This window comes from Leptosomus discolor, chromosome 2, assembly GCF_034619465.1.
Source record: "Leptosomus discolor isolate bLepDis1 chromosome 2, bLepDis1.hap2, whole genome shotgun sequence".
In the NCBI taxonomy this organism is placed as follows: domain Eukaryota; kingdom Metazoa; phylum Chordata; class Aves; order Leptosomiformes; family Leptosomidae; genus Leptosomus; species Leptosomus discolor.
The window spans coordinates 35687693-35947690 of record NC_141392.1 but is presented as its reverse complement, the minus strand read 5'-3'; the positions used below and the strand labels follow the sequence as shown (position 1 = coordinate 35947690).

The window sequence follows — 259998 nt, the reverse complement described above, 5'->3', positions numbered from 1 at the left end:
GGGCTGGGGTGCGGGTGGGGCGACGGAGTGAGGAGCTAAGGAAAAGCGCGGTGCGTGAGGGGAGCCGGGGCGGTGGGAAGGGGCGGCTGCGTGGAGCAGGGGGGCGCTGAAGGGGTGAGCGGGCTTGCGGCCGCCTGCCCGCAGCGGGGGACAGCTCCGCCCTCCCGACCTCTCACCAGGGCTAGGCACCAGCAGTGCCCCGCATGGCAACCCACCAAGTGCCGAGCACCGCCCCCCCGGTACCTCCCGCGGGGAGAGCGAGCGGCACTGCTCCCCCCAGCGCTCTCCCCACACCGGGGCGCGAACCGACCCCCTCATGGCCCCGGGTCTCCTCCAGGTCACGCAACAACCATCTCCTGCCGCGAACACGCAGCCCTGCCGCACCCCCACGGGCCCGGCGCCTCGGCGGCGTGGACTGACCTGGCCGAGCGCTGCACCCGGCTTTCCAACCCCTTTATGTGGGGCTGCGAGCAGCGCCGCCGCCTGGGCTCCCTACCCCTCCTCCCGCGGCCGCTGCCCAGGGCCGGGGGGCAACGGGGCCGTCAACCGCTTCCAGCCGCCCCCGGCCGAAGCGGGTAGCTGGCTCACCCACGTGACCTCCTCTTGCCTGCGCGTCGCTCCCCGTGGCTTCAGTCCCGCCTTCCCCGCCGCAGCCAGTAAGAAGCGAGCGGGGGGGCGGGGGGGGGGCACACACACACCCCCCATGCCTTTTCCTCGAAAGCCCTGGCTCTGAGCTGAGGGGGCGCGGGGACAGGTATCTCTGCTTCTTTGAGGTAGCATTGGCTCACAGCGGCTTAGGCTGGCTGTGACCTCGTAGCATGGGGGGCGCAATGGCTTTTTTTTTTTTTTGAGGTATGAAGGGGCAGGCAGCATGCCTTTCTTGAATGGCTTTGGTCTCCATGTGCGTTTTTCTGAGGCCCTGCCTGTGCAGGTGTTCCAGCCCTGCCTGCAGGCTGTGGCCTACATTGCCCGCTGAAATGTGGGGTGGCAGGAGTTGGTGCCCTGTGCTCCCCGCACACCTGGGCTGGGGCTCCCGGGGAGCCCCTCTGCTGTCACGCAGGCTCTGCTTCTTCCTCTGCACAGGTGTGGTTGCCTGTGTGCCCAGTTGCATGAGCAAAAGGGCTTTAATTCACGATACTGCTAAAAACACATCTTCACAGCAATGGTGTCAAGACAAATCAATGTGGGAATGCACATGCTGGCATTCTGAAGCTGCAGGCAAAGTTTAAGTGTGGTCCTTGTCTCTGTTTCAGGGTAGCTGAGACCGTCGAGTGAAGACCCCGGGGAGCTTTGCTGTGCTAATACGTAGTGTTGTGTTTGGGACTATGACCTTGTGGCCTTCCCGAGACCTGATGTTACGACAAAAAGGGCATCCCACTGGAACTCGCCCAACAAAATATTCACAAATAAAGGGAAACTATTTTTCTCTGCATTTTTGAGGGAGCTTGTGCTCTGTTTTGTAGCAGAGCTATGGACTTGTGGTAGTATGACCGGTCCTTTTACTCTAATAATAAGCTTGCATAAATAGTTTGGTATGTAGCTTGCTTCTGCTTTATACAACTTGTGCCAGCTGACAAAGAAGCTCCAGTCTGAGTATGCAGAGAAACCGCTTATCCTGACTTGCACTGGGAGTTAGCACCTTTACAAGTGTGGTGCTCTATGCTGTCCTTCCATCTGTCATTTACAGATTTATTTTCTATTCATTCGTCCCCTGCAAATCCAGCCATGTTTATAAGTAATTGGTGACACAGCCCTGGATGTTGTAGAGGAAATGAATGTTAATATCAGGTGTTCTATACCAGAAAAGTATGTACTACTGAATTGCCGAGATCAGAGTACCCTGGTTAAAGGAAAACAAAGGTAGAGGGAGGTATGCAGTAAAAGGAAGTGATAGCCAAAAGCCGTTTATTTTGAAGCCAAAAGGGTAAGAGGAATTCCTGTGGAGGGAAGGTTGGTGAAAGGTGCTTGTTGGAAAGTGAGGATCTTGTTAAACACGAATGTAAACTACTTTAGTTACGAACCCTTAGTAATTAAGTAAGCACTAGGAGCCATCACTTCTACAGGTGTAGTCAACAGTGAACTGAAGAAAGAGGAAGAAGAAACTTTAGAGAAAATAGTATTTAGAAAAGTAATTGCCTACTTCTTTTCTCTTGCCCATTTTTAAGATTTATTAGTTAAAGTAATTTGTTGTAAAGCAGGAATAGAATTGAATACTTTCAAACATGCTTTGGGGTGTTAAATTTTTCAAAACTGGGTCTTTGATATGGTGCCAGTCATGCTATAAAAGTGTACCATTAAATTTTTGTTAAAAACTAGAAGTATAATGCTTTCTAGCAGCCCTTGTATTTATTTCAAGAAATGCCTTTAGTCAAAACTATTATTGCATTTTCTACAATAATTCATTATAGCTAAAAATTGCAATTTTGACTCTAGATGGATTCAAGAATACTTGTGTTCATTTTGTTGAAGAAGTACATCTCACTACTTCACTAAGATGAGAAGTTAATATAATCAGCTCAACTGAAAAGCTTAGAGAATTCTCTTTTTCTCCTTGTAAACTTATGTGGTTGATTTTAGCTAAAAGCTGACATGCTGTCAAATAAATAATTTTCTAATTCTTCCAGGATGTCAAAGTAGTATATATTTATTCATTTGGAAAGAATGTTAATAGGAATTTCTATGCTGCATTAAGAGAAACAGCTGATTCTAAATAGCGTAATGGTAACTTTCAAGGACTAATTTTCTCTTTAAAGGTAACACGAGTTTGACAAAATCAGAGACGATGTTCTTCATTCTGTAGTTAGTGAGGCTTTTCAAAGGGAAGAAATTTCGTTTAGCTGTATGAGCCTTTTTCTCTAAACAATTAATGTTACCGTGATTGCATCAGTAGGACTGCTCTTTGGGTTGAGGCAAGCCTTTTGCTCTCTGCTCTTCATCAACCTGGGAGATCCCCCTGTCTTGCTTAGTTCTTAAGCCTTTCACTGAAATACAAATTTTAATAACTTTATTCTTGTAAATAATTCCACTGCACTACTTCTTGGTCTTGCTGAATAAAACAAACCCAGCAAACTAAGAATGATGATTAAGCTTGTGCTCAATGTAAAGTAGGAAAAGGGTGGGATGGGAAATACTGTTATGTCTTGGCTTAACCTGAAAAAAGTCTACATTTAATTAATCTTGCACATTTTTTTTTTCTCCACAAGGAGTTGCTTCAATATGGTTGGATGAGATAAGGTCATACTTTGCCATAGAGCAGACAAGTCTCAGCTGCTCCTTAAGGTAACATAAAACTGTACAGTAATTAGAGCACGTAGATGCATTTATGGAGGTCTTGCTAAATATCAGTCCAAAAAAGTTAAGTTTGGTGGTCTGCTTCTCTTGTTTACGTAGTGACAAAATAAAAACAAAGGAAATGGGGCTTTATATCATATAACCTGAGTTCAATCGAGTTGCTGTTTGCAAAAGTCCCGAAGAGATCCACAAAGACAAGGCTACAGGATCTGTTTCAAGTGTGCAAACACAAACTCTATTTAAACTATGTGAGCACACGTTGGAACGCATGTTTTCCCCTTTCCACTATAGCAGTTTAATAAGAATTACTAATATTTAGCTAGTACTGTCTGGCAAACTGCTTTGTTCTGGCAATGACACTGTTGTGATGAAGTCACTGAGCAGGAACGAAAGAGCTAAAAGGTGCTGCTTGTGTGCAGCCTCCCCAAACGCTGTGGAAGCTACCTTAAAGCTGCACCTTGCTCCCAGCCATGACACAGGGGGTGAAGCGGGCTTGGAGGTGGTGTGGGCCATAGGCAGAATATCAAAGTAGCCTTGAGGCTGTGCTAGTTGAAACGCGAAGCCCGATGGGACTTAGGCAACCTAGTTTCTGTAAATAATGACAAGAATACTTGCCCAAGTGTCAGTGGTTGAGGCTAACGTATAGAATACACTAGCAACCCTGTACTGAAAAGGCACTAGGAAATGCCTTCAAGGTTTATGTCCACTTCTGTAGCCAATGCAGTATTTTCTTCATCTGCCAGAATCGTAGATTCAACCTATAAATCAAGCTTCATGTATACTATGAGTAGTTATAACGATTGTGAACATCAAATTACAGATATGCTTCCTCCCCGTTCATAGCTTGCGTTATCAGTTCCAGTGAACTGGTTATGCTGGCACCAGTGCTTGCAGCTGATGAAAGCTGCATGTATTCAGATGAATTGTGCTCCTTATTTTACAGCACTTAATTTTTCTGCAGTGTCTGGGTTACTGTGAATAAAAATAGCTGGTAAAATTATGCAAACGAACGCACAGCATTAGGCGTGCAGGATCTTGTTAGCTATTTTTTTGTCTTTTTGTAGAATCACTTATTCTTGAAAATGCACTTCTGAGCTTTTCTCTGGTGCTGAGGGTGTTTCTGTATCGTTATCTAATGCGAAATCTGGACAATTTACAGGCACTAAAGAAAAGTGGTGCTAAGAAACTGGAAGGTATAAAGCAAGAATAAAAATTGGAAGACAGTAGAACTGCTGTTAGCATGGCAAAGGCCTCTCAGTCTCATGGAGAATGACGAGAAAGGATTATTAGGAAAAGGCCTGTCATGCAATGGCATTTTCTCTGCAGTGTATACTGTAATACAGCACAGTATTTTTCTCTGTGGACAAGTTAGCAGTTAGTCAGGAAGCACAGAAGTACCTCAGAGAAGCAGGTGGTAAGAATTAAGCAAGAAGATAAAGCTGTGTTCAAAACTTTTTGAATGCCTACAGTGGGGAAGCCTAGAGAGTAAACAAAATGTTTGGAGGGAGGGGAGGAATGCAACTGTTTTGCAACAGCTCAGATCTCTCTTTGACTAGGGGGGATTGTTGCCTAATACAAGGACTAGGTGTGCTGGTAGCAAATGCCACAACGTATCAGAAAGGTGGGCAAGAGCATCGCTGAATACAAAAATAATGTAAATATAAAATGGTACCCTTATGTGGCTACTGTCAACAATTATCAAATTTGTAACATGAAAAAGAATACTTACGGATATTTCACTTTCCCCTGTAGAAAATTCAGTCACTTTCAAACACTGTAAATTTTCATGTATAATCTGGCACCAGTAGTAGACGATGTTACAATAGAAATTTTTCAAAAAAAACCAACCCAGCTGCTAATACAGTGTTGCAGAAATTAGATTTGCATTAGAAATGAGACATATTGTAATCTAGTCTTGGGGGTGCCAGTGCATGATTTGCTTCTTGATCTAAGCTAGTTCATAGTTTCTGAAATGAAACATGTAAGATGAGTTTTACTGGGAAACAAATAAAGAGCTGAAGTACCACCACATTTAAACTGGGCAAAGTTGATTACAAATATGAAACTTTTTTGTTTTTTTTTTTTTAATGTAACTAAAATGAGTTACATAGTAAGTTTTATGTGTATATGTAACTTAAGTTATATAGTAGGTTGTGTACATAACTTTTTGTTTTATTTTGCATATATAAACGTACATGTGGTATTCTGTGAACTCCTAGCTCTGTCTGCATGCCAGTTACAAGCTGTTCTCTTGTGTTCTTGCACTAAATCTTCTTGTCTTACAATTTCCATCTTGTTGTCTCTGAAATCATACTCAAGGCCTCCCATGCCCCTTTTGCCAGCAGCACCCATTTCACGGTGGTCAGCAAATGGAGAACAAGAGTGGCTGTGGAATATGACACAGATACTGTCAGTCTTGCTTTCTTTCTGTCTTGCTTCCTTTCTTTCCATCTCACAACAGGGAGGAACACCTGCCCTGAGAGAAGGGGTTTCCTGTGACAGCAGGAAGGTTTGACTCTGGTGTGTTCATAATCCCATTTCAAAGGTCGTGTTTGGGCTTTAAATGAAAAGTAAGGCTGAACTTTATGCTCTGCCAGACAACAATAGTAGTGATGCAAGTGCTTCCTTTGGACTCCGCAGGCCAGGGCTAGCAATAATGCAGTGTGGTGGTGCCTAGTGTTTCCCAGGGAGGAAGGACCGTGGTGCTCCCCGTGCTCATGGGAACACCAAAGAGCCCAACAGCTCTCTGTCAGAAAGTAGGGGGGGTGGGGGTGTGTTTTTTGTTTTATTGTTGTTGTGTTGGGTTTTTTAAATTAGGTTAGTTCTGTGTTGGGTCGGTGGGCTGAAACAATTCAAAGCCACGTTGGATGAGTGTTAGAGCTGTCTTGGCACAAGTGGCGACATCAGCAACTAGAAGTTAAATCCTCTTTAGCTGCCAGGGAACTGCTTGCTGCAAGAAAAAGCAGCTCAGAGACAGATTTATCACTTGAGGTTTAAAACAGCTATTGGTGAGCAGCCTCAGAGAGGACTTCTGCAGGAAAACAGAAGAACATGTCAGTTACTTTACACCTACTTTGTATTCTTGGCTGTCTTTGTCATGCAGCATTGAAAATGTCCAAAACAGAGATTATTATTTTTTTTAGTCTGACCAGATAAAAACCAAGAAAGTTTTTGGAGCAATTCCGACTCTTATTCTCCTTGCTGGGAGGAAGTAAGAACTCCTATCTCCAAAATTCAGAAGATACACACAGATGTATGCAACTTTAAAGATGACAACTTCCCTTGTTTTACAAATCCAGATTTACTTGCAAGTAGGTTGTTGCTCCAGCTCAGTCTGACAGTTCTTCTCAGTGGCTGACTCCACACGAAGCTGTTCACAAGTTTGCTGTTCACATTTTAGTCAAAGCTTTAAAAATTAAGAGCAACCACTACAAAAATGGAAGAGCAATGATTAAAATGACACATGGTACAGCAGAATAATGGATGGCACTTGTGTAACAGCAGCACAAACTGGTTTATCAGGTTCACCCCAGATGTGTAAAGAGTAGATAAATTTTTGAAACAGTACAAAATCTGTCGGGAGTATTGGCTGGCTTTCTCAGCCGAAAAAAAAAAAAAAGAGTACCAGGACTAATGGTAGCAAAATAAAAGCTGCAAAACCTAACTGGTGTGAAGCAGTGAGATCTCAAAGCTACCTTGCTAGTTGGTGTGAGCACCCTTTTCTGTGAATCACAGAACAGCACTGAAAATCTCCCTGTCTCCTTTCAGCCATGAGACCAAAAGACGTCAAGGCGTGCCAGGGTACTGCCCTGATCCCAAGCCTAGGTGCACGGGCAGCACAGATGAAGCTGCAGACAGGGCACAGACAAACGTGCGGGGCTCTATTTTGTCGGTGCTGGCAGCTCTGCCGGTGAGACTGCAGCCACAAAGCTCAGCTGCTCTTCACGATCTAGGAAACCGTGTGTCGCTTGAAAACAACTGCTGAAGGAATAACCCTCCATGCTGTCTTGCAACTCTTCCTCTCGTGACCTGATCCTGCAGAGAGGTCAGGTGAAATAATGACTAAAATAACCCATGGGGAAGACTCCCAGTGAGGAAGAGATGCACTGCAGTCCTGGGCTGAGTTAGGTCATCCTGAACGCAGGCCAGCACTCCACAAAGCACAGCAAGCATGATCCTGCTGGGTGCTCCTGGGAGGAAATGGGGCGCTGTTTTGAGGTGTGACCATCAGTTACTTAGAGACTTAAGTTGCGTGAGTTACTCTAGAAGACCATTTGGGTAGAAAGTGTCGTTCTGTGGCATCCTTGCGTTTCTCTGGGCTGTACAAAAATCCTGCTGATTTGCAGGGAGGTAGTCTGAGGCTCGTACCAATTTTGTTAACGATTGCCTTGAGCTGAGACTGTGTTTCACACAGGCGTGCTGCTTCATAAACAGCACCCACCTACTTCCACAGTGGAAAAATCTTTGCTTTTAAAATCTGCTAGTGTTGAATTATGGCCAGTTATGCATTGTATTACAAAACTTTGCTATTTTTGTGAATAGGAAATAAATGTATTAGCATGAGGGGTAAAGTGAGAGCACAGAAATGATATCTTTTAGTGTTAATGGCAAGCCTGTGGTGTTCCCTCTTCTGGAACAAGATGCAGCTATAATTATTTCTGCTGTTTCCCTTCAAAGTATTGCTCCACAAACAGTTACATCGCTTAAAAATTGAAACAGTTTTTAACATTATTAAAACGAACCAGAGTTCTAGTATCTTGGGGGCTCAGAACCTGAACTGTATTAAGGGATCATATGACACGCAAAAGACTTTTTGGAGACTAAACATTCACCTTTGTCGAGTGGAATTAGAATTACAGGATGGGTTGGGTTGGAAAGGACCTCTGAAGATCATCTAGTCCTGCCATAGGCAGGGCCACCTTCTACTAGAGCAGGTTGCTCAAAGCCCCATTCAACGTGGCCTTGAACACTTCCAATGACAGGGCATCCAGAAATTCTCTAGGCAACCTGTTCCAGTGTCTCACCACCTTCATAGGAAAAAATTTCTTCTTTATGTCCAATCTAAGTCTACATTCTTTCAATTTAAAACCATTACACTTGTCCTGTCACTACAGGCCCTGGTAAAAAGTCTCTCTCCACGTTTCTTATAAGCCCCCATGTTTCTTATAAGCCCCCTTTAAGTAAGGCTTCAGTAAGGTCTCTTAGATTAATGAATGTGCTGAGAATCAAACAGAAACAAGTGTGATCTTTCACTGTATTTCTTCTTTTGGACTGTCTGCATGCCATCAAAAATCTGCAAATATTCTTAGATGCTGGCTGAAATGAGGAATCTTTTAGGGAATGAGTGTCAAAAGGCACCTGCACAATCCCATGCTTTCTACCCAGGGATGGAATTACTGGGAGGGCAGTTTTGAAGGGAGTAGGCTGATTCTGAGAGAGGGGGATTGCCTTGCCTCAACAAAGTTATGTTAGCTTTCTAATTCCTTTATCCCATGGATCTTCTGCAAAGGATCCTGAACCAAGCTGAGGTCAGGCTGAATTAAATCAAAGTAATTGAAAAGACAGTAAATGAACCAGGGTTTGACATACTCTGAAACACAATTTATGACTTGTGCATGGGGATCATCCCCTCCAGTTGCAGAGCAGTGATAAAATTTACTCTGTAAAGGATAGAAGGGAATCATTCAATCAAAGCAGGAAAGGAAAAGAAGCAATCACAAAAAAAAAAAAAAGAGAGAGGGAGAAAAATTCCTGGAAAAAGTACACAATGGAAAAGAATACCACTTAAATCCAAAGCAGGGGGAACTGACTTTAATATGTTGTGTCTACTCAGTCACTTATTTCCTGTTTATTTCTGTTTACTTTGTTTAGCAATGTACTCCAGACCTTTAATATTTTCTAATCTAAATAAAGAGTTATGGTTTGTTTTATCAAATAACTTCACACAGAGCAGATGTTTCTGGAAAAACACATGTTCAGAAAATCTTTTTTGTTTGCAATAAGGAAAGCATTTTGCAAACTATTACAGAAACAAAACAAAGATATCTTGTTCTTCCAACTCATGCAGTTGCACAAAGTGACCGCACTGCTCAGAGATGTTTTTATTTATTAACTGAGTTAAAACACTATTTTTTAAAAAGTGTTTTAAAATTAAATATTACAGATTCTAGAGCTAAAAGTGTCTGACTGTCAGCATCTCTTTCCCACTTGTGTGTTTTAAAGACTAATTTCATGTTGCAGCCTTTCCCTCAGCCGTGGCGCCTGAGCTCTGCCCCTCCTGTCCTGATTGCACCTCGTGTCCTAGGACATTTAAGATCCTGTTCCACGCTGTTGGGAGGGTAAGAGGGCAAGATGGTGCAGGGCTTTTTCCAGATCTCAGTAAGAAAATTGCAATGACAAGTGGCATCATAAAATAGCTATTTTAATAAAATAGCTTAAAAATACAGATAGCAAGTAAATCTTACACCCCTTCAGGTGCTGGGAATCTGGCTTGCAACCAGCAAGGGACAGACCCCAGATGGATTTTGTGCAGATCCCATCTGCGGAGAGGCTCTGTCTCCCTCCCATGCCATGGTGCCTTTTAGTTTGCATAACGTACAAAACCAGGTATCTTCTCCTGACAGCCTGGACTGTTACCTCCATCGTAACAGCCACCAGCACACAGCACAGGCTGACACTGAGGACTCCAGCGGATTCCCTTGCAGTAGCTACTCGTGCTACTGTACGAGCTGCTCAAGCCCTGTGAGGCTTCCCAAAGGCCCTTGTGCTTTGTCAGTATAGTCTAAAACCGATGAATGAATTCAGAATATACTGGAAAGCAGGAAAAATATAAACGCACAACCTGATCATGTAAAACTCTATTTTCTTACGGAATGAAAATAAATTAAGCATGTTAAAAAATTTAAAAGTAAAATTTGCACTAGCTGAGAAGATAGCAGGGAGAGTGGCTTGCACAGAATAACACTGAGTTTCTGCCAAAACGTTATGCCCTGGGTGATGCCACCTTTATTTGCCCGGTCACAGATAGGTTACAACCTCAGCCCTAACTTTTCAGACAGTAGCTATATCTAAAAATAGAACCATGCCTTTGCACTGAGAACAGTTTTGCTCATAAGCTCAGGAAGCAGTGAAGCCTTGTGACTCATGGCCATCCTGACTTCATAATCTGCCTATTTCTAAATGTCAATTAATAGCTGTAATATCATACTTTGTTTACTCCCCATCTTATCTCAGGCCTTCATCCTCCAGCCCTTAATTGTATTGTAATCCTTGTGTTCAATAAGACTGTTTGCACAATGGAGGATTATTCATGTAAATAAATTATTAACTGGAAAGCATGTGTACAAGTCCCCTACAAGTAATCCACTCAGCTGCCCCCAACTCAAGGAGTAATTAGTTATTTGCTAAAGGCCCGATCCAGCATCTGGATCCATCAGTGAGCAGGTGTTGACTTCAATATGCTTTAGTTTAGGCTTTAACATTATGATCTCTCATCCTCTGAGACCTTGCAGTGACTTCCACACTGAATGCCTCTTTCCTGGAGGACAAGTGTTGGAAACGTCGTGCAGACAGTACCCACAGCTGTCATGGGGCGAGGGACCCTGTCCTTGTCACAGGTCAACAAAACCTGCAAGGCCAATGTCAGTGCTCATGCACTTCACATTTAGCGTGCTCCTAGTGTTTTGCTGGATTCAGGACCTTTATTTCTAAGCAGCAGCAATTTCCAGGGGAGTCACACTTACCATCCCAAGGGCCCTGTTTGTTCATACGGAGGTGCTGTTTATTCACAGGCACTCTCCCTCCTTAATACCTCAAGCAGAGCTGACAGTATATAGGAAAGGGTAAGAGCAATGATAGATGAGACATCAAAATATGGAGCCATTTGTCTGCTTTCCCATTGTTTCTGTAGATGTGCTGGGGTGAGTCCTGCAGCCCTCCTCTTCTCCAGGAAAGTCCTGCCATGAGTAAATAACTTGCCTGGCAGAAAGCCTGGCCCCATGAAACATCTTCTGAACCTTTTCCCAGGAAGATGCAGCTTTTCCATCATCAGTTTCAAATAATTTGATCAATAATGCCGAGGGCTGGTGTCCCACGTGTAACACCAGGGTAAAATGCAGAAGTGTCAAGTAAATATATTCCTTTGATGTTGGGGTTTGCAAAACGGTTGAACACCAAGGGTTACAGCACTTTCCTATCACCAGCTTCAGACAAAGCCTCCCAATTGCATCGGGCTTGCTCGCAGGAACTGACCTGCTCCAACAGCAAAATATACAGCCTTCTCTTGAGCCCTGCATACCTCACATTGATAAGTTGTGGCCTCATACACTGGGGGCAAAGCCATCAGCTCTGTCACCTCTGCATCATGCTGCCCATTTCTTTCCCCTCTTCCCTGCAGGGCATCTGTTGTGTCTGTACTGTGCTACACACCCCACTGGGAGCCAATCCCACCTCAGAGGAGAGCAGCTTGACCAGGAAAGATGTGGAAAGGAAATTAAGGTAATCAGGCTGAAATGTTCCAGATTATTTGGCACCTTGGGCTCTCTCCAATGTCTACACAGTTTAAAGCAGCCATTCTCCATCTGTCCTGGGCAACGGCTGGACACAGTCCTGGGCAACCAGCTCTAGGTGGCTCTGCTTGAACAGGGGGGTTGGCCCAGACAAGCTCCAGAGGTCCCTTCCTACCTCAACCCCTCTGTGACTGTGTGATCTCAGAGTCAGCTGGTGGAGGTTTCTCTTTGCAGAAGAAAACTCCTGAGTGGTTCCTTAAGTTGGAGAAGCAGCGTTTTTCCCATCTGTGTCCACAATGCCAGCAGGGAATGTGTTTAGGAAGTGAGAACATGCAGGAGATGTGGAGTCTGCTCGACCAGCTACCACCTTTTACGCAGTGACTTGGGGAGGTGGTACTAGTTCTGCAGAGACAGGGAAATTAATTCAGAAGCAATATCTTCTGGCAAAGATAGAGGAATTAATTTCAGAATGTCGCTTAGATGCCACAAGGATGGGCTACATCTGGAAAAGCAGGTAGAGCTAAATGACCGTGTCTTTTCCCAGACACAAGAAGGATGCAAGGAATGGCTGTGTCTAAATTCAACACTAACATACGCCATGTTATTGATGATTAATTTAGAAAATAGAAACAATATATTCCTTTTTAGATCTTAACTCTATGTTCTGATGTTTGGGTGCTTCATATCTCAGTGTGCCAACAGATAAACATGAATTGCTTTATGAAGAGTACTAAGTATTGCTTTTACTGCAATTGCCTGTATTCAAAAGGCAAGAGGAAGTAATCATCATTGTTTGCATCAGCCATTGCCTTGCAACTATTGTGCTAAGAGAACAAGTCCTAGGATAATTTGTGGTTTATAACTGTGTTTTTTTGTTCTAAAGTGTCTAATCTTTGGGTCTTCTGTTTCTTGTGGTGTGATCAAGTCTTGCACAAAGGCAGATAAAATCTTAAAGTTGGGAAACAGGTGAAGAGTTTGGGAGAGCTGAGTGTTTGGAAGGAGCTATATTTGTCTTTAATCATACTCATATTGCAACGAATAGACATTGCTTTATTATTTTCCCAAACAAAATGCCACATCATATTTTGCACTTCTAAATTATCTAACATGACAACAGTACCTTGGATAAGGATAACAAAGGAAGCATGGGGTGTGAATGCTGGCTGATGAGGGAAGACCAGAGAGCACATATAGAATATTCTTCAAATAGAAAAAGTAGTTTTCCTGAACAAGTCAAAAAAAAATCAGAAGCCTAGTCTCTCAGTCCAAAATGTATGTGCATTTTCTTACTTACTTGTCAAAGTGGTGAACAATGGCTAATTTTGAGTTAGTAATGTAAAGAGAATTTGCTAAAAATGTCTGGAAAAAGAAATCACGTGTCTCAGATTCCATGTTATACTTTTGCTCAATAGACAAAGAAATGCAAATGAAATGCCAGATTCACCAGGGGAATGTGTTCTGCTTTTTGTCTAGGAACAAGATGAGATAATTTTAAATCCCAGTACTGCATCACAGCACATATACTCAACACCACTTTAAGGATGAGCAGAAGTGCACATCATGCCCCTTCCTCTCAATGTTAAACATGCATATTGTTTGCTCTGATGGCACCACAGAGAGGTATATTGTTATGGACTTTAATAGTAGTTTCACTCTTTTCATCGTGTTTTTACTCTTTCCACCCCACAGTCAGGCCATTTGCACCCCTTGGACACCTCTGTTCCTCCAGAGCAAGGATATGGCCAGCTAGGGAAGAACCTTTAATACATCTATTCTTTTAACTCCCAGTTCAGCCTATCTGCATGGTGTTTCTAAGTTTACTACCTTGGCAGTTATCTTGTTTGATCTCTTCAGTTCTTCCTCATACATCCAAAGCGTGAAATAGCTTTTTCACCTTTTAAATTCACCAGTCAGGAAGTAAGTGAAATTTCATTGGCACACTTTTAAAGAACTAGTCAGCATCAACACTTTTTTACCAGATGAGTGGCACAGACCCTTAAAATAGGAAGTAGATTCTTGCCTAAGTATTGCTGCATAGAAGTTGCTAAGTCAACACTGGTGAGGTCTGGTGGGTGTTAACTTGCTGTGATAATATTTGTGAGCAATAGGCATCTGGGGCATACCTGCGGAGGAGCCTGCAGTGGGTGGCCAGCAGCCCTCATGAGAAAAGGTCTGAAATGTTGTCTACCAAATAACAAAAATGAGTTAGGGGTAGGTTTTTAAAAACTACCGTATGGTCCTCTTGCCCCAAGCTGGAATGCTGGTGAAAGACGGCAAACTTGGGAAAGACCACTTTGAGGAATGCTCAAAATCTCATGGTGAATTAAACATTTCTTCTTGTTTTTCATCAAAACCTCAGTCCTGTTCGCATTGAGCTCACTGGCATAACTCCCTCTGCTTCTAACACGGACCAGAACCAGCATCAAAAATTTGTGCTGCCTTATACAGGCCTTCACACTGGGCTGTGTTGCTGGAAGTAACTGCTTTCTGATACAGTTCCCAGAGTAGCCTGCAGAGTTCCCACACTGAAAGAAACCACCCATTCAGCAGAGATTTTTTTTCCCCAGCAAGCAATTCAGTTCATTTGGTTATTTGCCTAAGTAGTTACCTGGGCTCACAGTCAGATATAAACAATGGGGAAGGAAATTGATGAAGACAGAGTCTGAAGAGGCTAAAGTTTACACGGGGTGGGAGCAGGAAACAAGACAGAAACAACAAACCCAAAATCTTTTGTTTGCTTTTGTTGTCTGTCTACACATATTTGGAGTTCAGCTGCCGGCAGTTAACATCTAAAATTGTGATAAGATCTTGAATTTTAGATTTCTTCAAAGATGTGGAAAGGATTCAGATGCCAAATTTAAGCCCACAGACATAATCTCAGCAACAGCTCTTTTGTGTTCCCGCCATACAAAACAAAGGCAGCTATATTTATAGATAGATTTTCTTGTCGTGATGGGTGACTTCAAAAAGCATGGACTTTCTGTCCCTGGGAAACACCTGCTAGTTGATTTTCTTCTCATCCTTGCAGAGCAAGGGAGGAGTGGCAGCCTGGCTGGCCAGCTTTAGGAGAAGAATTGAAGCTGCCGGAGCCAGGTCAGTGCAGTTCAAGCTACTAATTATAAATACTGTCTTTTTGTATATTCAGGGAAGCCATGACTGTTTCCTTGACCAAGAATAACAGCCACGGTTTCCTGAAGACATGTAAATATTTTACACCTCACAGGCAAAAAGACCCCACAGGCGGGCAATGAACCTGCCACGCTCCTCCCAGGGACAGCACAGGGCACAAACATCATTTTACCCAGGAAAAAAGTGTGCTCTTAAGGGCAAGAGTTGTTTTACTGCACGTAATATCCATCCACAGCCAAGCAACTCCTTTACTTTCCCCTCCTCATCAAGGGAAAAGAAAAGGTTTCTAGAACAGGGTTATTCTGAATTGTTTAGGTGTTTCCCTCAGGATGTAATAAGCAGCAAGTCAGACATGGTTTCTGCCCTTCACTGACCGAAAATCTGCTCAGTTTACTTAGTCCCAGGAGCCTGCACTGTTGGCATTTCAAGTTAAGACAGATGAATATACCGTACTGCTCCATGAACACAAAGCCCAGCTCATTGCAAGCATGAACTCAAACTTTTCCAAGGTCAGCTATGTCCTTGTGAGGAGCTCAGGGTGCCAGCTTCCAACAAGAAAGCTGGAAGAAACTAGTTCTATTTTAAGGAGATTATCTTCCACAGAGATTTGTCAAGCTGAAGTTCAGCAAAGGGTGAAGCCAAGGCACGTGTTCTGGTGACCCAGTTACCTTCAGGAAACCCAAGCAGGACTGAGAGGATTCTGGCTTCTAGCTACAGGAGAGCAGCTGAGATAAGACATAGTAATCCATAATTAATTTATTCCCCCAAAGGATAATTACTAGCAATTTTTTTTGCTGCAAAGTAGCAGCCTAATATTGGTGCTGATTTTAATTAACTAGCCAGTGGGAGGCAGGATGGGCTGAGGAGGGATTTCATACAAAAGTTAATTAACGCTCTGACCTAGTTTAAAGTGTTGCCTAAGTGGAAATTGGGGGGAAGATGACATCAACCAGTTATGGATCTTTTAGCATTCATATTACTGGTCATATAATGAGTCCTCCCATGTGATCCACAGCACTTAAATTAGCAACCTAGAAGAAATTATTGAATAAACAAGAAATAAGGAAGTAATTTCCCAGGCAAACACAATTCCTTCTTCATGAACACACCTGAGTTAGAAGACGAAAAAGCCCTTCTTGCTCAAACCAAGCACCTGGTTTATGGCTGAGCTCAGGGCATGCAATGTGTAATATGGGCTATGCTGCTTAGCCAGGAGGCAGTTCTGAGTAGCACTAACCCAGCTGAACTGTGTAGCAGGACCAAGCCAGTGCCCAGCATGTGGGAGCGGAGTTCAATACCTTTGCTCAGTGTCACTTGTAAGAGCTCTACGCCTGGGGAACAGTATTTTGCACCTCATGGAAAACATGCTGGGTTTACAGAAGCATTCTGATGATAACCTGTTATCTCTTTAACGAGACTATAACTATCTCTGAGTTTCTTCCTTTTGTTCTTCCCAGATCTGTTTTGATCCTATGTGTCTCAGACTAAAAACTTCTGCTTTGATTTATTTTTCCGTTACTGAAAATAAGACACTTAAGGATTTTATTGATTTTTATTGTTTGCTTGGGAAATAAAAGATGATTTATCTCACTGATCATCTGTAAATTCTTCATATAAAAGCAGATTTCTCATTATCTCTGAAAACCACGGCCCTCTGTGATTCTTGCCTTAGGCCCACAGCTATTTATAACGACCAAATCACTTTTGCAAACAGATGCCAACGAATGCAGGGCATTGATCATTGCTTTATTATTCTTCATGGACTGTGTTTCGCTTGGCATTGCCCCTGTCTTGAAAAGTTAGCCATCTGAACAGGCAGAATAACAGCACTGTGGCAGAAAGGAGGTTTTAGTTCACTCCTGTTTCACAAGCAGGGATCTGAGGCACAAGGACATGAAATGGCTTTACCAAGGTCACAGGGTCAAACCATCCCATCCTTCGCCTATTTCTCAGCATTGCATGATATTCCTCTCAGCTGGCAAAGTGCAGTGGGAATTATTGCAGTTGGAAGGCCACAGAAAGACATGATTTTAAAATTAGTGTATCAGGTTACCTATAGTCTTGTAAGAATCTCTTCCTTTTCATAAACAGCTTCATCAAGGTGGTTGGGAGTCAGATCCTGTACCCAAATTTTGTCAAACCTTGACTCACCAGGCTAATAGCTCTCTTTGAATCACTGAAAATCACTGAATCACTGAAGCAGACTTTTATCTGGCAGCTCAGCATCACATCCTTGTTTAGGTCACTCCATAGATAAGCGGTGGCTTATACACTCTACTAGTGGAGCCTCACAACCTTTTCTAGGTCACTTCACAAAAAAACATATAAAATTCCTTTTCTGCAAACCACAGCCTAACGTTTTTGGTGAAAGCCTGAGGCGATTCCTTCCTGGGAGGTGGGAATTACATGCCCTTGGGATCTAACTTCTTCCTAAAACGCAGCCCAATCCTAGATGGGGAATAAGTTTAGACCTTTCTGAACCCTATTAAACCCCCTTTTTGTCAAGGATATGCCAAATACCTCTTTTCTCCTTTTTTTTGCAGGAATGTGTAAATAAGGCATGTTGTCCGACTGGCATTCAAAGAACACCAAGGCCAGAAAGGGTTAATGAATTGTGGTCCTGCCTTTAGCACCTGGTTTGGGTATGGGAGGCAGGTTCCTACAAGAGAAGGGAGAGCCACATATAGCTTTCTTAAGGAGCTGTTTGGTGTTTGTAAATAGCCTCGGCCTTGGAGGAGGCTTTATTTTCCTGCTGCTGGGATTTTGTCCTGAATAAAGGCCCAATGGCTTTCAGAGAAGAGCCTGAAGGACTTAGGTGCTGAGTCCTGAGTGGTAGGGAAGGTAGGCTGTCCACCTTCAGCTATCTATTTTACTCTTATTTTAAATATTGCTGCTTTTTCCTTTCCCCTTGCTGTATTGAATATTCTACCATTTTATCTAGTTTTCCTCCATTTCTTCCCTGAATTGAGATGCTCCTGCTGCCCATTCCTGGTCCCCTTCACCCTTTTGCACTAGGGGGTAGCTGAAGACCAAAGCTGTGATGTGTGCCTGTGGTAGCCTTGGTGCAAGCAGCTTCCAGCTTGCGCTCTGCTGTGCTGCAAGACTCCCTGATCTCCATCAGCTCCTTCTTCCTGGCCTGTGGAGGCACAGGAGAAGAAGGCCTGGCCTTTTGTAGGGCTCAGCTGATCCCTCCTCTTTCAGGCTGTGCACGCTAAGCAGGATTAGAAGTCAGGTGGGTTAACATGCCCCAACCATGTCGAAAAGGCAATACTAGTCATTCTGATAGCTGTTGGCTGCCCTCAGAGGAGGCAATGTGTCTGCACTAAGGAAACGAAGACGAGGCCTTGTTGGGCACATTCACTTTTTAAGGAAGATTTTGCTGTGGCAACCACCCTCAGAACAAGACACCTCTCACCTGCCAGGTAGGTGAGAATGCTCCTGAGACCTCTTCCCCATGGGGCTGCTAATGTCCTACCTTGAACATCCCATCTCTCCTTTTGGTTCCTGCCTGCATGCCTTGCACACTCCTCCTCCCCTCTCAAGAAGGACACCCCATGAACTCTGTCACTACAACTGCGGCGTATTGAGTGGTGGTGTCCACACCCATATGGGGAGCAATGCTCTTCCCCCTTCTTCGACTTCCCAAACACTGGACATTTGCCCTGTGATGCTTGTTTGGGGTTAGCTCCACAGCAATCTCCTTCAGCAGGTCCCTGCACAAGATTTCTGCAAATATGGCTGGTCCTGCAAAGAGATATCTTTCAGTGATGCTTCTTGGTTTTATTACAGGTTTTGTACTTTTTGTTTACACAGTGATTCTTGATGAACCTTTTGGCTCAAAGCCTTCCCTTCCACGAGGGTTGCAGGAGAACTGAATAGGCAGCTGCTAAAAGATTCCTGGCAGAGGATTTTGCCCTTGGTACCCTGACTTAAGGCACGTGATTGCTTTGCTCTGTCTACACACACCCACTTGTGTGGACGCTACGTGGCTTGTTTGCAAATACTGGCGACTCCAGCTGAAAGGTGCCAAGTGGTCACAAGCATCCAGCAGGATGTTGGTGGTGACCTCCTTTGTGAAGTATGTCCCACCGTTGGTGCCAGCAACAAAGTCCTGGCATGACCAGGAGGCAAAAGGACAGTGTAATAGTAGCCTCCAACCTCTTGAAGGGCAGCTGAAAAGATGACACAGCCAAACTTTTCTCAGAGGTGGCAGATGGTGTTAACAAGAAGCAAAGATCACAAATTGTGGCTTGGGAGGTTCAGGTTGGATGCTGAGGGAAAAATTCCTCATGGGCAAAGTGTGCAGCCCCGGGACAGGTCACCAGAGGGGTTAGGACAACCTCCATCCTTAGAGGGCGTTCAAGTATCTGCTAGACAAAGCCGCAGCTGACCCGATTTAGCACTGGCAATCGTCCTCTTCTGAGAAAGAGGTTAGAATAGAGACTTCCAAAGGCCCCTTCCTACCAAATACTTGTAGGATGACAATCTCACCTGTTGGCATGTGCTGCCGGAAGACCAAGGGCGGAGCCTATGGATTTGTGACTGCCAAGCCTGACGAGCCCATGTAGTGGGAGGAAGGAAGAATCCAAATGGCAGCAGATTACCAGCTGGCTCCTGGGCAGCTTGCATGCTGTTCCACCAGCAAGCAACCCTCTGGCCTTTTCTAGACATGGGGCAGCTGCAAGGACAGGCCTGTGCTCTGAAAAGACCCATTGCAGCATGGGATGCGCTAGAGCTACAAGCAGACAAGATGTTTGCCCACTTCTGATGCTGTCATGCAGGACAGGGTGGGGAAGTTGTGGCTAGTGAACCTGACTTTCTGTGCTAGTAAAAAATCAATGCGAAAGTCCAAGTGTGGATTAAAACAAATCATACAACCCTTACCCTTCCTGTTCATATCTTATCCAAGTCCGTCCAGTACCTATCCATGTGTACCTGCTTAAAGTTTATGCTGACATGTAACGTACTAACTTCTACAGCTGCTCGAGGCTAATGACTGCAATAATTCAGAGGCTGTATTACCTCCAGAAATGGAGTACCATCCCCAGAGGTATGCAGCACATTACCTATTCTGGGCTTAATTTTGTCCAAAATTTTTATTTAAATGCGTTTTAAAAAATAGCTATTAGATTATATCATTATGGATTGCTTGTCTCTTTGGCATTCAGTATAATGAATCAGTCGTCAGTTATTTCTTGGCAGGGAAGTACAATGACTGTCTTGAATCATATTTGACATAAGACAGCATGTACAACCTAAAAGCTTAATGGGCAAGAGACCATGTTAACAATATGTCACTCTACATTTTCTTTTTTTTGGGGGGGGTGGTGAAGGGATGTTGTAGCTTAATTTAAAGTGTGCTTTTGAGGAAGGAATTGGAGCACTATGGAAGCAGTATGTCTTACTGGGAGGCACCTGTATGCTAGTCCTTGGGTGTGGGAAGATGGAACCTAATCTGTAATTTTAAAGGCTTATACAACACAACAATGTATTTTCAAGGGGAAAATTCAGATGAATCCTGCATCTTGTAATTACACAGGGGAACTGAATGGGGAACTGTTATTAGTGCTAATGTAAAAATCCACTGCACTTCACTTGATTCAGGGGCACCTAAATGTACCATTAGCACTAAAAAGGCCCAAATTAATGACTTAGTATTCATACTTGTCCTGAAGGAGGTAATGTTTTTCCTGCTGAGACATAGTGTTAGATGAGGGGAACAAGGAGCAATCTCTGCATGGTGCATTTTTATCCCTTTGATCGTTCCCAAGGTGGGAAGGGTGAATTTGGGCAGCCACTGGGATCTATTCACAGCCTTCAGTGCAAGGGGTTGGCTAGCACCAGCTTTCGGACTGTGGAAGTCTCACTTCTTGGTCCAAAGTAGCTGTATGTCTTCTGGAGCAGGCATGACTGCCTGTCAGCGGGGCCAGGTGGCCCTGGTTTGGACCTGTCTGTGCTGCTTCAGCATGCAGTCCCTGGCCATTTTAGGGCAGAAGGGGAAGGTTTGGCTGCGCTCTGTTCCCTGCTCTAAGGTTTGCCCTACATGTGACAGTTCAGCAACCCATCTCTTAAAAGATTTGGCTGTTGAACCCAAGGTGTTTGGTTTGGGCTTTTTTTTGTTGCCTTCAGCAGTCTTTCTGATCCACTCTCCTGCAGGCCATGTAGCATGGATATCCTGAGCCATGGTAAATGCGGGGTGTAAGCAGGACTGCAGGACCTCAGCCCCTGGGGCTTTGCTCACCAGCAATGGCCCAGCAAGAGCACTCAGCTAGCAAGCATTTAGAGACATCATTGCTCTGCACTGAAGGGTGAGGTCCTGCAAGATGCTGGAGGTGATCAAATTGTTCCCCAGTGCCCAACTGGTTTAGCTGGCACAAAACTTACCTGCTGGGGGGTAAGGAAAGTCAGGCTGGTGGTCCTGCACATTGAATTGGCTCAACCAAGGGGCTTGGGGAACATTTGCAGTGGGTGCAAGGAACAGGATTAGGCTGCTGGTTTTGGTGGCAGCCAGCTGTGAAATGGCATCCAACAGCCCAGGGGCCGTGATGAAAGGGGCTGAGATGCAGCCGTGAATGCAGCAGTCTTGTGTAATGCTGGGCTTGGACCTGATGCTGAAGCTGCCAGAGAGAAATGTGAAGGTGCAGCCCTCTGCCAGTATCTCTTGTTGCCACTAACCCTGTTTAAAACTGGGATGGATCTCCCGCTGGGACCATCCCCATGGTCTCTTTAGACCTTTAACTCCTTAGGACCCAAATTTCCCTTCTGTGCTAAACATGAAAGGCACAGAGACTAGCACCAGCCCTGATGTTGTAATACATGTGGAGGGGAGAGATATTCCCCCCTATAAACTTCACAGTAGCTCTCAGTGATGGGAGATCCCATCCACTAAGAAGCATTAAACCTGCTACTTGTTTAAAAATCTTTAAAAGTAATTTTTTTTTTTTTTCTCTCCCTTGCCCTTGCCAGTTTTGATTGCAAATTACTTGGGCACTCAAGGAGACATTGCTGTGTTATCTCCTGGAAGGAAAACCTTTCTGCTGCCATCAGGGTTAAACTTTGCTTTGAGTAATATGCTCCTACTAATATAGGTGGGGGTCTCTTACACAGAAGCCCTTTTAAAGGGCATTAAGTGTTGTAAATAGAGCTTTCATTCATTTCTGAAGCCTTCTTTATACCGAAGCCCATGAATCACGCCAGCTGATGCCAGCTCAAGCTCTGATGGCCAATGGTTTCAGTGCTCCACTTCAGGCTCTGCAGGCGAAGTCTCATAGATGTTTAAGTTTTATCCCATTATCATAAGTTTTCACAAGATTTTAGATGGATTTGATACTTCTGTAGATACAGAGCATCTCTTCTCATCCAGACACAGTTTTGGACTTCAGATCTAGTCTGGCATTTTTAACTGTGGCTCACACACTTCTGGGTGCTCTACTTAGGGCAGGATTTCTAAAGGGAATATTTTTCCCACCATCTCTCAGTGCTAGCAGGGAGGTCCCAGGAGGGATATTCCAAGGATATTTTGCATTTTTGTGTGGTTTCGTGTCTGTTTTAGTTGCCTTTCAGACCTCAGTGATTCCTCGAGTTTGTGATTACAGTCTCAGTTAACATCCTTTGCTATGGAAACTTGTATTAGTGCCAGGGAACTGCTAAGCAAATGCCAGTGCAGAGTTGGGAGGGAAGCATCATGAGACGTGATGTTTATAAGGGAAGTGGAAGGTGGAATTCCTTTCATGTAAACCCAAAAACCTGCATCAGTACTTTCATTATATCAAATTTCTCTCCCCACCTCCCCCAGCCTTTCTCAGGTTCCTATGGCTTTGCACTTTTTTTATCCTAAGTATCTAAATATATTCTTAATTTATCCAAAAATGAAGGGAATTTCTAAAAGAATAATGAGGATATTGTAAAGGAAACAAAGCCTGCTTTGCCAACACTATCCTCTTCCTCAAAAATTGGTGGACAGGGACTGGAAGGGAGCGGAAGATAGAGGAAGGGAGGATGCATGTATTGCCAGAGTGACGGTACTGCAAGAATCATGTAGCTGGTTTAATTTTTGTAAAATGAAACACGCTGTGCTCTAAAATGACAAGATTTCTTTCTGATCTATGGGAAGTTGCTGTTATTTAGTAACTCCAAGTCCCCCTGATAGTGAGTTGCTATTAAATAATGTGAGTCATGGAAATTACAGCTCTGTGGAGATCCAGTTGTGGTGCCTAGCCCCCGTGTCCCCATGTGGTACCTACCAACTGAACAGTCCTGGCTACCTAAAGTGCCTGATTACAGCAATACAGAACTGGTAGGGGGACTGGCTGTTCCAGAGAGCAGCTGTTCCTTAGACTCAGTGACAGATCCCACCAGTATATTAAATATACCATTACTCTAATTTCTGATTTAAAAGGTCAAATGGAGGTAAAAATACCTGCTTGGCACTTCTAAGCTACAGACGTGCATGGTTTGGCTGTGATAGTTTTGCCAGGTAGGTACAACCACTTAATGCACTAGGGTGAGGGGCTGGCTTGCTCTGTGAACAGCTCTGTGACCCTGGAAAGAAAGTCATAGACTTTCACGTGGCCAAAGTAGGAACTGGTCGACCTCTCCCAGCTTCAAGTGCCTTGAGCTGCTCTGTGTGTGTCAAAACTCCAGCTGGAGAAGCAAACAAGTACTTCCCACTATAGAATGAATGAAGAAAGAAAGGTACATTAGCTCTAGTAAGACGAAACCACAGTACAAAAGTAAACCTGGATACTGTATAGAAACCATTCCAGCCCTTTTCCATATGAAAACCCCATGCTTGGTTTAAATACAAGCTTCAGCAGCGATTCAGAGGCCTAACTGCAGTTACTTCAGTCTCTTAAGTTACCCGTTAGCTCCTTGTTGGTCTTCAAAAATACATTACAAATCTCTTGGCTTGCTTGCCTGTACTTGTGCTGCTATTTGGAATGAACTCTTGGCTTGAATCTTTCAGAGTTGCAGCAAAAATTATGACGAGCAGCACCTGCCCTCTGATGCTGAGTCCTGAGTAACCTGGGTCAGAAGAACAGAACTAACTGGAGCTTCTGGGGTATAACCAAGCCTTTTTGTTTTTCTCTTTATTGTCACTGGGGAATAGTGTTTTTCTTATAGTGATTCATTATTGATGCATCAGAAGACCTACTGTGTACTGTGTTTCCTTGAGATGATTAGCAAAAAGCTGCTAAGCTTACCTTTGTCAGGCTGAATATATATATATAAATATGAATTATATATAAAAGTTCATCTACTCTAATAGCCTCTTGAAAATCTGCAAACTTTCCTCCAAAATGTCTGCATTCTAAAAATTCAGCATTTCTTGTCAGTTCAGTCATCATGAGACTTGGAAACATTTGACTTGTCTTCTGGGTTGGGGTACAAAAGCCTTGCAGTGCAAAGCTGCAGTGACTGGCAGCATGGTTTGGTCTCAGTGTAACTTTGAGGCAGAATTGTGGTGCAGAAGAGGCAGAAGGCTGCTGTCTTCTCCACCTAGAAAGCACATTTGTGTGAATATGACTGCCTGGGACCCAGCACGGTTGTCTCCACTAGGAGGAAAAATCGGTAGTAACAGCCTGATATGATTTTGTGGGCTTGTAACAACAAGCCAAGACAGTATTCGTGAACACACAGAGATCTTCTTTGCTCAGGTAGCTGAGTAGCAGACAGATATATCCTACTTCCCAGCTATTTCTGATGCCTCTAAACACACACACCTCAGACCCTCTGTTTGTTATTGGAGAGGAGCTGTGACTTGCCAGGTCCTGGAGCTTCCCTCCCTTGTTTCTGAAGACCTGATCAAAGCAGAATGACACAGCCAGCTCGGGCTTCTCAGGTTTCAGGCTGTGCTCGTGGCTTTGACATTTTTTCCTCCAAGATTGGAAAAAAAAAAAAAGTGGTAACACATTAATAAACATTGGGCCTGTTGCTGTCTTGGGATCAGGCACTTGGTGACAGCTAATGGAAGCCTTCAGCAAAACAACATGCAAGCCTGTGTTACAGAGCACTTGAGATGACCTCCTGGAGCAAATGGAAGTTGGCAAACTCTTTCATTCCCAATCAGGTGATCCCTTACTAAAACCGCAATGGCATCCATGTCTGGTGTGATAAATGATGTTGTCCCAAACAGGATTCCAATTAAAGTTTATAATTTATCAGGCGAATAGAGGCAAGCAAAGAGCGCTGGGTGCGCCGGGAGTCTCTGCTCAACCAAGACGCACACCGTGAAAAACAAAGCAACTTCTTTTATAGTCTAGCATTAATTACATATTCATAATAGGCGTGTTCTTTTCCAACGGGCTAGCAAGACACATCGGTGCATATACACAAAAATCACACACATTAATCAGACCTCCTGAGAAGGGCAGTCCCACGGTGATAAGTTCCCGGGATTCATTTACACCTCCAGTGATCGCTCTTAATCTTCCTTGCATTAGTTGAATCTTCCTCCCTGAGCACAAGCCAGGGCCCCTTTTCTGATGCAAATTTATCTTGTAAGGAGCAATCGTGTAGATGTGTCCTGGGCGTGTAGATGTGTCCTGGGCGTGTAGATGTGTTTCCTTGATATCTGGAGCTTTGTCTTCTTGGTGTTAGGCAAGATGTTATCTATTTACCAATTTTGCTCATCAAATAGCTAAAACATCCTTGTGGGGGAAGGAAAACTCAGGGAAACAAAGACGCAAGCAAAACTAAACAGATCACAGTGGGGCCTTAGTCAGGGATTGCCAGGGTTTAGCTCTTTCATTCCCCCCTTTTCTTTAAACTTTGTAAATTCCTTTACAAAGGTTCTAAGTTTTCATACTTCATTACCTTAGGCAAAGCCCAAACTCTTATAGGCAATCTCTTTATCTTACACCACAAAAGGCAAATGGCGACTGTTAGTACAATGACAAACACCAGCAATATTAAAAGTGGGTGAATTAAAACATTCAATGCCTTTTCTGCAGAGGGTGAGTATCCTGAAAAGATGTCCCACCAATGATGAGCAGTATAGATAGTCCAACAAGTCTGTCTCCAGCTATCACTGTTCCAATGATAGACTCGGCTAGTGTTTTATTTTGCCTTTTTATGTGTTCCCGAAGTTCCTGGGATTGAGTTAAGATCTCGTTCAATTTTTTTTCAGAGGTAAACTTACATGACTCAATTTTAAGCTCTCATAATGCCAAAATGTTCTACTTGTTCCCCTGTATATGCAAAAAATGAATATGTTTGTCCATGCCAAGTTAGATGCGTTATACTTTTAACACGAATCAGATAAGCACATTTCACATCTGGGCACACTTCTGTTTCCTTTTTTGTAGGCCTTTCCTGTGGGAGCTTGGTCAGGGTGCAGAAGAGGTGCCCATGAAAAGGCAAGGCTGTGTGGAGCCAGGGAGCCACTTGCAGGGGTTTGTAGGGCCATCCATCTGAGTTGGGGGCGATGAGAAAGCAGCAGTGGAGACAGGAGGGAAAGTCAGCACGAGTGGATCATGTGATGCTGAGAAGAGGTGGCCAGTTCTGGGAGCTGGTGATGCTGGTCCAGCAGGTCGCTGCAGTTGGTAGATTTCCATCAGCAAACTTGGATTTTTTTTTGTGGGGGAATAAAGAGTTCTCCATATTTCTCCCTCCCCTGCTTTTTAGGGGGAAAAGTTGGAAGTTTGAAGTGACAGTTGAAATCACCAGAAGAATATCTCCCTGTGTGTCAGCGTAACGTAGCCCTGAGGTATGTGCCAAGTTCTTTCTACTGCACCCTGGTTTAAAAAGTGCTGAGAGACCAGGACTCACAGATTGCATCACCCCTGGAAAAGCAGTCTCCACCTGAAGAATCTGTTCCCAGATTAATGTAAGCCAGTGACTGAGTCACTACAGCTTTGACTTTTCTTTTTTTTCTAATTATTTTTTTTTTAATTAGAAGTCTTTGTTCCTGTGCTTGCCTAGGCCAAACTCGGTCTGTGACCCAGTCAGTAGAATATAAACTGATGCAACATAACTGCAAATAAAACAGCATTCAGTACTGAGAAATGTGAGCATCAAAAACCTCCAAGTAAGTAGGCATCAAGCAATCTCTTAAAAATAGCTGATCTAAAAATAACAGATTAGGGAGGGAGCTCTCCCGAAAAGCAGTTAAGGAGCTTATGTCTGGAGACTAAGGACAAAGAACGGCAGTCTATCTGCAATGTGTCTCTGCTTTTAGACAATAAATAAGACTTAGGCCATAGGGCAGTGTCTCTTCTGTATCTTTCATATGCAGAGCCTAAGGCAGTCTTGGTCCGATGCTTTTACCCAAGGAACTCAAGACTGTCTCCAGCTGACTCAGGAACACGGTGTATGAAATCGTGCTCCAGCAGGGCAGAAGTCTTGTGGGGTTCTCCTGCCTCAGCCCAAGTCCAAAGCTTGTCTTCCTTCTGCCAAGCTGTGTCAGCACTGGGAGTGGAAAAGCAGGCTGAGCAGCAGTGGGGATGTGCCAGCCCTGGGAGCTGCACAGCTCTTCCCGCTCCAAAAGGTATTACAGGGTGGGCTATCTATACTAACTGGAGGCCATGAGTAAATGCAACCAGAAGGACATCGGAAATACTAGCCTAAAGCCAGCAACAAGGCTCCAGTCTCTTTAAACAAAAACCACTGTTGGCTTAAATCTTTCAGTAGTAGTGGGGGCTTTTGGAGCTGTGGGGATTGAAACTGGAGGTGAGTGTGATAGCTTGGTGTTTTTTCTGAAATGGTCACGTAGATTTATTGCACAATAGCGTGTTCTTAATGTTGGTGACACTGGATCGGGGTAGCTCATGTGAACACTCGCAAGCAGGCTGGAGCCTGCCAGAGACTGAGGGGAAGATCAGTTTATGCATTAATGTATCACTCTGCCAGGTTTAGCTTCTTCAGGCTGGGGACAATTTCCATTGCACTTTACTCTGCTGACAGCTCAGAAGAGGAAGGCCCCAAACCACTCTCTTACTGCTGAATAGCCTAAAGCAAAAAGGTAGCAGTGAAGAGAAGCCTTTGCTTTCCTCCTGGCATAACCGCTAGGTCTCCTAGGGAAACCAGAATGACTTTGTGAGCATTTCACAGCTCAGGAAAAAGCCCTGCCCTGCCCAGGTGAAGTACTGGAGAAAAGCTGGAAGGAAACAGCTCTCAGCATTTTCTTGCTGCTTTCCATCAGCAGCAAGTCTCTGCAGAGAGTTAGAGCTCAACAGTGCCCCTTTCATGTAGGGGCACTGATAGACACCTGGCTTTTGATTTTAGCTGCAACTCTGATATGGGAAAGTAGAAAATATCTGAAAATATTCTTTTTGAAATATGTGATATGCTTTAGTCTCTGCAATATTAACTAGCTAGCCTTGTCTTTGGTAAACAACAGTGTAACCCCCTGCCCTTGGCAGGGCTTAAGTAGGGTCTTGATCACTCGAAGGCCTGCGTCATTGTTTTAGGTAAGATGGTGATGGGGGAGGAATTGTATTTGTGCAACAGACCGTGACCACGGAGGGGGATGTTGCCTTGAGCTGTGGTCGCAGGGGAAGACACTGCCCAACTGTGGCTGAACTGCGCACTCTGGAGGACGGGTTCAAAAGGACAATCATGATGAACACTATCAAGGAACTCTTACTTCCTCCCCAAGACCACCAAAAGACCCCCGAAGGGGAAGACTGCGCCTGCGCAAGGGGGAGGAGATCGAATTTACATCCGAAGGGGGACAGAGTGATAAATATGTAAATATGTAAGTTTTGTTGCTTTAAATAGGACGCAATTACCGTGGCTTGGGGTGCAAGCATCCTTAGGGTACCTGACGCTTGCTGCACCCAGCGCTGCAGAGCTGTAATAAACATACCTGCTTCACAATCAACTTTGATTGCAGAGTTCTTTCGCAGATCAATTCAGCCAGAAGTGGACATTGCTTGAACGGACTTTAGCAGAAGGCGAGACTTTAGCAGCCATAACTTCATAAAAAGAAATTATGGGAAAAAAGTGTAACTACTCCAAAAAACCCAAAACCCCCCAAAAGCCCCAACCCACCCCACCGTAACATATGGGGCAGGTAATAAGACTGTCATCTCAAATCAAGATATACTGAACAGGATCAGAATGGAGCCTCCATTTTAAATTATAAAGATGCTCTCCTAGAATTGATGTATGAAATTAATCCCAAAGCCACTGTCAATCCTATGCCTTATGCATGAGAACTTGGTTAAAGTAAAATGACATGCTGACAACTGCGAAAACTAGTTAGAAGCTCACTGAAGCAATACAGTGGAGAGAACTGCTGGGGGAGCAGATAATGCTGTGTGTGAGCAGAGGGTGATTTCCTTCCAGCACTCCACGCTCTCTGGCCTTCAATTTCACTCTATTAATCATAATCCCACTTACAGGACACCAGCCTTTTAGATGAAAGACATGACTCTTCTCTTTATTTTGAGCCTGGAGTCTAGGAGAAACAAAACCAATGTGGATGTGCTCATCTCAAGTTACTTTTGAACTCTTTGATCAAATCTGATGGATAGCTGATGATCTTGGAGCTGATGTGGTTGCTCTAACAAAAGCCTGTTGCTAGACAGGGGAGAGACCCTAGCAGTGTAGAAAGTCAGTGGAGGTGGCTCAGCTCTTGAGCACTGGAGGACTTTTAGTGGAGAGAAGTGCATCAATACTGCAGCTGACACTTCTTGCTGGACCTCCGTACTATATCAGGCACCGGAAAATCCAGGCGAAAAGACAGACTTTATTTCCTGTTCTCCTGGGACTATTTACTTCAAGCAAGGCTGGAAGCATCTTTTGGAAATTCCCTAAAGGCCCAATAGCATGAGAACATGACAAATCCTTGGTGGATATTTATGTGTGCATAGACGTATGTAGGCCCAGCTGTAACAATTTCCATCCATAGCCCAGGAGTACAAGAACTGGGAACTCAAGACACACGCTTCCTGCCAGAATTAAAGGACTCCAGTTGCTGGCTGGTGTGTACAGTGACTAAGAAGCTGAAGAGACTGTAGATCACTGGGTTCATAGGGCAGAAATAAGAATGAAAGGGGACAAACAGCAGAGCATAAACCAATGCTTAAAGGGTTATTTTGCCCCTAGAGGAAGACTGAGAGATAAGCCTAGATAAGACCTCTCCTGTTACTCCAACTGTCTCTGCTCTTTCTATGTGCTTCCTTCCCCACGGCTGCAAAGTGCAGGATTACTATCGGGCAGCAGCTGTGTCACAGTAGAGCAATTATGATGTACAAAATCACTGGGTAGCAGGAATGCAAGGGAAGAGCATGGGTGTGGAGACTTAAATAGAAACACGTTGCAAGAGGGGAAGTCTGGAAGAAGGAAATACGATGCTAGTTAAGACACTCAAGTTGTGCTTAGGTGCAAGATGGGAGCTAAGTTACAGCGTGCTTTGTGCCTATCCTTGAGTCACATAATGCTTCCGTTTTATGGTTAGTGAATGGTGATGCAGAAAGTCTTTGTAGGGAGGAAATGAGGCCCCACAGAGCCCTATGTCTGCATACTGTTGAAAGAGCTAAACTCTGACAGTCTCTGGCTTAGGCCTCACTGTGATCTGTTTAGTTTTACTTGTCTTTGTTTTCCTGAGTTTTTCTTCCCCCACAAGGATGGTTTTAGGGATTTGCTGAGCAAAGTTGGTAAATAGATAACATCTTGCCTGACACCAAGGAGACAAAGCTATCTACAGGTGCCAGACGTTAAGGAAATGCCCAGCAAACCTCTACACGGCTGCTTGTTACAAGAGGAGGTTGCATCAGAACAGGGGCCCTGGCTTGTGCTCAAGAAGGAAGATTCAACTAGCATGAGGAAGACTACGAGCAACCACCGGAAGATGAAAAGACCCTAACCCTAAATTTACTGCGCATGCTTGGACCGTGTAGATGAATTCCGGGAACTCATCACCATAAGACTGCCCTTCTCAGGAAATCTGATGAATATGTATGATTTTTGTGTATATGAACTGGTGTGTTTTGCTAACCCGTTGGAGCACTCATGGTGGAGCATCCCCAGTGCTGCCCAGTGCTGCAATAAAGAATGCCTGCTTAATAACACTCTGTTGTTATTGAGTTTTCATCTCGGAATCCTTACCCAGCCGCACCTAGCCTCCCACCTCGGTGAGGAGCGTTAGAAAGCAAGGGAGTTTGGAAGCTCCGAATTTTGAATCACTGTGCTAAAAGCTTGAGCAGAACAAGAATAATAGTGTTAGCATCCTAGAAAACTTCCCTCCAAAGTAGACTCAAGCAGCAGCAGATGCAAAGCCGGTAGCCCAAAAAAGAAGAGAGGTAATATCAATCAGAGGGGTAGGAGCCATGCTTCCACACCCATTCCAGGTCCAGTGAAGGCTCTCAAAGGAGAGGGACAGGATTTGGTACAGGATTGTAAAAAAAAAAAAAAATGCTCTTGCTTGTACTGGAATATTCCTAACATTCACAACTTCAAACCTTTGCCACAGAAAACTACTAGCGAGTTTCTCCTGAAATCACAAAATTCCAGGACATGGTAGCAATACATGCACTGGCTACCATGATTTCATGTCAAGTTTAGAAGTGGCACCTTAAAAAGTCAGATACTGGTGGCAGACCCGTGGCAACAGATTCCTGGAAGGGGAAAACAAAACAAAACAAAACAAAAACCCCAAACGAAAAAAAGAAGTAAATTTACAGGCATGTTTGTACAGCAGAAATAACATTTGGTCTTGAAACTTCCTGTACCTTAGGGTATTGATTGCAACAAGCGAAAGGCTTAAAATCCTAGTTACTGAAGAAGGAAGCAAAAAGCATTACTTTGCAAAGAGCATTACTTAGCCAGGGAAGAGAAGGCCAAGAACTTGTCAGATGCCTGGCCCACCCATTTTTTGTAGTGTGGATGACTGCTTGCTGTTTGTAACCTTAACCTGTTTTGAAGAGAAGTATGGTTACCAGAGTACAGTTTATAGGGTTGGGGTAACTTGGTAGATGCTTACTTGACTATGCATGAGAAAGACAAGTAGGATAGCTTATATATTGACCTTAGCATTAACCAGGAACCTGAATCAGCAGTAAATGCTCTGTGATAGTGCAGTCCAAACTCTGCAAGGCGTTAGCCCCGCAATTATCACTGTTTGTAGATAGTAACGAGAAGTAGGGGTATTTCAGCTTCAGAGGAACTGACCCTTTAGAGGGAGGTTTGCTGGTTCGAACGATTGCCTTGATGTGGCAAAACATGAAGCACACAATGTTTTTTTATGTGGTCCTGGAAATCTAACTGTGGCAAATCTGGAGGGACTAGTAATACCCTTCATCTGACCAGCTAATGCAGCTGGATAAATCAATGAGATTTGGGGCAACCAAATACTTTTTTTTTGGGGAGGTTGCACAGGCATGGTTTGGGGTTTTTTTCCAGGTAAGCAAATGTATTGCCCCAAGTTCGCTAACCCAGGTTTGGCCTTGGTAGGAATCAGGATGGATAATACACTTAGCCCAGGGAGCCTGGAGATGCTCCTTGGGTGTCTGCTGTAGCAATGCAGCTTTTATGTCTTTTGCCTCTGCAGCTGAGCTGCACATTCCATGCTGTACTATGGTGTGCACACAAAGGACAAAGCTATAGATGAAGGGATGATGATCATGCAAAATTTACTTGAGAATACCATGTGTCTTACCTTTTGTGGGGTGGTGGAAAAGAGCTTTTCTTCCAGCCTTCCTCTGCCCTTTGCTATTCACAGTACCACCACCAAATCTCACTGGTCTGGAAGGAGTGGAGATGAGTTGCCCATTGCAGTTTCTCATCTCATGGGTTCGAAGAGCTGTTTCTCACATTGGCTTGCCTGAAGCCTGAAAATGCTCATTCCTGGGATAACAGCAAGAGGCTTTTCCAGAGCCAAGACCACTACAGCACTGTCTGCAGAGCTTGAGGGGAACTTCAGAATGGGAATCCAGTACAGCCTGATCCTCCATCCATTTTAGTAACTGTCTCTGGGAACTAAAATGCATGCAAATAATAGATTTAAATGCACTGACATTTTCTTGCTTTCAGTTTTGAGAACAAAGGTTAGTTCGTGCTGAGGAAGTGAACTCAAAACACTTAGTACGCGGACTATAAACTTTGGTTTAATCATTTTTATTAAACAACAGAACAACCTCTGTATAATTCAACCGCGAGAAAATCAACCTTGTTCATGTCTCCTTAGCATCTCTTCTGCCCTGGGCACTTCCTGCTGAATAGGAGCTATTCAGCTATTACTCTGTTTTTCATGTACTAAATTCACTTCTAGCTATTGTGAAAGAAGGAAATTAGTAGACAGAGTTGCTCCCCTGTGGTGTGACAGTGGGAAAGGACTGAAAAGACATGAATTTGCTACTTCTGCTGTTTATGAAGACAGACTTTTTTTCTTCATGTTGTGTATTAAGTTTTTAAAAAGGTAAATTGGGACATACACATTAGCTTCATTGACATGAAATCGCACAGCTTAAGACTTTGGCCCTGAGACTGTAAACACTCTGAAACTTCACATTGCGTCAGAGCTGCAATAGTCAGAAAATTTATTTCCTTTTCTCCATGTGTGAATCTCAGTAGCTTGATCTTTGGTAAATGTTAAGAGTGGGGTTTAATTTTGCATTTCCGGGCTCTCATGTACCTTCCACTTTAACCATCTTCAGACATGGCTGCTGGCAGAGTTTTACCATGTACTAACATTAACACACTGATAAAAAGAAGGAGCACAGTACATGCTTACAGACTTGCCCTAAATAGGCAAATGTAACCTTTCTGCTGATAATGCAGTCCATAAGGAATAAAGGTAAGCAGTGTAGATTACAATGGCAGGGGGAACAGGGGTGTGCACTGCTCTATCAGTAGGGTGCAGGACTCTACCTTCTGGTGAGGGAGAGTAGGGAAATGAAGGTAAATTCAAAGATTTGGTTGTCCACCTAGTATGACAAATAGAAACTGGTAAGGTGGAGTTGTTTGTTTGTTAATAAGTACTACAGCTTCCTTGTCAGTTCTGCTTGCTGGAGCTCTTTGCTTTTCCAGGAGTCAGCAGTACCTACCAGTGGCTGGAGCCTTTCTAATGGCGAGACTTGGGGTGATCCAGTGGGGTGAAATCACAAAGATGGCTGGTTTCTGGATGCTGTAATATTGCATGTGCTCCCATAGCTAAATAAAGCAGATCTGCTGATGTTTTGCTTTCCCCAGCTCAGCTCCAGCTGCACTCCCTGCAAGGAAATTAAGCACCAGGGTGCTCCCTCTAGAAAAGTGATGGGTAGTTCTTGGGGACAGACATTGAATCGCAAGAGGTACCCTGGCTCTAGAGCAATGTCTGGGTTTAGTTACAGCCCAGGAGGTAGCTAGGTTTGCACCCCTACTTGTGTGGTGACCTCAAAATCCCAGGCCCGGTTCGAGGGAGGCTGTAAGTGCAAGGCAGAGTCACAGCTGCTGTGCCTGAAAAGCAGACCCAAAGGCTTTCCCTGTGGGAACCTTCCCCAGCTCCAGCCAACTCACTTAGGAGAAAAACAAAGCCCTCTTGGCAGCCACAGGACTTCAAATTTATTTTCTTCCTTTTAACAACTTCCTTCAGTTTGCCACCAGTAACTTTGAAGTCCAAAGGCTCTTGGAAAAAACTACTAGCTCCTTCCCAGTCTCACGGGTGGCATGCATGCCAAGAAGCGCAGTCAGCTCTCCCCTGGCAGCACTTCTCCCGGCAAGCTGCTGGCAGCTTTCCTTCCCGACTGCCTGCCTGGACAATAAAAGGGGCTGCTCCCTGACCTCCGCCGGCGGCGGTGTCCCGGGATGTCTGGCTGTGCCATGCATGCTCCATCAGGCAGCACTGCAATGTATTTTCTTTGCCGGGAAAGCATCTGGCGTGTGTCTGGGAGCACTCGCTGCACCCCTGTTAAGGGTCAGCGATGTCTGTGTCATGACTGCCGCTGTGGTCCTTGTCACCACGCCTGTTGTGGCCATTGCAGCACGCAGCTTTCGTGACACATGCTGACGTGATGCTTACGCCCCAAATCCAGTGCGGGTTGTATCCTGTTTCCCAGCAGGGTTTGCAATGCTTCCACTGTGCTGCCTGCGGAACTCCTCGGTGCCATGTGAGAGAGCACGGACATCCTTGGTGCACAGCAGGCGATGGCAGGCCTCACATTTCCTTGACCTCCATACGAGTCACTGTAGACGAGCCCTGCAAGCTCTACGAGGAAGACTCACAGCCTACCCACCTGCTTACATCCTGGGTGATAATTGCCTTTGTTTTTTTCTCTGGGCCCCTCTATGATTTTTCCACCCTGTGGACCCAGCACAGTCCTGCATTCACCACTGCTCGGAGCTTTTCCAGGCCTTGGGCCAGGGCTTCTACCTCGACCCGGTGTGCCTGCATACCGGGTTGAAAACCCCCACTTTTCGGGACAACAAAACAACCCAAGTCCTGAACACGCGGAGACAAAAACCCGTGTGCAGGGCAAAGGCTAGTGCCGCCGGCAGCCCCGCTGCTGCTGCCTTGCTTCGCCTAGGTGAGGGGCGGTGGTACTAAACCCTCTTCCCTCTGAATTCAGAGAATTTAAAACGGACTTAAATGTATTTTGAGGAAAACTTGACTGGAAACAGTCCTGATCTCCACCCCGCCCCCCGCCTCTTACCGTGTATTTTTTTCCCCCCTTTTCCCTCTATCCCCCCTCAGAGCCCGCCCCGGCTCAGCCGCCCTCAGAGGCGGACCCGCCGCCCGCGCAGGCGCTCTCGGAGGCGCCGCATCCGCCGTTGCCCGCAGGCTCCGTGTCAGCGCTGGCTTCACCGGCGCCGTGCCGCGCGCGCGGAGCCTTCCGGCCGCGCTTGCCCAAAGCCAAGATGGCTCTGCTCGTTTCATCTCGCCCTTCGCCGACATGGAGGCCTCGGAGCGGGAGCGTGCTGCCCAGGCCTGTTGTCTGCCGCCCGGTAGCGGGGAGGACGGCCTGAGGGGGGCTGTGGGGGTACGGCCCGGCCTGGGGCAGCGCTGGCGTGCTTCTAGCTCTCCCCTTATTCCCCTCCACGATGTTTTGCTGTCCGTGGGGTGCTACAGCCTGCTGTTCCCCTCAGAAAGTGACGCGGGGGTGGAGGTGGCAGCCGTGGAGAGGCCGCGGGAGGGTTCTGGCTTTGTGGGGTCCCGGCTTGCCCCAGGCCTGGGATGTGCTGCCCTGTGTTGCTCTTGTTTCCCTTTGCTGCCGAGGGAGCAGTTGTTGAAATAACGCATGTCTTTGCCTGCAGGAATGGGGGGAAGAAATGAGACTGCGAGGAAGAGAACTCCCTCTCCTGTGCCCTCCAAAACCTGTCGAGTGGGGCAGTGAGTAAGAGCAGCGCCTTGCACCCACCGACGTGCCCATCTTGCATCCCACAGCGTGTGGTTGACCTGGCGTGTTTGCTTGGGACCAGCAGTGTGTGTTTGGGAAAGTCCGGGTAGCAGCATAGTGCCACCTGTCAAGGGTGGCCCGGAGGAAAATCCAGTTTCTTCCTGAAAGTGTGTTTGTGCTGGTCGCTCACTGAAAACAATGAGGTAATGGCAGAGGGTGGGAAACAGGATTTGGGTTTCGTGGGTCTGTGGCTTGCTCCACACACTGGGTTATGTGTGGAGCTCTCTTAAAAAACATTTCCTGGTCGAGGTTTGATGCAGCACAGGCTATCGGTGGTGGCATTAAAGCACCACTAGATAAGCCTGTTGGGGAAATACCTGTTCCTCCACAGGAGGGAGGGAAGGATGCCAGCTGTGATTTGCTTCTTTGCTTTACGGGTTTTGAGTAAACAGCCCATCTGGCAGCTTCTTGTAAAGAAATTCTTGGCTTTATTTCTAGAGTGTACCAACCCCTTTCCAGGAGGTGTCCATTGCTGTCAAAGGGTATTACTAGATGGTGCTATTTCTGATTCCTAGAAAAAACTTTTCTCTGTACCAGACCCAACAAACAGTGATATAGGTGATGAGTGACTGTTGACATCAGTTAGCATTTGTGCTTTGGAAGGTCACACTATCCGTCAGCCCAATCAGCTGATGCAGAGCATGTAGCCGAACTGTTTGTTTCATTCCAGCAAGCTGGGATTGACAAACCATGAAAGAAGGAGGGGATCCTGAAGCCATAACAGACTATTCACTCTCGGACTGTGTCCAAGGGGACTGCTTCCGCATCAGTGCTGTTCCCAGGTTTGGCACAGAGGTAATAGCGTGTGTGTCTCATATGCTGAAGGCTCAGGGCCAAGCTGAGGTCTTGCTTATCCTCACAAACAAGTCTCACCGTCGGTTTTGGCAGTAGTACTGCTGTATACTTGACTTAGGAGGACTAGAGGGAGCTGATCCAAGGGGAAACGTTTTCTTTTTTAAAAAAAAAGGTGATTTGTTTTATATGAACCTGATCATCACATGGCTGCACATATTATTAGCCCTGTTGTGGCAATACGAGGAAGGAGGTCAGCACAGGCAGCTCACAGAGACAGCCAGGATCACAGCAGCCCATATCAACGACAGCCTTAAGCTGCTGTGGTGCCACACCAGCAGCTCCTGTAACCTCCCACCTGGCCTTGGAGGGATAGGATTGGTTGGGGTTTTGGTGTGGTGGTTTTTTTCCAAACCAAGGACTGAAATAGGCAGTTTTGTTCTCTAAAATATTCATGTACTTTAAAAGTAGCACAAATCGTGAAAACAGTATTTGAAGAAAGTTTCTTCTTTGTGTTCCTTACGCACAGATCATCTGTGTTTCGGGACGTGAAGAGCAATGGAGGAGAAGCTTCCCTCTGAAGTGGCGGTTTGGGGGCAGGGTGTTGTGTACTTTGTTTTGATTTTAGCCTTCCATTCTGTTTTTCCTGGAAAGTTTCTGTAAATGTGCTGACCTTGCTTGTCCCCTCCTCCCATATCACAGCCAACATCTCCACTCTGTTTATTAGTAAGTTAGTCAGCATTCTGCCAAGGTCGGAGGTGCATCTTAGCTACAAGTGTACTCAACACAGAAGCACCTAAGGAATTCTGTTTAAAGGAAAAAAAAATATCGGGGGTATTTGCTTAATATTTCAGTACTAATCCCTCCAAGGGATTTCTTTGTCCTCTGTGGCTGTCACGTTCCTCACTGACAATAACCCCTGAGAGAGAGTATGTTGCCTTCTTTGTTTTATAGAAGAGGAAATAAATGTGAACCTGCAGGGTCCCAAGCTATTGCCTGACCACTGGATCTGATTCCTCTGCTCTGTTACTCTTCACCAAAATAGCAGAAGGGTACCGCTGGTGGAGCAGGCAGCACAGATAGCCACAATCTGCTTTTTTTGTTGCATGTAAGTAGACAAAACAGACAAAGGAAGAAACTTGCACAACATCTCCTGTAGCCTCAGTAAGAGCTGGGAACTAAATTCATATTTCACAAGAAACACTCTTCTTCTGCCTGTGGTTTTTCCATGAAAAGCATCTGTTGTTTGAGTGAGGGGAGAAAAACCATGATGTCAGCTCACATTTACCTCACTCAATCTCATCATCAGTGTTCACTGGGTGTTCAAGGGAAGCTCCTGCCTGAAAGTCCTTCTGGCATAAGACGTTGCAGTAAGTATTTGGGTCAGTTCTTCCTCAGTTTGGTGTTGCTGGAGGTGTGAGCTGAAGTTCAATAGTGCTCTTCTCAGAGTCTTTACTGTTAGTGGAGAGTCTCAGCTGCCTCACAAGTGGTTGTGCAGGGTGGCCAAAGGCTAGTGGTTGATATAGCGGGTAGAAACTCAGGTTGTTTGGGGCTCTTTGCACCTTTCCTTGCAGATGTCTTTCCTTGAGAGCCCCTCTGACTGAGTCAGTGCTAATCATGCTTCAACCCAAGGATTCCTACTTGCTCTCACCATTTGTAATTCTGTGAGCTCCTGCCCCCACCAAGTTTTTGCCTTTCACTCCTCTCCTGCCCCAGACACTTGTGTGGCTGTGCTTCTTGTTGCTGGACTGGAACACTTTAGTTTCATCCTTTCCAAAAGAGTTGCCCATCCACTGTGGCCTTGGTGCTGGGTAGCGCCAGCCCTGGCCTGCTCTCAACCCAGCTGCATGTTCCAGCCCTTTGAGGTGGTGGGCTGGTTGAGGGAGCTCAAGAGGAGGGTGTTGGGATGTGGGATGCTTCAACCACAGCTTTCTAAAGTACTGTGCACAGGATATACAACACAGCTGCCCTAGTGTCTCCACACCAGGAAATCCTTGTCATCCCTGTGATATTGAGACTACTGAGTTTTAAGATGCTCTTTCCTTCAGCTAGTGAGCCTGATGAGCTTCCTGAACTGAGCCAGGAGGGATGGGTTTAACTTGTAACTTGTAGAACCATCAGTGGAAAGGGACCCTATAGAACATATTTCCTTTTAAATTGCACATGTAATATACCCTAAAGGGAATGTACTCCATAGCTTTCTAGTTTTGGGGTCTGAATCTGTACTTCTGGGAAGCCTCTAGGAAAGCTAGATTTGTTGTGGACTCCTGGTTATCGTAGGACTGAGGGCTGTTGTGTGTGGGTTTTGCTGTTGTTCTTTGTTTCCATCATTAAATTTGCTCTTACTTTCTTAAATGAAGTACGAATATGCTATAACAGCTTCTCACAGCTCATAAAGCAGTGCAAAAATGCTGTATCATTTGTGTTGACTTCTGCTTACATTTTCATACTCTAAAAATCCAGCTCAGTCATATTTGTGTCTCTGCAGTGGGACCATGGAAGGAAGAGAGATGTCACCAAGTCATCACTCTGAGGACAGCAGCGTATTGGACCTACCCTCTGTTTGTGACTTGGCAGAGCGCTTTCTGCCTCCACACAGCTCTGAAAACAGCAAGGAGCTTTTTTGCTCTGTGGATACTTTTCCCTCTCAACTGACAGGTAACAGTTTCTGCCTCTCCATGTGCTCTTTGTTTAGCCAGTGCATTATCTACTTAGACAGTGTGTCATTTGACTGAGTAACCACAGCCTGATACTTGTCTTAAAACACAGTTTGCCAGAACTACAGTGTGTTCCAGTGTGATGGATACAGTGTGAACTGTGGATCAGTGAGACACAGGAGAAGAGTTCAGAGGATACTGTCAGCTGCTAATGTTTTAGTGTGTTCTCAGAGAGTTACTTGAATTAACCCACAGAGCAATCCTCCAGACATCAATAGGAAACACTGTTTCAAATTACCATTATCAGTAAGAAATGTTTTTAAACTTTTCCTTATGTTCTTCCTGTGCTCATCGTGCATCTTCCAGTCATGAGCTCAGGATGTGGCCTCTGTAGCTCGTTACTTTAGAATTATAACAGCGAATATTTGTTTATGCTAATGACATGAGTGTGAGGAGAACGGCTTCAGTCCATCTCTTGGGAGACAGCAGTTTTCTCACTTCGAGGAGGACTGATTACTGCAGAAGCAGGGTTTTAGGTCAGCCACTACTCCAGATTCTTAGGAGTAATAGTGTATCTGAGAAGATCAAGGGATAGCTGACACATTCGGATTACTACACCCCTCAGCCCAGTCAGTGTAAATGTGTGTCAAGAAGTGTGAAATCAAAATGCACTGGACCAGTGACACTTCTTGTTATATATTCATATTGGCTGGCCTGAAGTTTGTAGTAATTAAATTTAATATTGTGGGGGGAAAGTAAAATCTGATCAGCACATGATGTGTGGAGATGTTTTGTCAAGGCACCTGAACACGGGCAACATCACTGATGACATTTCTGGTTGTTTTGGAGTCTTAAGTAGTGTAAAGGTAGAGTTTGGCTTATCTTCCTCTGGCACTGGGTGTTTTACTTCAGTCTGGTTCTAAGAAGTTAGCTTGGAATTCGATGGGTGAGTTTTTTCAGTGGGAATTCCACTCTTTTGCACGCTAAATGGGTAAGCAGTGGGATTTACCAACTAGCATAGCTTTGTTGATGTTGACTACTTGTCTGCACAGTTGTCTTAACCTCTAATTGTGGGACATCCAGAACGGTAATGAAATCTGCAAACAGTAAATACCAATCCTTGCTTTGTTTTTCCTATGCAGACCAGGAAGTCACATTATGCTACTAATGATGCAAATCTTCTACTGTAAGCTCTACTTTAAACCATGATACATATCGCATTCCATGATCCATATTGCATTAGAGGAATAGTGTATCTGGTTTGAGGTTTTGCTTTATTTTTTGTGCATAAGAGTGGTGGCCAGCACTACGAGGAATGTCCTGAGTGAGCCTCTTCTGCTGTCCTGGGAGAAGAGGAAGGGGAAGTTCCTCTAACAGTGTCCTTCCAGACAGGCTGGAAGGCTTTGTCTACTCTGATTTCACAAACCCTTTGTTGCAGGTATGAAGAAATTCAGGGAGCTGTGAGGCAGTTCCTGCAATGTGTGTAGGGCAGCTTAGTTGCTCAAACACCATTTAGCGTGGCTCAGGGCAACTGGACTTGATTGTGACAAATGGGATGCACAGAAGAACTGCATGACCACTCAGCAGACCTAAGACTGGTCTGAGGCATAGCGGCAGTGACATATGTGGAAATGAAGGTAGGCAGCTCTAAACCCAAATGACAGCATTGGGCAAGTCATTTATGGTGCATGTGTGGAATAGCTGAAGTTCAGTACCAAGGTATGCTGAGAGGCCAGTCTTCGGTCCTTGCTGTCTCCAACACCCCCTGCTGTCAGCAGGGGTTCCAGGGGTGCTGAGGAGGACAGATTAGGCCTATGAACCCTCTCCTTCATTGCTTGTTTTAGAGGCCCCTCGCAACTGAATCCGCTTGCCAGCAATTGTGCGATGCATGCTCTAAAATGGTTCCTTACCCTGGGCTTCTGGGAGTGAAATAACCAAATACCACATCGAATCCAGTTTGTGCTCTGAATATCTTGATTTCTTTCTCATAGCATCCTCAAACCAATTTACATACTCAAACTCTCTTTTTTGATGCAACTTCAGCTTTCTAAGCCATTGAGTTTGGTCATTATGGCAGAAGAGGCAGGAGGATGGTCTTGGACAAGCAAGTTCTGTCAAAATGTATCATGGGAAAGGAAGCTTATTTGCTTGTTTATTTTCTTGTGAGACATTGTAAACTGCTGCTATGACACAAGATAAATTAGGAGGGCAGGGGTGCCTATAGCTTGTACCCCACAGTATGACCAGAAGATTACGTCCTGGGGCTTGGGCAGGATGGATGATGAGTCTTCTCATCAAACTTCAAAGGTTTTTGTTAGGGGTGAGGATCTTCCTTAGTGATTCAAAAGCATTTCCAAAAGGCCACTAGGTCTCTGGGAATGTGACAGCTTCCTTAAGAAAGAAGCAGACTGGCAGGACAGACTGTGTTTTCTGACATTTGTCACATGAACTGGACTGAGACTGACTAAAATACCATGCTATCTGAGTCTCAGGAGTTGGAAATGGATATGGAGGTATTCCTGGTGCCTGAGTCGCTTGTAGTAGGTTGTATTAGTCTAGAGAGGCTCCGTCACTTGTAATAGCAGCAGATAGTTCCCATTAGGCATGAATGGCTAATGGGTGCTTTTGGGGCCTTCTGAAAGCAGACATCCCTAGGCAAGGAAACAGTAGTTCCGTGGGAATGCTACTAAATGTCTAAGTTATGTATAAATGAGTGGTTTTACAATTTGTGTGGGAGTGACGGTTCTGCTCTTGCCACAAACATGCATACTTTTAGCTTATTGTCATAGTGAATCAAGTTTTTAAGTGGCGATGGACTGAGAAAATTAAATTGTATCTGTGAACATTTCGATATGCTTCCCTTTTTTTCTTTTTTAACTCCATACTGGAAAAAATAATAAAAAATAATCAGTTGTTTATAGTGTTTCTAATCTGCATCACTCAGTTGCACAATGCTGCAGCAACACCTTACTACTTCCTTTGGATGAAGAAAAGTTGCCAGCAAAAGTTCGTGCTTGGCAGTGCTCAGATACATGTGTGGGTGGGGAAGCCATAAATTATTTGGATTAATACTTGAAAGGTTGTTTCCAATGAAATAAGTCACTGGCAATGCTCCTTTTTCTTGTAGGGCAGTGAACCAGAGCCGGGGACAGTGGTAACATAGTCTTTACCTGGAAAAATTGCAGTCTGAAAAAGGGTTAGAGAATAGACTACAGACATGCTCTCCAGATTGGTGCCAGCAGGGTTCTGGGCTCTGCCCATGCTCTGTGGTCTGGCAAAGCCAGGTTTGCCAGCGCAGCCCTTGAGTGATTCTACCAAGCTTGGAGGCAGTGTTGGAGAGCTCAGCGGTGGCACCACGCTTGCTAGACTGCCTGTCAGAAGCATGGGCACAGCTCAGCACCATGTGCTAGCTGTCTTGGGTGGGTGGGTCTCCTTGTTTGTCCTGTAGCTTCTCCCTTAACCACTTTTTCTTTGGAATGAAAAGTCATTTAAAAGCTGTGTCCTTAGAAAAATGGATGGGTAGGCAGGGTCACCCAGTGGAAGAGGAAGGTACACTGAAAATGTAGTGTCACAGGAAAAGAGAAAATAGAGGAAGGATGGCAGTAGGAGAGGAGGGATGATACTGGAGAGACTGGGTGGTGGAGGAAGACAGAATTCACTCTGTGATTGGAGAGGCCTGTGTGTATCTAAAAGCTGGCTCGCTTTTAAAAAAAAAATTAAGTAGTAAAAGCCGGTTTGGGAGGATAGAGGTGTTCAACCTCTAGTTGACTTGCCAAAAGCGCTGCTTCTGTTCCTGCAATTTGCTTCAGGTTTGAGCCCAGGCTTACCTTTGGTTATTTTCCATGGACTGCCCTGACCTCTCTAATGTAGCGAGAGTCCCAGGCTGCCCCTGACCGTGCTTCTTATTCCTGCTCTGTCCTTAGCGCTGGTACTCAGATGGCCACATGAGGAGTCAACTCAGGGAATTGGCCCGGCTTGCTGGGCAGCCACATGAATAGTTGTGTGAACGAGACAGGGACAGCTGCTCTTTCTGGCAGCAACACGGGTATATTCCAAGATACAGCGGTGTGCAACGTGTCCTGTCTTTGATATGGGCTTCCAGTCTTTCCAGAATGGTGGTTTCTGGAAAAAGGAGTCTTAGAGTATTAATCGCTTTTCCCTTGTGGAGAGCCAGGCTGTAGGTTCTTTTTGATCAGTCACAGTTTTTGTAGGCTTCCTTCAAAAATAGTCCATTTGGAACACATCCTGAGAGCCTGGGGGGAAATGGAGCAGAACCATTTCACTGGAGACTCACTGGGCCCAGTGAGTCTGGGCCACGGCACTGCTGCTGAAATTGCTGCTCAGATCAAGAGGACACTTGATCACAAGATTATCCCAGTTTAAAAATAAAAAACATCATGATTTTTGGACTGTTCCAGTTTCTGTCCAGGTTTTCAGTCAACCAAGCATGTACGTTACACAAAGCAGAGGTTTCCAACCTAGTAACACAGCTGTCAGTTCTATAGGCAACTGGGATTCCTCTGAAAAAAATGCTACACATACCCAGGGAATTTGCATGCCTTTGGTTATTTTCCATGGACTGCCCTGACCTCTCTAATGTAGCGAGAGTCCCAGGCTCTTGCAGTGGGTTGCTATGTCTTTTATTAGCGACTGAGGAGTCACGCTAATGTTGGTGCACGTGTGCTGACTTGTCCTTAAATGCTCTCTTCTGTTTACCATGTCCACTTGCCTGTCAGGAGTTGCTTAATTTCTTTTGCAGAAGCATGTTGTGTTTACTGAAGAAGTCTGGTGTGGCTTGTGGTTTTTCTGTATAGGAGTTGTGCACAAGTGCTGACGTAGAAGCTGAAAATGAAAGGAGCAGGCTGTACTTGTCATGTCAGCAGCAACCTTTCAGGGCTGGCACTTGGTTTGTGCTCGGAGATTCACTTCAGCCCGGAACTCAGCATATTCATTCAGTGCTTTGTATAGAAATTATAGATGGCCATCTGAGCTACCACGGCTATCAAAAGTTGCAGAATTTCCAAAATGGCTTTTTGTCTGGCCATACTGAAGACAACCTAAAGGCTAAAGATCTTTATATATAGTCTCATTTAAGAGGTCTGTGTAACTTTGTAAATCCAAAACATGTGTGGTATTTTAAATCACTTTCAGACTGAGCCAAAGCTGAGTTAGAAAGGACTTGTACTTGCACTCCAGGCTGCCGTGGTTAGGTACAGAAACTTCTAATAGTCTCCTTTTACCAAAAAGATGCAGTTCACCCTAAGGATATCTTACTTTATGGCTTGATGTGGAGGTGAAGGGGAGGGTGCTATACGAAGGTGTTTTGTGCTGTTACAAAGAGCCTCCTTTGACTGCAGGAAGTTAGCATGCTCTCCCACTTGCAAACCCACTTCAGTTTGAACTGTGATCCCAAACACCGTCAGAATTAATTGGATTTTTTAAGGCAGATGACCTGTGCGTAACTGCTGTGGCCTTGATGAAGATCATGGCCCTTATTTTGGGAATTAGTGGGTTTTTTTATTGTTTTTGGTTTGTTTCCTGCTGCCCTCTAGTGAGCGGTGTTGCCCGTTTCTGATGCCACCAGCCTTGCATGCTTGGAACTTAAGAGGGCTGGTGATTTAGGTTTTTTTCAGCTGGTGGTGGGGATGTATGTCGCTGCACCGATCTCAGTCCTGTGTCAGTTTACTGCTGTTGAGAAATGATGTAAACAATCCCCAGGGCTGACGTGGGAATACTTCTGAGTTGGCCGCTCGTTATTTACCACAAGGATCTTGGCATAAGGTGGCTAATATTGCCTGTTGGTAAAGTATTTGTTTTTGTCTGGGAATAGCCTTCCTACTTCTGTCTGTTCCAATTACAGCCATGCTGGAGTCTGATTTTTGTTATGGAAATGAAGAGACTTTAAAGCTTGGTTATATTACGCTTTTTTGGGTGCAACTGTCATTTTTTTAGCCTTTCCAAAAGTTCTGTTTTTAACAACTTTCTCTTTTATCTCTGATACTGGTATAAACATACAATTGTTTGTCAAGGTTGGTGATTCATTTAGCTTATCAAAAGCAGAGAAGCATCTATTTTCAAGTGAATGTATTTTTTTTTATTGATGATTTTTAACCAAGTACATTCTCAAATATGATCAAAATACTTGTTTTTTCTTAATATGCCAGCCTTCTCAAGAGGAAGAAAAATATGAAATGTTCCAAATTCTAATAATTTCGTATAGATGATGTGATCCCAGGGGGCAGGTGCTCCGTGGACTTGAATTTATATGCAGCTCCACTGAAGTCATGGGCCAGGCCCTTGGGTCAGTTAACTACATGACTCTGGTGAGTTTGGCAGTGTTACATTTCCAGGCATCTCTTCGTGGCCCAGTTGTGTTGAATACTGAGTGAAACTGCAAAGTGGAATTTGTGCTGCCTTGCATAAAAGGAACACAAGGAAATCGCATAACACACACACAAAAATAAAGCACTCTGCACCACTGAGTTGCTGAAGGTCTTACATCTTTTGTAAATTAATTTTTCAGGAATGTGTTACATAAAGTGTCCAGCCAAAAATAAATCCTGCAAGAGAAAAAGATAGTCTGAGGAAGAAAACTGATCCTATTTTAAGGAGAAATAGAGCACTATACTTTTATCAGTAAGGGAAAAAACAGATATGCAGCTCGCCTTTTAGACTGCAATGCTTCAGAGAGCCTCTATGTTCTGTGAAAATGAACAGTTTGTACTAAACCATTAATAATTAGAAATCAGGTCCAGAGGAAATGCTTCAGTAACAAAGGCAAGGAGTTGTGCTTGTGCACTGAAGTTGTCTGATTGAATGCTGCGGTTCTGGGCGTAAAGGAGAGCTTGGGAGTTTGTCTCTCGGAGATGCTGGGGAACAGCTGTGCAGCGCAACTCTGTGCTGTAGTCTGAGGTTTTGTATTGATTTGTTTGGAGTTGCACGTTCTGCTCAGAATGAGTTTTCTTCTGCTACCCAGCTTTTTTTTTTTTCTCCCAGGAAAAGGATTTGGTAGGTTCGCTCTCATTAGGCACCCTTTCAGCTGTATCCACTAAGCCTTTCAACGTGGAAAGGAGCGTAATACGTGTTCTGCATGTTACCTCCAAATCCTCAGAAAGTGCTGGCACAATACAGAGCTTGGAATTTATATATTTGGGGGTGACTTTGAGGGACCAACACCATTGTTTCCTTTCATTCATTGTTGTTAATTGAGCTTATAAGCTAATTAAACCGTTGCCAGCCTCTCGATGTAGAGGCAGAAACAGAATGGGTTGATTTCCAATTTGGGATGCTCCCATCAAACTTTAAACAGTGAAGTGATTTCTAAATGTTTCGAAGTGGTTCTAAATGTTGGCAGGAGTTTTGTTTCTTCCCTAAAGCCAGTCCTAAGCAGTTTTTATATCAAATTTGTAACGCAATGCTGTAGTCTTTTACTGAGAACTACTGCATGATTACTGCAGAGCTAGGAGCTAACAGCTCATCCACATGGTAGCTTTAGGATGGGCCTGACAAATTACCATTGCTTAGTGAGTCACCTTTTACTACTAAGTGCAACAGACTAAGTATCCATAGAAGGTAACCGGGGGTAGTAGTTTGGGGGTTCTTTTTGATAGTGTATGTTTGCATCTATTTGTGGTGCTGGATTTCGAGCTCCTCCAGCTCTGATAAGTGTGACAGAGATGAAGTTTTTGTTTCTGGTACCGGATAGTAACTTTCACAGGTAGGGACTGATCCAGAGCTCCCTGCTGATGCCAGCTAATACTGGTTTGGGTCTGTAGAGCAGAGCCCTGCAAAGAGCTGAGCGGCTGCGTTTCCGCTGACTGCCCAGGGAGTTGGCTGCTTGTCTCCCTGCAGAACTGAAAACTTTCTGTGCGTTGCATTGACAGATTTCTTCAAGCTAGCTAGCTAAGTCCTGATGGGGAAGGGGGGAAACCTTGTGGCTGAAGATGCATGCACCTTAAGATTTGCCAGTTTCTTACCCAGGAAGTAGTTCAGGTGAAATCTAGTAGCAAAGAACTGATTAGATCTGTGATCTGAGCCACACTTCCAGAGGTGGTCTTTTTCTTTTCCTGAAATCAGCATTCTGCAAAGATGTTGCCATGCATTTAAAGCGTGATGATATACCTAGGATTTGTATACCAGTAAATGAGTTGAGGCAAACAAATGTGGCGCACGTTCAAGACTAAATGTATTTGTTCAAAGCCAAATTCTGCTCTTATCCCACCTTATTACAGTTCTTTTCCTGTCAGATTAGTCACGCTGACTGCCTCTGGTCTGCTCATCTCCCTGCAGAACTTGGGCATGTGATCTCAGGCATGGCTCCTCGCTGCTGTGGTCTCTGTCTCTTTGTACCTGTGGGCTCTTTGTGTCTCACTCCCATGGCTGAAGAGCACCCTGGGGCAGTGCTCCATAGCTACCTGCTACACAGAGGACAGTGAAGTCTCTAACAGCCTTCTGACATAACAAAGCCCAGCAGCACCTTGTACCTCTCTCACCCATCAAACTTTTGAAGGAAGTCCTTGTTTGGTTGGAGAAGGTGGAACAAGGTTCAGAGTAAGGAACAGTAAATACTCCCAACGGAACCATTAAGCCATGAATCAGAGCACAGGTTCGTCATGTTTACCATTGAGAACAAGACGTGTTTCTGAGGTAGCTCATAACTCTTTAGGTTATTTTCCATTTTAAATGTAAAGTCCGTATGTCCGACGATGATGCAGAGTTGCTGTGGTGCACTATGGGATCTAGAGCCTGGATACTGAGTTGCCAAATGTGCTTATGCATAGCAAGGCTTGCTAACTGAAAGTATGCTGCTGCATCCCTTGTACTGCTAAAAGATTTTTTGCGAGGTTTTGTTTTCCTGTGTGCAAAAATGTGTCAGATTTTTTTTTTTTTTGAGACACCATTCACTTTGTGGAGATTTCTCCTAAATGCTTCAGATTCCTCATTTGCAAATACTGAGCCATCTTGCCAGGAGACATGAGGTGTCAGAGTTTGATCGACAAGGCCTCACACAAATCAGCTTTAGATTTGTCAGTTCTAATTGACACGCAATACAATAGGAAGCGTCTCCAAAGAAGAAAATGCAGGACAGGGTAGTATGAGAATGCCCAAAGTGGGTCAGAGTGAAGATCGTTTGAGTGGTAACTTGTCTTCAGCAGCAGGTAAATGATATTTAAGAGCAGTACAAACAGAAGTGATGCTGTCCCTGCAAGCCTTTAGCTTCCAGGACTTCTGGGTAAGAGGCCACAGCTGGCATATGACTGTGTCACTAGCTCCTGATGAATGTTCCCTCCAGGAATTTGTCTAACTGCTTTTGGACCTCTCTGTCTCTCCCGATGTGGGAGTAGGACTGTGGGGAACCATTGGCTTTGTTTTGCATCTTTTGCTTCCTTTGATTCCCTTAATCTCCTGAGTTCCTGCAGGCTAAGAAACAGTGTCTGATCACTGCTGTTTCTTTCTCCAAGCCATTTGTGGTCTTACAGACATCTTACACATTCTCCCTCTTGTATTTTTCCAGGCTAAAGAAACCTGGTGTATTTTTATTTTTATCTCAAAGAAAAGCCATTCCGAGACTTTAGGCAGCCTTAAGCTATCCTTCTGTGTGTCCCTTCTAGCTTTTCAGTGGCCTTTTAGAGATGTGGGGAGAAGAACTGTGCACAGTACAATGCCTATGACATGGCTCAGAGCAGCCTGTCCTTGCTTTAGTTCTTTGTGCGTTGTTTTACTAGATTTTTTTTCTTGTTCTCTCCTCCCCAGTTTGGTACCTGTGTTGGAGGAAGTGAAGTCTTTCCTTGCTTGGCACTGAACTGTGCCTGTGCTAGTACAGTGCTCTTGAAAAGGTGCTCTCTTGAAAGGTCCCTTACTACGTAGTAATATAAGGCTAGGATCCCTGCAGGTAGGTCAAAGGTGTCTTTTGCTCTTTTCCTGGTCTTTTTGTTCACTGTAGTCTGTTCACATGTTTTGTTCATTCCTTCCCTTATAATATTCCTTGCTTTCGCGTTTTCATTGCCTTGTCTCCTATTCTGTGCTAAATTCAGGGGGTGTTTTTTCTCCCACATGTCTCCATTTTCCATGTACAGTGACTTACCTGCTGTGAATTCCTGGTAATGTGGTCCTTTTTATACCAGAAGTTACACCTTTCAGTAGATGGTCCTCAAAACAGCATGGAAGTATTTACTCTTTCAGCCTGTAATTAAAGAGTAGAAGTCCTGAATGCTCTGTTCTGTGAGTCTTCAATGTGATCCCTAGATCAACTGTTATTGCTGGACTTTTATTTCAGGAAACTTCATGGTTTTTATTTGCTTTGCTTCCAAAACCCTGCTGGTTCAGTTTTCAATAAAATGTTTGCTCTGCATCTGCCTTTGATGTTTGCTGTGCTTGTAGTGCTTCTATTTTCCAAGGTGGTTTTCAGTTCCTTCCTGGTTATAAGGCTCAAGGGTTTGGCTTAGACTTGAAATGGCAAGGCTAAAATGTGAAGACAGTGTTTTAGTGATTTACGAAGGTCAGCCAGGCCTATGAGTGAGGTTCAGGAAAATAAATGTGACCCTACTTCAGTAGCCAGCGCAGGGATTTACTGAATGTCAAGCGAGGAGGGGAATCTGCCTATCTCTGTAAAATGTCATGATAGCAAACCGTTACTGTCATTCGTTTCAAAAAGGAGGCTGCACAAGAGCTTGTACTTGCTTTCAAAGTGCCACATAGCTAATTTCATTATTATAACAAATGCATTTGTAGCTTTTCTTAAAGCTCCCTCTACTGGAGATGACCGACTGTGAATGCTTTACACTGATGACAGCAGCCTGGCTGGTAGCGATGGAATATCATAAAGCTCTAAGAAGCGCACACATGGCGTATACAAACAGTATATATCTATTTCAGATCTCATTAATCTTTTATCAGCTGTCTGGTGCGAGAGGGGACCTAGTTCATTTCCTGGCAATAACAGCCACTCTATCGGCACACAGTGCCAGACAGTGGGACCTGTAATAGGTATGTAGAGCTGTGTCTGCCACCAGTGAGACTGGAGTCTTTTAATATCGCTGTGCCCTGTGACTGGTGTAAAAGTCCCTGCGGGCCATTTCTTCCTTATCTTTATCTAAACTGTCATTCCAACCTGGGCTTTTATTTCTCTCATCATAGCTATCAGTGTTTGTCCATTGCTGTGACCTAATCTAATTCAGACTGCAATAATGTCATTATGGAAATGGTTCTTAAGGTGGCTATGAGGCACTTTTGGACATACTTATGCCAATGCTGTTTTCTCTTACCAGGCCCATTAGTGAGTGTTAGCTCTTTAAATATGAAGGAGTTAAATCTTGAAAATAAATGACGGAGAAAAAGATTTTGTTCAGTTCTTTATGAACCAGTTTCCAACCTCTGAAGTGCAGGTGTGGACTCCTTTGAGTTGGAAAATTGTGGATTTGGAACAGGAACCATTCAAGTATGTGTTTTACAGAGGAATGATAGTCAAATTTAGATTCTATAAAGCTTTCAGACATCATTTGTAACTACCACGATGCCATTAAATATTATGGGCACAAATAAGAATTTCTAAGGTAGTACAAGAAGGCCTCAAGAATTCTTACTGACCGAGATACAGACTGAAATCAGGTCAGGATGAGGGTGTCTTTGCCAGATGCTACTGGCTCTGCGAAGCTGCAAAATGCAGTGCAGACATGGCCGAAAAGCTGATGCTTGCTTTGGGTTCCTTCTTAATGCGTGCTTCCCTGGGCTTCCCTGTTACATAAACAGGCTTTTATTGTGTGTGTAGTGCGAAGTTTCTTCTGTGCTTGAAGCTTTTTTTTTTTTGTACCCTTACTCAGGTTTTTCTAAAACATTATATCTGTTCCTCGCCCCTTGGAGTCATCAGTGGAGGTGGATCTGTCCTGAAGCAACTGAATGCCAGTTCTTAGCAGTCAGCTGATGCCGCTGGAGGAAACCATAATCTCCTGTAAAACAAAGGTCCATTTGGGATGGCTGCCTTCACTACACTGAGCTCCCATCTGAAATGAATTTGTCTGTAGATTGTCTCTAGTTGGACTCCAAAATCTTCAGGGAAAGGCTATGTTAACAGGTCTGTGTGGCATCTGGCACGTTTTTAGTTAGCCAGCATGGAAGCCATGGCCTAGAACAATATTTCAGCAAGTAAATATCATTCTTTGTGTAGTCCTTCAAGAACTTGACTCCAAAATGTATTAATGCCCTTGATGCCAGTTTCATGCACTGGTTTTGGTGCTCTTCCATGCTTCTGTGAATGGCTGCAAGGGTTTTACTGAATGCTCCAGAGCAGTGGATTCTGGCCTGCTGCAATACAAGCTTGTCACAGGCAGGGGTTAGAGATTCTTATTTCCTGTGGCAGTTATTTTAGTGCAAAGCTGTACTATAAATTCTTAAAGTTCTATTAGATTTTGATAGAAGCGGTAAATGCTTTGCTTTGCCTCCTTGGCTCGATCTTGCCCAGGGACTGTTTTTACCACTTGCTTCTCACTAAGGTGCTGGCTTTGAGCAAGGAGCGGGAGCCATTTCCTTCACACGATTGGAATTGAAAGCACAGGCTGCTCTTGCAGAGATCCTCATCTGCTTCATTGCTTGACTCTGTTCCTTTCAGCAATATTGTGACTGTGCAAGGGTGCTGAAGTGCCAATAGAAAGGATATGGATTGAATGAAAGTGCAGGATTCAGGAAAGGGAAGGAGGAAATTAAAGTGTCTGTGAGATTGAGGGAGAGGCCAGGAAGCTTGTGCAAAATGGATTTTGCTGTTTGATCTCTAGCTAATAGGTTTTGATTCATTTTGTCATCATTTTGAAGCTCAGGAGCTCTAAGAACAATTACTCATGTAATTGTGGGTCTGAAAGGGTATGGGAGGATGGATAGCAATGGCAGTCATAAAGAGAATATTTTACACATGTGTGGGAGGTGGGCAGCATTCACTCTTTGCCCGTCACCTTGGGTTACCATTTTACCTGCAGTATTTTCCTCTTTTTCAGACAACTTAGGTTTTTATGTGCTGAATTCCTAGATAACCCTCCATAGCTGTACTACTTAACATTGAGAAGTGACTATTGATTAGTGTGTTTGTGTTGTTTGGGTCCAGGTATCCAAAAAGTGTTTCACCAAGCAAAATACAGAGGGCTGGGAGAGTGTCCTCTGCTTTCCTGATGTAGCAGTGAATTTGGGTGCCACTTGTGTGCAGCAGAAGGACACAATCATCGGTTTTTCTCCCAAGGCTTCTTTGCAGAGTCTGGAGGAAGGTCGTGCTGCAGACTTTCCTTCTCCACTGTGTTGTTTCCCAACTTTGAGAATCTCTCTTCAGAGGCCCATAGGAGAGGATTTCATAAAGTGACCTTTTCTTTATAACGCTAAAGCTTTGACAGGATTTCGCCGTGATCTGATGTACAGAGGCTGTGACACCTGAGAGGAGGTCCTGGAGATGAATGCATCCTTCCAAATCTACTCTTGTGCTGGATTGGGAGATGCCCCCTCCCCACAGTAGACTGAATGTCTGGTTCCCTTCATCTCTCCTTTCTGATGTGAAATCCAGCAAGTGCTCCATCCCTCTTGCAATGCTGTGTTCCTGTAAAAGTTGGGTTGGGTTTTTTGTGCTGGTATGTGTCTAAACAAGGATAATATGAACCAAGTTTCAATGTATATCTGAGCAGTGAGTGCTCTATGTTTGAAACATTGAGAGGCAAAGAAGTTCACTTTCTCTACTACTATGGAGAAAAGAGGGTTGGCTTCCTTTTTTTAAAAAAGACCCAGATCTCTAGGGTGTATTTTTAGCTTTAAAATCATGCAGGAAGTTTGCACGAAAAGTTTCACAGACATGAGAGCTACACCAGGGGCGAAGACCACAGAGGAGAACATAAAGTGATTGGACTATAGCTCCTGCTGACCCTGCTGTAGGGTTTCCAGGTTAGACTTGTCCCATTTTTAGTTCTTTTTAGGGAAGAGAATCATCTTTTGTAGGAAACAATTGGAGTGAACTCCAGTTTTCTTTAACAGCTGGAGAGGAGGAGCTACAAAGCAATCATGAGGCCTGTAAGCCAGGATATGCATTTTTATAATAAGGTGCTACAGTAATACAGCAATAGCAGCTGTGAAACGTGATGGTGTGTGCAGGAATGTTTTCAGTCACTTGGGAGAGCAAGAGCTGCTGTACAGCTGAAACACCTCCACAAAGTACTTTATGTTTTCTTGAAGAAAAGTGAAAATGCATGCCATGAATCCTTCAGTAATTGAAATAACTGGGGAAAGCTGTATGGGACCGTGACTGTTCCTGTTACCTTGTTCATGGCATCTTTTCATCAATGTCACATTCTTTTGTGTGGGGCTCCTAAGATGTTGGCTCCTTTCTTGTGTAATAAAGCTGCTGTTTGCAGCTTGGCATTATGGTCTTGTTGTAGTGCAGATACTGCAAAAACAACCCAAGTTGTCTATATCTGTGTAGAGCAGCCAGCAAGTGTCAAAACATGAAATTACTCTGATAACTTTGTTATGTAAAACCAGCATTACCCTTCCCTGCTGTCTGCAGAGCCTGCCTTGGTGTCTCAGCTTGTCAGTTGCATCACTTAGGTGTGGGTGGTAAAAATCTGTGAAAATGGCTTAAAAATCCCAATTTAAATCATGAAGGATGTCTGGCTAGGACAGAACAATGAAAAAGAGCAAACTGGCTTGGAAAGCCATGCTGAGGCCATCCTGTGCCAGCCTGCCAGGTTATTTTTTTTCGTAGCATGGCACTGTGTGGGTCACCCAGGTTAGCTTGGGTGTTTGGGGAAGCACTATAGCTACGTTGGTCTGAATATACCTATACCTAAGGCAGAGAACCTGGGTAACAGTGCTGTAAAGCTTCCAGTAAAGCCTGAGCTTCACACATTTAATCAGATGCTCTGGAGCATATCACCTCCAGTCCAGTTGTGAGCAGCATTTGTAGTTTAAGGGGAAATTTGATATGCAGAAATAAGAAATGTTGCTCCTTAAGTCTCTTTAAAACCTCTTGTTTCCATGTTCATTCTTTTAAATATGCTGGTTTGCTGTCAGTGGCTTTAATTTGTTTGATTTTTCTCAAGTGGATGCCCCTGGTGGATGCCCCTGGTGGATGCACGTTTCACCTGCATTTGCTGCTCTCACTGAGAAGCTTTGCGCTCTGGTGCAGACCATGGAAAGGCAGTGGTTTGCTTCATGCCATATGTTGGAGCATGTTTGTACATGAGTGTTCCTCCCACTCTGATGGTGCTTTTATGTAATTCATCATCATTACTGCTGAGATAGCAAACAGCCCCCTGGATCTGCATAAATAAATAATCAGAGAATGTTCTTTTGTTACCAATTTACAGCAATAACTTCTGTAAGCAACATGTGGCAGAGCGCTGCATGCTGAAATACTGGTGTCTCTTGAGCATTTCTGAATGTCACTGAGATAAGGTATATGAGCCTGTATGAATTACCTGCATGGCCTAAGCAGTGAACTCGTACAGTGATGAAGGACGTTTCTTCATTACTCTATCAGCAAGATTTTTACTCTTTTTACCCTCCCCCTGCCCCACTCTGATTCTAAATGTAGGAGTTTTGCCTTGTAATGTGTCAGATTCACCTGTCCTATTACATAAAATGCCTTGGAGGACCCTCAGAGACTGAAATCCTATGTATGAAGTTGAGACGCTTTTGGGCATCTGTTACACTAATGATGGGAGGCTTTCACTACACTTATCTCTATCATTCAGACCTTTTCTCAGACATATAGTGTGACTACGTGCTAGAAAAATGATCTAGAGTTTATTGGACCCAAAAGGCTCTGCACTGACAGTTCTCTTTGAAGTGCAGCAAGAGAAAACAGATACATCTGCCCTGATTGCCATTGTCTCTTATCGCTTCTGATTTTATTCCCTGACTTTGAAGCTTCTTTCAGTGCTGCTGTGAATTGCCAACAGAGAAACGCATCTCAGGGAATCCTCTGTGGCTGGTGGCAGGGAGGAGGAGAAAAAAGGGATGCTGGTGCTGTCGGAATGAGAAGCTATATTCCTTGCTGTGCTCCCAGGACTCTGCTTAGTGTACAGGCCAGACTTGCTGCTGTGAGAGGATGCAACTTGTTCCTACCCAGTTCTGCCATGGCAAACTTGGAGTAAGAGCTGAGCAGGATGCTGTGGGCAGGGATGTCTTCGTTTCCTGTGTGTGAGTAGATCTTACGGTGGATCCAAGTGCCTGGAGCGTTGCAGGGGATGCTCCATAGCTGTGTCATGAGGTAGGACATAGCGCTACTGCCTGGATGACCATTACCATCTTCTGACTAGAGGTCCCTGCTCTCTGCAGTGATGAGGTCTGGATTAATCCCAGGATTGTGGGGATCACTGTGGAGTTTTTTTCTGGTTTTCTGTGTAGTTATTTAGTTCCTACCTTTGCATTCCCAGGCTGCTCTTAATGTCTTCTTGCCTCCCCTCTGTAACATAAGGCTTGGACCACACTACATGGATTGGGTCCAGATGAAATATTCCTAAAGCCTCCCAGCTCAGGCACCTGTCAAAAAAATAAATGACTTTAAGTGAGGGGTCTGGCACTGGATTTAAGCTAGTTCTCTGTGTCTTAATTCAAGCCTCAATTTTTTTGCCTGTTTCTCTGTTTTACTTCACTGAGCTCACTGGTGTGCAGCTGATGAGGCACAAAAAAATAGTGACTCATAACCCTTTAGTAGCAGACTGTGAGTATAAAATACAGCACACTTTCATCATCCACAATACTTTTCTAAACAAAACAACATAGGCCAGTGATTCAGCATCAGTGTGGGTTATAGTACATGAAGTTTTATCCTGGAGCCCTCCTGTGTCTGATTTCTTCCTTCATTTCATGAGTTTAACAACCCCCTCCCCGCCCCCTTCCTTCTTGGTGATGTATGCTGTAGATTTCATAGTAGCTGAGCCCCTTGGCTGGCTTATGCATGCACATATATATATACCTATAAATCCTATCCCTCCTCAGACAGATGGAATGCTGTCAGGCTGAGCAGTGTTTCTGTGTTTACAGCAAGCCTGCATGGTAAGGGTATATGTGAAGGGTAGCAGGCAGCTGGTTATTTATTGCTGTAATAAGCACTGGCAAGTAAATGACAATATTTTGTGCTATGTGCTTCTTGCTGTTCTTTTCAGGATATGGAGGGATTTCTAGCTGTGCTCTGTTCGTGTTCGTTCCCGGGTAGAGATGGAAGTGAGTGGTGGCTCAGGTTTTGCAAGTTGACTGTATTTTATAAAGATAGTGCTGCCTATGTTGTAGAGGTGATCTGATTCCTAAAGTTATTTTTGTTTGTCAAGAAAGTAAGCCCTTGGCATTCCTACCTTCCATAAATGCCCACAGTATTTTATACATCTCTAAGTAAGTAATATCATGCGTGTTAATACTAAAGGAGGTCCCAGCTTTGTATAGGCTGTGATGCCTGACAGAAAAAAGGTTGTTTGTTGCGTGGTTGGTTTTTTTTTTAAATCTGAAAATATCAGACAAAATGAACCAGAAAAGAGTAAGCTTGGGAAAGCAGGCAAGTACACTGTAACGTCTTGTAGATGGATGGGGGCTTTGGTGCTTCCATAGTGGTCTGTTTTATATGCGTACTTCTATCTCAAAAGAATGATGCAAAACTTGTACTGTTTTTTTAAAGAAAGTTAAATCCAGAAAATACTAATGATGTAGAGAGGAATCTGGATGTCGGTTCTGCATGTGTTGGAAGACAAGGAAAAGGAAAGGTAGTAGAATGAAAATGAAGCACTTCCTGACACAGCAGGTAATTAGATTATAAAACTCAGTGCTACAGGAAGGCCAAAAGCTTAGCAGTATTAAGGAAGGGGATTATACACTGATTTGGATGATAAGAACAAGCTAAGTCAATAACTCTTGCTGACACAAATGTTGCTGAGATATTGGATACCTAGGGTGGTGTTTCAAGGTTTGTACTAATCGCTGCCTAATTTCAAGTGTCAGATCACACCTACATATCCCCATTACCACACTTCCCTGTTGCCACCTAGAACAGACCACAAGTGGAGGGGACATGCTAGCCTAGATACACCTCTGATCTAATCCTGCTTGGCACCTCCTTCCTTTCCTCTTTAGAAAAGACTAAGAGATACTCCCATTCTGCAGATGGCAAAGCTGATACTGGTGCTTTAAAGTGTACTACTTGTCTTCAGTAGTCTGTACCTCTTCAATACTGTTCCTTGAAAATAAATCCTTGGATAACCTGCTTAAAAGCAGAAGCAGGAGGGGGTTGTTGGAATAGAAGCATGCAATGCAGAGTTGGAGGAGGGGACAAACTCATTTTTGATCCACAGCTTAGGTTGTATTTGTGCATGAGTAATTTTTACAGTGGTATTTTACTTTGTTAATGGATAACCCACAGATAGCATTAATCAAAAATATGGTAACTTATACAGACCTAAGGAATACTCACCCTTAATGTGCTGGCCTGGTGCCTAGCCCCAAGTCATTCTGTACTGTTCATAGTACAAACTTATTCTGAATTTAAGGATTTAAGCAGTTACGGCCTATAACGATTGCAGAGAAATATGTGATCTTTGCTCCTGGTCGTGGTGTGGCACAAGTGAGATCTGTTTCATGGTATCTTATAGTTCAGTAGCAATTTCTTGAAGGGTTGAGCTTCAACTTTCCGTTGAAGTGCTGAATTGAAGCAGAAGCTGATTTACAGAGTTACCATCTGCAATCCAAGCTGAATTTACTCTATATTGCTTCTTCTCTGGATGTCTAGTGAGGTTATTCCTAGGTTATTTTTTCCCCTGGTGCAGTTTTAATTAAAATATAATGAAGGCAACAGAAGATGCAAAATAAAAGAACCTGAGAAAATCAGTTTCATGCTGCACAAGTGTTTTGTGGTAGGATGGTTGTTATTGCTGTTAATTATTATTTTATATGAGGCACTTGTCTAATAGCATGTGTGTGCGTGTGAATCATCTGCAGAGCTTGTGGCAGCATTCCAGAAGTGAAGTTAGCTCCAGTGGCTGAGTCACTGAGTTTGCACCAGTGGGTTTCATTCCTGTGTTAAATTGAATGTGAGGAAATACTAGTATTCTTCAGCCCAGCAATCTTGGAATATAAAGGGAAATATTTTTGCATTGTTAAGAAGATGCGTATTGCTATTAGCTTTCAACAATCCACTGGTGGTTAATGGAGACAGTGATTTATTCCTCCTGAGGATCTAGCTCTGAATTTTTTTCTCTTAAGAGAAAGGAGTCATTCTTTTGCAGAGGGTGGAAGCAAAAATGAGCTTGAAAGTTGGATCTGATGTTCAGAATGTAAGCATCATGCTCCATAACTAGCAACTGTGAAACACTTGTGCACCAGGATGAGTTAAACCACGTGGTGAAAGAGGCTGAACATGCATTGTTGGCAAATGGGATTCTTCACACAGAAAACAAAATGCTGGTTTAGCCTGTGCTATTTCCACACACATGCAGAAAATTTTCAGTCACTTAAATTCTTCTTGACTTCTCTCATATTAACAGTACACGGCAATGAAATATTTGTGGATGAACCTTCCAGTCGACTGCTATCTCTACAGCATGCTGAAGAGCTGGTCATAGAATGAGGTGTTATAAAACCTAATGGTATCTTTCAGGCAATAATCCACCTTTAAAAAGTGCGTGTGGTTGGTTTTAATACTTCAGACTAGTAACCTGCTTTGTTACATCCTTAGTTTGCCAAAATCTTCCTGTAGCGCAGCACAAAACCGCTGTGCTGTTTCTAGATGCCAGTGTCTAACTGCATTTGTGTTGAAGTGTGACGGTGTGCTTTCTGGGTCATAGGTGGTGGTTTCCCTGCTCTCGATCCTCTTGTTAAGAAAACAAACAACAAACCAGTCTAACCACTTCTTAAGAGTAAGATGATTTCAGAAGGAGATCCTTCTGAAAGGATCTGGCAGGAGTCTCTCCTGCCAGTTCACCTTTTCTCATTTGTGCACTAAAGCCAGACTTTGCCTTGCCAAACTGGTACTAAACGAATGTGTAGTGATCAAACTTGGCCAAGTTCTCTTTGCAGCTAAGTCGTGGAAAGGAACGCATTATTACACAGCTGTACTGCTGTGGCTAGGGTCAAATTTGGCCTGCTTAGAAATACTATAATTCTACATGCCTCGAGATCCTGCTCATCTTGATTCCTGTGAGCTCCTGGAGTAGGTATTAGTAAGACCAGAATGATCCCAAAACAGTTGGGATGGCCAAATTTGAGAGAAGACAGGAAGCTTGGTTTGGTTCAGCAGGCTCAGTGAAGGGATTTACTCTGAGTCTTTCAAGCTTTTTGAAGCCCTGCCAGGCAATAGCTGAACCCTCCCTTTCTCCTCACCTCTCAAACAGACCTCCATAGCTTTTCTCAGCTAGCAAGTTATTGGCTTGTTGCAGGAATCTGGTTCCCTCCCTTGATTACTGCATGAGAAAGTAAGCAGGCTTCGCTGCCGTTTTGGAAGCTGTTGCATCTGATAATGTGTCTGGGGCTTTCCTTTTGCAAAACAGCAATTACTGCCAATTTGAAAACAGTTGTTTGTGCTCCTCTCTGAGGAACAAACGTGTTCCTGTGGATTTTACTTCTCCTCGGGACACCATAGTATCCCTAATTGCTCTTGCTTTAGTCACTAATGAATGAGCCACAGAAGTGGCCTGTTGCTTGAAACTTAGGTGGAGAGTTTGAATATGTATCTGAATATCCCTGTGCCTTGGCTACGATACTGCCTTTCCACCTGTGATGGAAGAAGGGACCAAGCAATGAAGCAGAAGCAGAGCCCATCATCTTTAGGGGTGCAGGGACCAGAGAAGGACTCAAGCTTTGGCTGAACACTGCAGCCACACCACTGCTCTGCTTGGACAGCTTACTGCTGCGTAGTACCCGCCAGGCTTTCCCTCTTTGCACCTTTCTTGCCTGCGCAAGGAAGAGTAATGCTGTGAGCATAAACACTGTAGGGACTCTAAAATGGATGTTACTGGCAATATGAATATATCAGCTATCAGCTCAATATTCCAGATGCTCATCTACCTAGAACACTTTACTTAAGAGTCCAGTTATTGTGGAATAATGCACTTGGAAAGGCATATTGCCCTTACCTGTGGCTGGTTGTATTGACAGTAAGGCTGTGACAGTGAGAGGGACCAAAATGGGAAAGGGGATTGTGTGCCAAGTAGCACACTTCGGTCTGTTTCCTCTTCTTGTGGCTGGACCATGATCATGCCAGATAGGTTGTTACCATCACTGCATGTTATCGCAAAACATAACTAGTTAGACAAGAGCTGAACTACTTATGGAACTTAAATGGTGTCCAGAAGTATGTGTGGTTGGTGATAACTCCCTAAAATTGTAGGGTAGTTGTCCCTGCCTCTTCTTGCTGCTGTTAGTAACGAGTAACAATGGAGATGAGGTTAATACTCTCAATTCTGCATCTGTTAGAACATCATCTGTGTGACTATGCTGATTTAACTCTTGCTTTGTCCTTTTCTATAACACTTTGCCCCAAACCGTCTTTGTTTTCCCTCTGGGAGTGCTTGCAGGAACATCTCTGGTTTCCTTAACGTTCACGTGAACATTCCCTAAAGCTCAGTGCAGTCTTTGAAAAAACATCACTGTCCCGAATGTGCTTTGGTGCGCATTAATTCCTGCTTAAAGGCAAAAAACTGAGACAAAGGAGATGCAATATAATATACCATCTGTTTTACCTTAGCTATGCCTTGATACAAAGAGCACTCTTGGGGCTGGATGACATACAGCATGTGACAGCCTCCAGAGCGTGTGCGTCCAAAGGAGTGCATGGAAGCGAGTACTGATCACTTCATTTTGTACGGTGTCTTACCCTGTGGATGCCTTCTGAAATCATTCTGCTTAGTGCCCATTGGAGAAGACTTGGCGTGGATGGTATAGTTCATTCAGTGGATTAATTTGAATAAATAAAACCTACTGCACTTTTCCTACCTGTGTGGAGCTCCAGGCGCTAAATGCGCGACAGATGAGTGCTGGTGGAGGGGCACAGGTGAAGGGGCACGGGTACAGGTGCTTGGAGAAGAGTTCAAGTCTTGCCTAGGAGGTGACTAGGTTTCTCAGAAGTAGCTGTTAATGCATTTGGGGAAGGGTGGTCACACACAGCTAGTGCTTCTGTCAAAACTGCCGAAACTGATACACCCTGCCCTGCCTTGAACCTTGGACCTCACCTTTAAAATAATGGTGAAGGCAAATAGGTTTTGGCTAAAAGTATTGGTGGGAAAGCTGTCCAAAGAAGGATTCCTCTGCTTTTTTGGAGACTCCAATTGTCATTCTGCTCACGAGGACTTTTTTTTTTTCTTCGTAGTCGACTCTTGTGCTGAACCGTATGGCCCTTGTTTTGGAGCTAGAGTGTTCCCTGCAGGCCGGCAGCTTTGAGTTGCTTGTGTGTCTGCCCAGTGTCAAAGCCAGCCAAATAACCCTGAGCTGGTCTAACAGTCCATCATAAAACAGATGCTGGTGAGCTGGGGCACCGTGTTGCCCCACATGAAATGCAGCACAGAGTACACTGAGAACAGAAAGAACTTAGGACAGTCTGGGTCAGAGGCAGCAAATCCGAGGGGAGTAAGGGCTGTGCCACATGACGCACGAGTGTGACAGCGAGCTGGCGTGTTGGGTTGCAGCCAGCCTTTTCAGTTAAATAGCTTGTGAGGCTGGTGATCCGGAGGAGGGAGCTTGGGGCAGTGTTTTGGAGGCTTGAGTTTGCAGCCCTGTCTGATGGCTTAACCTATGGCATTACTTTATGCTGACCCCTGTGTCTCCCCATCTTTTTGACTGCTAGCTCTGCAGCGCAGTCTGCTTTGCTCTCATCGCAGAATCACAGAATGATAGGGGTTGGAAGGGACCTCTGGAGATCATCTAGTCCAACCCCTCAAGAAGAAGCAGCCCCTAGCCCAGTCCCACTGCTGAGGTGGTCAGTGTGGGAGAACTGCAAAATCTAGTGGCTGCTGGGGAAAGACTCGAGACCTGGGTTAGGATGGACTGGGGTCATGCCATGAATGTCTGCACTCATCCACACTTACTGTGTGATAATATTGCACTTTTCTCCTTCCCTGCAACCCCTGAGCATGCGGAGAGTAGGGTATAAGTGCTGCAGTCTGCAGTGATCTGGGAAACAACATTGGGAAAGTTGATATGAAGATACTGGCATCTCTTGCTAAACACTTTTTCAAGTCTGTGGATTTAGAGTGTAACAGAATGTTATTACCTAGATGCACTACTCTTTGGATAATATTGCAGAATGAAACATTCACTGTAAGAGAGTATTTTATTACAATACATCTTAGCTTGGTTCCAGGCAAAAAACTTTTAAAATATTCTCATGTGTGCTCAGTAATCTGTTCCGTTATCTTTTCAATATTTTAAAAAAACTGGGGAGTGTGTTACTTTTTATTTTAAAGGGAAATGAAACTGTGTTTTCAGCTAGGGAGCTTTCATTAGACTTCATTAGTCTGTAGCATGTGTCTCTAGCATCAGGAGCTCCTGATACCGAGGTGTAATTGAGTTTTGCATTCTGTCTGAGCAGAGTTCATCTCAAAACCTAAAATCTAAGGCAAAAAATAATTTGTGCAGATGGTCTTCATAAAACAAAGGCAGATTAAATCTGGGGCTGTTACAGAATTGCTTTTACAGATGCGTCTGCTGCAAAATAATTACCTCTCTTAAGCCCAGTAAGTTAATCAGTGTCTTTTGTTTGTGTCTGCAGTGAAAACAATTAAAAGCTCATCTCCTGTTTTTTAGGTAAACTTACAGATTCTCTGATTTTTAAGGGTAATTAGATTTATTTTGATGTGTATCACAGTGCAAAGTGTTCCTATTGGACAACTAGCTGTCTATAATACGATTTACGTGGAGCCAGGATGTAATTTCTTTTCAATCACCTTTTTTTTCCTTGGGCTGTTTTTTGCTAAAGAGTTCAAAATCCTTTTGTCTCCTTGCACGTAAATTGCATTTAAAAAGCTTAGGGCTTTTTGTACAAACATAAGAACTGCCATTATTTGCATTTATTTCACATTTTCTTTAAATTCATTTCCTGCAACATGAGGAAAAATTCTATAATGTAGTTGAGAAAATAAACACTGCTACTACCTTGGTTCTAATCTATGAAAATCTGTGTTGGGGCTCTCATCTCTCAAACATGGTGAGACACTTGTGCAGTGTGTAAGGGCATGCGGGTAGGGAGGGCCTGCGAACATCTTCTGTCTTTCTTCATGCTTTGCACAATCCCTGGTGCTCCTTTGCTGTCTTCAGATTGACTCTGTGCTCCCTGTAGCAGTAGTGTTTTGTCGATCAGGAGCAGATTTAAATAACTTTTCCTGTGCCTGATTTTTCTCATGGCTTGGGAGGAGGATGAATAAGCCTTCACTGTTGCTCTGGAAGTTTACCAAAAAAAAAAAAAAAAAAGAAAAAGAAAAAGAAAAAAAACCCACAATCATTTTAAATGCTGTAGTACATGGGAGTGATGATGCAGTTGTGTTTAAGAAGAACAGGATCACACCCCATGATTAACCTTGCACGCCTTCTTCAGGATGGCTTCACTTTGTTTGCTCTTTGTGCTCTGCTTGTGCTTATATGTTGGCATTAGATCACAAGTGTTACTGTCACTAAAATGCACCTTTTATCTCCACCTTTGAATACCTTAATCTCTGAATTCTTTTAATTCTCTGCTGCAGCAGACTGGCCTCTTACATTTTTTTTAGTGTAAAGAATGAGTGACAGTCGCTACGGGGGTACACTAAGGGCACAACTGAGCCTCTATGCAGACAGACAGATATTTGTTTTATTTTAATTCTCAGTGACCTTTATTTTATCCTGATTCAATTGCTCACTCAAGGGCACCAGCCTTTTTTGTGCCCTTAATGCATTAAACATTTTTCCACCTAAAGGAAGTGTCAGATATATATCCTGTTGTCTTAAGACTCATGGTTAACCTTCAGCAGTGAATGTGACCAAAAGGCAGCAGAAGAATGTGAAAGTGGAAAGTGAATTTGTTTGTAGAGTGGAGGAAATGAAGGACTCTAGCACTATGATTGTAGAGGTTTAAAAAGTCAGTGCTGAGGATCCCCTGCATGTCAGTTTTATTTTCTGACAGCTGTTCCTGACTTGATTTGATGAATGGTGAATGCACTTAGCCATTTTATTTTTAAGTTAATAATGTTCAAGTCCAAGTCATTCTTGGATATGAGCATTTTCTGGTATGCTCTTATATCTGTAGCTATAGCTTCTGTAAGAGGCACAAGTGTCTATGCACTCTGCAGAAGTGTCCTCCCTTATGAGGGTACCAAGGCTTTGTGGATGGCTTATGAGAAAATGAAAGAGATTAAGGAGGCAGGTTGTCAAGGTAGTGGAATACAAATCAGTTACGTCCTCATGTTGTCCGTGTTTGATCTAAAAAAACTCTCTTTAAAGTAGCCTTTGAAGATCAATCCCGAAACTTGAGCTGAAAATGATCAATGAAGTCTTTCTTTCAGAATTTGTTGCTTTATTTATAAATAAACCAGATGTATTTACTACAGAGTCCAATCTGTTTGAATTATGTTTTCTTTAGGGCCTTTAAAACAAAATCCTTAAGCTGATCATAAGTGTTGGGGGTTAAAAAAAATTACAATAAAATTACCCAAATGTACAATCAGCTAAAGTATCTGGATTGCCAAATCCCACCCCACCAAACAATCACAAATAAGAACCAGGAGACTTTAGCTTGTATTAGAACACAGCTGTGAGGAATATCTCCAGCCTAGACAGAGGAAACTGAGTAGTGGTAAACTTACAATTTTATTTAGAAAATGGAATCTACCTTCACTGTTAAGGATCTGTTTTGTATCATACACATATCATACATATCCAATTTTATCACTGGATAAAAATGTCCAATATTAAGGCATTCATTACATGAAATATTTGCCTTTTCCTTTGGATAGGTGAATGGCTATATTAATGTGATTAATATTATTTATTATGTTTATATTAATGTTTGCCAGGAGTGCTAATCAGTGGTGACCTGTCATTAATTCATTGACATTTTTAAAAGAAATGTGTGAACTTCCATTGTTTGAACACCTGCCTGAAAATGAGATTTGATAGCTGAAGTTGGCAGATGTTTCCATTACTGGAATGAGTGAGTTTCATGGTTCGCTTAAAATTATCTTCAGTTTTCTGTATTAATTTTAGCCACGTTATAATTTGACTACAAGTAGCAGAATCTGAAATGGTCCAGCAGAATTTGCACAGCCCTATCATGCCAAATTTTTAGGTTTCTCTGTCACTGAGAAGAAGTCCAGGGGTTCAGGCTGTGCACATGGGTCTGGAGAACTTACCTGCTCCCAGAGACTCCCTGAATGATTTCAGGGCCTGGATTGGTGCTGCTTACCTCGGAATTATGAGCTCTGTGGATTTGAAGCTATTTTGTTAATTAAACCGAGTTTTCAGGCTTCTGTAACTGTTTTGCCCCATGTTTCAGTGAGACATTCCACTTTGTAATGGCTTTTTCATCTTGTCTAGTTAACTGGCTCCCAGAGTACTAAAAATAACTAAATTCCACACTGATAGGGTTTAATTTATATACATTTCTGCCTTCCATTTCAGTGTAGACTCGTTCCAAAACGTGTTCTCTTTTCAGATTACTTTTTCACGTGGCCAGCAAGCCTTTCTCAACAAGTAGAGCAATATTCACAAGCCGTGCTGTCCTTCCCCCTGCTCTTGAAAATGTATGTCCAAAAGCAAGATGCTGAGGTATCTTCATTGGTTGAGATCAGAGTCAAAAAAAACCCCTAACTCGGACCAAAGCCACCACATTGAAGGAATTGTTTGTTTCTTAAAGTATCCTCATCACTATTCCAAGGATATCTCTAAAATCAGCTGATTGGGGATTCCTGGTGCAGAAAGCTGGTTGCACACCCAGACAGCTGGGTTGGTTTTAGTTTGTGGGTAATTTTTAGTTTGTATGCTGTTTTTAGGAACATGATTTTCATGCATTTAGCACCTGTGCTGTAGGCCCTGGTTGTCTGGACTCAAAACCACTCTCTTTTATCTGTTGATTGCCCATTTGTTCTGTTTTACTTATGTTTATTTTCATAATTTTTATTTCTTTTTTCCCCCTCTGATACTGTTTTAGAGAGAGGAGTAGTTGCATGTGGAGACCTGTGTTCTCATTCAGATAACAAAAGAGCCATGGGAATTGCTAAATGCCCCAATAACATTGGGGGTTGCTTCACATTTGAAAAAGAGCCAGGCAATTTTGAGAGTCTGATCAATAAGCTACAAATGTGGAACATACTGGTGTTTCCCAGTATCTGGTTGTCTATTTCTATAGTCTCTCCTGCCAACATTCAGAGAACAAATTCTAAACAAACATGGTCATAATTCATCTGACTACTCTGTTGAAAGTCATACAAATGCTCTCACATCACCTTGAAAAATAGTTGGGGTGTTGTTCTTTACTGTTTATAGATGATGCAAGTATTTACACGTGTAAATATCAGATGGATTATGAAAACCACACGTTACAGTGTTCATAGATCCCTACAGTAAGCCCTAAACTTCTACGTTTTTAAAATTAGTTTTATCTTTTTTCCTACTTCGCTACTTCTGTGATTATTTTTGAATGAAGTGGGTACTTTCAGTTAGGCAATCTCATGGCCTAAAGTGGCTGACAAATGTTTCCTTTAATAGAGGAACATTTGAGTTTCCCTAACTTGTTCTGGCTTATCTGTCCTTATATTTGCCTTGTTTTGCAGGAATGAATTAATTTTTCTGTTCACAAGTATTTCTGAGCATCAGAAGGTGTTTTCAAGCTACATGTGGTAAGGTAATGCAAGATCTTAATACCTCTTGTGTGGCCTAAAAGCATCTGTGTCATAAAAGTGTGATGAACAAACATTACATGGTTGCAGTAACTACCACTAACCACAGTTCGTCAGTAGTTGAAGGTGTTACTGAAAAACTGTTCACACACAGCACCAGGCTCTTGCCTGATAAAGTTTGTGCAGCCTTTCAGCAGAGTCATCCTGGTGCAGAATTGCTGGGAGGTACTAAATAACATGGGATGGGCAACACGAAGTTTTGTTTTGTTTGCTCTTTAATCAGGATTTGAGCTCTCACTGACCTTCATAGTTTACCCGGAGTTGTGTTCACTAGCATTTCAGGTGAAATGTTTGGTTTGGGGCAGAACTGAGAGGTTTGAGTGCACCCAGATCTGCTCATGGCTAAGAAATTTTCTTAAAAAGCAGGACTAACAGGCTATGCAGCCAGCCTTTCTGGGTTTTTTAGTCCATTCAGAGGCATATCGAGTCCCACAGCCATGACACCATCTGAGAAAAGTTTGACAGGTGAGTGCAGCCTGTTAAGGGCCTGAGGATTCACTCCCAATGCAATTCTTACATGACAACCATTTCTGATTTCAATTTTCTGGTGTTTGGTTTATTAGCAACACAGCAATTCCTGCAGAAAGCTGACTGAAGTAATGGTAAAACACTTCTGTTGACCTAATTTTCTGTCAAGCTGGTTCTGATGCAAGAGATTTTCAGTGATTTCCAAAATAGCATGTAGAAAAAGCCCTTCTGGTTCTCAAGCCTCCAGCATTTGTGAATGGTCTATAAATGTGCCCATCGCTCTAGTCCAATAATCTTTCTACTCATTACTTGATTTCAAGTAATACTGCAGCAGAACTGGATGGCTCAAATGTTTGTTCAGTGTACTTTTAAAGTGGCAAGACAAAATGCCACAAACTAGTGATGAACAAATACCTCCAAGTTATTGAACTTGTGTATCTTGCTTGCTTTTCATTGTATTCTGTTTAAATTGCATTTTCTGTCTCTTGAAAATTTCCTCAATGACTCTTTGATAATACCTCATTCTCTGATTTCTTCAATATGAGGATGCTTCATTTATTAGCATGTGAAAAGCTGGTAGGTGGAGATTGATATCTCGCTTCCATTCTTATTTTTGAGTCTGGTTTTTCATTTTTGATCGATATCTGATGCACAAGCTTCCTCTGGCAATGCAGAAAAAAAACAGCCCCAAGCTGTGTGATTCCACACTCTACATGGTGGGGCTGGGGAGAGGACAGAGCTGTAGATCTGCTCTTTCTGTGGTGCTCTGGGCTGTCTACATCTCTGCACAGCCTGCTCAATTGCGCGCAGCCATGTCAGGCCTGCAGGCAGACTGCGAAAATGCCTCTACCTTCAGATCTTCACCGGAGTATCAGTAGATTTCTTTACCTTTGTACCTGCTCTTTGCCTGTGCTTTTAAAGATTATTTCTTCATGGTTTGTTTTTTTTTTTTTTTCCCTACTCCTGCTTCTAAATGAAGTGCAAGCCTTTCTGTGCTTGACTGACATGCAGCATATTTTCAGGAGTGTGGTTTTAAAACCATCTTATTGTAAGTAAATTCAGGAAACCACCTCTGCAAGTGTTCCTCCGTTGTTCTTAGTGAAAGATAGTCCTGACTGGAAGTAAAGAGCTTTGATCTAAAGCTTAAATGGCATTGTCTTCGAAAGAGCTAAAATCTCTATGGCTTCTTTTAAATTTGGTGAGAGCTTCTGTGTATTCAGCACTTTTGAAAATCAGTCCACTGATTTCTGATCTGAACCTAAATAATAAGTTGGGAGAATGTTGAACAAACTCGCAGAGATGCATTTGACTGAGAGACATACAGCTGTGCAGGTTGGAGGGCATAAGGAATTGGGAGGAAGTTATATTTAAGTCAGCCTTCACCTTCATCTGCCTTATTGGACTCAGTTTTCAACGTCCACGTTTTTTTAGAGCATTTTCCTTTCTTCCCGGCAGCTGTTTTATGATAGATGCCCTGTGGTACCCAGGGATCAGTTCCACATCAAGATTCAGGCCTCCAAGGGCAGGGCATCCCACGAAGATGGCTAATGGTAGTATTATAGGTCATAACTCTCTTGCTCTCAAAAATATTTACAAGTAAGCATGATTTTACCTACAATTCAAGAAGGATCCTTACGAAATATGTTGCTTTGCAGTATTTTCTTGGTCTAGAAACTGCCTTTCTGCCTGTTTCTCATGTTGCTTGCATCCACAGCTGTGCGTGACTGGTTGGAAGCGGAGCTGAGATGCATGTGAATCTCTGCAGTGTAAACGGGATGTATGTTTCTGGGTGCTAACATAATGAATTGGACTTTCAAGTGCTATAATGGCAAGGAAAGGCAGTGTACACTGAACAATGCCCCCCCACCTTTCCTTTTCCACGTTCACATAATCTGTAAATAAATATTGTAAAATACATAAATATGTAAATACATAAATACGTAAAATACATAAATATGTAAATACATAAATACGTAAAATACATAAATATAAAATACATAAATATGTAAATGAATATTTTGGTCTTCTAGTCTGTTGTTCTCATTAAAGAAATAGTGTCATGACAGGCTCCTCCTCTGCTATTTTAGCTGTATGAATAGCTTAGTTCTCTTTTTTTTTTTTCTTCCCCCCCCCCCCCAGGCAAACTGTCATACATGTCACTTGTAAGGAGATGCAGAAGGTAGAATTTTTGTAAACTAATGCTGAAACTTGAGCTGTTGATCTCCTGTGAGAGCTGTCTGCTTATTCCTGTTTTTGCCAAAGGCATCAGCTGAGGTTTGTTGGTCCTCTTGAGTACTGCAAATATGTGACTGAATGAAAGACAAAGTATTTAATATATCAAGAAATGATATTGCTTTGGGTTTTGTTTTCTTTTTAATACTTGCAAATATAGTGATATTGTCTTACTGAGTAATACTTGTAATCTAGAGTTGCTTCCTGTTGCTGGCAGTGGCCATTACTGAATATTTCAGAAAAGGAGGTAGTTTCCCTCTCTTTATTTCATCCCCATCCTCCAAAACGGGTGTCTGTAGCATACAGTGTGCTGCGTGTTGGGCCTATTCTTGCCTTTAGCAGAGACTTTGTTAAAGCCCCAAAGAATGGTATTTAATAACTCTTCCAGATTTTTTATTGCCAGACTTGTCTATGATCGCTAATTGTCATCCAGATAGATGTTCAAGTCCTCTTTTAATTTCAGCTCAGAGTTTCATCAGTTCTGCATGGCAACATCTGCAGAATGTCTAAAAGTACAGTATCTTTCCTTTGTGTGTTTTGACAGAAACATAAAGTTTCTTTCCCTGTTTGTCTTTTACCTTAGAATTATGAAGAGTGTTGACTTTAATCAGTCCCTCTTTGTCTCTGCAAGAGGTCTGTTTGGATGACTTGGGTTCCTGAGGGACTTTCTCAGGTCTTCGCTGGAGAGGTGGGCATAGCAAATCCTTTTCCCAAATCTGGAGTTAAGTAGCTAGTAACTGAACCCAGGGTCTGAATAAAAATTCCTTCCCTCTCAGTTGATTAAGGTTCTTTAGGAAATTCTTCTTACATCAGAAAGCTAACAGTTCATGAAGACCTGACTCGATATAATCAGCTGGAAGAAGAGAACAGACAAGACTGGAATTTATAATTTTTAGACAGGAAAGAAATTTGAAGGGAAACAACTTCCATTTGTTTTAGCTGTGCAATGTGAATAAAGTGAGAAAGCTCCTTCAGGCACCATAAAACACAAACCTCAGTTTTTCCTTCATAAAATTCTTTACAAATCTTAAGCAGTGGAAATCAAGCAGGCAGAATTGTTTCTCACTGGTTTCAAGCACCAGACTTGCTTTTATTCTGAAACAGAATGAGCTTAAAGACAAATATGATCTGGGGCTAAATTAGAGCCTTCCATGTATAAAAAAGCAATGCTGCAAGTTACTGATTGGAAGAAGGAAAAATCAGTCTTTTTAATAAAAAGCTTCTGCCTGCTAACAGGAGGAAAGGGGTCCAACTTGATTGAAATGGTGTGAATCCTCCCCGTGGTCAGAGCGATGCTGCGGTCCTGGAAGGGACTTGACGTGAGAGGATGGTTCTTACTTTCACCTACAGAGAAGGCAGAGGCTTGACTTGGGGATGCCTCTGTTGGATCCTCTCTGTCAAAGGCTGAAAGCCCATTGAGACGTTTTGCTGTAGCTAAGGAGAGGCTGATCTAGCACAGCCCTGTCTGGTGAGTCTGGCTGTCAGTTCCCAAGACTATATATGTAATAGGGAAACAGTAGATAGTTGCAGTTTAATAAAGCCCCTTGATCCCCTCATCTGATGGATAATAACTTTAATTGACAGTCAATGTTTTCAGCTACAGAAACAGGGGGGGTTTATTATTTATGTTCCAGAGAAAGGTTACCCTTGATAGTAGCATCTTTAACCTTAGATCTTAAGAAGCTTTTTTTAAATCACAATTTGAGACAATTAGGATACTTCAGGGGTTTTTACTGGCTACAGAATCATGTAAATTAAACAACTCTAAATATTCCTATTTGAAGAGTTCTTAACTTTGCTATTTCTATTTTTAGAATGGTGATGAGCTCCAAGGGAGGAACTTGCCTTGTAAAAATAAAATCCCAGGCCACCCCAGTTATGTTGCTGCCCATCTCTTCAGGAATACTGGGATCTTTGCAATGAGAGCTGTTGCACTTAGAGCAGCTGTCCACAGACAGTTACATCCAGTGCCCATTGCTCTGGGGCCTGGCTCGTCAGCAGGCTTTTGGGGCACAGCCATAAGTGATGGTATTTATGATGCCACCACTGCTTCTGCCCATACCTGTTGCCCTGGACTGTGGGGCTGAGTTGCTTAGGAGCAGGTTTGTGAGATGACAGCGGTGCTTATCTCTTGGCTTTCAGCAAATAAGGAGTGTTAATTTGTAGGAGTTGATATTGTAGCTGACTTGCTCTGTGGTTTATTAAATCCAGCACGTTTAACTAGCGCGTTCTCTGAAAGATTTCATTTAACTGAGTTTTCCAGCTGTCTTAAAAGCATGGCGCAGCAGGCATCAACTGTGAGCTCTCGGAGCAGGGCAGAGCTCAATACCAAGTGTGACTTTTGGAAGAGTGTCTAGGGGGATGTGCTATGCCTGCTTATTGCATTTCAAAAGCACTTTACCATTTGCCAGGCTTTTTATTTTCTTGAATTTCAAATTCCTAAGGGAGTTAGACAGAAAGGGAAGGGTTTATGCTTCGCTGGCATGACTGCTTACATCTTACCGCATGCAAGTTAAAGCCCCCCTCCAGCTTTTCACACCACAAATGTGCAGCAGGTAGAAGGAAAAAGCAGGGAGCCTGACTCAGTGCTGGGCTATACCCAGTGCTGTTCCTCCGTCGCTGCCTCCCCTTTCTACTCTAAACCCCAAATATCTCTAGCCTCTTCCTTCCCATCTTGCTGCCTTTTGCCCACCCTCACATGCTCACCTCCTCCAGGTCTCCTGACAGAGCAGCCAGCATATGCACAGCTCCTGGCCAGCTCCTCGGCAATCACACAGTGACATGTGCCTCTCTCATGGGCTGGTGGATGAAGAATATAGCTGCTTATGTCATGTGTAAAGCAGAGTCTCACAGATACTGTCTTGTGAGCTATAGCCTACTGCATATTATGGCAGGAAAAAGCTGGTTCGTGTGTCATCAGGGAGACAGCAAAGTAGCAAGGCTTATTATATTCTTATTTTCACTTTTGGTTCATAATTTAAATACCCACAAGGAACAAATTTTCTCAGTTTACAACAGTCGTTTTGAATGATAATGTCATTGAAAATTCCATTTTGCCTTTGCTTTAAATTCTGGAAGGTTTCCCAAACAGCAATGCAAGAAGAAACCAGCGGTTTTCTGCAAGGCAGAGGTGTGTGCCTTGTTCTAAATTCTACCACAATTCTTCGATACTGTACAACAAAGGCTTTAGGATATGTCATTTACTCAAAGCGATGGGTGTTTGTACAGCACCTAGCAGAATGAGATTTGGTTTTTGATACTCTTTTTTGGGGTGCTATTCCAATTTAAATGTTAGTAATGGAAATCGTACAACACAAATATATTCCAGTTTGTGTAAAGGGAGGTAATCAGCAGTTCACACATGGGTTTTTGACTGTTGTAATCAATGAAAATTTTAATAGTGCAAGTAAGGGCAATAGGATTTGGTCCCAAAATATCCAGCTTTGCAATGCCTGAGTACTCAGGTATGCAATTACTGGCAGGCTAAGGTGGTGCATGAAATTGGGATATAATGAGCTCCTGCTAAATTCTCCCTAAATTTTTTCTTTCTTCCCAGAGCAGAGTGGAATTGCATTACCATAGGCACTCCCACTGGAAATCAGCCAGGTGGAAAGGAAAAAAAAAAGGTGGTTTTCTCTGCATTAGTTGTCTCAGGTATTCAACGCACGTAATTGTAAGGTACATGGGCATGTAGGGAGTTCTGCTGTGACATGGGAGCTGTTCTTGCCTCCTGTGCAGATAGATGCATCCCCCGAATCAAGCAATTTGGCACAGATTTGCTGCCAGTTGGGAGTTGTGCTCAAGCCCAAGTAGTATTGCCTCTGCTTGAGCTTTCCCATGCCAGATGGACATGCCTGATGGAGAGGCAAGAAGGGATTTTCTAGGAGCAGTGAGAGGGCTGTAGCAACCCTCAGGGATGGCATCTGTGTTCACTTGTCTCAGTGCTTAATAGCAACCACAAAATTAGGGACCTTTTCTTAGTTGTGGATGATTGTTTTCACCCCAGGTACATCCTGGCAGGTTGATGGGAAAAGAGAAATAATACAATTTGTGAGAACTTCTGAGTGGCCTTTTGTTTTTGATGGGTACCATCAACCAAAACAACTGGTGACTTGTCCTTCTTGCATGACTCATCATTGCCCATGGATGTCAAGAATGTGTTGACTTTAACAAGTGAGAAGACTCATGTGGGTAGAACAAGCACACTGAGGTACAGGTGGCAGTGTCCAAGGCAAGAAGTGGCTGATTTTGTGACTGACAGAGGAGACTCTTCCATCTTCCTCTCTGAGGAGAAGTTTGGGAATGCCAATTAACTGCAGTGTGCCAAGAGGCAGGATCTGTGGTCTCTTGCAGATCTTGAACTTGGCATAAGATCGTGGTGGTGCCTCAGGCAAGCAGTATTTTAAGCTCTGACACAGGAGTCTATAGCTGGAGTTTGTCTCCCCAGCTAGAACATGTCTCCTGCTTCTGTTCTTCAGCTATTCTGAAAAAAAGCTGTATTCACTTATGTTCATCCCCATCTGCTCCCAGGGACTGCAGGTAAAGTATTGGTGAATTTTGGCATAGTCTCACCCAAGGAAAGAGGTGCTCCCTCATCTAGCTCTCTCCTTACCTTTGTTTTTCCTTTCCACTGTTGCGTTGCTCAGCTCTCTGGTAATCTTTGTTCAGGGACATTTCTTCAGACAAACTCAGGCTAATGGTTTCTTTGGGCCTTCACAGATGGCAGGATGGCTGTAGCGGGAAGCAGACGTGTTTTTTCAGTACACCGTCTCAGAGCTGAGTACCTAAATAATCTCTGTCACTCTGAGGTACTCTGGATAACAGTCCTATTGTTGACTTTACAACGTAGAGATGTGCTCTAGCATCATCTAACCAACATCTGGTTGAACTCCAGATTAATTTAGTTCTGTTTTTGCTTTTATCAGTCTCATAGTTCTCTTGGTCCTTGTTTAGGGTGGCACAATAGAGGCACATGGAGAAATTTAGCCCTTGCTCCAAGTTATGTGCAGTATGTGGTCAGTCAAACGGCCGAAAGGGGTCAAGGGCTTGAACCATTTAGAAATGGGGCTTACTGTGCTTGTTGAATGTGGCTGCTCTGGTAGTGCCTAACACCTGACAGCACCGGAGCAACTCTGGGGTGGGTGTGGGATTGGCATTCGTTTTGGTGTGCTTGGGCTCAAGCTCTAGCTGTGCCAGGGATGAGTCATTCCTAAGCCCTAGGGTTAGTATTTCCTGCCCTAAAACAAGCAATGTAATTACCCTTTTCACAGAACTGCTGATGACAAAACACTGCGGTTTAGCTCTCAGTATCAATCTCTCAGATCCTCAGAACTGGATGGGCCTTTGCATGCTGTGCAGGAGGGGAACCACACATCCCCCACACAGAGTTTCTGGGAGGCAGACGATGTGGGAGAGGGCAGAAGGCTTGGACAAATCCAGCTACAGGTGTAATTAGAGAATTAGCAGCTGCTGGCGTCCAGCTAAGACCCTGCAAAGGACAGAGACAGAGATCACAGCAACACCAGCTCTAGTGGAGCACCAGCAGCTGCAGGGATTGCTGCCTGCCTGAGTTGGGGGAGATTTCTTTCCCCAGAAAGCCAGCAGTGCAGGAGCTCTGCTGTTCGAAGGATGTCTTGTTTTACACTCTGACTGTTGTATGGAGACTCAAACCACTATGTGAGCTGCTTTTGTAGAAGTGCAAATAATAATAGTACAGAGTGCTTGCCTCACTGAAAGTGGCCCAAGTCCAAAGCAGGATTTGGTTGTGTGCTTCGGGCGGTAGGGTTATGTGCTTGTACCAGATGGAGACTTTAAATTTTCATCAGCAGGTTTATAAACACAAAGAATATCCTTTTATCAGCCCCCAGGTCTCTTACTAATAAGCTGCAAATGCTGAACTTCAATTAGCGTGGAGTAGAGGTGCAGATGAAATAATATACATTCTTACTGATAATTATCTGTCGTGTGAAAATGAAATCAAGACATGAGGAATGACCCATTTCAGGGTTTTAAGGCTCTTTGTTGTTCATTTGGTTTTGGTTTTGGTTTTCCTTTTAACGCATACTTGGTGGTATAAATGAGTGAAAATAGCAAAAAAGAATTTGAGCCAGATTCTCTGGTGATGAAACTCCATTGCAGGTGAACAGAGTGTGAGTTTTCAGCCCTGCTTATCTTTGCATTGACTTCTGTAGGTGTTGAGCCAAGCCAACGCAAGGGTATGTGACAGCTGTGGTGTTAAGTTTGCCATGGAAGGATAAAGAGTTCACAAAACTACGTTTTTGCTGCTCCTGAGAGCAGGCCAGAGAGGTCTAAGTTTTGAAGCGGCTCTTCAGTGTGTTATCAGGGAATCCCAGCTTTCTCGAGGGTTGCAGGTGCATGTACAGGGAAGGGGATTGATTAGTTTAATACTGCCTTTGCCTTTATGCTGGCCTACATGGCGTGGTTGTGTGCTGTAAGTGTGGCCCAGCTGAGAAGCTCTTTCTGGACCCTGCAGGCATCCAGCTACTGGTCTTTGCCCTGTGGTTTATAAATCATTCAGGAGATTTGTGCGTTACAACACCAGTATTAGCTCTTTAGAGGGTGTTGAGGAAGGACCTCTGCCTCAACTGGTATCTTTTAGGGAGGAAAAGGGTTGAGTGTATTTGCAAAGATCAGTCTTAGCACATAGTTTGAGGAGGTATTGGAAAATTGTCAGGGAAGCTGAGGAAAGGTGCAACTTTGTGGGATATAGATTGGTTCTAGAAATTCAGTGTCTAACCTTTCATGTCTTGCCTTAAGAAGGCTTTGCTGGAAAAGTAACCCACCAAGAGGATAGGGCCTGCTGTTGAAAAACAGAGATACATAAATTTCAATCAGTAACTGGATGAAAACTGTTCTCCCACTAATAAAATTGAGTACTTTCTGACTAATCAAACCCCAAAATGTACCCCTGAAATACTTGCCAGTCACTTCTTTGATGGATTGTGCTTCAACAGAGGATGGCTGCTTTGTAAGTCATACTGGCTTAGAATGGACTAAACTAGACTAATTTAGGTTGTAAAAGACCTTTAAGATCATCGAGTTCAACCATAAGCCTAGCACTGCCAACTCCACCACTAAACTATGTCTGTAAGTGTCGTATCTACACAGCTTTTAAGTACCTCCAGGGATGGTGACTCAATGACTCAACCACTTCCCTCGGCAGCCTGTTCCAGTGCTTGACAACCCTTTCAGTGGAGAAATTTTTCCTAATGTCCAATCTAAGATCATGGGAGAAGGGCAGAACAGCATTGTGAAGGTCTCCCCAGACACCATGAAACAGAATTTTGCTCTTCTTGGATCGTGTGGGGTTGAGATTTGTAGCTAGAGGCAGCTGCTGCTCTTTTACCAAAATATGGCTTTGAGCTGTATGTGAGAAGTAGCAAGCTGACGGCATGGCACAGGGGTTTGCAATTGCCACAGGAGTCTGAGTGCAAGTGACACTTGATTGAATTGTCAGAGACGCATGAGGCTTCAGTTCTAACTTAATATAGGCACCAAGGCTGAGAGACCATTGAGGCAAAATGGACCTGTTCTCTTTGATTAGCTCTGGTTTGCTACTCTGATGCCATATATCAATGTTAAAAGTCCGCTAAGCTTTTCTTTGTACTGTATTAGAAATGGTACATTGCAAGAGGAGGAAAAGTTCTCTTTAAAATTGCAGAATCGGAGATGAAGTGAAATTGAAAAGAAAGATCAAAGATAGAAAGCAGGGGGAGGAAGAATGGCTGCACAGACATGTTAATTTTATTTTAATGAATCTCTGACCACTCAGGAAGGGAAAGGTAGCTCTTTGTCTACTGGGAGGGAAAGAACAGCCTTCTGCCACCACACTGAGATTGCCTTTGAATGTGGTCTCTTACCGAAATGAAGGACTGCACTCTGCTTCATATTTCACAGAATTAGAAAAGACCAACCTATTTCTGACTCCCTGTGCCCTGCTTTTATGTAAGTTGCAGACAACGGCTGTGCAACCTCTGGCCGAGCCCTGGAAAATTTTCTCGTTGGTGACTCGGGTGCTTGGCGAACAGGCTGGTGCGGCAGGCTTGGAGATGAGATTGCAGTTAAGAGGCACTCCCTGGGTAACAGAGCCCAATTCAAGATCTCTTGATGGGGGCTCTTCCTACTAGAAGCCATGTGTGGCTTGCTGATCATCCTGGTCACATCATTGCCAAGTGTCTCTGTGTTGATGCTGTATTAATTATGTGCAAGTACAAAGCATCCCCCTTGATTGCATTGGAGCAGAAGAGAACCACAGCCCTGGCTGTCGTGGAGAGATGTGGGTCAGCAAGGAAGGAGGAGAAGAGCTAGGCCAGATGAGTCCTCAGCCTTTACGTATGTGTTATCTGTAAAAATTCCTGCAGAATGTGAGGAGAGTGTTTTGTGCAGCTGGGCTGCAAAAAAATGGGACTTCGTGAGGAAGCACAAGATGCCCTTTTGCAGGCGCCATTCCCAAACTCTGTGCAGTCAGCATAACAGCATTGGTTTGCAGGCTCTAGATCTGGCTGAAAGCTGGAGGACAGGACTGCACGTTGTGCTGTAGGAGTAAAACTGAGAACTACGAAAAGGGAAGGATTAGACCTGGGGATGAAGGGAGAAAACTGAAACAGAGGCAGAACTGCTTCAGCTGCAAACTAGACTTCTCTGGGGGTCATCTGTCATCTCCAGCAGCACCAGAGCTCGATTTCCACCTCTTTGGAAGTGTGACTGAGAGGAGACAGGAGGTCTGTACCAGTGAGTAGGTTCAAAGTCACTGCAGAGGGTTGAGACTGGGACAATCTGGTGAGATCCCCAAATATAGCCCATCTTGTATGAATCTGCGCGGCAAGCCCCTCTGGCAGGGGCTGGTTTAAAGCAGTACTTAGCTCAGTTCTGCACAGAGTCTGCTTGCCAGACTGCAGTGAAGGGGGGACAGAAACACATTTCGCCACAGGCATGACCTGTTGTCTAATGAGTTTCATTGATCTTGTGCTTGCAGGAGAGAACAATCTACCCTCTGCAGTTCCTGTGAGCTTTTCTGCTGGAGGCTCTGAGAAATCAAACGTGAGATGTTATCCAAAAGCAGGGCTGGGTGAGCCCACTGAACCTAACGATGCTGCGCTCTCGTGGATGTATGAACACAATGGTGCAGAAGATACCAGCATCAGGAAATCTCTTGAAGATTTCTACAAAATGTATTGCAAAAACCGGCCAGACAGAATGGATCCCACCTATGAGGCTGCATCACGCAGTCTGTCGCAGAAGATTTCAGAGCTAGCAAAGTGGGGTGGAACAAAATATGCGTTGCGTTGTCTGCAAATGGCCCAGGTGGTCTTGAACAGAGACGGGTATAAGATCTTTCCAAACCACCCCACGACTGTTTGCTTTTCAAAACCAGCTGAAGGAGAAATCGTGTTGGGAGACAGAAAGAGAACACCTGGACTCTCAGATGACGTCCTGCAATTCCTCTTGAAACAAACACAGACAGAACGTAGCCCTGACGTGTCGCATGAGAAGTGAGCAAGATGCTGGTTTGTTCTGTCATTGCAGTTTTGCTTTCACTCCGGACAGGGGTGACTTTCTTGGAAAGCCACTGTTCTCTTAGCACCACCTTCAACACCATGTATTCTGTGGAGGGGTTCGTCTGGAGCAGACCTTGCCACCTTGGCCTCTGCAGGACAGCACTGCATAAGGAGCATCTGTGGTCCCCCTGTAACTGCTTGGGATGTGTTGACTAATCAGGATGGGTGAGGGAATGGATACAGAGTCTGTTGCTGGGACATCAAACATGATGATTTATACCTACCAGGCTTTTAAATTGACCTACATCCCTACCCCAGCTGAAGAGCGGCCCAGCCCACACTCCCCCTCGCTGTAGTCAGGGATGCCCAAGTGCTGTCAAATATAATGGACTGATCGAACAAGGTTGGCACAGTATGCCCCAGACCTAGGGAAGAAACTTCAGATTTGTTCTGTACCTGACTGAGACTGTAACACCCGTGCCTCTGCGGGGGTGCCCGATAGCTCTGTTTAACTGTGTTTAACTACAGACATATGATCCTACGGATCACGATTGCAATGCGGGTGAACGTTTTTGACAGAAAAAGCATGTGTGTGCCTGAGAGAGAGCAGACATACAGCTTCTGAGCAGGTTATGTTTTTTAACAGGGGAGAGAAAAAAAAAAGATTTAAAAAAAAAAAGCTTTATCACCTTTGTGATCTTTCTAACGCTTCAAATGCACCAGCTGAGCAGACTGGGGATTTTTTCCTGTCTGTATGAGGTGGTTTAAGAGCAACCTGAAATAGATTCATGAGTGAGAACTCTGCAGAGGTGTCCACAGGGAAGCTGCAGAGTTGGTGCCAGCTGCCCTGGTAGCTAGCTGCCTGATGTAAGATGCAGAGTACCCAGTACCAGCATGCCCAAGACTGTGGGTCACTTAGTTGATTCTGTGGGAGCAATGCTGCTTTCTCCAGCTCTCTCCCTACCCATTAGCCCCTGCTGATTTCTGCTACCATAGGGTCTGAGCCCAGAGCTTTCACAGAGAGGAAGCCAATGCTCATTGCTCTGTTATCTTTGTTAGCACTGCACAAGACCTCGTGCTTACTTTTCTGGTGTGTTGATGGATGAGGAAAAATCTTCTGTGAGATGTTTGAGCCATGTACGCGGCTGCTCTCCAGTAGGGATTGTCTGGCGTCAGCTGGTTACAGCAAAGGTTTGCTTCCTCTAACAAGCTTTGCTGCTGTTTTATACCCAGAACTTTCTTGCTCTGGTTTTAGTTGGCAAGATCACCAGTGTCTTCAGTGGGAACTGGCCTAAGGCACTGGCTGCCCAGTTTGGGTTTTGATGACTATCACTTTGACATATGACATTAAGAGGTGACCTGAAGGACTAATTCCCAGCAGTTGGTTTTGATCGCTGCTGCTTGCAGAATTTAAAGTGCTCTAGGTCTAATGCATCACTATGCATTTGGCAGGCCTAATTCTCCTTTGCTTTGTGCTTGTGGAAACCAGGAGTGAATCCCAAGGAAAACATCCGCACGAGGGATATAGGACTGAGCTCCAACTGTCAAACCGTTGGTGGGGAGCATGCTGCTGTCACACAGAGCTTCTGGTCCCTCTCTGGACAGGTTGTCAGTCGTTAAAGCTATGCTTTACTGTCTGCAATTTTAAATGTTCTGTTCTTGAATGATGTATCTGGCTTGGAGAGATGCTTGGTTTGGAGAAGATAGTTACATGGTAGTCCTTACCAGGGTTGCGAGGACCACTGCTTTGATGTAGTTTTTGCTTTGTTTCACAGCTCGCTTGGGGGGGTTGCAAGTCAAAGAAACCTTCTGGAAAAATTCTGAGTTTTGTATTCTCCAAACTTATTGTTAGATTTGCATTAAAATTTAGAATAAACCTAATTATTTTGTGGCAGATTTTCATATTTTGGGTGCTTACGGAAGCAGAGCAGAGCTCAGCTGGATAAATTTGGCTCCAAAATCCCATTGATTTTTAATAACAAAACAAGCTAAATGTTATGTGGATTCTGACAATCTTGTCAGATGTCTGGTGTCAGGATGCAAAACATGATAGAGTTGAGAATATCTGATCTTTCCTACTGTGAAATGAACAGCTCCAGCTCCATTTCTGAAGAAACACTTAATTTTAGGAGGTATTTCACTGGGATCTTATAGTTCAATCACTTTTATTAAGTTAAACAAGACTGCAGCACAGAGAATAACACTCATCACTCCTTTTCCCACTCACTGCTAATTAATTTTTTTACAAACCTGCACTGGAACCTGCTGTATGTATTTCCAAGTTTGCTGAAAGCCAAACCGTTTGTATTACACATTTCCTTGATAAACGTCTCTCCTCGATTTCTTCAGGATACAGGGAGATGGATGCATCTCTGTCCTTTGCCAGGTGTTCCAAGCAAGACTCACTGATTACTTTGAACAGGCTGTACTTGAAAGAAGCACAGTCCTGTTTGGCATTTTGTGACGCTACACGGAAGAAATTGTAATAACGAGTATTACCTCTGGTGAGGTAATAGCAATAGCACAGGGGCCCTAACATGTCTGTTTGAATTTCTTAAGCTGATTTACAGTTATAACTAAGGTGTGTTGCTTCAAATTAACTAAGTTGGATTTTTTTTTCCTCATGTTTTTGTGGGTTCTTTGCTTTTTTTGTGGCTTTGCTTTGCTTTTGTGACTTTTCTCAGCCTAATAGAGGGGAATCTACCCATGTTCTGGATCCACTAAACTGCTCTTTCACAGACTGCTGCACCCCTTTCTTGCAATGGAGCCTTCAGAAAGATGGAAGCAGCTTTCAAGGAGTGATCAGCTTAAAATGTGTAAGGCTGCCAGGCTCCTGTGTCAAACCAGTCCTCAGCACTGCAGAGCGGGATGGCTCTGTAACACCAGAGCGCCTCCCACCACTGCAAACAGCCACGGGTGCCATGTTTTCTGCTACCAGTTGTAGAGGCACAAATTTGGCCAGAGCTGCTGCCCCCTAAAAACAGTGTCCAGCCAGTGATGGCAGAGAGGAGGACAGACCCCAGGAAGAGTGAGAGCATAGGGAGGAGGAGGAGGGGAGAAAACTCCTCCAGGTGGGTGAGTAGGTGCCTTGGGTTGAGCTTTTGGGTAGCTGCTTTCCTGGGCATTGCCCCCTCACTCCAGCCACTCGCCCTGTGGACAGGGGAAGGGGGCAGCACTTCCCGGGGGCAGCAAGACTGTCCCAACAGGGCAGAGTGCTCCCAGGCTCCTTCCCCTGACAGTTTAAATGCAGCTTGACAGTGCTTCTGTCCCGTTTCCCTCCCCGTTATCACACACCCCCCCCATACTCCAGTTCCTTTCAGTCTTTCCCAATGGTGCTAGTAAGATCCCTGGAGTTGTTTTCACTTTAAAATGAAACAGATCTCTCTGACCCCAAAGAACCTGATGTCAGTCAGCAACATAGCAACAAACCTGCACACAACCACTTGGCTCTTGAAGGCCTCCTGGCTCGGTTGGTTCTTTGCTGCTTTACTCCCTCTACCAGGAAGACCTGTGCCTTTGTGCGTGTTTTCCACCTGTTCGTTTGTCTGCCAAAGGGGTGGTTTGCTGCAGTGACGTCATTTGATTCATTCTCCAGTGTAGACGTGTTCAAGGAAGCACAAAGAGCAAGGAGAAGGGATGTGCTTAAGGTGACAGTACACGGGCAAAGAAGAAAGGACCGTTGCGATCTCAAGAATCCCAGATAATGCGGTTACTCCAGTACAGCCACACCACTTGCACTAGTTTAGCATTTGATCTTCAACATTTCAGTTTGGAGATAGCTCTTACCCTGCCAGCCCTGCTGCTGACACCTCTCATCTGTTCCCTTTCCGTGCTGGCCAGATCCCAGCATGGGTGTTTGTGTTTCATGCACATCAGATTCCCTGCTGTGGTTTCACATAGGGCTGCTATTGCTGCCTTACTGCCCCTGGCAGATTGGCACAGCTGCTGTGCTCTGCAGGTGTTTCCAGCAAGGGCAATGGAAATTTGGCTGCTGACTTGAACCAGTGCGGGAAGAGGCCCTGCCGGCCCAGCTGGCTGCAAATGATGGCCAAGATCTTCGCACATGGTGCAATCTCTCTTTGCAAATAGGTTTATACTAGAACTGTCTGGGTTTAGGTTGCTGTCCTTGAGTCATCATGAAACTGATAGATCTGGCTTCTTGGTCATTCTGCTCAATGTGTGTTGCTTGCTTGCTTTTGTGGCAAAGGTGTTGTACATGTGCTGCGGGGCACAAAAAATATTGGAGCAGACCCTCAGCTGCTCCCCCAGCTACTCGAGTTAATGGTGCTAGGGGAAAAAGAGGAGTTGAGAATCCAGCATAATTTCTGTAGTGGTAAATATATCTGCAGGTGCTGGTCTGTCAGAATCCAGAGAAAAGCATCCTGCAGATAAAAACTATGGAAAAAGGTGATACCAACTGCTCCAGCAATTGATACAGCTGCAAAAAATAAACGTGCTCTTGAGTGTGCTATCAATAATTACAGTAACAGCACTAGGCTCTCCCTGTCAGCTCACATTGCTTAACCACCACAGATGTGTCACAGCTACAAGGCCATTAATACTGATGGATATAGGGAGCTTTTGCTAAGGATGTACAGGGAGGAAGGATGGTCTTCAGTGTGAATCAGATGTTGCTGCCTATAATTTTTCGCCAGCATTTGTGCTGTTCCATGCAGTTAAATATGAGTTGCTGTGCAAAACCTTTTAACTGCCATTTTAATGGCAATAACATTCCAGAAAGAGAGAGAGCTGGAGAAGTCAGAGGACTGCATCTGAATCCCTTCAGTTGTTGCGTTGGGTTTGGTGATGAATTGGTCTGTGCTTTGGATTAGCTCTGAAACTCCCTGTTCTCCTATTCAGATTTTAAGAAGAAAAAACCCAAAAAGTCAAACCCATAAAATTTCCACAAAGAAAGCTTGGAGCAAAATACGACATTCCTGTTCTTTAGGAGAGAGGCCTGCTGCTACTGATTGACAGATACCTGCTGGGTTTTAATGGAGAAGTCCTAATGGACTCTAGTCTGACCCTAGATCAGCCCCAGAGCCAGACATGGCCTTCCCGCTCATAACAAATGTGAGGTATCTGCCTGGAGCCCCTCTTCAGGGCTGCGAGGAGAAAGCATGCCCGCAGGGTGCTCCTCTTGAGGCCTGGAAAAACCCGAGCTGGCGTCTTTTTATCCGCTTCTTGAATGGGATTCAAGAAACATTCAAGGGAATAGCTGTTCATTTGCTGTTAAGGCTTTTAACTGATGGCAAAATGAGGCAACCTTGGTATGGAAGGTGTGTGTCCACTTAGGAAGTTAATCTGGGATCCTGCTGTGGGGGGTCATGCTGCTTCTCTGCACACCATGGGCCAGAGGGGAGGCGAGGTGCCTCTGGAGCAGTCATGCTTCTGCTTCGCCTCCTCTGGGCTCTTGGGGCTGCACAGCCACCACCTTTAACGTCCAAGCATTCTTACAAGAAATTTCTGATGCAGCAGGAAAAGGGATAAGAGGACTCATTACTCTTCAACCCTTTACAAAATGAGATGCAAGCAATGACAAAACAGAGAATAGGCGGCTGCTGAAAGAGCGTGAAGATAGATACCAGCAGAGGAGAGCATGAAACTGTTCAGTTTTAAAGAGCAACGTAGGCAGAACAGACTGGATACAGCTGAAAAATTTGGATTATGACTCACATCTACAAATCTTGGCTGGCATCTCGCAGAGGACGTGGTAAGCTCTGTGCTACTGCAGCACGCAGTCTTTTGAAAAGTTTGTGCCCCTCACAGTCAGGAGCACCTGCAGTTTTTCTGCACACTGCTCGCTTCCAGGTACAATGTTCAGCACGTGCCAATAAGCCAGCGAAAACCAGAGGTTTGTCTCACGCTGAGATGGAAGGAAGGGCAAAGATGGAGCCCCTTGGAATAAACATCTCTGGAACAGGTGATAAATTTGATACAGGTCTTGGTCTAGAGGAGAGGAGGTTTTTTTCTTATCTGTATTTGGTTTCTTTGAAGTATGAGTCTGATTCCCGTGTCCAAAGCATGGTAGGTGATTGAGAGGCTAAGTTTTGAGGAAGGGTAAGTTACCTTCAAGGAAAATGGATAGGGGATAACTCTCAGTTCAGCACTTGTTTGGGTGGGTGATAATCTGGCATCCTGGGATATGATTTGGAAATAGTTGGCCAAAGGGATTCTCTTTGCATGGTTGGAAATGCTACTGCAAAGCACTCTGGGGTTCACTGCCTTCACAGGCAGAGCCCCCACACTTGTTGCAAGATGAAGGAGAGTAAACTTTTGGCCTTTGCAAGTAAAACCAGAAATTGTGTGCTGGGGCACCTTCCTAGAAAACAAATAACAGTTCATGAAGCTTGAAATTCCCTCGTGAGATGGGAGGGAGTCTGTATGTAGGATCTCTTAAGTCCTTCCATGACTAGAAGAAGCCACAGAATCACAGCCAGAGGCTCATTAGTTTCCATCTAACTCTGCCTAGCTGCACTTGAAAGGACTGAAATAGTGGCCTGCAAATGTGACCATCCATGGCTAGATAGATGATGGCTCCTTCGAGGTAAAGAACATTTTTTCCTGGATGTTGAAGTACCAAAATTGGTACGAGGCCCTCATGGAAGTGACCCACGTTCTGTACATTTCTCCCCAGCCTGTGCAATAACCTCTGAGAAGCTATGTTTCCTTTTGAGGCGGTGAAGTGCTTTCCTCTCTGCCTGGTTTGCACTTGACTTAGCTTTGACGGTTCCATGGTTTCAGCACTTGGTGAAGCGCGAATCATCTTCTTAGAGGCCCTTTGCTGTTGGTTTCTCTCCATTTGCTTTGTTGGCTTCTGTGACCCACCCAATCATTTTATTTTTTCTCCACTGCATTATTTAAGGTAGGAAATAACCTGTTTCCCTGGAGGTGAGGAAACAGGTGATCCTGGACTGCTTTTTACCCGAACGTGCTCCACTATTGTGAGCTCAGAGGCAGCTGGGCTGCTTTGGTTCAGCTTTCAAAAGCAGACTTAGCTGTAACCACTGAACATTTAGCCACTGGGCAAACAAATGCACCTGAAGTTACTGTCTCCTTGAAACTCTCCTGCCAGTTGTTGCCCATGCTGTGTGCACACTCTGGGCAGGATGGCTTGCAAGTGGCACCTTTGTGCAGTAGGAAACATCTCTCGGAGTTGTTTTTTTCCCTTACTCTAGCTCAGGCCCACCTTACTGCTCAGCAGGGCCGGCTGCGTGATCCCAGGGCAGAGCAGTCCAGCAGGGTGATCCCAGGGTCTCTCAGCACCCTCCTGCCCTCCGCTTTCTGCCTGCTTCAAGAGGTGTAGGGAAAGTTGGGAAAATTCCCCCCTAAATCATGCTGCTGTGGCTCTGGCAATTTACACAGAAGGGAGAGCAGGGACTCCTGATTCCTTTTCCAAAGGGTGCACATGTGCAAGCCACGGTCATTGCCTCCCTGGTTGCAATGAGCCTGTCGTGAGCTCCTGGAGCTGCGTGCCCTGCGATATCCCACGGCTGTTCCTCGGAAGCCATGCCTGAGCTTTGGGCTTCCCATGAGCCTGCTGTCACCTCCGTTCGTCCCCCTGTGCACTCTGGTAGTATGTGGAGGTTGCTTTTGCAAAGGTATTTGGTGCCTTCCTCTGCAGAATAAATCCAAGGGGTTTTTTTTTCCTTCTGCTTGTTCAAGAAAGTGGCCTGACTCACAGCAGATGAGCAGCGTTCTCAGCCTGGGTTAGGATAACACCTAAAACCCACAACACCCTTCAGGGCTATGGGTATACAAGATCTTCAAAGTTAAGTAAAAGATGGGGAATAACGTCAGTCCCATAGGGTATGACAAGCAAGGCCAAAATTGATCCATCGTTGCCAAGTTGGAGGAACACGGGCCATGGTGAGGACTTGCCAGCCAGTGCCTGAGGGGTTTCCATGCTGCGTGGCACAGATCCAAAGCCCACCTGAGGTCTGTGAGAGATGAGCGCGCTTTGGCTTGAGTATTTTCCAGCTGAGCTGGACTAGCATCCCTCAGAGTCTCAGAGGGGTGACTGACGCTGCTGCAGGCACAAAGCCCCCTGCCCATGTGTGCCAGCCGCCTGGGTTGCCTTGGGGCTCATTTTTGGCCTAAGTCTGGCAGGCAGTGAGCGCTGCCTCTCTGGTCCCGAAACGAACCTTACATAAATGCCTGATCCAAACTGTTTTGTCACCCTTGACGAATCCTCCTGCTATTAAGTCATTCCCCACTTTCCTCAGCTTGGAGCTCTGCCAGGATGTTTGGTATTGATGGCCTTGCTGATGCCTATTCCAATGGCATTTTTATTTTCCCTCCCACACAGCTGCTAAGTGGGAGGCACTGATTCATGCCAATGACCTGCCCGATCCCAGAGCTGAAAGGCAGCCAGGGAGAGAGGCAAGCTCCTGCAACAGTCAGGTGCCAGAGCAGATCCTCAGCAGACGTCAATGAAGTAGCTCCCAGTCTGTGAATGGAGCCGGGGCCATTTACACCAGTGGAGGATCTTTCCCCAGGAGTTTTGGTATGCGTGGGTATATTGGGACATACGGTTGCTAAAATCACTGTACAACAGGCAGTATGCATCCTATACAAACGCGTCTTTCATTATTGAGCGTAGGTGATTTTGTGTGGGGCATATGTTTTCCCACAACACAAAAGTTTGTTTTAAAAATACCCTGTTCTGTAGGCTTTCCCTAATCACTGTTTTTCCCCATGCATCTATTAGCCAATGACACAGGCCAGCATTTCTTCCTTAAAAGTAAAAACTGGCACATAGAGCATGAAATAATAAGATGTGATTAAGGGAGGACCTGGAGCTAACCAAAGCCAGAAAACTCATGGCTGAAAGGTTAAACTTTTATGTAAACAGCCTTTGCAATGGCTTATTTATTTGCAGGTGCTGCGAATTAAGAGAGAAAGCCTTATAATCAAAGAACATCTGGCATGGAAAATCTCACCTCAGTTCAAGCTGAACAAAGTTTCACTGCCTCTGGAAGGTAGGTTCTTGTAACAGGAAATCTCAGTCCACCTCAGGGCAGGTAACACTACGCAGTGTTATCTGTAATGACGGCATTTCTGGGTGAGATGCAGTACCTGGGCCAGGAGTGTTGCTGAATGGGTGCTCAAATCGGCACCTCCTGCCAGGGCAACAGGATGATTCTATGATTAAAGATACCGAGGTGGCAATAGGGGAGGTCAGTGCTACGCACTGCAACACGTTTTCAGCATGACCTTCACAAATTGGTTTGTTCTGAGTTCCTGACAGCTTGTTCTGGGTATCTGAGAGCTTCAAAGAAGTAGCAAGAGGACAGGGTGTTTACACCCATGTCTTTGTCTAACAGCAACTCCCCTAACAAGGCTGCAGTTAGAGGTTGAAATAATACAGTTTTGTGTCTGTGGTCCAGGCCCTCTTGTTTAAGAAGTAACTTGGCATGTGCTCTGTGAGGCCAGCTTGGGTTTGCATCCTTGTCCCCTCATCCTCCCTGGGTCTGGGGGGTCCCTGAGGGGGCAGCATCACTGCTCTGGACATGGGCTGGGGGCTAAGAGAGTCAGGACACAGTTGAAGACTCATATCCCATAGCCATGGGATAACTGCCTATGTGTTCTCAAAGCGTGTCTTCCCTCCGTGGGATGGCTGAATCTATAGGGGAGTTGCTTTGTTTTTGTGTTTTGGCGTGGCTTTTTCTGTGACTCCAGTAAGAAAGGGTCCATCTTAGTTTTGAGATGTGTTGGTGCTGGAAGCAGAAAGAGGTGCCCATGAGGCAAGTACGACATGGAGTGGTGAGAAACGTGTGTGTGTGTGTAGACAAGGCCCACGTCTGGGTTTTTGTCTCCGTAAGTGTTAATGCTGGTTGTGTGGTGTTCACGAATAAACTTGTTGCACGTGAATTACTGAAAAAAAAATAATCTTCTGGGATGAGGAAACACAGACTGTGGCTAAAGGCTATTTTGAAGGCTGGGGGAGTCTTTCCAGAGGCAGCAGTGCATCAGGCTCAAAATGCAGTGGTGTGCTGGACTAGAGTCAAACTGGTTTCTGGGCCCCTTCCTTCTGTTCCCACTAACATGGGGTGCCTCTGCGGTGCTAGTGCTTGATGAGAGGAGATGGCATCAGTGCCCAACCTGCCACAAGGAGAAAGAAATAAAACTGATTAAGCACAGACACTTCTTGTTCAGCATTTGAGTGCAGCAGGCACCCTTGACAGCCCCAGTCCTGGGTTGTCCTCGGAACTGCTCAGCCTGGGTGAGGCAGTCACCCATATACAATGTCCAGCCAGTGTTGGGTGCTCCTAACTTTGAACAAAACTGTCCTCTTAACTTTGTTCCCCGTGTAAGTTTGCCATACTTGACCCTTTTAAGCTGAAATATCCCCCCTGAGGCGGCTACCTGACACGGGTCTGCATGGAGGAGGACAAGTGTGGGAACTGTCCCTTCCCAGAGCCAGGGCATGACACTTTGCAGGCTCAGTAGAGAGCTGGCAAAGCCACCCACTGTATCTTGTTCTTCCCCATGTCCAGGGTAGCAGAGTCTCTTTCAGGGTCACTTTTTCTGCTTTTCCCACTTGCATCTCCTCTCCACGCCCAGGGTTACAACTGGATGCTGGGCCTTTCTTCAGGGCTTGCACCAGCACATATCTTTTTTTCTCCTCCCAGAGTGTTTAGAATGCTTTCTGCTCAGCCTTTCAAACTGTCACGTGGAGTGGCTGGGCTGAGTCACCCCCAAGGGCCTCCTGCCTGAGCGCAGCCAGCACCAGCTGCCAGCAAAAAGGCTGGGGAAACCCTGGGGCATCGCTTAAGGCTGAAATACAAAGCCAAACCCAAGGGAGCAGGCATGGCCACTGGTTGGAAATCCAGGGAGATGTGCGAAAGAGAATGTCCCCCACGTGGTTTTAAAGAAACAGGCCTGAGGACAAGGTAATGCAGCATCAAAGGTGCTGAGGACCCCAGGGAGAGCTGGCATCACCCCCTTCCCATGGGAGCCTGGCTCCCAGCTGGTCAAGGCCACCTTTGCAAGGTCTGGAGAGGGAAGCAGTGGTAGTTTCCCACATTAGTACTGCCAGATAACAGGTCACAGCTCTTGGCATCTGCTGGTTTCCACGTTCTAAGGGCGTTTAATCTTGAAAGCTCTTTTCCGTATTCCCTGGCAGGCTGCTCGCTGGCTCTACGTTCCTGTTGGGGGGGCCTGCAGCACATTACAAGGGGTTTTGGCTGGAAAGCTGCAGAGGCAGATGTGTGTGATGGGATTTTGAATGTCGGCAAAGATGCCCATTACTCTCTGCCTAGCCCTGCCTGTAGACTGCCAGGTGCCAGCTGCAGTGGAGCTCTGCTGCTTGCAGTAGGTGCTGCTCCTTGAAAACCGGTGCTGTCCCAGGGAGCACAACAGGAAACTAGTAGCCGCTCTCTGACAGCCACGAAGTCATAAACTTCTCACCGAGACCATGGATGGGAGGTGAATCACTGCCATGTGAGTTTCTGCCAGACCGTGCTCCTCTCTCTGATCTTTGGAGAAGGGACAGAGTGGTGGCCCTGGTGTGGGGCCATGGGATCCATGTGTGGCATCTGTGCTTGGAGCTTTGGTATGCCAATGCTGCCTGGCTTGTTTGTACAGAGGTGGCAAGCCAGAAGGTTTGTGACCATCCGTGTTTGAAGAGGACCTAAATTAACATTACTGGCAGATGGGTAGAGAAGAGAGATCCAACTGAATGACTCCCTGAGGGAAAGACAATTGAGTCATCTCATGTCCATCATGCCAGCCAGCACTTGTCCTGTCAGTACTTGCACAGCTCCAGACTGCACCGTGCCAAGCCAAAATGGTTGGGACAAGAAGGAGGGAGGTGGGGACAGGGTACTGGAACAGGTGGGTGGACAGGCTGGGATGCAGGAGCAAGCTGGGATCCCTTGCGAGAAAGGAGACACGTTCAAAACCGTTGAATTAATGTGCCATTAATTCTGTCTCTTGCAGAATAGCTCTTCTACTCTGAAAAGATTCTGATTATTCTGGAGAGGGTGCTTTCTTGGTTATTGCACGGTTAGGGTGAAGGTTTAGGTTGCATTTGAAGGCCTTCACTTTTGGGGAGCCAAACTCTGGGTGCTCCTCCTGCAAGGAGAAGCTGTTACAGCCACTTGGCTTGCAGAGTTGCTATCTGCTGGGGGGCTTTTTCCCACTGATCATTCACATTCCTACTGATTTTACATCTTATGGTGGCTGCTTTTCCAGAGCCAGGCCAGATTGCTCTCCTGCAGTGGCAGGGAGGGTGTTTCGCAAAACATCATGTCAGCGCTGAAATGCGGTTCCTCTGCTTCCTCTGCCTCACTGTTGGGGTGAGTTATCTGAGGTCCCTGGAGTTGTCACGGGCGAGGTGAAACTGGAAGAAACTCCAAAGCAGAAGGATGGTGGTGTCCAGTGAACTGGGGCATTGTGTGTGAGGAAGGCAACATCCCTGAGAGGCCCTACCTTGTCCGTATGGCATTTTGCAGGGGAATTGTAACTATCATTTGCCTCTGGAAAGTTGTCCCTACATCACAAATACAGGTAGTTCTCATCTTACCCTGGAGGGAACGCCTGAAAACTCACACGTGTACGGCAAAGACTAAAATGACAAGCCAGGGATATGCTCTCTGGTCCTGGCTCTCAACTGGTATCATTTGAATGTAGTCTCTGAAGGCGATGGAACTGGACAAATTTACCATGACAGAGTATCTGCCAGGTGTTTTCAGTTCCCAAGGCTGCCTTTAAACTTAAGCCTTTCAAGCCCTTTTTATAAGCACACAGCTTTTCACACAGAGAGCCTAAAAGTTTTAAAATCAGGGTATGCAAAAGAAAAAAAGGATTTTCTAGTGGGAAGAGATCTCAGCAAAAACTCCTTTTCCATTTTGTAGGTTTTGCTTTCTCTTTCGTAGGGTCTTTTTCCAGCTGGTTTTGTGGTTTTAGTGCCAGTGGTGATTGAAAAGAGATGATTGAAAATTTCTCTGGGGATTCCTTTTGCTGTGTGAGTACTGGTGTCGTGAAATAGATCTCTCAGCACTGTGTTTTCAGTCTGGAATTATGTGCAAGGGCATAATGGGATTTTTTTCTTTCAGTACATACGTTGTTCAGCAATAAAAAGTTTCCTTGGAAATCATTATGGTCTGTTGCAGAAATCTGTATGTTTTTATTTTACAAAATTGAAATTTGCTTCTGAAATTTCCGTGACACTATCAACCACAGAACAATATTGTTCTTACTAAACAGAACCCTTGCTGAGCGTTAAAGTGCTATAAATATTTAAAGAAATTAATTACTAAGTAAGCCAGGCTAGTGCCTGAGTCTGTAAATATTGAATGGAACATACAGAGTTGACAAAATGCAGGCAGAAACACTGAATGGGGCCGTTTCATTGCCTAAATGAAATTACTTGCAGTGCAAAGGCAGCTGTAAAAGTAATTTTTGATTAATGACAAGCAGCACTCAAAATACGAGGGCTTAAGTCAGCATTTTACTTGCTGAAATAAATTTCTATCCTGTTGTACAGTCTACTCCACAAGCCCCAAACTTCTTCACCAGTGAGGTTACCAGCATGGTTAGTTGCGTACTTTCGAAAAAACTGTTGGGGCGTTGGGCAGGGGTTCTTTGGGGGAGGGGGGTGTGTTGAGGGGGGCAGGCTAGAGGGTGAGATGCTCTGAGGGTTCTCAGGCTGTCCAGGACTCATCTGTGGGGAGGAGGGTGTTGAGGTGCTGTTACTTCCCCCCCTTACAGAGGAGGAGGCATCTGGGGCTACGGAGGTTGCTCCTATTGTCAGCAAGGCAATTTCATTATGGCTGAAGCTAGGAGAGGATTTAGGCAAAGCCAGATTCAGAAAGCCATGAGTAATCATGTCAAGGCTTTTTGAGCTCCCGTGGATCCAAAACTGGTGATTGCTTCCTCTGCAGTGGCAGGTTTTGACTGGGACGCCAGCACGTCATTTTCCGACAGCAAATCAGGAATTTACACCAAGGTGAGAAGCAGCAACGCAGATAAAATTAAGAGACTTGTGACTAAAAAGCCCAGCGGTGCAACAGTATTAGGCAAATTCTGGCTTTCTCTTGTAGGAGGGCAGGAAACGTGCATGTTTCACATCAAAGTCATCTTACCCACGGATGCCGTGCCAGTGTAACTGCAAGAGCAAGCAAGGTCAGCGAGTTACTGTCAGGGAAGGACCTAGGAAGTGGCACTGCTTTTTAATGGTAATCATACTGACAGTGCAGTATGGAAAAATTGTCCTTTGTAGGCCCTAAAGCCTGCTTTTTATTTATATATTTGTTTTTGTATCGCAGCATTGTCTGGTTTTCTCCCCTCTGAGCTGACAAACACTGAGAGGAATGGGGGGAGGAAGACAGGCGTGTGTGTGAGCGGCCTGTGTGAAGATGTTAATGTGGGAAACCTGGGATGTTGGGGAAATTCTTGTGTTTAGATTTGTTCTTCCCTCTCTAACTTACCTGGGGTTTGGGGTTGGCTGGGTTTTGATTTGGTGGTTTTTTTGTTTTGGTTTGTTTTTTTCACTCTAGTGATATCTTTGCAGCTTCTGTGGCCTGTGAGTATATCCAGAGGCCTTGAAGATTTCTATCAGCTGGCACACAGGGCTTTTTCCAGAAGACCATAGCAGAGTCTATGCATAATATCCCTTAACAATTATGACATGTCTTACAGACATATTTTAAATTTTTCAGTTTGGCTGTGTAACATTTGACCTTATTTCTGTGGTATAGATATGTCACTGAAGAGCTGGAGCTAGAAGGATCCTGCATGTGTCACTGAAGAGCTGGAGCTAGAAGGATCCTGCATGTATCGCTGAAGAGCTGGAGCTACAAGGATCCTGCGTGGAAGAGAAGAGGGTTACAAGTGAGCACAATCTTGTTTTAAAGAAGGCTGGGAAAGCCAATTCAGGAAGAGCTGACCTGAACTTTTAAGGTTGTCTTGGTTCTGAAGCAGAAACAGCCTGTGGATTCTTTAGCTTTTCTTTGAAGCAAGTCTTTGAGGCTGAAGACTAGCAGTCAGTTTCTAGCAGGCGTTTCTGTACTGCCTAAGAGCATGTAGCATGAACAAAACCTCACTGTGTGAGGTACTATATAAATATAGGAAAAAAAAAAAAAAAAGACATTTGCCCATGCTACAGAAATTACACTTCTGTACCACACAGGGGCTCTTCACAGCTCCTCTGTCTCTCGACTGGAGCTCACTTGGCTGGGCAGTTCACTGATACCATGCGCTAGGGCAGTGACAGGTGTGTTAAACTTTCAGGGTGAAAAATTACCCAAAAATATTTCAGCGGAGGCAAAAGAAGTGCATCTTAGATGGAAATTGGAAGCTGGTTATTGTGTAAATATGGAATTAAGTGTGTTTGTATCTTGGTGCGTTCAGGTGATTTGCATCCTGTGGACTCAGTTCTGCTACAAGGGTGCATTTTTTACCACTATTTGGTTTTGGATGGCAGAGGGGCTAAACTGAAACATGCAGACAGAGCACCAAGTACAAGTTACAAACTACCAGCCCGATCCTCGCAAGTACAGGCTGCTGCAAGGTGTGCTTAGAAGCATTTTGGCTTATCTAATAGCAGCATCATTTCATCTCCCATGGATTCAGCTCAAGCAGACACTGTTGCTGATACCTCTGTCCTTGTCATTTGTCAGATCCTCCCGTAGCTCAACAAGCAAGCTCCATTAATCAGTATCACTGCAGGTGCCTGGTACATGATAAATAGTCCTTGCTCAATGAGGAGGAGGTCTGAGTGTGGTCCTAGCTGCCACCTCTGACAGAGGCTTTGGCTGGAAGTGTGCAAAGATTTTGGGGTGTATATGGGCACATCTGCCCCTGAAGGATTGTCCCTTCTGCTTTGCCAGGCCCCCTGTCTGGACACGGAGCAGACAAGATCCAGCTGAGCACTGGCCTGTTCCCTCTCCAGCGGATGTGTCTGATGGATGTGAACTCCTCTGCCTGTCTGTCATCATACGAACAGAGAGATGAGCCAGGCACCCGATCCTGCCTCACTGTAGAGCTACTAAGATGATAATTGAATTCCTGGGGCACGGTTCAATTACGTGTTGAGCCAGCTCTAAGCCACTGTAACAGCTGGTATTGGTGAGCTATGGGTAAATATATACATACAGTAACGTGTAACAGCAGCAAAGCTTAAGCATCTGTGCAACTCCATTATCTGTTGTGTTGCAACCAGCGTTGCATGTGCATAAAACCTCTGAGAGGATTTTTGCTGCCATTAGTGAAGCTGGAGAGATGGCATCCCTGGAGGTGCTGGCTTTTCAGACTTGATTGGTGTTTTTCTCCAGATCCATCCCCTTAGCACCTTCTGAATGAAAGAGATGAGTTTGTTCCTGAAATGGGCTGCAGGATTTTAATTCCATAAAAACTAATTGGCGTCCAAGAATGAAGATAATCCCACTGGCATGTCTAATTAGAGGAGAGCAATCTTCATATTCCCTGAGCAGTCTCCTCTCAATTTAGAAGGAGCTTAGACACAGAAACTCACTTGTCATCCTTTGAAGTTCTAGCTTATAGCATGAGCCAAGCGTGTGGTTCTTTTTAAAGCGTTTGTGTTTGAGAGAATCCAGCAGGATAAATACTGTTTATTCATAGAGCGATAGATTGTCACAACATTATGAGGTGTGTGTATCACTGCGATCGAAGTTCTGACGCATCTGAGAAGGGAGGTTGGGTTGTGCCACTCACTACCGATCGAGTGAAATATGCCACTGCCTGCTGTCATCCTGACTTAATGCAGTCGCGTCTCTTTCCTAATCTGAGGGGAAGCTTGTGCCAGCTGATACCTGGCCGTAAAAATCCATGTGAAGCAGCATTGTTTTGAAAATACGGGCTGACTTGGTTAGCTGTGGGCAAGGTGCTTGGATTTTCTCTGTCTGGTTTTCCACTGCTGGCAGAAAAGTCTGTGGGATCATGTTTTGAAATCCTACCCTTGGGTGCTGAAGGTGGAATTAGATACACTCCATCCAGTTCTGTCCCTGCTCCTGTCACAGACCTCTTGGGTGATACCCGGCAAAAATTGTGAATCTCTGTAACCTCGATTCTGATCAAATCTGAAGGCCTTAACATGTGCTCCCTGGTGTAACTGATGGCAAAAGACGCCATGGCAGTGCTCTGAGATCTTACCAATGGCAAATACTGGACTTCTCGATTCTTGGGGATCAGCCCACACACAATGCTGAGGTGAGGGAGAGTTTCAGAGAAATCCTATGAGTCAAATATAAATAGACCAACCAGCACAGAGAAAACACCCTTGAAGCCCCAGCAATTGCTGCTCTGGTGTGAGGGGTGAATTAGAAGCCACGTGAGGCAGGGGTGTGGGACTGCTTGATCTCAGCTGTCTGTTCTGCAGCAAGAAGGCTCCTATAGTGGTGGTTGTAGCAACTATCAACAGGACTTGTGCGATACAGGTACTTAGCATGAATACCTCATAGATACTAAAATAGCTAGCTATTTTTATTCAGCATCTTTGTATCACTTGCCCCATTTGACTGTCACATCTGAGATAAGTATAGCCAAGTAAATGCTGGAGTAGAGCAGTTACACCAGGGTGACCAGAGAGTGATATTTATATGCCTGGGGAAGCAGAGAATGCTTAGAAGGCAAACGTTTCACGTAAAATTCTTTCTCGTGAGCAGCTGAGGAGGTTGAGGCAAGGCTGAATCCTCACACAAACAGGGGAGGACATGGGGGCCTTGGACCCAGTGAAATTATTCATCGTCTTTTGAATTGGGCTCTCGACTTCCCATAGTCAAGGCTGGTGATTTCCAAAGAAGCTGTGGAGATGGAGTTTCTATAGGCAATACGGGAATGGCATGCAGGAGGGGGAGGTTGAGGAAGGAATGAAGATGTTGCGGTGTTGATTTGCTTTCCATGGTGGCTGGGTAACGGGGTTCTGTTATTTTGCAGAAACTGTAACCTGAATGCAAGGCAAAGAAGGTTTCTGGCTTTGCTTCCTGAACGTAAAGGCTGTCTTCTGAAACAAGCTTCGAATGGAGCTGACGTTCCTGGTTTTGCTTGCACACAGGTGAAGCTGTGTGTGAGTTTTACTGGAGTGTTGTGTCCTTGTGTCCTGTTTTATGTGTTTAAAGGCTATATGGTTATGGCAGCCTGGCATTGTTAATACACAGTGTAATAGCACACAGAACAACAATGGAGATAACTGCCATTTTGATGTATAGCTCCATTGTCCTCCTCGAGCACTGACAATTAGAGGGCCAGCTGCTTAGTGCTGAGAACAAACAAAAAAGAACAGCTGAAAAATACACATAATTTGGAGATGCCCCCCCTAAGAGTTAATGGAATGAAAAGCAAAACAAGTCCTAGTCTTACAACGTCTTTGCCGCCTGGCTCTGAAGGGAACTAGGGGCGGGGGAGTGTTCAGACTTGCTCTGTGGAGAGCTATGAAGTTTGTCGTTTGTGCTTTCCAGTCCATCAAGGACTAATTGGGACAGCGGGGGCTGTTTAAGAACATTATGTAAAATTTGATCTCTGTAGGTTTGCTCCCCAGAGCATCGTCCCAGTAAATAAAAGGTTTGCCTGTGGAGATGAATGCTAAGAGCCGTGATTTCCCTGGTAAAACTCTTGAGGAACACTGCGGGTCATTCACTCACCGGATGACATATGTAGGGGATCACTTTCCAGTCGTCCTCTGGTTCTGGATTTGCTGTGTGCGGGATCGGGGGGCAATGATTTGAGCGAAAGGGGCAGAAACCTTGTAGGGAGAAAAGGCTGCCGTAGCACCTGAAAAGGCTTTGATCGGGAATAGATGATGTGGAAAGGCAGCCGTGATTTCTTGTGAGAGCTGTTCCAGCGGGATGGATTACCGCACCTCCTCCCTGGAGACAGAGGCTCAGCATCCCCTGGCGGTGGGAAAGACCTGAGGACCATACCGCAGCCCAAGCTGGAGAAAGAGGCAGGGAAACCCCGCTTTTCTCCTTTTCGGAGGGGATGTGGGGAGTGTGGGGTGTAAAGGGGTATTAGGACTGTCAGGCGGAGGGAGGAGGCAGAGGTGCGGTGGCTGCAAGGGAAGGGAAAATGAACTCGGCTTTCCTAAACTTCCCCAGCGCTGGCGAGCCGCGGGGGCCGGGATGGAGGGAGGGGAGGGGGCGAGGGCTACGGGGCGGGCCGGGCCGAGGGGGTCCCGCGGCTGCGGGCGGAGGCGCTGTGAGGGGAGAGGACAAGGGGCGGGGGAGGCGGTGCCGCCCCCGGAGGCTCGGAGTGACGCAGGCTCCCGGCGGGGCCCCCCGCCCGTCTCCTCCACCCCCGCTCTCCCCTTTAAATAGCGGCGAGCCGCGCCGCGCCGAGCCGAGCGGAGCGGAAGATGGGGTCGCTGGCGCTGCTCGGCCTCCTGGGGGCCGCCGCCCTGGCAGGTGAGCGGGAACGAGGGGGAGGGCGGCCACCGAGCCCCCTCAGCCGCGCGCCCGGCGGAGCTCGCCCTTGCCCTGAGAGGCGAGCGACCAGCCCCACCGGGCGCGGGGTGTTGGGGGGTGGGTGGGTGGGTGGGTGTGTTTGTGTGTGGAGGGGTTTGCCTCTGAAGAGCGGTGGAGCTCCCCACCCCGCTGCAGGAGTTGTGACGCCATTGGTCGGTGCATGACGTCATGCACGGCCAGCCCTGCGTCACCCCTGGGGTCGCCCCGGCGGGTGAGGCGGGGCCGGGGCTTGAGGAAGGCGGCGGGTTGTTCCCTGGCCGCCGCCGACCCCTGCTCGCCGCTGCCGGGCGGTACCCTCACGCCGTGGGAGGGCCGCTCGGCTGCTTGTGGTTTATTTGTCTCTCCCGGGGCAGCTTCTCGCCGGCAGGACCGCTTGGTGTAACGTTATTCGAGCGGTGCTGCTAGGTTTTTGTCGGGTCATTCTTGATACCGGGAGGTGGTTGTGAGGTAGCGGGTCTGTAGCTTTAAGAGAAAATGTTTGGGGCATGTGGCATTAAAATATTAAAACCACACTGTGGAATGAAGATTAAACACAGTAGGATGAGGCAGTCACTTGGCTTTATAGCTTTTTTATGCATACTGCATCGTTTCTTGAAAGTACCAGTGTCATTCTGGGTTGAGTAATTCGGCTTTAGGTATATTAGAGGTCTCTGCATGGGAACACTTCTGTGATTCGTACAGAAACTCTATAACGAAGTGAACTACCTTCATTGTCATCAAAGGGCAAGGGGGAGAGATCCCAACCCGGAGGAGCTCACCAGACTTACTCCGCAGACCCCATGGGGGTGTTACCCACTAATTTTTCCTGTTTCTGCTACCAAACAGGTCAGGTACCTCTTTACGCCATTTTTGGCTGTCTTGTTTTCAAATGTCAGCCAGAATCGATGAACTAAGGACTTTGTTTGGGGCTGGGAATCAGTGAAAGATGAACTTCAAGAACTTTCTAGTGCTCCTTCTGCAAATCAGTATGCCAAAGTTTCTGTGATCTTTCCTAGGAAAGGTTTTTGCTGACATTTTGATGAGCGATGGCACTGCGCTGAGTCATCAGCAGTAATGAAACAAAGCCATGTGCAGATTTCATCAGGGACCCACCAAAAGATCTGTCCTAACCTTGGAGATGCAAGCAAAAGCCATGTGAATTTGTCCTGCGTTTCTCATCCTTTTTTCGTGATCTTCATCAGCTCTTGGCGCTTTGGCAAAATTCAAACCATTGGGTTGTAACTGTCTGGGCAAATTTGGTGCCCAGGAGGGGAAAGCAGACCCAGGGCTTGGCTTTGCTTTGTGGGTCTGTGGTCTGTTTTTTCTGTGTGGGCAGGGGAAGGGTTTCCATCTCGGTGTGTGCTCTGATTTTGTTTCTGCTGGGAAACCCTGTAGTTGTACCGTCTGCCGTGTCTCTGCAAGCCCAGTGGGTGGGTGCCCTGCCGCCTGTCTGCGTCGGTGCTGGGGCGATGGCTTCACCCCTCCTGAGCACATGTGGAGGGCAGGCAGAGGTGTTGGCCAGCCATCTCCAGCTGGCAGGTGGCCTCAAGGGAGCTCTTGCCAGCTGGCACGGGCTAGTGGTGCCGGCACCAGTGTAAAGTGGGGCATGCTGGCTCCCCACAGGCTTTCTTTCTCAGCTCTGGCAGAGCAGCTGCCTCAATGTATTACTTCAGGCTCTGGAATGGATTGGATGTTAGTTATGTTCCTCCAGGCTGGTTAATATGACATGTCCAATGCCATTTGCTTCTTCTGACATTGTTATGATAGCCTAACGCTTCCTTTTTGTCTCTGTGTGTGTCAGCTTTCACCATTAACCAAGCACTTGCTTAGTGGTGATTAATCTAGCTGTAAAACTCCTTGGAGAACCAGGAGCTTTGGAATGACAGGGCAAAGGCAGTGAGCACAACCTGACTTTATATTCCCACACGACTGATGCAGCACTCGAGAGGCAGCAAAAGGTGTTCAGAAGTTCGTTCTGTGCTTTCTCACATCAACTGGGTGTTGCTCGCAGGGGATGTGCTGTGGCAGTGTCACTAAAAGGACAAAACCAGATGTTTGCCCTTGTGCATGTTATGGTTTCTCATGGGTCGGAGGAGCCAGGGGAGCCTTGTCAAGAAGAGGCAATGAAGCGGGTCACCCCCTCTGCTTATGTGTAAGCGGTAACTGTGAGCAGCTCATGCCATAAGAGCAGCATCTCCAACCCCCATGGGATTGAGAGAATGTCCTTTTAGTGGGTAATGCTTTTTTTTAGTAGAAGGGACTTTGCTGCCAGTCTCCTGCCCCCGTGTGTACATGCGTCCTTCTCTGTGCTCAGGTGGAGGCCACAGGCAGGTTGGACTGCTGTGGTGTCAGAACTGTGCAGTGTGGTTGTTATTTGCATACTAGGTTAGTAAATAAAGTCACCTAAAGCCTGGCTCAGTCAGCACCAAACGCAAAAGATGAGGGAGAGGGTTGGCTCTGTACAGCACCATCTCCCCCACGCACCACCTGGTGTTCTGTGGGAATGGTGGGGTAGGGTGTGGTGCTATTTTAGGGGAATCCCTTCTGTGGTATCCTCGTGTGGGTTCCCTTCTTGATCACAGTAGTATATGCAGAGAAGCAGACGGGGGCTGGAGAAGCACATTCCTACATATGTGTTTGGGGAAGCAAAAATAGAGGACAGGAGAAATATCAAGAGAGTTATTGCCGTATTGTGTTCAGTTATTACACGCAGAGGCAGTGCTTACAGGGATGTCTGCTTCATCTGCAGACACAGAAAAGAAGAAAGGTTTCGCTGCTTTCAGTAGTGCAAGGCTACACGTTCCTGGCTGCTTTGCAGGAAACTTCCTTGGGGCAGTGTTATTTTTCCTGATGCTGTGAGGTAAACTGACCCCTTTTGTCTCCGTAATCTGCTTTGTGTTCATCTGTTGCAGAAGACCTCTCACTGTCCCAACCAAGCAGTATTGCAGAGAGGGCAATGCAGAGATGTATTTAGGACTATGCTGACTTGCGTATGAACTTCTGAACTGCACCCCAAGCTGTACGTTTGTGTACTGTGCTTATATACCGTGCGGTAAGGATGTGGATCCATGATACGATAAGCCTTGTTTCTACGGAGTCGTGTGTGGCTGGCAGATTTGCTTGACTTGACTTCTGCAAATCTCAAGGTGGATGAGAACTGACACAGTTTATTAATAATGCACAGCAGCCAAGCTCATTAACCAGCTAGAGACAGGCTGCAGCGGTGATGGCAAAATAAAGCAGCACGGAGGTTTCATTTGTGACAGCTTCTTTCCAAAGCAAATACCTTGGGCCAGGTACAGTAGAAGTGGTGCAAGGTGTTAATTACCCCGCGTGTCCTCAGGATGGAGACAGAGAGGTGTGCCGCTGCCTCCCAGAGTAGCGTTTACAACTGGGATTTTTTTTATTTTTTTTGGCTTATTTCTTGGGGTGATAATGGACCACTCAGTGAATGGAAATTTTCCCGTCCCTTCTGGTTCTGTCCTTCCCTCCAGTAGCTGCTTGCTATCCAAGTGAGACAGGATTTCCCTGTAGGACTGGGACAGTAGTTGCTTTGAAGCCTTGAAGTATGGTCTCCTATTGGGGAGGTGGGGGCCACCTGGATTCCCTTGCAGAAACCAAAAAGTTCGTGGGGTGCAAACTGGCCTCGCTCATTTCCTGTGGTTTAACTGCATGAAGACCTGACTCACAGTAAAGCTCCGGTCTTGGAATTCAAGCGTTGCTTTCTATTTTTTGATGCGTATTCTTTTCACGCTAGAAACGTCAACATGCCTCTTTTCTTGTGCTAGGCTGTAACTTTACGTTGCTTTTCTATCCTGAATAAGAAAAGATGTAATGCAAAATGTGTCTGGTTTACTGACCTGCTAACCCAAACCTCAAGCCAGCTCATCAGACCAATTTGACTGAGGATCCCTGTCAGTGATGCTTGTGGCTGGGATTAACGAGTCTATCATAATTTGTTTTTCTTCTAGGTGTCAGCGCAGTGCCAGTGGAAAAAAATCATATGGAAGAAATGGTGAGTAGCTGTATGTCAAAGCAAATTTCAGAAAATATCAGTTGCATGTTCTCTGTGTTTTGTCTTTAAACTCCCAGGGCAATGCTTTTTTACCTAAGGCTAAACTCTTAAGACGTCATCGGTCATGAGGAATTCAGAGTCCCTTTACGCTGTCAGAAGATACCTGCTTGCGCTTCGGTGCGTTTGATGAAAACGGAAGCTGGCTTCTTGTGTCAGTGTGGTACTTTTGAAACTGCGTTGTACAGCTGCCCAAAAAAATGATCTGAAATGTTATTTGATAGTACGTGTTATCGGACTGTAAAAAGTGAGGTGGCAGCTTTGAAGAAAGATGAAATATCTGCAGTTACCAACGGTGTAACAGACTTTCTAATGCAGTCCTGCCATCGCCTGCTTTGGAAAGAGATTCTTGACCTGTTTGATTAAATAAATGCCATTAGCTGCTCTCAGCACCTGTAACCTGACATCAGACCCTCTCCACTGGTTGACAGTGGGATCGTTTAGATTAGACACCTGATAATAACTAAAACCAGTTCAAAGACAAAGGGCTATGTCTCTTCCCATCCAGCCACCCAGATTGTCAGCCTGAGGCCCTCGTACCCCTGACAATCTGAGTGCTCGCTCACAACCAGCAGTTTCAATGCTTGAAAATCATTTTGCGTGAATTTGTACCAAAGAGCTACTTTGGTAGCTGTTAGGATTAGAGGAGGCTGTGTGACTTTCCTAAATCCATTTCCTTATGCTTCCAGATTACTCTCCAGCTGAATGTTAAGCGTGAAGAGAGGCAGGGCTTACAGCCCACACACATGAAGTGTGGAGCATGTCACTTACAGAGGATAGAAAGGTGTTTTTTGGTTTATTGGCAGTCCAAGCAATACTTCTCATAACACCTCTGCAGCATCCTCACTTAGACAGATCCCACGGGATGATCCTCATGTTTTGAATGTGTGTTGTGTTGGTTATTTTTTTTGTCAGGTGCTGTTAGCCCATGTTGTTGGACTCTTCTTTGTACTGAATAGGGTATTTAATATCTAAAAACGTATGAAAGGAGCCTGTTACCTATGTAAACAAAAGGGGAGATAAAAAGAGCTAATGACTATTCCTCTTGAAGGAGGAGCAAAGTGAGGAGTAAAGCACTTGTTGCCCAAATGCACAGGAAGTTTTGTTAGAGCTGGGGATTACTCAAAACTCATAAATATTAGCCTGAACCCTAATCCTCAGACAGCTTTCCTCACTAACTGTGTCAGAAGTAGGATTTCCATTTTTGCCACGAGAATTTTTTCTCCTATTTTGTTTCTTCTAGGTAACACGGTGCATAGTGGAAGTCCTGTCCAATGCTCTATCTAAGTCAAATGCACCAGCAATTAATCCTGAATGCAAAGAAATCCTGAAGAAGAGTAAGTACAACATTATTTGAACTTGTGAAAGGCATTTGGCAGATGGATTCTCTCGTCTTGGAGCTGGTGAACTGTTATTCCAGCCCATGTGCAACTGATGCCTCCAAATTTCAGTGTCAAAATTCTGATTTCCTTCCATTTAGTCCATCTTGCTCGAAGAGCAAACAGCCTGACGTGGTAACTGTCAGGGACTCGTGGCTAACGTGTGGCTCTCTACCTAACCCACCTGAAGAGTCTGAGAGAACTAGACAAGCTCTTCAGGTAGCGTGAGAGGTCAACAAATGTGATTTGGTTCGGACCACGTGCTCAATGCACCCCAGAGGGTATGCTTCAAATAATCCCCTCTTAAATCAACGAGGCTCCCGCGCCTGGTGGCAACCGAATCCACACCCAGCTCAGGAGAGGGGAGTCTTTTGCTCAGCCGAGAAACAATGAAGTTTGTGGTACTGATTCTGGAGGTCTGGAGACATGTGCTGAAAGCTCCCTATGGGAGTGCTCATTTCAGATGGGCTTGTTTCTACAGCGTGGTGCTCAGGTGCCTCGGCATCGAGGTGCGAGCCTGTGTGCATGCTTCGTTACTGGCTGTAGCGAAGTATGGTTGAGTTTTGGTTGAGTTTGACACTGTGCCAATCTGCAGGACACATCTTTCTTCTGCCCAGTTATATTGATTTGATTACAGAATGATAAGAGGGCTCTTCAACTTAACTGCCAGCAAGAAGCAATAATAAAACCCATCTGTCTCCTGCTTGTTTATAGAGGGAATAATGCACGGCCCTAAGAGAGTCATCAGAAGAGGGTGGTGTTTGGGCTTTGGGAACGGATGTGTTTGTATCTAACTCAGCCCCAAACTTCTAGGAGATGCTGAATGCCATCAGGCATCCAGCTTTGTTCATGACATTGCGAGTTTCAGGAAAAAAAAACCCTGTATATTTGCCATGTTTTGGAAAACGAAAAAACACTCCTCCAAGAAGCTTTTCAAAAATAATGAGCTATTTTTAAACCTGTGCAGCTATTGTCTGAAAACTTTTAGAATTTGTGATCTATTTCTGGTGTTACTCAAACACAAGTGAAGCAGAAGTATCTTCATGGAAATATACCGTTACCATTGTGGTCAGTCAGACTTTCATTTAGGATTTTGGGAATAGCGGAAGGAGCGTGATTTGGTTAAACATAACTATTGCAAAGTAACAGATTTCCTCCCCCCCCCCTTTAGAACTTTAAAAAATTTGCTAAAAGCCCCAGATATTTTTGTGTAGGTTGAAATAGATGGTTGTCATCTTCATGAATAAGTATATGGGATGGATAAGGCCTGACGTTCAAAGAACTGAACCCAACTCCAGATCCCATTGATTTTTAATGGGAATGAGAGTTAATTTAATTCAATTCTAAAAATGTAATCACAAACAAAGAAAAAAAGCCAAAGAGGAAAAATTATCCTGGAACATTTGAAATGCCTAATTAAATGAAAATTAGTTAATGCTTTTCCAGTTAAACATACATAATACTAGCAAATGACTGATTTTAAAAGCAGAATTAAAAACTAATTCTGTGCAAATCTTCTTCCTACTTTGGGAAGCCAGTTATCTAGCTGAACTGAAATAACGCTTCAGTGGAAAGTTGGATTACTTCCTTATGCTGCTTTTGTTACTGCAGGTGGTAGAAATGACGGAGAGAGAAGTGAAAACAAACAACTTGAAGTGAGGCATTTGAAAGACCCAGCAGAGATGGAAAAACATCATACCGGGAGCGTGGAGAAAGAACAAAGTCTGGCAGAAGAGGAGTCTAAAAAGTACATGAAAGGAAGTGATGAGGAGAAACTTGCTCTCGAGGAAGGCAGAAGCAAGGAAGAGGAGGATGGACGCAACAACACACCTATTCAAGAAGAAAGACTTCATACAGAAGAAACGAAACGCTATCAGGAAATTGGAAGAGAGGAGGAGAAGAGCTATCACAGCGCAGAAGAAAGCAAAGAGAGCAAGCGTCATGATGAAGAGGTAGAGCACACTGTTCTCAACACGAAGTCCCACTCTGGAGGCACAAGCACAGAGGAGTTCCCTGGTGGGAATGATCAGCACCCCACGGGCCACTGGCACTCAGAGGAGGGACTGCAGAGCCCTTACAAAAGGATTCATGAAGGTGAAGAGGGAGAGGCAGAGGAAGAAAGAAGTGAAAAATACCACCATGAGTCTAAGGAGCGTGATTTCTCACATCAGCAAGAGCATGAAGAATCTGATGAGAGTGAAGAAACAGAGGAGGAAAAGCAACCCTACAAACCCAAACGTTATCATGGGAAGCATAGAATGGGTGACTCCTCTGAAGAGAAGAGGGGCCGTGGTGGTGAGAAAGAGGAACTGAACACAGAGGAGGCCCATCTCTGGGACAAAAGGAACCACCATCAGAAACATCATGAGGAGTCTGAGCAGCAGCGTGAGGAGAAGAGTGGTTATCATGGGAGGCATAGGTCTGAAGAGGTGGAGGAGAAGAGGCATGCAGACCAGGGAAGTGAGGAATACAGAGAAAGGTGGCAGCAGAGTGAAGAGAGCAGCGACGAAGAAAACAAGAGACATCGCCACAGTGAGGAAAGTAATGAGAAATGGCGTGAGGAGAGGAGACACGACGACGGATCCCATGAGGCAAGGAGGCACTACTCTGAGGAAAGGACGTATCTTGGGGACGAAAGTGAGGAAAAGCTGGACAGGTATCTTAGTGGTGGCAGCAAGGAGAAGCAGCATCATGCTGGAAGGAGCTACCGCTTGTGGGACAATGAAGATGGAGGGTCACAGAAAGCGTACTCTCGAGAGCGCCAAGAGCAGGCCAGAAGACACTACAGCACTGAGGACAGTGTAGAGCAGCAGCGCTACCCTGGCAAGAGTGAGAAGGAGGAAGTAGAAAAGAAGCATCACAGCAGAGATCAGACGGAAAACGAAGAGGAGACTATGGAGGAGGGAAGATATGCAGAGAGGGAAGAGTACAGAAGCCATCTCCCTGCAGAGAATGAGAAGAGAACCACGGCACCCTACAGCCCTTTCTACCCACTGCTGTGGTGGAAAAGCCGGCACTTTGAGAAAAGGGACAGCACAGGAAAGCAGCTTCTGGAGGGCAAAGAGGAAGGCAGGCCCCCTCTGACTGAGAAAAGTCTTTTCCCGGAATATAATGACTACGACTGGTGGGAGAAAAAGCAATTCCTAAGTGCTCTGAACCACAGACACATAGAGAAGAGGAATCTTGGCAAAATGAACAGATACGATATGAAAAGGCAATATGACAAGATGGATCAACTTGCACAACTTCTGAATTACAGGAAGAAATCAGCTGAATTCCCAGAGTTATACAATTCTGGAGAAGACATGAAAAAACATCACGTAATCAGGAATGACAGAAGACGTCTGAGCCAGAGGCCTCTGACAGAAGAGGAGGTATGTGTACAGGTGTTTCTCTGAGAAGTTAGGGGAAGCTGACCACACACACATTTCTAAATCCTTTCCCAAGGCAGCTGGTAAACTCTGCGTGGAAAACACAAACAAGATTAAGTCACATTGAGAGCCAGATCTTCAGTGATTTAAAAATCTGCTTTCTTTGTGTGAGTTCAGTGGAAATAACACAGGGCACAGTTTGTAAAATAAAGACAATGTGCATCCTCATTAGCTTCTGTCTGCTGCAAGACAGGAAGAGAAAGTAGATTTTCTTCCTCTTTGGGCCCTATCTCTCCCTCTAGGGTCTTACAGACTAATAAAATAAAGGTGCCTGTCGCAGCAGGAGCAGAGAGGTAATTAGCAAGCACTACTTGGTCTGTCGGGTTGTTTAAAAAGTCAGCTGAAAATAAACTTGGACACTGAGAATGAAGTTCAGCTGTAATTGCAGAGGAGAACCTGGTTTGCACTTGTAAGCCAAACTGGTGTGTGTAGTGCCCGTGTATGTGAATCCTTTTCTTGTTGGACCTCCTGTTCTGCTTCAGTGTCCAGGAAAACGAGTCTACACCCGTCAGCTAGATGCTCCTCATGTATGTTAAAAGCTGGGCTGGGAGCAGCAGAGGTTCAATACTGATTTATATAGAGGTTAAACAGTGTTAGCAAGTCGTAATAAACAAGAATTGCCTGCATAATTTCCCCCCCCCCACCCCCAGCATCTGGTAATGTGGAGGGGTTCCTCTTGTTGCACACTGTGCTTGCTGCGTGGCACAAGCCTGAACCATTGTGATCATGAGGTTGTAGCCTCCCAGGGGACTTTCACCTGGGCAGAAGTGGCTGCATGTGGCAGGGGGTGGCAGCTGTGACATGGTGGGAGGTCACTACTAGGTAACGGTGCTTTAAAACTGAGAAGATCAAGCTGTAATTAGGGCCAGCTCTGTGAGTATTTTGATACTTTTCCCCAGCCCTAATTCAGCTAAAAGCAGGAAATTGCACAAATCTCCAAAGTGTGCGCTTGCGCTGCTGTCCACGCCCCTCAGCTGAGCAATCTGCCCAGGGACCAGTAAGTAGCAGGAGATGTGTGCCTCAAAAATGGCCTTTGTCTCTCACCTTTATGGAACAAAACATTTGCCAACGTTATTTAATACATAAAATGCTCTTTATGTTTTCATAGGAAAAAGAACTGGAAAACCTGGCCACCATGGATTTGGAGCTGCAGAAAATAGCTGAGAAGTTTAATGACCACAGGAGAGGCTAAAGATGATCTGCTTTGGTGTTTCAAAGCTAGATGTAGCTGTACTCACTATATACCTGTATTTTGTGGTAAATTCACTGCCACTGGATTGTTGTTTGCCCTAAACCCAGGAAATACTATTTGCTGTCCACTATAGCGTAGTGATTTATACAGCTGAGAATGTCTTTAATTTGCTGTTAGGCTATTGAGATCTGAATAGCATGAATTTTAGTATTATAACCTTTCATGCAAGGCAGGTATTTTTAATATGCTTGTGAAAATAATTGTGTTGGTGTTCTTCAGAAATATATTTGTCTGAGTTTGAAATAATAAAAACCATTGACCTTGGACCAGACTTAGTTGACTGATGGGGTTATTTCACAGTCAGCTGTGTCAGATGGATGGATGGATGGTGTACAAAGTGTTGACTTACGGTTCGCTAGTGTTTTTCAAAAAGGAGCCTATCCGTGCCTCTCACTTGCCAGTTCACAAGAGCACAAGAGGTAAGAAGGAATGCTGGTTAATTTACTCCAGTAACTAGGAAACGTCCTGTGAATTATTTAGTTCTGGAAATTAGTCATTAAAGGAGCAAAGGTTACAACACCAAATAATGGATGCTTGTTGGTTTGGAAAGCACGTGGTGCTTCAGAATCAGTGCGTTCCATAGTGGGTTGGTTTTGCCACTTAACTCGGACTAAGCGGCCCCATTAATTTAATCACCTACCGTACGTGCTCTGCTAACATGTTCTTTCTGCCTACCGCAGGCAAGCAGGTAGTGGTGAGCAGCGCTGCAGCGCCTAGAGCATCGCTGGTCTTGCATGAGGCGAGTTTCTCGGCAGCCAGTGAGCTGGGGGCAGGATGGGCTCCGTGCAGCTGGTGGTACGATGCCTTGTGAAGTGCCGTGTGGAAGGAGCCATTTGGTAATCTTGCAACGCTACGAAGCAGTAACAGAAATGATCCCATAATTAGTTTCTATTACTCTGGATATCTGGGGTTCTATTTAATTTAACTTACCCAAACATGTTTTTTCCAGGCTTTCTGTGGCACTGTCTCCAGTTACTTGTGTAACACCACACACAGGAGAGAGGTGCTGAACAAAGAATTCAGACGAGTCGCGTGTCGGTAAATGCGCAGTGTCTATCATCTCAGCTTAACCCATTTAATCCACCTGCTCGTTAAAACACAAGCATACTCTCCAATTAACTGTAAGGCACTATGAACTGAAAATATCCAGTGTGCTACTGATCCTTGAACCGTGTATGTCTGTGCCTAGGGATTGTGGCAAGACCCCTCAAATGTTTCGTCTCGTTTGGTTAAGGTACATGAAGTGTGAATCCTGGCTCAAAGAAGCTGACAGAATTTTGACTTTGGTAGGACCACGGTTTCGCCAGACTTCCCCAGCAACAGTAAGGAAAGTTAGGAAGCATCCCAGCTGCAGAAGTATTTTGTTTGCTGTCTTCAAATTCTGAGCCTTTCCCTTTTAAATTTCACACTACTGTACAGTCAGTATTGCAGCGGTACATTTTTCCACCATCTCCTATGACAGAAGGCACATCTGTATGTAAATACCTAAAAGCAAATAGCTTTAGTTGTAGCACAGAAAACTTCCTGAAGTTTCAAGTTCAAGTATGCAACTTCAGTAATTATTTTTGTTTTAAAGCTAAGCTTATGCAAATATGCACTCATGAATCGGCAATTTTTCCTTAAAAACGTCTCTTGAAAGCCTTTAAACCCTAACATCATTCAATGGCTTCCCAGAGCTTTGTGACAGCCCTTCTAGATGTCGCCTTTCGTCACTCTGCAAGGCTGACGCCACGAGCGCTGAGAGCCAAGTAGCTGTTTGGATTGCTCCTGCCCGGTCCGTTTTTATCTACACGTTTGCATTGTCTGTTCAAGATTTTTTTTTGATGGGTAACACCAATTCTTTTTTTTTTTTTTAAACAGCCCTCCAATACAATTTACATTAATTTGCATTATTTCAAGGCAAACTGCGTGCTTTTGGCATTGAAGCCAGGTGGTACAATTTAAAACAAGTATTTGTGTATTAAGAGGCATAACCTTGTTCCAGGAAACCAAATGAAGCAGAAACGGTGGTTTTGGCTTCTGGGAAAGTGTTGCCTTGCTTCTGGCTCACGCACTCCTGGTAATCTGACGTGTACTTTTAGTAAAGGACAGGACTGGAAAGCTTGGCAACTACTTCTTTCTTCTAATCTGCTCTTTTCAGCAAATTTGCATAATGAAGGCAGTTGTATGTTCTGCTCTGTGACTAAAGATTGGAATAAAACCAGGTACCAAGTCATTTTATGGAAACTAAACACAGGTACACGAGTATCGCCTTCCTTTTTCCTCACACCCCTTTTGTCTTTCCTCTTAGAGATGCTTTTCATGACATCACTTATTTTCAAGTTACGCTCCGATCTTACAGGATGCACACTCTTCCCATTTGTTCTGTATTTTCCCTGATTTGTTACTTGTAAAAAATATAAAAGGCTCCCTGGTTTCAGACAGTCATAACTTGCCTTTCAACAATGCTTCTCTCCTTGTAGTCTTCAAAGTTTCTTTTATTCATGTGTTTCAATTAAAATAGGAACAACGTTACACCAAGATGTGCCCTTCCTCTATGACACAGAGCACATGTCCCATTGGTTTGAAACATCAATAATTTCAAATATTTAACATGAACTATTTCTTGGTTTCTTACTCTCTTTCATTGGTATAAGCATTATGGAACACTTAAAAATTGGGGGACAGGATTTAGTTAAGCGTTAATGTTGGTGAAATGAAGCTGCTTTGGCTTCGATCTGAAGTAATTTTTCAAGTGTTCCAATATTGTTTATTTCTCAAAACTGATCTTTTTATTATACAGGTAAACCAGGTATTTTTCTCAGGTTATTATTTTTAGCACATTATATACAAAAGATAAGAAGTAGGATTTAAAGCCGATGTTGGTTGCTTAAATTAACTTCTACTGTGCAAGTTTTTACCCCTGTGTAGCGCTACAAATGACAGCCATGTACCTGCCAGCTCAATGGGAGTGGCAGGGGAGTACTTATGCCTGCTTTACAGGCAAGGAAATAGAGGCAAAATATAATTTGTCAGTATTAATCTCCTGGCTGGCACTGATTTTGTAGTTTGCCTGCCTTTCCCTAGCTTCCATTGCTCAAAGCTGGGTTGTCTCATTGCATACTGGGTGTTGGCTGCTTGCAAAGTTTAACTTCAGTACAGATGTGTGGACATACAGTAAAGGAAAACTTCTCTTCCCCCCTTTTCCCCACCAATTCTTAAAAGAAGTTGAGAAAGTCAGAATTTTTAAAAAACTCAGTAAAACACACACCTCACACTTCTGTTGCCTGCGTATAATTTGTAATGCTTAGGCTGTACGGAAAGGTGAGAAAGGCAAAGCACATTTTTCAGATCCACATGGGTGATGGAATAGAGAGGAGAGGGTGAAACCTACAATCTGTCCATGTATGGGTTTTTCACATAAGTAAGAGAAAAGCTTTCCAGAAAAAAAAACCCCACAACTGGGAAGTTTACAGAAAACGGAACAGAGGTAGACAAAAACCTGAAGAGGCGCTGTACCTGCTTACCTCCGAGAAATCTTTACCTGCTTCTTTAGAAAAAATACAACCCGTTTCATTTTATTTTGTTTTGAGCCAATGGTGTCCTAAAAGAGCATTACTCTTACCACATACAGAATTTCATAGCTTTATGAAGTCTGATTACTTGGTCCCAAAGCTCCAGATTCCCCGACAAGTAAGTTCTAGAATGGAAGCCCAGTCCTGCCAGCTACAGCAGCTCCCATATAGGCCTAAAGCTCTCCATGTAGGGTTCAACAGGGTGCAGTCAGCAAGGGTATTCTCCTCCTAAAGCCTCTGCTAGATCTTTTTATTTCCAAAAAGAGAGAAAAGTAAGAGAAAGAAAAAAAAAAATCTCATTAGGAAAAACATCCTGCAGTTTAATTGAAATGGCAAATGCAAAGTTAAAAAAAATTAGTAAAAAAGCTACACATCATGGAAGATAAAACAGTAGAATAAATAGATATACCTACAGCCATTTTCCAAATAGTTGTATCTTAAAATAAAAACAACTCTGGGGAAAAGGACGGCCAATGCTAATAGAGACATTCTGTTTAAATATTTGGTATTTTAATTTACGAACATGCACTTCTGTGTTTATTTCAGGAAAACACGGGGTCATGCTGTCAAGTTCTGGTATTAGTATTCTCTTTTTTTTAATTGTTCCTTTGGAAAGAAAAGTGCACGATTTTTGCTGTTCATTCTACTTCCTTAAATTACTGAACACAGCCAGGTTCTGCGTCCAAAGAGGCAGCACGTCACTACGTAGGATATTTTACCCCGATGCCATTCTGGGAAAACAGGAAGCTAAGTCAGATGTGTTGATTCCAACTCAACCTTTTCAAAAACTACTTCATCATGTCCACTTTTGGCAACAAACAAAAAGAACGCCTTTGCTGATGCTTCATCTTCTCTTGATCGTCTCTTCTTTTTGAAGTTACTGTGTTTTCAGTGCGATGTTTGCTTCCAAAGGTTTTTCGTTTCATTCTGATCACATTAACTGGTAAAGAGTGAGACAATCCTCCCTACCAAGCAGTTCTGCTGCTTTTTGCTGACGGACACACCACAGGTATGACTTCTGTGCTGTCAAGAGCACAGGAAGTATACTTGTTGTTTTACTAACAGCAGGGCTCCTGAGATCTAAAAACCAAATAGATTCTTCAAATGTTAGCAATGAACGTCTTGAACTTTGCATCTTTTAGATGATGGCTCTTCCATCTTCAGTGCTTCTAAGTTGCTGGAATCAGATTTGCCCTTATTCAAGACAACAGTTATACCAGACAGAAGGTACCCTCCACCTCCGCTCATTGTCAGTTTTGGATGGCTTCGATCTGGTAAGACCTTTAAAAAAAACAAAACCCAAAACAAAAAAAAAAGACAAGCATCTGTAAAAACTCGCTCTATATATGCACATCAAAGTATGTAATTTCAGCTTACATTGTAAGATGTGACCTTTTTTTTCCAGCCACCACAACAAACAGCCATTTGGAAAGTGTATTTATCCTTAAAAGACAACAAATCTGCATACCAGAAACCAGGTACAGGAGTAGGTGAGAATACAGGCTACTGCCTTACTGATTACTTCTTCATGGCATTTCCAGCAAAGCTATAAAGTCAAGGTTTGGACTTGTTAATGTGTTCAGAACTGGTGTACTCTGCAAGAAACTACAGCTGGTGTAACAAAACAGCACCCAGTAATGTGGTAATTTCCAGTTCTGTCGTTATAATCTTTACATAGCTACTCTTAAGGTAAGACAGAGCAATGAACCATCATTTTCAGCTATGTTATACTTTTCTGTAAGCGCTTTCTCTTCGGTTCTGCTTCCTCCTTGCTCTGACTGTCATCACAGGTCTACGCTGATTTACGTGTGCCCAGGAGATGGTGCAGTACTGTTCCCAGCTGCACCTGGACATAGTAACTCTTGCCAAGCCTAACCTGTGTGAACATCTTCAGCTATGAACCCCCTCATCATTCTCAATTTCGTTGCCTGATGAATAGTCAGTAATTGTGGCCATGCTTGAATTAAGTCATCCCCTAAATAATTCCTTAGGGACGCCAGAAACCTATGGGCAAGGAGAAGGTCAGTAAAATGCAAAAACCTCTTCCAGGGTGGCGAGCTGCTTAGAGGTCAGACCTACTTCTGCTTCTTTGCAGTCGAGAGGGTACTCCACATTTGCAAACGTCTTGTTCACACAAAATTAGTCAAACTGACATTTTTCACTGTGGAGATGTTTTCCCACTCGCATCTTGTTTTCATTGTTCCGTTCCCAGACCAGAAACTTCTTGTTACTTTAGTTCCAAGAAACATGTTATGTGAAGACACTGACTTTGTAAGTCACGACCATTCTTAACACAATGAAATTTTGTGTGCTATCAAACCAACTGGAAATGAATAAACACTTGTAATATTTTGCTACACCTCTCTTCTGTCCCTTGTTTTAGGCTAGCCACTAAAGCAGCACCACTATTATATCTGTCAGCATGCTACAAGTATTTCAGCAAATGTTTAAATGAAGCGCTTTGTAAGAAGAAAATTGTTGCAGTGAAGCATTCCAGCTCTTCAGAATACTTTTCCCACTGCTCTCAGGTAAAATAAACGCATGAGCTTATAACAGAGATTCAGTAAGTCCAAAAAATATATTTGCAGAGAGCGTTTTGCTCCCCACTATTGACGCAGTTTTGACAGCCGCTTACTGCAATCCTTACCTGGTAGTTTCGTAGCCAGGTTTCCGACAGCTTTAGGTTAATAACTCCGCCTCTTTCCCTCAGCTTCGCGTAACATTCTAATAATGGCTTTAAAAAAACAAACAATAGGTTATACAGCAGAATAGTCTCAAAGTTGAGCTGTAACAGCTAACGTAACAAACTTGATTTACCTCTTTATATTGGCAGTAGACAACAAAAGGCCTTGAAGGAGCAACAAATTCCAATAAATGGAGTAATAAAGGAGTGGGGTGAAACTTGCTGGCTACAATTAAGCTGCAAAAGAAATTTCACACGCATTAGTTTTCTGCTTCAAGTGACACTTTCTCCTACTTAGCACAGTGATGAATTATAGCTTCAATGCTGCTAATCAGCATGTTTTCATGGCTCTAACAGCTCCCCAAATGGCAAAACAAATCACCATTTACTACTAGCATAATTAAGAGGATAAAAGACTTGCTCCCTAAAGTGCAGTAGATTAAACGTATCGCAGCAGCACTCATCTCAGCCCTCTTGAGCTCCGCAATAATTCTCATGACCCAAGAATTTGCATGCTGCTTCCTCTACCCCAAGATCATTGTCCAAATGTAACTGAAATGTTGTGACTGCTAACTGTTGCTTAGAATGTAACCTCGTGATTCTTTAGACTGGGTCATCATCATCAACTATTGTTTTATATTAAAAAGTTATTATTTAAAGAGAACACAATCCCTTAATGGGCATGACAAAAAATCTTAGAAAAAGAAATTATGTCCCTGCCAACTTAAAGGCTTCATATTTTATCCTTGATCCTCATTTTAATACCACATTATAACTCGTATTTACAGATGCTTAAGATTCTCTACAGGTATCTAGAGTTTTTATCAAAAAAGACTCACTGCTAAACTATACTACAAGAAATGGTTAAGATGCTGCAATGAGTTAAGAAGTCGTACTTGTGCAGAAAGAATGGGTTAATTAAACCACTGCTCTAGTATACAGTTACTATGTGAAAAGACCCATCAATTAATTAAAATTTGTTCTCCAGGGCAATGTACAGCACTGGAGATATTACCAAAACTTCCCTAACAAAAGGGAGGTAAAAACTGGTGTTCCATTTTCTAAACACAATGGAGATAAAGGTGAGACAGTTCTCTTACAGTTGTTCCCATTTCAGTTTTCTGCTGGCCAAGGCCTTGCAGGCTACAGATTTAACCCCAATTCCAAACTTCAAAAAAAAACCAACTTGTGCTCAGTGGACCAAAAAACCAAGTGGACCGTAAAGAAAAAAGACTCCAGGCTGTGCCTCGGAAGGCTTGGAGTGCTGCAGTGACACTGCCAGGAGCTCTGCCAGGCAACAGGAAGGTAAAGAGAGATGAGAGAGACTGTGAAAAACACATTCTGTTCTCTCATATGGCAGCACATATTGCCGTCAGCAGGTAGTCTGGCCAGCTGCAGCATCAATGGGATGGGTGCGAGGGGAGAAGGAGGAGGCAGAGGAAGGGCAGGGAATGGTAGAGAGAGTGGGTGAACACATGGAATGTCTATAAACCAATTTCCGTTTTCACCATCTCAGAAAAATGTAACAGTCTATCTTAAAAAGTCTTCTTTCAAAGAACACCAAATCCCTAACAAATCCCTTTTTCCCCCCTCAAAGACCTATGACAGACTTCAACTCTCATAAATGAAACTCAACAAATAGGTCTCTTGCAAACCAAACCAAAATCCTAACTTTCCTGCCTGCTTCTACTCAAGTGCCAAGTCCTTAGTTTGAAGCTTTTCTTTATTCCGCGCCCATTTTTCCTGGCTCAGCAGTGCATATACCCTGTGGTTCTTGATCTAAACAAGCAGTGGGCTATAAAAGGCAGGTGACTTCCAAACCTCCTTTACCATTTAATTGCTTTGGAGAACACAGACTGACTGGCTCTGCATCTTTATAGAAAAGGCTAATTCCATCACTTCAATATGCTGGATGAGATATACTAAAATATGAATTAGCATGAGTTAAACCGTTTCATAATCATAAAACCAAAAATGACACAAGCATTTAAACATAACCAATAAATGTGTATTAAAATTTATCAAAGCAGAATGGCTTTATTCCCAGTGAGCCAGTATTCTTGGGAGGAAAAAATGAGTATGAATATTATTAACTGAATCAATGTTAATTGGTTAACTCGAATCACTTTGGCATTTGCTAAGAACATGAAAAAGTCACAACCACCAAATGCTCTTGCACTACTGCAGGACTGAATTTCTAGGAATAGGTTTACTGTATTTGTTTTAAACTTCTGATATTAAATCTTCCTGTTAAATTGCTCCTTGGGAACAATCAATCCTGCCTAAAGCAGGTAAAATGAAGTTACTGTGTAAAAAATAAATGCGTTTCTAAAAATCAACCGACCAACCAAACCCCTAAAACAACAAACTTTGTTCCATTAGTAAACTTAAAAACCTCAGGTTCTACTTTGCCAGTTACAATCCTGTGAATTTTATCGGCGGTCATTTTGTATTAAATTCCAGCCTGATTCTGTTTCTCTTTGGATAGATTTTTTTTTTTTTTATGTTTAGTCATAGCTAGTCAGGAAACTATGACTTTTAGATCATAAAATGTCAAATCATTTAAATAACAGAAAAAATTTCAACCAGGTAATAACCAAACAACACCCAAGACACACCTGGGTGGACTGCTTGCTTGTGAATATTAAGAAAAAAATGAAGGTATTTTTCAAACACAGCTTTTATTTGTTTCAAAGGAAATGATTTTCAATATGTGTTTTCAAACAAAGACCTTTCTGACTACAAACTCACCCATCAGCATTCTTCTCTCTCAACAAAGCAGCAGCTTCTATTAGCCTTTTCCTTCTCTCCCATTGTTTCCTCTGCTTTTCCCGAACCTGGGAGCAACAAAACAAATAGTTTGCACTTTAACTGGTAATTATATATTGGATCACTGCTGCAGGGACTGAATTTTCATGTTTACATCGAAGGTGGCTTAATGTAAGCCAAAAGACAACTCCCAGAGTTCCACCCAACACCTGAATAAGCTGTATTTCAGCGTGTCTGATTCAGACAGCAGAATTTTAAGTATATAGTTGTTGCAAAACTTGAGTAGCCACAGCAAACATTCTTACATTTTCTTTATTTTCTTTTTCTTTGTTCTCTTTAAATTCTCCATCTTCAGCATTAGTGTCCATTGCTTCTTGCTCTTCTGTTTGGTTGATCTCCATAGCCGCTTCAGCAGCGCATTGCTCTGCTGTTTCCTGTAGGGAAGGCTGCTTTTCCTCAGTCAATCCATTGCTTTCTTCCTCCACGAGCACGTTATCTTCAGGTTCTGAGGGCAGAGTCTCTGTAGAAAATGTCCCAGAGAGGAGACTATCCACTTTGCTGAGAGGAAATTCATGAAGATGATCGAAAAAATGTTTTGGAAATCCAAAACAACTGGTAGCAGCTCTAACAGGTCCCCCTCCTGGATACAGCTGAATAATGGATCCATAGCCTACAAGAGCAAAAGAATCAAAGATAACATTGCAAAGCCAGAATTTCTTAAATTGCTCAAGTTTTCTAAATTTCTAAAATGCTTGATGAAGCACTCATTTAAGAATAGGCAGGTACATTGCCTGCTCTTAATCTAACTGTCATCCAGTTTAACAGGCTGCTGAAGTACGCCTCAAGGTGGGAAATCTGTGTCGGAAGGACAGCAGTTCCTGCAACTCAGGAGGGCAAGGTAACTCAAAGATTATGCACGTATTCGGGATGGGCTCAGAACACATAAGTAGCAATAAATTGTTAGAAAAGCTGATTTAATTAAGAACTAAAAAGACAAATTTTCTATGGTATTTGTTACTTATAACTGTGGAGTGGTTTCGATAAAGAAGAAAAGCTCATTTAAACAGCATTAATAGGCAAAGGATTTCTTCAACATCCAGACTGCCCCTCTAAAGGAAGAGACGGCAGATGTTTAAACATACTTTTTACTTTTCAACAGTTATACTGCAATTCCATCTTACTTAATTTACTTCAGTGAGTATCCCTATAGCCAAAAGTTGCTGAAACAAAACCAATTTATAGTGTAACTGCCCGTGTGCTCCTCAGCCAACAGAGAACAGAGCTGGGTGCACAACATAACATCACACTTCCTATCTTTCCGGGCTTCTGGAATATAATTGTCATCTGTTTAGTGTCTTTGACTGACTTACAATGGAACGAATTAACTGAATCTGAGAAACAAAAACTCCTCCTGGGGTACACTCAAGAAAATATTGTCTGCTACTTTTACAATACACAGTTGGCAGACGTTAAATCTCTGGCACAGTGAAGAAGAGGAATCACAACATTTGCAGTGCTGCGGGCTGTCTGAATGCCAGTGTTACTATTCTTGTTTTCTGCCATTCACTTCCCTAGACTTCCCAGATGCCTGGGAAGAATGTGCACACAAGGTCCTTACAAGCCTTTTCTGAAAACTATGTCATTATGCTAAGAGAGAAACTAGCACAGAACTACATACAGTGATACTAACTTTAAATTTCCCATTTTTTTCACATCGTGAAAAATAAAGCCAACTGAAGTATGCAAAATACAACTTTCTCCAATGGAAAAACATTTATCTCTCTGAATACTGGAGACAGTAAAAGATTTTAAGAAGTGAGAAAGTATTTTGAAGCACTGCCTTTTAAAAGTACCACAGCGATGCGTATTTCTTAAGTTTCAAGTAAGTCTGTGCATTACCAAAGCTCCTGTGTTACTTACCTCCCATGCGCTCCATCACTGCACCCAGCACGAGGCCTGCACATGTTTCCATTACAATCGTCTTGTTGCCAGCACGAATGTTTCCTAAAGTCAGCATCTGAGCTAGGGTGTCGTAACGCAAGTGGCTAGAAGACAGAGGGTTTTAAGAAATATCAAATTAGTTTTCTTAGAGTTAGAAATACTGCGTATCGGCTCAGGAGCCTGTCAAAAAAGTTCCACCAGGATCAAAACCCAACTCTACTGACTGCAACGCCTGCACTGAAAAGACTCATTGACAGCCGAGGGAATGACAACTAATCTTAATAGATCAATAAAGCCAAGTGAAGAAGAAGGGGGAAGGAGAAGGAAAAAGGTTTGAGAAGCCTTAAATAACAGGTTTTTAAGTCTTGGCACTTTACTACTTTACAAACAATACATCAGTCCACCTGAAAAGATGTCCATAACAATGGATCATTTAACTTGGGTCAGTGAAAATCAAACCCAGCTAGGTCCCTGTTGTTGTTGGCCCCCACTCCCGCCCCTCAATGTTAACCACATGTTTTTAAATCCCTGAGACTTCTGATTGAAGGAGATTCCGAATCCCTAACACATTGAAGGCAAAAATTCGCAGCTTCTGGTAGGTGGCTTGTTGTTTTGATTCCTGAGCCACACAACAGAGACGATACGCCACTGACCAAGCCAGGTAAGAGACACCTCTGGGAATGCAAAAAGTCTCTGTCTGCATAGGTAAGTAGCAAGACGGTGGTGGCAGGGACATGGTAAAAGCTGATGCTGCATGTAAAAAAGTTGTTCTCTTTGCTGCAATAGTATATCAATTCATTTTCTGTATCACATTATTTTTCATTCATTTGCAATCCTTCCATTAACAGGAAAAAAAAAGAAGAAATGAGAGTATTATATACTCTGGTAAAATACAGGTATTTTGAAAAATATTAAAATATCTTTCTGTTACAACTTGAAAAAAGAAACAAAATGAAAACTTACTTAATTTTTCCAGGTTCCCTTGCATAATACATTGTTGAAAGAATGCGAGTGGATGGTTTCACAATTGTAATAACTGCCTCATATCTGTAAGAAACACATAGCAATAGTCTTATTTCAAGCTCAACAGATTAGAACTACTACATATTTTCCACATTTTAAAATTCACTTACTTTTTTTTCTTCTTCTTTATGTATTTATCTTGAGCAAATTCTGTTTTGTCTCTGAATGTTGTACTGTTCTCTATTAACTGTTGAACTATTTCCTGGGAAGAGACAATTTATTTTATTATAGCTGGTATTTATTTCTCAGTCATTTCATATATAGTACTTTTTTAGACAAACACTGAAACTTCTTCCAGTAGAGGCATGTATACTATTAACTTCTACTGACGTGAATGGCAATTAAATTTCTGTTAATCAACATGAGTGATTTCAACAAGTGAGACAGTACCCTGGCTATGCACAGGAATTTAATCATATACTTTTGCCTCTGGCTGTCCTTTTACATAATGCCAGCATAAAAATGATAGAACTGAAAATGCTTATCCTGGAAACAGGGTATTTTGTGGGGACAGAGTCTGGCAGGTGCCAGCACTGACTCAGGAGACAGGGCAGATTTGTCCAGGCAGAAATGAAGAAAATGCAGGATTGTTCCTTTCAGCATCAGCAATTCATTACTTCAGCCCTTACTGTGAAGCCTCAGTTACCTACATATTATTATCCCATGGTGAATGGGATTGGGCCTGCCCTGCCTTCTCTAAGCGATTAGCTACTTTTGATTACCCTGTATGTAGAAGGAGGCAGAGCTACGTTTATTGTCAGTTACCATGGAACAACTGACCTATGCTCTGTCAGTTGGACATTCCCCACAGGGTACTCTCATGCGGTCCTGTTACCAAGTCCTCTGTGAAGCTATACAGGCAAAAACATTTTACAAAACCAACCCAAAACAAGGAACCTGATGTCATATATAATATTTACTTGAATCCATCTCCCTCTTCGGGTCTCTTGCCTGATTGTAGCATCTCTGTCTCTGAGGGTATCTTTTTTCTTCCCCATCTTGTCCTAGTTCTTCCCTTAGACTCTGGCTATTTATCAGATGTCGTTTACCCCACTTAATTCCTTCTGCCTCCCAAATTGTGTTAGACTCCTCTACCACCTCCTTGCACGATGTCAAACTCCTTAATGTCTACTATTTCCTACAGTACTCCCTCTGACTTCTTTCTTTTCTAGCTCCCAGGTTTCCCCAGAATTCCAGGTTTTGTTTCCTGGTCTCCTTGTTCTAATCTCCTCCCTTTGCCAATCCAACTTTTCTTCCTCATACTTGCAGGCTCCATCTGGAGGACTCATTAAGACCTCCAACAGAAAAAAGCTTCCACTGCTCAGGGTTTGTCTCCATGCCCACAATACAAGAACAAATGCTGCAGACTGCCATTTTGGTTGTTGTCATCCAAGTAGATTAACTGCTAAAATTGTTACGTTTCTAGTAAACACACTGAAAGAGGACTAGCACAACCTGGTTTCACAGGGGTTTGGAGAGGGCGGTGGTGACGAATGACAAAAGAAGTATTTTCAATGCAGACGCTGTGCCTCCCATTGCACTTTAAGAACCTGCTCCAAAATACAGTAGTGCAAGTACTTCTCACTTGCTATTGCTGCTTTTCAAGCCATTATTTCTTAAAGTCCTTCAAACATTTAAAATGTATTAGTAATGGTGTGAAACAGCATTTTTTTCTTTTTTTTTTTCCTTATTCTTGGAAAACGTTAAACGCAGTGTCTGGGTTGTTTTCTTGTGTTTTTTGGTCCAGTTAAATTTACGGTGAGGAAATGGGATTATTTCTCTAGGGTAGGCAAAAGCCAAGAGGAAGGTGCAGCACTATGCAATGCCCTGGGAGGATGTGCTACTTCACGTCTTCATCTTAACACCTATCCCTCAGGGCCTGGGAAGGATTTGGGAAGCGATGGGAAAAAAAAAAAAAAAAAAAAAAAAATCAAACCCCACTAACACTGAGGTGGTTTTATTTCAAATAACAATCACCTCTAAACGGAGCCTGCATCACCAAGACATGAACTCAGATTTTACCAGACATTTATGGAAGAAAGTATCTTTTGCTGCTAATATAACAAAGTCTAAAATTGATACTCAGCTACAGTTCAGAAACCAGAGTTAACAACGTAGGATATTTTAATAAACTGAAATGAACTTATGGTATGGAACAGACATGCTGAGGGCATACAGAAAAGCTAGAGCGATCCTCTGCTGCAGATAACGAGAATGAACAGAAAACATCAAAGCCGTCAGACCAGTTAGTACGTTCTTCGCAAAGAGAACGCAATGAGCAGCACGACCACATAAACAGAAGAAATACCGTTCGAAACTCCTCAGACCCATCCATTATTAAGCAGGCAAAAACAGAACAGCTGCTCTGAAGAGCAGCAGCAGACAGGAAGATGCAAAGAGGAGACGAACTTGATGTAAGCGTGAGCAATTTCTTATTGTTATTAGATGAGAGAATTTTGCCTGACAACGCGTGCAGAACAGAACTGGCTGCGATGGTCTACTAACATTTAAGGTGGCCTCACTCCTTTTTGACAAAGTGTGGGGTAAAAACCAGTCCCTTTTCTATCAGAACAGAACTGATCTCTTCAGACTATTCATAGCTTTCAAGGTGCATGTCAAACACAGGCATCACATGTGTTTGGTAGGTACTGCTGTACTGACAGTGCGTTTCTTACGTTGTGTTATTTGTTAATATCCATAATCCTTTCCTACACCTTTGGCAGTTTAATTATTGCACAATTGTAATACATCTGTAATACAGAAATAGTATTTTGAATTTTGTAAACAAACAAAACTAAAAGGTGATTATGCAAGCTGTATTTCCTTAGTGGTTTTAGTATTACTTTTTGTCTGTTAGGACTTCTGATGCCGTAAAAATTCATACTTTATTGACAACGTTGCCAACCTTACATGAAGTTTTCTCTGAAAACAGCCTTTGCATTATTGGAAAAACAGATCTTTAGGAAGAACATGATTTGCACAGAAGAACAAAGAAAAACACTGAAGTCTATGCACCGATACAAAGAACAGCCCACTTCATCAACTGAAATATAACCATTGGGGTAGCACAGAAATGACACCAAAACCTGATTTTTACCTGTCCTTTAATACCCTTGTCCTTCAAAGCCTTTATGTCATCATGAGTCAGTCTTTGAGACTTTCCATCGTCAACTATGTTACGATTATCTGTACCTGCTTCTTTTGTTTCTAAAGGAAAAGGATATAGATTTGTAAAATCTATCTCTAAATAAGTCAGAGAAACATCTGATTTTATTTTCACAGAAAGCAGACTTCTCAGGATTAAACGCACATGCTTCATGGCCTTGCAAAGTATTGCCTAAGCAATCAGTGACAGGCAGTATGTAAAATACACCTTAGTGTGTATATATATATTCACTCAAACTAAGGTTCAAATTTTCTCCCATATTAAAAAGCTTGTTTGTCACAGGACTAGTGAAACAGCAGATCAAGACAAAACCATGCATTTTTACGACAGAGAATATAAGTAACATTAAGTTAACAAATGATTAATAGAAAGCTTTTCCATCATCTTTGGTGTTATCAAAGAAGCAAATTAATGGGAACTCGTTTTTACAAACACCAGTCAGTCCTCTGCAATACCTGTGGTAGCCTCTTCCACCTCTTGCTTTGGCTGGAGGTTTCCACCACTGGTTACTTCAAATGTAGTTCCATAAATATGTCCGATGGCATTATCCAGATAGAACCACTGCTTCTCAAAAATAATTTTTCTGAAATAATAAAAATGTTAATGGTATTAAAAGCATTATTTTTACTATGTCTAATTATTTTTACTATGTCTGCAACCCACAATAGCTGAAACTAAACTCCAGCTTCACAAATGCCATCTTTATCTGCATCCTTGAAAAAAAACAGGACAAGCATAAAAAGTGAAATTAACCACAAAACCACATTAAACTGAAACTGGTTAGGAAAAGAACAATGAACTTAAATTGGCCATACAGTAAGATTTTTTTTTTTTTCAGTTCAAAAGAATTCTACAATGGCAGATAGACCAAGGAGACAGAACTATATAGTACCATTTTGATAGCAAAAGTCAGAACAAGGCAAGGACTGAAATTAAAGTACATTAAATCTAGGCTGGGTCATGCAGATTAGTGCAAAAACATGAGCATGAACCTGTACTTTACAGAGCTCCTTTCAAATAACATTTGCCAAAAGACTGCGAAGAAAACGGGCAGCAGAGGGTGTCTTGGAACCCTAGAAATGTTATTATCCCTTTCATTTTGATGGCACTAAGGGAGGTTCGCGTTTTTCCTTCTTTGCACAAAAACGGACCCACAAAGCCTTTCACTTCCAGGCTGGCCTCCCAAGTTTACCTTGCTGACCAGAACACCATCGATCTTGCCAAATGAAACAGGTACCAGGGTATATGTCACACTCACATTTGGATCAAAACTTACCATTATGAGCTCTTATTATGCCCATTACACTCATCACTAACTCAAAATAAGCAAAAAAGTTGAGTTCTTTGTTATTCCCAGTTTTCTACTGACTGAAGCAGGCAATTCATGCATGTATATTTACATACTACTTGTATCCCCAAATACAATCCAGAATTTAAGTAAGGCATAAGAATAAAGTTTTGCCAGACATTACCAAATCCTCTTAATAAAAAATTAACATTATACCTGCTCACGTGCAGTCTATTAATCCCTGAAAATCTAGATTTTAAAAGACTAATAAATGTTATAAAAGACTTGAAATGACTGAAAAGAATTTACACCGATAAAAAAATGTGTGCATGTGCTCAAATTTCATTTTATTCACCATTCTAAACAGAATATCTAACCGCAGCTATTGTGTTTTGTGTTCTGGGAGATTACAGAAAACAGAAAACTAATGCAGAAGTTATTTAGTTTCCTGTGGCAATATTTACTCTTTGCCTTTTTTATTCTTTCTTTTACGATAGGGGTTTTAAACAAAACTAAGAGGGACCTAATGAACAGATCTTGGCAGCACTCTGCAGGCTAACAGAGTAACTCCCTCATTTTGGTGCCAGATCCTACCAGCAAACACAAAGCCTGTCAATAACCAGTACTCCCAAATTCCTAGGTCTGTGCTATGCCGTTTTTAAAGCAGTCTCATTCAAGCATAGTACCTTGAAATCTCCACGCTACTGAATCAGATGTCTGGTCACATTACCCAACACTGACTTCTACACATTGATCTATAAAATTGTCTGCTGCAATGGGAAGAGCCCAGGCTGAGTCCACTGATTACAGTATTTCCTGCTGGGGTGCAGGGCGCTTCTTGCTATGCCAGTTGGCCTAGGAAAAAGAAACAGGAGACTTTTCATAGTATCCTCTCCAAAGCAGGAACTATCTAGAACTAACAGCTAGCATCTTCCTACAGCCTAACACCGAGAACACTGAAACAAATCCTTATTAACAAAACAATGCTGCATCTGGCAGAAATTACATGCCACAGCAACACACGTATGACGAAGATCTGCTTCACCTGCTGCTGCACCTTTTCCCCTCTTCACCAGTTTGACAACACAAAACCACCTTAAATATCTTTCGATTTCTTAGAAGACGTGCATCAGGAGATCTTCCGGTTTTGTTTTTTTTTTTCATCCTAGATGCTGAGGAAGCATTAAAACCTTCCACGCCGCCTGTCACATCAGCCTAGCAAGGCCGTTCCTTCTCACTGGCACGGCAGGAAAGCCGTAGGTGACACCGATCGCACCGGGACCCCGCTTCCCTCAGGCGAGGCCGCGCTACGACCGCTGGAGCGGCCTCAAAGCGGGGGGAGCTGGGGGGCAGGCGCAAACCACGACCGAGAGGGAGATGACAAGGGAGGGATCGGCTCCTCACCTCCGCCGTAGCACAGGCACCGCTTTGAAGACGTCGTCCCGCTTCAGAACGGCGCAATCGCCCTCACAAATACGCGCACCCATATTCGAACCGTCCCCCATGGCCGCCGCCGCTTTCCCTCGCGGGCGTGGCGAATGCGCAGGCGCCGCCACCTCCCCCTCCCCGCCCGCCCTGCAGGGCGGCGGGGGGGGGGGGGGGCGGGCGGCGCCTGCGCAACGAAGCGGTACACGCCGAAGGAAGGGCGAGTGGCGGGGTGAGATCCCCCGGAAACGAAAGGGCTGGCCAATGAGGGCGTCCCCTGCTCCATGGCGGCGCCTCATGCTCCCTCGGGATTGGCTGCGTCGCCGGAAGGGACGTATCGGCGCCAAAAGAGAATGCTGAGGGCGGGGTAAGGCTGCCCCGTCCCCTCAGGGGGCTGGCAGCAGTACGGTACCCCTCCTCCTCCCCCCCCCGGACAAAGGCGGCTGTTATTTCGTCCTGTCATGATCGGGGCCGCTTAACGGGGCTCCTCTTTGCCCGCGCCCCCTCGAGCCCTGCGGTAGGGAGAGGGAGGTTGGGTCTTCTGCAGGGCTTTGGAGGTACGGCAGGGCCTTCGCTCCTGGCCCCGCAGGTGAAGTCCACCCTGGTAAATAAACTTAAATTAAATATCTCCTGGTAAAATTTCTGGTTTTGTAGCTCAGTTTGCCGTCGCGTCGCCACGCTGACGCCTGCGGAGCGAGATGAGCAGGGACCTCAGAGGCAGGGGAGGCGCCCGGGGAAGAGGCTTTCAGGGGTCGCGAGTAGGATGGCGAGGCAGAGGACAGAAGAGCGAGTGGAGGAGAATGCCCGAACCTGGTGAGCCAGCTGCTGTGCTTCTACCTATTTTCTGAAGCCATAATGCTTTTCTTTGGACCTCCTTTTGCACTGTTTGCCTCCCCGTGGTCAAAAGAATCACCGAGAATAAAACTTGCAAAGTTTTAGTATCCATTTTGTTTTAATCCCCTTTTTAATTTTTTTTTTCCCCCAGTAAGATCTCGACTAGTTCAATCAACGTTGGACCAATTTATTCCCTATAAGGGCTGGAAACTTTATTTCTCTGAAGGTATTTTTAGAGCAAAATTATACATAGCAAGAATATTATTCCATTTTGTCTAGAACTGGTTATAAGCACAGGAGATATGTTCATTAGAAAGCAATGGAAATTCACATTTGTTTTATAAAAACATGAATACAATAGAGATTTCAATCTTATGGCCTACTATAATCTCCATGGGCTCCAAAGCAATCTTGAATAGTGTTAAGTATGGTCTTTCTTAAACCCGTTCAGTTACACAAAACCTGCAGTCTGTCAAAGACTGGAACGTACATCCCCTTGCTGTACTTTTCTTGATCTGATGTCATCCTAAAGTTCTGTTTTGTAACAGGTGTTATACTAGAACATTGCTGTGATGCTGTAGAGATCTATCACCTTCCTCAGTTTGGAATATAGAAAAAAAATGGAAGAGAAACTGCCTGTTTACGTATTTTGTGAAATGGAAATTTCTGTCAGTTACTAACATGGCCTGTTTCTAACTAGCTTACGCTGACAGGTCTCCTTTCGTCCAGAAGACTCAGGCCTTTGAAAAGTTTTTCATGCAACGCATTGAGCTTTATGATAAGGTAAAAACAAATCAAAACATATCCCACCCCAACAACTGGTTGTTGATATCATAACGTTATGAATGTTGTGTGTATTTTCTCCATCAAAAATAATCTCCATCATAGGTATGAAATGTTTATGACATGATTTGGATGTGTTTATAATTTGAAGCGTATTTTATAACTTAAAATGTTTTGCAGGATGAAATAGAAAGAAAAGGAAGTATTCTTGTGGATTATAAGGAATTAATACAAGACAGAGAATTGACTAAATCAATACCAAATATATCTGCTGAATTAAGGGACATGCCTCAGAAAATACTGCAGTGTATGGGTCTGGCAATTCATCAGGTAAGTATGACGTTCTAGTACATAGAAGCATAACCCTCACAATGAATAAGAATCCGTGGCACTTAGAGGCAATTACGTTATAAACAATAAACCACAAACCTTTACGTTCTTCTTTCTTACAGGAAATTACTGTTTGTTTGAAACTCAAACTCTTCCATCTCTCCACCATTACCCGTATGGCCCACAAAATCACATTTTGAAAATGCTTTGGTCTTGGAGCATTTTGCTTATTTGTTGTCAAAGCAGTTGACTAAAAATAAGTGTAGTTCTAACACTTATGTTACTCCCTATTGGGAGTTCTAATCCTAGTTTGACTTTTTTTTTTTTTTTGAAATACACTGTGAATTACCTGTGCTGTGTGCTCCACCTTGCACAGCAGAACTGTGGCTGGTGGGTGAATGGTGAGCAGATTCATGAATTCCTGGCTCTGTTCAATGTCTCTTAAAGTGGCATTTCACTGCTTGTTGACAGAAGTTCTCAGGTGTTTGTGCTTTAGTCAAATGAAATTCCACGCATTGACCGCAGCATTAAAGACTCTTGCATCCTTTTTTTTGAATTAAAAAAACCCAAACACGACAAATATGTTGATTTTAAATTCCATTTAAAATTAAGCTTAAAAGTGCTCAGAAGCAGACACGCTGTTTAGTGCGGGGTCACTGGACAGCAGAGAGCTCTTTGGACTCCAATAGGGGGAGCCGATTGTAAGAGATGGTGATCAAACTTAATAGCAAATTGCACCTGTGTTGCTGCATTGGTGTCTCTTTTTTTCTGTCTAGGTGCTAACGAAGGACCTTGAAAGGCATGCTGCAGAGCTGCAGGTGCAGGAAGGATTACCGCTTGATGGAGACCCTGTAATAAATGTGCCTCTCATTCATGCTCGGTAATGGGGGTTGAGTATTTAGGTTGTTTTCTAGGAAGATCTGTTTGCTTCTTGTCTAATGGCTGTTGGTGTCCATGCGTGGTGCTGAAGGCTTACGTATTTTATGGAGGGACTTGAATCTGTGAAGCTATTTCCAGAAGAACAGTCCATGTTTTGCTTTTTTTCTTCACCGTGACAAAAGCTAAAGTGTCCTTGTAAAGAAAAAAGTGAAATGAAACCTACTAATAAGCTTATAAGTAGAGAAGTAACTTACAAGTGGAACAGTTATTCTATGTATTGATTTAAACCAGAACTCTTTAAAGTTCTGCTGTTCACTGGAGAAGTTAAGAAGTTATTATGGTCTAGCTTTTTGTTAGCAAAAGGCTCATCTTTGTAAGAAGGCTGATTTGGAGGGTGTGGGCATAAACTACAGCTAGTGATATTTATTATTCCTTAGAGGGATGCTTTGACAGTGGTGTATGGTGATGTGTTATTTCATATCAGCTTAAATCTATGAAGTGCTTACTGGCAGACAGTCTGAAGAATATTAATCCTAATTAATCAAATGTTAATTTGAAATTAAGAAGATGAGCTTCCACTAATTCTGAGTAAGCATGTACCCACAAGAATCATAATTACTGTTACAATTTTAAAAATGTCATTTCCTTTGAGTTCTTAATTAAACAAGTTCTTAGCACAATTTTTGTTGTTCTTTATCAGAAATAATGGCATATCAGACTTCAGCGATCTGAGGGGGACTGGGAGTAGAAACCCTGTTCGAGTTTAAATTACTTTTTTTTTTTTTTTTTAAAATTCTCTGCTGGTGATGGCTTGGTGTGGGAAAGTAGCATGCTTTGGCATGGCAGGTGGATTTAGTTTGGGGGTTTATCATGCTACAATATATTTTTAAATTTTTTGTTATAAAACTGCGAGCTGTTACACAGTAGAATGTGTTTAGGAAAAACCTGTGGCCAAAAAAAGTTCTATACAAGCTCTCAAATTCTAAGAGGTGGTTATGGACCGTGGTCCTGTAGAGGAAAGTATTCAATAAGTCAATAAAATATCATGGTCCTAAAATGGTTCTGCAGCATAGGCAGGGTTGAACCATGACTTGATGGTGGTCAGGGTGCTAAGCGGAGGGAGCGGGGAAACCTGGATTTCTGGAGCCAGACTCTTCTCATCGGTGCCTAGTGACAGGACAACGGACAGTGGGTACAAATTAAACCACTGATAATTCCATGTGAACACAACAAAACACTATTTTACTATGAGTGAGGTTATGTAGTCTCTATCCGTGAAGATATTCAAAACTCAACGGGACGTGTACCTGGGCAACCTGCTCTAGCTTGAGCAGGGAGGTTGGACTAGGCAATCTCACGAGGTCCATTCCATGATAAATGATTCTGTTCAAAGGTGGTTATTTTGAATTCTTTGGCTAGGTGTTCTTTATCCTTAACAAGGTGCAGCGTGGTGTACCTGATGACAGGTTCTTGTGTCCTTCATTTTGGAGCACAGGCATAATAAATCTTTAATCCTTTTGCGTCGCAAGTCTAAACTCTGGTCTTAACCATCTCTTTGAATTATTTTTTTCTATATTTTTAATATATTCTTTTTTGTTCTGCATTTAAGTACTGTAAACTTTCAAATAGTTAATGCTTAACTTTTCTGTAGGCTGTACAACTATGATCCGCTAACTCAGCTGAAAAATGTTCGGGCCAACTGCTACGGAAAATATATTGCTTTGCGTGGTACTGTGGTGCGCGTCAGTAACATTAAGCCTCTGTGCACTAAGCTAGCTTTTGTATGTGGCACGTGTGGGGATGTTCAGAGCGTTCCTCTACCTGACGGAAAGTATACTCTTCCAACTAAGGTAAGGCAACACGATCTAACTTCATAATTTTCCCTGATCTGTACTGATTTAACAAAAAGTGGCACCACTGGTATTAAAATAAATAAATTAATTAAACTTACTACACCGCTTTGTATTACTGCATGTCCTTGTTATTTGAAAGAATTGTACCCTGCTGAAACAAAAGCAGTGTGTAGAAACTTTCAAATCTAGAGAAAAAAAAAAACAGACGAACTCTTTTAATTCCATTTCACTGGTTATGTTTAAAAAGCCTCCTCCACCTGGCTGTGGCGGTGTTCTGTGCTTAGATTAGGGTTTTTGGTGGGTTTTGTTTGGAGCTTTCTATTCTAATTTCACTGGGTTTTTTTTAATCTGGATTTGACAAGTCATTAGACATAGGACAGTGTCTGGTTATTTTATGTTACCTGATGTGCTCAAGTGACAAAAATTATCTCCTCTGAAACATCTGTAAGTATTTAAAAAACAAAACCAAAAAACCCCCAACCCACCAACCCAAAAACCCACTCACCATCTCCTCAACACCCAAAACCTAAAACCCGTTCACCAAGGGGATCATGCAATTCAGCTGTATTTGCTCTAACAACTATGAGTCAGGGTTCAGGTGTCTGTGCTTGATAGCTCTTCATTAATGATGCGTGTGCTCACTTGTAGCCCTAATTTAACTAGCATTTTTCCTGAAATGGTGTTAATGAATCGCTTTGCTTTTTTAATCAAGGCAACTTCCAATTATGATTTTTTTTTAGAAAAGGTTGAGAATTAATTAGAATTACTAGAATTAAGTAGAATTACTATTGTTACAGTGCCTGATGCCCGAGTGCCGTGGCCGATCCTTCACAGCTGACAGAAGCTCTCCTTTAACCACTACAGTGGACTGGCAGTCTGTTAAGTAAGCATGTCTTCCCTTCTGCACAAAAATGTAATGCAATGCGGTAGTCAAAAAGTGACAGGGTGGCTCATTCTGTGTTCCACTGTGTAATTTTAATAATCTTCTTTTGCTGCAAGCGGTCTTCAAAACTTGTCTTGCAAAGCGGTTGTTTTAGCCGAGCACTAATATACTCTGTATATTGAATCTACCCAATGTAATAGCTCCTTGGAAATTCCTCCTGCCATGACTGAGTGAGAAATGTTCCATTTGTGTTCTTTGCAGCTTTTCCTCATCACTTCTAATTGTGTCTCTTATTTAACAATTCCTTTTAGTGAGCTGTAAGTCAGCTAGAAAGGTCCAATTAAATTACATTAGTCAGCTGTGACCATTGACTTGAATAAACTGCAAGTAAATTTGAGGGTTAAAAATCTTAGTTTGAAGTGATACCGTGTCTCCCAGTCCTCGGAGTATGCTCAGTAGACAGAAATAGTGCTGCACCTGCCTATACATCTACTTTCTAAGTCTAATCAGCAAGTAGGTGTGCCTAAAATTTGAGACACCTTTGCTGTGGGCGAACAAGTCTCTGTTTCTACAGAAATTAACAATGATGAGGTGTAGGAAGGTGGAGAGTGGATCTGGTTTTCATTGCTGCCATCTTACTGTGCACTATTGGCACTATGACCATTGTACTGTTGCCCCGTAACATACGTCAGGAGAGTTTGGTGTGGTGTTTTGTGTCCGTCCTGTTAGCTTACTGTAATAAGGGTGTCGGCTTGGAAAAAATAGGACTCTGCTTGCTTTTTCCCACTTCTTACATCCAGATTCTGTAAGTTCACATGCTTCATATCGAAAGTCTTATTGTGCCAAATGACATCTGGATGTGCTTTGCTTTATTAATGTTCTGTATTAAAAGTAATTTTAAAATTCATTAAAAAAACCCCAACAGTGCAGACATTCTTGTCAGCAGCTCTAGAGGGTGCTGTTTAGTGCAGCTGCTTAAGAAAAGCTTGAATCTCAGCTTCAGGGAAAACTATCAGAGCTCAGAGTGCAGAGCCAAAACTGGAACCTTTTAAAGAACTTTTTAGCTGCTAGCTTTTTACAGCTATACAAAGTGAGCTACCGTCCTTGTTATGGTCTGAGGAATTTCTTGGTATTTGCTAGGGTTAAAATGCTGATTAAGCATTCATCAGGGCTATAACGTCTGACCTCTTCATTTTTGTCTGAGGTCCATCTTATTTCATGTACTGTACTTATTTCTACATGAACATTTTCATCAGTGCCGGAAAAATCTGAATTTCAACTTGGATTATTATTTCTGGAGTTCACAGTTAGTGTCTTTCTGCGTTTTATGCATAATGTATACCAACGTATTAAAATCTGAACTGAAAAAATCTGTTTCTCCAAATTCAGCACTGCTGTTTCTAGAGTTTATCAGGGCATTTCTCCTGTCTGCCTTTTCAATTTTGAAAGGATTGGTTGGAAGCACACAGCTGCAGATCTCATATGCCATAATGGAACTGAATCAGAAATGTCATGCATGGAGCATGCACTTACCTCGTGTTTTTGCAGGGTGCAAGAGCTCATATCAGATGATCAGCGAGAAGCAGGCCGAATCCCTCGCACAATCGAATGTGAACTGGTTCAGGATCTTGTGGACAGCTGTGTTCCAGGAGATATAGTCACAATTACAGGGATAGTAAAGGTGTCGAGCACTGAAGAAGGTAAAACACATCATCTGAGAACACCACCTTCCTCAGGAGGGGATTTTTCTAGTGATTACACAAGAAGAACAAAAGCCATCCCCTTTAATGTGAGCTCTCAAAGTTGTAAAAGCATTAAGTGGCTATTTCTTCAGAAGTCCCCAAAGTTTTATGATGAGGAGTTATTTGGAAAAAGCCAGAAGCAGGGCCGTCCAAGAGGAGCACTGCCTCCAATGTCTGCTGATAGAGAGGGGGTTTTGCAGCCCACTGGTCTATACACAACTGTGGTCCTGAATATTTTTTCCTTCCTCTCCTTCTTTTCTTTTTGAAAATTCTTCAGTTACTTAAATATGAACATTTTGCACATGGCTGTATTTAATATTTCAGAATTACTCTGTGCCATTTGTAAATAACGTCAGTACTTAACAATAGAAAAAATATTCCTTCATCCTTTCTCATTTTTCTAACAGGAGCTTCCAAAAATAAGAATGACAAGTGTATGTTCTTGTTGTACATTGAGGCAAATTCTGTCAGCAACAGTAAAGGACGAAAACCAAAAAATTTTGATGATGAGACTTTTCAAAGATCGTTCATGGAGTTTTCACTTAAAGACCTCTACGCTGTTCAAGAAATTCAAGCTGAGGAAAATCTGTTCAGGCTCATCGTGAAGTAAGTTGCATCAGACCTAGACTAGGTCTAGGATTAGACTTCTGAATCAGCATGACTAACTTCAGACAGACGTGACAGCTAATCTTAAAGCTATGAAATGTCTAAGGCTTGTGCAATAGATACCACAGAGATTTAACAAACTTTAGTGGGCAAGGGCTTGCGAGGAAGCCCAAGTTTTGCAGTGGGGAATGTTAGGACTTTGGGAGGGATTTAAGGCTACAAGGAAGTTAGGAGTGGTTTCATTCAACCCTGAGACCGAAAGCTACAGGTAAAGCAATTAATTAACTTTGCTCCTCACTGAGTAAATTCAGTTCACGAGTGCTGTTTTTGTTCTGTGCTCTGCTTTCTACAGCAGAGGAATGAGGCACAAGAACTGAGCAGAGGGTGTGCAACAGAGAAGTACTCTTCTAGCTGGGGCGTCCCTCAGGCCCTCCCAGTGGAGTTAAAATCCACAAAACTAGCAGGCCTATGGTAGTTACTTGATTACGATAAGAACGGGTGCAGAAATCACAGGCAAACTGTTTCTCCTCTGTTTGGGTGAACTCTGATGAAACGCTTTTCTTATTTCAAGCGTATCTGAAAATTTCAAGAAACTTGATGCTACTGATTTAAACTCATGCTGTTGGAAATTCAGCAAGAGCTAACCGGAAGTTTTATACATTCATAGAAGTATTCTGTGACAAGAGAGACAGAGCAAGTGATTACTTAAGTCATACAAGATTTATATTCCCCTTAACGTTAGCGCTCTTTGTTTTTCAGCTCTCTTTGTCCTGCAATCTATGGCCATGAGGTAAGTAATTTAACAGCTCAGCTTGCAGCTTCAGTTTGAAATGTTTATACCAAAGTAAACTCCTAAAGGATTTCTAAAGCTTATCTGGGGGTGAGGGGAGGGGCAGGGACTGTATTTACAGATGACTGTGACTCATGGTCGCTTTCAGTGACAAGGAGGTGACAGCCTTATATCCTTAAGCTCAGCCATCCAGAAGGAAAGGGTTATTACAGCGGGTTCTAAGGACCTGTCAGTATTAGTCGTTGTGATCAAATACTTATAAGTGTTGGTATGTACCGTTACAGATTGTAAAGGCAGGTTTGGCCCTGGCGTTATTTGGAGGATGTCAGAAGTTTGTAGATGACAAGGACAGAATCCCGGTGCGAGGAGATCCACATGTTCTGGTCGTTGGAGATCCAGGATTAGGAAAAAGTCAAATGTTGCAAGTACGGGTTGACGTATTTCTATTGTCCGATTGTATTTTTCTCTAATTCCTTGTTGTCTTGACCTCTTGTGAGCATGGTAGGATAGCTGTGCTGAAACCAAAGGGTTGCCTGAGCCTGGCTGGAGCTATCTTTTCACACAGGGTGCCTCAAGTATAGGATAGTACCCAAAAGGGTCCCCTCCTGTCCTCTTCTTCCAGGGAGCCTTGCAGAAGGGGTCAGGCCTGTTAAAACACTTACCAAAGCAGGTATACTTTGGTCAAGCCTGTGGGCTTTCGAGTCTAGGCTTGGTGTCCTGCCCTTATATACTTGGTGGTTTTTTTACCAACCTTTTTCCCTGGTGAGAAGTTTCACTCCTTCCTATTTTCATTTAGCTGATCCATTGTCAAAGAAAGTAAGTACGCTCTTGGCACTAATGCAGCTTTACATACTGTCACTCGCCTTCTGTGAGCTTTACTTCCGTTCTCTTCCCCTATTTCTACGTTGCTAGCACAGATCTCAGCTTTTTTGGGAAAGGGACCTGCTGCTGCATTTGGGTTTTAATGTTGGTGGGCATTTCTGCATGACTGTGACAAAATCAGTTAGTAATAGAATTTTTTCATCTTCAACAGAATGGTATTAAAGTTCTGTGTCTTTTCCCATAGTTACTGTGAAGTGACAGAGGGACAGAGTTCACCTAGACCTGCAGTGTTGCATACCTTGTTTAAAAAGGCTGAGTCTTTCTGATGTGGCCATGTTAGGCTATGACTTGCAATAACTTACCCAAAGGGAGGGATTTGTACGTAAGCATCTTGGCAAACCAATTGTTAAATGATTTTTTTTTCACTGAATGGAGACTCTTTAGCATACAGTAGATGATTTGATTTTTCATATTGTTCCTAAATGACAGGATGCCATTCCAGAAAAGCTACTAATCTGTTCCTCAGATAAAACCCTGAGACAAGGCTCCTGTCAGTCATCACTGTCACAGGAAAAAAAAAATCCAAAGGAGGAAACCAAAGCTGTGTAGGAGCCAGGATTTTTTTTGTTTGTTAGGGTTTTTTCTTCAGTGCTCAGTGCCCGTCACATACCTGGTACTGAACAACTGTGCTTTGGGAAGTACATAAAAATAAGCTTTTTGGTTTTATTTATCTTTTAAATTAAACAGAGGCACCAGTAACCATAGAGATTTACTGGGAAAATCCAGTTATCACTGTATTCTAGACAAACTTAACTGCAATGTGTCTGTGTTCAGGCTTGCCACGCTTTGCTTTTCTAGTTGATATTTCAAATTGTGGGCTGCTTTCTGGATGGAGAAGACTAGGACTGCCCTTTATCCCCTAGTTGTGGGGAGAACTGTGCATGCTTCCTCTGGTGCAGCATGTGTTGGACACTAGGATGAGATACTAGTCTATACAGACCTTGGGGTCTGCAAGTACAGCAACTATGTATCTGCAATTCTGTGACAGATGGCATGTCCCCAAGCATTTCAACATACTTTGCCACGCAAGCGCTGTGCCCAAGGCCCTCATCGATCTGATAGTGCAGTGCACGTGGCTGTGCCACAGCTGTTGTGACCAGAGCTATTCCCACCGTTTTGCAGAAGTATGGCTCTTGGGGTTGCAAGGAGTTGTAATTTTACTGTTGGGCCACATGAAGTAGAAAGAAATAAATTTGGGTGTACTTTGAATTGTTTCTCTAGAATAAGGCTGATGAAATTCTGAACCTTGGGGAGGGAAAAAGTATTTATTTCTCTTCTAGGCAGTGTGTAACATTGCTCCTCGAGGTGTGTATGTTTGTGGTAATACTTCCACCAGCTCTGGCCTGACTGTCACACTGTCTAGAGATGGTGCTTCTGGAGATTTTGCCTTGGAAGCTGGTGCTTTAGTGCTTGGAGATCAAGGTAATCTATGTAACACTACAGGTTTCATATGACCGTATGTGGGGGGCGGGGGTGTATGTGTGCTGCTGAGTCAAAGATTAACTACAGTGCTTGCATAACTGTGGACTAAAAATGCATATTTGAAGTACAATGTTTGCTTTCCACACCTTGGGAAGTTCTGAGCTTCTCTCGTGACTTCTCTGGAGGTGGTAACTGCATTCCTAGGGCTTAGGATGTGCATGGAACTGGAGTTCTGCAAATCACGGGTCAGCCTTAATATGTCAAAGAACCTGGATTTCCTTGTTAAGAAATCTCTGACTTAACGGCAGCTGCTGGACTCCTACTGGTTTTGAAAAACAGCTGGCTTATGAGATTTGTCATCTATTTCTATCTTTAAAAAGCTTGTTTTGTCATCTGAATGTATTATCGACACACTGCTTCCACAAGCCAGGCCAACTTCGTAATGGTTCAGCTGCAGTGCCATAAAATGAAAACAAATCTTGCTGAAATGCAGACTTGGTCCGATGTCTCCTGCAGTCCCTAGGACTCTAGGTTGGACTTCTGATGTAGCACTGGATCATAGCACACACTTGTCCATCAGTTAATGTGTTTTGTAATGAGTCTTTGTCCCATGTTAATTGCTTCCAGGAATTTGTGGAATAGATGAATTTGATAAGATGGGAAACCAGCACCAGGCTTTGTTGGAAGCCATGGAACAGCAAAGCATCAGCCTTGCCAAGGCTGGCATTGTTTGCAGTTTGCCAGCTCGGACGTCTATTGTTGCTGCAGCAAACCCAGTTGGAGGACATTATAACAAAGCCAAAACGGTGTCTGAGAACTTAAAGTGAGCACTTTCTGAAATGCTGCTTATGTCGTTCATGTTTGGGAGCAGATGCTTCTGGCAGTCTTGTAGCTTGTATGTAATTGCTTCCTGGTTGCCTGGAGCTTGAACACAAATTATAATAATTTTTCCTGGCTTTTGAGAGAGAAATTGCTGTTCTACTTGATTCTGAATGAATGGGACAGGATTTTTTTAAGTGTCTTGAATTGGAGTGGAGTTGCTGTAAGTTTTCTACTTTACGATCACTGTGTGGTTTTCTTGTCTCTTCTCTAGAATGGGGAGTGCTTTACTGTCGAGATTTGATCTAGTTTTCATTTTGCTGGACACCCCAAATGAAGATCATGATCACTTGCTGTCTGAGCATGTGATGGCGATCCGAGCTGGAAAGCAGGCAGCATGCAGTAGCGCTGTTGTGACTCGTACCAACACGCAGGATCGCTCTGTTCTTGAAGCTGTTTTGGATCGACCGCTGCTGGAAAGACTAAAGGTAGGACTTGTCCTGTGACTTGCTATGCCCCTTCCTGCGGTGTTCCTTGCCTTGGCATCTGGCAGCCCTGACCTGCTGGATGTCCTCATTCTTCTCACGATAATCGGCTCTGAATTAAAGAGGAAGCATTTAAGGCTCCAGCACCAGTTTCTACGGATTGTTTATTGTCACTAACATTACCCGCCCTGCTGGAGCTGCTAAAGTTGTGTCTCAAGCCATCTTCACCTCCACACACAAGCGAATTTATTAGCTGAACTTTTTATTTTTGGTTGCAGTAGCAAGAAGACGCTTTGCGTGAGATGCTCTAAAGCAAATTCACTGTGTTAGATTCAATAGAGCGCTACAGAACTAGACTGGGTATAATAATTTGATATAACATGATGTGCTGTGAAGTGTCGAATCCAAATAAAGCAGTTTTGTAAACAAAACTGTAGCAGAATTGTGAACAAATCCTTGGCCATCTGCAACGCATGATGGATTTGGGGATTAAACTTAAGTTTGAGGGCTGATATTGCCAAATGCCAGGTCTTGGGAGAAATATCCCCTACTGGGCTAAACCTGTGCACTTCTGGAAATGGAGTATCAGCAGTGATGGTTTAATCTTCTGTGAAGCTGTGTCTTATAACAATTGGGAAATCAGATTTTCTCTTTTTGAGAAAGACTTCTTGATACAGGCACTTTGGCAAATGAGAAGCTTCAGCTGCTTTTTCTGAAATGGCCAAGTGTGTTTAATTACATGTCTAAGCATAGTTGTATGGGCTTTTTAACTACACAGTTCATACATGAAGCACTAAAGCCCTTACGGTGAAGATTTCACCGGATAAAGCATAGGAGATGAAGGTTTTATGTTGAAATTTGTATTGTATGGGGTTCTGAGACAGAAATCTAAGCTCTTTGTAATTGGGTTAGATCTTGCCAGGAGAAAACTTTGATGCCATTCCACATCAGCTGCTGAGAAAGTACGTTGGATACGCTCGGCAGTATGTTCACCCAAATTTATCTCCAGAAGCTGCTCAGGTCCTCCAGGAATTCTTCCTTGAGCTCCGGAAACAGAACCAAGGAGCAGGGAGCACACCGATCACCACGAGGCAGCTAGAGTCACTGATTCGACTTACGGAGGTAAATGCAAGCTGTAATACTCAAGGGATTGAAAGCAAAGAGACTATTCCTAAACTACTACTGATATCCTGTGATTTTTGACAGTTTATTCACTCCTATGCTTTTCTGTTTCAAAAAAAAAAAAAAGTAAGAATGCAAGAGACTTACAAATGCTTAAGAGCTACTGTTGCTTAGAGCCTGTTATAAGAAAAACACCCTTGAGGGGGTGGAAAGAGAATCTACCACGTTTCTCAAAGGAGGAAAAGTAGGTGTAGGCAGGAACAAGCTGCTGTCCATCTTTGAACTTGAGCTGCTGCTGTTGTCCCTAACACTATGCCTTAATAACGCTATTTGTGATCTGCTGCTTCCCAATACACTGTTAAAAAGCAAACAAACTCCAAGGTACAGCCCAGTAATGGGAGTATGCAGGAGATGACATTGGAATTACTGAAAAAATAAGAGGAATCCTCTGCTAAATCCTGTAGACTCAGGTCCCATCTCTGCTCCTAAAATTTGTGCTTGTTGTAGAGTGATTGTAGCCTTTTTTTCACATCAGCTGCAATATATCTTAAATATACCTTTGTGGGTTTATTTTGTTTTAAGGCACGATCAAGGCTGGAATTAAGGGAGAAATCTACCAAGGAAGATGCTGAGGATGTAATAGAAATCATGAAATATAGGTAATACACACTGCTTTAAAAATAAATAAAGCATCAGTCCTATTAACTCAAAACTCTTATTTTTTGAAATTTATTTTTTTTTAAATACAGATGTTCTCACTAGGGGGTGGTTTCCCATGCAGCTTCTGACAGCTTTCTCAAGCACTTATGTTTCAGGAAGCAAATTCAGGTACTCTTGCTTTTACCTGCTGTTGATCTTTTCTTTTTAATCTGTTTTTAGTATGCTGGGAACCTACTCTGATGAGTTTGGAAAACTGGACTTCGAACGTTCACAGCACGGGTCCGGGATGAGCAATCGGTCACAAGCAAAAAGATTTGTTTCTGCCCTTAACAGTATTGCGGAGAGAACTTACAACAACCTCTTTGACATGCAACAGCTTCGACAGATCGCGAAGGAGCTACAAATAAAAGTAAGTTTGGAAACCAAGCATTTCTTCAACAACAAACTGCAAGACCAGTCAAAATTATTTATTGCAAAATGGAAAGTGGAAGAGGCATATCTGTTGTAAAATTTATACATATGTAACTCCACGTGCTTTCTGCGTGTCATAGAGCGGAGAGCACTTGTTCTGTGCAACACCACAGTAAAACCAGTAAAGCACAAAGGGGTGCAACTGACAATGCCACCTCCTCGAAGATCAGGAGTTTGCTAAGGAAACTAACCTATTCTTGGCTCCCTTTATTTCACCAAGTTCTTTTAAACTGTTTGTGTTGCCTTATATCAGATAGAAAGTCATTCTTCCAATCTGATACTTAGTTTTGTCTGTCTTGTCTTTTGCCAGGTATCTGATTTTGAAAGCTTTATTGGATCCCTAAATGATCAGGGTTATCTTTTGAAAAAAGGTTCAAGAGTTTATCAGCTTCAGACCATGTGAAGATAGAGCCACTGTGATAAACTTTCTCGAGACTGAATCATTCACCTCTGGGATGGGCTGAGGGACCTGCAGCAATGAAGCATGCCAAACTGTGGCCTGACACAGCAGTCGGTGCTTACAGAGGTGTGAGACTCCTTTTCAGGAACCAGCAGTGCCTGTGGGCTCACTTCAAGCTGCCATAGGATAAACTGACCCGTGGTATTGCTGCTTGATTCATCCTGTAGGTCTGCTAGCCCAAACTTGCTAGCATTACCCCTCCATAAGGCTAGCGTGTACCTCCTCATCCTTGAGGAGTGGGAAGCGGATTTTATATCGACCTATCGCAGTGCCATAACAGACTTTTTTACTTCTAAACTTCGTGACGTTGGACCCACAAATTTGCATGGAAGATTTCTGGTTTTAAAGATGAGCAGTTGTGGGTTTTAGCACTGTAGTTCATTTGAGGAATTTAAAGTATAGGAATGTTTCCAAAAAGTTGGGAACCCTCAGGTGGAGACAACAGTTCGGTAGGTGTGAGAAGTGATGCCTTATGGAAACTGCCTTAATTTCCTGCTTTGCAGCTCTGTATTTATCAGCCTCTGTCATGGAGATTTTATTTGAAATACCAGTCTGATTTAAGCAAATATCCTTATTACAATATTTAATTTGTAAAGCAGGAATTGGAATTTATTTACGTCTTTCATTAAACTTTACATATGAGAACTCTGTGATTTGTTCAAGAGCCTTACACAGCACCAGTGAACACTGGTGTGGGTGTCAATGGCCGCTACAAGATACGTGGCACAGACATGCAGTGTGTGTTTCTGTGTAACTCTGTTCCAGCCACAAAAGGAGGTGTGTCCTGCAAGAGTAAAGTGCTGAATGTTTCCTGACTTTTATGAAGTCAGAATCATGGTCTAGTTAAATAAAAAGGCAGCTGAGAAGCTTTCAGGGGTAAGTATTAAAAAGCAAACCAACAACGTGGGTTTTTTGGAGCTTTTAAAACATTGAAGAATGCATTGCCGATACTTCTGCTTTCCCTTTTTTATTTCCAAGGTAAGATTTGATACCTAAGTTGTAAGACAAAGTAAGCTTCATTATTTCTGCTCTTTTTATTAAGTGACATAAGTATCTCAGCTACAGCATGATTCTGCAGCAGTTTTGTATGAAAACAGGAGCTTTACGGAGTTGAAAGACCACATGCTGCCTCAGTGTGCACCTACTTCAGCATACTTGCAACTGAAAACTGGTTTGACAAGTGAGATACTTAAGAGCAAACGAAGTAAAGTTTTATAGCTCTACCCATGTTTGCTTGTTACAGTAACTGTGGTTAACAGCTCTTCTAAAGTCTCTTAGTGTTAGGGGAGGAGGGTAGGAGAAGCAAATAAACGATCGCACCTGGAAAAGTAAACTCTTCCTCCTCCTCCTCCTTGAGCTGAAGTAAAGGTGGGGGAGTGAGGGCATGGAGCCAAGGACGAAGAACAAGAGCCTACTCGGCTCCTCTGAGAAGTCACTTAGGCTAAAGCAAACTTCGCCTTCCCTTGTTAAGGGCCTGTAAGAGAAAGCGCGGCCCCAAAAAGCCGCCCCGCCGTGAGCAGGAGCGGGCTGAGCCATGCCGCCATGGACGCCACCCTCCGCGCCCGGGGACCCCCGGGAAAGAGCCTCGGCCGGCAGGTAGGCCGAAAAACGGCGGGAAAACTGTTTTTCCCTTTTATTTCTCCTTCAACGGGTGGTAGCCTGCCGTAAAGCGCGCGGCCCGGCGGCGAGGGGCCTGCCGTAAAGCGCCGCAAAAAAAGTCGCACGTCCCCCGTCGCCGCACACACAGAGCCCGGGGCTCGTACCCTGTCCCCCGGCCCCGGCCAGTCTGTTGGGGTGGCGGATGGCGCCGGCGGCGGGAGGCCGCTCGCTCCCGCGGGCAGGGCCGCAGCGCGCGTAGGGGCCGCGGGCAGGCGCGGCGCCACGCCCCACCATGCTGGCCACCGCTTGGCTGGGCAGGGGGTTCTGGGGGCTCCTCCGCGGCGTGGGGCGGAGGCGGCCGGGCGGCGACGCAAGGTCCCTGGCCAGCCGACCCGGGGCGGCGGTGGAGGGGGGGGGGCGCGGCGGCGGGCGCCGCCATGGCAACAGCTGCGTCTTCTGTCTGGCGGGGGGTGCGGCGGGGCCGCGCGTGGCGTCCGCCCTGCGGCAGCACCGGGGGCTGCTGCGCGAGCCCGCCGCTTGGCGCCTCCTTAGCGGCGGGGCCGGGCCGCGGCGGACGGGGAGCGGCGCGGCCGAGCCGCCGGACCCCCCCCGGCAGCGGCGTGTGGCGGGGAGCTACGCCGAGCTGGTACGTGACCCGCGGCGGGTGGTGGTGCTCTCGTCGGGGCGCGGAGCTGCCCGGTGAAGGCAGTGCGGCCCGCGGGGGAGGGGGGGCGCGCTCGGTACCCCGTGAGGGAAACGGGTATGGCGGCCAAACTTGGCGCTGAACAAGGTCCTTTATGGGTCTTTCGGTGGCGGCGTGCGTTCCTCTTGAAGGCGAAGTTAACGTTTAGCGGCCGGCGCTGGGTGCCTTGTGCGGGTCGCCCCTGGGGGCTTCTAAGGTTTTGGGGCTGGTTCGGCTTCAAGTGCGAGTTTGTCCTGATGAATCCCGTTACCTGCCACCTTGGGGGTGCTTTCGTGCCCTGACGTTTTTGCTTTTTTGCTTTACAGTATGAAAACCCCTGGACGATCCCAAATATACTGTCGATGGCAAGAATGGGTTTGGCGCCGGTTTTAGGCTATTTGATCGTTGAAGAAAATTTCAACGTCGCACTCGGTGTCTTTGTTCTGGCAGGCGTAACGGATTTGGTAGGTTTACATCAGTTTGGAAGCGCTTTGGGGATAGCATGGGTTACAGTGATCCCAGCGACGTGCATTGCAACTTAGACTCCAATTTAAAATGGAAGTGAATAAAACAGGTTAGGTTTTGTATTGGCTGTTTTCTAGAACCTTTGAGACACTGCGAAGGTAGCTCGCAGGTGCCCAAAGGGGACTTGGTGCTGGTGGAGCAAGGGGGCTGTCGGGGTTCCCCGACCAGCCCCAGGTGGGCGCTGCCCAGTCAGTGCTTGTGCATCTAGTGCTCCGCTGCCATGTGCAGGTGCGCCTGTCGTGACAGTGATTTTGTGAATTTTCAAACATTGGTTACCTTTTTTCCTTTTTTTTTTTTTTTTTTTTAAATAATGAGAACTGAATATGTTCAGGGGCATCCAGAATCTGGAATGCAATGTGACAAAAGCACAATGCAAATATCAGCTAAAAGGTGTCATATCTCATCTTAGTTTAAACTAGCTGTGTGATGTGATATTGTTCATGAAATATCTCTGTAACAGTAGCATATATAAGCTATTTTTATTCTTAGTTTTTCTAACAGAGACACATGGTTTTTCCTAGCTGGATGGATTTATTGCACGCAACTGGGCTAATCAGAAATCGGCTTTGGGAAGTGCTCTTGATCCTCTGGCTGACAAAATTCTCATCAGTGTGCTCTATGTAAGCCTAACTTGTGCAAATCTTGTCCCAGGTGAGAAAATGTCAATTGCATGTACTATATGAAGTAAAGGAGCTAATTTTAGGTGTAGTAGTGTTTCTTGTGTTTCTGGAATGAAAGCTGTGTATGGCTTGGAACTCTTGCTTTGTCAGTGGCACTTTGCTACTCGCTCCTGTTAACTACTTAAAAAACGTCCCCCACCAACAGACCTTCCAGAAAGCATATGGTGCCGTATACAAAACCAACCAGCGTATACTGCTGTTTTAGAATGTATTTTCTTTAAAGCAATAACAGTAGCTGCATCAAACACTTTCTCATAGACTTGTTTTAAGACTTCAGATTAAACCCTTTCAGAAGTCGCGTTAAAAGTCTTCAGTCACGCATAAAGCTTTTTGGAAAGAATTTGGGAGTGGTTGTTTCTTCTCACTTCACACTTTGTGCTCTTTTGGTTTGCTTTTGGTTTTAATTACGGATGTGATTTTTCACTAGATCCTGTTGGCTTGGTTTTTCAGTTTCGCTTACTTCCATGATCATTCTGAGGGATGTAGCGCTCATTGCTGCTGTTTTTTATGTGCGATACAAAACTCTTTCTCCACCGGTAAGTGCATAGAATTAAAGAAAATTATATGAACAAGTAATAATTTTATTTTGATTAAATTTTCTGTATTTTTTCCAAGTATGAAAAAAAAAAAGGAATAAGCCTTTAACAAAGTTGTAACCAAGAGATTTTTCATCTTGAGACTTGACGGTTTCTCGACACTTGGGTGGATAGCCTGAGATGTAATGCGGTGCTTGTTCTTTTGCCAGATAGCAATAAGTAAGCAGAACAGTATTTCATAAAATAGGTTTCATAAAGATGAGTCGGAGACACTGGTAACTTTTTTTTTTCCCTGTGGGTGATGTCTGATAAATCATAAGGAAGCGGTAGCAGTATAATTCTGTAGTGCTACAGTTTACTTTTCTTCTGTATCATGTGAAGAGGTACCTCAGATTGAATATACTAGAATTGCCTCTTCTTCCTTCTCTTTTCTCCTCCAACAGAGAACACTCAGTAGGTATTTCAACCCCTGTTATGCTACTGCCCAATTAAAACCAACGTTCATTAGCAAGGTAAGAGCAGTAACTAGCTGCAAAAGATAACCCCGCGGTACTTGGGCTGGTGTGTAGTTTGGAGGGAGGGGGCCGTTTACTACTACAGCTGAGCACAGTTTCGAAATGGTGCCAGCAAATTTAGAGGCAACTTGTGTCCTGGAAGGTTTTCAACCATACTCTGTCAGAGCACATGCTAGTTTTGAGTGTGTAAGGTGCTTCATTAAAAAATGTTTCTAAATAAATTTTCGATATATAGACTAACACTTAAGACAAGAATAAAAGTGTATATTGGTCTTCCTTGAATAGTACACGTCTTCATTTTGGTCCCATTTCCGATTTTGCTTTTATCAGATGAATACAGCGGTTCAGCTCATTTTGGTGGCAGCTTCTTTAGCAGCTCCTGTTTTCAATTATGTGGACAGCATATATCTGCAGACATTATGGTAACTTCTCTCTTCACTTTTTTTTTTTTCAGATGATTTATAGCACTCCTAAAGAAATGGGTAATTGAGATTAATCTAATAGTGTGGAACAAAACCACTGTGCCTGGATGGTGCAATAGACCCATATGCCTGAATTTTTACGTTTTTATTCTTAACTGACGCAGGAGCTAGATATATTTAGTGGTACTTAATTTCCTATGCAAGCAAAAAGTAGTCAAATGAAACTAGTTAAGATCCAGGAATAGTAGCTGAGAAACATATCTTCAGAATAGACATGGTGTACACAGGCAAAGTGTAAATTCAGGTTAATAGAAAAGAAGGGAGTGGGAAGAAAGGCTGTATGGATCCTTTCTTTATTTGTGCCATAAATGTCCTTGAAAAAGCAATCTTGATATCCATAAAAATAGACGGAAAGTGTTTTCTTACTTTTGCTTTATACTGTAGCTGCTGTCTTGAAATATAGGTTTCTGTAGCCTCTTTGAAAAGCACCTGAAGAAATCAGTGATTCCTGCTAGACTGTAGGAAGGAAGGGGAGGGATCGAATGAAAACAGGGATACAGGAACACACCTCCTTAAATGGTGGCTGTTCATTTCCCTGCTGTCATTGGAGAGCTGAACTGTGTCTGAGGCTGAATTGTAGCTGATGGCAGGTGTTATAAGTGCAATTATTTCCCCTGAGCAGTTAGGTAAGAGGTCAGAACAAGGGGGTTGAACAGCAGATAGCAGAATTACTTAGTAACTTACTGTAAAGCAGCAGAAAAAAGTATTGCTCATCTTTTAGAAAAAAAACCCAAACAAAAAACCCCAACAACAACAAAAAGCAAAACCCAGATAAAAACAAATCCCAAAGCTTTTAAGGAACTGGCGACATTGATCGTAGTAGTCAGTGTGGTTTTTTCATCCAAAAAGCCAAACCTAGAATTGCCTCTGCAAAAGATGCTTGCCTTGCTTTTTGTCTGGGACTGTCTGAGAGAGTTACCATGTTGTGAGTAATGAAGAGATGCAGTGTGAGCAATGGAGAAAGGCTGGGTGTAGCTGAGCAGGCTCCTCTCTGAATGCGCTCAGGAATGACCTGGGTGAGTCTGGTAGTGTGTCCAGGGAAGGCACGGTGACGGAGGGGCAGGACTGTGGCGGTGGCTTGCACCCGAATGGTGTCAGCCTTTGGCACAGAGGAGCACTGCTAATTTAGAAATACACATGATTATTACCCAGTGTCTGGAAAGGACACAAAAGAGGCTGAAGTTGTGCTTTCACTTTGGGACTTGGTAAAATGTTAGGTTCAAGTCTTGTATGATTTGAATACCACCAAGGGATACTTTCTCACATCAGTCAATTCTCAAGCTGGTAAAAATGATATAAGGGTACAAGTACTGAAACAGATCTTTTGTCTTCCCTTCTCTAAAACAAGTGCTAATGTCATAAAAATTTGGCCTAGTATGCAGTTACACTGAAGCATGCTACTTAGCTCTGGATGGCAGTTCCTTTGTTTATCTAATCCTCCATTTAGCCCTGAATTTCAGCATATGAACTGTCTGCTGCATTTCTGTAGTCCTTGACTGTGTAGTGAAAAATAGGGAAGATGCTTAAAAATAACACTTTTTTGTTATTGTACTTAGACTCAAATGACTTAGAGGAACTATTTTCCCCAAAGGTGCATCACAGCTCTCACAACGGTAACATCAGCGTACAGCTATTACCACTACGGCCGGAAAACGGTTCAGGTGATAAATAACAAATGAAGCGTTCTTGAAAGGAGCGGGTCTCGGCAGCCTAGTGTTCTGTGCTGCCCAAGATGGTTGTGTTGCAACTGAGTTTTGGATCAAGAGCTCTGGTTTTTCTGCTTGAACCATGGCATCGCGATGAAGTGAAGTTTGAATGTGTACTGTGTATATATATGTAGAGAGAGAGACTTTTCAATGTATTTTTAATTTGTTTAAAAATAAGGTTGTTTACAAAAACAAATAAATAATATTCTTAAAGGCACAGGTTACCAGTTGCTGCCATGTACATTCTGGATAATTTTATACTGGTTTTGAAGTCCAAATATGCACTTTTCACAACCTTTTTTTGCCATCTTCATGCAAGGTGCTGAGTAGGCTGAGATCTGAGAAGAAAAAGCAATTAGAACAACAGATTTGTCTTTGTACCTCAACTGAAGTTAGTAAACCAGCATTGCTCATTAGGACTTAACGACATACGTCAGCTCGCAGCAGAAGAAAGCCTGTCATCGAGGAACAGCATCTTCAGAAATTTAAACCAGGGTGAAAGAAAATTTAGTTCATAGTCTGTGGTGAATACGGATAAGCCATGAAGAGTTATTACCCTGCTCCCTTTCCTTCTTACGTACAAGCAGCTGCGAACTGCGCTCATCAGAGAAGAGTTTGGAGCCTCAGAAGGGTCAGCTGTGCAGTGAAGAGTCTGCACCCAGATGGAGTTAGGTTTCTCATATTCCTTTCTAGTGATTGAAAGAAACCAGATCTTCATCTCCAGATTCTTTAAAGCTTCTAAAGATGCCGTTGAAATACACAGGAGAAAAAGGAGGGTTTTAATACTGTCCAAATGAATGGAGAGAATGGAAGAAACTTTCACATGCACACACTTAATTCTTCCTGTACCTCTAGCTTCGAGAGGTGTTCGCTATGATCCCCCTCAGGCAAGAACAGCTTGCACATGTTCTTTGCCTGTTCGCTGCTCATGAAACAATGCAGAATAAAGAACTAGGCAGGACAAAGCACGTTGATCATAATGTTAAGTTTTCTATTTCGGAGCAATGTGATATTTTTTGAATGTTGTAGGAAAGAGTGCAACTACGCAGGGCTTAAATAATTGGAAGTGGGTGGCAAATGATACCACTGTATTACTAATAGAAAATTTGCTGTAGACATCTCTTAGTACAGTCTTTTGTGACTGCATATGCTTGTACATACAAAGAATTTTGATGGTTTTTTATATGTAAGCTTGTATAGAATGGTGTACAGAGAAAATACTTGTTTCTTATTAGTACGTTTTTCTTAATAGTCCCTGTGTCTTGCAGCCAAGGGATAGGGAGTAAAGCCTATGGAAGTTTCCTTAAAATACCTAAGTATTTGGGCAAACGAAGTATTTTTTGTTGAACAAACAGTACCCGGTCGGGTCACTCCCGTTCGGCTCTGGAGAATGGATTGGGTTTTGGCTGGAGGGGGGGTGGTTTCCCGTGACGCGCGGTGTCGCGGTAGGTCCGCTGCGTGGTCGAGCTCAGTCCGAGAGAACGCGCGGTGGGGGCTGTCCCTGCGCGGCCGCCGTACGGCGGGGTGGGGCCAGCGTCGGCCCCGCCCTCCCCCACTATGGCGGCGCCAGAGCAGGCGGGGTCGCCGCCGCCGGTGTCTGAGGGCTGTAAGCCGCTGGCTGCGCTTCTCAGCGGTATCGCGCAGGCCGTGTACCACGGCAACGCGGACATCACGGAGGAGCTGCTGCGCGGGCAGCTCTACCCTGAGGCGACGCCGGAGGAGTTCCGCGCTCTGCGCGCCAAGATGGGCGGCCTCCTCCAGGTACTGGCCGCGACGGGGTCTGGAGCGCGAAGGGGCTCCGGCCCTGGGGTTGAGGGGGGAGGGGAGGAGGTGGGGCGGCGGCTACCGTTGGGGAAGCCGTTTCACCGGCTTCCCTGCCTCTGGGTGCCTGGCGTTGCAGCCACCACACAGGGATGAGCGTCCTCCTCCCCGGCGGGGCTGACACCGGCCGCCCTCGGTGTGGGGCTGAGCTGTGCTGGGCGGTGCTGGCAGAGGCCTGGCGGCAGGACAAGACACTGAGCACAGCCCTGCCCTGTCCGGAGGGCAGAAGCAGCCGGCGTGGCATTTGGCTTCACCCCCCAGGCCGGGCGGTCGCCTTTCGCCTCTTCTCAGAAGCGGGAGCCCGTCAGGCCGCCGGTGCGCCGTGAAGGGCGAAAGAACCCAAGGGGTTTATGCTCGTTGGAAGAAGCATCGCTGCCTGAGAGCCTTCTGAGAAGAGCTGCTTTTCTAAGTACAGATTTCCTACAAGAAAAGCGTATTTTGGGGAAAGCATCACCAATTACGAAGCAAGCTCTTTCAAACGGCAAACAGACTTTGCTTTATATGTAAGAGGGAAGAAGATATTTTTCTCCGGGGTGGATTTTTTATCTCCCTCTCAAAATCGTAGCGTAGTTCCCGGGAGCCTCCAGGTGCGAAATACTTGGATGGCCGCTGCCGCCTGGCGGTTAAACCCCCGGCTCTTCGTCAGCACCTATAGACTTGGTCGGTAGCTTTTTTTGGTATGCTCATGTGAGGAGAAAATTTAACTAAATGCAATAGCTTAGTTTTAGCTGCGTAATCTTTCATGCCAAACCCTGTGTATTTAGCAGTGAGCTTTTTATGTTGTCTTTTGCCCCTTTTTAAGGTGTCTTTTTTACATACAAGTAAAGCTGCATCAGGATAGGTCTAGGCTATTAGGAATGTCTTCCCATTAGGAAGAATGGGTTGACAGACATTGGGATAGGCTGCCCAGGGAGGTGGTTGAGTCATCATCCCTTAATGTGTTTAAAGGTTGTTTAGATGTGGTGCTTGGTGATATGGTTTAGGGATGTACTTGGTAGAGTAGGGTTGATGGTTGGACTTGATGATCTCAAAGGTCTTTTCCAACCTGAATGTTTCTATGATTCTGTCTTTGCTTGTGGTGTTTTCCCTGTCACTCCACGTTATTTCTGCTGCACGCTGTTTGTATCGCTGAAGATCATCAATCTATTCTTCAAAGCCATGTCTTTTAAATTACCGTTCCGTAAGGAATCCTTGGGATTACCTTGTGTTAGTCTGTGTGATTAAAAAAAGTGAGAATTTTTAAAAGGAATTGGCTTTGCTTGCTTTTATCCGTGTTCTTATTTGTTACAAGGTCAAAAGTGTGCATGTACTTTTTCTTCCCCCCACCCCCCGACGTATTCTGCTACCTGCCACCTGTTCCACAAGATGTGGGATGCTGTTTGGGCAGTATGTTATTGCCAAAATAGGGGGTCTTGCCCCTTGCACCCCATCTGTTGCTGCTGCTTCTTACCTTTTGACAACTACTGTGCTTTCTGGACTGCTCTCTGAGCTAACGGTTTTCTGTTGGATTATTGAATAACTCGAAGGGAGGAAGAAAATGAGAATTACTGGAAAGTTCCTGAGTTTAAATTGTCTCATGACAAGGAGCTCGTGAGCATCAGAGATGATTAAAGGAGCCAAATGGGACTACATAGCCAGGAGCGAAGGGGAGCGAGAAGCAAGATGTGCTCCTTCTTCAGCAGCAAGCTATTCTGCTGGCAAATTGAAGCAAACTGCAATCAGTGGCTGTTGATACACTCAGCGGTGAGCTAGAGTTTCTCAGAATTGGACACACAGCCTGTTCTCTGCTCTGTCTCATGAGGTGATGGTAACCTGCATTCCCAGAGCTCATGAACCGAAGCCCAGTGAGGGTCAGAGTCTGCATCTTGTACACAAGTAGTATTTTTCTAGTGATTTCAGCATAGTACTGCAGTATGGTAACTTTAGATAAATGATAACTTCGTATGAATAACCTCCAGACTCTGTATAGGCTTTTTTTTTCTGTTTGCAGAAGGTCTTTAGCCATTACTCATAGATGACAGCTGCTCAGCCACTATGTGTTGGAGGCCAGAAGATAAGAAAGTGCCAGAGGAAACAGCTAGAGAAGCTTGGGTAGGCAAATGTAGTTGACAGATGTGGAGTTTGACGAAGATGCTGGTGCTCATGTTCTGTTTTTATGAAGGGTCCATTGTTTTCTTTAATGATGTTTCATATGATGCCCTGAATAACCTGGAATGAAAGCTGAATCAGAAGGATTGATTCTTGAAGGACTTAAGACTCTCTGGTTTTGCCTGTGGGTTTTTTGGTTGTTTTTTTTTCTTTCCCTCTCAAATGGAACTCTTATTCGAGCACCGTTGAGGTCGCATTCTGGACATAATATTAATTCAGGCCCTAGAAAACACAGAATACTAAAATTACTGGATGTTTAGCCATTGCTGTAACACAGACATATAGCTTAGGAGGATGGCAGTATGTTGGGGAGAGGTTAGCACATTCCCTGTGTGCTGCTTTAAGAACCAAAACTGGTGACAACTGTGGTCTCCAACATCGTGCCTTCCAATGTAAATTAGCATCTCGCTGTTACCGGACCTGTCTCGTGGTCTTCATGGCCACTACTCTTCTGATCTCCTTATGGACAAAGTTCCTGGGGAACAACCGAAGTTTACACAGTTCAACACGCTTTAAAGTTGAAGTTTTGAGCTAAGCAGTACACAAACTACTTCGTACAGACACAGCTTCATGTCCAATATGCATGGATTTTGGGGTGCTTATTTCTAGCGGGTGACTTAAAGGAAGTAACACTTAAGTCCTGTGCATATCTTCAGGATGTCTGTTCTAGAGGGTCCTAAAAAATCCCTTGGCTTGCTGGTCATTTTGAAGGCCTTCTCTCTTTTACACCTCCCAACATGGGGAGAAAAGTTTGATATTAGCATTGTGCTTTGGAAGTAGGGAGGCTTAAACTTATTTTCCTCTTCCTCCACCCGCCTAGTGGAGAAAAAACATTGTCTTAGCTATTGTTACACCTTCTTTTTGGTTCTCACAGCTAGCCTGCAAATCTCTGCCTCTTGCATCAACTGCCTCGTCTGAAGCTGTCGCATGGATACGTGGCGTGAGCTGTTTCCTTTTGTGCCAACGATGTGGCAGAGGGAGGTTGTCTTGGCCCTCCAAGTTGCTTGACTAAATCTTCAAGCAGCTGAGAACTGCAAAACACATCCTTGCACGCTTCAGAGAGTTGCCTGGAACTCTTTTAGTATCTCTGTGAATTTAAATGTGGGGGGTTTTGTGTGTTTGCTAGTAACGGCAAACTTTGAAAGTGTTCCTCTGTGCTTACAACATCTTAGTCTGTGGACATACGTCTTGGATGCTGGTGCCTCCCCAGCACCTGAAGGAGCAAGCTCCACTTAAAGATCTGCGTTGTCCCTTCCTTGTCAATTGTCACATGAATTTCTGAGAAAATTTATTCCGGTCTTGATACTTAATTCATTGTGAAAAATGTACGTGATTAAAATGTTAACAGCAATGTTTGTGTCAGCTTTTTGTGGTTTTATTTTTTTCCTTCCTCCTCTGGGTGGTGGAGGAAGAAGAGCAAACAGCAGAATAGCAACGAAAGTCATAGTACTGGTTTATGCAACCATTTCCCTTGTGTGCAGTGATCTGCATCTGAAGTTCAGAAGACAACGGGTAACTTTTATGTCTCCATTGATAATAATACCGAATCGCACCAAATACACTCCCTTGGGAGGTGGCTGTACTGTTTATTTTCAAATACCTCATTTAGAAGCCATGTCCTTTGTATGGTCAGTATGGGGAAGATTAGCTGTCTTACACCGTCTTCTGTTGACTTTGTAGGGAATGTAAGCACCTAAACTGGATGTGATGAATAATGCCTCATTCTTCTTTCGTGAGGATTTATTTTTCTCTGACACCCATCTTGATGGTTAGAAGCAGAGATTTGTTGCCCTTGTGACTTAATTGCTGTAGTACTTCATGTCCTCGAAGCAGTAATCATAGATCTGTACCGTAAATCAACCACTTGCTTGTATTAGAGCTGAGCACAAATAACGTGAACGACTTTCCTGTACCGTCCTGCATTCCACCTGTGCAAAGTGTGGCAGTGAATAAGGGCTGCAGAGGTGTATCACATTTACTGCAGCAATAAGCATTTAAATGTTTCTTTTCCCCTGATTTGTGTATGGAGTAGTCCTGGGTTTGTATTTATAAAAGATGTTGTTAGGATCTACTTTTTAGAGCTGTTTCCTTTCCTGCGCATCGGCCTGCTGAATGTGCATGCATCATCTGACCTCTTTCTGAAATGCCCAATTTATTTTGTAGAGAAATCATGTTACCTTATCAAATTTACTTTTTAAAAAAATCTCATTTCTTTCCTTGTGTGGAATATCCTGGAAGGTGGAACAAAGCCCTAGGAAGGCTAGGTCTGGAGAACTGTGCCATTTCAGTGTTCTGTCAATTGTTTTTTACCCTCTGCCTCCATACTTCCCAGCCTCCTATCCCATAAGTTTGCAAAACATTGAGAAAGTGGGGGAGATCAGCTTTTCCAGGTTCTCACTCCCAGCTTTTTTGGTTTTCAAAGACTTCTTCATTCTGAATAAAATACTAAATTTGTCTCCTCCTTACGGAAGTTTAATTTACTCTATTGGTTCCACTGGTAATAGTTGTAATTCCACTGTTTTCCTTTTGGTGGCAGTAGGCTATTTGAGTTATTGAATGCGATCGTTTGCTGCTGTGTTGGAAGTGTGCTGGTTCGCTTTTCTGCCTCACAGCAAATTGTACGTGGCCTAAATTACAATAAAAATGTCAGTGTGAGGAGTCTAAGTATTTTATTATATTTGATTTATAACTATTTCTTTTCACAAATACTGAAGAGGTCACCATCTGTAATAAATATACTGGTATGGCATTGGTAAAATATTAATCAGACTCTACGTAGATGTGAGAACCAAGCGCTTGATATCCAACATATAAGATGCACCCAGACTCTATGTGTACACCTTATAACATTAGGCAGCCCTCTTCCCTTGGTGGTTTTCATTAGGAATCGTGCTGATACTTCTACCAGATTTTCTGATGATTGTGATGTTTCATTTCACTGTTTTTCAGCCAAGGGGCTGATATGGCTCTGCTGTGCCACTGGCACGGACAGTGTATGTAAGTCCCGTCTTGAAACTATTTCTATATTGTGAAATGCCCAGCTATTTCTAGTGAAAATTTCTAGAGGAAATCTGTTGAATAAGAAACCTTTTGATCAAAATCTGATCTAAAGAGTTGTGGGGGAAAACTCAGTGCCGCTAGTGGATAAAATGACTTGCTTTGTAAAATGCTCTGGCATCACACCAGCAAACTGTGGGTGCTTTGGAGGCTGCTTAGTGCCCTTGTCATATGTTGTCTCTAAAGACTGTCACTGTCCTGTGAGGGACTGCAGTCTTTTCCCTGGAAAGTTGCTGTGTTTACCTAGAGAAGAGGTCCCAAGGCATTACTGCCCCTGCTTGAGAAGGAGGAGACTATTTGATCCTTCTAAAAGGGGTCTGCCCTTAGGTGAAAAGTCAGATTAGAGAAACAGTTGTAGGGTTCACTCATTTATGGAGGATAAAGGCCTTTGCATCTTCTTCAGCAGGATTTCTGGTGACAGTGGCTGCTGGGAAATAAATGACTTGCATTTTCTAATAAGGGAAAAGAGTTGTCATTCTTCCCTCTCCCCAGACACCTTGTGATTTCTTGAATATGTGGGTCGAGTCATGAACTCTTGAGTGCTCTGCAGTTGTCCAAGCCTCTGCAAGGCTGAGAGGCAGAACGGCCTCAGTCTGTAGACTGAGATAAAATCGTTTGGGAAGAGTTAATTGGAGAGACTGCTTGCTTTCTGCCATTTGGAATTGCGGATGTGCCTGCATCTACTAACTAAAAAGATAACTCAGTAAGCCCGCTCGTCCTTCTCAATTTGGGTGAAAGGAAACAAGTTGCTTGTATAGCAGTATCAACAAGTGCTGTGGCCATATGAGGTGCTTTCTACCCAAATACGCGTCCCATGTAGTGTTATACGTTTCACTCCAGCAAACGACTGTACTTATTAAGAATAATTGGATTTGTTATTGAGCTAGGTGAAAATACCTTTGCACAGAATTTTGGGAGGGATGGAGTGTCTGCGGTGTTACAATTGGACATACATGAGAAAATGATTATTATCTCAGTTGATGTTTGCATGGAACAACTAAATAACAATCCTAGTCTTTTTTTTTTGTTGTTGTTGTTTTTTAGCAAAACACCACTATTATATAGTTTGCTAATCTGAACAAAGCTCAATTGCCACCTCTGCGGTGTCCGGTGTTGCAGCATACATTTTCTCAGTATATAAACCTACAGTTATTGCTGCTTTTTTTGCTCTATTTCAGCATCATCTTAGGAGGGTAGAAAATTAATGAATACTGCCCCAAAGCATTCTTATTGGGGCTTCCCTTACGAGTTATTTTAGATTTTAGGTGTGTGAATGTGCGGTTACTGCAAATAAGGACGGGTGCAGCTGGGAGTTGTAGAAATAACATAGAGTGGAGTGGGAAAATTCTTCAGGAGAATGGAGAGAAAAGTTGACTGCAAGATGTTACGTGGTTGAAGAACATTGATGGGAGCCGTAAGATCAGTGCTTCACTGCCTGGAGCAGCAATTTATTGCTTGTGCGTGTCAGCTAGAAAGAACAATGTACCTGCATCGTTCTGGATTTTAATACTCCCTTCTTTTATGATTTCTCCCGTTGCAAAACTTGATGTTTGTGTTGTTAAAGTCTTTCATATTTGCAGTGTTGCTATTGTAATTACTGAAGAGGTCTGTAGAAGACGGTGTTATTGCTGGTATTACTCCGCGGGAGGTGATGGTGTTCTGCACTGTGAGCAGATGTACACGAATTGGGCTGTTGTATAAACAATGGGGTGTGAGCGAGGAGTCTGTGCCTCCTCGTAACAAACCTCGTAGTCATCCTGCTGCTCAACAACCGGTGCAAATCCTGAAAGCAGGCAGAAACAGGAGGGCTCCCACCATTATAGTGTCATTCATTCAAGTAGTATTTTCTATAACTCAAGCATGAGAGGGAGGTGAAAGGTCATTACCTAACGAGGCCAATTCAAGACTCATTTAATTCGAGATTGTAAAGTGCCGATACGCTATAACTCTGCCACTTCAGTGAAAGTGGCTTACCTTACGTTTAATGGTTTACTTGACCTTTTGTGTCATATTGGTTTTTTATCTTCTTATCTATGGAAAAGCGGTAAATTAAAAGAAGTCATCAGACCTGCGTCACTGATGTGTAATAGCTGTGGTAAATTCTGTATTGCCCAAATGAGAAACTAGTCTCTCTGTCTCTCCCCCTCCCTCCCTCTCCCCGTCTCTCTCTCTCAAGTTTAAAATTCCCTGCTGAAAATCTAATTGCCTGTTAATGGACTTCTAGAACAGTATGTTGCCGAGACAGTTGGATTCCTTCGTGGTCGTCATGCTTCATATGCTGTTGATTTCCCTTTTCCTATCCGAATGTATGGTCCAGTTTGTTGTATTTGTAGAACTTCTGCCAGTAAGTAGTATTTGGATCATTAATAACACCAGCAGGTTTTGGATGCGCTCTTTATTTCTCAGAAAAAAAATAAATCCCCACACAGCTATGGTTAGCATAAGTTACATATGTGTGTGTGTGATTAGCATATGTTGTGTATATACATATGTGTGCGCACACACACATGTGTGGACGGAAAGGCAAGTGTATTGATTATGCTGAAATTCATTAGTCCAGTCTGATCCCTGCAATGTTTCTCTTGACCTTAACAAGGCTCTACGCTCACTGAGGACTAGGGAGTCAGCTTTTGCCTTTGAGGTTCATTACTACGAATGAAATGCTTCTACTCTGCTTAATTAGTATTCATCAAACACATGCTGTATGGAGTATATTTGAAAAGGGAAGAAGACTCCCTTAGGCTTCACATGTAGTTTCATGCATTTACTTCCGTAACACTAATGCTCCGTTCCCTGTTCCCCAAAGTGTGGGAAAAGTGCTGAAGAGGATAATGAAGTTCACTGCCATCACCTCAGCACTGGTGATTTTTTAGACTAGTAGGAGTTGTCTTTCCTCTTTAAATGTGGCCTCTGAAAACGGGAGAACTTGAATTGTCTCTTCTTCAATGGGGTACATAAAGAAGGGCTAAAAGGAAAGGCTATATGCTGAAATTATAGTCTTTATTATGCAGTGCATAATGGTCTAGCGGAAGGTGTCCCTGCCTATGGCAGGGTCGTTGGAACTAGGTGATCTTTAAGGTCCCTTCCAACCCAAACCATTCTGTGATTCTATGGTACTTTTAAAACTGTGTCTGTTACAACTTGTGTGAAGGAACAGTAGTGCTTGCTTGCTCCAGGAGAGTACAGGTTTTGACAATGGAGTAAAAATTCATATTCCAACCTTGCCGGTCTCCCATGAGACTGCCACACAGTTGAGCAGATAATAGTCGTCTTTGTTTCTTCAATATACATAGATTTTTTTCATTGCAAGTAAAGGTTAATCTTACTAGGAAAAAAGACTAGTCAATGAATCCTTTGCATTGGGGTGAGCATAATCTCCTCTGATAATGTGTACATCCTGATTTCACAGAAAGTTCAGAACAGGAAGAGAGCAACAGAAAGAGCTGTTAATGCATCAAATAACCAACACCATATCAAAGATGCAGAGCTGTGGTGTTCACTGAAGTGCGCAACTAGCGTATGGAAAGGAAATTTGGATGACATGTAGAAGTCAACCTTTTTACAAGCTGAACATCAGAAATCTTCCATTCCTGGTAACGCTTGGCAGCTACAGTCTTGGAATGATGTACATTAGTTTTACTCCTGTACTGGTTTGTAGCAACTGGATGCAGTATAGCCAACGACTTGTTAAAAAAAAAAAAAAAAAAGAAAAAAGCTGACAATACCAAGAACTTAGTGGTGAAAATGCTGTGTGGCTAGAATTAATCCATTTTGCAGCATGTACTCTGGATTTCTTCCAGTCTGGTGACCAAGTATGATGGAGGCTTGAACTCTTCAGCATGTTTGGATTATGTTGATTTTTGCAATAGTTAATTTAATAATAATTTAAAAAAGGCATTAGTGGCACAAGATACTAGGTGCTACAATAGTTATGTGAAATCTTTTATTCACTGATGTTTTGTCTGGCAACTTGAGCTGCAGTCTGAATAGCCGTTCTGGTTCCCTGGGAGCCTCCCTGGGCAGGAAGGGTTGGCTGCAACTTACTGAGAGGGCTCTGGGTTCATCCCTAGAGGATCATTGGCTTTAGAACAACATGAAGTGAGTGACTTTCTTTAAAGGCAGACCCTAAAATATCCCTTTTTAAAATTTTGTGTTTATCATTGTAAATACATCGGTTTACACGATAACGTTAAAAAAAAATAAAAAAAGGAGGAGGATTTAATATCTGGAATAAGTCAGAACTGACTGGCACATGGATGGCCTTCATTGTGAAGGATTAAGAGTTCATTACTGGGAAAACCAAATTGTTTTCTTATTTTGGGGCATTTTTGTTATGTATTCTGAACATGTGAAGCTTGAGCACAGTAGGTTTTCCATAATTGTGTTTCACTGTGTGTGGTAGTCATATTCAAGGAAATTAAATCTTACAAATCGTACAAGGAAACCAAATCATCCTATACTTTTTAGCCACCTGATGATTTAAAATTGGACTGTTTGAACAAAGCAAATGGGATTTACCTTTCACTTTGTGTATAGTGCACAAGCACCTGTTTATAGCGGATAGCCCAAGATCTAATTCAGAGTGCTTGATCTCTTACAAAGTTGGTAGTTTTATAGTTGTATAGAAAGCCTGTGACTCCCTCCTCCTCCTCAGCTCCCTGTGATGTTCCGTATCTGTTTATCTGCTGTCCTTGAGGTCTGTGTGTTTCACTTGTTAAGGTCATGGTGATCTTGGGATACGTTTTTTATCCCTCTAATTCTTCGACATCTTCTATATTTACCTCTTCCTTTTTTTTTTTTATGTGTGATTTCACATAAGTAAAAATAGATTACAACATAATCTCACTGAAAGAAGATATGAAATGTACTGTGCAGAGCAAATGTGAAATAATAGCCAACTTGTCCAAACCGTTTTTAAACTTAAAATAGGTGTTTTTCTAATAATTTTAAAAATATTTTTTAAAAATCATCTCGTTTTGCATATATTAATATATTTCGGAAAGCATGTTTTTCATACCTCTCTCTCCCCTAACAATAAAAAGTGGCAATACAAATATAGTTTGAGTGAAATTCTGTGGTTTTTTTCCAAATAAGGTTAGACTTTTTTCTGGTTGAGATGTTTTGGGCTCTCTGCCAAAAGATTCTTACCTCAGCTTGGTGGGTAGTTTTTTCTTTCCTTTGTTTGCAGTCTCTATAAACCATGATGCCAGAATTATGAAACATGTTCTGAAGAATATACGCAGACACTGAAGTAGTCTCTGTGTAAAAGGCAAGTAAGCAACAGATATTTTTACTCTTTGCCTGACGTTTACACGTGGCTTTGTTGTCTCTCTATAGACTGTCGCATCAGATGTGCTGTTCTTTTAGACTCTTTTTTGACATTTCTGGTTCAAGAGTAGTTTATATTCTGTCCTAACAAGCTGTTTGTGTAAGTACCCTTTAGTTTTACATGGTACAAATATTTTATACATTTGAATGAGTTGTGATTTCTTTTGCATTTTACGTTAAACTCAGTTTTTACCTTTTTTGAAGTGAACAAAATATGTGTAACTCTGTTTTTCTGCAGAAGAAATAGCGCATTTAGGCAGCATGCTGTTATTTAGGAGATGTTCAGATATTCATATGGTGCTCACACGTACATGTTTACAAAATCTGCATGCACATATGCAGAGATAAGAAGAGGGGTCAGAGATGAGTGCCCTTCTAACACCATTCAGTGACACACTTAATTGTTACACATTGCCTAACATGAAGATGATTAAGCTGTGGTTCTGAGGCTGGTTGGAGTCTTGCAGTATGGCCCCACAGTTTGCTTTCCGGTGTTACAGGTGAGATGCATGGGTCGCCTGAGCTGTGCTTTACTGATGGGTCCTCAAGAGGCTAGATGTTGGTCGCTTCAGACCTCCTGAGACCTCTAAGACGGTCCTCTCCTAGAACTTATAAGGAGCCCAAAGGCGCGAGCGGCTGATGCAACTTTGCGGAAGGACTCTTTCCCCATTGGTTACTGAACATCCCTCCTTGTACACGAGTACCTGTGTGTGCGCCTCTACTTTGTGTCTGCTGTGTAAAGTCTCCTGAATGATTGAAAGAGGGATCTGGCTTTGGCTTGTTGTGAACCAGGTTAGAAGAGTATCGTTTGTTCCTTGCTCGTCGGGGAAAGTGCTTTTGTTCACAGGATTCAGTTTATGACGTGTCAAGAAATCTATAAAAAGTCTCGAAATGAAAAGAAGCACTAGAGAAATTTTCTAGTTGGTGCAGACAAATGGTAGGGAGTTTATTGAATATGAGTAGCCCCTAAACTATGGGAAAAATTAATTAAATTATTTTTGATGGCATGGGCTGCAATGTTTTGCAGCATTTGAGTGTTGAAATTTTTAGCTCTGAAGGCCTGTGATGGTGAAATCTAAAGCCCAATTTTGTTTGGCACCGAACAGTTTTCAGTGGTGGTGTGTGTCTGCAGCTCTGCAAACCACTGTCATGCCTGTGCAGCTCTGGAGAGCAAGGCGCATTGTCTGTGGAAGCACAGGGGTGTGGAGTTGTTCCTACAAGCTTGCTGGAAAAACTAATTACTTGGCCAGCACTACTGATAAATGACTTCTTTGGGAGCCCAACCTGGTAGAAATATAGAACCCCCTCTGGGGTAGTTAAAGCAGTCATTAATATTCAATGTGATTCTATTGGAGCATACTTTCAGATTGATATTTTGGCTGGTTCATTAAGTCTTTAGACTTTTTTTTTTTTTGTTCCCAAAGACATAGATTTAGTTCTAACAGTATTTTTGATACAGCAAATGATACTTAAGTCTTTAAAGAAAAGCAAGGGATGGTTTCTTCTGAGCTTCCTGGTGGGGGCTTTGCTTCTGATCAAGTGTTGTTTTCCAGCTCCAGGGATGGAGTGGAGATGTTCACAGAGCAGTTGGGATTCCTACAGTCAGAGTTTGATCTGTTGCTCCTTTCTCCTCATAAGGGCTCAGCTCTTAACAAGCACCACGGCTGCTGCTGGTTTGGGGAAGGTGTTTTATATTTTACTGAGCCGACAGGAGGGAAAACTGTTTTGTGCGTGCCGAAATGAAGACCTGCCGGCTAGTATCCTGAGATTGGAAGCTTACCTCTCGCCTGTTGATCCTGTCAACATGTAATGCGAATTGTCAAAATAGGTGATGAATGACCAGATGGTAAAGCACTGTTGCTTGCTTCCCTTGGAAGTGTGTCATCTGTAAACTTGTTTCCTTTACTTGCTGATCTTTTTGCTCCTGTGAAGTGTGTCTGCAGGGTTATGGGCTAAGGCAGCGATGCGCTGTGTTGTGAGCCTAGTCTAGGAGTGCAGAAACCCTTCTTCTTCCATGTAGGAAAATGTAACTCCAGTTATTGCCCAGAATAGTACAGGTAATACACGAGAGTGCTGTGAAAGGTAGGAAAGCAGAGCCTGGAGTCACAATTTGTCTCCAAAGCAGAGTATATGGCAAGACATCACATCATCCAGTTGAGCTGTGTGACTCATGTATTTCGTGTTATTCACTCCTGGAGCATCTATACTTTGCTATGAAGGAAGCTGATGTCCAAATGTAAACCCAGGGGGAAATTAGCTGAGTTAATCATTGACTTTTAAGATACAAACAATCAAGGCACAGTGAGTAAAAGTGAAAATTAATTCGTGATGCTAATTCTGTTTTCTGCACTGGGTTTGTAATACAGCAAGTTTGTGCTTTGCCTGATCTCACTGACAGGATTGCTGCCTGCGGAGTGCTACGATAAGCTCTGCTAATGTCTGCACCATTAGTGCACTCAGGGCAGGACTACAACTTCTTTTTTTTCCACGTGCTTTTAAAATATGAGCTGCCCCAACTTCTATTTTTAACTCTCCTAAGTGAAACGAGATTAAACATGAAGCAGTAGTCTGCGGCAGCAAGTAATTTTAATTTTCCCAGAATGATTGTAGGAACCTGATAAAGACAGCTCTCGTTTATTTTACTGTAAGAGAACAGAGATGCAGAAAAAAAGGCTGACCACGTGGTCTGTTAAGGGAACAACAGGTCATGTCACCAGTTCCAGGACTGTCACTGTGTCTGTCTCACGCTCTCTCTCTCTTTTCCTGCTTTTACTCCCTCCCTTGAATTTTTTTCTATTTACCATCTGGTATTTATTCTGTCCTATTTTGATTTCTCTCTGCCTCTTATTTTCCTCTCAGTCTTTAACAATACTGCATTAAATGGCTTCCATCTGTTGAGCGTTCTTATTTCTGAGTCCAGCTCCTTCAGGAGGACTGAAGAAGAAACTGGTTTAGACTGAATAATGTAACCTGCAAAGATTTATAATGTTCTCCAAGAAAACAACTTGCTTCTGCTGAAGCATAGTTCAGGGAGCACGTATGTATGCACACTTGTTTTGAAAAAGGTTGAACCTGTCAAACTTGTCTGTAACACGGCTGCATGTTTAAGAACTACTGGAAATGTGACGTTATTTTACCTCCACCCCAAGTGGCAAAACGCTTTCCAAACCATAGCAAAGAATTTGACCCAAGCAGGGAAAACACTGATAGCAAAGCTGTTTGGTTTTTTTTTTTTTGCTGTAATTCAGTTCAGTACAGGCCAGGATGGACAATTTATATTTTATTTTTAACTTTAATACATTTATATTTTTAATGCTGCAAGTGTGTCTGCTATTAATAGAACATTTCCTCTTTTTTTGGTTCCTTGTTTTATCTCCCTTTAGCCTGTCCAACGCCTATCTGTGCTCTCTGAGAAGCGCCTTCCATTGCCTTTTTTCTTGTACATCTTTTCCTCTTTCTATTTTAAATAATTTGACTAGTCGGGAAGTTATTGTTCACGAAGGGGGTGGTGGTGCTTTTTTTGGTGTGTGTTTCTTGCTTAAAATCTAAGCTTTTAGTATCCGTTCATAATCTGAGTATGCAGGCATCGTTGGGAGATCTCACTATGACTAATGTTATTAGTGGGTGGGCTTGTTCTGTTTTGTTGTTTTGTGTTGTTTTTTGTTTTTTTTTAATTTGTTTATACTTGTTCTGTGAGTGGTATAAAGCCTAGACAGAGTGTTTTAAGTAGTCCAGACAGAATAATCCAGATGATTCTCGATTTTCCTTCAGCTAAAGATGTTTTTCAGGATGGGGCAGAGGTGGGGGAGCCACTTCTTTGAGCTCAGCACAGCAGGTTTGCAGGAAGTACGATCTGACCACAGGAGCATAGCTCAGGTTGTGGTTCATCTGGTGGCTGCCTATTTTAATCACCCTTTCATCCTCCTTTGTCATCAAGTGAGTCTTCATACCGCAGAAAAATGACACCTCCTGCAAATAAATTTAGGAAGGGATGTTTTATGGAATTGTGAGTTCAAACTGTTAATTTCTAGCAGACACACAGACTAATGGCAGAGGCAGGCTCGAGAAAATATGTTGTGGTCACTTCAGGTGCTTTTAAAACTAATGCTGAGATCTCTTTTGTGTTCAATTGTAAGCTAGGCCAAAAATAGCTGAATATCTTCTCTCCCTGTTATTGAACTTCATGTTCAAATGAAAAAGTAATTTTAGCAGAGAACATTGGGTTTGGTGAGCTTGTGTGCAAAAAAGAGTAAGGTGGGGGTTTGGGTGGCTTCTGCTTGGTGGGAACCTTGGGGCAGAAAATGGAGGAATCAGTCAAGAAGCATGGAAGTGAACCATTGAGAAGAGTTTTATCTTCCATGTGCACATTTGACAAGTCTGGGTGGAATAAAGCTTAATAAGATTAGAAATGCAGGAAGGATGTAATTTTGCCTGAAACTTCATCACGCATACACATTTTTCCCATCTGCAGTAGCAGTTAAGTAATTTTTTTTTGGTGTCGCTGTGTGTTGCTGGTCCTCCTATCCAAGAACGCTTGATGAAAGTCAGAATAACTCAAAATATTTACAAGTCTACTGAATGTCCATTGACCTGGTTAGTGTCTCCTCAGCAATGAATCAAAAGGCTGAAATAAGAAATAGCTGTTGCAGGACATCTGTTACACACTAGAAAAAAATTGAACTACAGGTTTTAAACAATATGTATATATTATTATCTTCTTAATGGTTCACAGTTATCTCTCTTCTGTTAGTGAACAGTTTCATTTCACTTTTAACTGTGGATTACAGCTCAGGAAGAAGCAAACTAAAATAATACTGGGACATAGTATGGAACTTGAATAAAAGAAATTTTTGTGATCTCCCGTGTATTAGATGAACACTTAAAGATTAATTAAAATCTTTCTATTTTGATGTAGGAATACTAAATGTATTGCTAAGGTCACTTGTGATTTCTTACTTACGAATTCAGGGGTGGGGATTGTGTGTAGAAACCTTTAGCTTTGGGTTTTTTTCTGGAAGATGGATCACCATTTTCAAGTGCAGACAAGGAGGCTGTTGCATCTAATTTTATCTTAATTCGAATTCTCAGGAGAGCTCTTGGACTGTAATAAACAGTTTGTGAGGCACAACCTACCAACTAGTTGAAAACCTCCACTGTCTCCAGAAACGTGGGAAAGTCTACTGGACTAATAGCCAGGGAACATCTATGGGAACAGCTCATTTATTACAGGACTGGATATCTCAGCAGCCCTTGGGAAAGAGTCTAGTTAGTACATACTTACAAAGGAGGACCCAGAAACCACAGGGTTGCAGAGATGTTCTCAAATTCCTCTTGTCAGAAGCTACTATTTGCAGAAGAACATGCTGAGCTAACTTTGACAAATAGCTTAGTGTCGCTAGGACTCGTGTGTGCCATTACACCCAAAGATGATGAGAGCTGATTCTGTTCCCCTGCCCTGCTCTCCCAGGGTTGTCTTTATTTTTAGATAAGAAGAAACTGCACACCCCAAAGCTGCATGCAGCAGGCACCCCCTCTTTGCCCCAAATCCAGTAAAGGTTTTCTTCTAAGGATGATGCGTGAAAGAAATGCGTAGTCCTGACATTAACAAGAATTGGCTTTGTGTGATCAAAGCATTTTGGCCGAACAGGATCCCTTGGCATGCTCCTCCTGTCTGCAGCTGGTCCCCCCTCTCCTTGCATGTGCTCCAGGGGTCTGAGAAATGGTTTTGAAGGTTATGTTTCTAAGAGCATCTGCATTATAAGGGTTGTGATACAGGAATAGCCTCTCACACCCACCTCCCACAAACCTCAAGAGGTGAATTCATTAGTACTGTACATGGCACTGAATTGTTTGTTTCTCTGAGCTTGTGATTTCTTTTTACTACAGGCTGGCAGCAGCCTGAAATTTTGAGGGTCAGCTGGAGAAAATGCCTACACATGCTGGCATGGCCAGCTCTTGGAACTCTTCCGTAATGGTTGACAAGTAATGCTTTATTTCTGGAAATGAAGCGTGCTCTTTTTTACCAGTGGGTTTTACCAATTGTTGTTTCTCACTAGTAGTGCATGCTTGTCAGGCTTTATTTCTCAGAAGAGGTAATGAATTCAAGTTTGTTTTCCTGCTCTGTGTACCAAGGCACATGTCTAATGGATCTAATTAAGCCAATACAAAACTCTCCAGATTATAAAATATTGTTCCATTAAGGAAATAGTATTTGAAGTCATATTTTTATTGGTTGAATTATATTTGAAGACATAGTGGGTGTGTATTGAAGGTGAACACAATGTGAAGTCGGTATGACCAAAACTGCTTCTTGTTGTTCAAAAGCATCTGCTCAGCCTCTGGAAAGAAAGGTGTAGCCAGTTGCCAACGGTAGGATTTGTGTGCTTGTACTATGATGTGGTGTCCATAAGCTGTGCTTCCTTGGCGGGAGGGGGAAGTATATTTAAACAAATCTCAAAATACATAATGTGAGGAAATTTTTAATATCTAATGGTGTTCTCTTACAGACTAGTTTCGAAAATAGGCTTTTTTTGCTTAGTCACTTAAGTGAATAGTCATAGTAGTGTAAATTAAATTACTTGCTGGCATAGAACAGCTATGATTCTGCACATTCTTAGAAGACTTTTCTGGTGTTTGTTAGTTGAAGATTTTTCTGTGAAATAGTAAATCATTTGTGATTACCAATAAAACCTGAAATTAGGTGCTATGTAACTCATTTTCCTTGGTGTCATACTTTCAGCATGGAACTTCTGGACGTGTTGTCGAACTGCACAGAGATGGGACAGTCTGTAAATAGAAAGGGGGCTGCAATAATATGCTGCGCAAGTATGTTTATTGAAGACTGCTGAAGAGGTGGGAAACGACTAAGGCAGTATCTCCATCTACACATGCTTAGCTCAGAATATAAAGTCTTTATAATGTAACAATGTGTGTCGCTGACAGTACAGTGACTCCAGGTACAGCAGTAGGTCCTGCACTGTAAGGTCTGTGTGCACGAAGTAATTGGCATTAATAAGATGTATCCCTCTTGAACCAATGCTGACAGTGATTCAGCTGTAGGAGCTGATGGGTGAAACAGGTTTCAACGCCTTTAAGTCCTGAGAAGTTTCCAGTTATGATGCTAAAATGTGTGTGTTGTTTATTCCAGCAGTGAAACCATCTATGTAAGTGCTGTGGGAGCTGGACAACAGCTGGTCATTGTCCTGCTGGTGGTAAATGCTCATATGAAGCCCCTAGGATTTGAAAGTATGAGAGGGAGACCTATAATCAGCTATATTTTGCCTGTCTTTAGTTATAAGCACAGAAGAACCACTCATGTTTTAACTTTAAATTAATCCTTAGAAATATCAATAAGGTGTGTTCCCTGTAATTTAATATTCCATGTAATAAATGGGCATTGTTAAAGTAATGGTAAGAACTGTTTGTAATGCTGTGCAGAAGATCACTGGAAATAGAATTTTTTGCCAAGTAAAATTGAAACATTTCCTCAACCTTAAAGAGTCCAAAATTTAACTGTGGCCATTCATATGAGCAATGGAGTAGAGCTACGCTTGTTTAAAGAACGAGTTGTATAAGTGTTCATACAATAAAGGAGGTGGAAGGTCAGCAAAGACCTTAATTATTCTCTCATTCTGTGTAACTTAGATCACGTTTCCTGCGAACAGTGAAAAATTTCCAAATTAAGATGAAAAAGAATATTAAAAGGAGTTGCTGTTCTTATGTGACTTAAAGACCTTTATAGCACATGGGTTTTGTTGAAGAATTTCAAAGAAAATATGTCTTCATTAATATCTTCATGCAACTATGCTGAAGTATAACTCATTGATTGTTTGCACCACTTCCAATTAAGTTTTTAGATTTTTTTTTTTCTTTGAAGGAATTTTTAAGTCGTAGTCATATCTCCAAGCTGAGAGATTCTAGTCTGAATGATACACTATATCGGTATATTTTTAAAGCATGCGTTATCTGATAAATACTGCACCAAAATAAAATATGGTTGTTATCTTCTGGTTTCTTAGCTGTGTATGGTATAAAGCGATCCATATTGTGTGTGCAAGTGCATGCATGTCTGTGAGAGATAGATGATTGCTAATTATGATACATGGTTTCCTTCCTCTCTTTGATGTCATGGTATTTTGGTAACAAACTGTATCAGGCTGCTAATAGTCAGTGAATGTACAGAGTTTCTAAATGTAGCTCACGCTGAATCTTAACTAATTGTCAGTCTGTTGATGATCTTTGCCGAACAGGTAAGTTTAACTGTCCTGCATAAGCCCGAGTGATATTGTCTTGTCTTCCTTATGCTTAAAATTGCAAGCTTGATCGTAAGCTTCCTCTTTCAGATACACTTCCAAGTCACATTTGTACCATATCAAGCACAATAAGGAACTTGGCAAAGCACTGCCCAAAACCTACCTGCATCTTGCAAAAAGAGTTCTTGTGAAGGGGATAAGGTTAAATCGGAAGAATTACAAATGTGAAATATTTGAAGGTTAAGAAGTCAAACCTAGAAAAGGGTTACCTGGTTATTTGATCCATTGAATCTGCATTAGGTTCCCATCTAATGCAGATTAGATGTTTCTCCGTGACACCTTTGCTTCATTCAGTGCAGAGGAGGCAGTTTATGTTCTTGATTCCTGCGCAGGAATAACGCAGAAGGCAATTTTCTGCACAGCTGAACTGAGAAGAAAGTCTGCATCTCAACTTGATCTTGGTCTTGACAGGGCTTACATAAGGTGCTGGGGTCTGGGGATGTTGATTCACTGCTATTCTTCCCCTTGCTCACATAAACCAACCCGAAAGGTGTACGTCAGTGGTGGTTGGTATCACAACATGCAAACGGATTGCCACATGCATGTAGTGATATGAGAAATACAAAACCAGAAAATATTCCACGCTGCTGTTAATAGACGGTCCTGTTCATGTAAGATGTGGATGTAGGAAAGGACTGTAAGTGCTTAAAAAATTGTAAGTGCTTTAAAAGTGCCTTTTTTCACTTACAGCATAATTAGATATTACAGGATGATTACCTCAAGTTAAATATCTTCATAATAAAAGCAAGCAATATATACAGATATGGTGGATGCCCTATAGAAATAACAGAACAGTGCGTTAGGCTTCTCAAATTTTTTAATAAATCGGCAGATGCTTCTATTAAGCTGGAACGCTGATACAGACTAGTGGTTACTTCTGGTGTGGCTTGCCATTTCTGTTCTTGATCACGTAACAGAAGGCAGCTAATCCATTGTGAAAGCAAGGGAAGGCAACATATCCCTCTTAAAAAAATACTACAAAAGCTTCAGGAGAAAGATCTTATCCACAAGATGATAGAAGACAGTGTAACAACTTGATCACGAGTTGTTTTTTGGAGGGAGGGTTGCTTTTCTCTTGAAAAAAACCCTCAGGGTAAGGAGGATGTGGTGTTGTATCTGCTGAAGGTTGAGCACATTGCTGTGCTGGTTTTACTCCCTTCAGTGCAGGAAACCTGCTGCTGTTCTCTGTTGCTTGCGTGATGTGTGAGCTCTTCATTTTGGGCTAGTTCTTGTGGGGTTTGGTTTGGGTTTTTTTTTGTTTTTTTTTTTAACCTGTCATTTTATTTCAGGCTGTCCTGATATGACTAAGAACGTGTACTTTGACATCTATCTGGTCTAGAGGAAGGCAGCAAAACCTGCCGGTAGCTCACGTCACCGACAGTTTTAGTTCATCACTGATGAAGCAGCAGGTCTCATGTCCTTGGCGAGCTCACTGAGCACTATCCCCTCAGTTTTTAGATAAGTGATACCCAATTTTGCAGAAAAGCAAAGTGAAGCACACAGCATGTGTCCAGGCAGAAGCCACCTGGTGTCACTCCCTTGGCTAACGAGATCCAGATCATTATTTCCCTGAACGTATGGAGGACAGCAGTAGGAATGCCACGTCAAGGAAAATTAAGTCAAGGCAAATCCCAAGGACTGCAGAGTTGGCTGCACTTCACATTGCTGTGCTCCATATCAGCGTGTGCTTGGAGGTGGCATGTTCTCATTTAGGATAAACTGCATCCATTTTGGGTGAGAATGAAGCAAAAGTGTCTGCTTGAATCTACGATGGGGAAACTTGGCTACAGTTTCCTCTCTCCATTTCCTGTCCTCCCCCTCCCTTCACGGCCATTATTTAGCAACCATTACCAGTTAGGCAATGCAAGTTAAAGGCTGTAGGATTATCAGCTCTGGAAAAATAGTTGGAAAAAATGGTTATCTATTAAAAAAGGGGTTTGGGAAGAATTATTTCTGTTGCTGTGCAGGGAGGAGGACTAAATAACCCCTTGCACTCAGTTGCAAAACACAGATAGGCTATTTAGCCTGACAGAGTCCACCGATGCTTCAGAAGAAGCTGCAGTTGGATTTTTTAAAGATTGCTCCACGTGCACAGGCTCTCCCTTGGAATACCCATGCTCTTGGTGCTGCAGCCAGTGCACCACTGTGGCCAGCGTTGCAGACCCTGCTTGACTGATGCAGCATTTGCCAGTTTTGCTTCCTTGTCTGTGGTGTGGAGGTGGAAGATGAAGTCGTAGATGTAGCAACGAACTGGGATGTCTCCTCACTTGTTTCAGCCTTGGCTGGGGGCATGCCATGTTTGCCCCAGCTCTCCTGTTTAATAGAGCATCATAACAGCAGTACTGTGCCAGACCCCCGACCCAGTGTTCCCAGCGATCTCAAGCTGGATATGCCTAGGGCATACTGGGGGAAAGGGCGAGGTAGACAGTGAGAAGCCTCCTTGTTATCCTGTACCACTACTGTATTCCCAAAGGTGCTCGCAGTTTCCTTGTGACTCTTACCAATGCATTACTCTCCAGCTGTCTGGGGCCAGGAATCTGGGATAAGTGGTAGGCACTTGCAAATTAAGTTTTAATGAACGTTGTCAGTGTATTTCCATAACCCAGATTTGTTTGCACTATCCCTTTAAAATCCGGTATTTGTAAAACCCTAAAGGTGTGACCTTTTGGTAGACTAGAGTATTTTTGAGCAAGCTTTTCCCTTTTTCTTTTCTTGTTTTCCCTACAGTCAATTGCTTCAGCAGATATGGATTTGAATCAGCTGGAGGCTTTTCTCACTGCCCAAACCAAAAAACAAGGTGGCATCACGTCAGATCAAGCTGCCGTCATTGCCAAATTTTGGAAGAACCACCGAATAAAGATCCATGAGAGCCTGATCAATCAAAGCCGTTGGGATAATGTCCTGAAAAACATGAACTGGCGAGTGGATCTGAAGTCACAGTCAAGACACATCGATCAGATAAACACTCCTGTTGCAATAGTTGAAATGGAACTGGGGAAAAATGGGCAGGTAAGCTTTCTTTTGCAAAGTATGTACATCTGTTTTAGCTACATGATGCTGAGATGTTTTACCTATTGCTGAATTCACTGCATCCAAATCAAGTCGGTTTATTTTTCAGCACTTTAATGTGTTTGAACTTGTAGTCCATCTTTGGATACAAAGATACGTTCTGGGTGGTGGATGCAATTTTTTTTCTTTTTTTATGTCTTCAATTATGTATTGACAGCGCTCATTTCCAAGCATAAAGCTTGGAAAATCTGAAGTCGTAGAAATCAGACATAAATATCAGCCATGCTAGCAATTATATTAAAATTATATTTGTATTCATGCACTGCAAAGTTGATTAGTCTTTTTTTTTTTTTTTGTCTTCTAATCAAACACTAAATTTGGTAATGTCTGTGAAGTAGAAGCTGAAAACTAATAAAGTTCAGAAATCATGATGATTAAGCATCCCTTACACTTTAGGACAAAAAGACTCGTCTTTATTTTACATAACACTTATTTTCATGCTACAAGTACATCTTTATTACCAGTCACATTATGCAATCTGGTCTTATCTGCCTGAAAGAGATATATAGCTCTATCAGTGCCGAATGCTGCATTTCTTTTTTCATCTTTGTCATTCATATGAATGTGCAGCTAAAGCACAGCTTCCCATCTTCAATTTTTCTGTCTTTTTCTGACAGGAAATGAGTTTCAATTTGATATCTTTTTTTCTCTGCAATGTGTTAGTGAATCTTAGAACCTCATTTCTTTGCAGTAGCTACTGCAGATCATAGCGTGAGCTAATTTGGGGGCTTTGATGTCAATAGTTAACATTTAGTATGTTTCTTTGGATTTTGTAATACTTTAGTAGCTTATAGCAAAGAATACCTGGATTAGGTGTACCTAAAAAAAGAAAAAATAATTATATATACACAGACACATATATGTACGTATATATGTATGTACACACACCTGGCGTATACTGATGCAGACTGAATGATTTAGCTGTGTGGTTATACCAAGGCCAGAATGAAAGTACAAGTAAATTTGGGATCCTGCTGAGACAGTATGTATTGTTGAAATTATTCTTTTAGTCCACTTTTCCTCTCAGTCTTTGAAAGCTTATCCTTCCTAAGTGCTGACCCTCTGCCTTCTACTTGTGTATCTCTGCAGTGACCAATACAATAACGGTGTGTGGTTTTAGGTTTTATCCTAGCCTCAAAAAAGTAGAGTTTTCTGCTGAGGATCTTGAGATTGGAAATAATTACATTCTATTAGTAACAAATGGAAAAAGTTAAAAAAAAAAAAAGCTTACAGTGAATACATTAGAATGAGTACATTAGTGAGCAAATGGGAAAAATACCCGTGTTCATTTGAAAAAAAAAAAAAATCCCTAACTCAGAATTGCTGATGTATTTCATAAGGGAATCATGTAGTTATTGAGTCTTGTTTTGAAATTGGTTTTTTCCTGGTAATGGATTATTACGGTAACATCAATCAGCCAGTATATTTACATTTCTTTCACCCAGTCTGGAGAGAGAAAGGGGATGTGAACATGAAGGAAGAATAGACATTTCTGAGACACTGTAATTTCTCTTATCAAAGAGCCCCCCAACAAAACCAGAATGAATTATTTTAGCAATGCGGCTTCCTATTTCAAAGGGAAGTGGTTGTGTGAATGTGTTTTCTGAACTGCCATCAGACACAACTTTTGTCTCTTCTGCTGAAGATAGTGCAGTAGTGAGCTGTCAGCAAGTCTGACTATTGGTGGGGATAAGGATATTAGACTAGTACTTACAGAAATAATCATGGATTAATTAGGATTGTCACTACTTGAGTCAAAATTGGCATTTATTTTTTTCACGTAGTCTTTAGCTTTGGTTTAAATGGGTTTTCTGCTGCAAAGTTTTTGGCTGAGGCAGCCTGCAGCATGCTCACGTGATGGGCTGAGGCAGGGGAATTGGGGGAACCCAGGGACCCAAACAGCAGCAAGTGGGTTGCGAGAATGGTTTTTCCAGCCCTCAGCTTCTTCCCACATCTGTTTGGGGATCTTCTGGAAAGATGGACCTCCTGGAGAGATGATCACAGAGGTTTTACTGTTGGAGGTTGAATGAGTTGTTCCTGCATGCTGGATCCAGCCCACAAACTTAAACCCATCATGTTTTGTAGCCTTTATATGTATTTTTACATTACTGTTAGCACATTTGTATCTGTTCTAAATACCAAGTTTTGTAGCACATCAAATACATGTACACTGGTACCTTTCTGAAACTTAACAGAGAGGTTGTCAATCATAGATGTGATTTGGCGAATAGCAAAGGTCTCCTGTAGCAGAAAGCTGGCTGATGATTCGGACATAAATTATTCAGAACAGACTGTTTTCATTTGGACACTTGATAACAGGGGAGTATACAAATGCATTGATGTGTAATGAATTGACATTAATATTTCATATGCTTCAACTGAAGCAAAGAAATGCCCTGTAGAAAATGTACCTTCCCAGAATTTAAAGTCGCTCTGATTCTTCTCTGTGTCTCTGGACTGGATTTAGATCTCTGCCTAGCAGAAAGCCAGGCAGTTTAGTGGAGCGTCTGCTCCTTCCGTTTCCATAAGTAACCTTGCTTTCTACTTGCCATCTCTGAATTTTAATCGGTCAGTTCTTTCGTGATGGAAAGACTGTATATGTAAGACCTAATATGTCTAGAAATGGAGAATTTGAAGTGACTGGTTCATAACTGCCAGTAGACTGAGTTTGCATGAATTATGTCAAATTTTATGAATGTTTCCTAACAATGGAAGAGAGATTTTTCTGGGTTTGAGGATCCATTACAACTTGCATGCATTAATTCTTACTCTTCTTGGCATTACTGATAATAGAAAAAAATGAACCCTTTCCTCTAAGTGCTTTTAAAAACACTTCTAATGAGAAACATTCGGAATTACTGGTGCTCCTAACTTTGGTAAGTTTGGTTCAGGATCTGTACCTTGTAGTTTGAAGTTGTCTTCCCCAGTAAAGATTTTGCAGCGACATTTAAAGTTTCCTTTATGCTGATGATGTAGTCTTTATAAATCCTGGTTAAGAGCAGATGAACATGCTAGCCATGAAGTACTCTGCTTTGAAAGCCCTTTTTCTTTAACAATATGACTAAAAATAAAATCCTAAAGCAGTTGCACTTTAGCCTGCATTTGTCTTCATTGGTTCGTGATATTCAGTGCTCATCACTGCTACTTCATTCTTTCCTTTTGAGCAGCCCATCTTTTCTTTTGCACAGTGGTTTTATCCTCCTGTATCTCTATACCTGGCTGGCTTCCTCTTAAAACATCTATAGCTCCCTGCCCCCTCCTTTATGTCCTTTTTAATCTTGTTCTCCCTCTCTGAGCATCACTGTAAAGCTCTTTTGGCATGAAATTTCAACCGGACACGAATCTGCCGGGAGGGATGGCAGAGTGAGCTGGAGAGTTGCCCTTCTTGTGCCCTTCCTGCCCTGCTGCATCAGCACCGCTCCATGTGGCAAACGGTCGCTGCTGCGCCACATTAGGTTATCTGCAGATTTCAGTCGCAGGTTTATACCTGACCTTGTCATTAATAGGTAATAAATGCATTGGGTTTGCACTGTGGCTTGGCATTAAGATCTATTTAAACTTGGTTTATGGACTTTGTCGTGTTATTTTCCTCATGAGATGTGCCTCTCCCTTGGGGCTGCATTCTTCGCACTGGTGTTCTGGGCTGACTTGCCAGTAAGTTTTGCTCTCTTGCAGCATTACGTATTTTCCAGTTTCATACCTAGGACTGATCAAATGTCATAGATTAGCCTGAGTGTTTGCTTTTGGCTCTTATGCTTGAACTTATTTACAGAGTGGGTATTTTTGCATGCATTTCTTTTCAGTGTTGAAGATATCCATGGAATAGCACTTTCATTGGAGTTTCGTGGGATGTTAAGCATGTTTTATTAGCAAAGAGTATTTTCTGCCCTAATTTAACATGAAGTGTGGGATTCCATTGCAGGATTCTTCCCAGAAAGACCTAAGGAAATTGCATCATGATAATGGATTAGAAGATTTTTTTACAAAAACATTGTATATCTCTTCTCTTTCCTTTTTTAAACATCTGCCTGACAGAGGGGTCATAGGACTTAGTATATGGTAGGTAAATACTACTAGATAGCAAATACTAAAGGCCCCAGTATAAGTTAAAAAATTAGGATCATTTCTTTCAAATTTAAGGGCAAAGAGCAGCCTCTTATTCCATATAATTTTTCTGAAGTCTGAAATCACCAGGGCTATGTATCTGCCAACAAACATCTTTAAAGAAGGGGCGAGCATTAGTAATAGACTTTTGATAAATTGAAAATCTAATATTTGAAAGTTCTGACTATATTTTTATTGTCTCTTTAAACTCTCACCACTGAGATAAATACTTCGTGATGAAGGGACTTACTACATGAAGTGATCTTTTGCCAGTACAACTTACCTTATACTGAAAAAGTAAAAACTGTTGGCTCACAGGTTACCTTAGGTATGTCACATCTGCTTTCTACTAACAGCTGGGTCCAGACCCTGGTAGTTCAGAGAAAATAATAATTCAGGTAATAATTCTGAAAATTCAGATGCAGAAAGATTCATAATGAGTGTAGACAATTGTCATGTGCTATATGTAGGAGATAAAATGCTACCAGGATTTTGAAGGTCTGGGGCTTGAAATTTCATCAGCTTTTAGTTTGTGTGACTGTGAAGATTTAATTCTTTCAGTGTTCTGGGAAGGAGTGAAGTAGGTCTCAAAGAAAACTTTTGGGAGATAAAAACTGTTTCTGACTCGTTAATTTTGTACGTTCTACACAAATTTAGGTGGAAGTTTGTATCAACCGTGCTCTAAACAAATGATAAGCTGAATTCACACACATTGACAAATGCTAAAATTCAACATGCTTTCACAGCGTAATAAAAAAAATCTTAGGATTTAGCTTCTATAAATCTCATTACCTTGCTAGGATTACAGACTGAATGCCATTGAGGATCTGTTGGTGTTTTGCACATTTTTATAAGCACAGGTCTCTCATTTTCCCTAGGCTGTGGTTATCTCCAGCAATAGCTTTAACCGCTGAAGAACGATCAGATCAAGAAAACGTCATGAGTAAACTCATGCTATAGGGAGGAAGGATTATGGCTGCACTTGCTTTTGCTTCTGTGTGACTCCAGGTCAGGCTGCTTCAGAGCTATTGCTGAAAATAACTTCAGATAATGGACTTCCAGTCCTTTTTATGTAGGATCTAGTCTGAAAAGACAGACAACCTTTTGTAGGGTGTAGGTGCCAGCAAAGCAATGCTTAGGGAGTTGAAAAGCAGTTCTAGGTACCCGAACCAAAATAAGGGCAGCCTGGCCTGCAGAGGGGAAGGAAAAACAACCGCCAAACCATTTTTCCTTTCCAGCCTTAATCCGTTTTAATCTTTGTAGTTATTGGAAATATTATTCTGGTAAAAAATGGGAGAGTGCAAGCATTTAGAAGCCGAATCGATCAACTTAACCGCAATGGGCGAGATACATTTATGTGGTTAAAAATATAAAACCCGGTAAGTAGAAGTTAATGGAAAAAAATCACCTTTGTGGCCAAGCTGAATGTAATCACTTGAGCTTTTGTTCACCTTGGAAATTTATGAGCTGGAGGGAACAGTTACATAAGGCAGTAGAGTACATAAGTGCAAAAGCAAATAAAAACCAGAGAGGGCAAGGGGTCACTCAGCACAGAGAAAACTGGAACACAGTTGACTGACTTAACTCAGTTATTTCCTTAATCCTCTGCATGGCACTCTCTGTAGTCCTTTACTTCGACAGTTCAATATTTGTCACCTCTCCCAAAAGCAAAGTTGAGGAGCAAGAAGAGAATTTTGTTATTTGTGGCTGTTGGGATTTTTAAGTGTAATATGTTCCAGAGATAAGAGCATTAAATTGAGATATTAAATAACTGTCTGACTTGAATTGTCACTTTTCCACTGTCTATGTTTGACAGTATTTTTTTAATGAGTACCTCATCTCTTCACCCTATACAAAGCTAAGATATTGTACAGTTAGTACCACTAACAGTTGCCATCCTTGTTTATTTGTGCCATGTATATGCAGGCACATGCAAACACATATATTCCGTGTCAACTGTTCTTACTCTGGAGCTGCATTTGCTGAAGTAGTTAAGTAGAATAATGTAACTGAGACATAAATAGTTTTGATTGTAGCTAAGCTCACAGTATCATGGGCAGAATTCTGGATTAATTGAAGGTGAGCTGTATGAAGATAGATGCTATCGTAACGACGCATGTTTACTGCCTCTCATTTGCCTGAAGTCAGATTCAGTCTTGAACCCCTGAGATTTTTTACCTTCTCAGAAAATATATTGAGGTCTCAGACATTATGACAGGAAACTTGCCATCTGTTATGTATCTCATGTGGTCAACAAATACTTTGTAATCTAACATCAATCTGGCGTCCTCATGCAGCAATAAGATGTTGTATACCTCTGATGAAACACCCTCCAGAGCCATCTCTTGCAGCCTTGGGTTACAAACTGCAGTGACACTGGGAGAGGGGCAGATGGGTTCAGCAGACCTGTCTGTTGAAAATTGTCTTCAGCAAATGCATTTCATCATTCAGCTACACCTCTTGGTAGAATTGGTGCTAGGCATTTACAAGATAGTCAGAAGGACCTGTTTTTCCTTCTTTGTCTTTCTTCTTATCATCCCTGTGTTATCCCTGTTTGCTTGTGGTTTTTCTGGAAGTCCTCGCCCTGGTTTTCTACCAGCCGCCTTGCTCCCGGAAGTGGTTAGTACACTTTTGGAACCTACCCTTAGCTAACAGCCATCAGTCCTCATCCTGGCTCCCCTACTGAGAGCATTTCTATAACTTTTCAAACTTCTCTTTGCTATTCCTGCAGCTCTGGGGTGGGTTCAGGACTCGAGCGGGATAAAGTCACTGCAGTCAGACATACAGGCAGGGTCTCCACCACAACAGACCCAAGCATTTAACCTGCAGACTTTCAGGTGAAATGGATGGTTTCATGCTCCTTGTTTAATCCGGTCATTGCGTGCATTTCAGTTCCTTCTCTATTCACCGAACCTCATGTGGAAGACTGACCTAAGAGCATGTTTCTGTTGATTTTGTACTCTGTACTTTAGTTCAGTCTGAATGTGTGAACTTCTGGGTCAGGAAATGGGGAGTTTGATTTCAGCAGAGGGAGAGTGGTTGTTTGGGAACTGTGACACTAAACGTTGCAGGAGGGCGAAAAATGCTGATGGCATTGAAAAAGAACACATTGCTGAGGCTGGGTGCAAAGATGATTGCTGAGCTTCAAATCCTCCACAGCTCTGGCTCTGTTCTCTACTAAGAAAGTTTCTGTGTCAGTAATGAGCTTAGAGGATGGTTATGAGTTTCTTGTGCTTCCTCATCACTTTGCACTAACTGGATAATTCAGAGACCCTACATTGCTTACCCCCTGCATCGCCAAAGGAATTGTTTGGTTTGAGGCAGGTTGGCAAAGCAGTTTCAGCGTGACGCTTGCACTACTGCTGTCGTGTAAATAATCAGAGATGACTCCACTCTCTGTGCAATCTGCCGCCACTGTGGACTTGGAGCTGTATAGAGACTAACTGCACACATGCAAATTAAAGCATTCCATTTGCACAAAATGCCCCGTGCAGACTGGCACTATTTGACTGCATGACCCTGCTCTTAAATGAGCCTAGTTGGAGCTTCTGCCTTCTTCAGCCCGTGCTGCCTGGCCTGGGTTGCTGCTGGAGGGCAGAGGAGCAGCTCTGCATTTCCCATATCTGCCAGCCAGCCAGAGGTTTCACCGTGCTGCAGCAAAACCAGGCTTTAATTGAGGCAAAATGTAGCGTAAGGCTTGGAAAGATGGAGCTTTAACACATGAAGTGGAAGGTCTTTGCAGATAAGTAAAAGGTGAGATAAAACTAAAATAGAAAAGGTGGATTAACAACTGCCACCATTTTTCTTTGTACTAATACCAAGCCTGGGGCAGGAGGCAGAGGGGACCACGCTTGGCCAACGTGATTGTTTGCCAGCTTATTCAAAAGCAACTTTGCAGTGCAAAGATTGGGTCTGTTGGCTGCCATGTTGCCAACTGTTGAGGACCCAGAGAGAGCGTTTGTTAGTGTATGGCCTCCCAGTGGTAAATATATAGGAGTTAGTGATTTCTGTTGTCACTGCCCATCTTTTGTGGGCAGCATGTAGTTTGGGTGTGAAAGTGAATGTATTCTGTTTTCTGATTGTGAAATAGATTTCCCCGGGAGGCCTTCAAGGAAGGGGAACATGGTTGAAGGACCAAAAATTGTCAAGAAAGAACCTGTTCTTATTTACACACCTGAGTGTTTGCCAGTTGGCCAGCCTTCCCGCTCTCGACAATACGCCACGTTGCTGCTGAAAAGCACTTTGGAGATCCTTCCAGGTTTGGCATGGTCTCTCTTGAGATCTCCGAATATTAGTGTTCAGGGGTGTAAATAAGAACAGGTTCTTTCTCACTTTATTTTAATTAGGAAGGGCTGCTGCAGGAGCAGGTTATCAGCAGATACAAAATTGGAAAGCTGGCACGTAAGTGAGGAGAAACGTTTGTGATTTACACCCTTCTTTGCTGCTTAATCCTTTGGATTTTCCTTATTCTGTCTTAAATATATATATATGTACATGCACTCTTCATTAAAGCTGGACTCCAGTTCTGGCTGTGTAAGAATTGATCCAACAAAAAACCCCACCCAACAGTACATGATAGCAAAGCAAAGTCACTGCTGAGTGTACAGTTAAACTTGCCGCGTTTCTCTGTGTGTCGTAGTTTTTTGAGGGAAGAGTGAACCTGTGTAATTTCTTTTGAACAGCTTGTATGTTACTTGCCAGCTGCTTTATTTTTTCACCTTTCTTTATGAATTGAATTCCCACATGGTGAGCAGGTCTATTAATACATTAGGCAGCAGAAGGCATGGGCAACAGGATAACGCAATTCGAGGCAGTTCTCAGTATAACCTTTTTCTCGCAGAGATATTTCTCTTCTAATTTCTAGCAAGTGGTGACTTTCCATCCTTCTAGTGCTTCTACTCATGTGTCTCCTAGCTAAAAATGAACAAAAGATAAACGTAACCCTTCTCTGAAAGGATTTCACTGGTAGCTGCTGGAATTTGCTGGTATATAAAACTGTCCTTGGCAATCGGTAACTGAGCGTTAATGCTGAGGTATTAGGAGCTCCCTGTACAGAAATGTAGTTAATCAATGTGTGAAATGCTTGGAATACTAGTGCCGTGTCTGCATAAAAGCAAACTCTCCTTCCTGCTGCAGATGTTCTTGCTGCTGTCAGTTTATACTGCTAGCAAAGGTACCTAAGGACTTCTAGATGCCAGCAAAAAAATTCTGGGAGGTGCTTGTGCTCCTTCCCAAGTGAGTGAATTAAGACTGTAGGACACAAGGCTCTTGTTGCAGATACCAGCTGCCATATTGTATAGGTCAGGTTTTCAGCAGATGACTGGTGGGAGTTTGTACAGAAGAAGCTCAAACATTTCATCTTAGTTTACAGACTCACTTAGCTCCGTATTAAATGGATTTGTCTTACAGCTGCACCTTAATACGCTGGCCTTTGCTTCATCTTGTTAAAAACATAGGCCGAAAGGAAAGTAGTTAATAGAAGTGCCATGGAAAATCACGCATGCGTCTTGGATAGTAGTTTTGGGGTACAAGTCCTTTTCTTGCTGTGACATGAACTTCAAGAGTGCCTGGCCTTTGCCACTTGTTCTCATCATTGTGCTGTCACGGTAGTTACACGTTTACAGACTTGAAAGCAGCTGAATGAGTCCAAATTAAATTTTTTTGATTCCTTTCCCACCCTTTTTATTTTTTTTCCCCAGGTTATTTTTAGTCTCATCAATTTATTGAAGGGACAGGGTGAGGGCAAAATTGAACAAAAGAAATTGAGAACTCTGCCTTGCCATGAAAAAAATGCTCATTTAAACATACATGTTGAAAAGGTCACCCGTTTTAAATCCTAGCTAGTGGTCTCTTGAACATGAGAAGTAAAGCAGCTTTCCATGAGCATTAAGGATAACCTCTCCGAAGTGCCAGTTTTTCTTCAAAGAATGGAGGAGGAATAGAAAATGAGAGACACAGCTGTTGGATGAGTTTGGTATTATAGACTTGATCTGGAGAAGTGTGGAAAAGGGATCTGATTTGGAAATGACCTAAAATGATATCTGGAGGTCGGAACCTGCTAAGATTGCAAGAACAGAGTAATCTTGGTGTTCTAGCAGTGTTAGTATTCTTAGTTCATAGAGAATTTCTCAGCTACACACATTCATGACGGTCATTAATGAGAAACAGGATTGGTATTTGTGTCTGATTACTTGTCCAATTATTTTCTCCAGTGTTAGGTGGGAAATATGGCAAGCTGAACCACAGAGTTGGCTCAGTTGCCTGGAGTGGTGCTTAGAAGTATGGGAACAGCAAGGAGTAGAGCTGAACAGCAAGCAAGGCCTGACTTAGTCACAGCTTTAACAAATAAACTGCTTTGTTTGTTGTGTTTTCATTCAATCGTTACAAGAAGTTGATTGCTGTCAACAATTTCGTCCTCAAAATAGCTTTCTCTGCTTCCTTGCATGCCTTTGTTCCAGTTTTTTTGTTTTGTTTTGCTTGTTTTGAAAATTACTTAATGAGACAGTGTGTTGAAGCATAAGTTTCCCTGCTTTTCTCTGAAAGGGGATGGTTGGGAGGAGATCACTGGCAGTGCTTTTGGTTAAGACATCATTGTCCTATTTACTGCTTTACAAGTTGAGGAAATGACTGCTTTGAACATAATTCCAAGAGCAAGTCCTCTTCATTTGGAAAGAGATTCTCATTTTAGCTTATAAAAGATACAAAACAACCCTTTGATTAAGGAATCTCTCTAAGCTGTAATTTTGCATAGACCTTGACACAAGGTGGTTTTTTTTTCCGTCCTCCTTTCAAATTGTCAGTTGCAAAACTCCACAAAGATAATCAGACATGCAAATCTTCAACATATTTTTAGTTCAACTCACTGATGTATATTCATTAATATGTTAATAAGACAAGGAAAGCATAATTTAAATTGCATATGCTTAATTTGGTTACTAAACACTTGAAATATAGTCCCACTTTTAAAAGTAACTGTACAAATGATGCCACTTTTTCAGTTTTGTTTATTTTTTTCTCTGAAGTCACAAGGAGGGTATAAAGCCTCTTGTGTTAAGGACCAGAGTTAAGTTTCTAGTGCTTTTTACCCTGACTCTGCACAACCAAAAGGCCTCTGTGCTGAATTTTAGTCCTGCTTCTATGCATTGTCACATTCTTGTAATTGTCATCAGTTGTGCCGACAGAGACCTGGTGAAGATTATGGCATTGTAATTTGTGTTGCCAAACTGTTTTAGATGGAGTTAGGTAGGCAGATACAAGATGGAAAGAACAAAGTTTCCTTGTGTTAAAATACGGCTAAGCTCCACCAATGCAAATCAGGGATGTGCTTGCCCTATATTTAGTTTGTGGTGGCCCAAGCAAATGAGATACAAATTATTACTGGAATTAGAATAAATTCTCTGACAGCTTCTGAACCTTGTCAAACACACATAGCTGCTATAATACCTGTTTCTTTAAAACTCTGAAGTCCTATTTGAATACTTACAGGCAGTAAAGTTTTCAGTCAATTGATTCCATTTCTGTTGAATTGCTCTCAAAAGTGGAGCTGTGCCTTAAGAACTATTAAAAAATATTTCATTCCATTTAACCTGTAAATATGCCACAAGACTTGAGAAAATGAGTTTGATAATGGCTTTTTTTTTTTTTTTTTTAAAGACTTCAGCCTGGAAGGCAGCATCTTAAAAGAACTTGGCATTGAGGACAGTCTCCAACGTATCCAGTTACTCTGGCCTGACTTACTTGGTCTGAAGTAATGAGGCATGACAGATCATGAGTGCAATGCATCATGTTCAGAACCAATAACCCCTTTCAGAAAATTACATTTCTGCTCTAAGCAGTCATTTTGAGTTATCTGCAGCTAATTTTAAACTGCCTGCTTTTGTGGAAATGGAGCACTTGTGTTTCCCAGTAAGTATCACCATGATGCTCAGAGACAGCTATAAAGTGCGACTGTCTGGGAAAAAGCTCAAGTCTGATCAAACTTAATTAGACTGGAACCTGTTCCTGCCTACAAATATCTTGATTACATGATGAGAACAAACATGACACTTGACAGAATTGACTTTTGTGATACCTACTGCAGGGAGGACATGAAGAAGAGCTGTTGATTCACATGCTCGCTCTCGCTGAAGGTGCAGGCATTGGCAACAGCATCTTCCCGTGCTGTTTCTCTTCTTGCTGACCCTTTCCTCTACAAGAGAAGAGATACTGATTGAATCCAGTCAACTTCTGTGTGAAGTAAAATGTGCTTTTTTTTTTTCATTGCCATTGCTCTCCTGTGGTGTTTAGGTTGCCACCATCAGCGTTTGGATGATAAGCCATGCCTGCATCCAGCTGGTCACCTGGAGCTCACCAGAGAGCATGTGGAGAAACCCAGGCTGTTAGAGGGAGTGGTAAATCTGGTTCTGTTTAGGTGTCTGCCTTGGACTATTCCCTCAAAGAACCTGATTCCGTGGACTTGAAAGGAAAGCAATCATTACTAGCTCAGCTCTAAGGGCCTGAAGTTTAGTGAGATAGATCCCACCCTTTGTCTGAACTTTGTGCTGTTTGGTGATGGCTTAACAACCACTTTTCTCAGGTGAACAGTATGGATGAAACTTTGTTACTCAGTTCAGCTCAGTTCCAAATTTTGAATTGTGAAGCAGGGCAGATGAGGCAAACTATCTCAGCCTTTGTTTTCTAGGAAGCTAAAAAAGAAGAGAAAGGCAGCTCCTCCACTTACACTGGGAGAAAAGTAGTTGAGTGAATGTCATTAAACTGTGTCAGCCAAACAAGTACAGGCTGCTGGGTGACAGAGACCTGCATTTGCATTAAGTCGAAACTCTCGGGGTAAAATTAATGAAGGCTATAAATGAAAGGATAAAGAAACCCTCTTTAAATATGTGTTTCTTTTTTTTTTAAAGTCATATTAAACAAGCATTAATTTTGCAGAGCAGAAGTACTTACAGGTTTAAACGTGCCAAGTGCTATCCAGGACAGTTAATGGCGCTCGTAAGCAGTGATCCAAGAGCACTGAAATATCATCGTGGTCTGGATATGATGTGTGACCGAGTCACACTGGGTCATAACACTTCCCTCTGCAAACACTGCTTCAAGCTTAGTGAATGCTAGGGCAGAATAAGCTGAAGAAAGTCAATACCCTCAGCTGAGAACAAGGATTTGAAAGATGGTGGACAAATACATCAGTTTCAAGGGCCTGAAGCTTCTCTCTGGGGGCGGGGGCAGTGGGAAGGGTAAAAAGGGGGGCTTGTCTTTCCATGCACAGAGCTTGGAGATCAAAATGACACGCTCATCTCTGGAGGAGACTGTTCCCCAGAGCTGCTGGAGGAGAGCTTAGCTTGAGGGACTTGTGGGGTTGGATGGTGCTGCCATATCCCAGTGGCCTTTGGATCGTCTGGGAGATGTTGGCTTGCCGTGATCCTCATGCAGAAGCTACCTGGTAAGCAGACTGCTTTTAGCAAATCTTGGTATTTTATTCTGAACTATCGACTTTTGCTCTGCACAAGCAGTAAGTTATTTCAAAGGTGTTTGGATGTTGTTGCTTTTTTGGAAGAGAATTTTTGGAAAGGCTTGTGAGAGGTGTGATGCTGTGCTCCAGCCTGCAACACAGCCTCATTCTTTCTGCCCCTTCTTATGTGTTTCTTGCACCCTGTGTTTGCATGACAACATGTAGAGCTCTCCACAAGCTTTTCTGGCTTCCAGGAGAGATTTCAACTTGTAGATTTCTCTCAGGGCAGCCAGCAGAGCTCTGGGCCAGAGGGCTGAGTATTGCAAGTGCTTTTACATGCAAACGGGATGTGAGAAGTTTGCTGTTGGCTGGGAACTTGCACATGACTTCAAATGCTTGTTGTGTTCTGGGTCAGCTTGGCTCATGATCTCCCATCCTAAGAAGTGACAGCCGTGTTCAACAACCCTCCCTCTGCTCAGAGGATGGGGCTTTCTCATTTGGGCAGGGAGCTGTCACCAGGACAACTTTGTCACCAGGACTCCCTTTGTTGTCTCACCGCCTTCGCTTCCCCATTTGGCAGCATTCCCTGCATGAGCGCAGCTCCTCTGCGCCCTCCTTTCTTTTATGCCTTTGCTTGGCTCTGGTCATGTGTTTGTTTTCTCTCCCACACTGTCTCTGTTTCATTCACTGCCCAGGATAATAAGGGGCTTGTTGAAAGGGTGCTAAGTAATTTGTCTTCTTCATTCATTCTCTATTTATTTATTTAACATTTGTTCTCAATGTGCATTGAATACAAAATTAAAGATTTCTTTGTGGTTTATTTTAATAGTATTTATTACTGTGGAGGCTCCTGTGCAAACACTTTTACTGCCATAAAAATCTCATAGTTAGTTATAATCAGTTATGATGGTATTATGATTCCCATTTCAAGGATACAGTCTGAGGGCAGAGGACATAAACACAAGGATTTCTCTCAACCTGAGCTCCCGGAGTGCTGAGCATTGGTAGTACAGCCAGTGTACATTTCTGATTGCGCACCCATGGATGTGACAGACCATCGGTCCTTCTGCAAACCAGACCCTTAGGTGCCTTAGACCGAGCCTGGAAAAAACAGGGAACACACTGTGAGTGACCACCTGGAAAAATGTTGCTGGTGTGGCTGGCCCACCATTTCACAGGTTTTCCTGTAAAGGCACAACCCAGTTCTCCAGGGTATCATTCAGCTGGTTTAACTGTAAGATGCTTCTTTCTCTTCCTGGAGTTCCCCATCTGCTTCGCTCCACACCTTCCAGCTTCTGTAACGCAAGTGAGCCTGGGCAGCCCGCAGACCACAGCCTGCTTTGCTACACAGCCCCCATTCATTGCCTGGGCACTGCCTGCAACAGCTCGTCTGGAAAAGAAATAGTACTGGATCTTGACATGGCAGTGTTGGAGCACGACGCAAAAGGGCAGAAGGTTATTTAAGGTTGCCCAGCGACTGCAATTCAGACATTTTCTCTATTTTGATAATTTTGTGTTGTAGTGCTTGTGTTCTTTAATACAGTTTTCAAGAATGGGATTGGAAAGATTATACATGCAGAAAGTCCTGGCTTAGACCTCCTGTATGCATACGAGAACATTTACCTGTGGGCAAATAAGTTTACTTAATGGCTGCATGCAAATAAAGGTAGAACACTTGTAATATTCATAAGCCACTGGAGAAAATATTAGTGGGATTCTTCCAGCCAAAGAAAATTTGAGATGGAAGTATATTGGAGCAGAATATTAATACCTCCCCATCCAAAATCTGGGAAATGGCTTTTCGTGCATCTCTTTTTTTTTTTTTTCTTTTATCTTTTCCCCCTGTTGTCAGAACCTAAGACAAATGTTGCCTTTTATCTGAAGTGATTTCCCCAGAGATTTGTGCTCCGTGGGAGTGTATGTATTATCCAGCCTCATCCTTTTCTTAACGTCTTCCTTTTTCCAAATTTTGACGTGTGAAGCAATAGCATTTTATACATAGTGAAATGTAATTGTACAACTATATTGTATGCGCTCAAGTCAATAAGGTGGATCTCAAGCTTAGCTAGCAGAGTAGGCAATCAGGCAGAAAAACCTAATTTATGCTGTTGGAGTAGGATAGCTGTAATGCACCCGTGCTTTTGGAAACCAGAGCCTGCCCAGCTGCAACTGAAGCACACCCTGGGCAGGTGCTGCCTTTTTTTTTTTCTTGGCTAAAGTGAGTGTTTTGCTGGGCTGGAAAGCTGGGCGGGAAGCATATTATAGAACAATTAGCACTGGGCTGTGTTTGTCCAAGGAAGCGTCTGTCATCTTTGACAGGGGAGAAAGGTTGTTTTCTTTGGAATATCTGTAGAACGTCGTTCAATGTGTGAAAAAGCGACATGCAGGATTTGCATTTGAGATACTCTGCTGCTTTTCTCAATGATAAACCATTGCTTGAAGGTTACCCAGGCATCAGTTATGATGGATTTGCTGGTAGACAGGGGAATATTTCCAGGGTTAGTTGCTAAATAGGGGACTGCTCAAGAACGGTCAGTTGGGAGTGGGAGGGTCTAGCAGAGATGCCCGAGAGGGCTCAGACTCCAGCAGGTCCCGAGATGCAGGTCATCTCTCGGCAGTGGCAGCGTGCTCCTCGTGTGTGTGAGTCTTCCTGTTTCTCCCTTGCCTTTCTCTGCCAGTTCTGCTTTAATTTCTTCTGCTTCTCCTGCTTTCGCTTCTGCCCCTGCACCCTCAGGGTGCTGCTCTGCCTCTTTCCTCCCTTTCTTCATCCCCTTGGCTTCCTCCTCACTCTTAAACTGGGTTCTTTGTTTCATTTCAGCAGAGCTGCCTAGGGTTTTTTCTTTATCTGAGTTGTGCAGCGTAGCAGAGAGCCATGAACTGTCACAGGTCAACACTGCCCAAGACCACGTGAAAGTACAGAGGCTGTCCTGGGGAAGGTTTGGGTTTGCAAGGCATCTCCATGTGCCGTCTCTCTACATTATTGTATTGAGACCAGTGCTGTGTTATGGAAACAGCCTGTTCTTCTTGCTCTGTGGCAAAGCTTATTTTTCAAGGAAGCTGTGAATAGATTGTGTTCTTGGGGCTGTGTGTGATTTGGTTTTTGGTTTGTTTTTAGAGCAGTGTATGACATCTTCGCTTGAAACTGTACATGAAACTCCTTGTCTGTAGTTCTGTGCATTCAGTGAACTGCAATGTCAAAGTGGAGCTTTAAAAACAAGGATGGAACATACAGGAATTACTTGGCACCCGCATGCTCTAATGTATTCTAAATGATGAGCTTTATGTAGTAAGTTTATGTAGTTGAGCTGTATAATTTTGTTCATGATGATGATTATACTGAGAATCAGGTTTACTAGTTGAGATACACGCGAACACAACCCAGACTTATTACACTGGAGACTTGATTAGCAATAGTGCAGGAGCTGGGCAGAGGGCAGCTTAGAAGTAAGCATATTTGCATTTTAAGTGGGCTGTGGTTCCCGTGAAGGTATGCAAACCGCTTCCAATTAACTCATACGTCAGACAGTACAAATGCTACTGCATGCTAATGTTCTGACATGTGGCTCTAGGGTGCATGGGGACACTGGTTCTTCCCCTTTGGACTAGTGGATCATGTGGCAATCTCAGCTTCAAACAGGATGCCATCAAGAGGTTTAACAGATTTACCAAGAGAATTAATTGTGCCTACATTGGATGAAGTCTTCAGATGTCTTATTAAATATCAGCAAACCAAGGGGTCATCATCTCTTCCCTCCCCCCCCTCCCCTTACTTCATCTGTCATCTGTTTGTAGCCTGCACAAAAGTCTTCCTCTTTAGACCTTTACTTTCGAGTTGGATTGACTTGAAAATAAATTCTGAGAAAGAAGATCGACACATATGAACAAAAGGGTCCATTTATTTAGAGAAGACTAGCTCTGTATGTTGCATACAGAAATAGATTTTTTTTTTTCTTTTCCTTTCCCCCATGGTAAACATACTTCACATACAAGCATTGTCCATGCAAAGCCCAGCATCCCGTTGACACTTAATGATGTTTTTGACAGAGGCAAAGGTTGGGTCATCAAAGTGACTGGAACATGACTTTTTGTGCTGAAAACAAACAAGTTCAAATCTCATACACTTGAAATTATGAAGACACGTTTTGTCCATACTTTCATCTGTACAAACACATCTTTATCTGTCAGGCTTGTGTTCAGACTTTAGACTTGACTGTTAATGATTAGAGACAAACCAGGTGGAAAGCAGAGAGTCAGATTTTGAGGAAAAGATGTGGCTTTTTTGGATCAAAGCAAAGCGCTTTATGTATACAAACTATATTTCTGGATAAGCAGGAGGATATTTTCATGTCCTTCCAGGGTATTTTTATGTATTAAAGTGACAGCGTAAAGAATCTAAACAGAAAACATATGTCTTATAACTATGGGTGTGTTGCATCACCAGAGAACTGCCTTCCTGCGCAGTAAGTGCTGTGCTATACTCATGGGCAGAAAAAGTCAGGCTTTACAAAGCTAATGGCGTATCTCCATGCCCCTGATAAATTCTGAATAGATTTGGTTTCATATGCAGCCTTCCATTTGCATAAACATCTGGGTGTAACAAGCTATTCTGGCTTGTCCTGCTCTTCACTTTGTCTCCTCTTCCTTCTTACCTCTGAAATTTTCACTCTGATTTGAGTCATTGCAATGTGTCAGGTACTCTTGTAACTCACCCCCTCACAAATGTACATGCCCATGGACTTTTATCTTTTTTTTCTTTTTTTAAATTTGTGTTCAGACTCACAAGTTTGCACATCTGCCAACTTGCTGTATGTAGGTGAGCCAAGAGCAAAATATCAATTACTGACACTGAGGGAAATTTCCAGGGTGGTGGAGGCCCAGGGATACCCAGGGAGCATTTCTTCTGAGGTTCCTGCAAGGTTACAAATCTGGTTATTTCAATGGGAATCCAGTAGTCAATAGGAATGAATGCAGAGGTCTGCTTTATTCCTGTTAATGCCAATGCTATCTATGTTCCACTTGATTTATTTTTTCATTTCTATCATATTAAAAGTGTCACACATGGGTAATAATTCTTATGTGTTCCAGGACAGGAGTGGGATACAGACAGTTGTTTCCATGTTAGGGGTGGAGATGAGGGAAATGCAGGGCTTATCATTTTCTAGTTCATTATCAAAATCACTGTTTGCATTAAATATTTGCCCTAGCAGCCCTTCCCTGTCCACAGCTCTTTTTATTTGTCTCCCTCCTCCCAGGAGTGCAGGGAAACAGAAATTCTTCTTTCTGGATGTGGAAGAGATGGGTTAGTCCCATATGTCATGCTTCTGAACGATGAGTCCCAATCCTAACCTTACAAAGATGCTGTTGAGTGCTATATTTGTGTATGTTCAGAGGTTTTGCTTCCCCTCTAGCACTTCATTTCTCATAATTCTGAGATTAAGGCATCGTTTCACAGGGAGGGGAGGGAGTACATACTGTTTTTAAAGTACTGAATTGCTTATTAGTGTAAGCTGGATCAAGCTGGAGTGGTTTCATCCCCAGGGACTCTGTGCAAAATCATCATCACTAGCTTTTCTGAGTGTTAAAGGAAATAACTGTCTCTTCTCCCTCCCCGCCAAGCTGCAAGGTCTCTTCTCTTGCAGTGAGTAATACCAAGAATATTTTTTCTTTATGCACTTGCCTCCCCTTTCTTTTTCCACCCAAGGAAGTCGGAACCTAAAAGGGAGCCTTGGAGCTTGTCTCATTTGAACACCTCCAGATTTCTGGCTTGCTGTCGCTGTCATTGCGACAGCGTTGCAGTCAGGTACCATGGTGACACTGTCACACTGCCTGCATGTGCTTGTCAAATGATTTTTATAAGGTTTTTTTGTTGCTTTTATTCCAAGGTGATTGAACAACAGGTATATATAATTCCCACTGCAATGTCCATGCTATTTACCTTAGAAGAAACTAATTTATAATGATTTGCTTAGTGCTTACCAGTGCCTTATTCCTTTGTACTGCTTTAGCTTCAGGAGAACAGCTTCTGACATGGGAATCTGCCTGTAAAAGTGCTGCTCACTGAAATACAAATGGATCCCTACTTCTAGAAATGTGTTTCAAATGAACACTGGTAAGGAGCTCTTTTGTACTACTTTGAAAGTAGAAATACAAAATGACGCAGTATTGTCCTAACTTCCCTGGCCTTTCATGTATTCAGGAAGCAATTCTTAATGGTCTTGTTTTAAAACCTGAAAGTAGTTTTCCAAAACATGGGAAAATGAATGGCATGCAGACCTCAAAGCCGTGGCTGCAGGCGTGAGAGCAGAACCAACTCAAAATTGTGTGTAGACATTGCTGGTGGCACCAGGGGGGTGTATCATTTTCCTTCCCTGTGTTGCAAAACCTCCTATGATTGCAGAATCACGTTGGAGTTACAGGTACAACAGTAGCCTACTCCTCGTGGGGTAGAGGAGTGGTTAGTACCATGATTTAGTTAATATTATCCTGGAAAAATCTGCTGCATGGGTTAAGATTGAAATTATGCATCATGCTTGAGCAGGTCTAACAAACTGCCACAGCTGAAAGAGGTTTTAGTCCACTCTCCCCTTCTCTGCTCCTTTCCTCTCCAGAAAGAGATTTGCCTGCTTTACTGAGTTTATTTTTGGCCAGGTTAGTGGACAGAATCAGCTCACAGAAGACGCCAGTGATTGACAGAACTAACATAGGGGGATTTTCTGGAAAGGGGGAGGGGACCTCTCTTTGGCTGCCTTGTGTAACTCAAGGAGGATCTGCTAGAAACTTGCTCAACATGATGGTGCTCACAAGCTGGCAGTGGTGGTCATGATTCTGAAGGGTTCATCCTGTCTCTGAACCAGCAATGCTTTAATTACTAGTTCTTCCTAACCTGAATAGTACTTTTTTTTCATCAAAATAAACTGAAGATTTATTTTGAGGGGCTGTTAAGTTTGGTGAAGTCAACAAACAAGTTAATGAGAACTTAAAACTATAAGCATGCCATAATTCTTTCTTTTTGTGTCCTCTTCAATGTGTCACGTAAGGACCAAGTGGCCAGACGCACTAAAAACTAACTTACTGTATACTAGGAAACTGCAGGGGGAGGGTGTGGATAAATCTGTTAAGTGTGGCAGCTTTCTTCTGAGACAACTCTTAAGAATATAAACATTGAAACACAGAAAATCTGGTTCTGTTATTTAGATATAACTTGTCATGTTGGCTTGACATAGGCTGGTTTTCAGTGTCTAAATTGAAAGGTGCCTTTTACTAATTTGTTTCTAATCTCAGGATCTGAGATTCAAAATAGTTTATTTTTTTCTCCTCCTTCAAAAAGAAAGGCGAAAGCTTGTTGCCATGGGCTTCAGGAAGATAATTCTATTGAATTTCAGAGAAAGGACCCTATTGCGCTGTGGATTTATGAGTAGCTTAGAAGAGCGAAGCTAAGTCATATGAGCAATAATTAGATTTAGAAATTAAGAGTTATACATGTATATAAAAAAAAAAATCAGCTGCCAGGAATATATCAAGCTGACTGAATATAGAAATGTGTGACAATACAGTGGACCATCAGCCAAAACACTTTTCCAGCAGAGAAAATCTGCTAAGAATTAGTGAAAGTAGCCGTTTGATCGTGCTGTTTCTCTGTCCCTTGTGCATACCAGAGTCGTGGGTTCACAGGCTTTTCCCAGGGCTGATGCCATGCATTAGACAACTCGCATAGAGAAGGACATGTAGAGTTTGGCCCCCCTTCTGTTGCATTGGGTGAAGATGCAGGGTGCTGAATACAACATGAAGAGCAGAGCATTTCAAATTTAAAATTACGAGATAGATGTTGAGTTCACAGTGAAATAGTCTCCCATAAAGGAGTATTTAGCTGCTGGCAGCCCTGCTGAGTCATTCCTTCTGCAGAGCTCTGCTAGAGCATGCGACACCTACCTGGGGTCAAGCTTCATGGGGCAAAGCCCTGGGGTTTTAATTCATTCACCTAAAGCTCCACCTCTAAGGCTATCCTTCATTTTTATAAGAGAGTACAGAGAGAGAGAAGAGGCTCTAGCTGATGAATTACAGGCCTGTTTTACTAATGGCTTGTATTTCACTGAGGACATAACTGAAATCTGGCAATATCACTCACTTAAAGAAATGTCATTACAGCAGGAATTTTGAAGACATGGCAGTGGTTGGTTTACTTCTGCGAGGACTTCAATTCCAGCTTTTCTGTATGATGTTTGTCTTCCCTAGTGTAGCCTCGTTACACTAGCTGCCTGTTTTCCTGCTACCCAGGGGCTTGGGATAGTGTCTGAAAATGTGAATTATAGTGAAGTGAATGGGATTACTTGGGTTTTAGTTTGTTCCCCCTCCTGCCAGCAGCTGAAGGAGATGATTTGGTTTCAAAACACACTGCCAGAACATCAGTGAAATTTCTGACGGATGGTGTTCTCCTGAGACGTGGCAGTACTCCGTTCTCCTTCAGCTTGGCTGGACCCACAGCAGTGTTCATCTGCAAGTAATGTGGGTTTTTTCCTTTGTGTTACGTGTTACGCTTACAGATGTTTTGGCTGTTCCTTAAAGTTTATTGATAGTGGGCACAGGTTCATGGAGCTTGTATCCAGGGTGCCAGAGATAACCTTGGAAATGATCTTTTTCTAACATGACCTGATGGGCCATCTGAAGTAAAACAGTGAAGAAACCAACAACTAACAAAATGTTCAAGCAGCTGCCTCCAAGAAGTGCAAGGTGACAGCTTGGAAGATTCATTCCCTACCTAATCTTTGGCGACCAAAATTGCTTTTGAGCTTTGTGTGTCGCGTCTCATCTCTGTAGGCTCCTTGTGTAGTCAGGGGAGGGAGAGGCTTGTCCAGGGGAGTGACTCAGGGTTGATTCAGAGGGCAGATTTAGCCTGACAAAGACTACCTTAAGCAATGTAGCTACCTGGACCTGATGTGAATACTCCTCAGTGTTGATTTTTTGTGCAAATATTTGTAAGACTGTTGGTTATTCAGCTAGCATCTTGAAAAACCATCTTCCAAGTTCAACTGGTGCAGTAAAGAGAAGTTTCTTTGTTATGCTAATACGTATGTTTACTGTCTGTCCTCGGTGAAGATGGCCATTTGTCATCTTTTCCAATCCTGCCTCTTCTTTATCTTGTCTCCCTCCAAAATCACATGCACTCATGCTTTGAGTGGCAGCATTTTCCTGCATCTTTTTGGTAGGTCACACTAATCTTTGTGTTGCTGGAGGGAAGAAGGGGGTCAAAAGGAAGGGTGTGCTACGAAAGGAATTTTTAGTGAGGTATTTCTTTGTCTCATGTTATCTCGGTGATGTTGTAATAGCTGTGCGGGTAACATCATTCTTAAATAAAAGCTCAGAGGTTACCCTCCAGTGTGGGAGGGATGTCCTGTTTTGTCCTGTGCGAAGTGGTATTACTTTATCTTTTTCATTTTGACGTCTCAGTTTTTAAAACAAGATGGAAATTCAAGATAAGCGCTATTTTGTGATAAAGATTACGCATTTAAAGAAATTTTAATAGAAATAATGGGAAAATACTTTTCTGTTTATAAACAAAGAGGGAATTTGTTCCTCTAATGCTCTAAATGAAGCAAAATCTTCATCCACAAATTGGTCAGCTGTTGCCAACAGAAATATTTCTGTGTGGCTCTGAGTTGGTTTCTAAGCTTGCAACCAAAGATGTGAATGCTTCCGCAAAAACAATTAAACCTCTTTCATTCTCTTTTCCTTTCTCTTTCTTTCTTTTGCCTGAGACTGTTCTGCCTTTATTAATCTTTAGCCAGTATATCTTTCAGTCTTAAGAATATGAAATAATTTAAATTTAATATCGTATCAATAGTTTCACAATGAATACCAGTTACAGTAAGAAAGATTTATCGTAGGGTTGATAAAATGACTTAAACATTCTATATTGTAATTAAATATTCCATATTGTAGGAAACTATGGTGTATCACATCATGGTGTTTAAAACAGGAGGGACTTGATTTGACAGCATGGCTGTGAAGACAGAATTAAACCCAGCTTTTTTGATCTTTTCATTGAAAGATGTCAGTGTATCCTAAAAACCAACCATTTGTTTAATTTTCAAACATGATCTGCAATGGTAAAATGAACTTCTTTCCATCTGAGCAGGAAGTGACCAGCACTATCTACGGAGTTTTCTCATTAGGGATAAATCCGTAGGAACACCTGCTGACCTCTCTGTGTCTTGAACTTCCAGCTTGATTTAGTCTGGCTTTCCTGTTTATCCTGTCTACTCCTTGGGTAAGGGAATTTCATGACAGAGAGAAGCCCTGCTGATACTCAGAATTCAGAAACCTTCTTGGAAAAAAAAAACCAACAAGTAAATGCGTAGGTCAAAAAGAAGGAAATTTTAGTGAAGGTTTTATTGGTCATTTTTTCGTTATTATCACTTTACAGAAATGTATTTTGTATTAATAGTAAAACAGACAAAAAGTGTTGTGTACTTTTGCTTCTTAGGAGATTTGTACATACAAAATATGTATCTTTGAAATTATATATCAGCTAATTCACTGGTAAAGGAAAAATTGCTGGATTTCATTATGGGGCTTTCTGTGGAAGGAGCTGTCTGGTCAAATCCTGTAATGCGAATGATACAAACTTAAACAGACTTTTTAAATTCTCACATTTTGGTGTTACCAACCGCGGAAGAAGGATTGCTGGCACAAGATCTGCACTGAATGGGAAGCTGCAGGTCAGCTGAGGAGTTTCTGACCACCGAGCTCTGAGTTTCTGTCTTTTCTAGGTTAAGGAGCAGCAGCAACCAAGGGCCTCTTCAGGAAGGACTTAATGAACAGGGCAGGCTTATACATAAGTGCAGGAGTCCATGGTTTAGGGTTTCTGCTGTCAGGAAAGCCTGTTTTCACCCCTGCCCACACTGCCACAGCTTTGCTGTTCAACCTTCTACCCAGGTGTTGAGGGAGAAGCTGTACCCTTGAATTTAACTTTGCCTTCCAAAACTCCACCCATCTGGGTTGTCATACTCTGTGTGTATTTGCATGGCCAACGTGGCCAACCCACCCCCACCCCCAAAAAAAAAGGACACAACAAAAAAAACCCACAAAAACTCAGAAAAAGGTGTTGAGGTGATGGCCAGTAGCTGAATGGTGCAGCCTGCCAAGGGTGAGCAAAGTGTTTGGCTTTGGGATAGGGAGAGCTGCAATTCACGGCGGCTGGTTTTTAAAGCTTTGGGTTTGTTTCTGTTCCTCCCAGCATGCGGAAAGCTTTGTTTTTGTAGTGTTTATGGATAATGACGAAAAAGTAAGGTTAAATTCTTTCAGGACAAGTTCATTGTATCTGACCTGGGAAAAAAAAAAAAAAAAAAGAAAAAGAAAAAAGTCTTTTGTGCTTATCTCTAAAGTGCATTTAAAATTAAAATTAAAGAAAAACAATAAACAATGAAGGAGACAGGGCTATTTCTGTCATTTGATATTCTGCTTTCTGTCCCATGTGCACATGCTGTCATTTATCATAGCATTTGTGCTTGCATGAGGTTAGTTCAACGCTGGGTGTAAAACATTTATAAATTAACCCCGCAAAGTGATTTTTTGCAGAGATGTGTAATGGTGTGCGTGCATGCACAAAGCCTGGGAGGAAGATGAAGCCGTTTTTGAAGCTGTGCAACTGGGGGTCAGAGGAGTCTCTCCTATTTCTAACAGGGAGAGAGATGTTTTCCTGAAAAATTTGGCTTCTCTCATTTTGGCTTGTTCGGTGCCTGGTGAAAGAAGAGTGGTGGGGGAGAGCATCTCATGAAGAACTGGAACAGCGTCTGCTTTATTTTCAGTGTTTAAATTTAGTACCTTTTGGCTTTGCTACATGAAAAACAGGGGCCTGATGGCTAAAACTTAGCTTGCCTTATGCTTTCTTCATTCAGATTACTGTTTGGCTTGTTCACATGGGAAGGATCGGGTGTTCTGTTGTTTTCTGGGTGCCGAATTGCAGTCCTTGTTACAGTGCCTGATTGTAAAGTCAAATCTCCCGAGAAAGACGTTTTTGTCTGGTAAAGTGCAGAAGGCTGAACCCTTGCGAGCAACACTCTCTGGCCAGCTGGGCAGCTGGTGCAGGCACTTGGGTTTTCAACGCTTTGCCTGATGGACTGCCATGGTGTCTGATGGGGGCTCTTTCCAGCCACTTCTTGCCAACTTAACTGTCAAATGGGTTGTCGAAAAAGGTATGTTTTCCCAGGGAGAGGGCTTATTTTTTCCAAGGTGTTGGCCACCACGCTGTTGCACCAGAGCTTTGTGCAGGTGACGTGGTAGCCACCCATGACATCCCTGTGTCAGGGTGTGGTTCCTCAACCATGGTATATCTAGGTCACCCAAAAAGCTTTGGGGACATTTTGCGACCATGCTCAGAGCATGAACCAGCCCAGCCCTTCATCCTTGTGTCAGGGCCCCAGGCGCATTCCCAGCTTCCACTGCTGAGGGAGGAAGGCTTACATCTCCTGCTGTTCAGATAAACATGATTAGCTTGGGCTTTGTTTTCTGGACAACACACAGTAATTGTGTGGCAAGGCTTTTATTGGCAATTATGTGTTTGCTTTTCCCCCATGAAGTTACTCATGCACCAACAGTCCTTTGGTTTAAGAGACAAGTTTATTGGGGAGACACAGCGTATTGCCAGCGTCTGAAGGTACTTCAGGCTCATCTTGGCTGCCAATCTTGCCTTTTTAATTAGAAAAAGTCTTTGACAAGGTTGCAACCTGTGTCATTTGGTGATGTTTTCTCCTCTTGTGCTGGGCTTAAATTTCCCACATGCATTTTCTTGCACTGTTGCTTGACAGTATTCAAAGACTCTTAGATTGCACATCCTAAAGCTGTTTCCATCGGTGTCCTGGGGTATTGTTGTTACTTTATGAACAACAAAAAAGCTGAGGTGAGCTGCATTTTCTCATACCATATCCAGTGTTTTGTGTGTGTTTAGCATTTTCAGACTGCTGTTGAGAAAGAAAAAATCAAAATATCTGAAATGTCATTATCCGGCTACTTCAGAAATGAATGTAACAACTGTTTTGGAAAGCTTTCATCACAAACCTGATATGAAGTTAGTGGCAAGCGTTAAAGATTACAAATTATTTTTAGCTTGTGATATGTTTTTCTGAAACACCAGCTGTGTGGCACAAGGACCGCACCATTTCAGACAGGTGATTTCAAGCCGTGAACATGGCGCTGCCCCACAGCATTAGTATATGCCCAGTTTGAGAACGCACGTGAACGTGTCCATCACCCATCCCTGAGGTGAAAAGCTTCATTTTCTAGGAGGGGTTTTTAATACATTTGGGGACCCTTCAGTCATGTGTTAAATGTTTTTTGTTTCCTGTGGCTTGCTTGTCACGATCCTCACTGTCCAGTAATCAAACTCTTACCAGTCATCTTACCCACTTGCGTTATTCTGTTTAATAATGGTGTTGGTCAGATGGGCTTCATTTTTATTTATTCTCAGTGAACACTTTGAGAAGAGAATTCGTCTTGTCTTGAAGAAGTCAAAAATGTTCAGGATCGAAGTCAAGGCTAAATTACATGGAAGCGCTGGCTGTGGACTTGCTCACTTCATTGCATGCTCCAGCACCTGTGTTGAACACGCACATTTTGCTGCTGAAACTTGTCAGCTGTTGGAGCCTGATTCCTTGTGAGCTCAAGTGGGTGCAATGCAAACCGCTAATGCAGTCTAAGCGTATGGATAATACTTTTATTCAAATAAAATCGTGGATACCTTTGTGAATGGAGCAGTTGTAGCTTGGTTAGGGTCCAGCAACATCTTATGAAATCATCAGCCTTATAAAAACAAACAAAATTACAGCTTAGGCATTTACAAATTTGCTTTTTATTAGTTCTAAATGAAAGTACCTATTTCTAAGAATTCTCTTTATTACTCTAGTGATAAATGTTATAAAATGCAAAAATATTTGATGATTACTGTTAGTCAGGAAATTTGGAATTCATTGCAAATTTACAAAAATATTCTGATATTTTGTGCTTATTTTATTACTAAGCTTTGCTGCAAACATAATTGTTATCCCTTTGAATGATACTTAATTCTTAAAATTAGCCGTGAGTACTCTGTCTTTAAGGAGGGAGAAACTGATGGTGTTCACTATTTATCCAGCTGTCTTCCCACTCCTTCTGTGAGTACTTAAACCATGTGCAAATAACCACTTACGCTCCATTTTGCATTGTTTTAATTAAATGCATGTCTTCTTCCTCTGTAATTCTTTACCTTCAGACGTTGGTCATTTTGTTCGTTTTCAGGGTCTTTCTGGAGAAAGCTGATGACTTGTCCCTCACTTGCAGAGATAAATTATAAACTGCTGTAAATTCCTGTTAAGCTGAAGTCTTATGAATCTGCTGTTAATAATTTCTATTTCTGACAATGTGTTAGGTAGAAATGCATTGTATAGCATAAAGCATGCATGTGTTTCAAAGCAAGAAACATGGAAAGTATGGAAATTACTAGCAAGTAGCTTTGCAAGGGTGCACACCGGGATTGAATAAGGGTTGTTTTTTAACTTAGGCTACACAGAAAGATCCTTTCTCATGAGAGTGTGTCAGCCAATAGAAGCAGTAGCATTTGGGCCAAAATAAGCAGGTCAGGGAACTCGGAGGTGAAGTTTTATCAACAAATGTGGTACTTTAAAATAATGCAGCAGATGGACATAGTAGACTGGTAATCCGAAAATTTAGGTAGATTTCTGGGATTTGGGGCGGGGGTTATCTCTTTTGAGTGAGATGCCCAAGTCTGACAATGAAACCAGCTCCGTAGAAAAACCACCTGTAGCAAAAGTTTCTGTGACATATTTGGCATGATTAAATTGTCAGGTTTGATTACCAGTAAATATCCTGGTGGTGGAAGAGGGGATTTTTAAAATCTGGAACTTGAAGTGGACATTTAACAGCACTTCCGAGAAAAGCAGATTGTTTAAGCATGGATGTTTTAATGAAAAGCCACATTGAAAGTCACGGACTTTTGCTGTGTTCATTCTGTATTTTTCACAGTCATCTGTTAATGAAAATATTTTCAGTTTGGGATTTGTTCTGGAGTTTATTTGGGATGCTCAATGACAAGCGTCAGGGGGAATATTTGTAATCCTGTGCTTTGAGGAGAATGTCCACAACTGATAATCCAGGTCCAGGAGTTCAGGTTGAACTCGTGGAATTGTTGACTATAATATATCCTACCCTTTCAGATACTTGAAGAGCTAATTAACCGTTTTCTGGCTTTCATGTCTGACAACATATAGCTCAGGCTGCTGCTCTCCTCTGAGCTGGAACTCTGTTAGGAGCCTGTCAGTTTGGTAGTTTTGAGGAAGATAAAACTGCTATTTTTGTTTCTAATTCCTTTGGCAGGCATAATGTTCAGATGATAAGGAGGGAATGGTGCTTATTAAACTGGATAATTTGTTTTGGTCAAAACTCTCTTAAGGGCAAGCTATTTTTAGAGCTTTATCTGTGGCATGAGTTAACTGAGGTGTTTTGAAGCTCACTCCAAAGGAACAGGGATTGTTTTACCAGCAAATGTGAACAACTCTGTTTTGTAACTTGAAATCTGTGTTTAATTACTCTGTCGATGTTTTTGTGGATCACAGTTGTGAGAAGATTCAGGACGTAGATAGCAAGGGAAGCCGCTAAAACAAATGCACCCAGGGAGCAAAATTGAAAGGGCTATGGAGATGTATTGTGCCTTTTTTTGCCTTGGTTGCCCAAAATAACTTAGCTTTTCATGTTACAGAATATTGATTATTTTACATAATTTGCTAATGATACAGTAGTTCATCTGTGTTTAACAGCATGAATGAGTCAAGCCAACAAAGATGCAACATCAGCCTCAATTGAACATAATAAACCTTTCATTAGCAGATTCCACAGGCCTCCATTTCCTAGATTTTTTTTAGAACAAATATCTTGACAGGAATCAATAAACAGAGTTATAAAGAAGAAGTGTGAAGCTTTCTGGTGATGCCAGGCTAATGTCTTATGTGCAGAAGGATGATCTACTTAGCCAGGATCAGGAAGAGCCCAAGCCTGTAGGTTGCAGCCCAAGTGCTCTCATCAAATGAAACCAGAGGTTTCTCTTTTCTCTTGCTATGCACTTTTTAACCCTTACACTGAGATTCCCAGATAATATTTCATGGCTGAGTTTGTACATCAAGTGCTATATTGATTAGGATATTGAGTGCCTTGCTCTGTCAATCTTTAACCCGTTAGATTTTCCAAGATGTGCAGTAGTAAGTGTACTGTTTTTTCCAAGAAAAAAGCTACTGACAGGTACTTCGAGGCTTAAGAAAAACTTCTGTAGCTTAAAAAAAAGTAATTGTTGCTAACGAAACCTTCAAATGAGAGTAAAATGCATTGGAGTAAGGCATTTTCACTTCAGCACAGGGCCTTAAGCTGGCGCTCCCTGAGAGTAATACTCCCTGTATTACTGAGAACGTTCAAGCCTTGAATTAATCAAGATCGATGGATGTAATAGCAGAAGTTTGTAGTCTCAGGTTTGGATTGTATTTTGGTTTTCTGCCTTTTAATGGATGTGGAAAGTCCAATCAGAGTTCTATTTTCAAAAGCACACACTGTAAAAACTAAAAAACATGAGAAATCCCTTTGTCTGGCCAGAAGCTTTCCTCACAGGTACTGGATTGATGCTCACGTGCACCTGTAAACATCCCTTTAAAAAAAAAAAAAAGTTAAATATAGGTGAAAAAGACTTAAAATTCCTTCAGGCTCCTGGAACAATGTCTGGAGCTGCAGACAAGAGCCAGTCGTGTGTTTTTTTAGTTCTGCCTATTGTTTCTCGTGGTCATTAGTGATCAGCCCTCTCCCAGTGTAGGGAGCTTCAAAGAGCTTCAAAAGCCACTTGTTTTTCCCTTGATTTGGATGGGAGGAGGGATGGGCTTGCTTGCTGCCAAGACTTTGTTTTCTAAGGTGGCAAGTCTCAAATGCAGTTTTTCTTCTGTAGATTTGAGGATCTGAAAGATTCCTTGGCCATAATCTCTTGTCTTTCACATCCCTTCAGTTTTAAGATGCAAAGCATATCTTTCATCTGAGCTTGAATTTGGTTGTTACCTGACATTGCCAGCTTGTATTGATCCCTTGCTAAACCATGACTTAAAAAACAAGTCCATTTACTTAAAAACAAGTCCAGTTGTTGTCATCTGACAGAGGCAGTTGATCGTGAGATTCTTCCCTGCGTCTTTCAATGAAAATCAGGCTGGATTTATAGGTACCATCTTTAATGGATGGTAAATCATACATCTAAAATTCATGTAAAACTCACTCTGAAGGATAAAAAAACAAGTGTCAGACAAACACTTATGGAAACATTAATTCAGCACCAATATAAACATTCATAGCAAGCATCATCTCCTCAGCTCATTTCAAACGTTTTCAGGTTCTTTTTCTTACAAAGAAGGAGCTACAGTGATATTTTTGGACACTAGATTATAGACTAGACACATTGATCAAGATGAAATCCATGTACAATCCGACTTCCTGTAAAGCTTATGCAACAGGTTTGCAATCTTACACAAACTGTTCTCACATGGAATGTGTTACGGCTTTGTAAAATATGAGTCTAATGCTATGTCTACAGTATTTACAGCAGAGCTGGATAATCCATAAGCAAAACAGTAAGGGCATTAGATATTAAATGGCAGACTAATGACTACTGATGGATTACTGAATTTCTGGATTTGAAACTCAGAAGGTAGTTGCTTGTCCTGGGAACTGGCATCTCTGTTTCAAATAACCAGACTGGCTCAGGCATTAAACCAAAAGCTTTGTGTGAACTTCCTTGCTGCAGTGGGATTCACATTATTGAATTAGGGCTGTTTACTTTCTTATGCAGTCCATACAGATAGTGCAGAGTGTCAAATTCTGGTAATAAACCCAGTCCTTGATTAGATATTTATAATATACCCATGCCTTACTGTTCTCTTTTTATGAGTGGGGTGCTTTGTACGTGCCTTCCTGCCTGTGCTTTCCCTAAGTGCTCCAGGCACACAACAGGGCAATTTTAAGAACTTGTTCGGTTAAGCAAGAGAGAACTTCTAAGAAGCAGATGAGGAAGATCTCCAGCAGAGTAATTCAGTGCCGTGGCTCTGTCATTGTGCCATGGGAGGTGGCAATTCTCTGATAGCCCTTTCTCAGAAAGGGCCATCAAGAAGGAGCCTTCCCCTGCCCAGTGAGGAATGGTTTATCATGTGAGGAGCAAAACTCCTGAAAGGTCTGACCATGTTTCAGGCTTGTTCTGATGCCTGCCATTTAGTAATGAATGCTTTAAGACATTAACAAACCTTCAAAATCATGCTAAGGTATTGAGGAGTATTTCTGAGATAGAAGACTTTGTTTAAAGGCCGCTTCAAATTAAGTTTTTCCATCCCAAGTTGTATTGTGCCGCACGGAAATTAAGTCTCAAATGGCTCATTTAGATGCCCTATCACATCTGCTTGTTCACTAGAAGAAAGAAGAAGAAAATACACTCTAGTTTTGATTTCTTCAGCCAGAAATCTTTCGTGTATGTTAGGCAATTATACCTGTAGTGCCTGATGTTATTGATGTAAAAGGCACAGTAAAGGTTTTGCAGGGACTTTCTTCCCTCTCGACAAGAAACATTTCTGTGTTTACTTCAAAGAGTGCTGCCCGGTTGTGTCACCTATGAAAACATCAAATGAAAGGCAGCAAAAGCACCTGAAAAAATTGTTTCTTCTGTGGACCAGTTTGGTAAGTTGGAAAATTTCTGTAGTGGGAGTTTTGTACTGCCTGGCAAATTGTCTTCTCCCCAAAATGAAACCGTGCCATCCTTCATTTACTGTGAGCCGCTACACTTCTTAGCTCTAAGGCTGGACCAGTTCTCCATTCTTTGACCTTTACGCTTTTTTCCCTAACAACATTTTTCCTACTATTGTTTTCTTTTTGCTACACCTATTCCTCCTCCCCTCTTCGTGCAAAAGCACATTAATCATTAGCATTCATGCATTTGGCTGAAAAAGTGCCTTTTCAAAGCTGCTTTTAGCTGAGGTATAAATACTAACCAGCAGATCCACCAGTAGCTATAGGACTGCTTTTTATATAGTGCCACTATTCAATGCCCTGGTTTTGCATTTGAGAACCACTAGTCTGCCATTATACACTTGGAGATGCTCAGTCCATGGGTAACAGACGCAAGAAATGAACAGGGACAGAAGTGACATGATCTGAAAATGAGTATAGTACATGCCGGTGTTAAGCTCCCTTCCATTTAATACAGTCTTGGGACAGTGCCTGTAGTGTGGGATCATCTTTTTTGAGTTGTGGAACACCAAATATTTTGCTGAAGGTACTGGACCCTTTGGAAGCATCACATGTAGGTGGCTCCAAAGCAAATCTATGAAATTAGTTTTCTTCATTAACCCTCCCTCATCTCTTGACAGTGGTTCAAGGATTCTGAGGTAAAACCCACTGTGTTAGGCATGTTGAAAATGTGTTCTAAGAAATGATCTGTAGTTACCAAACTGCTAATGGAAAGTAACAAGGGAAGATTAAGAGGAAGAAACAACTTCTTTTTTTTTTAAAATAACAAATGCGGATGTTCTAGGTTGGGGTTTTTTCTGCTGTCTTTACTGTGATCACATAGTCACCCTGGTAGGAGTACATGTTACATTGCAATTTGAAAGTAAAGATGCCTTAAAGATATACCAAAGGCTGTCCCGAGGAAGGGGTGTTGTAATCAAAGCAGTAAGTGGTGGTCTTCTCTATTTCTGAAGAGATGGAGAGATGAGATATGAGTCAGAAAAGCTGAAATAGAGAAGCTTGTAATAATGATAACGTAAGATAGCAACCAGAGGGGGTATTCCAGCAGTGTGAAAAAGAGGAAAATGCATTAGATTTAGTGTTAGATTTAATCCTCGGCCAGCTGCTTACTTAAGCTCTCATTATGGGACATTCTGGACCACAAACCAATGTGTGATGTTTAAGCCAACAGAAAGAACAGCAAGCAGCTCTTCTCAGGCTTCATTATACATTTATAATGTTTCTGTGCTTTTACCACTGGCATTAGAGCTGTTGCTCACCACTAGAAAATGTCAGCAGTCACAACAGCGATGCCAAGAAGTTATCAAGGGGGATATTTCAGATATAAATGGTATGTAACACATTAGAATGATTTATTGGGGGGGCGCTGATGCCATGTTTTCCAAAGATGAGATGTGAAACTCGGCTTTGTAGAGGATTTGTTTTTTCCACTTAAAAAATTGTGTTTCCTGCTGTCAGTGATGAGTCCCAAAATGCCTGCTCTGAATCACAGGGAAACAAGCCATGTCAGAGGAAGTCTATGGCAGGAGGAAAAAGTAAATCACAGACTAAGCACAAAAAGTTGCAAACTGAAAGGTGTCTTTAGAGAAAAATATCCCCTGGGCTCCATGGTCCAGATTCCCCAACCCTCCTTTGAGGAATAAGCCAATTTTTTTTTCTTTCCGTAAGCAAATTCAGACCCAGGTGATCAACTGCGCTCGCCGATTGCTTCCCCTGTTTTGGAGCTGTCAGCCGACGGCACGTGTCTGTGCCTGCAGTGAGATCTCGCTGCGGCAGCATGTCCCTCGGGTCAATGAGGGCACAGGGAGGGATGATGTAACTGCAGCTCCAAACATATGGTGGGTTTGGGTTTTTTTGATTGTTTTTTTCCTAAGAAAACAAACAAAACAACAACAAAAAACCACACAAACACACCACACCCCCACCCGCCACCAACTCGGTTTTGCCCTTTGTAGGGCAAAGAAAGAAGACAGAAATTAGAGCTTTTACCTAAGACAAAAAATGAGTAAAACTGCTTTTCTGGCCATTTTATTTAATAGCAATAAATCTCATCGAGCAGACCACATCTGTCCTTACGAATGCAGCTATGCTGAGGCTAAAGAACTTCAGGCAGTGCTAGTGGCACTTTAGACTCAGGTACCAGGGTCTTTTTGCTCGTGCAGTAGTTATATTTTAGTGGGTAAATCTGTAGATATTAGAACATCAAATGTTGGCTCCTCATTATAGTTGGATAAATGGCTTACAGCTGGGGCAAAGTATGGCAATTCATTTTTTTTAATGAAAAGAAATAGCTTCAGTTCTGTTCTGTTTCTGGTAGTACACTATCTTCTAAATGTGTTGTCTTGAAAACGTCTAATCCCAGTTTTAAACACCGCATTTTTTTACTTGCACTTACTGCCTTGGTTTTCCGGTATGAGTATTCCTCTCAGGCTATTATTTTTAGATGCTTAAGACTCTTGTTTAAAAATAAAAAGTACGTAGCTTGGAGTTTAACACAGCCAGGTCAGTAAATAAGAATTATTTTTCCTTGTTTCCATCCCTCCATCCTCCCCATCTGGAGCTCCTGAAAGTGATCTATATTTTTATTGTCCCTTACTGATTAAATTGTCTCTAGTTATTATACCCATTACAAAGGGATGAGGGGCTGGTCCAGACAGCCTTTATTGTCTTCATCCTGTTCATGAATGATTCAAAGAACAGTATCCAGTTCCTGGAAGCTCTAGGGCTTTGTTTTTAATTTTGACTAATTATTTTCTTGAAATAATGAGCAGTGATGACTTCAGAAAGTACAGTCTTCTGGCGCCCAGATCATTAATGACTCACTGTACCTTTAGCAACAGTTAAAAATATGCTTCACCACAATTTTAAAAAGTCCTGGTCATTTTGTTCACAAGGGATATATAAAGTACAGTAGGAATAAGGAGAAATGTTGTATTTGCTTATTATTTCCTGTTCATGGCCATTTTGAGACACAGAAACCAAAGAAAGGGAAAGGGAAAGCAAGAAAAAGGAAATTGCATTGGAGGACTGGTCCAAATGGAAAATACTGTCAGGGGTGTATTTTTAACATGGGCTATGACCCGCTTGCCTCCTCCTTGACTCCTCTGCAGTGATGCAGTGCCAGTATCGCTCCATGTTTTTGAGGCTCATCTGTAGTGGGAGCACTAAAATTAGTCCCCTGCTCAGGAAGACTTTGACTTTCTTGGAGATTTCATCACACACGTTCTTCAAGAGGGATGGTGGAGGACAGTGGAGGGAGAAGAGCACATTATCCATCCTGTGTGAGAAAGGTTATCAGCAAGGGAAATCCCTCATCACTTGTCTTGAGCGATGCGCAGGCAGGTCTGTTCTCATCCCTACTTGGTTTTTCTCTTGAGGAGAAGTCACATAGGACTTTGCACTGTCTGAACTTCAAATGCATCCATCAAGTTGCTGCTAAGGTTTGACCATTGTGTCTTTCCAGCCCGGGGTGTGACTGTGCTCTCCCACGCCTAGCTCTCCATGCAGTGGGGCAGCGGCTGCCCTAAGCGAGCACCTTCAAGCTCTTAGCCCCTCATCCAAATTGTGCTTTCCCAGGTGACAGTTAAACCTTTGGTCAAGTGGTGCCCTGAAGGCCGGCAGTAAGAGACTGGCTGTGATGGTCAGCGCCTTTGGAGAAATTTGCGTGTGCCACAAATAGCACACACAAAAGCTACTCAGAGAGCATACAGATGACAAAGCTTGATGCAGAGAGGTTATCACATCAAAAGCAGGACCTTTGGCATGGTCTTCACAAAGCTTTGGGGTGGTTATGTGATGGGGACAGAGAAGAGCTCTATTTTCACAGGGAGCATTGAGTGGAAGGAAGCTTGGAAGCAGAGGCAAAGAAACTTCATGCTGGCATTTGATTCTCTATCGCATCTTGCTGGACAAAACTCAGTGCCTGTAGGAATCCATTTGTGGGCTCACAGATGCAAAGCATGTGTGTGCACAGGCACATTTCTCGAGGTGCATCAGCTTTTGCTCTTAAGAGACCCCAAACTACTGAGTCAGAAAGAAGTGGTGAACCATGACAGGGGAGGATGCATTTGAGGCATTACACAGAACTGCCTGAGAATTCAGTGTCCGACGTGCTTGGGTGAAATGAATTGTAGGGGTGGTCGTCGTCAGGTATAACTCCACAGGCATCTCTCAAATTTGCCTGGTTTCAACCTCAGTGGTGTCCAAGTCTGGTGTAAGGTCAAAAAGTGGCATAGGATTGCCTGATATTGCAGGGAAAATCATGAAAGTCAGGGATATGGTATCTCCAATTCAGTGAAGGACAACTCTTCTTGGCAGAGGGAAGAAACGTTAGGCAGAGTTTTGCCAGCTATTGCAGACACTTTGCTATTAGTCCTCCCAAAGCGTTTATGTATCTCTGAACCTTTTTTTTTTTCATTTGGTGACATTGGGTTGGGTTTTTTTTTAATGAAATCCAAAACTGCTGTATCAGAATTTCCTCAGACCTGGTGAGATTATATATAAAGAAATATAGAAATATATTTTTCTGTATATCAAGACAGCCAAGCCAGTATACCCACCTTCAAAGACAACCATTGAACGTTTGTCCAGCCTTTCTTCCCTCCATCATTTGCAAATTGTTCTGAAATCGTGTTGAGAAGAGCAGTGTGAGAAGGTAAACATGAGGTTAAAAAAGAAAAGGGCATGTCTACTATTGTCTGTACTTACTTTACTGTTTAAAATTCAGCCGTGGCCTGAAATCTGTATCAACCGCTTTGTGGTAGCACAGGATTCAACAGGACGTTAGAAGAGTTTCTTCTGGAAAGCATCTCTGGGACGTTTTTCAGCAAGGGTGTGTTGTTCTGTTTTTATAACAGACCAAAGATGTATTTGATTTCTTCATGTGACTGACTGGCTTTGTTAAAAGTTATAGTAGAAGTTACTTTTTTGGAAGTTACTCTTTTCTTGTTACTTTTTTTTGGGCAGGGGATGCTCGTGGTGCTCAGTGTCCTCCCCTGCTCTGCTGCCACAACAACAAACCCAAACAAAAACCTATCATTGCCACCACACTGATTTGAATTGAGGAGCTGAGGTCTGTAATGTCAAGATAAGGTATTTTATCAGCATTTAATTACAACCCTTCATTAAACGGGTGCATACAGAAGTAGCACAAACCCATTAAATGGTAATGCTGAGTTCTCGTCAAGAACTTGTTTATTGGGAAATCAATCAAAGGAGGCCAAAAATGCCATCTTTACTCCCTGTTTATTTTAGGAGCTCATTATAGCACAAACACCTTTTTTCATAACCCAGGCTGGTATTTTAGAAAATATCACTGTAGTAAAATTTTCTTTACATATCTACAACTTGTTTCCAAAACTGTTAATTGGGCCTGTGGGGAGAAAGGCTGTCCAAATGTAGAGCTGCTTCCCAGCATACTTTATCTCAGGCTAATCCTTTTATCCAAGGAAATTAAGGCACATTTTACAACGCCCGGCAGTACATTACCGAGCCTACAGTGGAGGAGAATGAGTGCAGTAAGCCCAGCGTGCCACTGTGTCCATTTTTCTTAGAACTTCTTAAGCTATTTATCAAACTTGGTTTTCAATTTATGAGTGAATTTAGACCTCCCGAAAATGAAACACCGCTTTTGGCTTTGCATCAAGCATAATGCAGGCAAGCTCATGCCAGCGTTCACCATGCAGCCCTGCCAAGGCACCTCTCTCCTCATCTTCAGCACCACTGATGCGTCATCCTGTGCTCTTCCTGCAAACAGTTTGGCAGGCTCCAAGAAATGAATCACTATGGTTTTGTGGTAGATACAAACAACAGCTTACAGGAGTTGAACCCAGCTCTGCTAATTAATATAGCCAAGATGATTGATTTTTTTTTTTTTTTTTTTAATCTCCAGAGTGGAGGCGGAATGATGCTTTGGAGATGGAGTTGTTTGGATTTGGTAAACCTCTCTGAGCTCCATGTGTGCTGTAAAGGCTTGTGAAGGAAGGGAAGGCTAGGGGTGTGAGTGTTGGATGGTCAGTGAAAATCCCTGTTCAGCATTCAGCAGCCGTTCAGATAAAAGCAACCTTAAAGAATGGGAGGAAATAAACCTGAAAATCTAATTATTTACTGCTGCTGCAAAGTCTGTGCTAGCTCTTGCCTCCTAACCTTGAAGAAAGATATAATAGACGTAGAAAGATATAATAGGCCTTAGCAGGGTGAGGAGAGACGTGAAAATCCTGTGGGCGGGGAGGGGAGGCAGACATTCCCTGTTCTCGTTGCCATTTTTTCCTTTATATGCAGACCCCTTTTTGCCCTACTAGGCCCCAAAACAGTCCAAATCTTTCCATACAGTCTCCACTACCTCCCAGCCCTTTGGCAGGACTGTAAGCAGGGGGATTGAAGAGCAAGGTAATTAAACCAGAAACAAGTATTTTTTTATTACTGCAGTGCACAGTTAGTCCTGGCTTTGTTAGTATCTTTTGGTCAAGAGTGCAGCAGAAAGATCAGCCATCAGTACAAACCCCTGGGCTTGCGAGGGTCAATAAGGTGTAGTGCTTTGATGTTTGAAAGGAGAAGAAACACATGCGTTCTAAGGACTCAAGCACACTCACAAATTTTATTATACTTCCATTTTAAAGCAGCTGTCTAAAAGCAGGCAACAGCATTCAGTATTGCACGTCATCCTTCTGTTCCGCGCTTCCATAAGGAGGGGGTGGCTTTGAGTTTTATAATGCTGCTCTTCAGCTCCCTGCCTTAAATCACAGCAGGATTCATTTTTCTTTTGTCTGAGAGCTGCTACCTAACTTGGGTGGTTCTTCTTCCATTCAAGAGCTGCAGCGAGAAGCCACGGGGTGGTGTCGCTGTGCCCTCAAGGCCATGATGTGCCAGGGCAGCATGAGGTCCACGAGACAAGGTCCTCGATGCTTAGGTTGGTCTCACAGGAAGGACACGTTTAGTCTGATCACAGGAGTGGGGAGGAGGTGAAACACGTCCTATTTCTCACGGTGCTAAAGCAAGAGTGATGACCTTCCATCTGCCAAGGGGAACTGGTCACAAATCTTGCATTTTGTTGATGCAGGAGAACAGGGCTGTGGTGTTACGGATTTACTACCGATGAGAAATGTGCCCTTTCTGCTAAGTGCTGATGTCCAAACTGTGGTTGCAGACCAGAAAAGAAAGGTTGCTGTTATGGAGAAAAAAAGATTTCTCCTCTGCTTCAAAGACACAGAAAGCTAAATGAGGCATTCACATCATCTCCATTTTCCTCTGGAGAAGTGGTTAAGTTCTTTTATATTTCACCGCCCTCTCCTTCCCTTGTTCATGGGGAGAAAAAGAAAAAGATAACCAATTAAATATCTGACGTGGAGAAGCCGCAGCCTTTCTTTGTGCAGAGGTATCTCCGATTCTCACATGCTTATTTTCATATTCGGTTTTCATGTGCTGAGCAGATCGCTTGTTAATTGTTAAATGACTACTCTGCAATTCAGTTATGGAAATGATTTCTACTTCAGTACTACTCGCCCTTGAATTGAGAACAAGAGGTCAACCAAAATTAGATAACTTTTCTTTGAATCTTTATTCTTTCTAAAAAAAGATGCGGTTCAACATGATGCCTGTCAAGAAGACTATGAAGTGCCGTGCATTAAAACAATCTTCATGGGACGGCTGGTTTTAGGATCATGCTGGGAACTGGTGTCCTGCTCTGTCCTGATTAGACTTTTAAACAGATGAATCCAGGTGTGGTGCATTGACTGTAATGCAGAGTTCGTACTCTATCGCCTGTATTCATTTCTAGGATGGATTTTGAAATTGCAGCTTGAATAAAAAACGAAGTTGTAATATTAGCTGAGGCAGAGAGAGCTGTATGGGAAGAGCCTATGGTCCCTTGACTTCAGTGGGATTCTTTACAGCCGTAAATGTCCTCCCACGCTAATCTCTTTGCAGGATTGCACCTACAGCTTCAACATTCGTTGTGAGCCTTTGCTTTTCCTCTTGCACGAGGAAAGAGGCTGGGGGGCGAAATAAAAAAGGAGTTACATATCATGCAGCAAATATTAGCAAGGACATATTCTGTGTTTAAAAAAAAAGGCAAAGAAAAACGTAAATCTGTAGCTTCTCCATTTTTTTCAGCTTAGAGCTATATTCCTTCAGTGTCTCCCTGCCGGCACGTAATGCTGATATTTTGGTGCATTCGATCCAAAGGTCACTGAAGTCAGTGCAGAGATTCCCACTATCTTTAGTGGGCTTTGCATCACACTCAGCAAGAGCTGCTGTTTTGCTGATAAATCCGAGAGCAATGCCCATCCCAAGGCTTCGGAACAGTGATAGCAGCAGTGTTGGAGGGGCTGTAAAACAGGCTGGACTGCAAATAAGTGGCTGCCCTCCTTTCTCCGGGAGGTTTCTCACGGCAAATGCAAAGACAGCAGTTTGCTTTTTAAAAGGAATGAGGAAAAAAAAAATCAAAAAGGGAATAAAACTTTTTTTTTTCCAGTTTGGCTTTTTTCCCCTTGTAAGTTCATACATTCGAATTACTAAAAAGAAACGAGTATAGTTATTTTGGCCCCACTGAGAATATCTGTTTGCAGTGGCAACCTAACTCTGAGTAGTCTCTTTTGTCCCCATAAATTCTATTTTCAGATTGTTGGAAAGGGTTATACGTAAATGCCATAAAACCAGCAAAAAATAGCCTGTTTGGCCTGACCACTTTGTCTTGTTGTATATTTTAAGAAGGAAAACCCAGCTCAATGTGTGTTGAACTGCAGGCGTATTTTCAAGCCTTTGGCACACTGTTTTTGTATGTTTAGATGAGCCCTTCTGCCTAAATGAGAGTAACTTCTCGCTATCCGTTTACACATATTCATGTGTAATTCAGGTTTTGTGTGACTCACCAGTGTGCCAGGGACAGGGGTTTAATGGTTTTGTAAGGAGACTTTGTAAGGGATGCTGCTGGTGGTGTGTGTGCCTGCAAGGATCTGTTTTGCCGGGCTTTGTGGTCTTCCTCTTCTAGGTGGTAAAATACCCTGGAGCGAATGGATGCCTGGCGTCGCTGTGATCCTATAAACATAGCCGGGATCAACGTGCATAAACAGATGCCCTGAAAAAATTACTTTATGAAAAATTCCATGTTGTGGTCCCAAATGTATTTGCTGTAGCCAGGTTGTGCTGATCCAAGAGCTTAGGTGCAAGAATACAGGGACTTTTGGAATATGGGCCTTTTTGAGGGCATAATCACCTGTCACTGTTCAGAAACGCAAACCGGCAGAGGATTTTCATGGCCTTCACTAACCGCTTGCAAAACTTGCAGCAACCAAAATAAACACTGTTGTACTTTTTGTTCAGCTGTGCGTATTGAACTATTTCAGCAACATGCCCTGCGCTCCCCTCCCTCGTCTGCTCCTCTGCTACAGGCAATCCAGGTGCCTTTTAGACCACAAGGCAAGTACACACTGTTCAGAAAGGAGCAGAAAAGAAGGTTTTAAACGCAGCTTGTACCAAAATGCTGATTCAATCTTAAGTCTCTTCTTTGACCAAACCAGGTATGGTCTTGGCAGAAGACAGGTTGGAGTCAAAAAGCCAGGATCTTGTAGCCATTGCCATCAGCGGGAGCCAGCATTGCTTGCTGTCATGGAAAATAAGGCCACGTGAACTGTCTTAGGGTATTAATTTCCACTCAGCTTTTAGATTCGGTGTAATACTTTTAGGCAGGACATTAATGGACACTTGAATCCTTTATATGACAGATAAACATTGAAGAGCTGCGAAGGAGCAAGAGAGATCTGTTTTGGGGATGCTAACCGAGTTACTAAGCCTGCACGCTGATAGTGCTGTCCACCAGAATAGGCCAGGATCCAAATTCGTGCATCCTCCTAAAGGTCAGCTATTCTCTGTTCAGGTTTTGACTGTCGTCTTTGAGCATGAGGTTATTTTAAAATGCAGATTACTTAAACTGTGTCTGTGTAGTTGGAATAAAAGTAATTCTTAACCCCACAGCTAATTCCTGTTTTCTTGCCAGTAAGTACAACAGTAACAGAGAGGAACGTGATTGACACTGATTTGATTAAATAAACAGTTAAGTTAAAAGCACAGAAGTTTCCTTGTGTAATTAAGAGTTAACTAAATGCACAGTTTGCAAACTCCCATCTTGGCGACACCCTGTAACAAAAACATGCCCCAGTGGCACAGAGGGTTTTGATGTTATAATTGTGGTACTTTCCAATATGTTTAAGAAAACGGTAAATAATATCACGAAGCAGTTGAAACTTGATTCTGAACAGGATTTTTTTTTTTTATGATGCTGACTGATGCTTGAGTTTAATTTTTTTGTGATGCTGACTGATGCTTGAGTTTAATTTTTTTTTGCGATGCTGAGTGACTCCCATGTTAGGTAATAGGGAGATTAAAATGTAATGAATCTGAATTCCAGGTCTGATTAATGTTCTCACTAGATAAGCCAAATTTAGGGTAAAAGCAGAAGATCCTTCCAGTAAGGGCTCTCTTTTTCTTAGACTAATTTCATACTGCAGTTAACTGCTACAAGACTGAAAAAAACAGAGACTAGCCTAGGTATTTGGAGATTAAACATGTATAAAGCTGTAGACTGATATCTCAGCTCTGTGAGCAGGCTTGAAAACACCAACCAAACAAAATGCGGTGCAAACAAACAAGTACAGCTGTCAAACAAGATAGAAATAGAAAAATGCAGGTCAGCACAGGAAGACAATGATCATAAGTGAGGAAGGACGTTTACCCTTTAAGGTCCCCTGCAGGGGACTTTCAGAGGAAAGTACATCACCTTGCAGTGGTTCCAGTGAGAGACTTTTTGTTAGTTAAGAGCTGACGCAGCAGACAATGATCAAATAAGTGATGATGGAGCTTTCTTGTCGCTGGTACCGTTGTGAGCACCGGTAGTGGAAGGACTACCAATGGTGGGGGAGCTGAGATGAGCTGGAGAAAAATGTGATTAAGAAGGTGATGACCTGATACCCTGTCAGAAATAGAGTGTATTTCCTTTAATTTTTAAATGCGTGTGTCGATTCAAATCTCACAGTGCTACAACAGTAATTTTACTCTTTTTATATTTTTTTTTAGTGCTGTCTTCATATGCTTCTCTATACAGTTTGGTGAAACTTGCAAGTATCACTGTGGGATTAGACCAGTGATGACAGGTCTATGAGGGTCGATGGACACTAGATACAAGGAAGAAATTTTTTACGATGAGGGTGGTGAAACACTGGCACAGGCTGCCCAGAGAGGTGGTAGAAGCCCCATCCCTGGAGACATTCAAGGTGAGGCTGGACGGGGCTCTGAGCAACCTGATCCAGCTAAAGATGTCCCTGCTTACTGCAGGGAGTTGGACTAGGTGGCCTTTAAAGGGCCCTTCTGGCCCAAACCATCCCGTGGTTCTGTGATTTCCAGAAATTGGCTACAAGCCCTTAAATAAATTCTACTTAAATTCTCACTTAATAAGCCTTGACCTTGAAGAGTCCTGGCTCTCTAGACATGTATTGCCTCTTTCTTCTTGTTGTAAGGAGGAAATGGCCATCCATTTAAGACAGGGGAAGAGCAGGACTTTCTCCTTAATGTGCGCATGAAGTCATGTAAATCTCTGCAGCCCATCTGCATGGAGGTCTTTTAAGCCTGCCTAATGGAAATAAAGTTTATGCAAAGAATAGTTAGAAAGCAAATGCCTTTCTTAGTTGGTGATTTTGCCTCTCTCCTTGTTTACACCTTCTACATAACAGCTGGGCCCAAGACCCAACCAGAGTTGAATATCAGCGTCACCAAGACAGTGTCAGCAGACTAAGCAGGCGAAGTGATTTATTTTGTGTGCCGTTACACCTATTTACTTCAAGCAGGAGAAAAATGCCTCTGTTAAAGATTAAACATCCCACACTCATTGTTTTAGGGTTTGGAAGAACTCTTGAGCTCAGCCATGCTTTCAAAGATGCTGGAATTCAACTGAAAACAGTCTTGATGTGCTTTCTGTGTCAAAATAGTGTCTGTAGGGGTAGAGAGAAGTTAAGGGGGGGGGGGGGGATATGATAGTTCTTTTTGCATTATTTTTCAGAAGTCGGTTTCAATACAGAGATGTCTCACTTCTCATTCCTGCACCAGGAGTTAGATCATAAGACTTTTTATTCTCTTGCTGCAATTCCATTCCTATATAAAGAAGGCAACAGTGATGGCAATGCCTTTAGTAAGGATTACTCAACCCTGTATTTAGTGGACTTTGGCTTTGTTCAGCTTACATGGTCAGTATCTCCCATGCCAGGCTGAATCCTTCCCCAAACTGGTTTGTCCATCTCCAAGATCAAGACTAGGAGGGAAGAATGTTCTGGGGGTTTCTCCTTAAATATCTTTTCATGTAGGAAGTGCCATAATGCTTTTTGGGGGAAAAAAAACCTCAGAAACAGCTCAAGATTTACAGCAAGGTCAGGAAGGTGCTTCTTGGTACCCTTAGGAAAAAAAATTGCCTTAAAATATTTAGGAGCCTCTAAAAATCTTATTTGTGCATCCCTGATAGAGATTTTGTCCAGCAGCTGAATTCCTAGAGGATTTTGCCTGAATTGAGCGCATTCCAGAGTGGAAAGGCAGCCTCTGGATGCTCTGGGCACTGCTGTAGGTACCCAGCTCTGGGTTCAGCGTGAGGCTTGGTGAAGCTGGCCACAGCCAAGTGCTTCAGAGTTGTTTCCCAACGAAATGTTCCCATTTTCTGAGTGTCTGAGGTGAATGCAGGTAAATCTGCAAAGAGCTATACACTTGCAACCACAGGTGGTTGGAGTGGTGTTGAAAAGGTAAGGAACACTATTAAAAACAGTGCGAGATTCTGAAAAATGAGATGGCTATCTCAAACTGTGGCTGCACCGGAGGGATTTTAGGTTCTGCATCTCTTTGTTTACCAGGTGGTGAAATGAAGCGGATGCAGTTTCATGGGGACGGTTGACTTTGCAGCCTTACCATTGATGTTCAGTGTTGTTCAGACTGTTTTTTAGACAATTATTATTAACACATTTCAATCACTCCATGTTTGCGAAGCTGGTTGACTGCAGCGTTGGAGAAATCACTGGGAATTCCCTCTCAAATCCACAGGTTTATGATTAGCGACTTGAACCGTGAACAGGCAGGAGGCCAAAATGCTGTGTACATTGTATACGTTTAGACGTACGCCGCTCTTAAGCAAAGGGGAGCCGTAAAGGGTTTTCCATTCTGTTAAGCTCCCGTGATGGCTGATGACCACAGCAGATTTGGAAAGGCATTTTATGGGGTAACTTGAGTCTCAACTACTTGAAGACACTGTAAAAGGGTGTTGGAGGAACCAGGTGAGCAAGCTCAGCAAGTGGCGATCAATCAGATAAGGCCACATAAAAAGTTACCAGTATAATCTGGCGAAGAGTCATTGATAAATGAGAATAAAATTTGCATTTTGTCAACATAACTATGTCTTTTGTTTTTTTCTGGACTGTGTTTGTACCAGCAGAACTGTGGCTTTTATAACCTTTCCTTTCTGGCCACAGCAAGTTGCAGTATGAAGTGGCTCAGCATTCAGGGTATTTGAATGTGTTTTGCCCTTGCAGGAGACATTTCATGGTGTTTTCTCCAGAACTGCTGAGAGTTTGGACTAGTCGACATCCATAATGAATGAGCAGTGTCCTAGCAGCATCTGGAACACAGTGGTTATGACTGAGTGCTCTTTCAATAATGAAAAGAAAGAGCAGATCACTAATCACGAATGCAGGGTGATTACCCGTGTCAGCCATCCACCGTTTGTTCATTGTCAGCCTCTGTCTTTACGAACTGTGGTATAATATCTTGAAGTGGAAGCATGGATAAGGAGCCCCTGTAATATGGAGTTGGTGTAGGTGAAGAACGCAGGGCAGGATGCCGCTCTCTGGGCAGGATATGGGGAATACATAAGGTTAAAGCAGTTCAAGAAAAGCAAATGGGTACAAATCAAAGTGATTTAAAAAAAAAAAAAAAATTAAAAAGAGAGCAAGTTGGAAGGCTTACAGAAACCAGTGCAGGTTCATATCACCAGTTTGAAAACAGCATAGCCATAGAGAAAGTATATCAAGCTTGCATAATAGTGTTAAGCTGTCTTTTTTTTTCTTGTTAATTATGATATTCTTCTTAATTCTTTGATGCGAAACTTAAAGAACTACAGTGTACGCTTCCTTCTAATTAGTTAAACTGGTTAAAATATGGTTTGGGTTTTTTTTTTCCTATAACACTTTCTGAAAAGAAACCTGTGCTTCCAAAAGACAGAAAGACCAGCAGGTTAAGGCGTGTGCATCTCGACACCCATAAATACTAATTTTTCACGTAAGGTATAAAATACTAGGTGGACTGTTTTCAGTAGGTTGGTAACGTAAAAGCAATGACGTTACATTTGCTGTGCAGTATCAGAGACCCAGTCTTATGCTCCTGGACTTACTCCAATTTCTACAATCCTTTATCTGTTTAATCTGTGATATTACAGGCTTGATGTTACATTAAAAGTATTAAAAAATCTGCAAGCGGGTTAACTCTTTTTTTCTATGGGGATGTAATAATCATTTGCTCAAGAGATTCTTGGTTCATGCAGTACCAAAATAATGGAGAAGAATGATAAGGCACTTTCAGTTACAAATATTTGTGCTTTATTTTATACAGTATTATGGAAATGAGTTGCACTTTACCTTAGCACTTTTGAAGGCTGTGATTATAGGTTTGTTGCAAAAAAAGCTCTGAATTGAATTAAAAATAATGAATTTAGTATTGTTAGAAATGTGTTTGTATGAAATCAATGGATTGCCATCCATTCCAATTTTTCTGGAATTATCTAGACTTTGCTGTCATTATCTTATGCTCCAGTGTATCTTGCAGAATATTAATGCATCTAAAAATAACTTCTGAAGTTTGCAGTGGGATCACGATTGATGCAGCATCTCATACTTTTATCACCCTGCATTGGTTAGTGGCAGCCCAGGGTTTTTTTTTTTCTTTTTACCGCTTACCAGGTGTTCCTAATCTGAGAATCCAAGCAGCACAAATAAATCACTCTCATAAACATCTGACATGAAATATTTCCACTTAGCATGAATCACCCCATTCAATGTGGTGTTACCCTGATTTTTGAAGAAGGCAAAATAAGCTCAAATCCAATATTTTTCTTCCTTTTGGGTCATCTTTTCCTAATTTGGAGAAGTAGGTTGTGGTTACTTACGCATTGTCTTTTCTTAATTTTTTTTTAGCATGAATTATGCAGGGCATTTCTGTCTCACTTTTCCCCCAGTCCTGCTAGGAATGGCATGAGCAACTGTTCCTCGGAGAAACAAAAATGGAGCAGCCAGGAAGCACTCAGTGTCGGGAGAGATCTTGCCCCACAAGGTCTTGTGTAGCTTGTGTTTTTTGACGTTCCTGTAGCAGCCACCACAGATGTTTGCGTGGAAGAAGGATGTGGGACAGCATTGCACATAAAGCCGCGTGTAGCAAAACAAAACCCAACAGCTCTTAACCAAGCAGCCCTGGTGAATGTCCCTGGTGAGGAGAGGCCCTCCCAAGCTTTGGACGCAAGTAGTAGTGATAATAATGCTGAGGTGAGTTTATCAGTTTATTTATCAGGGTTTATTTGTTTGCTGCCATCAGACAGTACAATAGCAAATTCCCACTGTAATGAGTAAGAAAGAGTAGTCTGCGATGAAGGGGAGGCTTCTGCAATAGGGCTCGGCGGCATCTCTGCAGAAATGACTTTTAGATGTGCCTTTTCCAAGGGAAATGTGTTCTTGCACTATTTTAAGAAGTGTCTAATTTCCGATTTTGATTTTGGGGTTTTTTTTGTTTGGTTTGGGTTGGGTTTGTTGTTTGTTTGGTTTTTAATTTCTTTTATCTTGTCCTTTTGGGGATGGGGGAGGATGTTTGGATTTTTTTTCCTTTTTTTTAAATAAGATTTGCATTTCTTTATCATGCAAGCCTCTAAGCAGGTCCAGCTAAACCTTGAAGGTAATACCTTTTTGTTTCTGTCCGTGTTAGAGAAATAACTCTTAACATGGAGCATGGTATTAAATACCTCCTGGCAGTGGCCAGGTCGCTGGCACAACTGGGGCTCCTTGCCAGCTTCCTTTTAGCACTGGAGCCAGCAGGCTCTGCAGGCAGCTCTCGGTCACTGCTTTAGAGCTGCCTCCACTCCCCCCGCTCCCAGGAGCACTGATGTGTCGAGGAATGACCAAAGCCACCTTGCACGTTGAATCTATCCGCTTAAAAACAGGTCAGGTGACCCTGATGGCACACTGTGTAATGAAGGTCTAAACGGCTTTGGTTTGTATTTTCCTTACTTGCAAAGTTAAGGTGCAGGTATTACTCTCAGGTCTGCGTTGCCCCTCTGCCAGGTCTCTAGGTTTCCTCGCTGGCTGTTTCCAGACAGTTTCTTTTCAACTACAGTGATAATCTGTTAGTGATTAAGAAATGAAAAAAAAAAAAAAAGGATAACTGAGAAGGTGCAGTTCTTGGTTGTGAGAATGGGAAGCTGCATCGTACTGGCACAGGCAAAACCTGCTCCGGTGCTGAGCCTGCGAGGAGGAAGGCCCATGTGGAGGGAGCATCGGTACCTCTCTGTAAGGGTGACAAGGTATAAAATGGGAGCTGGTAAGGTGGTTGACCGTTATTGATTTCCCTGTTGAATTACCTGTGACTTGGGATTTTGCTTACCAGGTAGTCCCTGCAGGTGTTTTACTAAAATGGTATTTAAATGGAATTAGCAAACTGGGAGGAAGTGGGATAGTTGGCATTTTCAGATAAACCAGAAGATTTTTTTGGTTATCCTAACTCCTGCTGCTGAAGCAGGTTGTATCTATGCCCATGCATAGGTTCCCTTTTAGTCCAGATAAGCAATGACTTAATACTTGTTTGCAAAAGTGGGGGGAAAAAACTTTAAAATTATAGGCTCTGGATTTACTCTGAAATGAGTATTTTGTCTTTTCTGTTTAATTAATGCCTTGGAAACAGTGACATTTGTTTCTGCTTGTGGGTATTGCTGGAGAAGATGAGTGTGCTTTGCATTCCCATGCGTGTTTGCCATCGTACTCACTCCTCTGTGATGCAAGCTGACTGGAAGTTCGGGCTTGCATGATGTGTCAGTGACCGGCTTCTCGTACCACACCTCACTGAGCAGCTTTCTCTGGGGTTGTTTTATTTACCTCCCGCCAGCTTTTCTGTTTACGGCCTAATTTGCTTGTATTGTGAATTGTAAGATATTCATCTGGTGTTAATACATTGCTGATTTAACCCTAACCCTGCTGCTTTGATGTAAGCAAAGCCCGCAGTTTCCTTAGTGTGCTTGCAATAAAAGTCAAAAGTGATTTTTAGATACGTGTTTACAGAGATAATTCTGTTTGAAAGAAAACGATTGGTCAGCTTATAATGTATGTGGCTTTATATATCCTTGTGTTTCTTCTGAATATAAGACCTATATTCTTCAGACACATACCTATGCCTGAAAGCCTCCAAAAGTAGGTTGTCCTTCTGTGTATTTCAGTACTTTTTCCTGCTGCAAAGAGTAAGCCTGTCCCGGCAAGATGCCTGGCACCTAATTGTGCAGCGGGAGGGTGCCCGCAGCTAGGTGCGCTTGCTGGGAAGTTGGCAGCATCTGTGGAGGAGCGGTGAAACCCTGCTGGGCTGGTGGGGCCGCCCGATCTCTTCCCAGGCTCCTGCTGAGCTGCTGCGCGCATCCTGCTGCAGGTCAGCGTGGGCTGACTTGCGGCACGTGAGCCAGATGCGATCTGCAGATGGTTCCTGGCCCACCACCTCTTCTGCAGAGGAGACTGGGGGGCTGTTCAGGTGGAAATCTATGTGTGGTTGTCTCCTGGCACGTTGTGGTAGAATACGATAGCATTTTGGAGGTAGTCCCTGCTGGTTTTACTACCTGAGCTAACAGAAAATGCTGAGAGGTTTGACGGTCATGACTCCATGCATCTACCAGTGATGCACTTAATTACTTGCATAGTAAATACTTGGTGTTCTTCCTGTGTTAACAGAGGAGGTAGGAGATTTGCTTGGCTGGAGAGTATTCAGTGATCTGGAAGGAAAAGTGACATGGAGTAATAAAAAAATTGTTATTTATTGCTTAGCCATGAGGAACTCGGAAGTTCTTAAAAAGCAGCGAAATTAATTTCTGTAGAAAATGTTATGCTAGAAATTTCTTTGATTCACCCTTTCACACATCTGACTAAGAAGGGGAGAAGTAAGTTCCTTTTATTTCAGTTGCATATCACTAAATGGTTGGGCTTCAGCCCAAAAAAACCCACCAGGCAACACTTCTGAGCTCTACTACTTTTTTTAATAACTTTTATTGAAATTCTGGCTTCCACAATTCTTTTAATTAAGAAAAAACCCTCCATAATTAAAGCACTGTGCTTACTGCAGTATCAAAACCTGTTGATAAGAATAACAAGGTTTCCTTGCTAGCAAGCAGATGCGTAACTATGGATGTAAAACTGTTTTATCAGCTAGTCCTTTCCAAAACCACTTAATGTCTTTGTTGACCAAAAAAATTGGGAAGGCTGAAAACTAATGTGGGTTCTTAATCACAGTGAAAGGTACTGGGATGTTTGAAGGCAAGTTGGGTTTCTGGTGACATTACAGATTTGTTTTTTACTTACGCAAGGGCCTGCTAAATCTTTAAAACATCCTAATCTAATGCAAAGCCTATGCCAGGAGAATAAAATATCTTCCAGAGTAATGAAATTACATTGAATCTCAGCCTCTGTGGAGCAAATGACCAAAAGGATAAGACCTGTGTGAAGGTGGAGTTGGCTCCCTCTCCCCTTGCACGTGACAACTCCGCTGAACCACGGAGACCTGCTCTCCTGGTAGCTGGCCAGCTGTCTGCTTGGCAGTACTTCTGTGATTAATGGAAGAAAGTCCTTGGTCCTCTGAACCCACTTGGGTCGTGAAGGCTGTTGTCAGCACGATGGCATCTTTGTTCACTTGCTGAGCCATTTTTGCTTCCTACCCCTTGGCAGGGAGTTCTCCTTGCCTCTCTCTAAACTTTGTCCAAGGTGTTTCCACCTGGGGAGGCAAATATTTGCTCGTAGCAACCTTCACTGTCCTTAGGCCTGTGAGGCATGGCACCCATACCAGCGTCTCCCTCGTGATCACCATTTGGTAACAAATCTCACTTCCTTTACTTAGGTGTTGGAAATGCCCCAAGCCATCAACATGGCCCATGGAATGAGCCTTAGTCAAGACACCAAGATCCAAAGCAAATACACTGCCAGCTTACGTTGCAGTCCTGGCAGCGACTAAGTTCCCTGAATGCTGAGTGTTTTAGGAGGTCTCTGAATCAAGTGGAAATGAAATGAGTAAAATGATATGTGAACTGAGAGGGGTTTATTTTTGGTTTTCCATTATAGTGGCTAGAACTTAAAAATACTGGATGTATCAAAGTTGCTGGGAACCACTTCAAGTGGCTGGTCAAACTGATGCAACAGAGAACAATTGTAAAGTTTTTTTTTTTTAAGTTTGAATGTGTGAAAATTGGTTTTCTAAAAATAGCTGGTCTTTTAAGTGTAGTTACTAAGATACAGAAAGTTGTGCTTCTCTTTGTCGCTCATATAAATATTTTTGCAGCGCTCTCTTGTTCCTGAAAAAACCCCCAAACAACCTAGAAGACCTAATTCATGGCTGGGGGGAGTTTGTGTTTCTTGGATGTTTGTTTTGCAGCTCCTTTTTATAGCCCAGGCTCAGGAGGGAAATGGGAGGAGGGGTGGGAAAGCATGTGAGGACAAAACCAAGGTGGTCGCAGGACATGGATGTCCTTTCCCACACCTTTCTAAGAGCATCCAGCTTGGCTTTCCAACCTGAAGTTGGGGGTGCATGTGCCGTTTCCATCTCACACAGACATGCTCTGACGGCCCTGCTTGTGCACATACACGTGCCTTTTTGCAAAGACCGTGTCCATCTCCATGAAGGGCTTGTCTAAAGTCCTCATTTCAGTCTGGTCAGCAAGCGTGCCGTGCTTCAGGACTTCGAGGCAATGAATGACTTGTTCCATCTTGGTTTTGCTTAACTACAAGGGATCCAAGTGGGCTGAAAATTTCTATAACAACAGGAAATATCAAAAGGGATGTCTTGTTTCTTGCTGAGAAGGAGCAGAGACACCAAATTTGTCCTGCTTCTGGAGGACACCTTAGGGGAACGATGGGAAGTTTTAATTTCACAGCTCTGTCTTCTTTTTTCTTCCTTTTTTCTCCTTCTGTGGAAGTTTGTGGAGGGTATAAGCTAACAAAGCATTAAATAAAACTAAAGCCCAGTTCTGAGCAGCCTGATTTACAGCCCTTTCGGTCACGTTTAGGTTGGTCCACATGAGAGTGTGCTATTTAGATACCATCCAATCCGCATAGGAAGTTTTTAGCTGCTTTATAGATAAAAGTATGCTTTATGAGTACATTTACACTTCTATAAAGTGTCATGAAGAGGCTTGGTGTAACCCAGGAGTGTCCTTTTGCTCAATTTACATTCCTTTTAACTGACAATACCTGAAGAGGGAAAAAAGAAAGCCTCCTTGTGCATTAGGCTCATGCAAAAGCATCTCCACCAGAGCTGGGAGCTTCGGTCTTCTGTCCGCTCCCACTCACCATATGATTAAGCCATAAAATCAGCTTATGCAGAGCTTAAGGGCTGCATGGGCACACCCTGGCCTGGGGAAGTCTGTCAATGGGCTCACGTGACTTGGGGCACGCAGCTGTGGTTGGAAAGCCACAGATGTCAACAGGAGTTTGGTCTCGGAGTTTGTCCTGTCGGACTGTGACCCAGGGCTGCATAGGGTGGCACTGCGACTCGTTCCCTAAAAGGTGAAGGTAGAAATCAGCCTGTGGCCGTGGCCCGTGAGTTGAGGAATGAGAGGTCACGTTACAGAGAGAAGAGCTGTTTTCAGATGTTGTCTGTGAAACAAGACTTGTAACGTGTTACAGGTAATGGGGATGATTTTAGGTTGGTAAGAAAAGCTTCTGCTTCTGCAATAGCTCTTCTGTGAAAGCGGTGTCAGAACTTTTTCCCGGCCAGGTCTGGGAAAACAAGGATGCTAAAACTGGGGGGGATTTAGCAGGGAGAGCTGAAGAGGCACTGGCTTTGCAGTACTGATTTGCAGCAGTTGCACCAGTTGGGCTGATGCTGCCCGTTTCTGCTCATTTTAGTGGAGAATGGTTTATTCCAGCAAGGGGGTGAGATCTGGTTTCAGCCCGATGCTTCACAAAGCCTCAGGGGTTAACTAATGAATTGCTTGAGATTTGAGTTTTCAAGTGCTTCCTAATCAAGGAATGTATAGAGAGAAATTTCAGAGTTTCGTTCAGGCTTTCTTATGCAATCTCCTGCAAACACAGCTTCTTCAGGCAGATCCAACCTATATTTTTTTTCAGCATGCTCCTAATCAGACAGGAGAATACAAGAAAGCCCACTGCCAAATGGAATTAAGCTGTCAAATTCCTCACCAAACATTTTCTTGCTGCACAGTGACCAGCTGTAATTATGCTTTGCTGTAATTATGCTTTCAAAGATAGTTTATACAAGGTGTTTTCCATAATAACCATTGCCAAGGACAAGAAAAATGGTGCGAGAAAGCCCTTGCTTCCAAGTCTTAGATTTCATATCTGTGTGGTTGTTGATCCTGAATGTTTAATGCTACTTTTGTGATGTTTTGGAATGTACTAAGTAACTTTATAGAGATGAACGATTAATTTAAAAAAAACAAACCGCAACCTACAGTGATAGTTTCCAATAGGATGCTGTTTATGAGCATAATTGCATGCTCAGGCAAAGGCCTTTCCTAATAGTCATCTGTATATCCCACGTGGTATATATTTAGTTACATCACTATTACTGAACTTCACTGATACATCGTTCAATCAAAGTTCTCCTTAATTCTATGAAACCTTTTCTAATCAGAAGCACCTGCATACTAAATACATAACTTGATCTCTGCACCTCGGCCTGTTGGCTGATTTGTTTATTAGCAGATAAGATAATGCACATTTCACGAAGACCGACTCCATCCAGCGTAGCTACAGTAAGTGACTTACCAGCGCCTGAGTACCAGCATTAAGGGAGAGGCAGCAATATCTGAAGACAAAAAAAAAGTTTAAAGTGCACACCACCCTCATTGTATGAGGTCTTCCTTCTTAGAAAGATCCAAGTTTTAAGGTTTAAATCACCATTTTGATTTCTGTCTTGAACCATGGTAGTTCCCCGTGTGACTGATGTCTGGACAGAAGCCTTGGCACGACTGTTTCATGCACTTCAACATGCTTGGCTTCCTGATCACTGACTTATAGCACCTCATTTCTTTCCCATTAGCATTCTTCTGGCAGGGCCTTTTATGATAATTGCACACAAAATGATCCCCTTGCTTCTTGCGTGAACATTTTGGTTTGTATTTCACTTGCTGGTTTGGTTCCTGTGAAAAATGGAACAATCCATGAATCCTTGGGAGAACAGAGAAGGTAAAAGGTAAAGCTATTCCTGATGCCTGGGGGAAAACGCCGGTAACAGTTCTCAAATGTGGTTAGTAAAAGTGGATGGGTTTAATTTGTCTGATGATTTTATTGTCATGTTTTAATTCCATAAATGTAAAGGATGAAGTTGCAGTGTTTGGGTTAGAAGCTAATTGTATTGAAAAAGTATATTTTGACATAATGATAAAACTTTAGTCTGGTAGAAAACAGATGGGACCTGGAGATGCCGTTCTGCTTTTATAAGCACCCCGGAGTCTGTGTTACATGTAGAAATTCAGTGGATATACAGTGATTCTGATTGCTGAAACTATTCCAGTGTCTCATGAGGAAACCTCCCTCCATGCTGGCTGCACTTTCATCTTCAAAGATTTTCAATTTGTTTCTCTGTCACCAGTGGTGCTTCACCTGGAACAACCTTTAGTACACGGTCACACTCCTGGCAATCTCAAACATTTCTTCTGCCAGACTCACTGTGGGAAGTACTTTGTAACTATAGACATGGCAGTAGGTAAGGCTAATGGGCTGGAGATCTCAGGAGGCCTTTTCACATTCATGTTTATTAATGAGTTCCATATAATTTGAACTTTTATATATATACACACACACATATATATTCATTATTTTTTAATACATTTTCTTTATTTTCTGGGCCTTTGACAAGATCCTTTTGCTGTATCCCAGTATCCATCTTATCAGAGAGTAGCTATTTTTTAAGATGTGATAGGACATTTCAGAGCAAATCAGTGCTGCTTCTTAACTTGCTTCTAAGTTTAAATTGACACTAGAGCCCATGTGTGAAAGAATATAAAACGCTCCTGAATTTCCAGACTGAGTGTCCTGTACAAGACTGTGTTCTGGATTCTCGTTTTCCTATGTATCAAGTCTGGGGTTTGTATGGGATGAGCTTTGTGTGGTGGCTCCAGCCACTTTGCGGTTCCTGGTGTCTGCAGCAACAGCTTTGGGCATCAACAGGTTCGAAAGGAAAGTAGAAGTCTCAGGTATAATTAAATTTCTACAAGTTTTGCGGAAGTCGGCAGCCAAGGAGAGACCCAAACAGATGCCTACATTGAAATAAAAGGTAGGCAGAGCTCAGCCTTCTTGTCCTCTTTGGCAGCTGCTGGCTGGCCTGCCAGCATGTACTGCTCTCGCTTGCTAGGTGGGTAGCCAATCTCTGGGTCTACTGAGGCTATTATTTAAGTGGCACCAGGAAAAAAGGAGACAAGGGACACAAATTGTCAGAAAACCAGAACTTGCTATCCTGTCTCCATAGTATGCTTTAAAACCCATTATCTTTCTCAAACTATTGTTCTTGCGATTTTGTTTTGTAGGAATCTGAGTTTCTCTGTCTGGAGTTTGATGAGGCCAAGGTGAGCCAGATGCTGAAGAAACTCTCGGAAATAGAGGAGAGCATGACTTCGTTGACTCAGACCACTTAACCAAATAAAGAGATTGCAACTCAGAAAGCAAATTACCCTCGGCGCTTTGTTTCTGCACCTAAAATAGGGAATGATTGTTAAATCCCGATTATAGGTGCACAATGCATTCACAACCAAATATGGGCTAGGTCACACTTTGAAGTTTTCTCCAGCCCCTACTCCAGGCCCATTCTCCAAGGCAGCAGCAGTGTTGTTTGCATAAAGCTTTGCATAATCAGGCCTTCCAAGTGTAGCATAGCTTCTCTCCTTTTTCCCCCTCAGTCAGCTTTTGAGTCTTCCAGATGCTGTAAATACCGGGCTGGATGAACAGCAAAGGTAAATTGGCCAGTTGCGGCAGGGGAGAAATGAGCAGAAGAAACAGGCAGACTAGGAGTGACTCATGTTTATCCTTCCAAACCATGGGCTATGTAGGACAAATGCATGTGTATGAACTCTGCCTGCTTAGAGCTTAAAGCTCGGGAGAGCAGATGAAGTGCAGCAAGTTCAGGGAGCAGAGACACAAACATACATTTCTGTAATTGTGAGCCTGTGTGCTGCTGAGGATTAAATGGTTCCCAAGGATGTGAAGTGGCCAATCTTGCTGGCCTGGTCAGTCACACCTACCCAACACTGTGGGGAGCCAGGGGACAGTCAGGGGAGCCTCTCTTGGGCAGTAGGAGGCACTGGTTTCCCAAAAGGAGCAGCCCTCCTGTGTGTGCTGAGCACCTGATCCAGCAACCTGCTGGCAAGCCGTCAGAGCCACTTCTGACCTGCTTCCCTGAAGACTGTCCACCTTCATCAGCCTTCCGTCTCTCGAGCTGTAGCAGTGCAGCCCTGGCACTGAGCTGCACAGTGTGTTTGAGAGGACGGTGCTTTGTCAGGGCGCGGTTTAACTTGGCTGCTTTTGGTCCTGTTTGTCTTGACTTCAAAAAGTCCCAGGTTAAACCCAGGGTTTCTAGTGTGTGCATGTTCAGCTTGGACTTCGGGTAAAAGGAAGATGCCCTTGGCAACCTGGCAGGTTAAAGCCCTATCGATGAAACAGGTGTTTGAAGAAAGCTTCCAGAGGCAGATGGGGAACATAGGGGGCACCAAGACCTGAACTACCCAGGTTGTTGTGGCTCTTGAGTGTTGCAGGCACCTGTATCTCTCTGCCATAACGGCAAACTGCAGCATAAGCACCGCCCTTCCGATTAAAGAGGACTGAGCAGAAATGTTTTCAGTTTCAGATGTTTCTGTTCAGGAGTGCAGCCTTGTTGGCCTTGTTGCAGCAAGATGTGTAACCACACTTAGCAGCTTACCAGCGCAGGAGGACCTGGAGGGGCTGTTCTGAGCAGGTTGCTGCCTGTACGAGCATGATGGTCCCTACTGGACAACTGCCTGATAGTCCATAAAATGGTGACGGACCAGCTGGAGATGACATGACCTCGCTGTTTTGCTTTGTTACTTAAGTGAAAGGTGTGTGCACACAGTTGGTTAGAGGCTACGTTTCAATTTTATTTTAGCTTCATAAGCACCCTCCTCCTGAGCTAAAATTATACTGAGGGCTTGTAGCGAGAGAGAGATGACAAGATAAAATGTTCTTGTGCCATAACTAAAGTACTCCTCATTGCTTCTCTTTGTGAATTTATTGCTTGTGGAGTTGCCAGATTGTACTTGAACGCAAAATCTCTTCAGAGCAAGGGAAGGGCACCTTTTCCCATCTGCCTGGTCAGAAGGGAAAGCTTCACTCAAGCCAATTTGTATCACTGCATTGGGAATTAACATTCCCTTTCCCATGCCTGTCCCGCTGCTGCCTCGTCTCTTATGGCCACCTGGTTCTCCCCTCCATCTCATGGAGGAAATGCGCAGCCCACGGCTCCTCACTTTCCCCATCTGCCTCCAGCTGATACTTGTCAGAATCAAACTGGACTGTAACCACCAACTGATCCTCATGCTGGTCCCCGGGTAACTGGCTGGCAGCGTGGGTGTGAAATGCTAAGTGGTTGCTGATTCCATGAGCTTTCCGCTTTTCATGAAAGTTCATTAAAATGTTTTTCTACATTTTAAAGCGTGTTTAAAAAAGAAATAAGTCAAGGTCAGGGAAGGATCATGATCTTAAGTAACTTGCACCATGTCAAACATACTTATTGTTTTATTTTAACATGGTCAGAGGATAGGAAAATGTGCTATAAATGGAAATTAAAGAGAAACAAACAGGGAACAGATGTCAGGAAGTATTATTTCATGCAAAGAATAATAAATCTGTGAAATGGCTAACCAGACAAGGAGGCTGAGGCAAAAAACGTTGGGGTAATTTAAGAAATAATTGGATGCTTTCCTAGTAGAGGTGTGAAGTTAAAAAGGGGCACAGTTTTATGGGTGGCTGCTCTTCCTAATCCTGCCTCCCCTGAATATCTAATGATCCTGATTTTCTTCTTGGTGGATCTTTGTAAGCTACTGTGCAAAATAAGGAAAAAAAAAAAAGCTGAGTGTTTTGAGGACCATGCTCTGCTCAGGCCTTCATAAGGGCATGGGGAGTGTCATGGGGCAACAAAATCATTTCTGCTTCACAAGGTTTGACGTGGGAGGGGAAAGAGGATGCTGCGCTTCCCCAGACTGCTGTAATCCCCAGCTGCAACTGGAGCACGAAGAACAGATTTCCCTTTGAGCAGGACCGTACCTTCCTATAGAGATGGTTTATGCGTGTGTCCATCCATCTGTCCCTCCCTACAGAGTCTTGAAGATATTGGCCACTTTTGGCTGAGCTTGGAGAAGAGGCCTCCGATGCAGCTCTGCTTTTTTTCCTTAAGTGAAGGACACAAGGACCTGTGGCTCTTTGTTGGGATTCACAGACGTTACTTGCTATTGATGGTCCCACTGAATATCTCTGTGGTGTTGGCAAACGATAGCTGCTGCTTACGTGCTTTAGGAGAGCTTTCAGATTCCTTCCCCAAAGCCCAGATGTAAACCAGACTCAGCCTGAATGCCTGGCCAGGCAGCTCCTGCTGTGGCTTGGGGCCACGCGTGGATGCTGGCCTCCTGCGTGGGTCGGTCTGAGCAGACATCCCAGCACAGCCCTGTTGGCCACAGGGGCCTCATCCTGTTTTGGAGACCACTGCTGCCTGCCATGGCACCAGCTCTTGTGCCTGCATGCTGAGCCATGCCAGCAGTGTGACACCAGGGCCATCACCTGCTCCTCCTTTCCTCCTTCCTTCATGGGAGCAGCCATGTGGCAGCATGCCCCAAGCTGCCAGTCGAGCAGCTCAGCACAGCCAGAGGAGGAAAGTGAGGGAGATGGGGAAGAACCGGGAGGAATGTCTGAGTCCCATCTGGGAGAGGTTTCCCTGCCCGATCCTCAAAAGCAGCCGGGGAAGGAGCAGGGACACAATTTATGCCACGCTCCAATGTCCTTAAGCTTGGAAAACTCCCTAACTGCCCCCCTGCAGGTATACCTGCCTGCAACCTGCCTGATCTCCATCTTTCTTGGTTTACTAATGACTAAAAACCGCTTGTGAGTGGGACTGCCGTGTGCCACCGGGCTGGGGCAGGCTTGGCTTCAATCAAAGCCTGGATATTTAATCTAACCTGCATTGTGTTGGTGGAGGCAGGGCAGGGAGTGTCCAGGTAGATGCTGCTCAGGCAGGGGCCAGCACCCAGCGACACCAGCAATTTCCTCCCGGTCCCACTTTCGCTGGCACTTTTCTGGGTGACGACTTGCTGAAGCCATGGTGGATTTGGCCTGCGGTGAGCGAGGGCTGCTGCTGCAGCTCTGGCACCGTGTACGTGATGACTCCAGGTGTGGAACTCCAGATGCACAGCCCATCGCAACTCTGCTGCTTCTTACTGAAGACTCACAAGGAGCAGCCACGTGTTGTGGCAGCCTTCAGCAGGTTCTTCCTCAGACATCACCTTCTGCACCCCTAAAATGTCCTGCAATGTATTCATGCAATCGCTTCTTGTTTTCTGGGAATTCCTCCAAGTTTATGATCTGGTGCTCCCTAAAATATCTGCAAGTGCTGTTGCCTTCAATCATGCATTACACAATAGGCAAGCCCTGCGCTCAGTCTTTGCTTGGCAAGATGATTCCTCTTAGTGCAATTTTCTTTTTTCTTGGTCTATGTGTTCCCAGGACTGCTGAAATTTTAGAGTATTTTTCTAGGCATATCTCTGTTTGAAAAAAATAATAGTTTAGGCACACCGTGTTTTTCCAAATCCAAGCCAAGCAAGTGCTGCATTTCATAGAGCTTTGGGCCATGGAAAGCAGCAGATGATGAGGCATACTTATTTTATATTGTGTTGAGTTGAGTTACTTTCCCATTGTTCGGGTTACTTGGTCTCATTTTATTTTACTTTTTTTTTTTTCTTCTTCTTTCTTACAGGTCCTTTTTGCAAGTGTAAATATCAGAATTAATGTCCATGCTTTTATTGTGTTTCATGGGAGGGTTTTCACTGGAGTCCATGACCTCCACGTTTTATTGTGCTTTAATTTTTTGATAAAGTGGTTGATATTTTGAGAGATTTTCTTTTCTGTATGTCAGTTCTGTGCTATCTATTGATAAAATAAATCACTTACCATTTTTCTGAGGAGGTTTCCTGATTTAGATATTTACTGACCGTTTGTAGATGCGCAGGTCTCTGAGAAGTTTTACCCAATGACTCAAGCTTGCCACACATAGCTCACAGAAATGTTTCCTTCCCCTTCTGGGGAATTTCAACAGTTTATTCATTTATTCCAAATATTTATAAAGAGGCGCTCAGTCAGTGCCAGGGACAGAGGGAGCCTTTTTAAGAAGGTGGTACCTCACGGCACTGGCTGGGCGGGGTGGGACGCAGTGGTCCTTCACAGCAGCCACTGATGACTTTTTAATGCGTTCTGTTTCATGTGGCTTGCGACCGGAAAAATAGACGATGACTCCTCGCCTTGGAGCCAGGACTGTTAAAATCCGCCTCTTAAATTATTCCCAAATCCCATGGAAGCGGGGCTCAGGGTGCCATTTAATCCAACGTAGAGGCCAGAACTGCACTCCTGGACCTCCCTCACCATGTCAGGAGGTAAAGGTGATGGTGCAGGGAGAGAGGCAGCCATCACCATCGATGCTTTCTCCCCTCAGCACAGCAAAACTAAGCTGTTTCTACCCATAAAAGTCACCCTGGTTTAGCTAAGCCTTGCCAAAGCTGTAGCTGAGTCCCCCTCTCCTCAAAAGGGAGGCACATACACCCACAAAAATGCCTTTTCCCAGTCACATGTGTCCCATGGACCCCAGAGGACACGATGTGTCACCTCCCATGAAAGGGTGGCAAAAGGGGATGCAGACACAACCTCACCTGTTGTGAATCCACCTCTGAACGGCCAGCACCACTTGGGTAGGATTATTTTGGGGTATCACCTGAACGTGCTGTCCCAGCAGAAAATCTGTGGGTGGTAGCGGCTGGTGCTATAAAGCCTTCCTCCCAGACGTAATGGGGCTGATTATCCCCGTGCTCAAACCTCCAAATGCCTTGCCCTTCCTCCTTCCTTTTGGTGGTAGCAAGGCAGATCTTGAAATGCAAGAAATTGCAGGAAAACTGGTTTGAAAGCATGTCGGAGGGAGGGGGATGGGGCAACTGGGGATGGAGAGCCTGCCTGGGGCATTTGGCCCTGAGACATTTTGCAGGTGGCCCATAGCATTATCAAAGCAAGCAGCACCCAAGGGGACTTCCTTGAAATGCAGTGCTGTCGGAGGACATTGGCCAACAGGGAGGTACAAAATATTTCTCTGAAGAGTTTTTCTTGTTTCTTATCTCCTCTGAGAGCAGGTGACTTGCATTTTAATTCACTTAGTGGCTGGCCGTGCTGAAACTCCAGTACTCAGCCATTAGCTTTCCTAATGAGATGGTATTGGAGAATACGTAAAACCAGCTAATTGAATAAATGGGCATTTTTGGATGCCAGTAAGTGTCTCAGACCCTCGAGGAGTGACCTTTTGCAGGGGTCAATGGGGGGGAAAAACAGCGATTGCAGCACAAAACCCAAACCCATAGTGCTTCTGAGAGGAGCCTGGAAGGGAACATTCATCATTTGGGTTTGATGATACGTAATCTCTCGGCCATATTTCCTGAGATTTCTGGCCAGTTGGCAGCCCTGCCTGAATACAGCATTACTGGGAAATTATATGATATAGTGTGTTTCAGTAATAAGCGACACTCTTCCTGCTTTACAAATCAAACCATGTAAAGCGTTAGAGTCTTCATAGCATCTCTGTTTGTGACAGTGAACGAAGAAAATAAGCAAAGCCATGTCAGGAGGAGATGGCAGGCTCCAACAGAGAGAGGTGTTGGTTTGATCCCAGCTGCTTGCAAGTGGCTCTGCCCTTGCTCCCAAAACATGGCAGCTGCCCCACCACCTTCCACCAAATATCTGGTGGCTTGGTGAGCCCTGGCCTCCTCCAGGCATCCCCTTAAAAGAAATTTGCTACTGCAGAACCTCGGGACGAATCTGCATTTTTTTTATGGCTGAGGAACACAGTGCATAAAGCTAAACCTCTGCTCCAGGATCCTGGGAGGCAGTGGCATGCAGAAGTACAAGGTTAAAAAACGCCATCCAGAAGCAGCGGCTGGGAACCATAAATACCTTTCAAGCAGTCCTCAGGCACATCAGAAGAGGAGCAAGCAAAGCCACTGGAATTTATAAACTTATATAATTAATTTTTCTTTGCAGGGAGAACAAACATTCCCATGTTCCAGCTCTCTCAGGGCCTTTGACAATCAGGCTCCTTTCTATAAATAATGTTCGTAGGTTTATACATTTCAATTAGTGCTTGTTCTAGCCTCTTGCAGCCCAAGGATATTTCACTCCAGTTTATTAGGCTGTGGATAGATCATTTTGCCTTGCTGCATCTATAATGTGATTTAAATTAAGATGCTTGCAAGCAGCATGATAGTAATGAAAAGACTCTGGAAAACATTGGCACATCCCCAGTAAGAACGAAAGAGAGAAATGAGCTTTACATTGCGGCATCTGACAAAATGTCTGCACCCTCCTCTGCAGGGTGGGAGCGGGACTTCTCTGCCTGAGGACGCAGCAGGGAAAGTGCTTGTACCTGGGCTGCGCGACGGAGCTGCTGGCGACATGGTGTAATGGCCATGGATGGGTTTTTTTCCCAAGCAGGAATATCTCTGAGTCAACCTACAGCCCTGTAACTACAACACGCTGCAATCAGAGCCAGCAGAAATGCTTAACCCCAACAGCTTAATCCCCAGCCATTGCAAATTAGTACAGCTCCATTAACTTTGGAGGACTATTTACATGAGGGAGGTGAAATATGTACAGGATCAGGCACAAAACCTGCAGCAATTTTGTACATGGGGCAGTGGTTTGCTAATTTACGAGGCTATATCTCATCTGTGCTGCATGCTGGTCTCTGAAGTTTTATTTATTTATAGTGAGCACATCCACGTCAGAGGGATTTCTCCATCAAGCAGTATGAGGAAAACACTTCATTTACTCTGATTATATTGCTGATCTCAGTCCCTAATGCAGGAGGTATCTTCCCTCCAGGTAATTTTTCAGTAACCCGCAGGTGTGAGGCTGGGTATTAAAACTAGATATGTGGATTATTTAATTTCCCTTTGCCCTGCTTTTCATTTCTGAAGTTTATCTGCAGATCCTACAATAACAAGATAAAAGCTTTCTGATCTGCTTCTCTGATATATTGTAATTCTGCTATGCCGGGGGACACATCCTCCACCCCGGATAGTACCGCTGGCCTTCGCTCATTGCAATGAGGTCTGTGCGGGAATGGGCATGTGTAACTCAGCAATGCAGCAAGGCAAATGGCCTGCGGCCTCAGAGGTGGCTTTTACGAGCAGAAATACGTGTAAAAAAGGTTACAGGGGAAACGCAGGGCCTGGGGGAATCAGATTAGGTCCCACCCCAGCCCTGCAGCCCTAGGAGCAAGCCGCTGCTGCTGCCCTGAGACGGGGCCGCTCTCGCCACCCTGGTTTTGGAGACCCTTCTGCTCATGCCACCCAAAGGAGGAGCCCGCAGTGAGCGGTGCCAGCCTCAAGCCCCGGTGGCAAAACACTCGCTACGACCGCCACCGCTGGTCTGCAACCCCAGCGGCCTGAGCAGGATTTAATTCCAGTGGCGGCTGCAAGCACTTTCCAAATGATTGGGAGTGTCTTGAAAAACCTCCTGCGCACGGTGTTGGCTTAGTTTGCCCCCCAGAAACAGCCAGCTTGGATGTCAGCACCCTTTCAGACACAGGACTGGTTTTAATCGGAGTCGCCTTACCCAAGCGGGCACTGCAAGAGTCCGAGGGAAATCAGGCAGCAGAGCCTTGTCCAGGAGATGCTTGAAGTCAAGATGGTTTAAAAAAATCTAAGTGACGTGAGGCACTGGCCATTTTCCCACACCTGGCATTTTGCTAGTGCTTAAAACTGCATCTGCTAAAAAATAAAAGCAAAATGGAAGCGGTTCAGCTGAAGTGGGTCCAGTACATTTCTTCCGAAGTGCAACAAGTTTTCTCACCTTCAAAGAGACTCTGCTGCCTGGCAGTTTGCAGTTTTGCAGCTCTTCAGGTCTTGCTACAAAAGGCTGTGGGATACCTCTGAACTGAGGTAAGGAGAGGTGTTAACGGGCTCATGTTTCCAGGACACGAAAAAAGATGTTTTGTACATAGCAGGCACTTTTTTGTTGTTTGCAAAATAATTCTTGTCTGGTTTCTGCCGATACAGAAGTTGAATTTGAATTGGATTCTTCTCCATCCTCTTGACTGCGCTGTGCGCTGCTGCGCCTTCTGTCTGCAAATTGGAGCCTCACTGGGAGAAAAACACAGTGAGTTACTGCAGTCTTTGTTTGAAAAAGGCAGGTATGTCCTTCTGGAGCAGGGAGACGCTGATTTTAATCCAAGCAGCTCAGGGAGCAATTATTCTTGACAAATGTGAATCAATATGAGCACAATGCAGTTCTGCCCACCACTTGCAAATGACAGCACACAACACAGCAGGGCCGAGTTTCTTTCTGCCATCGCTATCCTGCCCCACTTTGCCCGCAAGAGCAAGCTGCAATGCTCCAGAGAAAAACGTGGTGCTCTGGGGGACACGGATGGATGTGCCAGTCTCTTCAACTTCAGCAGTTTTGCCAGAGCTGAACGTACCACCTGCATCTCCCCCATCTCACCAAAGGCATGAAAGCAAAGGGAGGTGGAGCAAAACAGCTCTGTTGTGGTTCTCTTGCTGGGTTGCTTTGCATGCATGTGTCAGGGGGAGAAAGTGGGGGAAATGACTGTGTGAGGAGACCACTGAAGTGTTGTGTTCACGTTGCTGGCAAGCCTTGCTGACAAACCTTGCATATCCTGGGAGAGGCTTTATGCTTGGCTGAGTTGCAGGTGCAAACATTTGGGTGGGAACAACCAGGTTAATTCCTGGAGGAACCGAGATGCTCCAGCTCCAGTTGCATATGGTCGTTGTGTTTTTATTTTTTTCTTACCTTCAGTGTTTGAAAACCAGGGTTGCTGCTGAAGTGCTCGGATGCCACAGGAGCAATCTTAGGCCCCTTTTATTATTTAAATTTTAACTTCTTATCTTGTGTTGTTGTCCTCTGTGGTCACTGAAGCACACTCAGGGTAGTGCCACGCTTTCTGGGTGGCCTCTAGCCACACCAGTTTGTCCACAAAAATCAGATAGACCTGTGTTGTGGATAAGCTTTTGTCCATCACAGAAAATTAATTCCAGCTGTGCAGGCCTTACAGGAGCGTTTGACCCAGGAGAACTAGGTAAGTGTTTACAAGAGGGAGGTTGGGAAGTGTTTCGGTACATGTCTGCCTGCAGCCAGCAGCATTTTAGGCCCAGGTGGCGGGTGCACACTTTGGAGAAGGGGCTGTGGTGTCATTAATATTACGGGATGCAGTGCGAGGGGTCTAGGCCAAGCACTTCCATAACGTAAAAGACTACCAGCCATGCTGGATTTGCAGCTGCTCCCTGTGGAAAGGAGCTAGGCAGTGTTTCTGATGAGATGGATGCTGGTCCGTCATGGACACCTGCTGCGGGGAAGGAGGCACTGAGCCATGTTCACAAGGGTGGCTGCAAGCGGGTACCTGGGAATCCCGGACAGTACACCAGTTCAAGGGAAAATTCTGTGTCTGCTGCTTTCTGGTAGCTACTGGGGGAGGACGTGACCACGGCTGCTGGGAGATGTGACCTGCGGAGCCTGGGAGTTGCAGCGGGGCAGGACAGGACGTGCTGTGACGTGGCTCCCCCCGGAAAGCAGCCCACGGTCCCCACAGGCCAGTGCCCCATGGCTGGGCCCCGTCTCACCACAACCTGGCTGTGTCTGACTTCTTTCGCTCTGGCTTTGCTGCTGTGAAACAGGAAGAGCAAGACAACCTTGAAGATTTTATAACCTGGGACTCATTCCTACTTCTCCTTTGCTCCTGGCAATGTACCAATTAGTAATTAACAGGCAAATGCTAGAGAAAACGCCAATGTACATATCTCATTTCCATAGCTGAAAACATGGTAGCCCCCCCCCCCAGTCAGCTTTTATTCGCGTGAACCCAATTGCTATGACAGCAATGAATAAATAGCCTGGAAAAAATAGAAACTATTTTGAACTTGATAAAAAATGAGAGTTGAATCCTTTTAAAAGACTCTCTTTTCTGGCTCTTGTGCATATCATGATACCTGTGGAAAAACTCAGGCAGCAGGAGTTCATACCACTGAGTGACACGACACCAATGCGCTGAACATACAACTTTCCTGTAACCAGCCCCTGAGAAATGTTTGATGTTCTGCAACTCACCAGCAAGGGCTGTGCACCGGGTCCAATAATTTGCATCGTGATGCTGAGTGAAGGTGGTGTTTTCAAATATGTAGGCAAAAAAGCTGTTCCAGATTCAGACCAAATTAAAGTGCGTACATGCCGCTGACAACAGCTACAATCAAAAGCATTTGCTCTCTTTCTCAGGAGGAGAAAAAAAAAAAAAGCAACAATTTACTACTGTGCCCATAACAAAGCTCAGCTTTGCAGATCTGACACATGAAAATCCTGCTTCCTTTCTAATGAAGCAAGCTGCAGAACAACTTTAACATCAAATCTTTCAGGGCTTCCTTAATTTCACTGAACCAGCCATCCAGGAGAAGTTGTACATCTGTGTTTAGACAATCCCTCACGTCCTGCTTCATCCTACTGCACACGCTGGAGGTGGCCCAAGGGCCGTACTCCCTGACAGTCGTGTTGGCAGACGTAATTAGTATCTCCTCCATCGCCAGTGCTTTTAAAAGTGTATTTTTATGAGGTTACCCCTTACTCTGGCACCCCGCTACCTGTCTCAACAGCTGGGTACCAAACCCTCTTTTCCAGCAGGCCCTGTCAAAGCAACAACATCAACAATAACAGTGAAAGTTTGGGAACAGCACGACTGTGCATTCATTAATGTACAAGGTTTTATCAGGTCATAGCAAGGGATGACGGGACATCGGGTGCATTCGCATCTTCGTGTGATGGTCTTCCTTTCTCCCGTCTCAGTGGCTGTAAAGAGCGGGGCCTGCTGAAAAGGGAGAAAGACATATAAATAAAACACATATAAATCTGAGAGTAACCGAGGTGCTTCTAAACAAGTTGGGGTGCTGGCATGGGCTTAGCGTGATGCTACGCTAGCCGGTGCAGGCAGAGAGGGGTGTAGGAAGGAGACTGGTTTAAATAAGGTAGGCTGTCTTCAACATGGGCTTCCCCGCTACTTTGCTTTGCGAAGGAGGTGATTATCTTGTGTTAGCCAGCCTGTTCATCTTGTCCCTTAAACCCCGGTGGGGACAGGGACGTACGGAGAGGTGTCCTGGCCCCCAGTGAGAGTGTGTGGGGCAGAAAGGAAGGAGGCAGCTTTGGAGCAAAGCCTGAAGGGAGGCTGTCACAGCAAGACAGGGGGGAGAGTTGCTTCATGGGATTGTTTTGTGCTAATGAGACTTTATTAAACCTGACGACTGACAGAGGAGATTTGAGTTTCAGGCTGGAGCCATTTTTGTGCCGTGTAGCAGGCTGAGGCGCACCGAGTCCCTGCAGCCCCGGCCCCAGGACAGCGCTACGCTTGACGTTACTCATACTGAGACCTCTTAATTGGCAGCATCAGGTAAGAAACCTCCCCAGGTTAACACTTTGCCCAGCATGATGCATGGATTCAGGGAAGGTTGAGCTGCACTGAGCACAGCAGGGGCATCACAGTTAGGCAGTGATTTGAAAATACACTGTGCTCAGTGGAAATGTTGGTTCTAGGTGTTTTCCCCCTTCCAGGTAATTTTTGAGGCTTGGCTGCCAATTGAATCAGGGAATATATTTGGATTAAAACAGCTCAACCCCTCAAAGCTTTCACGATGCAGCTCTGTGACCAGTTGAGTCGTGTGATTACAGAGGAGCAGGCATAGCCGTGGGTGTAGGACCGGGAAGAGAGAGAAATGTCTTTCCCCCAAAGACAGCAGACCATTTCACTGTAATCCAAACTTTTGCACTTTAATGTGTTTTTCCAGGCTCCTTAGCACCTGGTGTTACGTGACACACTGTTCTAGTTGATTTCTGTTTTCCTTTCTTTTGATTTTTTAAAAATGATCTCAAAACATATTGTTATGAAATCTCCCGTGCAGTGGAGCCAAGCTCCTGGCTGCCAGACACTTAACTCTTCTTTCGAGCCTTGTGTTACTTAATGGATGAAGATGGTTGGTGATTTAGGGTAATTTCTCCTATTCTTTCTACTTTGATGAAAAGGACAGCTTTACTCAAATGTGAAGCACATATATAACTATTTGAAGAGGAATGAAATATGCAATGTCCCTCCCAATGCATTGTGGATGGGGATGTTCCTTCCAGACTCCTGAATGAGATTTTGGAGCAGTGCCAGGAGACTTGCTGCAGGTTTTCTATGGGCCTCTAATACTTAACGACACTGAGTATGCAGAGCTCAGTACGTGCTGTGGGTACTCATGCTCTTTATCAAACCTGTCGTGTTTATGGCTGTGTACATCAGCTACTGAGTCTTGGTGAAAATGAGTGCTATAAAATGGAAGTGCATAAACGTGTACTTCTGTGGATCACGGGGACACACTAACCTCTCCCTTTGCAGTGAAAACAGTTTATAAGTGACTGTGCCAGGTGACAATGAGATAATTGCTTTGGTTGGGCCTCTCCTTATATTGGATTGAGAATGCTAAAAAATAGAAACAACTGGCATATGCTAATTATCTTCCTGTGTAGGACAAAAAGCTGTTAGGTTCACAGTCCATGGGAACGGTAAATCTGTCTGCTGGTTGCTGTTGATCTGGCCACAGCGAGACTGAAGACTGCTCCTTGCTGTAACAGCACACATTTTTACACATTATTTCAGTAAGCATCCTGGGTCTCGCAGACTTCTCTAGTTTATTTCAACAGGGATGTTTGGCCAGGATATGATAAATCATCAATTTAGCCAGTAAGTAAACAACAACAAAAAAGAGGGTTACTAATAAGTGAGTCATGCACGATTAGTATCAGCTCTGGAGGGCAAATTTCCAAAATTTGAAACTCAAACTTAGTATGTAAGGTAAGCATTGACAGCCTAAACGAGTCCTTTTTGTCTCCCTCCTGGACTCAGTAACAAAAGCTTTGCGGTCCTCCATATAAAAGTGAGCCAGATGCAATCACCTTGCTTAAAAAAGAGAAACATTTTAAAGAAGTTACATGGAACAGCATTTTTCAGCATGGCTGCGGGTTTTCCTTTTTTTTTGCTTGATGTTGTGTGGAAAAAAACCCAAAGGAGCAAACATCATCGTAAAGACATTTTGCAGCTGCGACCAGCTGCCCCTGTGACTGGAGAGGCCGCCAACGTGTACAACTAGAAGGCATTTACCTCAGCAAATGTGTTTTTTATCATTGTAGGAGGGAGGGGAGGAGGTGCCACCTCACCTTCTCCTGCCAGCAAAGCTGGTGTTCGCCTTTCTGGTGTTTGGGTCAAGCGCTGCTCCCTCCCTCCCTGGGGAAATGGCCCCCAAACCGGGCGCCCTCCTCTTGGGGGTGTCACCTCCCTCCTGTGCTGACAGGCAGTCGGCGCTGGTGTGTTTTGAAGCGAGCTGCGGGTGTTTCTGGACAGCGATTCCCTCTTCTCGGGGTGTTTTACCTCAGGAAGGGGGTGAGGCGTCGAGGGAGAACATGGTGGACAGGAGGCGGGGCTGCGGGCAAGTATCATGGCGGCAGGGTCGGGACGCCGGGATGGGCGCCCGCGCTGGGCTCGGAGGCGGCCCCGCGGGACATAGTGGCGAGGCGCGGTGCCCCAAGCCGTGGAGCGGCGAGTGAGGGGGGTGCTGAGGAGACTGCGTCCGGCTGAGGATGGGGCCGGCGAAGCGGCGGTGCACAGCCTCCCTCTCGGCCCGCCCGCTCGTCTCCTCAGGGACACGACAGTCTGGCAACCCAGGGAACGACCGGGGCCAGAGAGGGCGCAGGGGCTCCCCCCGCCCCTCTCCCGCCCACGTCCCGCGTGCCCCGCCCCGGCCCCACGCCGCGCCGCCCGACCACCAATCCGCTGCGCTGCCGGCCGGACAGAGGCGGGGTTTCAGCGGGACCGCCGCGCTCCCCAGCTATCCCCCCCCACCCCTCCCGACCCCGTCTGCAGCGCGTGGTGCGAGCCGCGGGGGGCTCGCGCTGCGTCCGCGGCGGCGCCTGGCTGGTAGGAGGAGGAGGCGGCGGCGGTGGCGGCGGCGGGGGGGGGTGGGGGGGGTGGGCGGTACGCGCGCGCGTGTGGGGAGGCGCGCGTGACGAGCGGGAAGGCGGGCGAGGGCTCTGCCACAGGGCAACAAGTGAGGCGCTTTCCGCCCCCTCCAACGGCCGGCCCGCCTCGCCCCCCTCTCCCCCGCCCCGGCTGCCGCAGCCCGGAACCCTCGTTTGGGGCTGGTCCCCCCCCGCATCGCTGCTCCTCCCGCTCCTGGCCCCGCTCGGGCCGCCGCGGGCTCGCACCTCCGCCGAGGCGCGGCGCGGCCGGCACTCAGGAGACAGCTGCAGCAGCGGCGGCGAGCGCCGTCCCGCGGGAAGGCGGCGGGACGGGACGAGCCCCTCCGTGGTCGCCTCGGCGCCGCCCTGGTATCGCCCTCAGGTGCGTAGCCTCCGCCCGCTGCGGGGGTTGGCGAAGCGCGGCGGCATGGAGCCCCACCGGCCGCTGCGGCCGTGGTAGGGCGGCAGGCCGGCGCCGGTGGGGGGGGGTGCGTGTGTGGGAGGGACCCCCGCCGCGGAAAGGCAGCCGGCGGCCGGACAAAAGCATGGTGGATGTGGAGGCGGCGGCAGGAAGAACCCCGGCGGAGACCTGCGAAAGCCTGGCAAGGTACGTGCGTGAGAGGCTTCGGGGCGAAAAGGGCTGAGGAGGGGCGGGGGAAAAAAAAATAAATCATTTAACTTGATTTTTACCTCCCCTCGTTTTCCAGATCGAGAGGTTTCTTCCTCATAGCCCCTAGCTTATTTGTGTGCTGACAGCTATAAGCTGACGGCGGGGAGGGTGAACAGTTGGAGACGTATATATACTTATTTGGAATTTTTGGGGTGTTTTTGTTTTAATTATTTTTTTTTCTCCCCGATGGGGGAGGTGGCAGACGGTGGAAAGGGTGGGGTTAAACCACGCGGACGTGGATTCTCTACCCTGGCGCACAGGAGCATCGGCAACCGGCACATGTTGCAACACACTCGGTGAGAAGGAGGCAGAGGCGCAATCTGTTGGCATGGATGAAACTTAGGCCAGCTCAGACGAGTTAAATGACCGTATGTTTGTCGTCGTCGGGTTTTTTTCTTTTTTTTTTTTTTTCCTCTTTTAAAACGTGGGGAGGAGGAGTAGGTGCGGAGACCGTGAGTTTTTTCCAGAGAAAACCTGAGACATAGGGTTGCTGCAGTGCTGGGTGCTGCTGCAATCCTCTCCTTGGCTGGAGGAGAGAAGCAGAGGGGAGGACGCGGGCACGGTAGCGCCCGTTGGGTTTTCTTCGGGGGTGGTGGCAGAACTGGAAGACTCGCACAGCTCGTGGGGTCAGCTAATTAGCAGGCTGTAACCGAGTAGGTTAATTATTAATACCTGCGCAGCGTTAGGATTTTGCTGTTAGCAGTGTAGTGCTGAGGTGGTGGCTCTAAAATACGGACCTGGTGAACCTGAAAGGGGGAAGATGATATTTTTGGTAGAGTTAGCCTGAATAGATGTGCTCTTCCACGAGATGATGCTTTTTAGTCCTTTAAACTTCCTGAGACATACTGTACCTTATCAGGAGGGGACTTCTACTCGCTGCAATTGTGGCCAAACTGCAGCTCACAATTCATTAGTCATCCTGCAAAAATTTATGGTGAAAGTTACTTGAGTAACCCGTTGATTATTAAACGCTAATGTTTAGTTTTAACTATGCAAAAGGGAAGTTTGCTTGGTTCACTTGGGGTTTTTTCCCCACTTTTGTTTTTGTGTTGTTTTTTTTTCCTTTTTTTAAAAATTATTTTGGACACAGAAAGTGGGTTTGGGCACAGAAGAGTTTAATCTGTATGTGGAAGGATGCACGTATAAAATTACGTGCTCAATATATAATCTGAAAGTTGTTGAGGAAGCATGATTATAGTGTTCTCTTTTGAGGAAATTTCTGGTTAATTATTCCTCTGCTGTCTTAAGGAGAGACAGTCTCGAATTTAGTTCTCTTAAAATTGCTTAAAACGGTTTCATCTTCTTGTAGTTCCGCTTTTGCGTAAGATTCTCATGCTGTTACGGAGGGGTGTGTGCGGGTGGGGTGGGGGCAGCAGATGACACTCCGGTGAGTGGTACAGTTGATTCTTTGCTCAGATGGCTGAGCCGAGGAACCGGCTGCTGGCAACGGCTGCCTTGTCACCTTAGTGACCCAGCATAATGCCTGTTGAAACCACCGGAGGAGCTGAATTAGCTCCGAATTATTACCAAATGTGTGGGGGAAACAAAAAGGAGAATCAGCTGTTCTCGTTCAGCAGATCTAATTTCTAATGTTTTTTTTCCTGGAGCCGTGAACAACTTCAAAAGAGAATAGGCTCTTTAAAAAAAACCAATATTGCAGTGGAGATGAATTCAAATACAGAATGTTTGTCATATAGTTAAAAATACGATGCTGTCGGTTAGAATCAAAATGTTTTGGCTTAAAGGAAACACTGATTTTGCTGCTTGCTTTTAACGTGTGACTTTCTACCTGAGATGTGCAGTACTGTTGTTTGGCTATAAGGAAGCTTCAGACACTGCAGAAGTGATCAAAAATTAGAATTTAAGTCATTTTGTCATCTGTAAACTGGTTTTGCTTGGGTTTTTGCTTGTTTTCTTTCTCCCTGTACTGTAAATAGACATGGAAAATGGAGGAAAAGGAGGTACAGCAGCAAGGTAATGCTGCCAAAGGGACTTGTTTTGAAGGTCATGCGTTAGATGACTGAGAGTGCTAGCTAGCTGTCCGATACTCTGTCTCATAATAGACAGAGCTCACTAATCTCCCTAGAGATTGTTCCTAATGAGCAGAATGTCACTGGTGGTCAAAATTTTTATTATTATTGCCTGTAAGCTCCTAAATTTTTTTAAATACTTTTGGGTAATGAAGGTGCTGCTGAGGAGATAAGTGTGAAAGCAGTGCTTGCTCAGAAAAGCTTTGATAAAAAATAAGTGGGTAAAGTGGTTTTGCATTCTGTGCTGACAAATATACGCAGTTGTCTGCATGAGTAAGTTACACTGTATATGGAGGAAAAAAATGTAGGATCTGAGTCTTCATCTTCATGCAGACCCGTCAGACTCCTTGGAGAATGGTCTTTCAGAGGAGAGCTGCTCTATGGGGACTTGTCACTGCCAAGACCCTTAGCAATTGTCATTTTACTGCCACCTGGTGCGGCTGTTTTTGCAGTGGAACTAGCTCCGATAGTGGCTTTTCCTGTTGGCTATGTGAAATCACTTGAAGGAGAAGAAATGGTGGTGATAAAAGCCAGTCTGTGTCAGTGCTGATCGTGTTGAAACATACGATGTAGTCATATGTCTCCTAGCACAGTCAATGTTGTCATGATCATGACAGTCAAGAAGCAGGGATGGCTTGTTATTGATATGTGTGCTTGACTGAAATCTGTATAGCCTTGTTCCTCCAAGTTAAATAAAGGAGAGGAAAAAGATGGAACAGTATCAATTAAAATCCTCAGCTGACTTCTTTGGTAACTTGTTCTTTTTCAGCAGATGACTTCATTTTTGGCAAATATGTGTGAAGTTATCTTGTCAGATAACTATCACCTCAGACAGCTTGTGAAACTTTGAAGTTAGTTACTTGATGGGCTTTCTCTGTCTCCTGTCAGACTTGTGGGTTTTGATGGGAAGTGACTGAGCAGCTCCATCAGGAATGCATCAAGGGTTCTTTCCAGCTCTCTTTATTTTACTGGATTTGGTTATGTTTCCTGCTGTAAAAATCCCATTAACTACTACTTTTTCCGTTGAAGCATTTGCACTCTAAATAGTAGGGCCTGGTAGGTTTCTTGCAGGTTTGTCACACACTTAAAGCTTCTTAAACTGTATAATTCTATAACTTGCCAAGAACAGGCCCAAGGGGGAGTGGGGGGAAGCTGTTGGCAAGAGTGTACCTATTGTGGCAACAAGGTTTTAAGAATCTGTTTTATTTGATCAGTTTGGTTTTTGTAGAAAGCACAGAGTATAGAAAAAAAAGATGTGTTTCATTAAAATAATGAGCATTTCAACATGTCTGGTTTTCATGTTAATGTTCCTGGAAGGCCATTAGGATCGATCTTCCAAAAGCTTGAAACCGACTTGGTCACTTTCATAGGTTGTCAGTTTGGGATTTTTTTCCTAATATGTCTATTTATTACATTTCCTATTGCTGTACAGTAGAAGTACATAAGTAATTTTGAAGCAAGCAGGCATACATTTGCTTTTCAAATTTAAACTTTTAAAATCTCTTCCAGGTATACCCAATTTTAATCCCTAATAGTTGTTTGTAAAATAACATTTTTTTAACCAAACAATTAGTTTAGGAAGAAGATGTGGTTGTTATGGTTGCGTGCATGAGAAATCACGGGATTAGTATTTGATGTTTCTAGTGTGTCGTAGGCTGCATTCAGACAAGTGCTTCACATGGTTTAGAGAAGAATTTGTGCCTGTGAGTGCAGTTAACAAAAATTACTAATGTAATCTCCCTGTTATGCCATGTTCTGACCTCACGAATGTACGTTCAGATGTTTTTGTCAGTCTGCTGCTTCTTCACAGTTGCATTGCACAATCCTTATGTGCTTAAAAACCAGCAAAAACTAACCAAGAAAAGATGATGGTGATATAATGAAATACAGGCTCTTCCTGTGACTTTAATACAGAATGAACAAGTCCCCAACTGAAAGTTGGGGAATAAATATCTCAGAGCTGTTCAGGCACATTTTGCTTTTTACCTAGGAAGAACTGACAGGTGTCTTGGGCTCAGTCCTGCACTTCTCTTGTACCTTTTTCACCGATTTGGTTGGGCCTTTTAAGATTTAAAAGAAGTGTAAGGAAACCTTCCCAAGTCTCCAAGTCGCTTAAAACCCGGTGAAAAGACTGGATCATTAAAATGTCTTGTGATGAACTGTGCAGAAGAGTGATTGAATTGAGGAGCAATTAACATTTAAATAAGGAAAAGAATCCCAGTGTGTGATGGGTGTGGTGCTGAGATTTGTAAAGGGACAATTGATGAAACAATTTCATCAGCAGTTGATTAAGAAAGCTTTGTCGTGTAAGAGTAATACAATAGTACGGGTTGAAAAAAGCATTTAACTTGGAACAAGTTTTGTTCATCTTTGTAAATAACTTCTGAAATGTAGCAGCTGCTTCATCTTAAGTTCACAGAAGATTTACTCTGAGAATGAATTGACTAAATCATTTGTAAGTCAGCTATCTAAATCAAATGAGCAAGAAATCTTGATTATTTGTTTTTTTGGTGGATGACTAATTTTGTTATTTTGCTGTAAAAGATTAATTCTTAGTGGCTCACTGGTTTACAAACCCCTAGAGGATATGCATATTTGTATCCGATGTACAGTAGTAGTGTGGCATGGAAAGTTTGTGCCCTGCTGAGATGCATGTGGGGCACTCAAGCTCCAAGGCACAGCGGCTGAAGCAGCGCTCCTGTTATGCTGTTCGTGAGCTGTGTCCTGAACTGCATTGAGGAACCGAGTGGGTTGAGAAATAACCTTTCTGTTTGCTTGTCTTTGGGGTTATACGTAGGGTAGGACAGTGAGCTATGCAGGTAGGGGATTCATGGGCTGGGGAAGGGTGGGATTTTTTTAATCCAGTTTAGGGAGTGGTGCAGCTGAATGTCAGAGACTGTACCCTGAATTTAGTGCTGTTTCATCTTACTCAAGCAATGCTATTTTTTTAATCTAATATTGGAATGTTAGAAAACAGTAATGGAAGGCAGTCTTTAGGACGGAGAATGTTATTGCAAACTCATTGTTGGTTTACTACTGAATAAAAACAAATGACATGCAAAACAGCTTAAAGTTAATCACTCAAGCCACTCTCAAACGTAGTGGATACTTTGCATTGGTGTGCAGGTAACAGGTACAGAAGTTCCTGCTTGGATTTAGAAGCCTAATCGGGTTAGGTGCTTATCTGCCATTAACAAAAATGAGAGTTAGCTGCCTAACCTGCTTAAAGATGTTTTACAAAATCCTCCTGGTACTTATATGCATCTGTAGCTGCCTGAAACTGCTGGAGAAATTGTTCCCTATTCTTTAAACTTGATAGGCTGGAATGAGATCCTCAGCTTATGTTTTACAAGTTTGAAGGAAGAAAATGAACTTCCCTACTTAAAATTGCACTGATTTTCTGGACTTTAAATGAATCCTTCAGCAAGGTGAAAACCTCTTTTTTTTCCTGTACTTGCTAGTTACACTTGAAGCCAAAACCAATTAAAGGGAAAAGTATTTTTGTGTATTTGTGTTTAAAAATGTAGGTTTTGTGTTCTTAAACGTTTACTTAGTTCAGTACTGTAAACTCAGAGGCAGATCCCAGAATTCTGACCAGAATACTGACAGTATGAGTTTGGTTTGAATTGGCTTTCGATTGACTAACGGCATAGCACTTGCAGGGAAACATGTGAGAAGGCTGGGAAGGCTATCTGTGTATCCCATTGCCCAGCCACTGGCTGCAAAGGTAGCAACTTTCTGGAAGCCAGATTGAAAACCAATGTTTATTACTAACCCAAAAGGGCAACGGTCCTTGGGGCAGTACCTTCATCAGACGTACCGAGTTACAAAACGCTTTTGAAACATAGTGTTTAGCAGCATGGCTTATGTCTGACAGTCTAACATGGGCAGATGACAAAGTAGAGGTAAAATTTTGGTGACTTGAAGTATGGTGCTTAAAGGAAGGTTTTGTTGGTTGGCTAAATGGTGAATGCGCTCTATGCAGACATAAAGGTGGTTGGAATATGGTTAAGGCAGTAGTAATTACTGGTTTTGAGATAAAGCTGGAGGAGATGCCTGGAGGAGATTAATTGTTCTTGTTTGTGGAAATAACGGTTATCTGCATCTTGAATAGATATATTAAATCACCTTTTTTGTTTCAATATAGTATATATATAGTATAAAAGTAAGATGTAAGACAGTGCCTGTCCAGCAGACTTTATCTTTTTAAATGTCCGTTGCTAACCCAACTGATGCTTTCGATGTGTTACCCATTCTTTATTACCAGAACTAGCATTGATACACATGCTAAAATCTGTGGAGGAAGGTAGGTCATTATCTCTTTATTAGCTCTTCTGGTAATTATGGGAAGATAAGCATAAGATAAGCAGAGTGGGTCATGGTGGTTCAATAGCTAACAAACAGATTGGATTACAGAAAGGGTTAGGGAAATTCAAACTCCAGAGGGTGTCTTGTTATGGTTGAGGTTGCCGAAAGGCTGATTGCTTCTGGTGGATCAGTGCTGGTGCTTGTTTGGCTCTGCCTGTGGGACCTCTGGGGATGAAGGCAGGAACAAGATCAGCAATGTCCGGCTGCAGCCGTGATGTGCTGGTACATGAAAGCATGAGCTGATTGAAAATGGGATCTGCTGTGGTTTTGGCTCTGAGTCTTCCCTCTCTTGCCCTGTTACTGGTGTTTGTGCAGTCCAGTAGCAAGCAAATCCAGTGACATAAGCTGGCTGAAAATTAATTGCTGCTTTATTGCTAGGTTCTTTATCATCCTCTTTAGCTCCCTGAACTGACTCACCTCAGTCAAATCAGTGCAAAGGTGAGATGGGACTGTGCCGTTTATAGGGGAAGGAATAAATTACAGGAATGTGTCAGCCATGACTGAAACTGTTTTAAACTGCCATGGAACTGTAACCCCTAGACTTGTAATCGACGTGATGAATGACAATTAATTTTCTTCCAAGGAATATTTCTCTGCTGCCACTCAGTTAAGCCTCTTCTCTTGGTTCTTTGTAATTTACTATTTGTTCAAGCTGAAGTCTTCTCAAAGGGATGTAAAAACTGAAGTTTGTAAATCAGAAGCTGGCAGCTCTGGGTTATTCCTAACAAACTGCACAGTGTCATAATTCTGAAGCTTCAACTGACCTTAGAAGGACATGTGATTTCCGCCCCCCCACCCCTGGATTGTGAAAAACAGGTTACTTTACTACTGTGGGCTCTCAAGTACGAAGGTATTAAACTTTAATATTAGTTTTTATAGCAAATTGATATCTTACCCTCAGTTGTCAGTGTGAAATCTCAATTACTAAAAAAAACCCAAACCCAACAACCCAAACTCTTTTTGTTCTTAAACGAAGAAACCAACCTTTTTTTATCACAAGTTGTTTTTTTTTTCCATGTGCAGTTAGGAACACCTTCATAGATGTTTAGCGTGGTTGAAGGTGTGCCAGTATAGAATGGTAATATTAGCACAATGTACTCATTTATAGGGATGCTGCCATGGTTTAAATTGCCTTGTGCAAGTGTGGTGTACATGTGGAGCTCTGTTGCTTTTTTATCCCTGTAGAAAATCATGACCGAACTCAAGTAGTTTATACCACTAGAAAAATTGGAATATACAGCAAACCTGGGATTGAGTTTACAGAAAACGTTTTGGAATGACCAGAGGGCTTTTCTTGCATATCCTTTGGTCTTCTATAGGGACACTTGAAACAATGCAGATGTGAACTGAACATTCTTTCAGCCAGTCCAAGGATTTAATTTTAACAGGTAAAAAAAATATTTAGGCATTGCATTGAATTCAATAGGTACACAATATTTAAATAGCTTCTTAATTAAACCCAGACCGTTTGTGAGAAACACCTACAATAAAATATAGCCAGGGCTGGGATGATCTGAGTGATTTACTGATAGCAATGTTCTAATTAAAAAAGGATGAAAAAATAGATCACTCTCCAATTGAAGGTTTTGTGATTTTTGTCAGTTTCAGGGTTGGAAGTGTTCAGAGAGAGTGGAGATCTGGTGGTATCTCTTCCCTCTGTAAGTATTCTGTCAGGCATACACTGGTTTTAATGTCGTTTAAAATAAGATTTTGTTGTTCTGAATTACTTTGTAAAGAACTCGATGCCAACTTTGTGGGTGTTGCTGCAGTGTTTCTAAGCAGCAATATAAAGTCAGTAAAATTAAACTTTTGTTTCATAGATGTTACTTTAAATAGTGTACTTTGAAAGGTGATGTTCTGGTAACTTCTCTTTCCTGTTTGAGGAGCTAGAGGGAGGGAGGCACCTGGAATTAGTCAAAATGGTGACAGGAAACATAGCAGTAGTATAACTGAAGATTTTGGGATTCTGATACTCAGAACTTAGCATTCAGCAGTAAGTGAAAGAACTATTTGGTCGATACCACAGTCAGAAGCTGATGTCAGTAGTCTCAGGACAGCAGTCAAGCAGGCTATTAGAGGTAGGGAGTTTTGGATTCTCATTATGCTTTTACAGACTTTAATGTAGCAGGGATTTCCCCATGTTTTTATTATAGCAGCTTCTGACCAATTAACTTCTTGAGTTTCATTTTGATGTAGCTGCTTTGAGCAATGCCTTTAAACCTTGTGTTATCTGGTTGCTTTGAGAAGCAAGACTCTGCAGAGAATGAAACTGCCGACATTAGGTAGTACTAGTCTGAGAAGTTTAAATGCTTGTAGTGCTCACGCATTCCCTTCAGATGGCTGCAGGGTCTGCCTGCATTGCATCTAGAGGAGTTGGCTTCAGTGATAATCTGATCGTCTGCTGCCAAGCTTGTCGGATGGTGTTCTTACCTAATGACTCTTAATCCACGCTATTTGGAGTCTTGGTGAGACCCAGTGATGGACTGGGGTCCACTCTGGCTTATGCTGTAGAAGAACCTTGTTGGAACATGTTCTCTGTACTTGATTGTGGTTGTAACTTGGATGAGGTTTGGGAGGCTGCAAGTAGAGTCTTGCTTTGTTCTTTCATGTCAGAACTGTACCTTGTGTGGTGTGCACGATGACTTTACCATCTCTGTGCCTTCATTCTTTAGTTGCACAGGTTTTTTTGGAGTAGCTGCCTAGAATATTTGGAGGTTGTTCTGTGGATCGTAGGAAATGAGATATGGTTTAACTAACATAATAAAGCTATTTTGTGTGTATTTACATGGTGCCAGATGACAGTCACTATCAGCCTGTGCGGAGAAAAGTATTTACCTGTTTGGTAGTTAAAATAGTAACTTCTATTCTGTAAGCCAGCTGTGGTTCACAAAAATGGGCTGTGAGTTACAATTCTGGGTTGTGTTTGGAGAAACTCCATGTATTTTGTGTACCACTGCACTTAAAATTCTATAAAGCATAAAGTTATGTTCTCTTGCATTTCTGAGATTGGTATGTTGTGTAATCACTGTCATGAGTTGTCTTTATAAAACAATATTTACTTCTGAAGTAGTAAATGCAGTGGTGATGTTGATTTCACCTTAGGTGCTGATGAAGGCTATTTCTTAATTGCTGCCTTCCATCCACTGTAGGAAACATAATCCAAATAGGCTTCTTGGAATGTCACCTTCGTAACATGGTAGTTCCTGTAAGCATGAGTGAGAAGGGAGCTGTTCAGATACGGACTATCACTTTAGTGCTTGATAAAGTCAGAGTTTAGAAATACACTCTTTCATTTTCACCGTGGTTTTTCCTTGGCTGATGGCAAAAATTTGGGTTGTTGAAAATAGTTTTTGAGCCTCATTTTGATGATTAAAACAATGGGCCTTGAGTACTACATTACATTTTAAAGGTTTTTGTTCAAGCCAGTTAATTACCATTGGGTTGAATAGTACATGTTCGTTAGATCAGCTTGACTTAAGTATATTAACCACTAAAGAAAAAAAAAGCCAGAGTTCCTGTAGGATACTGGATTAAATGCCACATGGAGTGAATAGTTTTCTGTGTGGGGAAGTTGCAACAGTTTATATCTTTTCTTTTTTTAACACCATTTCAGTTGGAAACTAAGGTTTTTCACCCATCTGTGTGCATATGTTTGTTCAGCATATTTTTAGAAGCTGGGTCTAAGCTCTTATCCCTGTGACTATGTGCCAAATGAATTGAGGATGAACAGTGCAGTTATTTCTTGAAGTCTGTAGGTAGCTCCAGTATTGCTACTGCTGCAGAAGTTTTGTTGTAGTTCGGGGAGGAGTGGGTGGGGCAGGGGGTAACGTAGAACTCTGAAAACCACCAGTGAAGCTGGGAGGTATGATTTTAAAGCAAGAGCATATTTAAAAACCCTTCTGTAGGAATAGGGCTATCAGAAAAGGAGGGACAGTGGAGAGCTATGTCACTATGCCTAGGATAATTTCAGTGCTTGAGGTGTAGAGATTGTTTTCTTCCATGTAAGGGGCTTCAATCATTCTGTACGAGTCTCAGACTTGAAAAGGTAGTGTTGAGTTTGTATAAACCAGTGGTAGAGCTGATGAGGGCCAAAGTTTATCATCGTAGCTACTTCGTGAAGCAGCTGAGTGCATGGATGATGGTTAGGTGGAATGGAAAACGGTGAGTAACAAGGAAGCAGGACTTTTAAGGCAAAGGGGGAATTGAGCAGATGATCACCAAAATGCTTGTTTCACTGCAAGACTGGCAACTGTCTAACAATCCTCTTTCACGCTGGCAGTTTCAGATTGATTTTAGTATTTATGAGGATTTTACTACTTGTTTTCATCAGTCCATCTCAGAAGAGAGTGGCGGAATCTGTCTGGGAAAGGAGTTGTGTCGTGGATAAGATAAAGTAACTTTTAAAATGTGGCACAAAACTGATTAAAAAGTCTATGATTCTGTGCAGTGTTTATTTCATGCCCTTAAATTGTAGGGCATGGTCTGGGTTAGTTCAGTGTGATATTAGGAACATTGAGGCTTCAGATCCAATTTTTTTACCAGACAGCCAAAATAAGTGTTGTTTAGTGATAATTTTAGTGGTAAAATTTCTGAGTACTGGAAACTGAATTGAGAAGATCCAACTTCATGCGGGTCACAAGACAACGATGACTTTCCTGAAAAATTAAATGGCAAAAGCTCAGTATCATCCACCTGCCATGAGGGTCTTGGACAACTAGTTACGTGTGTGGGTGTTTTAAATGAGAAAGGGTGTTCCCATTAGCTTAGAAAGCTGAGATGTGTGTGGGAAAGGGTTCGTTCTCAAATTTTGTGGTGATTTTGGAAGTAATTATCTCTCCTTATTATGTCTAGCGAGACTGGGTATACTATCTGGCTATTCCAAGCCCAATTGATACATAACTCTAAAAAAGTCTCTGCAAATTCTTATTTGTGAGCTCTAAGCACTAAATGCTTTTTTTGTTGTTGTTGTTGCCATATCAAGAATGACCTGATAGAAGGTGGGGGGAGACAACGTTATTCAGAAGTGCAAAATAGTTCCAGAAATAAAATGAGTAGGACTTTTTACTGTGGCAAAGAAGGAACAGAGGGTAGAGAAAGGTTCGTTATATAGCTGGTATGGCAAAGGTACATAGAGAAAATAACTGCATTTTTTTTTAATGCTGTATTTTCTGAGGGTTCCCCTTTATGTAGTAATAGAAAACCAAGTCACTCCAAGTTCTTGCTGTGTGAAGAACTGAGGAATTCATCACCAGTATTTCATAAAAGTTGAAAATCTAAACGGGTTCAAAGAGGGATTGGACAAAGTGAGATTAGATTCAGTAACAGTAATTAAACATGGTTCATATGCAGTTCCTGCCCTTCTAATATCTTACTACAGAAAACCAGGGGAGTATTACTAGAGAATTGCTTCGCTGTACCATTGGGGTTTTTTTTTGGTGGGGTTTTTGTTTTTCCTTTTGGCTGGCTTTGGTGTTGGTTTGTTGGTTTGTTTGGGTTTTTTTTTTGAGTAAAATACCCTGAAGATCACTAGTGGAAAACAGAATGTGAAGTTAGATTGGCTTTTATTCAAACTCTTTATAGTTCTTTATGCCTCAGGGTGTGTTTTAGGAAGATACAAGTACATCCTTCCCCAGTCTTGCTATTTACTTGGATCTTGAAATTCCATGCCCAAGTTGCACTGGTGTCTTTTGGTATTAAAATATTGGAAGAGTAGAATTTCTCCCAAAAGTAAATAACATGCTGAAAGATGGCTCAAAGCAGTTATATGCAATTAATTAAAACTAAAGTTAACATAACCGTTAACTGCTCTGAATTTCATTTCACTTTTTAATACTTTGTGTAGCGTGTTGGTATCTATCTTTCCTCCAACTGGAAGGTTGTTTCAGACTGTGGTGTTTGAAAAACACAGAAAACATTGTTATTCAGTGGTAACCACGGTGACATGCTTCTGCAGAAGCAGAATACTGATACCTGTTGAATATTTGCCAGTTCTTAAGATGTTCTTAATTACTGTTAAGTAAAAGTGGACTTGTGTAAAGTTCTGAGGGGGAAAAAGAGATACGATTGTGTGTACTTAGAAAAATAAACTGTTCAGGTTCTTTAAAGCTGGAAATAACAGACTTTTTATAACAGCCAGTGGCTCTTAACGTTTTCCCATTCTAGAATTGTGTTGTTGCTCAATCCAGGAATCTCTTTTGACTCACTGGACAAAACTGAGGTATTAGGAGAACTGATGCATCTCCCAGGAGGTTAGAGGGACTGTGTATGGCTTGTTATGTGTTTAATAATAATTTTTTAAATTACCTTTATAACTGTAGTGTCACCATTGCATGCACTAGCACTAGCAGAATGTTGTGCTGCTTAAGGGATATCAGGCTTCAAAGTGAAGTTATGTGGTGAGATCCAAATTTGCCATAGCCCCAGTTAAGCTAGTCTCTGCAAAGAGAGAAGGGCGATACTGTCTGTAGATATCCAAATTACAGCTTCGTTTTGCCAAATTCCTGATAGTTTAGTCCTGACCGAGTATGTGTAATGCCTGCAGCTGGTAAGGATTACCTTATCTTTTGTCAGCCCCAGTGAGTAAATGGATTTTTAATGCTTGGGTTTGGTAGTCAAATAATGTAGACAGGTTACTCAGCCCACTTAGAAAATAGAGCATAACTCCTGTCCCCAGTAGAAGGTACAATTGTTTGCAGTTCAAGGTCATGGCTTCTGTCAGACTTGAAGGAGGTGGAAAAGTGCATGATTTGTTCAAAGACTGGTGGTATATGACTGTTAGCACCAGGGTATAAGTATAATGTCCTTACTATGATGCTAGATAGCCTCTTGTTAGAGGGTGGAAGGGATTATGGATCCAGAGCCAAAGCTTGGTTCCTGGTGTGTTGTCAGGCCTGCTGAAGAGGGGAGATCTATCTGCTCCCCTTTTCTCAGCAGTGTGCTTTCACTGTAGCTGCTGTGGTGCTTATCTGGTGTGCATCTCTGGTCTTTGTTAGTTTTCTGCTGGGTTAGTGATGTGAACTGATTCACAGGGAGGCCTGGCAAAGTACCAGATCCGGGGTGAGGGAGGGATTGGGCCTGAGTTCTTGGAGTCAGAAAGGGAGGAGGAGAAAGCCTCCATCAAAAGGAGGGGCCAGGCAGTTAGATCGTTTCAGCTGCTTGTGGATCCACGGCCTGGAGCTGCTGTGAGAGGTGAGAGTTGAGGCAGGTAGTCTGGTTAAAGATGTGGGGTTTTTTTTTTTCCCCTTCCATTCTGGGATTGCACAAGCATGCCTAGGTTTGATTTGGTGCCTTGAAGTATAGATTTGCTACTACGGCTGCATCTGCTGTGGAGCACTTTGCTGGTGCAGGAATGCTCATGTGGGTATATGCAGTGTGAGAAGGAACATCATCTGAGGTAGCCCACATCATGTTACCTGCTCTTCCTTTCTCAGGGGAATTGTTAATTGTCGATGAAAAATATTCAAGCTGCTTTCAGGGAGTTCTCGTTTGGGTGGTTTGCTTAGCTGGAAATCTGTATGATACACTGCTGTTGAGACTGCTCGCTGATAGTCATAGGTTACTTTTTTTTTTATGTTGAGACTTGAGGTTAATAAATATCACTGATAAGTAAAAGCATAAAGGAAAAATGTTTTAATAGCAAAGGACTGATCTTGCAGTGAAGAAATTGATGATTGGTACATCTAGAAACACCATTTAAACTTACTTTTAAATAGAACTATAACCTTGAAAATGGCTGTTCTTTTGCTCCCTGAAACTTTCCTCCTTTATAAACAGGAATACTGTGTTTTCTTCCTCTTGCTGGAAGAGTTTGTGGGTATGCCCATGCTGGGCAGTGGAATACAGCACGGGTCACTGTGCTACCGTAGGCTATGCTGCCTTTTGAATGCGAGCTAACACCCTTGCACTGCTCAGGGTTGTGCTGCATGAACCTGCTTGCTGATCTGAAACTGCTTTTAAGGATCCTTGCTGAGTAGTGTTGCATTGCATTGTGCACAGTGGTGGTGGTAATAAAATTTACCCCTTTATATGAAAGGAAAACGGTAGAGCCCTCCTGCAATAAGTAGTAATACATTTTTAGGTGTCACATTTTGAACAGTCACCAGCATTATGTCTGATTGTGTAATTTATCATGGGCTTCAGGACCTAAAAGCAAGGAAAATGACTTTTCTGTAATATTAAGACATGCAAGGTAATAGTTGCTTTCCCTTTTGTAGCTCCCTTCTGAAGATTTGTTCTTCAGTTTCGTGTTACAGGTGCATTGCAAGAGGGAGCCTGGAGTGGATATTCACCTCTCTACAGAGACTGAGACAGTGTGTAGAGTGCTGCAGAAGAAGCTTCAATGAACAACAGTTGGGCATCTTTGTGAGAGGCTCCACTGGTTAGGAACTTGAATTAAACATCAATAGCAGTCAAGAAATCTGATGAATATTTGGTGTATGGATATATTTTCTGATACTCAAATTGCTAAACAGAAACTTGGGATAAAAGAAAGTTGTGCTTATTTAAGAAAGTGGCATTCCTGAAGTTGTCTTATGATGTCTCAGTTAAATAAGCAAGCCATCAATCCTCTGGTATTTTGAATACTAAGTGGGTGTTTTGTTGAATATAAGCAGAATGAAATAAGTTAGATATGAACTTGGTCTGAGTTTTCAGGAAAGAGGGGTTTTTTGTTCCTTCATTGGTAAAATTGGTAGGATTGACTGTCAAAATTCATCCATTGGTCCCTTGCTTTCATGCTCATCCAATCCCCTCCTTTGTTTTGATGGTGTTTCCATCAAATTCCTGTCCTACGTTGAACGTTTTTACCATCTCTGGTAACATCTCCAACTCAAATGAAGTAGTGCCTTGCTTAAAAATTGTAGGAAAGAAAAACTACTTCGTAGTTCAGGGTGGTGTCCAACATCTGCCAAAACCTCGATGTTGAAGCGAGTTCTGAGTCTTTACAATTCCTGTTTGTGTTGATTATAGGCTGCGCTCAGTGACTGCAACTCTAGGTGGGTTTGTTTTGACAGCTTGCTATAGAGGACTTGTTAGTGCACCATCTGAATACACTGTTTCATTGTCTGTGTCCTAAAGAGGATTGCTTTTTCTGAACATCTAAATACACTTTGTTTTTTTTAGCCACTTCTCTGCAACATCTGCCCCTTACCTTTTTGTCTCCTACAGCTAAACCTCAGTAGAGATTTAGGCTTGCTTTTGTGCATAGCAAGGTCTTAGTAGCATCAGTTTAAAAAAAAAAAAGGAAGTTAAAACTGTTTCACATATACTTACTTTGTGAAGTTCTTACAGAAAATCAAGTGCTGTAACAGGGCTAATGAGAATTTTTCAGCAGGATCCTAACTCCAGAGTGAGAAGTTCAAAGTGATGTATTGCATGTGC

General features: G+C 43.3%; 5 protein-coding genes across 7 annotated transcripts; 4 read left to right on the top strand and 1 right to left on the bottom strand.

Annotated features, from left to right (window-relative positions):
* Positions 1-99092: 99092 nt before the first annotated feature.
* Positions 99093-109339, top strand: CHGB (chromogranin B). Of its 2 annotated transcripts, none has more exons than XM_086460888.1 (5): positions 99093-99141; positions 103152-103195; positions 104496-104589; positions 106243-108005; positions 109171-109339. In XM_086460888.1, the coding sequence occupies exons 1-5, from the start codon at positions 99093-99095 to the stop codon at positions 109252-109254; spliced, it is 2034 nt and encodes a 677-aa protein (XP_086317014.1). In that variant the 3' UTR covers positions 109255-109339. The 2 variants fall into 2 exon arrangements, with proteins under 2 accessions (XP_086317014.1, XP_086317015.1); XM_086460889.1 differs by having other exon boundaries at positions 104496-104593; positions 106250-108005.
* Positions 109340-113173: 3834 nt separating this feature from the next.
* On the bottom strand, positions 113174-127255 carry TRMT6 (tRNA methyltransferase 6 non-catalytic subunit). Its single transcript, XM_086460887.1, has 11 exons — positions 127143-127255; positions 124906-125033; positions 124382-124491; positions 121395-121486; positions 121225-121308; positions 120241-120365; positions 118626-118990; positions 118303-118388; positions 115686-115788; positions 115516-115602; positions 113174-114149 (listed from the first exon to the last, which is right to left on the bottom strand). Exons 1-11 carry the CDS (start codon positions 127241-127243, stop codon positions 113976-113978), a joined length of 1455 nt encoding a protein of 484 aa, XP_086317013.1. The 5' UTR covers positions 127244-127255; the 3' UTR covers positions 113174-113975.
* Positions 127256-127861: 606 nt separating this feature from the next.
* Positions 127862-142127, top strand: MCM8 (minichromosome maintenance 8 homologous recombination repair factor). 2 transcript variants are annotated; one of them, XM_086460884.1, is made up of 19 exons: positions 127862-127976; positions 128149-128223; positions 128698-128780; positions 128961-129110; positions 129887-129990; positions 131641-131839; positions 132640-132725; positions 134274-134425; positions 134875-135073; positions 135833-135863; positions 136148-136294; positions 136788-136865; positions 138026-138167; positions 138795-138990; positions 139261-139474; positions 140384-140593; positions 141176-141252; positions 141473-141662; positions 142035-142127. In XM_086460884.1, exons 1-19 carry the CDS (start codon positions 127862-127864, stop codon positions 142125-142127), a joined length of 2541 nt encoding a protein of 846 aa, XP_086317010.1. The 2 variants fall into 2 exon arrangements, with proteins under 2 accessions (XP_086317010.1, XP_009956279.2); XM_009957977.2 differs by lacking the exon at positions 136788-136865 and having other exon boundaries at positions 136148-136288.
* Positions 142128-144075: 1948 nt separating this feature from the next.
* CRLS1 (cardiolipin synthase 1) lies at positions 144076-148919 on the top strand. Its single transcript, XM_086460883.1, has 7 exons — positions 144076-144429; positions 144792-144929; positions 145512-145641; positions 146121-146206; positions 146650-146718; positions 147052-147143; positions 148795-148919. The coding sequence occupies exons 1-7, from the start codon at positions 144076-144078 to the stop codon at positions 148880-148882; spliced, it is 957 nt and encodes a 318-aa protein (XP_086317009.1). The 3' UTR covers positions 148883-148919.
* Positions 148920-150466: 1547 nt separating this feature from the next.
* COMMD1 (copper metabolism domain containing 1) lies at positions 150467-228911 on the top strand. Its single transcript, XM_009961872.2, has 3 exons — positions 150467-150670; positions 172303-172584; positions 228783-228911. Exons 1-3 carry the CDS (start codon positions 150467-150469, stop codon positions 228888-228890), a joined length of 594 nt encoding a protein of 197 aa, XP_009960174.2. The 3' UTR covers positions 228891-228911.
* The last annotated feature ends 31087 nt before the right edge of the window (positions 228912-259998 follow it).

Bases quoted from the DNA above. Each gene is read 5' to 3' on its own strand.
- CHGB (XM_086460888.1), top strand. From the start codon at position 99,093: ATGGGGTCGCTGGCGCTGCTCGGCCTCCTGGGGGCCGCCGCCCTGGCA. The intron at 99,142-103,151 runs GTGAGCGGGAAC...TTTTTCTTCTAG, and splicing joins GGGGGCCGCCGCCCTGGCAG to GTGTCAGCGCAGTGCCAGTG. The intron at 103,196-104,495 runs GTGAGTAGCTGT...TGTTTCTTCTAG, and splicing joins AAAATCATATGGAAGAAATG to GTAACACGGTGCATAGTGGA.
- TRMT6 (XM_086460887.1), bottom strand. From the start codon at position 127,243: ATGGGGGACGGTTCGAATATGGGTGCGCGTATTTGTGAGGGCGATTGC. The intron at 125,034-127,142 runs GTGAGGAGCCGA...TTATTATTTCAG, and splicing joins GTGCCTGTGCTACGGCGGAG to AAAAATTATTTTTGAGAAGC. The intron at 115,789-118,302 runs GTGAGTTTGTAG...TTTCTTTTGCAG, and splicing joins AGAGAGAAGAATGCTGATGG to CTTAATTGTAGCCAGCAAGT.
- MCM8 (XM_086460884.1), top strand. From the start codon at position 127,862: ATGAGCAGGGACCTCAGAGGCAGGGGAGGCGCCCGGGGAAGAGGCTTT. The intron at 128,781-128,960 runs GTAAAAACAAAT...AATGTTTTGCAG, and splicing joins GCATTGAGCTTTATGATAAG to GATGAAATAGAAAGAAAAGG. The intron at 136,295-136,787 runs GTTGACGTATTT...CACAGATCTCAG, and splicing joins GTCAAATGTTGCAAGTACGG to CTTTTTTGGGAAAGGGACCT.
- CRLS1 (XM_086460883.1), top strand. From the start codon at position 144,076: ATGCTGGCCACCGCTTGGCTGGGCAGGGGGTTCTGGGGGCTCCTCCGC. The intron at 144,430-144,791 runs GTACGTGACCCG...TTTGCTTTACAG, and splicing joins CGGGGAGCTACGCCGAGCTG to TATGAAAACCCCTGGACGAT. The intron at 145,642-146,120 runs GTGAGAAAATGT...TTGGTTTTTCAG, and splicing joins TTGTGCAAATCTTGTCCCAG to TTTCGCTTACTTCCATGATC.
- COMMD1 (XM_009961872.2), top strand. From the start codon at position 150,467: ATGGCGGCGCCAGAGCAGGCGGGGTCGCCGCCGCCGGTGTCTGAGGGC. The intron at 150,671-172,302 runs GTACTGGCCGCG...TTTTCCCTACAG, and splicing joins AGATGGGCGGCCTCCTCCAG to TCAATTGCTTCAGCAGATAT. The intron at 172,585-228,782 runs GTAAGCTTTCTT...TTTGTTTTGTAG, and splicing joins AACTGGGGAAAAATGGGCAG to GAATCTGAGTTTCTCTGTCT.